The sequence below is a fragment of the Pagrus pagrus genome (genome assembly GCF_965226575.1).
Source record: "Pagrus pagrus genome assembly, chromosome: 23".
Classification (NCBI taxonomy): domain Eukaryota; kingdom Metazoa; phylum Chordata; class Actinopteri; order Spariformes; family Sparidae; genus Pagrus; species Pagrus pagrus.
Window position 1 is genome coordinate 15,057,005 of NC_140205.1, and position 238,385 is coordinate 15,295,389.

The following is a 238,385-nucleotide window of genomic DNA, read 5'->3' on the forward strand; positions in this document are numbered from 1 at the left end:
GTTGAACATGTAAAAAAAATGACATTACAATGAATTATGTAGCAAAAATATCTACTGAAGTTAGCATGCTAACCTGCTAGCCCCAGTCTGTGACTGTCCAAAGCCCTGTGCTAGCAGTGTAAACAACAACATTCCCCTGGTCTGAAGTCTGAACCACTAGCTGCACAGCTAAAGAGCTAACTAGCTAAGGGCAGTCACAGCTAGCAGCAGTTAGCGGTTACACAGGTGATATGCTGCCCCCTGTTTGTTTGGAGTATAAATTTGACAGATGGTGATCTTATTTATTGCACCTTTTAAATAAGAGTAATCAAACTAAATTTGTCACAACCCATGAGACAAACTGGGAGACAGTGATGCAAGGTGGATGCAAGTTGTAGGAAGGGAGAGACAGACTGATCACATGGGCCAGCTGTTATAGCCGAAGGGCCCAGGAGAGTTTAATTAGCCGACGACCTGGTCAACTTATTGCCTGGTGAGATTGGCCAGGAGAGCCTCCGAGACTGTGTGAGGGGTGTCACAAGACTTACAGTAGAGGCCCAATACCAATCAAACATCTATATTCCCCAGCTCACTTTCCATGGAGGGACGCCACATCAAGTGCCATTCCAAACAAATTTGCCCAAAGAGGAAGTGGGTTTCAAAACCGTCCAACACAGAGTTTGTATCGACACAGGCTTACAACCCACACCTGTTTTCTGTACCTACGAATCTGAATTCCAACTGTCATCCGATTCTTATTAAAATGTCACTTAATACTGACTACTGCACTAAAAGGAGTGACATCATCTTTTTCACATCAAACCAGTGAGGAGACAAAGAAGAAACAACCCTGGCCAGAAAATTGTGTTTATGTAGCACCCATTCACTCGTCGTAAGGACTTTTCAGGGTCTTTCAAGGTGACTGAAGCTCTAACAATCAATTATGATACCTATATGGGTTTTTTAGTCATTGTCCTATCCTGCAGAATACCTGGTGAAGAAGTATGACATTTACTTTAGTTTGAATTATTTTCATCAAAGCAGCTCTTCAGTCTCCTGACCTTTCTCTCAACTCCACCGCTAATTGTGTGAGTGTTTCCTTGGCCGGGCTTCAGAGCGGCTGCAGCCGTTCTTCCCCCCTCACTGAGAAGGGCTCAGGAGTCGAACATAACAGCAGCTTGACCCTCTGTCTGCGGCACACCGCTCTGCTTCTCTTGTGGCCTCTTTTTTTTCCGCCAGGTTTTCCGGCTCCCCGCCGAGTCCCCGTCTCACCGCTGAAATTGAAATGAGGTATTAAACTCTATTCCGGCCATGAACCCCGCTCTCTAAAATAAGCCCACCTTTCATGCTCTCACTCTCTTTATCCTTTCTGTTGTGCCGGTGCTCCTGGCTGGGAGGCCTCACGCTGCGCTCGTGGCTTGTTTGTACGGCTGTGCGTCGGTGTGTGTGCATAGTTTTTCTGCAAAAGGCAAATTGCCAAAGAAAGAGATGCATATGGAGAAAGTATATATTTGAAGAGATGAGGGCAGCTTAAAGACGTATTAACAGTTGCCATGGCAATAGAGCAATGCCAGCAGTTATTTTCTGAGTTCATTATAATAGAGATGGGCAGTGTTATAGTGTTAGACAGAAGTGGAAATGTCAGGACTGAGGGAAAAGAAGGTGTCATATAGAAATATTAGCCTGGTGTTTGCTGAGGCAGAGTTGCTGTCAGAGGTCTGCTGTGGGCCGGACACGAGTCCTGTCAAAAAATATAAGGCTCTGCCTGCGTTTCTGTGTGTTAACTATACGAGAACATACCACACGCCAGTGTTTGTGTCCGTCTCTTTTGATATTTGATTCTAGTGGAACTTTTTGTCTTGCTTTTTTCTGCATCACCAATTTATGCAACTAGATACAGTCATTGTAATAAAAGCAAATAAAGTGGTAAATGATGAAATACAAGTACGTAGTTACAGAAACTCAATATTCTCACCAAGACCTGGAAATATAAGAGTGTAAATGTTGAGTTCTTTCTGTGGCCAATTATTTTTTATCACAGTTTGGAAAAATTGAAAACAGCTTTAGTAATCATGTACACAGAGATACTTATTATTCGTCAATCCACCTTGTTGGTGCAAGAATTTTTTTATGCATTGCCATGAAATGTAGCACAGACATTCATGGTCCCTAGAGGATGAACCCTACAGACTTTGGCGATCCCCTGACTTTTCCTCTAGCTCCCTGTAAAGTTCACATTTGTGGGTTTTGATTGAAAAGTTGCGACAGCTATTGGATGGATTGCCATGAAATTTGGTTCGGACAGTCATTTCCCCCGCTTAATTAATAATTATAACTGGGGGGTGTGTATGCTTTGGACAAGAGATTCAGGCGCAGAGCCAAACCTTCTAGAGGAATAAACATCACATCAGATTCAGTTAACCGACAAGAGAAGAGCTCAGAGATTATTTTGTAACTTTTGGGATTAAAAAGTGGATTTATCTTCACTCCTGTTTATCAACCTGACTGCAGCAGCGATCCAAGGAGGATTGTATTTTGTATTTTACTACATGAACAACATTACAGAGAGGAGAGGGGGAAATAAGAGAAAGAAGCAGAGTCTCTGGTGAGTGCTGAACACTATTACCTTGAGTAAATTGTTATCTTACATACATTTTTACTTATTATATCTTTAAATTTCTATCCGGCACAATCATCAGATCAAAATCTAACTTACACATACAAAGTATCGACGTACTGTACAAATACACCTCAACTGTACTTAGTGCAAATGCTAACATGCCCACACAATGACCTAAAATGGTAGACAAAATGCATAACATTACGCTCAAACACTACACCCTCACAGAGACACTACTAAGTCTATAGATTTGCCCAATTCTAATCAGATCCCTATACCCTCCCACTCTGTCTGTGTTGCAAAGGCGCTTTCAGTCACATGTGATCAAAACACACCAACACAGTCCTGATTAGTTGAGTTGACAAGTGTTAAAATTCTTAATAAGTGATAAGTATGTTTTTGATTTTTTGATTTTTCAATTGAATCATTAATAGCTGTATATCTTGTTATTAATAGTTAATGTCATACGAAAGTACATAAAGGCTCTTTGATCATTTGCATAAACAAATATAAAATGCTTCCTGAAGTAAATTAACATTTATTATGCATTTAGTGGCTTTGGTGGTCTCACATAGCCACATCTAGTATTTTCCTCAGTGAGTACACTTTATACATTCATTCGTAAGTGTAATATTAAACACGAATTGGATGTAAACCTTGTAAGAATTACCAAGTGAATAAAAAAGTGTGAAACATTTAATGGCATCTAGCTGTGAGGCTGGAGATTGCAATCAGGTTTGCTGGAGGCAAACTCTTTCTCAAAAAATCTCAGAAATGGTTGTCATATCTTGTCTGAATGGAGCCTCATGTTATATATTTATAATTTATAGTTTAGGTGAGACATGACGTCCTTAACCCACTGTGTGTGGGATGGGGGTGCTGTCAATTTCCATTTAATGAGGACAAGGCATCGGGCTAGGAGAGATGAGAAGGCCACTGTCTCTGTTTGGGAGTCAGGAAAGGATATGCCTTCCCGAGCGTTTGGGTGCCTTTTTGCTTAAATGTGACATTGTACAAACTACAACCCGAACAACCCAAAGTGCCTCCAGAATTGCTATTTGCATCTTTCAATTTTTACGCCATAGTCTGGGGATTTGTTCAAATTCAACACAATTCACATCTATTTTCAATCTGACAAGAAACAACAATACAGTACCTGGTCTGAGTCAGTTCCTCCAATACTCGTAATCACATCTAAATAAAAATGCCAATTTTTATGTAAATGCTTAACAGTTTTGTCCTGCAAAACATGTTTTCACACAAAAAAATCATGCTGAGTGTTATTTGCTATGCTCTGTGAAGTCAAGTATACCTGGCTCATGCTATTATGGGACTGAGTTTGAGCTCCATAAAAACTCTGAGTCTGAGAAGCAGCAGCTCTTCAACACTACACTAGGTATAAAACCGTGAGGGAATTCGGGTTAAGGCTAAAAACCACCATATCATTTCTTAATTTAAGAAATAGAGGAGTAGATGAGTGAGTAAGTGAGTGAATTCAGCTGAGGTAGACAGAGTTTTGAATATGTGGAATTGGATTGCCCAAAAACCTTGTGCAACTCCGCGGGGCGCCCGAACAAATCGGCCTCTGAAGTGTGGAAATCTACAGTACAAATGAATAGTGTTAATCTGGTGGGTTGAGTGTGTTGCACTCTCGCGGAGACGCCGTACTGTGAAATCTTGTTTGTTACCCTTTGCTCTCTCTCACTCTTGAACCAACTCCTTCTAACACCTCCTCCTCTCTCTGCATCATCTTCATCTCGACTCTGCATCCCTTCCTTCTCCTCCCTCCCGTCTTACTTCTCCCACTCTCCGCGCCTCACTTCATCCGTCCCGTTTCTCTTCAGCTCGAGTGTTTGGAGCCTGAAACGAAACAGGCAGCGTCTCGGCAGGAGGCTGCCGGCAGCGTTGAAATGTGCCCAGCTTCCTCCTCCAATCTCCTCCCTGCTCCCACCTTCTCCTCCCTCCAGTCATCCACAATTTACACAGCGTGCTGCGATGTTAATCCGCCGACGTGATCGTGCATGCAACATTCATGGGACCCCCTACCAAGAACAGAGGAGACGGCGTTCGCTTCCACATGACTTCACAGCATACGTTCAGCTGTATTGTCGGATGTTAGATGCAGTGGAGCAGATTGACGCCTTCTGATAACAATTGCATGACCGTGTGTTCGTCCATGTGGCCTCGTTTGTCACGTTTATATTACATGAAGTCTGTTCGTGTCAGCTTGTTACATTAAACAAATGTTTTTCATTTCAGAATCTATTAGAGAATTTCCCCTTTTTTTGACGAGAAGTATTTCTGGGTCAGATACAGGTGTAGATACAGTAGCTACATGGAGAAACGATAGATTACTCCGTGTCAAACAAGCTCCAGTTTCGATCGGATCCTTTGTGCTGGTGGAGGAGTTACTTTCCAGGAACAGCAGGTTGACACTCCTGCAAGAGGTGTCAAAATGCTGCCATGTTCTCAGCGGGAGCTCAGCTTTTGAGAAGACACGGGGAACTGGGAGGATGTGGCGAAGTAGAGACATGCAAAATAACATGTTTGTTGAAATAGGGTTGGGAATGTATTTTTGGAAGAACTACGGTATAATACCAAAATATCCTCTGTGAAAAAGGTCTATATATGTGCTATCTTTGCTTTCTTAAATAGCTAATGACAGAAAAAGAAAACACAATGAAAATAGCAGTCACCTAGAATAACTGACGAGCTGCACGTTTCAATTCAAACTAGACGTAAAGGTCAGCCGAGCATCAACAGAACTTTGAAAATCTCCAAGTTGCTGTGTTGTTAACACCACAAGCCATCTTTACTCCCACACTGTTTTCATGTTGCGAGGGTGCGCAGACTTTTGTTCCACTTGGAGAAATCCAAGACTGGATTAAATTCATGTTAGCGCCCAGGCACACCAAACCGACATCCAAGAACTAGCGGGGACAAAGTGACGCCGCTTGTGACTCCAGCTGACGTGAAACTAGCAGGTACCTCGTGCATCTGTGTAAGAGGAAATAAGTCTTCATACCACCAGGTAGTGGGAGTCTGTATTAGACATTCAGAAAGGGAAACCGGAACACTCACAACTGTACATATGCAAACCGTTGTTATGATAAAGAAATGTCTTTTGACTCCACTTTTACTTATATAGCCACTTTAAATCAAGAATATGTCTGATAAAAAAGCTACAAAGAGCACTGGCAAAGAGTGGGAGGTAAGGAGAAACTGTTCACTGGGTTAGCCAACATGACTGGCAAATGGCCGACTGCAGTTTGGAAGACACTGGTGCATAATTGTAAGCACACCTGGGGATATTTCCAGCCGTTTATGTGGCATCAAAGGTGGGTGTTTTTTTAAGGAGACCTGCGGATGTTTCGCTATTTGTCCCAGGAAGTCGGACCATCTCGATCTGTGATGGTGGCCACCAAAACACGCATTTTGAGCAAAACTGTGATGTTTTCCTAACCCTAACTAAGTTTTTCTTGTACCTATGCCTAAACAGAGATTAAATACGGTGTTGTGACAAGAGAGAAATACAAGTCAACCTAAACGTCCCGTTTCTCTTCTTCTTCAAGTCATCTGTGGTTTTGCAGAAACACACTTGGCTAGCATTTATTCTGGCGATTGGGTGGTGGATACTACAGAGACAGGCTCAAGGAGCTTTCCCTTTCCTTTTCTGTTTCTCTTCTTGTGTGCGGATCTGCTTATCTGAATCATCTGAACAGCCAATCAGAGTGAGTCTCTTACAGATGGGCTCTGTCGCAGATTCTACCGCGCTCAATTGGCCAAATAGCTGCCAACAAGAGTTGACTGGTCTCAGATACACCGCAACAACTGGGGCCACAGATGATCACCGACCCCCATCAGCCTGGTGTGTCAGGGCCCTCAGATGTCACTGGGCAGGATTGTGGCAGTTTATAAGGTGATGATATGATGCATTCTTCCCCAGACATATGTGGTGAATATATTAAGCAGAAATTAATTTATAAAGACAGATTCTTTGAATTAATTAAAGAAAAAATTCAAAATAAATGTCTCCAGTTTGGTTGTAAAAGCAAACAGATAACAGGTAGTGGTGGTTTGTGCTGTGATAAGCTTGGATTTGAACTTGACATTCAAATAATAGTCCCATGACCTTTATATTACATTAATAATATCATTCTGTATGTGTGCGTCTGTCCTTCCCTCCCTGCACCACCTTCAGTTGTCTCACATTTTCCACAACCGCAAGCACATCCAGGTTTTGGCTTCAACTAAATCAACTGTGTTTTAAAACTGTGGCAGCATCACACTTGAAGACAGGTTTTTGAGCAGCTTGAACTGAAGGACCCGTCCTAATGAGCGGTGTTTTTTTGTCTCAGATCAAAGAAATGTGTTTGAGATAGGCAAATCGTTGCAGAAGTCCTGTAATCGGCACTCTGCCCTCAGTTTTTCCTGCTCAGCTGTCAGATCATGAGGCTCTGATGCGCGGAACGGGTGGAATCAAGCCTCCTGCATAAATCTACAGACATTCCTGTCATCTTTATTTTGGTTGACTTGCAGAAGTTGTGATACTGGATTTCTCTGCCTTGGCAAAACCTGTGAGCAAACCACTCCTGCCCTGCAATTTGACGCTGATGTAGCTTGTCTCATGATTCCCCAAAAGGCAAATCTGCAGTCTAGTCTCACGCCACGGCCATCTTTTAAAGTGTCGATAGAGCTGTGGTGTATCCTCCTCTGAACGTGGCCCATCCCAACCCAGTTCTCACCTTTTTCCCCCCCTCGAGCGTCCTGACATGGAGAATGCCCACTGTGGATTACACCAGCAGGTCTCATCAGAGCCAAACAGCCAGACTGCTGACTCTCAGACATCTCTAATACTGAGATAAAGGAGAAAAATTAACTCAAACCAATTCAAGAGCACTGAGTTTCATTAGTGTGCTATACTTGGTTTTCTAAAGAGGTGCTGAGACAAGGAATTACAATTAAAGCAGGGACCACATAACCAACATTATGTAAAGACATTACAGGACTATACACTTAGAAATTTAACGTGTGAAAACGTGAAATATTTGGATCACATATGCTTAAACATGTGCTTTGGACATGGGATACGTGGTTTTGGAACATTTTTTTATGATGTAAATGGAGACCATGTAAATTCCCATGTGAAACCTATGGGATTACATGTGAAAATTCATCCCCAAACCCTGCATCTCATAATGTGATCAACCATCCTCATTGATTACTGTACAAAAACACAAAGGTATAACCTTATTTACTGATTTGGGTGAAACTGGATCATATTTCGTAGAGACAACATGTTCTGGTTTTCCCTCTCATGTCCTCCGGTCGATCAACTTGCTGTCATATTCAGGTTTGGCATTCGTTTCTTTCAAGGACTGAGAGATTCAGATAGAACGCTGCATATACTGTATGCACCTCCTTCATGTTACCTGCCACCTGTTTTTTTTATCAAAGTGAAAGTAATCTTGGCAGTTGTGGTTGGTTTAAACAAAGAAAACCCCTCTACCATGAGAAACCTCTCCTGTATTGGGTCTCTTGAGTAGCATCACCGAAAAAAGAATAATGTTGCAATATGAATTTCCAGGAGAGAAGTCTAATTAGTGTAATCTTACTGTTTTGTTTGAAGGGCGCAGCACATTACATGGACGCCGTAATTGTGTTTGTGTTATGTGGTCAGAGAGTCATAACCATTCGCCTTTAACACTTGTAATGACTTTAAAATATTCAATTTACAATGATTGCTTTTATAATAACTTTGGAAAAACACACGTGTGGTTTTACTGATTTCATTTCATTGTAAAAACTACTAACTTTACAAGGCTTATTGTGATTTTTTTAATTAGGTTATTATTATTTTTGAGTGGTTTTACATTTTGTATTTCTGTGTTTTCTTAGGTTTGTTAGAGCAGAGTGGGTCTCTCAGCTCAAATCGATTAACATAATGTTCACTTTTCTTTGATTGAATTCTCGTATATATAAAATATAATTGAGCATTTATTACGTTTCAGGTTATATTAAGATTTGTGGCAGGTACTTTGATGACTGTAACAGGTGACCAGCAGTTCCCTTGTTTAGTGTTGTTAAGGTGATGAGGAGGATGCTCTTGTGAAGGACATCAAAGCTGCTACAAGGAGGTATTTCATCACTTTTTTAAAAACTGACAATGCATGCTTGGGTTTGTAGAGATCAAACCAACACTTGATCTATTCAGAAGCACAGAAAGCACCACCTTCTGGGAGCAGGACCGGCCTAAATGTGTTGCTGACAAATGAAGGAAGGCACTCTGACCTGCAGGACGAGAGTGGCTGCTGAAAGAGGACATGGAAAAAGTACAAAATCTTGACAGGGGGATGACAAAAGAGGGGGTGTAGTTAGTAGTAGGGTTGGATTCTAAAATAGTCAGTGAATAAAGCAGTCTATTGAGAAGGTCCCCACAAAAATGGACAACCAAAATGTGTCACATTTCATCAAAGAAGCAGACACAGACACAGAGGCAGGCGGGTTGAGTGACACGTCCAAAACTCAAAATGCAAGTAACAAAAGGAAAGTCAAAGGGAAAAAGAATCAAAGGAAAATTCAAAACTGAGGACAAACCAGAAGCTGCAGGAACGCTGGAGACGCTGGATGAAAACAGACAAACCAAAAAAAGTAAAACAGGAAAAACACAGACTTAAATACACAAGGGCCAATAAACAAATGAAACACAGGCGTACACAGAAAAGGGCAGGAAAACAGACAAAGACAGGAAGTGAGAAGTGCATGACAAACTTTTAACATAAAACAGGAAATGCTTACACATCTCGCCTGTAACTCCACCACCATCATGGTATGATACATGATATCAGTGGTTTGCAGAAACATTAACTGCCAATTTGAACCTGGTGGCACGCCTACTGCCCTACATCCTAGAAGTATGATGGCAGCACCATCGTCAGAAATTGGCTCCCATCTTGAAGCTGATACATTTTCATCACAGAGTTTCTTTTTCAAGTATGCTTGTTGCTCAGGAACCTGACCTTTTCTTACATCATTCATGGTTGCTATTTTATAACAGGAAACTGAAAATGACTGAGAGTCAAGTGAACAAAGAACGTCAGCCCATCCCTCCCGTTGAGGGACACATAGATAAAGGTTCTATAGCGGCTCAAGCTGCCTCCACAACAATCCTTCCATCTTCTTCACATGGCCATTTTCATGCCGGGTTATATAGGAAGGAGTGTTTTGTACTGTAGTGTTTGCCAGTAATGTAAGATGTGGAACGGTTGCATCAAAGATTAAGGTACACTACAAGGATGTGGAGAGCACAGTATGGCCCCGAGCGTGCTCTGATTCATCCGGTCCCTATTATCAGACGTTCTCTCGCAGGTTAACCTTTCGTAACTCCAACAGCTGCTGCCCAGCGTCTCCACCGACAGCCAGGTGAGAGCAAGACATAACCTCTCAAACTCCATTTTGTTTTGGTTTAGAAGTGGTGCGCCAAGCAGAGAAGCCTGAGGATGAAAATTAAAAAACACATTAGTCCCCTCTAATTAGCCAGAAAGGACTGCATTCAAACACAAGGCTTTCACGCTCGGGGAAAACGAATCAATTCAGCCTATAGAGCCCTCATTTCATTTCATTTACAAAAGAGCATACATCATTATTGAAACATAAAAGCACACATTTGAATTAGGGCTCCTTTGTCACAGCTAACTAAGCTCTCTACTTCTTAGCAATTCCCGCACATTTTGCTGCTGACTTATGCAGCCGATTGTTAATGGAACAGCGGGAGCCGTACCTTGAAAACCAGAATGTATGTATGAGAATCAGAGTGCGTGAGGACATCGAGGTCTAATGATGATAGATATCTATAGTGTGAGATTGAAAGTAAGTGGTGTGTGATGCAACAAGTCAGAGAGCAAAAGAGTTGAGAAACAAAACTCAGTGGTGGAAGAAGGATACAGATCTGTTACTTAAAGGTGCAACATGTACGCATTTTGGATTCAAAACTTCACAAACTTGTGACGTTATGGCGTCTCTGTATTGTGTTACAAAGCATGTTTAGCATGCTAACCAGCTAGCCCCAGCCCTGTTCTGGTCCACATATCCTGTGCTAGCGGTGTAAACACCAACACTTCCATGGAACTCCGAGCTCCCAGTCCGGACTGCTAGCTGCACAGCTAACTGAGCTAACAACAGCGACAGTTGGAAGCAGTTGTTACTTTGATACGCTGCCTCGTATTTGTTTGGAGTATGAATTCAACAGGTCAAATTGTACACGTTGCACCTTTAAGTTAAAGAAGCAATACCACAGTGTAGAAAGTACAATAATTCAACTGAGCATACTTATCAAAGTTTTATTGCATTAATATTGCAGTTGAGGTTTTTCACTTTTATGGTTGAAAATTATAAAAAATTGTTCTCACCTTAGATTCACCTGACAGGATTTGGCATCTGGAATGGAAGGCTCTGGCACAGCTGTCAGGAAGGGAGATAAGCATTGGAAATGTCTGCAAACTGTTGAAAAATCAAGTGTCAAGGTAGACGCATCACTTCAATTAGCTCAACAGTCGCAAATGATTGCACAACACGGCAGTCAAGTAGCTGCAGCACACTCAGTGCAAATCTTGAGGTTTTATCCTCTGATGCCAGATCTTATTGTAATAAAGGGGAAGAGATGCACTGTACCAACAGCGTATCACAAAGGATTTATTTTGACATTGCAGCCTCCTTCCTCACACCCAGTGAGTGTGGCTGTATTTTGAAATGGATACACTCCCATCCACTATATTTTATATTTATAGTGACGACATCTTTCAGGAGGACAGATTTCCTTTAGCTCCTGGGTTTAATCCAAAATTGACAAGCGGGGGCTTGAGACATATAACACATTCCTTCACAAATATTCAGTATGTTCATTGTTCATTTCTGAAATGAGTCCCATGATACACTTTGGAAATGACAAATTTCTATTCAAGTGAGGCGGCGCTGAGCACCCTTATATACTAAAGAAATGACTGAGGTGGAACAAATTCAACAGACCCAACTTAAACTTAGGAAATAGAAAATGTTAGCGCTGAAGGCAATGACAGACAAAATTCACATTTTTACCGAGCCTGCTTTCAGACGTCTGAATTGTTACCACCGTTTCTGATTTGATTAAACAGTCTGAGCTGCTGCCGCATTTGCAAAATGTCAACAACAGGAAAATAGAGCAGGAGCAGCACAATGCAGAGAAGTGTTGCTATGTTGTACTGAGTATGACTGTGCGTGACAAAGATTATTCTTCTGCTCTCATTCTTCTCTCTCGGCCTCGTTCTCTCTGACAGATATATAAAAAAGTTTTTAAAGTATAAAATGCTTACGTGGGTAGACGAATGTACCTGAGGCCCCAAGTAGTCTCCTACAGTATATACATACAGATGTTTCCCTGTCTTTTGCTCAAAATATAGTGTTTGATTGATTTCAAGCGCTTTAACATCATCAGACCCTGAAATATGGTATGTATTGCTACAATACTGTTTTTGTAACTGTATTTGTGAAAGGGCTTCTACATGTTGGCATCTTGTGTGCAGAGGTCCAGGGCAATGATATGTTTAATTTATCATCAAGTTTATCATTAGTTATCATGTCAGTCATCTGTCTTCATTGCTCAATACCTTGCAGTCGACTGGGCCTGCTAACCTAAGACAACATGCAAGGAACCTGTAAAAAGGCTAGAGCTGCTTCCTCAGGTCATTAAAACCCTGCAGTTGTCTGAAAGCAGGACAACAGCAGTGCCGTCACACGACTGTCCATTGTGTTTACCTTCATTAAATCACATGACGCCAACCTGTTACAATATAACCCCATACTATTCCACACTAAGGAGAGTGATCCTTGGTGTTTCATTTTTTATGTTCGGTGTGTACAGACGGTGTACGGCTGTAGTTTTCTGTTAAGTAAGGAAAACAGAAGTGAGATTATTTGATTTCTTGACATTTTGTGAGTTTGTTTTGCTCATTTGTTACGAGACAGGCAGGACCGGGGCTAGCTGGTTAGCATGCTAACTTCAGTAGAAACCGACGTCATTGTCATAAAGTCAACATTCTTGTTTCCTTCAGACTGTTGATAATGTTTTAACTTCAAATTCCTGGCACAGATTGCTCCTTTAAAAAGTTCAGATTACACATTTGTTGCAAAGAACACTGTCTGCGGCAAGACCTTTCAGGGAAGATCCAAATCTGACACCAAATACTGTTTTTTGAGTTTATCAGACTCTCTGGTGTCAGTGCTTCAAGGTGAGCCTCCTTTTACTTTTATTTTTTTTACTTTCTTGATGGCCACTGACCTTGGCCTGTAAACAGAGTTCAGTGTGTTGTCCACTGGACAGAAGAGGAGACAGACACTTTAAATAGCTGACTCCGGCACAAGGACAAACGCTCCATGAACCTGGGCCACTAGGCTAATATGTCCTGAGCCACACGGACCACTTGGCTGGATTCTTCTATTCTATATTTTGCCCTTCTATTCTTGTCACATCCGGCCGCTATATTTAATTCAAGTCTAATCTGGTGAAGCTATGTAGGCAATCCTTTCGATAAGCATTTACTTACATTGCAAACTACAATGAAATACTGTTATCTACAAATATTTAACATGTTCCAGTATCTTCCCTTCCTTTGTAAGTCTTTCTTTCCCTCGGCTCTTAACAACAGCGTTCAGATCATCTCTGCAAAAAGCAGGAAGCTCGAGGCTTCCTCTCTAACTCAACCGCGATCCCCCACCGATCCCTAAAACCACCACCTCCATGAAGTTAGCCCTCGTCTGAAATTCAAATGAAGATTAATCAGACCTGCTAACAAGGCGGCGTGAGTAACAAGTCCTCCGAAGGCTGTGTGATTCAACGATCCACCGGAGAGAGGAGAGGAGGAGGGGAGGGAAGGAAGCGAGGTGGTGATGTGCCACGATTGCTTTGCAACGCAGCGTTCACTCACTCATCCTTTAGCAGTGCTTTTGTTCATGATGCTTGTACATAATGCCTCTGCACAGTACTGGATCTACCATCTGAAGGAGGGTTATTTTAACTGTCTTGTTATTTAGATTTCGGTCCAGCTTGTTAACATCCTCATATCCGAGTGGTTATGCCATATATATTTATATATAAATATATATGGCATGCATATATATATATATATTTATTTGCCCATGCACTCCCTTTTCCCACTCTCACATTTGTATAAGAAATAGTTCAGCAGGGGCACAACTCAGACAGTCTGTCTGGTACTTTAGTCGGTGAAAATCCAGCCAAGGTGGTCTATAAACTAGCAAAAAGTCCTCCCAGAGTGCCCAAATGACACTTAAAACTCAGTCTTTTGAAGTTTAGTCCTCCCAGTGGGAGTGGAAGAAGTGAGGGGGTGAAGGAAGCTGCTCGCTGCCCTCTAATGGCTCTACCAGCGTGGTGGGAAAGCAAACTGGCTGGTAAAACATCCAGAGTGAAATATAAATACACAGATCCACAGTCAAACAGAGGTTTGTGTATGTTTGTTTTCAACATTTGCTGGATTTGTATTTCGGCTTGCATGTTTGTCTTCGCACGCACATTCCTGGCCTGCACGAGCCGGTCGAAGCCCTGTGATGCATCCCCCCCTGTGGGAGAAGTGAAGCAGCCAACCATCTAACGCAGCTCAGATCAAATAAGCGCAGCAGTAACCTCCTCACCTGCTGGCTGCTTTGGCCTGAGTCATGGGCAGCTCTTCAGCCTTGTCTGGAAGACAGACAATCTGAACAACTGAGGGGGGAACTGTCATTAGCTGATGGTGCTCCACACTTTGCAAACAGCCCTTGAGGCCGGTCAGCGCTCTCAGACTAACCCTCACCTTGTGTGGTACGGCTACACAGCAAGCATTTGATTTCCTTGAGCAAAAGCAATAAGAAACCCGTTGCCAATAGGAGAGTGAGCATTACTCTCAACAGTATTGTCAGGAAACTCAATTTATCACTGATTGGACAGGACTGTTTTATATTCACTCTGCTGCATCACCAGCATTACCATACAGCACTGTTTATCCAGTGGTGGAAGAAGTAGTCTGATCTCTTACTTAAGTAAAGGCAGACATACCATAGTCTAGTCTGCAAGTGACAGTCCTGAATTCAAAATGTTTCTGAAGTAAAAGTACAGAACTATTATCAGTAAAATATATTTAAAGTGGCAAAAATAAAATTACTCATTACACAGGATGGCTCCTTTCACAGCATTATGTTATGATAATATTCTGTTTTTATCACTAACAAACTAACACATTCTCACTCTCAACTCATCAAATGTGGCAACTTGGTCTGTGGCCTAAAGCTTTAAGATATGACTCTCTACCTACCACTTTTGCAGGGCTCCGCAGTTTAGTTAGCAATAATATATAATATGTTATGTCCAACAATTATTATCGGCCCAAAAACTACTTGGTTAGGTTTAGGCAACAGAAGTATTTGGTTAGGTTTAGGCAACAAAAGTACTTGGCTAAGTTTAGGCAACAAAAGTACTTGGTTAGGTTTAGGCAACACAAGTATTTGGTTAGGTTTAGGCAACAACAGTACTTGGCTAAGTTTAGGCAACAAAAGTACTTGGTTAGGTTTAGGCAACAAAAGTATTTGGTTAGGTTTAGGCAACAAAAGTACTTGGTTAGGTTTAGGCAACAAAAGTACTTGGTTAGGTTTAGGCAACAAAATTACTTGGTTAGGTTTTCTTTTTCTCGCTCTTTGTACTAGAGGGGTGCCTCCAGATCTAAAGCTAGAGTAGCACCTACAGCATTGGTCTTAGAGGCACAGGGCCATTGACCAGGTTGCTGTATTTGACGCACTGGGAGTGACAACAGCCTGGACGAATACATGTAAGAGCCTTTTCATGTTGTAGTTTGTCAATGTGGAGCCCACATTAGATACAGTTCTGCATCACATCATATCATATATAAAAATTAACTGGTATCTATCATCTAAAATAAATGTAGTAGAATAAAAAATACTATATTTACCAGTGAAACGTAGTGAAGCACTGAAGTAGCATAAGATGGAAATACTCAAAGTGCACAGATGTGTCACAACTGTACTTCAGAACAGTCGCTGAGTAAATATTCTTAGTTACCTCACTGTGTACATCTCAAAGTGATCAAAATAAAACATGTTTGTCTCTGAAGTCTGTTTTCTAATTAGTCCAGTGTTTTGTTTTCCATTTTGAACAATTTAGATCCACATCTGTTTGAGCGCTCATGAGTTCCACCAAAGTAAGAGCCTTCATCATGACTGATGAGTCTGGGAGGGACTGCGTGCTCAGTCTCTGTCTTCACTTCGACAGTGAGGAAATTGTATCTGTTGCTTCCCGTGGTGGCATTTTAGGTTTAAGGTTAAAATACTGCTTAGGTCAGCTTGATGGTCAACACAAGTATAGCAGTACAAATGTGCATGAGTGCAACTGTATTGACATTACATACATGGCTTTTACGTCACTACTTCTCTGAAGACTGTGAAGCAGGAGAAGGAATGCTACAGTTTTCCTTCCACTAATGTACACTGAACAATATTGAACTGTAGACTGCTGAAAGAAGACACACTTCTTTGAAACACTCCCAGTAGAAATACATGAAAAGTTTGGACTTTTAGTCTGGCTGTCAGTATTTCATTGTTTATAAGTGATGGGTAGGGATTTAATAGAAATAAATGAACTTTAATAACAGTTTTTGTTTTTGTTTGATAACATTTACTGATTAAAATACATTATTTACATTTTTTGGGACAGAGCGTCGAGGATAAATAAGGTCTTTACGAATCAATTTTAGGTGTCGGACCATCAAGAGACTTGGATTATGCCTAATGAGCTGTATGGAGCCCTTTTTTTGTTTTGTTTGTACTTTTAAAGTTGTTTTTTGTTTTTTTCAAACAAGTCCCCATCTACCTCAGTTGTTTAGGTGAATGCTGCAGCAATGCTGTTTGTCTGTGAAGCTCCAGAAATGTTTTGTGGACTACAAAACATCACCTGCCTTCATATCAGCATATGGGTGAGTAGATACTGACTGAATTTAAATTTTTGGGTGAATTTCTCCTTTAAGAATTTTAGTCAAATTGGTTGGTTGGTTGGTTGGTTGGTTGGTCGGTCGGTCAGTCAATTAGTTAGATAACACAATAGCTTTACTTTTACCAAAGTAGCAACTCTGACCTTAATATTACGTTGCATCTTTACACCATAGAAACCTCGAGAGAACCTCTTTACATGATGATTGAGCATTTTTAAAGTAAAAAATTCAGTATGAACCACAAAGCTTGTACACAAACTCACAGACCTACATGTGTTTAACTGAATTATATCACAGTACAGCATGCCTTGAGCTTAAAACCTCTCTTTGTCTTTGTTTCTGCTTTTAACACACAAACACACAGACACACACACACAACAGCATCTTGCCAGGTGGCACATTGTCACAGCGTGGGGCTTCGTGGTGCTAAAGGCGATGCAGCATGAAACTGTGTAAACTGTCATTTGGCAGCAGAAACGTCAGGACTGGATCAAACTGAGGAAGATCTTTCTCTCCCACGAGCGCACATTTAGTCGAACACGTTCGAGCACATACAGACGCCGACATAAACAAATACGCTGTCTGATGCACATGCAGCCAGCGATGGCATCCACATGTATCCACACGGTGTCTTAGACCCTGGCTGCACTGGCTGCAGGAGCACAGTGAAGAGGTCAAAAGGAAAAAATAATCGATCAGTTTAACCTGAGACTAATTCAACAAAGGCCAGTGAGAGTATTTCCCATTAGTGTGTGTGAATGAATCCACTGTCGAGTTGGCAGGATTGAATTGGTTAAGCTGCCAAATGAAAAGCAGAAGTAACAGTAGTGAGCGCGCACACACACACACGAGTACACACCAGTTAATTACATATCCTCCGTGTGTCATTGCTAACCACTCTGTCTTTATCGCCACAGAGTCACTTAGGCTTAGGCCAGCAGGGTCGGCTGCTATTTTAGCCAACGCAGCAGTTCGCTGGCCTAACTCTGATAGAGGGTACACACATCCACATAGACACATGCGTGCACACTGCACACATACACACACATGCACCCCAACGCATGAGGGTTAAGACATTCGTATTGCAGTTTTTAAATTGATGTGGGCCTCAAATGCTACAATTTCCTGCTCCGAGCCACTCTTACCCAATCGCCTCGAAAAACAGCCACCGCAGCAGGGAAGGGATGAGAGCAACTTTTACTGTAGGTGCTGTAAATCTAGGTAGCTTATCCAGTTGAAGGGTTCATTGCAATAAAAAGCCAAATCTGTTTTGGGAAAATTGCAAACTTGTGTTCATTTTTCACTCAAACCAGGCAATTACACTCTAAAACACTGGTTCCAAAGCTTTTTTTGTCAGACGTAGCCCCACCGCAAGTAGGGTGTTAATGACGCAGGTCTATTTGAAGTGATTTTCATTTTCTGTAATTATGGCAAAATGGTTTCCCTGGTGACACCTTGTGTTTGTCCCTCAAATCCAGCTGAGTAATTCAACCATTTACCCTTTATATAATGCTAATTATTTCAACTCTTTGTCCATTTTAGCTTTGTTTACCATAGACCCACTTTTAGCCATCTTACCATTACATCACTTTCAGCTATTTATTTGAACTGTTCATTTATTAGCCACTCTTAGCTAACTATTTAGCTTACTTTACTATATGTAAATTGACTATTTCAAACATTTATCCATTAAGCTCAGGGGGCCTACTTTAGCTAACTACTTGAACTGTTTACTATTTTTGCTAACTTTTCAACCATTTATCCCTTACTTTTAGCTAACTATCGTATTTGAACAGTCCTTACTTTTAGCTAACTATCGTATTTGAATGGTCCTCACTTTTAGCTGTTTGAACTTATCATTCATTAGCTACTTTTAGCTAGCTATTTAGCTCACTGTACTATATGTAAGTTAACTATTTCAACCATTTATCCATTAGGGAGCTACGTTTAGCTAACTATTTGAATTGTTTATTCATTTTGCTAACAAGTTCAACTATTTATCTCTAACTTTTAGCTAACTATCGTATTTGAACAGTCCTTACTTTTAGCAAACTATTCGAACTGTTCATTCATTAGCTACTTTTAGCTAACTATTTCTAACCATTCATCCATTAGGCCCACGTTCAGCTAACTATTTGAACTGTTTATCATTTTTGCTAACTTTGCAGCCATTTTTCCCTTACATTTAGTAAGTGTTTGTTAATGATCTTCGAGGGAAGGTAGTGCTTAGGTGTTACAGCTGACTAAATGGATATGCATCTACTTCTCTGATGGGCGAAGTTGATGTGGCAGCTAACGACATCAGTGTTCAACAAATGAGGCAGATGATTTTCAGTTTTGTCACAGTTCATGTCTGAAACCTCTCAGTCTCCTCCACTGTCAGCCTACTCTGTGAAATACATTAGCAGCCTGTAAAAGGCACGTGAGACGGCAGCAGATTGCGAGGCATGATGTGGCAGCGTTCTGCATGTTGGCTGTACAGCTTACACTCATCTCTTAGCAGCCTCCAGAGGTGTCAAGGTGTGACTCAGCATCAGCCAGCTTACTGCTTGCTGAATTTTTTCAGGAAAAAAATGAACATGCATCACAGACCAGCTGAGGATGCAACTCTGGCTACCAGGCAAATAATCCATGGTGGTGCTTGTGAACATCTGTATGGGTGTGAAAAGGCAACAGCCCGTTAGACTGAGCCATCTCTTGGATGAGCAGTACTCCAGCAGCAGCTTTTATTTCAGCTGCGATTTGATGATCTATTAAAAATAAACCAGGTGTGTGCGCCTGACACAACCATGGCAAGCGAGGCTAAAGTTCAACACTGCAGGGCGGCATCCTCAGTGATACGAATACACGTGTTAAATCAGCTAAATTTAAGCAAAGTAGGTGATTAAAGAGGCAGAGGAAACAAAAAGGTGACCTCTTACCTTAAACTACAAGCAGAACTGACCACATTTGTTGAAAGTTTTATCAAACAAGTCACACATCTGCCTTCAGAAAACAGCTCAGTTTGCTCGGCCCGTTCTGCAACGCAAGGCTGTCATTTTTAAATGTGTACATTTTGCACAGCCTTTCATAACAGATCACAATTTGACGGTCAAGGGGAAAAACAAGACGTGTTTACAAATGTATCTGCTTTGTGCGCTGACTGAAAAAAGCCCTGCATTACAAAATACAAAGGGGCTGTGTTATTGGTGTGTTGCTTCATTGTACTGGTGAGGAAATGAAATGAGTTTGGAGGGAAAACAGCGGACAGGTGGGGGGTGAGGGAGATTCTTCTACATTGTTAATAATGTTATGTTGGCAGAGACACTGACGGTGCAGCACCTGGACACGGTGCAGCATGCACACAATACAGTTATCTAGTTCATCTTTGCATTGGGCGTAACTCCCAGGGGGGACACGGGCCCCATCCTGGAAATTAATATATATTTATCCCCCAAAATATCGACTTGAACACAACTTCAATAAACCTGGATATAAACTACGTGTGTGGTAAACTTTTATAAACTAAAAAATGTTGTCGCAAGAAGCATTGAAGTAGTACAACTTGAGCTTGAACTGTACTTTAAGGTGCAATATGTAAGAATCGGACACTTGTTGAATTTATACTCCAAACAAACAGGGGGCAGCGTATCACCAGAGTAACCGCTAACTGCAGTTAGCAGTCGTATTAGCTGACTTTTGTTTACAAAGAGGTACCGAGAGAACAGGGGTTTAGTTAGCCTGCTAACTTCAATAGATATATCTGTACCACCAATATATTAAAAAATATATATATATTTCTTCACATTCTGTTGATAATTTTGTGAAGGTACTGGCAGTGAAATGCTTACAGGCCAGCCCGACCTACATAAAAATATAAACAAAGACATGGAAATCTAGGGGAATCACCCCAATGTCTGCAACTGGGACAATAAACCAACAAACAAATGCCTCCTCTACAAGCCCCCAGGGAAATAAAATGTCAAACTGAAGGTGTACAGGGCTTGGGGTTTCAAGGTGTTCCTGAATAAACCCAGTTTCCTCACTAGAATGACGTGGGGCAGTCAAGAAAACACAACAGGGCCTAAACAGACCAGAGTTTCTGGCTGGCAATCTGAGGGGATGAGGTTCTCAATGGGTCAGGGACAGATTCCCCACCTCTGCGAAGCCTTCACAAAAAGGGCGTCGTCACACCATGATTGGATGGGAGGGAAATGCCCCAAGCTGCTTCCACTCCTCAATCAGGAGTCAGTGTCCCACCTGTGCTCAGGTGATCTGAATCCCCTGCAATCAGTCATGAGGGAAATCAGCCCAAACAAAGAAAGACTGCTACAAGTTTAGTTCCGTTGTTGGATGGTTTCAACTAAAATTCTAACATATTATTGCACCTTTAAGTTTACCAGATAAAACAAACTCTCTTTTGTAAGTGTAGTGGTGCTAAAGATATATTCTGCATGGGCGGATCAGTCCAAAGTACTGCAGGAGCAGCAGAACCCCGCTGCACCGATACACTGGTCTCATTGAAATGAATGAGGCGACTGGGTGTTTTCGTGCAGCGCTAATGTCTGTCTAACTGTGGAGATGGATTCGGAGTGACACGTGTACAAAGTCTTGTCGATCTCGGTCGCCATGGTGCTGTCAGCGGTGACGAGCAGACGTACAGTAGATGTGATGGGAGTTCAGTCCTGCTGAAAGTTCGGCTTGATGTGGTGAGTAAGCAGTCACAGTTAATTTGGGGAGTTCAGATGCCTCATCTTGTAAAAACACCCCTCGCAAAGCCTCCCGAGTTCGGAGTCGTGCTCCTGTTGTGTGAAGTCGAGTATAAATATTCACTCGAGGTAAAATAGGCGGCGTGTCAGAGTTCATCGCTGCTCGGCTCCTGGCGCTCAGGGTTCTTGATTCAAGTCGTCGTCTGGAAACGACTCCGGAAAGTAAAGGACGGATCAGTTCTTTGTTGGAAGAGTTTATAGAAGGTGCTTTTCTTTAAATAGCCCCTGAAGATCACACTGTTCTTCATTCTGGGAGCAGGAAAGGGGACTTTTCTTTTAGTTGCTAAGTGTCAGCGGCTGGTGACTCCCAGTGTTGCTAAGCTACTTTACTATTTCATTAAAATGTTGCAAATCCAGTTACACTCTGCAGTGACCGTTAGCGGTGAGTCCGCTCGTAGCCGAGCACGAGCTGAACGTCTCAATGATTTAATCTCCTCCGTCCCACTCGAGGTGCGAACGCGTCGGTGGATTCCAGGTGACGGCGTTTTTACCTTCCAGAGTCTGAGCCATCATTTAACAGCACATTAGGTAAACCAACAACACCTGCACAGTGACCATGATAATCTCTCAGCTAAGATTAGCTGCGCCTGCTGTGTGTCTCAGCTGAAAGATTACCACGGTCAGTGTGCAGGTGTTTGGATTTATCTCCTCAGCTGGATGAGACGCTCAAACGAATGCAAGAAAGAGAAAAAAAGAGGGAATCTTTATTGTTAGGACAATCACAGCCAATAGGGCACATGTGGACCACTTGATCTGCGCATTAAGCGCTGTGGACTGCTCCGAGGCTGCTTATAAAGCATCATGGAAAGTATAGTAAAGAAAGTGTGAAAAGTATTCACAAGCTCTGTCATTAACATGTAAATGGACAAGTATTGAGACTTCAGGTGCATATTTAAAACTCTGAAATCTTCACGGCTTTATACACCAAAGCATGGCCACCAACCAAGGACGTTACATTCAGTCTGGACGCTGCGTTACAGGCAGAGCTCCATTCGTTCCTATGAAAGCTGCTCAGTGGAGGTTCGAAGCCAAAAAAAGCTCGACTCCCATGTTGTGCGACCCCAAAGAGACCTCCACCAACCGAGCCTTCTCAGAACTTCTGGTTTGGTGCCCGGCTCACTTGGACGAGGATGAAGTAACTTCATCGTGCGGCTCTTCTAGACTTTCCAAATGTTATTGGACCGAATGGATCAAATTATGACAGTCAAACGAGCCATTTCGCGGAGGTTTGGCCACCACGAAAACTGGCTTCATGGCCTGCTGCTCTTCCTGGGGGCTTGGCACCAACAGGGACTGCATGGTGCATTCAAGTGGAGCTTGTAAATTCAGAAATCTGTGCTCAAATAGTCATGTTTGAGGTTTAAATTGGAAATGTTTCTACTTTTTCCTGTTTCCTGTTTGTTGAAATACTGTACATGGGCCTACATCTGTCATCACTTTCTCCCTCTTTCATGACAGCAGTTTTAATAATTAGATGCAAAAAAGAGAGCTGGGAGAGATTAATAAGTGTCTTGTGCTAAAAGATACTTATTAAGTATCTTTATTATTCGCTTATTATTCGTTAATAAGCTATTCTGAGAATGAACGGCTTCAACAAAATTACCATCACAACACCTACAGTTGTTCCTGTAACGTCGCCTGAAGTCGCAGCAATATGAACAAAAACTCTTCGGCGGAGCTCAACTAACTGCAAATTTATGATTGAAAAAAATTAATCATTTTTTAAATAAGTTCACCCCGAGTACGAGCTGTATGAGTGATCAAAGATTGATTAATTACTGACAAAATGGGTGCATTCTCCCAGTCGCTGTGAGGACTTTATTCTGCATCCCACACAAGAAAAAAAAGAACTTTTATTCCTGCCAAAACAGAATCTTTTAATTAGCTCACAGTCATCAATTAATGTCTCTCCTCCCACAGAATGTAAGCATGTGTCTTTCTAAATGTGAGCAGAGATAGGAGTCACTTTCTGAGCTAAGAGACAGATTAACAGCAGATTTCTTCCCGATTTGAGCACAAAAGTGCAGAAAAGAATCACTAAATGCTTCATCAGTTATGTTGTATATATATTCTGTTGCTTTAAAAACACGCAGTCATCTCTTAAGCTGCCAAAAATCACTTTCCATTCACCGCCCAACATATTTGGATCCCTCCGTTGCCTCAGCACCGACTCTTAAATTGAAACTGATTTACATCACAGTTGCCAGAAGCCTCAGCAGTGCATCTAAAATCCTCTCCGGAGAGACATCCTCAATCTGCGAGCTATCCTTCGTTGTGACAATAACGCCGTCGCCGTGCGGCTCCATCTCTTCGAGAAAAAGAAATAAAATTGAATCAGGAAATTGATTTCAGACACGGGCTTAAAGTTCCATGAAAGTGCCGTGAAGTCTCGTCTCAAACGTTTTCTGCCTTAGTGATCCCAGAGCGGTGTAACATTTACCGGTGTGAGCCCTCGATGAAAGGGACTCACGCTGGCGGCCGGCGCTTTACGGGCCTGTAAATTGGTGGAGCTGGGAGGGCATGGGGAGGTAAACAGCGACGGCTGACGCTACGATAGTGACACGCTGCACAAATAAACAGCTAAACAGGTAAAATGTGTAGAGAGGAAAATGGCCGGGAGGCAAAAAAACTGAAAGGAGAAAGCTGATTTTGCAGTGGATCTCTTGCTTCTTCTTCTTCTTCTGTGTTGGCACTTCTCCCATCTTTCATCACACATTATTGTAGGTGTGTGTGTGTGTGTGTGTGTGTGTGTGTGTGTGTGTGTGTGTGTGTGTGAAAAATGTGCACATGCGGGCACCTTCCTGCGACCATTGTTGGTTTTAATGTATTTTTAATTTCCCATGAAGTGACTGGAGTCCTCAGTGACCGGCGGTCTATAATTGGCTGCCTGTGTGAACATCAGTCAGCCTAACGAGCGCCAGGGAGCGTCTACTGTGGGGCTGCTGCATGTGCACAAAACTACACACACACACACACAGACACACAGACACACAGAGACAGACAGACACACACACAGACACACACACACACACACACACACACACACACACACAGGTGTGCACACACGGTTGCAAGTGAATGCAGCCTGGTTCTCGTTTTCTGTGTCTTCTCTGCATCCCCCCCTTAACACACACACACACACACACAGGGAAAGAAAGTCTCATTAACCAGGCCGGTTGCCGCCATTTCCTCCAGAGGGATCAGACAAGAAGTGTTTACCTGTAAAGACCGTGTGTACGGGAGCGGTGTGTGAATACAACCGATACAATTAGCTACACGCACAGCTGTTAGCCACCGCCGGCCCGCCACGCTGGCTAATGCATGCAGGGACGCTGTAGCGTACTAAATGTGTTCATTACAAACACGAGCGCAAGAAAAAGGAGCAGCGGTTTCTGAGGGTGGATTGAAAGTATCTGTGTTTTTCCCTCATGGTGAAGAAGCACGGTGTAGAAATGTGATGCTGAAAGGCGGACATGATGCAGACAACAAGACACAACTCAAAACAACTTTGTCATATATAGGATTTATTTACACTTTCTATTTACAGATTTTTGTTTCAAAATCTTCTCTGTACACATTTTTAAATTCAAGACCCCGCGACTCCTGTCCGTCACCCACACGCTCTCGTATTATTAGAGGCAAAAGACAAAAGGGGGAGGATTTTTTGTACTCTTCAGTTTGGTTTTTCATAAACTCATTTTCATGTCTGGAGAAGTAGAGCCAGAAAAAAAACCCTCAAAATAAAAAGATATGAAAGCAGCTGAAGATGTTACTTTAGGACACCCTCCTGAAGACGCTCCAAAGAATGTTTGAAGTTTGCCCGTGTGTGTGTGTGTGTGAGAGTGTGTGTATGTCGGCTTAGGGCTCCAGCCAGATACCACCTCGGCCTTCATCACCATGGAGACTGTGTGTGTGTGTGTACAGACAGCGGGTTATAAGTCAGGTTAACTTGAAACTGGTAGCCTGTGTGTGTGTGTGTGTGTGTGTGTGTGTGTGTGTGTGTGTGTATAAGACCATTTCTTTTCACAGCAGTGTGAGTAGGCAGCTACTTCTCATTAAAGGGAAATTACTGCATCTGACATGACAGCAAAAATAAACTCTAATGATTTGAAAAGAAGAAGAAAGGGAGTAGAGGTGGAAGGTCCAAGCCTTCTGTTTGACCATGACACACACACTCTCACTCTCTCTCTCTCACACACACACTCACACCTACACACACACAGTAACTGTCAACGTCGAACATTACTTGTTCTTGTGACGCCGCCACCAGCCCCTCCCTCCTGTGATCAACATGAATGTGTGCAATAAGGCAACATAACTTCTTGAAAAGTAGGGCTTTGGATAATAAACAGGACAATAAATGACTGTTTGCGAATCCCCGCCCGTCTTAGTTACTGTTGCTTCACCCGTCAAGCTTTACATTCTCCGTATATGAGCAGTTTACAGTGACAGCAGTGGCAGATGTTAGAATTGTTTGTAGATGAGTCCTCATCTCAGGCCGGGGCAACTGTTGGTGGCAGATTTTATAAAGCTACTGTTAGCTACATGAGTTTAAAAATCACGGGAAACGCTGACTAGGTTAACTGCTTTACAGTTAACCTCTTGTTTTTAGTTTCATTGTATTTTTTCCTTACCATTATTTGTAACAGCAGAAGCTAACATAAGCTAATTATCTACTACTGTAGGTAGTTAGCTGGTTAGCTAACACCGTATTTAATGAATTCCTGACAGTTAACCTCTTGTGTTTTCGGTTTTGGAGAGGCTTAAAAAAAAAACACCACTCTCAAAACACTTAAGATATTGAATATGTGTCTAATCAGAGCCCCCTGCACACTGCTTCAACATGGAGAGATCCAAAGCTGGACAGGTCTGCAGCTGCTAAGCCTCGACTGGACGATCCCGGGTTGAAGGAGGGGTTTAGCAAACAATCAGGTGCCATGTTTGAACTATTAAATGCCCAGAGTATAATCGAACAGTTCATGTTGGAAAACTAAGACGTGCAGATACATTTTCTTCCTTTTCACAGCAAATTCAAAACGTCATACTATTGCTTGCAGAGCTCTAAAAACCTTTCAAGTTCATTTGAGGTCAAAAATATAATGAGGATGTTGTTTCATGTCTCCACGGTCAGGCACAACTCAATAGGCTTGTCATGTAAACAGCATGAAAAAATAAAAACCAAGAAAAGAAAAGAACAAATCTTTAAAATGCTGATTGAAAGAATATATCTCATATAAAAAAAGAGAGTAAGAGGAAAAAAAAGGCTATAGACTTTTAAATTAAGTGCAGTTTTTCCTTGTCAGAGAGCATGGGAGATGAGGGGCTCGTGAAACTGGTGCAGATTGAGTATTTAAAAAAAAAAAAAAAAAAAAAAAAAAATCCCACCGTGTGATCAAAGACTGACAGCTCTCAGAGAAAAAGCGCTGAAACTTCCAAGGAAACACAGCCCGGTCCCCTCTCTCCTTCCATCTCCCCTTCACACACCTACGCACACCGTGTTTGTGGGCCGGGGTGACAATAATGGATCCTGGCGGAGTCGCGACAGGAGGCTCCGAACGTTAACAGCTTCGTGTTATGTCATGAATGTCTGATTGCCGCCCCGCCCCCACCCTCCTCCTCTTAACGTTACACCAATATGGTGCTACTGACTTCCCATGTGCTGTATGTGAACAGAGCACATATGATCAGGGTTAAACAGGGGTCGTGTGCGCAAGAATAATACGGCCGTATCTAAACGCACCTGCTGTTTTTGTTCATTTATGTGCAGCCCGCCATTTTAGATCATTCTCTTCCTCTTTTATACATTTTCTAAATTTACAGCAAAGGGGCTGTTCCAGCTTTGGCTCAGATTACCTCTTGTTTTTATGACAATATGGAGGATATGGAGATTGCCGGATTCCTGAAGCTGAGTGAGGATAGCGCTTTGTATTGTAAGTGTGTCTAATACATCTCCAGGATGTGACACTCTCCCATATCTCTGATGATCTGCTCTGGATAAACTGGCCATCTGTGCAGAATACAAAGTGAGAACTGAATACTTTTCATGTGCACACGAGCGAAGAAGTTATTCTGTAGATTTTGCAGCAGTTACAACACGATTCAATTAAAAATTCAAAAAATGCACCTGCTGCTTTTATGTGTGTACAGGCGTTAAAATCACTTGGCAAGGAAGGTTTTTGTGGATGATGGATATTAACGAGAATGACTGGATAATGTTGAGCTCAGGACAGAATACCTTGAGAGGGTGGCGTCATGAAAACAGGGTCCAAAGAAAGAACAGGAAGAAAAATAAAGAGACGTATCTTACTGCACTGTGTAGATCTGGAGAGGACATTTTGACTGATTTTTGAATAAACTAAATAAAGAAACTCTCTTTGTTTTCATGACTGAATAAACAAACTGACCTTAAAGGACAACACAGTTTCATACCGTTTTATTTTGTTTATATGTGGCGGACCCTGCCACCTTTCTAGCTTCAAACAGTGTTCTGGGGACCTTATTTTCCTCTGAGAACAGCTTGTTTATACAGTTATGGAAAAAGTAAATATTTGAGTTCCTCATTAATATTTGTTTGAATTTCTTCTCCAAAACAAATCAACCCTGTAACGAAGCACTTTTTTTTCTTTGAATACCAAATTTAGCTTCCATTAGGATGATTAAACTCCTGATTTGGACCGCAAATAGTTTATTTTGACCTCATACTAATGACACGTCTGTTGTTATCACCTGTGCACGCCTTATCGAGTGGATTTCTAGCTCTCACCACTCATGTATGTGTTCTGAGGTAGTCCTGGGTTCAGAGAGGAGGAGAGACAGTTAATAAATAAGAGCCTTCATATAGAAGCAGATGGAAGGAAAACCTCACAGCCTTCTGTGATGTTGATGTGACTCCTGAACTGCTGTGTTACAAAGGTGTGTGTGGTTTGTGGAAGGAGGGAGACTCGTTCACCTCGCGGACCGACAATCTCTCTTTGCAAAGTCCAAATGTGTTTGAAGAGAAACAATCTGCGTCACAAAGCAGGAGAGCGAAGACAAACAGGAGACGTTCCTTCAGGTTGTGTTGTGACCAGGAGAGAGGGCTCGGATATGTAAACCATCTTGCAGAGTTGCCCTCTGCCATCGTTCTTTGCCTTTGCAATTGGAAAAAAATGTCACATTTTTGCCTCTGGGAACAAAAAGCGATGTATTGCCATGGTGGTGGAAATAACAATTAGCAGAAAAGAAACATTTTCTGAGCCAGACTGAGCCCCCCGGTGCTGCTGAGCAATACGGTCCTGCATCAGGCCTGAGGTTGTAACTCTGAGGCGTCGGCTTGAGCCGGACCGACCTTCAACAAAAAAAAAGTTGTGGTCTTCAACGCTGGAGAGGGTTCGTTCTGCACTGGACTGACGGAGTGCACATTTCAGAGCTGATCAGAAAAAAATAATTTAAAAAAAGACATGTTAGAATGCTACACCGCACGTCCTCTCAGTCATTGGTTGATTCAAATCTCTTAGTAGCTGAAAGGCCCACCGGGCAATACGGGGAAAGGGAGGTTAAGAAACGGGGGAGGTCCTTCCATTTGGCAACAGAGGCCTCTAAGTTCAGTAGACGACCGCAGGGCACGAGAGGAGGAAGAGGAGAGGAAGGAGGAGGAGGAGGAGGAGGAGGAAGAGGAGGGCAGCTGCAGAGAGCCACGCTTATCATCTCTTGTAGTGGTTGGGCGCGTCAGCGAAGGCAAACTTCAACCTGTAGGCTTCAGCCAGCAGCACACTCACTTCCTCGTTGCCCCAGTGCATTGTGGGAAGGTTCTGCAGGAGGATCATCAGACCCTGTTGAGGGAAAAAAAAGAGAGCGGTTCAGAGAAAAGCACCACAAATCAGTTTCTGAGATGCAAAGACACTGATGTGAGAATATTAATCTACAACTGTTCTTGAGAGAAGAGGGGGGAAGAGTGTGTCCATTATTTTTTGTGTGTTTTTTGAGGTTGTAATATTATTCTGTCGCTTCCCAGCTGTGTTCCTTATGTCTTCAAATTCTAATTTTGTTCAACATATGTATGTTTAAGGGTCAAAATGCCCAGGCCCTCTGAAAACATCAGGATGTTGCCAACCCACCTAATATGGATATTATGAGCCGGGGAGCAGCTACCAATGATTAATAGTGTTTTGACAAACAGCAACCTACAAATTCTGCGTAGTACGCCTCTAAATTAAGGTTTCATATTAATAAAAAGCATCACCTTCCTACTCTAAGCTCATATCTTGGAAGCTAACAGTGTGGTCACTCTTCAGACGAACACTGTCAGCGAACTTGCGTGTGTGTGGGAAGGGGAAGGCACGAGCGCCGCAACCTAAGTCACTGCCTCTACTAACGCCTGAGTGTTCATCTTAAAAACCTGGAAATAACACGGACGGACTCGCTCTTTGAAGCATGTGAAAATGTTTAGTAGACACCTAAAAATAAAACTACAGATCCAAATTTTGTACAAGTATCCAAATGTGACCACAATATAAAATATCATTACAAGCCTTAGCTGCATCCGGGAGCCTGCAAAGTATACCCTTCGGGGTCTGCTGTGTACACGTGTAATGCTAGTGTAGCCGACAGGCCCAGATGCACTTGTTTTCCTTCTCTTCCTGTGTGTTTGAGTCTGACACAGATGTTATTAACTCAGTCAAAGTGGTTTAATAACAGCTGTGAGAGAGGAGGAGAAAATAAAAGATAAAACAGCCGGGTGGGGGTACAGGGGGGGAAGAAACTCAGGAAAGAAAAGTATAAAGTGTCAAGTACAATTCAGTGGAGCTCGAGCCTTTCCCCAGATCCCCGTTCTGTACATTACTATGTTAGTAAGAAGAGAGACAACAGCTACACACACCCTCACACACACACGAACGCTGGTTCAATCTCGCCGACTAATGCCTCTCTCTCAGAGGGGAATGAGACTGGTTAGCAGTGAGACAGATGAGTCCGCGCGTGTGTGTGTGTGCGCGCATGCTATGGATCAGTGTCCCGGGAGCTTTCATCATCGAGGCTGAAATCATTGCCGTGACAACAGGGTTTACAACCAATCATGGTGTTGATAATCACATCGGAGGACAAATCACGTCGGGTCTTCTGGTGTCTACACTCATCTGACTCCTGAGAAGTTTGCTGCCGTCTGAGAGGATGTGACCGGGTTGCAAAAAAATATCCTAACGCCGCTTTAAGTATTTGTAATTGTAATGAAGTGAGTGTCAAAGTGCTCCGAAATCTTCATGCAGATCGCATCCTCATCTTTCATCAACTGCTGAGAAAGTCAAACTACACAAAACTTTAGGTGCGTATACTCACTACTTGCATTATTTTACCCTCCCACGTATTAAATTTAAGGTGTTTGGCTCCATTAATTTTTTTTCCTTCCTCGCACGTTTTTAATGAGCCGGTGAGACGACCCTGATGACTTTTCAACAAGAAAGCATTTGTATTCCGGGCGAGGGTTGAAAAGTACAAGTTTTCTTCAACTAATTAAGCTCAAAGCTGCCATCCTAGCCAGATTTTTACAGATTAGGCAGCATCTTTTTTTTTTTTTTTTTGCATCCTTCTGAATAACTCAAAGGTGAACCCGGCTGAATCCCAGTTTTGGTGTTACTATTAAATCTTAAAAATTGTTGTCTCTCTGAGCTTAACGGACAGAGTAGCTGTTGATTGTTTTGTTGACTTTCACGAGCCTCAGGCATTTAGAATAGTTGAAAAACTGTGGTATGTCAAAAATTCAAAGGAAGGGAGTGAAAGCTGAAAATGCAAACAAATCCGGCCTCTGGTGTCATCAAACAAAACAAGACTCGAGGTTCATGATCAGATTCTGCTGCTCTACATCACTCTCATCAAAATCAAGCAGCCGCTTTTTAATTCTACAGTTTCCAGAATAGACGCTCCTTTGAGAAAGAGACCTGGACCTTGACTTTGAAAGGTTGACCTAATGACTTCCCCCCCTTGGTTCAGAAAAGCGCTCTTCTCTGAAGTATTTTCACTCAGAGGGATGGAGAGACACGGAGAAGCGGAAGAAAGAGAGGAGGCAGCCTGATCAGAATTCAGCTGGCCTTTCTCTCATTAGTATTCAACGGAGCATCGCTATCAGCTCTCCCCCTTTCATCGCTCGCTCTCTCTCCCATTCACACTCGCATTCGCAATCCGGCGATGTTGCGCGCCGCCAAAGGAGTGGGGGTCGTGACTTGTAATGTGCGATTTGTGTTACGTCTGCTCACGTGAGAACGATTAGATGCTTAAAAAAAACAAAAAAACAATGTCGGACTGCAGATGTCCTGCTGAACATCTGCCACACATTAAGCTGAATACAACAAGTATTTCATTTGAATAGAACAAAGCTACTCACATGTAGTTCATGTGTCTGCAGTGCAGCAGAGTGCGGGTCATGTGTATGTATGGTATGTATTTATGTGAATGTGTGTGTATAGTAAGTGCTTTGTGCATTGCTCTAGTGCTCCTGGATGCCTGGGGCTAGACACCGTGTACTTCCCCCTACTGTACTTCACTGCCCCGGGCTCTCCAGGAAAAATGGATGCTTCCCTATGGAATAACATCACTGTCTTCTGGCTACACATGACTTGTAGTGGAAATGAATGTATGCTGAGGATAAAACAGTCTCTCATAGTTTCTTTATTTTAATGAATTTTAAATGCTTGACATCAGTGGATAGATTTATTACCTGAACCAGATAATTAAAGAAGTGATTCACCGCTGGGAAGATGGGACTAGCATAAAACTGTCTCTGCAGCAGGAAGACACAAATATTTTTGAAATTGGTCCTCATGACCAGAGAAAACAGAGAAAAAGGGCAGTGGTATTCCCCTTTGCTCAAAAGGTAGAAAACCAGAATTCATTATGTGGTGCAGCTCTACTGATGTTGCTGTGAGTTTTGCCATCACTGAATCTGTACTTAGAGAGACCGCTAACACTAGCTAGCTAACCCTCCACTGTGAAACACGAGATGAACACAGCAGTGTGTGAGTGGGAGCTGCCAATGACTCAGCAGGTGTTGAAATAACATGAAACTAAAAAGCAGGAAAAAGCTAACCAGCTGACTTTTGCGGCTAATGAGCTTCCACTCGAAGTCGAAGCCTAGCTCGCTAACTCTGCTTGTCCTTTCGAATACAAACATTACCATACAATGTGGTCTCCTAAAAGTTAAATATGTAAAAGGGCAGAGTTCCTAAATCATCAGTCTACATTACCAGTGCTATGTGGTCAACATATCAATGTTCGTAGGCTATACAGGGTTATAACGTACAGCTACTTTCAAACACTCATCCAAAATCTTGTGGAAAAAACCCAAATATTTTCAAAAATGGATTTATTGTATTCTGAAAAATTTCATATTCAACTGTGCCATAGCCTTAGGCTTTTTACACTGCACAAGGGATCCTCGCTGATTTTTGAGATGCGGGGTGTTTTTGAGGTGCAGAAAATTGAAACAGTTTGAGAATCTCTCAGAAACAACCAGCTGACATTAATAAATCTCACAGCGCTCAGTTGGACTTGATACATAAAATGTCCGTGTGTCAAATGAGATGTAGATGGATAAGTGGTAGGAGGGAAATTTACCATGTGCTACCATATCTTTATGAATCAACAACAGGCACTAATTGCTATGCTACAGGAGAAGGACCAACCGCCGTCTAATCAAGTGCTGCTTCGAGTGTTACAGCCTTTCAGCAACACACCCAAACAAACGACGTACACAGGAGCGCTCTCACGCATGCTCCGCCACACAAGTGCACACCCACAGTGACTGAGGAGCTTCATTAAGAGCATATTTCTGCGTGCGAACCATCTGCTGGCTATCACTTCTGTTGGGCTAATGACTTTAATACGGTTTAATTGCATACATCTCGCTGTCAGGGGGGAACGCTGCGCTCACTCCACTCCACACAGGTGGCAACACTTCACGCTGAGAGGCCACAAGTGTCTGTGGGAATGAGTCAGTGCGTTCGCTTGAGAGAGGAAAGGAATGTGTGCAATCCATGAAATTCGATGTACGTTTGCCGCGCGTTCGGAGGTTGCGGAAAGGATGTGTATGCAAATGGAAAAACGAGAAAGAGATGTAACTACAGAGTACACGGAGATGCCTGTTCGTCACGGTGTGTGTGTCAGTGTTATAGGAAGAAATCAGTGAAAAAGATGACAGTAAATTGAAGCTACAGGCAAGACAGAAAAGGGACACAGAGATGTGTGTGTGTGTGTGTGTGTGTCTGTGTGGTTAATCGGGCATGAGTGTCCATTTATCCCACAATACTAACAATCACATTGATCCGCCATTACTGTGTACAGTAAGCTACAAAAAAAAAAAAAAAAGGCAATTAGCTCTCCATCTCCTGCGCTTGGCAAGGCTTAAAGTGGTTAATGGCTATTGATACTGAGAAGAAAGCAGATTGTCAATAGAGTCGGTGCTCAGGCTCTTTCTTCAAAAAGTGAATGGGTTACACAGAGAGGCAAGGCCACCGTCAAGTGGAATTTACATGCCGTACTTATAGTTATGGTTTTGACCTGTGCGTGGCTCATTCAGTACACTCATATGTTCATCTACACTCCACATTCATAAAGCCATACATTCACCTGGGGCAAAGCAGCGGCTGATAAACAAGTAAGACACCGCGTTTTGAACTTAGCAGGGCGGTTTTACAGTCGGATCTGTGAGCACTGAGTCGGATCGGACTGCGCTGAATATTAGTTAAAAGAACTGAAGCCTCAAATAGAGGCAAAGAGAGATATTACTTTACATATTATCAACGCAGTGACTGGAGCTATCTGTGCTAATGGTGGCTTCTGCTGAACTTCGCTAGCAGACACATGCACATGCACATGGACACAGATAAAACACACAATTAAAGCCCACTCTTCCTGCGAGCCAAACAGTCTATTTGCTGGCAGAATGAGATGGTGCTAAGTGAAGTGAGTGCAATGAGTGCCCAAAGTCCTGCGAGGTGCCTTGCTGTCTTTCCTGCGGTGACAACTACAGCTCCCTGCAGCAAGCACTGAGAGCCCTGGAGAAATTAATGGGGGGAGAGATGACAGGTGTTGATGCGCCGAAACATGCCAACAGACACACATCTGTGGCTAAAAATGGCAATCGACTGGAGTAACTGTTGTTTTCCTTTGACATGTATCATTCCACCTCCGACCTCCTTCAACCACACACATCTACATGAACACACGCACAGTGATGAGGTCGCGCACACATACAGTCACCTGCGTGCACAAACACTCCAGGTAGTGGATGGTGGTAATGGTGTTTTGCAGCACCCCGAGGTGTAATGGGCCTAGGCACTGCTCTGTTGGGGCCATTAGCTTTCTGTAGTTCGTATAATTACACAAAATGGGCACTCTGGCAAACAGTCGGTGCTAATGTAGGAGTGAGGCACTGTAGCATGTGGAGGTAAGAGCTGACATAGGATGGCACAGCCAAGTTGTCTTGTAAAAAGGTTGGCACGTAAAAAGCTCAGCAGATTAATAGAGTGGCAGCACAGTCCTGTGTGGATGACACACCTCTGCTGCAGGATGTGTTACAGCATAATGCCAGCGGGGGCTCTCCGCTTTACACGGGGAAACTGGTGTGGCTGAAGCTGATAGGGGCTTTGGGATTTAATGTCAAGTCGCACTGTAACCAGGTAGTTCAGGTTATTATCCGCCATGCACACAGCCCTGTTCAGAGGAGTACACAACATGGAGATTACAACATCCATACAGTGCGTCGGACAGTTCTGGACTGATAATGGACACCTCCTAGGCCATTATCCTGCTTAAACCATGGTCACTTAGCAAAGAAAAGAAATTAGGACCATCTATGTTGTATTTTTATGTATTGGATCGACGGTTTTTCACAAGCAATAACTCTGTTTACCTGGCAACACCTGAGAGTTTGAGTATTAGCTGCAACAATCCCATAAAGGTTCTTATGCAATGGAGACTCAACGCTTTGGCTCACCGTCAATAACACTGAATACGGCTGACAAATAGCAACGGGATGTGAGATGATTGCTTGTATTCAGTAGCACTGAAGGACTACACTCGGCTTTGCAAAAAAGATATTCACATCACCTTTTTCATCAAATTCATTTTTAACATTGAGGTGTTAGAAGCCAGCTGATGCCAGCGCCCCTCATTTCAGATCGTGGCGCATTAATTTAGAATGGTGAACACACAGTGTTTTATAGATGTCGGTTGATCAGAGGTTAATTGACACCCTGCAGCCAATTTTAATCAAGTATTAAACCCGAACTTCATATAATGTCTGTTCTATCACAACCATTAAATATTATTTTTATTCTGCCCCGGCATTTTAATCAGAAAAGCACACTTCTGCAGCTTCAATGTGCAAAAATACAGCGACAGAAAACTCCCTGTGGTCATGGTTTGGCAGGGTTATATGCCTTTGCATTACTCATCAATGCAGGCTACAATAGATTTTAAAAGGTGGCATACATACAGTATATCCTATAGTCTTCCAGATTAGGTAATATATTAATATTATATGTATAACTGTTAACACTGTATGCTCCAAGGAAAAATTAAGTCTTTCAAATTAAACATCTTTGTTCATTCATGAGAGACGTTAACAGCTGCCTGTAGGGAAAGTCTGGAGGTTTGAGGAATCAAGAGCTTATACCTTCCCTTTTTTTTCACAGCAGCGATTCCAGCTTTACTCTGTGAATCAATTGTTATATTGTCACTGGGACATTGTGTGACAGAATCAACACAAATAAAGGTTAATTACAACTGTGCTCTGTGTCCCAGTGCTCTGTTCACCAACAGCTGCAGTATTTTCAGCAGCCACATTTACGATACAGTCGTTCTCATTCACGTTTTTTTTTCGGACAGACAACAGACCAGATATGAAAAAGTGATGAAAACGTGGCTCATTAAGACAAACTGATAACAAGCAGTCACTCCCAAGCTGCTACACTGTGGGGGGAAAAACAAGGATAGTAATCTCTGAACCTGACATTAAGATGCACCGAGTTACCTTGAAGTTTGGTTCAGCACCTTGGACAGAGATTATTGATTCAAGTGTTCATTTTTTATGAAATCTATTGTGTTTATTGGACATTTATGGGACTTAGTAGGGGTATTTCTAAATTCTGTGCTGTACTGGTTACGCATTCATACCTATATACCTATATACAACAGTAGAAATGTTTTCCTCTGTTCGACTAGTGGGCCACTGGTTCATTTGGCAGCAAGGCTCAGCCCCCACAAAAACCAGCAGCTGTGTATAAATTCCCAAATCAGTTTAAAATCAGATGTCCACAGCTATGAATGACTGAATGGTGTTTGTATGTCGGATCTGTTTGGGCAGGGAGGTTTTAAACAGGATTTATCCAGTCAATACAAACAAAAGACTAAATTGGAAAAAAAAAATCAAATACATTATTCAAGCAACAGCAGCAGTATAGAGATGTGGGTCACCTGCAAAATTTGCTGAAATCGATGCAAAACGAGTGTTTGTTCATCCAAAGTGGCTCTGCTCACATACTGCACTCCCAGGTTGATGGGAGAAAGCAATCAAATGTGATGACATGTAATTACAGACTCGATTTTAATAAAATTAATGTTTGAAGTTTGTGTTTTTTATTTGCTTTAAGTATGTAATAATCCCCACACTGTAATATAACATACACAGATCTATTGGTACAGTAGGTAGCAATAATTCAACTTTCTGCTGACGGTAAGAGATCATGATTATGAACCGTATAGTGTGCTGCTCCTGTAGGATATGAAACTGTAGTCAGAAACTAAGAGTGGATATGCTGCATGCAGATACAGTTACAAGTCATTGTGTTACCAAACAACCAGCACGCGGTTGGATTAGCTTAGCACAAATCCTGGAAACGGGAAACAGCTATCTGGCTCTGTCCGGTTGACCTATCATAAGTCGCGCCCCCCTTAGTTACTGTTGCTAGGCCGGACAAGGTTCACAGTCAAAAACATGGCGGTGTCGGTCGTGTTTAGCTGGTTGATGTAGTGTTTAGTAGATAGTTTCTGGGTGTTGGGCAATATAGCTTCAAAAAGTCGACAAATTGAGGCAAAGTTATACCGGTCTGAATGAAATGAGAGAAGTCATCCAGTCTTTGGGTGGCAGCTGGAGATGTTACCTTTGAACAAACACAGGTGTCTTTGGTGATGGTGAGGTCTACCATACAGCGGCTACTAGTTTGACCATGTAAAAATGAGAAGCGGCTGGCTTGATCCCAGTTCTAATCCGCTCTTTGGAAAAAAAAATATATCTGGTTTTCGAAACTGAATAAACACAATGCCTTCTCTAAGGTCGAGGTGTTATTTTGTGTTCCAGTCTTTATGTTAAGCTAAGGTCACAGGCTCCTAGCTGTTGATTTGTATTAAGCGTGCAGAAATGAGGATGGTATTGATCTCCTCTCTTAACTCTGCAAAAAAGCAGACAAGTGTATTTACCATAATGTTTTGGCATTCTGATGAAATCAACTACAATCTAAACCAAGCTAAGACAATAGTTTTTGCTCTATTGAAATTTCATGTAGCTCTGAAAAGCACTGGAGGAAAAAAAAAGATGAATGCGTAAATAAATCTGGGCAGTTTTCCTGTTTAACATTCATGTATTCCAAACATGCTTACTGTCAGTCCAATATTGTGCAAACCAAACTAATTCATGAAGTCCTGCAACGTCCTTAATAAAAGGAAAAAGATGAGGAGACATGTGGGATGTGGGTACAACCTTTGGTGATTTAAATACTGTGGGAGTGTGAACAAGATTAAAGCCTGAGAGAGTGATGACAGATTGGCTGAAAGCTTTCAGTACTCATGAAACCACAAACGTGGGCGTTAGTGTTGAGGTTATCATTTGGATACTTAAAACCCTGCTGACACCTCATCGTAAGAAGTGGTTTAATGGTTTTATTTAAAGCTAAAAAATAAAACAGTAAATAGATATCCATCTATGAGAGAGGGAACTTGCTCTCCACAGTTCACGCTCACAGTCAACGGACTTCGGCTTGAACACACTCTGTACCAGTCAATGCCTCTTCAATGACAAGATCATAACCTCTGGAAAAATGTAGCCAGTAAGTACTAAAACAGTTGTCTGAGCTTCCTCTGTGTATCCAAGCATTTAAAGTGATATTTCACTCAGCTTGAGCAGTTCCACTTTTCAACACGTTCAACTTTAAAGTTCAAGAGCAGTCGATATCGAACCATTTGCCCCTTCTGCTTCGACCATTACCACCGAGATCTGCCAAACATTTGTGTTTTCACACCGTTTCTAACAGACAAAAACGATCCAATTGTTGTATACTGTATATATGATTGTTGAATACCATGTTAACAAAAATTGGCAATGGGCACCGTACCATGCAGGGGCCACACTAAATACTATAAAAGAAAAACAGTGCTTAAAAGCAGTTAAACTCCAGCCGTCACCCACTGCCAAGTTCAGAGAGGTTAATGCCACCCTAATCAAGAGTTCGTGATCCCTGCAAACCCCGGGAGCAGAAACGCCTCAGCTCTCACTGCAACCACATATAAGAGCATTTAGATTTAAAATTCACTATTAATGTCTCAGTTCATGACCCAGACGGTTCCGCAAGTCTTTTTTTCCCCTGAAAAATCTATTCTTCCCTCTTCTCCTCCTTCTGCTGCAGTCTGTTTATTCCTTACAAGCGGGTCGATATTGCTGTTTATGTGGCATTTTTGTGTCTTAACTGAGTTGGCATGCAGTTGGCTTATGGGTTGGCGGAGCAGCTCCTGTGATTCTGTTATCTTCGGGGGGGAAGTTATAAAACTGACTTTTCCTATCTCTATTTGCCTCTTTATTGTGGATGAACCTCAGCCAATGATAATGTTTGTAATGACACTCGAGTTAATCGTCCCACGCACGATTGTTTTGAGCTGATAAATGCTGTAAAGAGACTCTTGGCAAACTTGTATGCTCTGATCAACAGAGCAGCAGCAGCTAATACACAACTGCACACTTTACCGCGAACACACACACATTCACTGACTTGCTTTATGTCTACTCAATGCCATACCATGACTGATCACTACAGGCTCTCCAAGCAGCTTTGGTCATCAAAAATCGTACACCACGATAATTCAGCGTTCTCACCCACGCAAGTTAGCTTTCAAGCAAACTTCAGCTGTCAGTGATGGAGAGCTTGTGGTTGGAGGGAGATCAGTGAAAAACGGATGTCACAGAATAAAAGGCAGGATGGGGTGGGGGGCTACATAATTACTTCCACCAAATTAATTTCTCTTCTTTCCTCTCATTTTTTTTCTCTTCGCCTATTGTTTTGGCACAAATAGATTCATATGCCACATCAGGCGCGGCACTCAATCAACGGGGTGATTATTAAAAGTTGTTTACCAGGGGTGGCCTTGTCTCTCTTTCTACACTATTGACTACAGTGCCATCCATCAGAGAGGCTGCGAAAGCCCTGAGAGGGTGTGCTCAATAAAGGCCAAGTTTGAGAAGAAAGTTAGAGGGGGGGAAATGAGGAGGTCTTGTCATGATAAATGGGTGAAAACGGCGGAATTAATTAGAGGAGGGATCCGGCTCTTTGCTGGAAATTGCAAGGTGGTGATCTCGACTTGCTGTTGGTCATGTGCACACATGCGGTGAAGAAGCTCATCAGAGCCTCCACATGGAGGAACAAACTCCATGTGGAAACTGCACATAATGGTGGATACTCAAGCCAATTAAAATTAGCTTGTAATGTTTTTGCGATGAAGATCTGGAGACAGAGCTGGTATTTTGACCAAAGCTTTGGTGGGGAGATTAAATCCTTTTCAACGTATCAAATAATAAAATATAAATGTGCATGAAAAATGCAGTAAAGACAGAGAAAAGTGATGTTTCCAGTAGAGGGCCCTGTGAACTACATTGTTTACAATACTGTGCAGCCTTTGCAAAATAAAACATCAAGAGTGACCAGATGTCCTGATTATATCGTGAGAGTTCCAATTTCCAAGCATTTGCCCTGGCATCCTGACAGAGAGACACTTTGTTCTGATAATCAGACTGAATACATTTTGTTTCACCAAAAAAAACTAAAGACTAAAGACATTCTAATGAAATGGGTCACCAAGCAAAAACAACGGCTTTGTTAGGATAATGGTCGGGGTGAACTCAAAATGGAGGGAAAAATACAATAACTACGTCTCTTTGTCTTCTGTCAATATGCAGGACAGTGGCATTGATGTAGTAAAGACAGGTGGACATGATCTGCAGCTACAGCCTCCAAAAGAACAGCAACAGAAAGACTTATCTATAGACAGATGGTAGAGTTCAGACGCTGACCCAATCAAAATGACACTTATTCTGGAAGTCTTGTCTTAAATTGTATTAGCAGGAAACAGATGGGCAAAACAAAGCTGCACCACTTCACTTCGACAGAGGATATAAAAAGTCTTCACACACTAAAGAATTGCACGTTTTTGAAATGCAGCACTACATTTGATCTTCAAACATAAATCCAGGAGAGACCAAAAAAAAGAGTTAATTATGAGAACATGGGGACTCTAGCTGTGTTCAAAGTTAACTAATCATATACAAAATCATGCTTGTAGGTAAATAATATACACCTGTCATCAAGGAACGTCATTCTGACTGAAACCAGATTAAAGTCAGCTGTCGCTGTAGGGTTTGCATCCTACCGGGAGAGCCGAGGTCCGCAGAGAGTTTACAAAGCTGTAACTGTTGAAAAGGACCAATCAATGGAGGGAAATGAAACAATATTGAAGGCATGTGTAATAGCTATCACCATGAAAGTATGTATACTTGTAAAATTCTATACATTTTAAGACAAAAAATTGTGAAAAGGTTAAAAGTTTTAACGAATATTAACACCATGAAACTTCCGCAGTTGATAACTAACATAAAGCTGATTATTTTTTACATTTCCAGAACAAAAATCTGAAGTATCGATTTAAGAAGTTTTCTTTCCCCTAGTCTGAAAAGAAGCAATGTTTGGGAAGCAAAACAGGCCAAAATCTCAAAATTGAGCAGTGCTTGAAAAAATGTTGTCAAACTCGAGCCAACCAGCTAAAGGGACACATAAAACTGTTCTATCATTATACAATGTCTCCATCTTCTCTACAATTAAAAAATTCCTAAACAAAGTTGTGTTCCCAGTCACTGTGATTGAAATAGTGCTGACATTTCCAGAACACACTGGTTCCTCTGGAGTGCCCCCCCCCTCCCTTTATTGCCAAGGCAGCCTAACCCAAGGCGCTCTCCACACATAACTGATCTGAGGACAGACGCTGACATTTACAAAGGTCCACAGTTTTTCACACACCATTAATTAAAGTGAAAACAAACCTTTGTCTCCCTCTTTCGCTCTTCCACCCCTCACTTTTCCTTCCTCACTACAGCTCCCCTGCATGTCTCCGGGAAAACTGAAGTGACAGTGAGATTCCATTTACACAGAACTAATAGGTTTGCATTCACATAAACGCTTGGACTCACATTAAGGAACACGATGGGGATCCTCGCGAGGGGGGCCATTCAGTGACGCTTGCTAATGAAATCTCAGGGACAAGCCATTAGACGGCCCAGATCAAGAGGTTCCACTGATGGCCATGAAATCCATGCTGACAAATAATGCTTTTGGTTTTGTTTGTGAAAGGATGATAGTGCGAGCATGTCCTTGCAAGTTTGTCGGTTAAGTTAAGTGCTGCTTGACCTTGGACATAAAAAAGTGAATCGCATATACAGCCTTACATCCTTAAACATGGTAAATACAAAGAAATATATGTTTTAGACTAGTTACAGTTAGCTAGCTCTCACTAGTTGATCCCTGCTTTTTTTGTTCTGGGACATTTTAATTCTAAATATCTGATTGAGAAAATAAAACATTGCATATGGTCGAGGGAATGAAAAATTTAGTACTACAGGAAATCATACAGATTACGGCATTAATGGGGTACTGACGCATAATTGAGCATCCAGCTGTTTGTTTAATCACCTTTTATTAAGGGCAAGGACTAATGTTTGTACCCACTCTGCCTCTTAATTGTAATGATGCAAGCGTAGGCAACATGTTTGAGAGGAAAACAGACTATGAAACATGTTTGTAGAGGTGGGTCTTACATATTTTATGTAAAGTTAATCTGATGCATCATAAACTACAAAAAATGTCAAGAGGTTTTACGTGTCAAGGTGTACACATTGTGTTGGCTCTGGCCTGGGTACTATAAGGAGAAATTTCACTGGCAACTGAACTGAATAATTTGTGAAAATTGTACTGGCCTTGTTTGAATGGATTTTTAAAGCAAAATGTAGTTTATACAGGCAGAGAAACATCCCGTTAAAGCACCAGAATATATTGCAGTTGTGACAGTATGAGTAAAATGAAGTGCACCATGTGGAGTAGTCCTTTATGAGAGTGTTATTTTACAAACAAATTGCAAAATGGCAAAATTGCAAAAGCAGCCATGATTCACTTGACATTTGTACCGAAACCTGACAAGAACCCTCATCTACCCAAATTTCTGGCTGCCGAGTTGAGGTTATTACTCAATTTCAAAACATGAAAAACTTTGTTATTTGCTGCATCTGAACCTTCAGGGTTTTGAAAAGCAGAACGGTCCCATTCTGAAATGTTCAGGTCGAGGTAGAGCTCCGCAATCAAGCAGCTCCACATATGCAAGCTTAGAGACCTGAGTGCAGATGATTTTCATAGTCATTTCGTTGCAGCTCTGCAGTGGCCCTGTTGGTGTCTGCAGGCAGACTAATGGGAAATGGCGCTGACTGTGCTGGTCTGACTAAAAACAGTACATACCTGCATAATATCTCCCACCTTGCCCGTTGCTGTACGCTCTGTCTGTGTGTCCAAAATAAATGTGTATGACAGGTGAATATGACTGTATGAATAATCTGGTACGCTGTGAGAGAGAACTGTTTTGTGTGCGTGTTTATGTTGTTGTGTCTTTGAGTGACAGAGAGAATGTGTGAAAATGTGTGCGTTGGTGCACGCGCTAACTTATCCATGCAGTCCAGGCCTGCGGTTAGCCGTAGTGTGCTAGCTGAGGTGGAACGGTGGAAGGCAGATTGCTTGGGGAGTGCCATGCTCCTTTTGCTTTTCATTTAGCAGCTTAACCAATCCCACAACCAGGAGAGGAGATTCACAGTTACTCTCCTTACTAAGTTTGATAACAATGCATGAGTTATCCTTTTTAAATTACTTTCTGCATGCATATTTTAATTAAAACTATTAAAGTGAATCAATCATTCGTGTTCCCTCTTAGGACCCCAAGCATGTAACTCGCCAGCAGTTTGTCATACACTGCTGCGCCCCGCTTTCTACATTTTACATTAAAGACAATTAGCTCACACTTAATACAGTGAGTGACTGCCGCTGCAGAGCCTGAGCAGATTTAGAGAGCTGTATGTGTTAAATAAAACTGCCTCAAAAGAACAACTTGTTTTCCCAACTCCCACGTTTGCTTTTGTGAGTTTAAAAATGTTCAATGTGATTCCTCCACAGCTTTGAGAAGTGGTGAAATCTATGACGAGGTAATGCATAAAAGAAATGATTGTATTTTCACGAGCACACAGGTTCCTGACGTGGCAAAGCAAATTCAATCAAAACAGTCATTTACAGGAACAACAAGCTGGTGAAGTTGCATTGTGCTAACTAGCTGCTGCAAGCCTAGTTACCCTGCAGGCTTGAGGAAATTGGACTTAACATTTGATTGTAATAATGAATAGATTGATGAGAACAGGATGGAAACCTTTATTGTATTGCTGGAAGCGTGTGTTGTTTGTGTGCATGCATGTTCTAGGCTGAAAAGGCAAGACTGATTTCACTTGTGTTCCAATATCTACTGATCAGCCACAACATTAAAAGGACTGGCAGGTGGAGTGGATAACATTTATCATCTAGTTACAACGCAAATTTTCCTCGCTGGGTCGTGGCATTCAATGTGGGTGCCACTTCACATTCACCACCCATCTAAAATGATATCTGAACAAAATGTTGTGGTAAGCCATCAATTTGATGCTGGGATATTGCACTGCATGAGCGAAAACTGTGACCTGCTGGTGGCAGTGGAAGAAAACTCACTAAAGTCAGTCGGCTTCATCCTCTGGGGACCACAAATATTTGAGCATAATCTCATCTATCCAATCGTTCCTGAGATATTCCAGTCTTCTGTCTGGGCCAAAGTGGTGGCCCGACTGACTCAAACACTTTGTCATCCTCTACATATGATGCCAATGAAGTGTCAAGTGTAGGGAATAAAGGGAGGAAAAGAAAGACCAAGAATAAGTGAAGAGAAGAGACTGAAGGAAACAGTAAAACAGAACAAAAGATGAAACGGAACAGTAGAGAAATAAAGAGTGGCAAAACAGCGACTGGGAATTGGTAATGGAGAATGAAACGGAGCGACAGAAACGCAAAGAAAGACAAAAAGAGAAAGAAAGGCAGACATGAGAGGAAAAAGGGGATGTCGTGAGGGTTGCTGGGTAAAGCGTGTGGAGATAAGAGCTGTTTAACAGGCATTTAAGAACCTGGCAGGCCAACGTTTGAACTCTGAGGCTCAGTGGATCTGAGGCAGAGATCTCTTGGAATTAAACCACTAAAGCTGAGAAGAGAAGAAATCTTTACTTTTTCTCTTTCCTCACTGACGCTAATCTGTTAAAAAAGAAAAGTACTTAGCAAATTTGTTTTATATTTGGTTGATCAGTATGCGAAAATGAAAAATTTTCTTTCAAAGCCGTAAAACCCACGAGACCATCAAAATGTGCAAGAAAATTCACAATGAAACTCAAACTAACATGAACAAAGTTTGACTTTGATATCACATTTTGTTATCGGAATATATATATATATACATATATATATATATATATATATATATATATATGTATACGTACTGTATGAATCCAGTCTGTGGCACAGGCAAACTGAGCCAGACAACACACAAACACACACACACACACACACACACACACACACACACACACACACACACACACACACACACACAAAGGACATCTGTGTTCCATTAAGTACAGACAACAGACTTCCATTAAGACATAAACAAATAGGCGATGAGGGCTCATTTGCTGTATACTGGGAAGGAGAAAATGCCAGGATGACATTTGGCTGTGTCTATTTATGAGTATGTATGTGTTTGTGTCTGTGTGTCTGGGAGTGAAAGGCTTTTAGGAGGGCCATGGAGGAGACCACACTCCTGTGAGAGACAAGAGGAACAAAGTGTGAACCTTTACTATTGCTTTAATGATGGAATTAATGCTACGATCCAGCATGTATCCAACAGCAGGTAGAAACTATGTCGACACAGATGAAGTGTTCAGTTTGTGCAGTTTCTTGCTTTCCGCGAGGGGTATATACTATTCCCACTGTGTAATATGTTTATTTATTTAGGAGTTTGGAGTCATGAACTACTACTGCAGAAAAGTTTAGACTGTCTACGGGGGGTGTGCCTGAGTGCATGTTGGAGAGAGCCACAGTGGACTCTTAATCTATGAACTGAGACAGAGAAGCATTGCAAAACAAGACTAAAATATCTACCGCCCTGGTGGCATGCTCACAGTAAGTGATAACATGCTGATGCCAAGCAAGTTTAATAGAAAGTTCAGCATATTGGTTTTGCGTGTTAGCATGCTACCATTTTCTAATCAGCAATAAACACATACTACAGCTAAAGAGAGGAAATATTTTGACCTGATGATGCCACTAGATGAAAATCATCACCACAGTCAAAAGAGTTAATAGTCTGGGGACCATGAATGTTACACCAATCTATCAAGTAGAATTTTCACTGGATAAGTGAAAACTTTGACCTGATGGTGGTCCTAGATGAAAGATCAGGCCAACTGATATCAGCACCAAAAGTCAATCCAATATATTAAATAGTAGTTGACAGATTTAATCAAAGTGAACAAGAGTCCTCCTCTGGGGACCATGATTGCACAAAATTACAAGGCAGTCAATTAAAGAGTTGTTGAGACATTTCATTCAAAACCACAAATGTAAAAGTAATGGGGCACAAGATGAAAAGTTATAGAATCAACAAGGTCATTTGGATTCATCCATTAGGGACCATGAACAACTGTACAAAATGTCATGGTAATGGCAAGACAGCCATTAGTTTGGAGATTCTTTGGTCCGGTGGTAAACTGGCAGATGGACTGGCACTGCCATTCCTAGACCCATGCTGCTTGCATGGTGAAGAAGCAGAGAGGCGGAAATTACACTTACAGAGATTAAAGGTGCCTTTTTTTCCGAAGTAGTGTGTTTAGTCACAAGCCTCTTTCATACTTGTGGGTGCAAACATTCTGATCTTGAAAAAAAAAAAAACTAAGCTGACATAGCACTCTTAAAGTTGGTGTCAAAGAGCTCCTGGAAGTCATTATGATTTTGACGTCTGCCCATTGTTGACTCCCCCAGAGCTTCTATCTGCTCTCAGTATGCCCGCCTGGTCTTGTTCAAATAATGAATATTTCCATTTTTTAACGCAAGAGTGGACACACTGTAACCAGACAAAGGCTAGCAAGGCTTTGCTGCATGTGGCTCAAAAAGCTGCAGAAATCCATTTAAAAAACCTATAACCATCATAAATTCAATCTGAAGTAAAAGTAGAATCTTATTTGAGTTTAAACCTGAGTGAGGGGAAAAGGGGAAAGTAGAGTATGAAAGTAAGAACAGATGAGTCAGTTGATGTCTCATCTTCACACTGACAGCCTCCAGTGTCTCACTCAGTGGGCGAATCAGCTTTAATCAACTGGCTCCATCTAAAGACAGGTTCTTGAGATCTGTAACCCTCTGACACTGTTGAAGACTTCTTTCTGATTTATCACATGGTGGGAGTGACATAAAGATGGAGTGGTCCCCTTGTATTAGTCGTTATTGTATGTTCTTTCCCGTCTTTTCTTCGATGTAAGACCAGAAAAGAACTTGAGTAAGACTGTGCAGGTTGTCTGAATGACAAAAAAGTTATTTCTCGTTCAAGTGAGAAATAATAGTAACTCTGCAGAGCTTGTAATAAATAAAAACTAGCTAACTGACAACAGTGACAATATGACTGCTACTGTGATCCCAGACGTCATTCAAAGAAATTATCTTTCTCTCCTTAAAACTGAGTGGGAGATTTGTCATGACATGTTTGATGAATTTACACTCCACTTCAGAGAAGCTTTTTTAACAGGGAGCAGGACATGGAGAGTCACTTTATCTAATTATGCTTTTACTTAACACTAACTTGCAGGTTTGTTTTTAAATGAAAGTTACTGCGTTTAAAATAACTAAGAAGAAAGAAATTCTCATTAAGTTTACATATCTGGTGTTATCAACATCAACCTCTGAAGGCATTTCTTATTGCTGTGTCCATTTCGAGAGGTAGTTATAGCCTTTAAGCTTCAAGCGTGTGCAAACTGCAGTCCTTTGTCGGCTTTAATTAATCAACTATAACATTGCTCAGAGTAAAATTGTCTATTTAGAATAATGGCAGAGAGGTATGACACAAAAGTGTGCCACACCATTAATGGGCTCAACATATAAAAACCTCCACTGCTCTAATCTGTTCTTACTTCTCCAACCGCTCTTGCTACCCTGTCACTGCCTCCCTATACGCCTCCTCTTTTCCTCTAATCTTCATGAGGATACTTTGCCCTTGGTGCACAACTTTGTAGTCTGGGTGGCAGGCAAGTCAGCCAGTAAGTAAAACTATACGGAGTTGGAAGATATGTGCGCCTACATTTATGTTTTTGTGTAAATGTTCCAGCTAGTGAGGTAATAAAGATAATACAGGTAACCACACAGTTCACAGACAGGAAAGAATAGATTGCAACAGGTATGACGAAGAAAGAAGGGAATTTACACCATTATAAAATGATGGAAAACAGAATATTACATTGTGGAATCTGCAAGTTCAGACATGGACAATACATAATCATCGTAAGAGTTACAGGAATAATAGAGAGAACTGAGCTCTAATTTTTCTGCCAATCAACTGCTACACTCCAGTCGAGTAGGTGGCGGTAATTCACCTGTAGGCTGGTTTGACAAACTGAAAGAAGTAAAACTTAAGGTAAACTTGTTGTGTTGCCATATTAAACTGCATTTCATTGTCTAACGTTACATGTTCCTCTGAACAGAAACTGTCAGTCCTGCTGTGTGTTTACGTCCGTTGGCTGTTCATTCTGTTAGCCAAACACACTGGAGGACTGCTGCCCACCGGTTGCTAAAAACAAACTAGCGCTCTTCCCGCTGATTTCAACACCCATTTGTTGTTCTCAACGTAGCTTTATCCGGGACAAAATAGATTGCGTATCCGATAGATAGTGTTCACGGTGACTTTTCAGATTCAAGTGGATAACATTTTTTAAGGTCTTGCAATAAGTAGATTGCCAGCAACTCTGAACTACAATTAGATAGTGCTGTAGAAGCACAGATAATTATAGTAACAGCATGAGAAGACATGCTCCGTTGTAGTCAGCGATCTGTTTCCATCGTCCCCGGGATGAATGGTGCGCCGTTAGTTTAGAGCCCTGATCTGAGATGAAGATCAACAGGACTCAGCTGAAGGACACCAGTACAGCAGGTCTGTTTGCACTAATGACTAATATCTGGTATTTCTATTTTCCTCACATCTTTTTGTCTGACTTATTTCTTCTTCTATTGTGGCTTTATTTAATGTTTCTATTCCAGAGTAATGAAAAGAAGCTAGATGTGAAAAGATGGCAAGAGGAAAGCACAACAGGGAAGTAGAGAAAACGCTAAACAGAGAGAAAAAGCTCACTATAGAACTGAAGGACTGTGCACACAAAAAAAGTAAAACTAGAGAGCAGCCAAAGAGCAGAGCTGATGTTTGTATGTGATCATATTAGACTGTGTTGCTACTGTTAAGAAGCCAGGTCCCCCAGTGAGCTGGCAACCAAAGTCACCTTCTGGCAGCTGTCTACTGTCATCTACTAATGCACTCACAACGACTTTTGAACCTCACAGTTAATGACCAGGGAGGTAATGGAGAGGGATGTAGGCCATGAACAGCTCCACGACTGCAGTCTGCTGGAGTGTTCAGATGTTCTTTTGCACACGGCCGGGACCATCTGAGCTTAATTTACCTTGATGTAAAGCTATGTACGGTATATCACCGTTAGCGTCACCAGCTGGGTATGAAAACATGCTGTATGCGTTTCTTTATGTATGTATGCATGCATGCCAGCCTGTGCAGCTCACTCATAAGTAGGAGGCTTGATGGCGCCCCCTGTGTCTTGTGCGCACATTACCTGAAAATCCCTCTCCTCTAGAATCTCTTTCCTCCACCTCACCAGGAAGGCGGCGCACACGTAGAGGTGGAAATGGGAGAAGCCCTCTGGTTCAGCCTAGTGAGAGAGAGAAATGACAGGTGCTGATTTACGACAAGTTTAACATTTCACAGTCATAAAATAAATGAAACCTCCATCACAGCTGTGGTAGATTATTCAAATAGAAGCTAAAGGATGTAAGGAAAGCATGGCAGTACATACAGAGTAGCTCATAGCTTCATTTAAACAGAGATTTTGATGCATTTTTACATGATGTCATACCGAAAAAGGAGAAGTGGGAAAAAGAGGAATATAAAACATTTTTCTGTCACAACCCAGAAATGTACATTTGCAGGGGCGACAGAGATGAAGAAAGCTACAAATCCCTTCTTCTTTGCACTGTTTTTTTTTTTTCTTCTTTTATTCCAGCCCCTCGTTACGTTTGGCAGCTCACTTTTTCTATGACTCGGCAAGGAGCAAGGGAATTAGAGACAGGAAAGACAAAGGATGAAATGTTCCTTGTTCTATTCATTTTTTCTCCAGAGCCCTATCACAGCGAGGATAATTACCAAGGCCTTTAAATGCAAGTGAAATGGGAGTATATGCCCCCATGCAGGCAGGATAGAATATCTAAAGTGTATCTTAATGTGTGAGTTTTTCAGAATGCAATTTGGGATGCGTGTCTTGGGGTTTACTACCCCACAGATTGTATGTTAATTTAGCTTAAAATTTGTCTCTTCTGCATGTGCATTACCCAACATGATTGAGTGGATTAAAGATAAACAAGTACACACTCACATCTCATAGTGAGAGCATAAATTTATTAATTATTCTGCAAGAGTGCCCTCTGATGTGTTTTCATTGATACTATGTGGTGGTAAAGAAGCAATGCGACATTAAAGACGACATATTACACACATTTTCAGGTTCTTAATTGTATCTCTGGTTACCAATAGAAGAGGTTTACATGCTTTATTGCTCAAAAAACACATCAGCTCTCTCATACTGTCCAGTGCTGCAGCACTGTCTGTCTGAAACGCTCTGTTTTAGCTCCTGTCTCTTTAAGGTCCCCCCTCCTGAATACTCAGTCTTCTCTGATTGGCCAGCTCACACGTGCCTGACCAAGCAACACCAACAACAACAGAGCAGCTGTGCTAAATCAATCTTTACGTGCTAAACTAGCCGCTAGGCTTAAATTATGCACATGTGTGACATGGTGATGCAGTGTGATGTCACAAAGTTGCGACTATTGATGAGGCGTTTCAGGAGCAGTGCTGTCTGTGGGAGAGAGGAGCTTCTGTTAGTGCGGATTTTGACCTTTATGACTCTCACGATCTTTTACATACACCAGAACATAAATAAAAACACTGAGAGAAAGGAAAACAATGAAAAAGAATAATAGGTCTCTAGTACGATGACATTTTGGGAAACTCACACGCAACTGCTCCTTAATCCAAAGTGACACATGTTCCAGTAATACAGCCATGTTTATCACATCTTACTGCTCATTTACAGGATTTCATTAGAGGGTGTAGCATTACTCATTTCCACTTTGTCTGAGTAACCAAGTGCAAGTGCTGCTTTTTAACCACCATGCTCATTTGTGTACAGCAGTGAGCCATAACTCTGCAGGAATGAACAGAAACTGCCTTTTCTGCTGTGATAATTGAATTTCCCTCTAGAAACAAAGGAAAGAATAAACAGATGAATAGTGAGTGGACAGATTTAAAACACACACGGTGTAATACGAAAATAGTCAGCAAATACACTGGGTGTTACTGCATTTTTGCCTGCTCTTTATAGACAGATTGGCCCTCCCTACGCCTTTTTGTTTGTCTGTTGTTTGGGTTTCCTCTTACTTTACCTCCCACTTAGCTAAACCAATGTTCAGAATTTCCCAACTGAGAGTGTGTGCGTGTGTGTGTGTGTGTGTGTGTGTGTGTGTGAGAGAGAGAGAGAGAGAGAGAGAGAAAGAGAGAGAGGAAAATAGAGAGAGTGAGTAATAGAAGAGAGATTACAGAGTGTGGTGAGGGAGGGAAATGAAAACAAAAAAAAAACAGGGGTGTTTGTGAACAGCAAAGCGTAGCGTGATGTGAGTTGTAAACTGGCAGGTGATTGGCTTGTTGGTCTAACCTTGCAGCTCCAATCCAAACAACCGAAGCAAGCAAACACACACTCTCACACACACACACACACACACACACACAAACACAGATTGTATGAGTGGCATACGGGAGCACAATGTTTATCAGCCCCTAAAGATTTGCAGTTTTAATTTCCTTTCTTCTATGAGTTTTTTTCTCTGTGAGAGAGAGTGTGTGTGAGTTCATGGTTGAGGGCACCAATGAACTCTGAGGGAATGTGAAACTCTAAAATCCAGAGCTATTTTTTGTCTCCCCCTCTCCCTCCTTTTCAATCACCCATCCATCTATCCTCTGCTCTCCCAACATGTCACCTCCTTCAGTCTCGTTCAACAATTGTCTATCACCCGCTCTTCTCTCTCTTTCTCATTAATATGACTGCGAGGAGTCATCCACTAACGAAAAAGTCATTCATCCTGATCAAAAACAAATTCTGTTAACAAGCAATCTTGATATTTTGATTTGTCACGATGGTCTCACCACTAACTTGAAGTCTTTTGCCTCCACTTGGTGCAGCAGGAATGGCAGCCTAACTAATGACAGTTTACAGTATATGACTTGCTTTGGTGCTCACTTTGATGTTTTTTAAGCAACAGGGAGAAGGAGAAATGTTAAAATGAACAAAATGCTTCCTTTGAATTTGTGCAACTCAGTCAGTTATATGACAAGTGTTTAAAGCGCAAATTTTGTGGTGCCAGTCAAAGTACACATCGCTGTTGTAACGTCATGGAAGTCTATAAAGGGAACAGTATTTAGTGGGATTAGATTTCTCAATAGAAATAAAAAATCTTGTCTGTACTTGACTGGGAAGGCTTTCAATGCATTAATCAAAAATGACATTTTAGCGCTGGACCATTTAGATGCCTAATCAAATCACAATCACAACTGATTAATTGTTTTTCATTAAGCTACTTTTCCCATTTATTCATCATAAATGGACACACTTTGGCTTTTGGACTGATTCATAAAACAAGCAACTTGACAATGTCATTTTAGGATGTGGGAAGTTGTGAAAAACATAATAAAAAATGATTTAGCAATGGCAGTAACTATCGTCAGTTGCAGCCCAATTTTAAGTCGCATTGAATTATAATGCTCAAAGAGAAAGTGTCTGGATGCCCCCCAAAAAATGTATTGCCAGGAAAAAAACAGGAATTGTTGAAGGAACAGTTTGACATTTTGGGAAAAAAGCTAATTTGCCTTCTTACTGAGAGTCATCATAGCAAGCTAACTGTCTCTAACTGCTAATTGTGTATTTATTTATATTAAACAAATGAGAAACAACATGTGATTAAGTGACCTTTTGAGGTGTTGGAAAGTGAAATTTTTATCATTGTAGTGAGCCAGGCAACCCTGCTTCAAGTCTTTATGCTAAGCTACGCTAAGTTAAGGTAATCAACACACACTTTTTGAATAAAAAAGTCCTTAATGCCAGAGACAACACATATCCCACCTCTTCCTCCCAAAAGCCTGTCATCAACCAATTTGGTGCGGCTGCAGACGGACTTCCTACGGCTATGGAAGAAGATGATATCTACTGCACGGGAATACCAAGAAAGGTGAGGTTATTCAAATATTAGACATTAAATTTATATTTGTTCAAGTATTCTGGTGGGATAAGCTGATGGCATGAGGTCAGGGCACTCTGGATTGAGACAAGCTGGTATTGTGAATCCTTGGGCGATTTCAACCTTATTTTGGGGCAAAGTCTCTGAACAAGAACAAGAATATTGGACTGTTGATTCTATACATGCAGTTTTTATTTCCCAGTGAACATTGTAAATTACGTTACAGCTCTCTCCGCATTCATTTAGTTATGGGCCTGGTCTAGTTCGCCTGAAATAACTGTCCGGGGGCATTGCCAAGACGGCTGCCGAGTGGCAAGAGTTGCCTCAAAGGCCTTTGGCTCTAGCACTATATTTAACACCCATAGTATACACAAGAAAACCTAAGGTACTCAATTAATGATGGTGGCAATAACTGCTCCTTTTTATGAACATTTTCACACTGTAAAGTACGAAAAAGTCCAACTTCTCTTGGTGGAAATAAATGTTACATCTCTTAGCTCTATTTCTCAGCCCATTTCTCTCTCTGTGACTTCCTCCTGCCCTGTCCAACCACTGTTGCTGCTTCAGCTGAAGGCTTTCTCGTCATTATGATTTTCCAAATAAAGTTTGTCATGGGAGTCAAGGTGACTCCGTCAAACTTGTCTCTACCTCTTCTCCTCCTCCATTGTTATGCCTGGCCCTCCACCCCCCTTGTGTCAGGGCAGCCATATTGGCTGAGACAAGCGAGACTGACTGACAAGCGCTGATGATCAAAGGAGGGAGGAAGCGGGGGAAGAGGTGGGAGGGAACAGTGGGAGAAAAAGGGTGATAGGGGTACGGGAGAGGAGGCAACGGGGAGAGTGGGGGAAACAGAAGGGGGAGTGCCTGAGAGACAGAGAGGGTGGGAGGCTAAAGGTAAACAAAGCAGGGAAAGGGAATGTAGAATACAGATTGAGAAGCAGTTTTGCAATGTCACAGTGTCTTTAAACTGCTGCGCTGGCTGTCTGACTAGTCTCATCCCTCCAAAACAAACCCGCCTGACGTGGGACTAACTCGATACCCTGACGAACTGACTCCGGACAAGGTGAAAAGGTGACGGTGCGAGGGAGCGATGTAAAATGATGAACGAGCAGATGTAACAACTACACAGATAAAATACGCTGAGCACTGATGCTCCAGTTGTAGTTTTAAAGCTCTCTTCATGCTATACGTGTCTGAACCTGACTGCGGTAGTGATTTGTGAAAGTTGACATTAACTGCTACAAGCTGTAGGAGTGTTCCCTCGGGTAATTCATACCTAAGAGCGGGGATAGCGGGGAGGAGTGTGTGACTAGAGGATATATTTTAACACTATAAGGCAAAGAGGGCTGACGACTGGGATGGTAAAGGTCAGGTCATGATGCAATCCATTTAAAAAAAGGAAGAGGGATGGAGTATGGAGGGGAAAAAATGACCAACATTTAAATTTCTTCAGCACCGTTTCTGTGTCTGTGATGTCTTGCTTTAGGCTACATTTTAAATTGCCAAGCACTGAGGTTAATCAGAGGGGAGAAAAGCAACAAAAATAATAAAATTAGAATTCCCACCTTGCCATGGATTCAGTCCATTACAGATCCCTGCTGTGTCGTTCTATCTCTCTCTCTCTCTCTCTCTCTCTCTCTCTCTCTCTCTCTCTCTCTGTATGTTAAATTTGAAACAAAAGACTTCACAAGTGCCTGTACTGAGTGGGTAAATGCATACATTAATATATAGTATTTATGTGAAAATTAAGATCATTTGAGGAACAACAGTAATAAGATAATTGGAAACAATCCAACGCAACGCATTAACTTCTCCATTAACGCTACCGTGGTGCAGCTTATGTTTGTTTCATGCTGAGACAGACAAAGAGGAGAATTTTGTGTGTGAGTGTGTGCAATTTTGGAAGACAAGCCGGTGTGTGGATGATCAAGGTCCGGTCTACAGAGGCCCGTCTTATTGTTCGGAGTGACCATGAGGCCAAACATTACCACAGATAGGAGAAAGAGAGGCAGAAGTAGCAAGGAGGGCCGCTTCCCCCGGGATGGTGACTCAATCTTCCTCTTATTGAGCTGGCAGGTAAGTGTTTTATTCATATTCAAGAGAGCATGTATCTCTTTTGTAGTCTGATAATTGACTTTGGCACAAATTTGTGAGCGAGCTAAAATATATCAAGCTGAAGCGCCGCATTTAGAAAGGTTATTCCTCTTGGTTTTACTTGCAAGAAACAATTCTGTTTTTGATTAAACAATGCTGTCAAAGAAATTCAAGCTCAATGGCTGCCTCTGTTTTGCCATTCCCCATGCTATATCATTCATCTCCAACACTGGAAGGAAGAATGAATCTGTTTGGTTGATACCCAAGGCCATGCAGCATTTTAATTTTCCGAGTCTGTGCATATGATACTCAAAGGGTTTTCAAATATGTGAGCAAAGAAGCCCCCAGGAACATAACTTCACATTACATGTAGAACCACTTTAGTGGGTATCCTGTGCCCTTTGGGTTAAAAGAAAATCTCATATTTTCTTAGAGGCTGACAAATTCTAAAGGTAAGGTCTAAATATGTCTCTAAAAATGCAAGGGGAATTTAATCTTTTATCAAATTTCTAAAGAAGTGTTGTTAAATATAATTATCTATCTCCTTCATTGCCTTTTACTTTATTTTATTTAATCAAAGCATGTGGCTCACATTAAAATGTGAAAATGCTGGAATCGTTAAGTAAGCGCATGAAAGAAGAAGAAAACAGCAAACCAAAATATGCCTCACAATAAAAAGTGCACCGGCAGACAAGATGAAGTTTAATGAAAGGAAAGTGACAGTCATAAAACATTAGACTGAGGCTACATAAGAAAATATATTGAGATCAGTGGGGACTACGGAAAGGGCCATGCATTCATACATTTTATTTCCTCCGTTTTCCCGTAATAACGAGTTAATTTAATTTGTTTTCTCGAGATGTCAAGTTGTTATCTCTCGAAATAACAACTGCTGTTTTCCTGAGATAACGGGATAATTTTCTCGAGATCTCGAGATAACGAAACTTTGTTTTCCCGAGATAACGATATAATTAATTTGAGATCTTGAGAAAACAAAACGATAGTGTAGTATATTAAATCATTGCAGGAAACATCATTCAGTGTAGCAATGTCAGAGGAGCAGGAGCAAATCGATCCCTGCGTCACATATCTTTTCAATCAGGGCCTGACACAGACTGAAATAGCATTATGCCTTGCTATTGTTATTTCGAGATAATAACTCCAGATCTCGAGAAAACAAATGATATTAACTCATTATCACAGGAAAACAGAGGAAATAAAATGTATGAATGCGTGGCCCTTTAGGGCTTCTGTAGGGGACAGGAGTATTCAGGTCTTTACTTTAGTAGAGGTACAGAAGTGTTATCAACAAGGGATTGATCCACATGTAAACAGCATTCCGCTGCCACTGATGGTTGAGGTGGAGCCTGTTTTAATTACCTTGAAGCTAGGTAATTTAGCCCCGGGGTTCCCAATCTAGGGATTGGGCCACACCAAAGGGTCACAAGATAAAACTGTGAGGGTCATGAGGTGTTAATGAGAGAGGAAGAAGACAGAAAGAAGTTCTGCAACACAAATCTATGGTCTTTATTAGGACGTTTTTTATCTTTGCTTTTTTTTGTATGAAATATTTAAATAAATGCCTCAGACAGTTATTAAATCTGTCTAAAAGGTTCAGGAAAAATCTCTGTTTGGTTAAACTTCTTAGAATCAAAGACATTAAAAAAATGTGACAAAGGGCATCACCTACAAGCTGCTTTCACAAGCTTAAAAGATTGGCAACTGCTGGTTTAATCCTAAACAATGCATTATATTCAATACGCTTATCTCGTGTCAGAAAAACTGTCAGTCAAGTACTAAAGCTGCAATTTATTATTATTTCCATTTTTGATTAATCTGCTGACTAATCTGTCTATGAATCGAAATTAATTAATTTCGTCAGTTTTGGTACATGTGCTTGAAAAATTAGTTGTGCAAATGATCAGTTATCAAAATATTTGCCTGTACATGTCGATCAACTAATGGATTAAACATCTTAACTTCGAGAAGTACATTTATTTTTAAACAACTATGGAGTGTAGTGGAGTAGAAGCATGAAATGGAAATAGTCAAGAACCTGAAAACTGTATAGTACTTTAGTTAATTTCTATCACCAATTGAAGTAAGTGCTTACTAAGAACATCAGAGTAACATACAAGGACCACTGAGTACAACATATGTATCTGATTCATTAGCCTGTGCTCTTTAATCTCAATCTTTGCTAATCTTCTGACCCTTCTTGCACTAAATTACCCAAATTTTCCACCAGGATTCGACACATTTGATCACATCTTACACAGTAGTTTTTAACACGGCCACTAACAACACTAAATAGCTCCCTGCTCGGTAAGTTCACCCGTCCATATGGAAAAGGACCATATTTCACAACCTGAAAATGTCACGGTATCCCTTTAACAGCCATGCTAATGCTGCCACACTGAGCTACTTGCTAATTTCATGCTCCATGCAACAGGGATAATTTGGTCCCTGTCTGTCTGTCCGTCTGTCTGTCTGTCTGCCTGCCGGGGAGGAGAGGTGAGTGTGAATGCATGTGTGTGTGTGTGTTCTGCTCTAAATCACTGCTTTTTCTGTCTTTTTCTTTGTTTCTTTCTTTCCTCCACTTCTTAAGATTGACAGTGACAAATAGAGAAAAAGCGAAAAGGGACAACAACACTGCTGACGAAATAAACCAAAGACAGGGACAGAAAAAGAATGAGAAAAACCAAGAATAATATCGAGAAGATGCTGCAGATAGAAAAGCAGAGAGAGAAGATGACAGAAATAGAGAGGAAGATGGAGGAAGCGCTGTCTCGTGCTGGATCAGGCTACTGAACAGATGGCCACACCGCAGAGAGAAGACCACAGTGGAGACATTACAACACTCAGGTTAAAATCTCCCCTGGAACAAGCGCACACGCACACACACACACACACACACACACACACACACACACACAAACACACAGTGGCAAAGGGCAAGGTCTTTCTGTTTATTATCAGCAGTTGAGACAAGACTCAGACACTCGTTTTTTGTCCCTACAAGGCCTGAAAAACTTTTCTTGTAGTGAATCGAGGACATGTTTTAAGAACATTTGTCAAAGAGCCACATTAATCTAGTTAAGAAATCCAGTTTGTTTAGACATTAACAATTAATGTGTATGTGGATGTATTGAAATGGGGCCAATACAACAACCACACACCCCTGCCTCAGAGATAAGGGCAGTAAAGCATGACAAACGCTCAACCAAACAGGGAAAACATACTGACAAGGCGAGGAACGGGCTTGTTTAACCAAAATAATTCTAATCAAGGGCGATTTATTAATCCTTGAGCACTGAGAAATTATTTTGTGGAGCATATCCAATTAATTTCATTGCACGATATGTAATTTCTGCCGATAGGGGTTTCTTAATCAAAACAGTGAAAACAGAAGTCGTAGTGTGAAGACATCATGAAGTAGTGTGAGATCAGGGGAGTTGTTGTCTTGTCACTGTCGATGAAAGTCTATCTGACTTGACAGATGAGGTAATATATTAAAGTTTTATTCACATTAGATTTAGTCACGATTGCCTACTTCCTTCCTCACCCTCTCCCCAGAAGTAATAGGGACAAGCGACCAAATGAAATGCACCACTACTTGAATAAAACTACAGATTTCACGGGGTTTGGGCACTGTTGGAAAAACTGGGGATAACGTAAGTACAAAACTTAAAAAACATAACATAGGCGTGTCATTTTTAAACATTTTAATAGATGTGACATATCATATGTTTAAGCGCTCCAAATCTCTCATCTGGTTGTATGTGGTGGAGAAGAGCCGGAGGTTAAGGACATGAGGGTAAAGGAAGGAAAGAGGAGAGAATTTTGAAGGGGTTGAGAGGAAAGATAATTGGGAGAGAGGACACTGGAAAGAGTTTTTAAAGAAAAAAGTTTAAAAAAGGACAACAGGCAAGCGCAGAAAAGAACAGACTAGAACAGTATTGTGCCTTGAAGCCAGCTCTCCTGAAAGTTTCATGAGTGAGAATGGCCTCCTATCCCAAGCAAGGTAGGGCCGGAGGTGAGGGACTGTGACAGAGCCTGCCAGAAAAGGTGTATGTCCGTGTTTGTGTGTTGTCTGAAAGGGTGTGTGGGGGCTGCGAACCAAATAACATTGTCAAACATCAAATATTTAAAGGATGGATTACAAGTGCAATGTGTACTTGGGTTTCTGTCAAGTCACGACAAAGCAACAACGCCGTTTAATCATTCATTCCTTGTTTCTTTTATAGACTTGTGGATGGTGTAAGTATGAGTGTAGCACCAAGGCAGTCCAGTTCAGCATAGGTGTGGCCACTCTGCCTTCACTTGTGAACAAGAACCAAAGATACCTGAACTCCTTCACTTGGGGCTCACTTACTCCAAACCAGATGAAAGCAATCCAGACTCCCTGCAAATCAGACCAGTGCTCACTAAAGGTAACCTTCTGAAGAAGCCAACAGGACCACATCATCTGCAAAATGGTTTTACATGGCCTAATGGCTCATAGTAACGATACTGGTAGTCCAAACTCTCGTAGTGACAACACTGTTGTAAAAAAAAAATTGGGTAAATCTACAAATCCGCAATATGATTTAAAATCAACATGAATTCAACTTAAACTTAAACTCAGGCTGTAACTTTAACTCATTCATCACTGTAACCACAGTTCTGACGTCAAGCTTGAATTATGTTCAGGAAATGAGACATGGATTGTAACTAAATGTCAGGACAAGGTATTATTTTCTATAATGATGTAAAACCATTTTAAAAGTAGCACTTTCTGTTCCATCATTTCTTGGTGCGTCTCTCTGGCTGTATTTTGCTCTTTGGATTATTTTGCCCTCTTTTTATTTTATTTTTCTTCTTTCAGAAGGATGATGATTTTGATCCTGAGCTCCAAACTGATGCGTAATGGAAAACAACTTCCCGTTACTATGGACACCATACAGACATCACTCATTATAGAGACTATTTAACAGCAGAGCTGGGTCAGGTAAAGGCTAGAATCTCTTAATCACAGGCATGTACTAAAAATGTTTTAAATTGTGGATGCATTAAAGTGAACCTAGGCTTTTTTTGTGAGTCAAGCCTTCATGTAAAAGCATAATTACGACGAAAATGCCACTTTTAAGATTTACCGTATTTTCGTTTTCGGGTCAAAATCATTTTCAACCGACCCCATTCATTAATATATTCATCAAGAATTACTTCAATTACTAGTAACCCATCAAAAACAATGTGTTAGACAATTTGGTAGTGTTTAACAAGTCCCCATGACCCACCATTCGTCTCTCTGCAATGTAAACACACCTATAAGATGTTCCTATAGAACTCTACAACAGCTGCCAGCTGGCTGCACTTCAGTCAGACCCAAGACAACAAACTTCCTAAATGTGAGAGCACTGGAATCTGTTGCAATGATTTAGTATCCATCCTTTACAAGAACAAATTCAGTTCCCATCAGTAATTATAAAGGATGCCTGACCAGAGGCGGGTTCATGAAAACATAGTGCCGCTCTTGAGTTTTTCTGAGAGAAATGGGTTTCTTTGGCCAACAAATCACTGTTCCCAGAATACAAGTCATGTGAGTTGAGAGACTGCACTTAAACTGGAGGACTTGGGAGTGTTCGGGACTCGTTTTTCCAGGTTCATGGGTACTGCACTGCAGCTGACCCAGCAGCAAGTGAAGAGAATCTTTGCTGGCAGGAATCAATTACTGAAGGTCGGATTATACTATGAATCTCTGGATGGACTGGTTATGCTGAAGAATTTAAATATTAAAAGTGCTTTGCATTAATAGAAATAAGGAATTTCAGTAAAAAACAAAAACTAGGATTCAAAGTTTCATGATATGATAAGAAAAATGGTATTTTTCAATTATATTATTCGTCATACCATGCTGCAAGATTTGCTAGCACCTTGAGCTTTCAGTTAAGTAAAATGTTATATATATAATTAGTGAATGCACTTTTTACAAGCCAGCATTTGAGTTCTACCAACATTCAAGGTTTTGGAAGACAAACTTAACCAGACACAAAAAAAAATGGCCATGGTGTTTTAATTCAAGTAAGGCAAGAAAAGAAAGATACCATCCTTGCAGTTACGTGGCTTTTATCTGTCAGTTGCAATCTATCTCATGCTGCCCGAAGTTCATTCAGAGTTCATAAAGATTTAGACATGATTCATTTGGTATTTATTCATCCAAGCTATGATTTGTTGAAAGCTGTGGACCACGAACTTCAGCCGTACACTGCAATGTGTCAGGGTTAAAAAATGTTCTTTACATTTCTTAATGTCTTCCCATTTTCTCTCGTGTTTAAATCTAACTTGTCAACCCTTTCTCTTTTTATCCCCTCTCATCCCCCAACACTCTACTTTTGATCTCTTACTCCTCTAAATCAGCTTTCACTCACCCCTCTACTAACCCCTTCTTCTAACAGCCACAAGTCGCATATAGGTGCTGCTATTTGATGAAAATCCAACATCTGCTTGGTCGCATTTATGTAAATGGTGAGAAACTTTCAGAATAAACCTCTCGCCGTCCATTTCTGTGTGACTTTCTGTCTGCCTCAATCTGCTAGGTGCATTATGAAGCGGATTCTTTCAAAAAAAAAAAAAAAAAAAAAAGATAGTACGTGTTCTCTGCAAAGCACAGCGTAGAGCCGCTTTTGAAACACAATGTGGCGCAAAAGGTGAGAACCGTGAGAATAGCTGCGATCAGCTCCAGTGGCCACGCCTTGGCCAGAACGCAACAGAGAATGGCTCAGTGGAATCTGGGGGTTAGGACGTAAACTTAAAAATGACTTCTCAGCAAATATAAACAACAAATATGACAAGGAACGTCTGCATTTTATACAATCTGATCTTAACATAAAATGAGAACAATAAAAAGAGATAAAAAAAAGAAGAAAACAATCAGGAGTACGTTTGTTGCCACCAATGAACTCTCCATTCATCTTGATACTCCTTCTCCCCGCTGTCCTCATCTAAGCAAACACTGCAACCACATGTGCTACACTGTCAACCACTGCGCCAACTGGAAAATCCATTATATGCACTAAGCTCAAGGCCTGAACTATCCACACACGATCAGGCATATACACACACCCCACCGAATCAATAGCAGTCATTAGGTGTTATTGACAGCGCCAACTGAGGTTAACAATCTGCAGTGGTTGTAGGCGCTGCCTATTAAGCTGTGTGTAAATGTGAAAGGGCAGCAAAATGAACAGGGCCCGATGTGTTTGAATGGGATTAAGATCCTGCTCTGTCTCACATCCACACATCCAGGCACACTCACACACAAACACACAAAAAAACAGAGCAGCCATAAAAAATTAAAATGGAACCACTGAGTCAAATAGCAAAAACCTTTCTTTTTTCTCACTTTTCCTTCCTCACTATTTTTTTTTTTTTTTTTTTATGTTTTTGTGCTACTACTAAGCATCAACCCAGCACTATCTCACACCATATGTGTTGTGCTAACACTAAGCTAATCAACTAACATCCAGTTAAACTAACAAAGCGCAAATGTGTCAGTTGTGTGGCAGTGTGGTGGGGCTGAGCAGCGTAGCAAGGCTGTATCATAAATTCTGTATAATTCAGGCTACCATAGAGAAAGCTGCCACGATTAAACACCTTTGTTAAAAAAATATCTGTATCATGTTGCATCATGCCACCTGGGTTGGCTGGGATCTAATGATAGGAATTACAAAAGCTTCACTTCTGAAGCAATCATGGATGTCATTATCAGAGAATATCCCCAATCTGAGACCCCATGCAGAGCCAGATAGATAGAAATGGACAGATAACAAAAAGGCACAATAACAGTGGCTTTGCCGTGTGTGTGTCGATTTATACCTGGTAGGTGTCCCACAGTCTGATCGTGCAGCGAAGTGGCAGCTCCCTCATCAGGAGGTTGTTCATCCAGCGGAAGGCAAACTGCAGGTACTCCACCTCATACTGCTGCATGTGGCGGTGCACAGACTCTGTGGAAATAATAATAATTACAATTGAAAAACTAGAAGGGCACTCACAGAGCAGACTTCAGTCGGGGCCAGTGGTCCACTTTTCTACTGTGTGATATGCAAATGTGCAAGCACAACCACTATATATGTGTGGAAATATTTCCAAAAGTATGGGAATTATGTTAAAATATAGTTGTGTCTAGCTGCAGCCTCATCATCTCAGTGAAGCTCGAACATTTTTCTCATGATGTGTGCACTTATATTTCCATAGCCACACAGAAACAGCGTTGTTACAATCCTACTCTACTTTCTGTATAAAGTCTGAGCAGCTACATGTGTAATGTGAGGACGACTGATACATGAGAACGTGGATTGTGATATGGAGTCAGCGTATTTCTACAATTGGCTCTGTTATTTCACTACTGAAGATGTCATTTATTCCACTGAGGCAAAATGCCCAATGCTTGGTTTTATATCATTAAAATTATGTTAGGATATATGTCATCTTAGATTGTGGATATTGTTGTATTGTGACATGACATAAAGGCTTAAAGGCTGCATTACAGTAAAGTGATGTCATTTTCTGAACTTAGCAGACTGTTTTACTTTTTCTAACAGTTGTCGTTACCCACTCAGTCACTATATTCACATTCCTGATTAATATTTATCAAAAACATCATTCAGTTAATATTCTGTTAAAGCACCAATAGTCGCTGCTACAATTTTCTCATCAAGGTATTATATTTCGACTGAGTCCTAGTATTTATGGGCTTAAGTGCTTTTGAGGAAAGCTCACGAATTATAAATGGTGTATCACAACATAGTCTAAAAATATTGCAATATCATTTTAAGGCCATATCGCCAGGTGTATTTGTGGATCCATCTCATAATTTGGATCCGCTCTTTAATGGATTCTTCCTTGGCCCATGCTTCAGTAGTTTTTCTGCAAGTCCTTGACAAGCAGAGTCGCCAAATCGAAAAACAAGACCTCAATAGCACAGATAGATTAAATTCTACTTCATTCGCATGAAGACTAGCAAAAGAAAATAATAGAGATGCGGATGTTCATAAGAAGAAAAAATTCCCTTAGGATCTTGCTCTAGTAATGGTGACAGTAACAAGTGTGTAGGTAGACAGATTCTTTCATAACGCTCCGCTCTGTTAATAACTACTGCAGTCAGTGTCACACGCACACAGCCTCTTTCTCATAATAGAGATGTAATTACAGAGCTATCAGAATTGTCTCAGCAAAGCTGCACAGCAAACTGAGATGAGAAGAGAGAGTGTATTCAGTGGTAAATGCAGCTCTGAAGAAATTGCGTGTCAGCCCAGTGAGAAACAGAGTGTGTATACTGTAGGTCAATGGCATCCAGAGGTGAGGACAGAAGGCTTGTTTATGTAACGTATAGAGTGTGTGTTTATTATCTCTTTGACGTTAGTGCTCCCAGTAGCAGCTGATTGAAACGCTCCATTTCTGTCATACAAGGTCAGTCGGTGCAAAACCTCTTCAAGTGCCTGTGGGGATTTAAATTTGTTAATTTATCTTTTTGTTAATGGGATGAAGGGTTATTTTCATCATTCACAAGCTCAACACTGATTTAAATCCAAGACGGGGCTCATATGTATGTGCGTTTTCTCCCTCTACCTCCGTACTAATTGAAGCCATAAATACTTAATGTTCCGCACACATAATTCAAACGCTCTAAAACAGACATTTTGTTTTTTGTAATGTATCTTTTCAGTTTTTCTTTGAGGCAGGCAGCATTTCCTTTTTGCAGTTTGAGCTCTGTGCAACAATGGTCACGCGATTGTTTTGGCAGCTGCCAAGGAGAAGAACAGCAAATATTGACTATCCACATCGGCAATATTAATCATGTCCCAGTGAAATATTTACTGTTATTTTCGGTTCCGTTTGTTTAGGCTGCCATTGCCAAATTTCAGCCAGAGTAAGGCTTTTAATCAAGTCTTACTAACTCACAAATTTCTGGTTTATGGGGCAGAGAACCAATCATCAGTGTGACATTAGTAACTTTGCGGAGAGGGAGTCACAACAATCCCCAGTTCATGTCCTTCTAACTTAAAAGACTTTCCATTGGCATGGGAGTGAGTAGATGTAAAGTAGAGTAATGTGTGTATATTTGTTGTTGTTGAAATACGATGAAAAGACAGGAAACAATGTGTTTGTCCATCTCTCAATACGACATGACTTCCCCAAGCCAATTTGCTTCTACTGATGATGTGAAAACTTATAAACATGTCACAAAAATGACTACATTATTTCCTAAAACGGCTGGGCATTGTAGTTTTTTGTAAACGTGACTCAAAAAGGAGTAAATTATGTTTTTGTTTGGAACTATTACAACTATACTACTATACAAGCAGATTAATACACACTTGGTGCAACTGCAGGTACTGCGTTTTGATTTACATCAGGATATAGCTTCACAGTCAATACTTTTAAGTGGTCATTGTGGTTTCTGGTCTTTTCATGGGTGTCGCTGGTAATAAGAAAAATTTTGTTTATCACCGGACTCGTTCTTTAAAGTAGATATGATGGATTCTTCTGTGCACATTAATTAAACTTCTGCACCATCAATAACAGCTGTGAAAACACCAAGAAACAGCTGAATATAACAATCAGTCAAGACGACACTCGACTTTCAAAACATCAACATCAGCGGGCTACTAGATGTCCACATCTGTCGACTTTTGTATACCTAAGAAATGTTTAGTTTTTTCCTCCTATAGCTGGTCCAGATTCAGTTTTTGATTCAAAGAAAAGGCAGAGAGAGAGTGAGAAAGACAGAGAGAGGACCGTACGTTTCATCAGGCCGTCTCAATGTGGTGTCAGTGCGCAGTTCAAATGTCAGCGTCAGTGTCAGTGTCATGGTGTGGCAGGCTGGCATGAACGCTGGCTAAGAAGAATGGATGAGAAGCGGCAGTGTCAGTTGAGAAAGGGGCTGCATACGGGGCTGTGACACCGAGAGTGGCTGCCTTTGTTCCTTCCTCTGTTCTTGATAAATGTTTGTTTTATGCTTCTCTACATAACAAAAGATTAAAAATACCACTCAGTATTCAGCGACTCCCTATTTCATAGTCGTCAAATCCATGACACTCATTCTCTCTCACACACACAGGCGCACACACACATTTCATAATAGAGCTGTAATTAAAGAGCTGTCAGAGAATCTGTGAGAAAAAGCCAGTTAGGAAGGAACTATAGCATCCCCTTCTCTCACACTCAGTGCTCTTAATCGGAGCTGACTGATAAGCACACACACGCGCGCACACACACACACACATAAAGTTTTTATAAAGCTTTAATTGGCGACACATTACATAAACTATTTCCTGCCAACATCACATACATTATTAACGCACACACAGACACACACACACACTTGAATGACACCTGTCTTGCGCTGTTCGCACATGCATGTTTAACAATTACGCGCACACGCTCCACCACATGAGCTGGGCGCGAAGTAAACACAAAGTGATTATTTCACACTCCTCTCTGCAGTTTAATTATCACATGCTGCTGTAAAAGCATAAACAAGGCAAGCTCATTAACGGCGAATGCATCATGGTGACAGATCTTAGCTAGCTGCCAAACAGAGAGGGAGAGAGTGGAACAACTTTAGACAATGTTAAATTGCACTAATGAACTTGCTCTGCCTAATATTAGCAACTTCACCAAACACGGAGAGGAAGAGGCGCGCGGTGGGGGAGCGGTGGAAGGGAGAGTCGTTTGTCACGAGGAGTTATTGCGGTGGGAGAAGAGGAGAGAGGAGATTTCGATATTATAAAATGTTTTTTAAAAAAAGAACAACGGAGAAACTGAAGCGCCAAAACCGTGACTTTTTAACCTGCTGTCCAGCTGTCACGGTGCTCGGCATGCTGGGTAGCGTAGTCACGGGGGCTGAGGGAGGTTAGGGATGACATCTCTCGTAGACACTGATTGACGGATGAGTCTTGTCTTCCTTTCCTACCGCTGGTTAAAGTTTAGGACGGAGGTGAGATGCTAGCCAGTCAGCTCTCCACAGTGGGATGTAGCCCGTGGCTGGTGAAGTGCGGGTGGACAGCAGGAGGTCAGAGGTCGTACAGTGACTAGTGAGCTGCTCGCAGGATTCTGCTGAAAACGCCAAATTCTGCCTGACTTCGTGCTCTCCTTTGTACAAAACGTAATTACAGTCACACATCTTTTTTTTTTCTCCTCTTCCTCTCTCCTACTGGCTTTTTTCTTCCACCATTTCACTTTCACTAAGTCTGTTCTGAAAGAGTCTTCAAATCTTTGTCATTTGCCTGTTCTTTCACAGTCATTGTTTCCCCTCTCTATATATAAACAGAACGTTCTCGTCTCACCTTAACCTTTACATATTTCTCTGTTGGTTTAGTCTCACAAGATTTAAACAGATAATACTGTGGATACAGACATGGCTCTGTTTGTTCACCACCGCTTGCTTTTCTGTAACTCAGCCATCACTATGCGTACGCGCTATACTTTGTGCCAATCTTTGCATATAATTGAACGTTTGCTAATCCTCGCTCCCATTAATTACTGCTGTCAAGATTTCCATTCTTGTTGAGCACAAGTGCAGTTTACAATGACAACAGGCGGAGTTACCACTAGAAACCATCAGTAATGTTTAAAACAATAGATCCTTGATGTCAGACATTGGTAAACATAAACACAGTCCACATTTCTAGCCACTGACTTTGTTAATGCTAGCTTAAAATGGGCACCATGTAGTTCCACTGTTTTACTTTGTTTATATTTGGCGGACCCTGCCACCTTTCCTGCCACCTTATTTTCCTCTGACTTTTTGTGACGCTTTTTTGAGGTAAAAAGTTACACAATGTTGCTTTAAGTAATGTTTAACCCCACAAACCAGTTTACTCGTTAGTTACATATATGCTTCCTCTTGACTTGGGTAGAAAACACTTACTTACTTAATTATACTACTGGTTGTAGTCAGCCAGTTAGCCAGACATGCTAAAGTTCGTAGCTTACGTTAGAGTGAATAACCCCACCGATTAACAACCTTACGCTTGTCGTTTAAAGGCTAATAATGTAAGACTCTACCCTCCAAACTCTTAGCGAGTAAGTTGCTTAGTAATAATTGGATCACTGGAATTGCAGTTTGAGGGAGGCGTTTATCATCTTTATATGTGTGACATATCTTTCCATGAAGCAAAAATAGCAGCTTGTGTGTTTGCATGTATTTGTCAGAATATCGTGTGCGCAAGTATCTGTAGGTGTGTCCATATTTCTGGTCACATCATGAGTATAAATGTGATAATTTGTCTGTCACACAAAGTAACTTGTATGAGTGTCACAGCTGAGGTTTGAGTAATGCAAACACTTTTCAGTTCAGAAAGCTGTAAATGATATGCGTGAACAGAAATACTGGCTGTTTGAAAATGCGTGTGTGTACAAGAGTAGAAAATTGAAATCATTCATCATAACACTTAAGGAATGCCATGTAATGCTACAAATCTCATCTTACTTTCAAGATGTTCAGAGCACAGAGTTAGAAAAAACAGAATCAGATTTTTAAAGAGACTTAAAAGGAATAACAGCTGGAAGACAGGCACTCTAGTGGCTTGACTTTTGCTAAAATTGCTGTAGGGTAAGAGAGCAGAGGGTAGGAACATTGTAGGGCTGATATGTGGAGGTTATGAAGGACTTTGTGGGAAGACAGGGAAAGCTGGTGTAATTGATCTATGGTCAGGTTGAAAGACACCAAAACAGGAGTGAGTATGAAGCGAATACGGCTTTTAAAAAGCACTCGTAACCTGTGAATTAATAATAATTAGTCAACAAAGCTGGCTAAAAAAACACTTAAACACATTAAACAAATGGAAATCAAACAGACTAAATATCATGTACACAAAATGCACAGCTACTTCAAAAAGCAACTTCTGCTACAGAAAGGCAAATTATCTTACTTTTTTTTCAAACCCATGAAAACACACTGTAGCCCTTTCATTATGTAATATAGCCCCACAATACAGCTACCAGCCTTTCTACACAATTCAGGCTGAGAGCATGCGCTGCCAGTGCGTCCTCTCATTTACATAAATAAATTCACCTTTGGGCAATTTGCATGTTGATGAACTTGTGCTAATGCACTTGCGTGCAACAGACACACAGAAAGAGATAAGGCAGAGATAAAGAGATCAGAGGAACATTACAAGCATGCCAACAAAGTGGCTTGTCTTTTGAGGAGGTACACGTGCTAGCGTCAAGCAAGGCTAATGGGAGTTAGCGTCACTTATTACAAGTGGGATAATTACAGAGAGGGGGAGTCTGGGGGAGGGACAGGCAGAGAGAGAAACAAAGAAATTTCAAAGTAAAAACCTTCCAAAAATGTCACCCAGTTTCCAACTAAAAGAATCAAAGTCGTGAAATAAACACAGCTTTGATTTTTATAATTTTTAGCAAATCTTTGCAGGTTTTTGGCCTCACTTCAAGTTCAGTTAGAGCTTATATTATATTATAGGGCTGAATTCATAGGAGACGGATAAAAAATTGAAGATCAAAAGAACCCTTGCAGAAAATGTTTGATCATTAAAGCCTCTTTTGTACAAAAAATAATATTTTCAGCTTTGTCATACTTTGGAAGTTGGCAGGGAATGAATGTTCGCCTGAGAAATGCTCTGCTTGACCCTTATTACTCTGTGCAGCTGAGCACGAGGCACCTTTGTCAAAGCACCTGATGTTTTGTCAGCTATTCCAGGGCTTAAACATGGGAAATGATGGCTATCGCCCCTTATCCTGGAAACCTTGTGCAACAAATGGCAATCCCAAAGTATCTTTAGACTCTCAAAATCATGAAGTTTTAATTCTGTTAAATATATCTGCTTCCTTTGACACAGCCAATCATTGAATTATTAAATAAATAAAAGGCTGATCTAGGTTGGGTCAGTGCATGTATATACCCATGTGTTGATGTAGCTGCTCCCATCAAAAGTGTATTTGTTGATTAGAAATTCTGTTTTTCTTGGTTTCCTAAAGCTTCATTCCTTTTTAATGAGTGAAAAGTTAAGTTTGAGGAAGGGAAAATAGGGATAAAGAGGAGGAAGAGAAGGACAGGAAGAGATTGGTTGTTTCCTACTCTCACCCCCACTGTGCTAAAAGATCTAGAAGGTAATAAATGGTGTGGATGTGCCCATTAAAACACTTCCTTTCCCTCTCTGTGGGTGTTTGTGTGTTTCCCTCTATCTGACATTCAGTATCCTGTAGTGGAGTTAGATGCAGTCACAAAGAAGCAGAGAAGGTGACAGAGAAGGTGTGTGAGGCAGACAGATCAGCGATGTCCTTTCCCCACTGACCTAGTACTGCCAGCAATAATGCAATGAAACACTGAGATGAGGTCGAAGCATCATAAACTCCCTCCTTCCTTCTTCTGTCCTCCCGTTGTCTTAAAAAATATGCCATCAATTACTCGTTACTCTGTATCAAATCTGCAAAGTTCAAAACAGGAAACCAGGGTCCCCCAAACAACAGTTAAAGAAAGCATTCTGCTCTTGATACCTGGGCTCGCTCTAACGGAGAATAATGGATTTATTTTCATTTCTGCAACAGGTTTTGTCCAGCGATCTAAAATTAATGAGCTGCACGATTAAGTATTATTATACTGGTAATTGAATGGATTGGTAACCTCAAAAGAAACATTAATACGCAGAAAAGAACAATACAAATTCTCATAAAAACTGATTCCACAACTTAGGATTTCTATCAGGGGTGAAATCTCAGCGTAGAAAATAAAGTTAAAGCAAAATATCTGCCTGTTGTCACTAGACAGGGCCCCACCCTTTATCAAAGTGCACAACACTCTGGATAACCCTGCATCTGATAAGCGCTGATAGGTAATTTTGGAGGAGATGATGAGAGGCCATTGTTCCCAAAACAGATGCTGTGTCGAGGGCGAAAAACAATCCTGTAACACGAGATAAAAGCTATCTGTGATCTCATTAGAGGGGGTAATGTCAAGCTAGCGAGGTATAAAATGGCTCTGCCCCAGCTATGATGACAGGGCACTTATGGAATAAGATACAGTAAAAATGTCAAGTCATTTTTTATGTCATTGCTGGGGTGTGGCAAAGCTCTCAGGTTTTTTTTTCTAAACATAGAAAAGATGCGCTCATTTTTAAACATACACTCCAATACACATCTGTTTCTTTACACACACACACACACACACACACACACACACACACACACACAACAACGCTTTTACACACTTGCCCTTTCTATCGGCAAGTTTACTCGCTCACAATCGCACATGCAAGCAGACAGGCCTGCATACGCACACTAACTTTCTCTGACATTCACACACACACACACACACACACACACACACACACACACACACACACACAAGTATGCGCTCTCTCTCCAGCCATTTACATGCAGCGGGTGAGTCCTCCCCTCCCTCTGGCTGACAGAGCGGGTGACAGGACAGTCGGACAGCACCAAGGTTAGCCGAGAACATGACCATTGTACAAAGGCTCGCTCTGATAAGACCTTGTTTTGCACAATGCATCCAGGGCCGATGCCACATGGGTTTTAAAAGACAAAGGTAAGTTTGGATAGAAAACTATTTAAATCGTATCTGCACATGAATTGTTGTGACAAAATGAATAAAAGGATAAGAGGGATACAGAAGGAAACGCTGCACTGCTAATTAACACTAAGTTGTGAGTGTGTGTGAAAATGTCACCGAGCTGTCTTTGAGTGCACTCGGCGTGCACACATTAACTTTTAACCCTCAGCAGGCCATTTGTTTTTGTGCCGATAATCACCAACAAGGCGAATGAAAACTAGCGAGAAACAACGGCAGTGTGGAGTAATTACAAACCGACACAGACAGCGCGATTCAAGGTGTGAAGAAAAATATTACTTTCATGTGTGTATCTAGCTCTAAGATGAGATTTCAAACTATCAAAGAAAGTGGGTAAGTGTTAAAGAAACTGTAAGTCAAAGTTAGGGAACAAAATCCTCATTAAGGCTTTTAATTCTGGTTGTGAGACAAGCAGCAAGCACATATTTAGAAGCTAAACATGGCCTCGCTCAGGCACTGAGGTGAAATGAAGTGAATGACTTCATGTTGGAAGAGAGGAATGAGGAAGACCGTTGCAGTTGCAGAGATCACAATGGGCCTCACCTAGTCCATATTCTCACACTCACAAAATGTTCATAGGTAAGAACAAAGATTAAAAGGTGCAATATGTAAGAATTTTAGATGAAAAATAAACTAAAATTATCAACAGAATGTGAAGAATAAACAGTTATGATGTTTATGACGTCTCTGTAATGTTTTGCAGAGATATCTGGCATTGGGAAAATACCAGATTAACCAAATTTTTTGTTTTTGTTTGTAAATTTTCTTTCAGTTTTTACCAAAAAATACAAAGAAAAACAGGAATGAATGAAGAGAAGAGAAGAGAAGAGAAGAGAAGAGAAGAGAAGAGAAGAGAAGAGAAGAGAAAAAGTAAATGGAAATCAAGTCAAAATGGCCAAGCTGTGAGCAGAAAGGACTTCATGGATGGATGGATGGATAGACGGCGGTAAGGCAGATGACTTACCATCAATCCTGCTGACCAGCTCCTCCAAGGCCTTGACTTTCCTTTGAATGCCTGGCTGGGCAAATGTATAGTTGTCCTGAAAAGAAGAGAAATCAGACACAGTCAATATGGGCCAGGGCTCGGTCTATAACGGTGAAACAACTTTAAATAGTCCGAATTTCCTGCAGTGAATAAACTGAGGAGTAGAAAAGTCTTCAAATGATACAAATTACTCATATAAAGCAACAGCAAGCAGGATGAAGGTCAGACTACTGAACAGATACTGTGAACTGTGAGTGTCCACGTAGCAAAAAGTGCAAGAAAAAGCGATTAAACAAGAGCTAAGAAGATCAATCAAATATTTTATAACAAGAATGTTTGTTACACTTCTCTATAATTTCTTCAACAAGCTGTGAAATTGATCCCTTGTTGAAGAAAACTAACATGGTTTGTTTCACATTGACATTTTGCAGCCGTTTGGCCTGAGAGTCACACTCGGAGGGTTTGAAAATTCCCCATTTTCACTTAGAGGATTTATTTTCAGAAGAGTGCAGTAGCCATTACAGATGCTTGCCAGGGCCCATTTCACACCTCACACAAAGCGTCAGCCACCTTCTCAAAACAGTAAATAGAGAAAGCACGCCACACAAATAACATTGGCATGACAAAACATGTATGGCTGGCCCTGGAGACAAAGTAGAGGGGCTGACTGTGAATGTGGCCCTTTAGAACGTAACAAGTGAGCTTTGAATGGGTCCTGGCCTCAGATTCGGTGTGAAGTGGTGGGATACTCAAACACTCGTAAGAGCTAATGGCTCTTGGCTGATGGCTGAGATTTCATTTCACTATTGTCCCCTTCAAGTAGTCACTGCGCCTCATCTCAACTGGATAATGGCAGCTGGTTAACAGAGCTTGATAGATGGTAGGAGGGGTGTTTTTAAAGCTGCATGTAAGACATTTATGTATTGCTGTATAGTGTTAAAAAAAAGCTGTGCTATATTTTTTAAAGATATCATGTAACTTGTTTTTATCATTGATTAACATTGATTTTAATGCATTCCAAGCAGCTAATGCATTAAGGCCAATAGACCCTTTTCACGGCAGACATTCTGCCTTGTCAAAGCAGGAAAGGCACAGGTGGAATTTATGACATTAATGATGGCTGCATTCCATTTATGTGAGCTTGTTCCAGGGATAAGGTGTGGTGCATGCTCATTCGCTGACATGGCTTACTGCAACACTTAACAGAATTTATGGCTGATGGGTGCACCTGTGTGTCCGTCGTGAAAAGGGTCAATTGCTATATTGCTTTAGTATGTATTTTGATAGCTTTATATCAAAGAGGTTAGGGTTAGGGTTATCCTTTCAATGATGAATGGCATACTCGTAAATAGAAGGACTCAAAACAGACGTCATGACTGCCAACCAACTAGGGCTTTGTAGCGGAATAGCCCTTTTATGAATATATGAGGGGGGTGCATCCAACAATTATGCAGCTTTTCCATCAAAATTAGCGGATCAACATGGGTTACTTTTAAACGTGGGTCACTGACGACAGGTTTCACGTAGAACAGAAGAGAAAACAACAACAGACCACATCCCAACGCGCCACCACCAGATGTTGATAACATGCCATCACTTTCGCGCGGCGGGAATTACGTCAGAATTTAGCGAATCTTGCTTTTAGTGGGTTTATGTGAGATTTTTGACCAGGAAAAGGGGTATTAGACATCCAAGATCTCTCTCCTTTCTTTTTCGATCACGGAGAACAGTACACGTATTGAAGTTCATAATTCTGACTTTTTGCATTTAAAATGTGCATTAGGGAAAAAAGGATCACTTAAACTGCTGTCTACAGCCGTGATGAAGTTACAAATAAAGACTAATCAAATCAAGTCAGGATGAGACAAACCATCTTACTAAATGTAATAAATATAAAAAAATGATAACGTTTAAAAGACACTTTGCACAAACAAGTATGCCTCACCTTGGTGCTTAATTTCCAAACAGAGTCCTGAGAACATTTTTAGAAAACTATAATGAAATGAGTTGATGAGTTTTTTGGGAAACAAAGACAATAACTGAAACCTGAAAATGATCACAGTAATGGGCACTGGCGGCTAGTTGAACTTGCAGAATACAATACAAGCGAGAATGGCACATAAGCATTTTGTGTGTGCGTGTACACCCAAATACACACACACACAACCGATGAGGATTACGTTTCCTTGAGGGGTCATTTCAGTGTGGCTGGAGAACAGCTGATGTGGCAAAGTATCCAACAGATGGAGAGAGAGATGGAGGGAGAAAATGAGAAGGAGAGAGAAAGAAAAAGACAGAGAGAGAGGGGAGGTGGGGCTGTGTGTGTGTGTGTGTGTGTGTGTGTGTGTGTGTGTGTGTGTGTGTGTGTGTGTGTGTGTGTGTGAGTGTGTGGGGGGGGTCATTTAGCAATAAACAGCTCCAGTTGTCCTTCAGGCTCAGCAGAACCAAGTGCGTGTGTGTCCTCCTGAGTCCATCAGGGGCTGGCAGAGTACAAACCGCATTCTCTCCTGCCTTTTGTTCAAAATTCCTCCTCTCATCTACAGCATCTCACACCTCTTCTCGTCTCTCCATCGCTCCTACATGCGTCACTTCTTCTTCTTCCTACTCATTTGACACCTTTATCCGTTGCAATTAATTGCTTCTTGTTTCTGTTCGGTTCCCTTCCGTGCCTACAGGGCCTATCATGGAAAAAAATTGTCTGAATTTGTGGCCAGGATTTACTTTTTTGTGCTCTCGAATTAATATGTTGAGCATATGAATTAACAGAATGTTCAACATATTATATCAAGCACATAACTAACAAGTATATCAACTAAAGATACATCGATAAAGGCCGATATTAGAGATGTAACTATAAAGTACTGCTATTGTTTTATGTGGATGCCAGGAAGATGAGCAGCCACATATGTCGAAGCCAATAGCGATCCACATAAAGAAACTTAAGAGCATCTTTCCTTTGAGGTGATTTAGAAACGATGATATCAGCCTCATAAAACGTAGTATCAGTTGGGCCATTACATTAAAGCATCTTTGATAAAGTCACAACAATACTACAGCAAACCCAATCATTTAGATAGGGCTGCCCATGGCTTGTAAACTTTTACGGTTTATTTTTGCACTGCGGGACAATATTTAAAATATATGTATATGTGCCCCCAAGTGAGAGCAGCTTAAGCTTCCCAGTATTGCTGAAATAACTTCCTTTGAAATAAGAGGACTGTGTGTATGTATTGAATTGGGATAACGTACACCAAAAACCTGCTGTTAGCCCGCCGCAAAAACTCCCTGACTGCGCAGACTAGCCTCACCAGCAAATAACTTCTAAATCACTAAGGGTTTTTTTTTGTTGTTGTTGTTTTGCACATTTCTTCTCAACCTTCCATAATCTTCTTGTTCTACTTACAGTTTTTGTTAATTATACATATTGGTACACTGTCTTCATGTTCCGTCTTGAGCTTCTTCGCCTCTCTGGCCCTTTCTTTGTACCATCCCAGTGTTAATGCGGTTAGGTGCTAAGCGAGTGTGCGGGCCAGTACAAGTAATTACATTTGCATTATTGAAGCTGCTGGCTTTAATCAACTGTCCTCCCTTCTTACTCTCTCTCTTTCTCTCTCTCACACCAGCTTTTCTTCCTGTCCGCCTGTTTCTGAATCACCTTGTTACATTTTCTGGCTCTTAACCTACTATTGAAATTCTCTCTGTGCCTCTCGTCAATTGCTTAAATAATCTTTTCCAGCCGTGACAGCATTAGCTGGGAGTGTTTTAACATTGTGAGCCTGTGCGTGTGTCATCATGGTAAAATCTGGTCCGCCGTCACCTTTTTTAAGTGATTTTGTAGCTGAGATCAAATTGAAGGCCGAGTTCGAGAAAGGGTGAGATCAGAGCAGGGGAGCAGGAGGAAAGGAGGTAGGAAGCAGGAAACTTGACGCCCCTGCCCAGCATTTGTTTTAAGTTGCAAATCAGTGTAACCCGATTCCAATCATTCTCGTCCACTCTAGAGTAGCTGTTATTTTTTTCACCTGGTCTGTCTGACTGTGGACAGACCACAGGATAATGACACAACCGTGCAAGATGCAGTCATGAAACTTCAAAGGTTTGTTGAGATATAAATGAAGGCAGAGTCCAAAGTGCGATAGCGTGGTAATTACTACTGAGTAAAAGTGTTTAATTTTTATCTTCAATACAATACCTAGAAAAATATAGATATTCGATACCATGTTCGATACAGCTGGTATCAGTGTTGGTACTGTTGAAAATGAGTATCGAAACAGTTTCAAATTTTCAGTATCGATTTTTCGATATTTTTGACAACACTATTGAGTAGTTCTGGCTCAGAAGGTGAACATATTGAAGAGTTTAGCGGCTGGTGCGATCCCATCACAAGATGGTCTTTTGTTCTTTTTACTCTTTGCTGCATTTCAGTCTGTATTATTTTTACTCTCTTATTCTCAAACTTATTCTCCCTCTTTGTTTTTGTAACAATGCATCACACCTTATCTGACTGCTTGGCTGTCTTGATCACATTTTTGCTCATCCCCACTCCTTTGTCTGCCTATACTTCTGTCACAATCCCTGCCCTTCAACTTCCAATTATTGCTTGAATGAAGCACAAAGTCAGGACAGCAAAAAAAACCACATGCACAGAGTCTAAAGGTATGACTCATCATTTATGGTGCTTGGATTCGACACGTTCTGTTTGTTTTGACGCCCGTTTCTTTTTAACATCCTTCCAGTGAACAATTCAGTGCCGCACATGTTGTTACAGATTTTATCTTATTTTATTATTTTCTGGAAAAATCAAAAGCAGCATGTTTGTATTGAATGGAATGAACAGAAGTTGGAGCAGGTAGTTAAAATGGAGAAGCATCGGCCGCTGAGGCTGAACAAAGCTGAAAGATCTATGTGTTCAATCATGTCCAAGTTTCCTAAATAAAAGCACAGGCTAAATGAGTTAGCAATGCTAACATTCTTTGAATTACCTCTACTCTGGTTAATTCTTCTGTATGTTCTTTCATAGTTTCATTTAAGTTAACTTTTAACATGAACTGTTTTGCTTTTACTTTGAATATTATTCTGATGTATTAATGTACCTACACTTCCCAGGTATATTACCTCTATTTTGATTTATATTGCCTGTAATCATGTAACCGCAACTGCATGTTAAAACGATGGTTATGCTTGTGAGGGTCAGGAGGTTTATTAGTTATTGTCCGTGCTGTCAGGCGTTTACTTTCTTTCCTTTATATCTTTTTCTCTTCTTCACCCTTTACTCCCTGCTCTCTTTCTAACTTCCCGTCTCACTCATTTTCTTCCATTTCTTTCCGAGTTTCTCTTTCCGTACTGCTTAATTTCCTTCTTATCGCCAATAAATCTTGCTGCTTTTCTCTCCACTTTCTTCATTTTAATTCTTCTGCATCTCTCTCGCCTCTCATTTCTTCCTTTATCAATGTCTAACTATTCTCCTCTCCCACCTTCTGTTCTCCATTTCCTTGTCTATTTTCATCACTTTGGTGGTGCTAATGAGGCTAGACTTGACTAAGTGTTTTGAACATGCTATTACGTCTCCTCTGCTTTGTTTTGTTCCCTGGTGATTTTTATTTTGTTCCATGCTGTACTGCGTTTAATTTTGTGACTGATTGTTGTTTAGTTGTTTTTGTTTCTTGAGGCATATTTCTAACGAGGGTAAGGTACTAATCAAATCCGTTCTTTATTCTAATTTTTCTTCATTTACATTTATCTATTTCTTCCACTTTGCTTTCTCGTTACCTTTCTGTCTTAACTGCTCCCTCACCTCTTCGCCTCTCCCCACCCTCAGAATCACTCTCCGTTTCTCATCCTTTCACTCTCTCACCTCCTTTATTCCTTTGTCCCGTTTTCTATTTTCTCACATCTTATGCCTGTCCCTCTTCAACCCACTTCCTCCCTTTGTCAAATCCAATATGTCGGATCTTTGATCAGCTGAGGCAACAGGAGGAAATCAACGCTCACTCCTTCATTATTCATACATTCCTCTCTTCTACCGCCATCTGTCCATCCACCACATCTGACCCAGCAAGTAAGTGGAACTGCCCCGGCTCACCCACATGAACGAACAAACACAGAGCATACAAACACTCATTCTGTCCTTCTCTCTGTCAGTCAGCTGAATCAATAGCTCCTCTTCACCTCTCAGTCCATTCTATTAGAGACAACAATGGCTCCACGCTGGACTAAGATTGCCTCCTATTGTGGGACCGGATGTCTATCAGCAACTTGGACAGAACCAACACAACAACGCCGCAACGATATGTGTATGTGTGAGAGAGAGAGACATAAGGGTAGAGGGGAGAGAGAGAGATGACAGGTCAAGATAAAGGGTAGACAATAAACTGAAGGACAGGGCGATGATCTGTCATTGTCTGGTACGTGGATGTGTGTGCGTGCGGGGGTGAGAGTGAGCCAGAAAGTGATTGTATAAGAGAGATGACAGGTTGAGATGAGGTGTAGACGAAGGTGTAGACAATTACAGTTCTCCAGAGCTACAAGAGGACTGGCCAGATTTTTATTCTCTTGCTCTTGTGTGTGTTTGTGTGAACATCTATGGCCTCTAGTCTGAGGGCAGTAAATGTGTTCTGGCAGCGCAAGGACGTAGGTAGTCAACAAATTTGAGACGAACAGTACAATTGACCAAGCTGAAGGTAGGTGTAGTAAATAATAAACTCTAGCTCTCAGGGCTGGGTATCAAACCTAAATTATCGGTGCCAACCGAAATGTGCTTGTAACCCAGAGTATCAACAAGACTTAAACTTTGGTCAAACAACTTTAAGTATCCTGCCTGAGTATCATAGTCAGCCAAAACACTGTAAAAAGTCTCCCCCTCGATGACCTCCCCTGCCCTCATGTGAAAATGACGCTTTCGCTGTTGAATACATGGCCAATTTGTACACGGGCGAGACAGGAAAGAAGTTTTGAGTGCCAGTAGACATGCCCCCCATGAATGTATTTTTTTTTTTACTATCACGTTAGCTGGATACCCAGAGGTGGAGACTAGTAATCCAAACGTCACCGGTACACAGACGTAGGCCAGATTTTACAGCTCCCCCAGCAACACAGGGGGCTCACTAGTGTGTCCCTCAGCATGAACTAAATTCCAACAGATAGAGATTAATTGGCGAAGTTACCCTTTAACGAGCACTTTGAGACATGCCTAGATGCATGATTTATATAAAGAAACCTGCCTCACCTTACATGACCCCTAACGTGATCAACACCACTTGACTCTCTGCTAACAGGGTTCTGCACTGCACTCTTTTCTTTATGCCATTCTTATTGCATGAATGTCTCCATCCATCCTTCCAGCACCTTATTTTCCAGCCTCAGCCTTTATCCTAACCTCTTCCCCCCCGAGCATCTGTTACTGCCTCCATCTCCACAGACCTGCATGTGAGATGGCACAGCTAACATGACACTGCTAACAAGAGAGATGAGGAGGGACAACGTATATAATGTTTAAAAATGTCTGTTTAAAAAAAAAAAAACTGTTGCAGGTGGGGGTGCTCAGGTCGAAGCTGTACCCAAACAGTGACTACGTTTACATGCACAGCAATAAGGCTCGGAAGACAGGCGATATAAAACATATAAAAACACGCTGTCAGGCATCAAACACCAGCTGGCAGATTACTCCTCCTGTACGTGTGTCTGTGTGTGTGTGTGTGTGTGTGTGTGTGTGTGTGTAGGTGGTGGAGTGAGTGACAGCCCAAGGTGACAGTTGGGAGCCTTTGGGGAAACCAGAACAGGACATGGCGTCTGGTTTGGTCTGGCTACCGTCTGCTAGACGTCGGTCCTCGGACCCCTGTTCCCACTCGAGGTAGACCCCATTTCTGGCTGCCGCCGTGGAAACAGATGGTTGCCTTGACAATCGACAGGCACATACCGATTGGCTTGTGCTTGGAGGGGAGGGGCTGGAGGCAGCTCAGGCGTGGAGCAGCGAGAGAAGGAGCTGTTGACCATTTAATCTTTGTTTGTTTTACATGAATTAATGCTGTTTGTTCATTTTTGTTGGGGACTTAAAGGGTAACTCCACCAATTTTACACACTGAAGTGTGTTTACAGGTCGTAGAGAGTACTACTGCATATGTGAAAAAAGTAGTATAAAGCCTTTCGTGGCTCCAGATGAAGCTGTATTTACTCCGATAAATTGCCTCCAAAGATGTCACGTAGTGGCTAAGCTGCAATGTGGGTAATGTAGTGGGTTTTGAAAAGCAGTCCGCTGGTCTGCATTGTAAGCCCATGACACAGTTTGACTCATTACCGACATTTTAAAAACAAATGATTCAATTCGAGACAACAGAACCAGATATCACCTTTTTTATGCCACACATTGCCTTTTTAAAACCTGCCACCTACATTTCCCACAACGCCACTAAGATGCTCACTACAAACAAAACTCATCACGTCATAACAACGTTATGTGTTGAAAACTTCTCTATCTCTATCTTGAATTAAACTTGTATGTAACGCTGTGATCCTACCCACTCACTGAACCTACATAGTGCAGAAACAGGCAGAGTGGCTGAGACAGAGACACCATTCAACCTATTACAAGACACTGAGCCATCAACGTGATTTTGAAGCTGTTAGTTTAAGGTAAAAAAGTTACATAATGTAAAATTGTCAGAGTTATGTTTTAACTGCAGTGGGGTTGATGGGATTCAAGTTAGTGATTTCACTGTTCAACCTCTTAACTTTAGGAGTACCCGGCATAAAACACCTGATTCAATGCATAAAAGAGTAATGAAACCAGCTAAATATTTTTCTTGGAGGCAACTGGTTGAAACTTTCAAGACGAAAAATGTACTTTTTGTTCTATGGCTATGAATATGAATGGGTCTGAAGTTTAATTTAAAGCTACAACTATGTGTCTGAGGAATTCAATCAACATTTAGCTGTGCATCATGCCCAGACTGTTAAACCAAACAATGCCAATCGAACCCAAAAAGGGGTCAAAGACATTTTCATGTCAGACCCCCATGTGTCTAGACTACCTCTGAAATATAATAAGTTCAGATCCCTGGGCAAAAATTACATTTCTCAAAGTTAAGTCCCGGTCTGGAAGAAATACATTTAAGAGCCCTGGCTGTAAAAGGCGTATCTGCAGAATTAACATAAAAGGCAGGTTTTCATCTGCTGGCTTTAAAACTGAGAGCCCTCAGGGGTGTGCTGGCGGAATAATGGACTTTTTAAACTTTTTGACTTCATTTCCCTCTCTGGGCCGGCCAGGTAAGACACAGACACACACCGGCTGTGCGCAGACAACACATAGCTGCCACATACTGAGCACTGTCAGCCTGTCTGCACCTGTAAAATGTGGAAAAGATTAAATTACTGAGGCTTTGACTGACTGTTTTTACTGCAGACGTTAATAATGTATCCCGGTTTGAGTAATGTTTGAATCGACAACATAATATTGGGCAGAGATGACAGTTTCTTTTAAATTCATCGAAACGGCAGATATGGAACCGTTTTCACAAGTTAAATTAGTCAAGTTAGCCAGAGGCGCTGTCAAATTTAGCACGGTACAAGACTAATTGGCTGCAGGAGAGACGGGGGTAACGTAGGGGTCAACTTAACAGAGTCGTGTCTCAATTGATCTGTAGAAATTCCATTTACTTCTCTGTCCATTTATTTTATATCCCGCCGTTAAAATTCATCCTAATTCTTAGTGAATCATGATCAGTTTATGGATCTGTTTAGAGGTAGAGTCACGCTTAAAAGCTCTTTAATGGATCACATGGCTGGGTAATCATAAACAATCATAAACACTGGACCATTTGAACATAACTAATGTGCTCCTTTACAGCCCTGTAGCTGGGGAAGTTCAGCCATGTTTTTTTGGCCGTGTCAGAACAACATGTTGCCGGCTGAGCGCTGCCCGTTTGATGTGCAAATGGAAGGTGGGAGGGCTGTGTGCTCTTATCTTCTTGATGCTGTTGTAAACGGACACACACACACACACACACACACACCAATGCTTTTCCTTTTAACAGTGCCTTAAAGGTCATGCCAGGACAGAAGAATGGCTGTCTACACTCATTTACCCCTGAAACTGCCACTCACTGTCTGTTAGAGCAATTGGGAAGATGTGTGCTACATGTTGATCTGATGTGGGTGTTCAGTCCTGGATGTCAACACCTTTAATTACACCAATAACATGCACAGAAAAATGGCGCTCTTACAGTCTCAGTACTCGAGTACAGTAAGTCTACAGTAAAGGGGCATCCAAACATTCTGCACATTTTAGTGCTTTTTAGGATTAACAGGAAAAATCCGGCAGCTCAGAAAATAAAAGATGCTCCGATACAAGATAGTACAAGACATTAGATATACCTGTATATCAACTGATCACTCTGACTAACCGTTTATCCAGCCTCCCATCCTGAGGAGGGGGCTGCAGAGCTGCCAATTAAAGCAGCTGCTCATTAGAGAAGCTGTATAAGTGAATTGACAGGCAAAAAAGCCTGCTCAGTTGTAGGTGGTAGAGAGGAATGGCAGTGAAACACTAAAAACAGAGCTAATGGCCAATTTACTGTATGAAAATATAAGAATAAAAACTTTCCAAACTATTTCCACCGTATACCAGGTAATTGCAGGAAACCCCCAGCAGCTGTGGTTCATGGATGGATGGGAGACAGAAAATCTTTCTTAACCAAAGTTCCCAAGTGTGTAGTGGTTTTTAAACCTCCCGTTTATGAGTTTGCTTTGCATTGTGATGCAATTAAACTGCTTTAAATATTTTATACAGATTGGGTGGACACTGGATATATAAGGTGCTTAAAAGGCAGCGAGCAAATGTTATTACATGGAGGGCCTCTCTCTCTCTCTCTCTCTCTCTCTCTAACCCCGGACCCCCACCTTCAGGCCCTCAGTTAAGTGTAATAGTGTATGGTGGATGTGAGAGGGTTTGAGACGAGGTCAGAGCAAGGATCACCAACTAATTACGGTGCTGAGGCACTCAGCCTCCGTCGGATTGTTTAGAAAGCATTAGGGGGGAAACATGGGCTTCCCTGGTGCATTGCACGTAATTAGTTTGGAGCCAAGGTCACAAACAAACACAAGCACGGGGACAAACAACATCCACACACACATACAGAAGCATGCACACTCTATTCTTCCTCTGCTCTCGAGCTGTGCATTCTCCTGTCTTGCTCTCTCAGGGGCAACAAGGCACAGCGTCTATTAATTTCCTAAATGAATAGCCTAACCAATTGATAGTTATTTATGGATGTTCGCATTTTATGCACAGCACATGCTCCTTACTATTAATTACCTTTAGTGTGGGGCGAGGCGATGTATTGAGTAAGACGATATTAAATATATTTTAAATGTTTTGTACTGAGCAGAAATCATCTATCGCCCCTCACTAAAAACTTCACTTCACCATCAAGATATAGGGTGTTTTCTTTTACCTCTAAAACACTCATTTCCATACAACAATAAGAATGCTGTCTAATCAATATGTTTAAAGACTAACTGCTGTGGCCATTCTCTTAAGTGTTACTTTAGATTAGGGTCATTGACCCACTGGGCAGACTTGGCAGATGCTTCTTTAATGGTGCCAGAAAACAATGATTAGAGTAGCTGTACTGAAACATGGTCACAGAGACAACCAGGAACAGATTGTTAGAACCAAACAGGCTTTTTTTTTAAGTCCAGCGGTGCTAAAATGTTGCTAATATGTTAGGTTTTCCATATTTCCTGACAGTGTAAATAGCATAGACAATCTGCTCCATTAAGTATTTATGCTTTAATCCAGCCTAGAGAGAGATATGGTAAAAACACATTTTAGGATGGTAGGCAGTAGTACTGGTGAGGATAAATCTACAGCCGGCCCAGGCAGGCACATTTAGAATTGACAGATGGCTCAACCATGACCGCTGAGAGCGAGGTCGATTAAGAGGGCTGGTGGGCAAAGGGGGTTTGGGAAGAAATGATGAAACAAAATGAAGTTTGGTGCTGCGGTCTGTATGCAATTATCTGCTCTCCAGACACTCAGGCCGGCTTTAGAATATGCAAGACAATCACATTTCTTAAACCCACACAGAAAAGCTGCTTCATACATAATGCTCACGCTGTTAGAGAGGTCCTGCAGGCTTTGGTACGGACCGGGATTGTCAGACCACCTAAACACTAAAACATTCAACACTGTGCATACAACTGATTATCTGCAGTGGTGTGTCATGCAAACATGCTAATCTGCATTGTTTATGTACATTTATAAGTCCTCTTAATGGGAAAGCACAGATGTTTCACAGCTAATGATGATTACATTTATGGTGATAAAATCATTAATTATCGCAGTAAAATGTTATGACATATTTGGCATAAGAGACCTCATCTAGTATTTTGTATTTCTAGTATTTGTACTGAAAACATATTTTGGTCACATTTCACATTAAAAGGGGCAATATGTAAGAATTTTAGTTGAAACCCTAAAACAATGAACAACATTTATGAACAGAATGTGAATAAATGGCGGTTTTGACATAATGATGTTAGCATGCTAACCTGCTGGCCCCAGCATGTAGCAGCCCAAAGCTCCTGTGCTAGCGGTGTAAACACTAACACTCCCCTGGTCCTCCTGCTGCCAGTCTGACCTGCTAGCTGCAGGGCTAACTGAGCTATCTAACTACAGCAGCTAGACTTCACAGTTAGAGGATAAGCTGGTGATATGTTGACCCCTATTTGTTTTGAGTATGAATTTGACAAGTGGCTAATTCTTATATATTGCACCTTTAAGGCAACAAACAAAACCCACATGTGTTCACACACTCTTTATAAATATGCGACATGCATCCATGCTACATAATCATTACAAGTCTCTGTTCAGCTGAGGGACTAAGCTCGGCTAATTTGTTAAATGCATACAGCAAACATTAAAAAAAAAGAAAAAAGCTGTGTTACTCCACAGCTTTGATCTGATCCTAGTTATCTCTAAATGTTAGATCAAAGTAAAAGAGAAAGAGTGATAAACACACAAGAGTGTGTATACCAAAGACTGTTCCTCAGGAATATGTGAAAGTGGTGTGAGTACACATGTCAAATTAAAAGCTCTAATTGAAGAGAAACCAGCAATTTATCTTAAAGTTCAATCAGGTGAAATCCAGATTGACATAAGTTCCTGTGAGGTTACAGTAAATGGTAGATAATGCTGCTAACCCCACTGTGAATCAACACCTCAGCGTGCGGCTGCACACAGCTTGCAGCAACTCTCAGCTCGTTGTTATAAGTTGGGAGTTCTATCACTTGGGTTATTATCCGCGTAGAGACGCTGCACTGCTGATTGTTCACTTCCTGCCTAGTGCAAACAGTGAAGAATCGAGGTAAGAGGTGGAGTGAAGACTTGGCAAACATCCGTAGCGATATTGACTTCACATTGTGTCATGCCTTGTTTATTTTATTATTAAGACTGTTCTGGGGTCTATTTTCTGCCTAATGGTTGTAAAAAATTGCTTGATTCAGCAAGTAGCAGCAAGAGGAACACTCTCACTCTTAAAATCAGAGCAGAGAGACCTCAATCCAAACAAAACCAAGCTTAGAAAGTTTCTGAGTAAGGGAGTAAAAGAAATGTACTGGGAGAAGAGAGGCATGGGCAGACTATATCTAGGAAGGGAGGCAGTGGGAGATGGAGCCTGTGCAGCATGTTGGTATAGGGCATTAAATCATACTGTATGTGGGCGTCGTGATCAGAGTTTGTTCGGAGACAACCTTCATCTTTTTCCACACCGCACACGTATGCACACACATGCTTACCTGGATGCCGTCCAGCAGTTTGCTCATGCACCAGAAGCTGTCAGCCTCGATGTTCCTCAGAGCCTCTTCCTGGAGACTGGACACGTCAAAGTTTTCCACTTCCTCCTCTAGAGAAGAGAAAGGAGAACAGAGAGAGAACGAGAGAGTGAGAAATAAGCAGTGCAGAGACAGAAAGACCGGTGAGAGAAAATTGGAGGAAAAGTGAAAGAAAGGTGACGAAAGACAGAGAGAGAGAGAGAGAATGGGCATGGAAACAGAGTGATTTAGGTCTACAGACCCAGCAGGGGCACCGTCACAGACAGCCCACCGCTCAGACAGGGGAAGAAGAAAGCCAAAGGTGCAGAGGGAGGACGTCAATGGGGAGAGGTTATGAAAGAGATGTAGGGAGAGGAAAGTAGACGCAGACAAATTGGACCATGGGAAACGAAGGAGGGATGAAGAAATGGAGGCATTGTGGCAGCCGAACGTGTGGGAAGAAAGTATGAAAGCGGACTTACAAACCAGCCGAATGATTACCATCTTTAAAAAACAGTGGTTCAACCATTTTTTTAATGGCTACTTTGAACATTTAGCAAATGTCACACAGTCTCCACGCACACAGCATAATATGTTCTTATTATATATCGCAGACGCAGTGAGAAATTATGCAGTTTTGTTCCGTCTTCGAGCTTGCTGAAGTTCAATCGCCACTCAGAATACAGACCCAAAGTCTTAGAGTTACCTTTATACCATCTGATATACTCTTCTACTTTATCTCAAGTATACTGAACTTTTTTTTAAACTGTACTTGATACATTTTCTTTATTAGTATTTGTTTAAGTTCTATGATTTAATTTGCATTTGACTTTTAATGCCATCTGAAAAGTGCCACAAAGGCAATTGTGAAGTGGGAAGTTGGGAAGAGAGTCTGTAAATAAAAGCAGCAGAATGGTGTTCTGACATATCCTAAAACGCACTGCACACTGCACGGAGGAAACAATTCAAAAGCGGCAAGCACAGCGAGTTCCCAGCCATCTCCAGCGGGTGACTTCAGCGATGGGTGTCATCAGATGTCATTAACGGCAGCAGCGTGTGACGGACTGCAGGGGCTTTGACGGGCTCCTGACAAGCCACTGACAGCCAGTGGAGGGGAGATGGGACGAGACTGATTAACGATGATCTGGAGAGGAGGAGAAAAGGGAGAGTGGCGGGGGGACAGTGACAAACGGAGAAAAGGCGTGCGTGCGCGTGCGTTCATATTACTCAAAATTTGTTGAGTTTAGTGGATGTGTTTTTGCGCATTCCTAATACATCCTCGACACACACACACACACACACACACACGCATACACACAGGACCTGGCAGCTCTGCTTGGTATCCTTGGCAACCCCAGTGGAATGTTGTCAAGGTTGTAATGAGCATGCTCAGTCTGACAGACAGACAGACAGACAGGGAGCTGGCAGCGGGCCAGGACTACAAAGCCATTAACAACTCGGCTGTAGGAGTGTAGGTGTGAATGTATGTGTGTGTCTGTGTGTGTGTGTACTCGTTCAACATCTTGCCATGCAGCCGGTCTCATCATTGTCTTGTCCGCTTGAAGTCAGGTAAGGATAGATAGGTTCCTTCGTTCCGGGGAGACCTTTTATCCCGTCACACCGGGACAGATCAAGGTGTCCAGACAGCACAGGAATCTAATTTTGTCCACACAGCTACCAGATCTTTAATACCAGATATGGAAGTGGTCAGGGGCTGGATTATGATGAGATGTCAGCACAGTTCATTCTGACCACGAGCGATGCCAAAAAAGCAAAATGTAACACAGCTGCGGGCTCACACATAACAGCTGTTATTAGCGCAAACATACAGATGTAATCTCACAAAATCCACTTTTTGGAGCGAGATCTAAAAGAAATCTGCTTGCAGTGAGGAGTAACTCAGAGACAAAGAGGTCACCCACAAACAAACACGATGAGTCAGAGACAGCTGATGGGATGAAAACTCATAATATTTCCCTGCCGCTTAAATTGGGGCCACCAGCAGAAGTCAACTACAATCAACCAAAGCTAAATGCGGCGTCGGAGCAGCTGTTATAAGAATGTGGAGACAAAAGGAGCCACCGCCTGACCAATTTGAAGTCAGTATTTAATTTGATGGCTGCAGAAGACAATGACAAAGCATGAATACAGCACTCTCTCTGGGACGCGGCGGCTCCAGGCATCAGCGACGGCATTAAATTTGTAGTTGAAAAGATTAATTGTAAACAGGCTGACTGGCAATTTCGCGTGGTGTCGCTGCTGATTAACAAGGTGGTGAGAGCGCCACGTCCTGGGAGACCCTGAGCGTCCCACAGTCTCAAATCAGTCTTTGTCGCGGGCTAAAGCCTTTGCTGTCGAGCTCAGTTCCAAACCTGGACCTTGACTCTGGAGCAGATTAGAAGGGACGGCTTCCAGGAGTCCAGTGGTTGTACTCGAATTGGGCATAGCTCATCACAATAACAAGGACACACAAGAGGAAGGGGCTATGAGAGAGAGAAGGCCCTGAAGTGGGCGTCTTGCACTCAGCGGTCGGATCACGAGGCAACAGTGCCCCCTGTGACCGCTGAAGGAAGTGATCCTGACACCAATGACCGATTTGACATGGATGAGCGCTTAAAAACAGTCAAAGCTCAGGTCATTAGTCATTTTCATGGTTAGGTAGTCCAGACAGCTCTTCCTCTTCTCTGTTGGAAAGAAAAGAATCAAAGCTGTGTGGTGAATGTCTGATGATTCAACAACCTGTAGCCAAATGAAGTTTTCATGAACCATTTGATCCACTTTCAAACTTGAGTGTTTTGGTGACATAAAAGCACCATTAGGTCATCCTGAATGCCTCAGCGGACCTTGTGTCTCAGTCGACCTGCCTTCAAAAGAAGAAATTGCTAATTACTTTCACCAGATCCACGCCTCAGTAGAAGGAACTCTCTCGGAGATTACTTTTAGAGCACTGCCTCCACACTGAGGACCGGATGACAATACATGTCTGGGACTTGATCCGTGTCTCTGTAGAAATGCTTCACAAATAAGAACCAGGGGAATTTCTGGAAGTTCAAGCTTCAGTGAGCAGCCTCAGAGGACGGGAGTCTCAGTGGCTTTGGTTCTGTGTGAAACTCGTCTCCGAAGTGATGTCATTGCCAAATTAAATTCTCTGGTTCTTGGAGGTGGAGGAAGCAGTCTGACTGCAGCTCACCTTGGTGGGAGAGGAGTCTGATACAGCCAACTCTCTGAGACGCACAAACATGAGATGCGCAGGATTCTGAAGACGGGCAGTTTGTAATCAAATTGGCAGAAGAGCACAGCACACAGAGTCTGAGGCACAGCCAAGGAGCCTCACAGTCAGACTGATTACAGAGCTTGTTTGCTTGAAAGTGAAAATTCTCATACAATCCTTTTGAAGGCTAAAGCAACAATCAAACAATCTTTTATTTACAGAGGGGACTGTTTAATCTAAGAACTCTCCAATAACTCAAGCTTACTTTTATTCTCTTGACTTTATTTGATGTACCATTTCTTTCTCTTTTAAAGCCTCGACTTCCCTCTGATAGTCTCTTGATCACGCTGAATGTATATCAATGCCTCACCTCTCCTACACAGCCATTTGACATCTCTTCTCTCTTCTGTCGCCACCCTGCCTCTCCAAGCTGTTCTCCCCTCTCCCCCTCCTCCCCTCACCTCTCATCCCATTGGCCCCGCAGCCGGTTTCCTGCCAGGCCCCGGGGTTTTATTTCCTGTTTGTCCTGGCGCAGGGGGCAACTTGTCCAGAGAGACCAACTGCTTGGTCGCTGCCAGCTGTGAGCGCTTGGCACAGCTTGGCATGCCGAGCCGGGTTACACCTCCGGAGACCGACTGCGGGCGCCTACATACACAGATCCATGCTCGCGCTCGGTTACACGCAACACACACACACACGCAGTCGCGCCCAGTGCTGCCATCTGCCCTCTACAACTATGGGCCACGAGGTAATGTGATGTAAGATGATAAACGAGCTAGTTTAGCCTGATGTAATCATAAAGAATGTGTGTGTGCGCGGACTGCGAAGAGCAATCGGTGATAAAAACAGTCCCGTTTGACAAGCCTCTGTTGGTTCAGATTAATCACGAGCAAACCTGAGTTGCAGACCACCAGAGAGAGGGATCGAGTTGGTTTTAACAAGATTTCACCATCCAGAGCTCATAAGATCACATGGAGTCGTGCAGCCATTACTTATAATTTACAGCGGTAGTTCGGGATAAATCTAATGAATCTAACGACTTTGGGGCACCGATTCCTAACATGCCACAATCCAGTTTCCACCTTCAGAATGACACCCAAGTGACACAGCCCGACACTTAAAAAATGAGACGCATGTTGGCTGCTGGCGAGGAACGCGAGACTTCAACCTCCCCGCCAGCCAGCCAGCCAGCCAGCGCCACCTCTCACTCAGGCCTCTGTGACAAAAAATAAAGAAAAAGTGATTTCCCCACCGTGGCACATTAGCGTGGTAACAACGTTGTTAATGAGAGCTGAACATTTTCCAGAGAGGTGGCGCTCATACTGTTGGATAATTAAGAAGTGAGTCAACCTGGCAAATCTGGTGTCACCAACACACACACACCCACACACACACACACACGATAGGAGATGAGAGCGTTATGAGAATAGCATTACGGCTGTGTGCGAAACAAGATGTGAAGTTATGAAAATAGACAGCCGGAGGTGAAGGAAGGTGACGGTGTGTGAGAGGGAGAGAGCAAGTGGAAGTGATATGAGCGGAGGTGATAATAGAATTAACTGGGTTTCTTTCCTCTTTCTATCAAATCTTTGCCATCTCTTAAAACAAACCCTTTGATTTCCGTGAATCTTTGGGTTCATGAGTGTAAGAAACTTATCTAAAATCTTCTGTCTAGCTTCCCAAAAAAGAAAAGCATCGGCTGTCTTCATTTCGCAGTTCTTAGAAGTTATAAGGTTTTTTTTTCCTCCTCAAAGTGCACCACTAAGCTTACTCATTGAAAGCGCTGAACTTCAGCCCCACCAGTGATAAGGAACGCTTAAGGACATAAAATCTACACAATCACTCCGACAATGTTCTCATCTCCCACTATCTGCGCTACAAGCCGTGTGTCCATACATCAAACAGCGGGCCCCCACAGCTGTTGGCAAGATAATGTAAGTCCTTGACATCAAATGGAATACAGCTATTAATACCATATCTGCCTATGTGCAGACACATAATGATCCACTTGCCCCGAGGTAAGATGGTGTCTTGTATTAGGAAGCTTGGAGTGTTTAATGTTGAGTAAGGCCACCGCATCGCATTAACTGTGGCTACTGCTGCCAATATCTCTCGTCGCACCGCATCCCTCTCCGTCACCACCCCTCGCGGAGCCCCGTGGGATGTTTGTACAGCACAGATGTGTGTGAAACGTGTGATTCAACATGTGCGCAGCTGGCAATATTTTCTACAATCGTGTTACCATGGCAATGCCAGTAAGTCACAACATTGCCCAGGATGAGGTTGGTTTGTGTTTTTTCTCCACAGCTTTCTGATTCTGCAGTGATAACATGCACAAGGGAGGGGGGGGGCATCGGTGACCAACTGGCCAAATCCTAACTGGACAAACGGGATGGTTCCTGATAGATCTTATCATTTTTGGCCACTGTAAGGGCGCACACATGAGGAGCAATCCAAAACATACATTTGTTTCCTTCGAAGGGTGAAGGTAGGTTTGCCAAAAATATAGCGCCATGATGTGGAAAAGTGGGGACATAGAAAAGTGAGGCTCTTTTACAAGCCAGTTGTAGATTGAAGTCTAAGTCCTGAAACTACTGGTTGAATAGAAAAAGTCAATCAAGAAGATTCTTCAACACTAGTTTGAAAAAATACCACAGATGACTTCTTCATCAGATATATCTCAGTTTCTGTTTGAGACTAAAAATGTTTTAGCCTGTAGGTGAATTTAAATCCTCCCAAAAGTATTTCACAAAGCAAAACTATTATAAAATCAGGACAAACAACTCCCACACACTGTTCACCTCACTTGCAATCAGTCATACATCTTTTAGAACAATATTTCGGTACAAAGACTTCATCAGGTTATTTAAGAAAATAAATGAATAACCTGATGAAGGTCTTCGTAAGCCTAACAATGTTATGAAAAATGGATTCCTGAGCTCAAGTGAGGTGAACAGGTTGTGTTTTGTTCACTTTTTTTCCCAATACCAGAGAAAGAAGAGAAAAGTTTTTACGCTTGGCTGAGATGGAAAAGTTGGTGCATCCATAAAACCAAAAAATTAATAAATCATGATGTACATGAAGCATGTGACTCAAACATCCAAGGAGCTATAAAGTATTTAACATTTTTGCATTTCCAAAAACTGAATTAAACCTTTCTTATACTGTACATTTTATTAAGTTGTGTACCTGCATTATTCCAAATTTTTCCATCAATGCTTGATCCCAGAGAAATCTATCAGTTTACTCAAACTTACAGTGCCTTTCATGGAGTCGCTTGTCACTGCAACTTCCAGGAAAACATCAATGCAATGCATTGCATGCAACAATGCAAATGAAGCATTCTTCCTCTTATGTCTTCTATACGTGCATTGTAAACATCGAGCGTTTGTGTTTATATGTAGTCGAAGCTCAGTGTGCACAGTCTCTACATAAAAAAGCAGATTAAATTAGCACTTTCTTTTACTTCCAAGCAACTGTGCTAAGTGCTTTGCATTGTTGCTTGGTAGTAAAAGAAAGTGCCAATTTAATGTGGTTCTTTATTTGATTTTTCTGTTCGTGTTAGTGTTTTTGTGGGTCCTGGTTACATGTTACATATCGGGGCAGCAACCAAAGTGCTCTTTATGGACTAATGGATCAGACGTTGCTTTGCTTGGTGTTTAAACAACATTTATGTCTGGCTATTCTTTTTAGTACTTATTTCAGATCATGTAGCATAACGTCCTTAAAACCTCTCTCTTCGTGCAAGCTTCTGGAAATGTTTGCTAAATGTTTTATACTGCTTTAATTCCCATTTCTTTAATATTATTCAATTATTCGTATTTCTTCTACATTGTTCTTGTTATTATATTCTACTTATAAGCAGTGTAGTGTATGCATGTGTCAAGCAGACAAGTGAAGAATTCACTCTCATATTAACTGTCACTTCCTATAGGCTGCCTCCTTACACACACACACACACACACACACACACACACACACACACACACACACACACACACACACACACACACACACACACACACACACACACACACACACACACACACACACACGTTTTAATCACATAAGATGTCCAATCCACTCGAGCTGTAGTAAATGTGCCTGCCTAATGTACAAGACACATTTGGGAGCTGAAGCAAAGTTTCCTGAGATGTAAGTGAAGGATCAGTCCATTAAGTCATTAGTGTGTGTAATCTGCAGGCTTAGTTAGAGAAAAGAAACATTAGGGGAACGGTAATAAGCAGACATTATGAACGGCAGCACACACATTCACACTCGCAGGGCGGTGTGATAACACACCTCATGACGTAATCCTGTGCGTGCGCCAATGTTTCTGTAAATATGTGTGAGGCTGCAGTTTGTACCCGAATCTGCCCACATATCTGAGATGTGTATATGTCTGTCTTTGTGCGCGTACATGCACAAAGTCATGATGCAACACAAAACAGCACATACCACCGTCGCAGCAGCACGGTAAGATGACTGTTTCAATTGCCTCCAATTGCATCAGGTCAAGCGAAACGCGTCTCGCTGGTGACAGAATGATAAAACAGATTTTTTTTTTCTCTCTCCCTCAAATCAAACGGCCGACAGAGAGAACGAGAAATAGAGTCCGGGAAGAGATCTGAAGCTTCTCGGTGAGGAGAGCTTCAATTTATGGCTTTTTATAGTCAAGTAATTAACTTAATCTAAAAATATTCAATAACCCCTGCGATTATTCACAGAAGATAAATCATTTTTTGACAGAACTATTTCTCTGGATCATTTCAGAGCTCTATTGCTTTTTATCAGGAGCAATGAGAGAATCTCTGGTAATACGGGGAAATAAGATCAGGCCGGATGCAGATGAAAGCACAGCTATTGATTTTCAGCTTTATATATCCTTCTGTCAGGCGCCAACCACGGCCCTTTGTGATTTCAACGGTCACTTCCGCACCGCAGGCCAAAACATGCAAGGTTCAAAACATACGATTAAAAAGCAATAACAAAACGAGATGCAGTGTCTCTGCAAATGTTCATCACATGGCTTGAAGAGATTTTCCACTGAACACTACATCACTGTTTTCTAATCATGTTTCCTGTCTCTACATGCGGAACGTGTTTTGTATGACTGAAAACAATTCCTGCATTTGTGTCCTGTTCTCTCCCACATTTTTCGTTGTTAGTCCATCTAAATCTATTGATTTTAAATGGTTAAAGGACTTCATTCTGGGTTTTAACTTATCCTAAACAATAAGCTATAGTTTGGTTTGGTTCGAGTCTGCCATAAAAAAAAAAAATCAACATTTGTCCAAATGTTCAAAAAATAAAATAAAATAAATAAAAACCATCCAGAGCTCATAAGATCACATGGAGTCGTGCAGCCATTACTTATAATTTACAGCGGTAGTTCGGGATAAATCTAATGAATCTAACGACTTTGGGGCACCGAATCCTAACATGCCACAATCCAGTTTCCACCTTCAGAATGACACCCAAGTGACACAGCAGACACTTAAAAAATGAGACGCATGTTGGCTAAATCTTGTGTCTTAACTTTCTCCTAAGAAATTTCTTAGGAAAGAAATTTCTCCTAACACCTGGACATGCATGAACAAATGGATAAAACAAACTCCAACAATAGAGTATAAAACAAACAATGTGTTGTTAAAGCATCTAAACACTCAAAGTTAAGAGAACTTATTTCTCTCCAGCCCTGAATGAAGATAATAACAAAGACTGCTGCGCCTCTGCTACATTATAGACTCCGGTGAAAACTGTATTGTGCAGAATCACACTTCAGTTGTTTAGGAGAACGCTACAACACTGTTCTGCTGTGAAGCTACGGAAATCTTTTGTGGACTACGAAACTTCACCTGAGTAGATCATTTTCAACTATTTTTTTATTTGTTTATTTTATTTAACTTTCCCTTTAAGCAGGTTCTTTCATCCTAATAAAAAAAGTTAAAGCATTAAGTGTTATATTATTTTGTACAATCTGTAAACTAGCCTGTCGTTAAAATTACATGCATGTTTGATTAAATGTTAAAGTGAGTTTCCATCCATCAATCTGTAGAAATTCAAATTGCGCATTTAGATACATCAATTACAAATTTCTTTAAAATTTGTCTTACATTTGGATGGAAACCTGTTTTTCCTGAACATTTTAGATTAGGCCAAACATGTCGAGACATTTTATAACCATAGAATTAGCAGTGACATTTTTATTGAGTGATCCACCTAGGTAGTGAATACTTAAGTGTCTAACAAGTTATTCTCTTGAAAAGAAAATAGACAATAATAATTAGAAAGCTACTGGATTAAGCTGCTAGGTTAAATGTGCATTAGGTTATAAGCGGCTGAATGTGGAGAATGAAGTAGAAAATGAATGTAAAGTGGCACTCATATAAAGTCTGAAAGAGAAGAACATATTTCAGGGGAATAAAAGAGACATTTATCCAGAAAAAAAGTGCAGAGACAGAAACTGAGGGTCAGAACCACACAGCTGATTCAATTCCTGCCTGTCCAAATGCTATTACTTAACCTCAGAAACATGGTGATTGTGTTCTAAACCAAATAGAGGAGTGCAGACCGAGACGAAGCCCGAGCCAGGAGAGAGAGACAAAGAGGGGCAGTGTCAAAGAAAATTGAAGAGCAAATCTCAAACTGTCTGGCAGAAAATAATGCCCACGTCGAGTCAATAATCTCATCCAATGATTAGAGCGGGAGAAATTAGAGAAAGCAAAAGTAGATAAGCAACAAAGTAGAAAAGACAGTGTTCCTGCTGGATGTCAGCAGCTGTGCTCGGGCAATCACTAAGCAGCTCATTAGAGCTAATAACAGCCGTTAATCAGAGGGAGACTCAGAATAGAAGGCTCGACCAACGGTGGCCAGACCATGGGGAGAGAGAAGCCGATATTAGTTAACCGCCTACTGGCCGAGATCCACTCCGCAGATTGCTCAATCTATAGACGGACAAACAGGCAGATGGATTGAGTTTGGATTTCTTTTCCAGGACTACACAGCGCTCGTTTAACTTGAATAAAATGTTAAGACACAAGATTTATATAGAAAAAACGAATATTTGTGAATTGTGGCTTTTTTTTTTTTTTAGTATAAGGTGTCATGTTTTCATGTTTGATTTTAAAGCATTCAGATTAGATTAAATTATAACAACTAATAACAAAATTACCATGTCATTTGTATTCAGTAACTTACTTATTTTCAATGTCGTCTGACCCAGCAATGTCTGTTACACAATTACAAGCAACACACGAATGAATAAAGCACAAAATGACATGTTACTTCCACCAGAATATATCAAGTCTTCTTGACTGTCACTTTTTCTACGACCACACATATCCAGCCAACTATTATTGTAATGTTTCAGCTATGTAGTCCCCTGATGCGAGGATGCAATTGAAATACAAATGAGCACGGCATAGCACAGCGTGACAGGACTCGCTGTGCCACAGCTAAAGCTCCGTGCCAGCGGACAAACAGCAGATCAGAGACGAGATATGAGGGCAAAACGCCGAGAGGGGAAGAAGAAGACACAACATAACGCTGAGAGGGCCAAAATGAATGCCTCCAGGAAAGGAAATTGCTGCTTACTGCAAGAATACACTGCCAACCGCAACTTATCACTCAGGCAGAATATGACAATGATATTTAAGTTGGAGAAATCTCGGTGTGCTTTCACACATGTAGTTTGGGTGATTTGGTCCAGACCAAAGGAAAAAACATGAAACATTTTCTTTGCAATTCTTATTTTTTGTGTAATTCCTGTTCACACTGACTTTTTACAAACAAACCAAGAGATGTAAACATCACCTTATACATACTGACACACAGATTGAACTGTTTTTGGATTCTTGTTGAGAAATCAAATTGCGGTGATGGACGGAATTTTACTCCACAGCACTTCAGTGCTTCTGATATATTTATGTTCTTCGGTGTCGCGAGGAAAGCACAAACAAATACATGACTCTAAGCATTGTTAGTATTATTAGACTGCATATCGACCACATGCTGTGAATAAAAGCAGGAACAGGACGAAAAGGAGGAATCTTTTACTGCAATGATTTCGGGGATTTTTACTGTGAAATCGCTGTCACACACTCTTTCCTGCATGAATTATTAAACCACAAAGTAATACCTTTATTTTGATATTTGTTTTAACTTTTGAGTGAAAAATCCCTTTATTAAATACATGTTATTTTGAAGGTGTAATGTAAATGTGCTGAAGCGGACACCATGTATCAATGGTATAAAAAGTGATTTATTCTCAGAAAACCAGAGACAAAAACAACATTTTTCAACTGAATATGTGATTTAAGAAAACACTTTTATCCACATTATAATAATACTTTTCTTGTACATCTCTGTGACTCCAGTGGGTGTAGGGTATTTTCTGCCTATTTGACCCATATTGTTATGTTAACACTGCAGTTGCTGCTACATAAAGTGGATCAAAATAGGCAGAATATACCCTTTGGCACGTAACATCCACAGGAGTGGATATAAACACATTTTCGGTAAAAAACATGTTCTCGATAAAAGTATTTCTAACAGCTTATTTAGTTGATTTTTCAAATTAGTTTTTAAATTAGTTTTCTTAGAATAAGACAGCTATTCCTGAGGTACCTGGCACAGCTCGTCTTTCCTCTGCCATTTTGAATTGATGATGCCATATCTCAAACTGACAAACAGATACAAAGATCTGCCAGCTGTTGATTGGGACATGGTACTTCAGCTTAAATGGTTAACGCGTTAATGGACTAACTGACAAAAAACACGGGTAAGATTATCTTGTGTGGCGTGACCTCTACCAGGTCACCATGGTGGATGGTGGCTGTTTTGTCAACGCCTCGGCCTGCTCAGTCATCCTCCTGGATCCACACTCTTCACATATAGTTTATAATCTATTTATATCAGTTGTTTTTGTCTATTTTTGATTTCTTTCATCTGAATACTCTCTGTGAGGGAACCCTCCTCTGCAGCTCTTCCTGACGTTTCTTCCAATTTCCTTAGAAGCAGACGCAGACTCTCCTTTTCAAGTGGTCTCGGTCCAGTTGTTCAATCTGCACCAGGGTTCAATTAAAGACTTTGAACCAGCTCAAATGAACTACTTTAACAGGGGCCAACGCAAAGCCAAGTTGTGCGGTGTGAAAGCAGCCTTAAGATTCACACACAGACACACACAGCGTCTGATGTCACTCAATCTAAGTTTCTGTTCACGTCCACTCTCAGCTCTTCTCTTCATATAGACAGACATCAGCCTCAGTGTGTGTATAAGCTCACCTCACCAGTCTGTGCTATGTATTTGTGTGTGCGCTGTCACCCTCCTGCGGGCATTTCATCACAGCTGACTGACAGTATGTTTCCATCTTCCATGCTTTGTCCCTGGGTGCATCACCAAGTCAGTCTATCTGCAGTGTTACACCCCAGCCCACACACACACACACACACACACACTCACTCACTCACTCACTCACAATGGGCCTGTATGTATAAGAGGATGCTGCTGCACCTTGACTTCCACAAAAGGACATCCTGCAGAGCCCCTCTTTGTTCTGGGGCTTTGTACAAAGTGTGTTTTAATGATATGTATTCTCTCTTACCCTACTTATGGTACATTAGCAGCACTTAGGTTGTCTGTCACAGCCACAGACCTGTCAGGCTAACATTAAGCTTAAAGCACACCAGACAAGGGGAAGCAAGGCCTTTTACGTGAGCATATGTAAAAAGGATAATTCTTAAAGGATAAAACAACACTAACATAGAAGAGGGGATGTATATAGGCAGTGCCAGTTTGAGAGAAACGTTACACAAATTTCTACTTGTTAACCAATTTCGATGTGGAAATAACAAACGGTTCTGAAATAAAGTAAATTCTCAACTGAAACAGTGCAGCGACGATGAAAGAAACATATTCAAAACAAACAAGACCAAAAGCCAGTCTATTACGCACATGCAGGCACACACACAAAAGTATGCACAAGCAGTATATCAGACACACACTCATGCATTCACCAAAGGTCCATGCTACACAAACATACACACTAGGACACAATTAAACCCTCACAGTCGCGTACACACAGAGATTAAACAACTTCTGTTTGTGCCAGGCAGAGGGTGCCAGTTTGTGAGTGAAGCCCATTAAAAAGTCATTTATCCGTTTCCATTTTGTTTCCCCACAACACTGAGGTTTAGATTAATTCTATCATTTTATTATAGAGTGTATATTTGGTAAAATAAAACATGCTCTCCTCTGCCAGGACGGTCCTGCTCTGGTGTATTGTTCTGCCTGTGCTGTACCTCATTAATATTGTACATTTTAAAGTCTGAATTTTGTCTCCAAAACCACACAGTGCCCGTTTAACATAATGGGATAAGAGGCACGTTGAAACTTCTCCCATCGGAAAAAATACATCATTTTCCTCATAATTGTAGACCTATCCAACTGGATTGTTTTGGTGCAAGTTGCTTAGTTTTGGAGATATCAGCCATCGAGATGTCTGCCTTGTCTCTAAAGGAACTAGATGGAACTCTGCTTGTGGCGCTAAAAGTAGCAAAAAAATAAATGAATTCATTTCGATTCTTTTCTGTTAAGATAGTCAAGATAATGAAATGGGGTTTTTTTTGTTTGGTTTTTGTGGTACCTATAGCACCAGAAGCCTCAACTTGTAAACCATGTTTTGTCACCACAGGACTGAGACAAACTTTCCAAAATAATGGAAAATGGAAAAGAAAACATGGGTGACAAATCTCTTACTTCATAAAATCAAAAAATTATGTGTATATTTTAAAAACTGTGTCCTCAGCAGACAGCAGCTGCCTTGTTTAAGCAAGCGATAAAGAGCATTACTGTAAAAGGAACTGCACATTTCTCTGCGTTTGCGAAAGCTTAAAGAAGCTTCTTGAGAAAAAGACATGTGTCTGGGGATCTGAGGGCTCTTGATGTTTTAAAAGGCTGGCTAAAACACACACGCACACATACGCACAAACACACACCGCATCCTCCACAGCACTATATCAAGACCGTCTTCATATAGAAACATGTATTGCTCTTTGTGCTCCTCATCCTCTCCATCTTTTCTAATAACCACAAGGACACATCTCCAAAACCTTTCTAACTATACTGATGGCCTCGGTCGGTTGGACAATTTATTTGTCCTTTTATCTCCGTTTCCCCCTCACTGAATGATGTGACTTCCCTTTTCAAACTCCCTTTCTTCAGTAATTCATATTGCCATTTTGGAGATAAGCCTCTGCTTCTGCTGCAATAAAATGCATTTAAACTTTAAATACACTTAACCTAGAATATTTTAGGCCTGTCCTCATCCTTCCTTCCTCAAGGGTTCCTGCTCACTGAGACATTATTCTACTTCTACCTATTCAAGAACTAAGAGCACTCCTGTCAATGCTGAAAAATCTTACTTTTTTTGTTCTCAAATATCTAAACAATTCAGAGTGCTGCTTCTTTTTCCAGGCATCTAACTTTAAAGGAGACAAATTCATTTTATATACATTTATTTTGGGTTATTACTCAAATAGGCTTACGTGTTTTAATGCTTGAATAACACAGTTCAGTTGTTGCACACTGTCCAGTGTGGCAGCACTATATTCCATGCAACTCTTCCACTATGTCCACCAGCTAACTGCTAACTCGGTCATTTGATGCACTTGTGGAGCTGGGTACGTTTCTGAGTTTGCAGGGTGTACAAGCTTAAACCGCTTGATTTAATGCTAACCGACTGAACTGGCATTTCTCAGGTGCAGGTGGGGAGAACTAGCAGCATGTGGCTAGTTAGCAGAAGCGCCTGGACAGTCGATCAGATCAAAACCACAGGGCAGTGCCTCTCTGTGTTTACTTGACTGACGTTCACAAGAAAAAACTCCCACCAGTAGTTTCGTATGAAGCCTAGTTTTGATCTGCTCCCGTGTTCTAGTGGCCAGAAACCTTTTATTTCTTAAGAAGGCTTTGAAAAGTTTGCTGGACTGTGTTACAGGAAACTCACTGACTCTCAACTATCGAACCATTTACCACAAGTAAAAATTGTTGGCAATAAAACCAAAATGATGAGCTAAAAGATGCTGTAAAGTTCTGAAGAGCTGAGAGGAACTGCTGAGGGACACCTTTGTTAAAATTGTTAAAACAAAGTATAAGTATAAGAATATTAATTATAGTAGCTTTAAATCTAATTATCAAACCTTATTCTACAGCATTTTTGTTTAGAGTTCAGAATTCTTTGATTCATGTTAAAAAAAAAAATCAATCAATAATCGCAAAAACATACTTCAATGTCAGAGAGCGCCTGCAGCTGACAACAAAACATTTAGACAAACTGTTACACTGTATTTGAAACTCTTGGTTGGATGTTTAACCAGACAAATAAATTCTACACATACATTGGAAGCACAGCTTTCACACAACACTGAAATACACTCTCCGTACAGAATTAATTTCTGAATCCTTTATGAAATCCACTTTCCGCCTGCTATGACAAATGAACCCTTGCAGTGGAGGATGGTGATAGGTTACACCGGTTCAGCCATCTCTTAGTTGATCAGAGGATGGACTGCCTGGCTCAGCTGCTTCCTGACAGCATGTGGGCACTTTCTAACTCGGCCATTTTCCTCTTTTTGAAAATCTTGTTTTCCTGCTCTGTTGGCTGTCCCTCTCTGTCACTCTGCATGCTCTCACTCTTAGGCCTGCCAGGAGACACTCTGATTGCTGTTATATTCTCCTCCTTTGTCTAGATGTGTCTCTCTTTCACTCGCAGTTGTCAAACCCTCACCTTTGTGAATTTTGCTTCCAATCCACTAGCCCGTCTCTCTCCCCTGTCTCTCTAACTTGCACCCTTGTTCTCATCTTTCTTCAGAGTGGATCCATACTTAGACACTGGCATGCAGATTACATTATGGATCCAGGGGCCGATCAATGGCCACTCCACATTAAAGGAGGACTGGCCCGGTTCCTTGGCCCGTCATGGCCCATACTGGCCTTAATTAGATGACTTCTATTGTCGGCTAATGGGAGAGGAGCTACACCGTAACAAATAGGGAGAAGACAAAAGCAGCATAATGCCTCACAGTCGGAGAACAAGAACGATAGACTCCCCAAATCAATTTCTCTTTTGACACGAGGGAGGACTGCAAGATTGCTCAACAGTCCAAGTGGATACAAAACAACTTTAGAAGTATTTTCTCTTCCAACAGCGTCGGAAGGGTTTATCAATAATCTACCAATTGAAACTTTTCAATTTGGATTAACAGTCAGGTGTTAATGAAAGCTGGTGACAGCAGAGGGGGGGGGGGGGGGGGGGGTCTGTGCTGTAAGGATGGAGTGGTTAAGAGGTCGAGCCATCACTCGGTGTTGCATCATCAAAAGCTAAATGGAGTGTATGGCAGCTGAACAAGCACTGCAGTGCCAGACCAAGGCTGTTGTGCGACTCAGAAAAAGAAGCCAGAGAAACAGAGCGAGAGAGACAAAAAGAAAAACAAAGAGAGACTAACAAAGTGACACATAAGAATAGTGGAACAAAAAGGAAGACAAGGAAACTAACGCATGCAAACAAACATCTTGTGGGCAGCGGAGTGTGGGTGTCATTTTCTATTTTTTTCCCTACCTGCTTCTGGGGACGGAGCATATACTGACTACTATGGAGACATGGAAAGCAAAACAGGGTTTGCAAATGAAGAGTCTCAAAAAAGAAAACTAGACAGAGACATAGAGAGAAAGAGCTTGGCCAAGAAATGATGTATGAGACACACAACATGGAGCAGAGACTAGACTAGACGGAAAGGGCTTGTTTGGAGGGTAGATTAAGCAGCTGCAAACATGTCAAAGTCTTAATCAGGTTCCCAATCAGTGAACTGGCTCATATCCTGCGATACTGGCTGTCGCTCAAATCCACAAGGCTTTGCAGTGTTTAGACACAAACACACACTTGAAAATTAAATCGAAAGAACATTCTGAGAAAGAAAACTTGAAGTGTATTAGTGTGAATTAAAAGTAAATACTATGTTTCCCCCATCTGAATTCCTGAAGACACTTTGGCTCTGGGTTTCAGCTGCTTTGTAACTCAATTTAGCTCAGCGGGACATGAGCCTATATTGACCATTTTTTGCAGAAGGCTGATCTAAGCCACTTTCTCACCTACTGCGCTCCTCATTTTGTTTTTATAGCTTTAAGGGCTACTGAATACGCCACAATACCATTATGTGCATTACCAAGGGCCACTTCTAACAACAGCCAATGTAGTGTCCATTAAACACACATTTGCAGAGGGGACAGAAATGCACAGCCCCAAATACAAACAGGATAATGCAGACATAAAAACACACATATATGTACAACTGTTGTTGCTTCTGGACCAGTGTCTACCACAGTACAGTTAGTCTGTTACACATTAACACACTATTGTTAACTATTTGAGTAGATATTTGTTAAAGGTCCCATATTATGCTAATAATTATCGATAATAATATATTATTTTCGGGTTCTTCCAGGTTCTGTCCACTGTGATAGCACCTCTACGCATCCTCCATCTAAACACTCCATCTTAGTGCCTGTCTCTTTGAGGCTCCCGAAAAGCCCAGTTTGCTCTGATTGGTCAGCTCTCACAGGCCTGAGCAGGCACTTAAAACCATGTTCCCACATCAGCTCTGCCACAGTTGTTACAACGACGACCATGCTGGGAGCATGGCTGAGGGTGGTGACTGTGTTTGGGAACCTTTCTCCAGCGCAGGCACAGTGCTATGGAGATAGGTCTTGCTAAGAGAGACAATTACATTTTAGCATCTTTCAGGTTAAATGGTGCACAAACTTTATAGTTTGGTTCACTCTAAAGACCATCAGCAAACCTCTTTAAAAAAAACCAACACCAACACTTCACTATCTTAGTTAGTTAGTTAGTAACAAGCTAAAAAGCCAGATGTTTCCCTCAGAAGTCAATTAATAGAAAGCTCTAAGGTCAGTGAATATTGGCCTTGAATTTGACCAGAAATGTGACTATCCCCGTTCGCTCGATGAGCAAATGAGCAACAATCTGCTAAAAAGTTTGCCAATATGGTGCTCATATGTCAATGTTGTGTTTATGGCTTGTCTGAAGCTTATTCCTGCTGCCCCAGGTGGCCCAAAACTGCCAATGCAGATTTCACCACATTTATTAGCATCAACGAGCAGGTTTGTGATGTCAAAAGCTAAATGTGTTGAATGTCAACTGTGATCTCATTTGTACTCGTTACATTCTAGTCGGAGTTGCATGATAATCTTTTGGCATTAAGATAAATTTGAGAATCCTTCACTACAACTATCCGTCCCCTTCTGAAAAAAAGGCTAGGATTAGAAGACTGGTCACAAAATATAAATGAATTTCAATGGAAATTTCACTGGCAAGTCTCTGCATCTCAGGCCTGGGTCTATGATTCTTAAGATATCAGTTTTTTCTCCAAATAGACTCACGTCTCACGGGTTTTGACAGCTCAGTCTTTGACCTCGTTCCGAGAAGAAGTAAGACAGATAAATAGTTCAGGTATCTTGTGTACAAACATCTTCAAGTGTTACAGTTTTCATACTTGTTTGTACACATAGTATTCAGCCAACATGTCTATATTGCCCAGGGGTGTATGTGTAATAGTATTAATTTGTAAAAACTCTTAAAGAAATGAATTCTGACTTCCTGCTTTCATCATACACTCAAAGGGAGGGAAAGGGGGACTGCGATGCAACAGAAGAAAGAAAAACAGATGGCAGGAGAAGAAGGGAGACAGCCAGGAAGAGCAAGAGAGCACGACAGCATGAGAGACTGTATCTCACACTTCCTTCCCCTCCACAAAGGAGCAGAATTAGGCCCATGAAAGAGCCAAACCTTCTCTCTGCTTTGGCTCCCTCTCTTCGTCAGAGAACAAGAACACCTAACAATAACAACAACACAGGCACATCAACCCATCATGTAAGATGCCAGCCGGGCACCTTTGAAGGTTTGTTGGCTGTGTATGTTGTTCAAGGCTCATCAGCGCATGGAGATGCATGGGGAACAAAGCGCAGGGTGATGCCTTGAAGATCTGACAAGAGCGTGACTCGCCCACGAAGAAAAAGCCAAAGAGAGAAAGAGAAAACGAATGCAGGGAGAGAAAGAAATGAGAGAATGACAGAGCGAAAGAGAAGGCAGAGGAAACAAGACACAGGAGAAGATGATGATAGAGGAGAAGAGTGGAAAAAGTGAAGGACGAGAGAGGCTTCATGAGGAAAAATAAGTCAAGGGAGTCGATCTTTAATATGTCTTTCATATGCTCTTTGTAATGATTCCTCAAATAGCACTGCTGAAAGTCAGTTTTAAAGAAAAAATGTCATCTCTGACTCCTGAATTACCTGCTTTCTAAACTAAGGTTGTCAGGTAATTCTGTATGTAATACCAGCCATTTTTTTGGAAAAGGGAACAGTCTTTTTTTAGAAAATTACTCTAATTTGCCTATTTTCTGGTTCATCTAGCAAAAAGTTATGCAGTGTCATAGAACAGCCATGAAATAAATCCCCTGTAAATGCACAGGTGTTGATTTATCTTCATGGTCATTTTGGGGGCTGCACTGTACTTTGTGGTAGCATTGTATTGCGTTACACAAAAAGAAGTGAAACAAAGTAGAAGTTAAACTAAAAGTAGAGAAAATGCCTCAACTCACATTAACTCTTAGAAAAGTGCTGTGTGCCAAAAGCAGTACAAAGAAGCACAGGAGTCACGCAGCTTCCCACCACTTAACTTGTGGATCCTAATTGTATTTCGCAGACCGCAGTCGATCTGGTGTGTGTGAGGTAGTCCACAGAGCATTGTGGTTTCCACTTAGAGGCTCTTTCTTGAATGGCTTCAAAGAGAGCTAGATGGACCGCAACGTAGCATAAAGAATCCAAACAGTGTGTACGTGGGATGTATGGAGAAGCTGACATAACAGGAGAAGATGCAGAAATGCACATAGTGCGTGGAGCTGAAATGGCTCAACCACTTAAAATCTTGTCTCGACAGCACAGGGTCAATTCCCATTCCTACTTATTCTGAAAAATTGCTTCTTAAAAACCAACAACTGCCTTCTCTATGCTGGAAAAATCTCAAAAAAGCAACTCTCAGTAAGTGAATGAATTAAGTCTCAGGCACCAAGTCCTCTTCCTGAACACCCTGAAGAGGAGGGTTCCCCCGACACAAGAACAGTAAAAACTTCTGCAAACAGAATTTACAGCAGCTTTAATGTCCCACCTACAACACAACTGATTGGTTGGACACAAATGAACTAGCCTATCAACACTGGAGGATCTGAATCTGCAAAGTTGTTGAAAGGTTAAATATTGGTTATCGGTCTCCTTGATTACAAATAAATCTATATCGGTATTGGCCGCTCCCTAATTTCAACCTTTAAATGCATCAATCTGGCCTAATCTGAGAAGAAAATTTAAACTGTTCAACCTAAAAATTAGTAATTTACCCACAACAGTGATGCTACATATACTTACATATACATATAGTGTCAAATGTCAAATAAAGGACCAGTACAAAAAAAACGGCATTATTGGCGAGTATTTTTTAGCAGCTCCTACAAACCTTAGAAAAATCATCCAAAAAACATGCATCCCTTAAAGTCTGACAGTCTTTTCTTTCAACTGCTTCAAGTCTGAGTGTGCTTTGTATCTGACAGAGTGTCTTTATTTTGTCAAATGTAAGTGTGAGACCAAAACAAAGCTTTAATCTACGTGAATGTGGCACAACATAAACTCTCGCAGCAGGAGAGCACTGCAGACACCAGTGTTGTCTACAGGTCACGCTCTCACAGTCTAATCTAAGTGTTAACCAGAACGCTTTGATAAATACTGCTCATGAGCACATTTAAGCACTAACTGAGATTTAAGTGTAGATCTGAAGAAAGGGAGAACAGAGACGAGAGGGGAAAGAGGGCACAGAGCTGCAGGATGAGTTCATTGACCAGAGAGTAGTGAAAAGAGACACCATTTCGAAGGGGTCCCAGGGTTGATTCCCTGTGACCTGTTGTGATGAACCTCCATGAGTTTTGCCAGCTATAAAAGACGCCCCTCTGCACTGAGGAGAGCAGCGCTCACAGTAGATGGGCAGCAAAAAGAGATGAGTGATCCTCACATGAATAGCACATGGCACAAAAGATCAGGGAGTTTTTACCAGGAGGGAGAGACGGCACTTACCAATGTACTCAAAGACGTAGACGACAAAGAACGGCGTGACCAGGTCGTTGATGCCTTGCACGTAGCCGCTGGCAGGGTGGCGGATGGCCCAGATAAAGAGGATCCGCTCAAATATCTTACACACACAAACATTCACACAAAAACAGAGTGTCAAAACAGCGAGAAAGAAGGTAGGCAACTTACAATGATGTGAAACGGAAAAGCAATAAATCTCGACATCTGAGAAGCTAAAATCAGTAAATGTTCAGAATAAAGCTGCTCGAACGATGAACCCTCAATTAACTGACTAATCTTTTCCCTCACAAATGACATGTTAATAACGAAGGAAAATGCTCATGTTCACTAACACCTTAAACAGTTCTACTGTGACAGCAAATTATGCCTCTGTGACACGAGGCTGGATGAAATTACAAGTTTAAAATCGTGAGAGAGTGAAGTTTAGAAAGTGAGTGAGCGGTGGGAAGGCTGTAGTAGCAATCAGAACAATTTGAGACATGCCAAGCTGGTGAGGAGGAAAGCAGTTGAATCTCAATCACATTCTTTGCTTGCTGTGGCAGTCTGGCACAGATGTGGATGTGGATTTTTAAGTTGGTACAAATCTGGTTGAAACTTTTCTGGAACCATCATTGCATTTTAGCTGATCACAGACATGTGATTTACGAGGTAGGAATATCTTATTTTTTTGTGGATGTGTGAAAAACACCATTAAAAGATGCCCTGTGGGGTTTTTGACAACTAGGAGTGCGACGGAGCAATGTATTTATTTGTGTACCGTGCAGGCGCATGAGGACGCACACGGACTTTCATTCACCTATTTAATTTATTTAGCTATTCCGCTGAATTGTCAGTTGGGGGCAGTAGTGTGCACAGTAGCGTAGCAATGCACCAACACGGACAAGCAAGGAAAAGGCTGCAAGCTAGAATACCTTGATTAAACAACGCAAGATCCAAAATATCTTTAAAGAATCAGTTTTACAAATGTGTTATGAGGGAAGGATATGCATTCAAAATGTTTGTTAGACCTCAAGGATACGCACAAAGTGTTTTGTTGTGAAACATCAGATGTACACACAGCTTTTGTTTGTATACAAAAAAACTATATATTTATAGTATATAGTATATATTTACATATGTTCTCATATATAACGGCTCTTAACCTTGAGACTAATTCAATGTCGATTTCAATTAGAAAATGCTCCTATAAACACTTACTTTACAATGATATTACTTGAGCTCAATATCTAATAATTGCTTCTTCAAAAGCCTTGGTTGAATGTTTAATATGTGTGTGTTGTTTGTTTGTAGTTATCATCTGGTATTTGAATCTCTGCTTTATCTATCCTGGTATTTACTTTCAATATGCATTTAAGATCATCTGTGTATCTCTTGGGACAGCGCTATCAAAACTTCTGTTGGTTATGACCATTAGCCAAAATTGAAAGCCACACATACAGTAAGTGAATTTTGGACATTACTGAAATGGGTCTGAGATGGACCATTTTTCTTTGCCACTCTTTCACTCTCCCAGCTTTTTTTTTTTTCTATGCTCACTTTGAACTTTGTTCTCTGCTTTAATGTTGGTCTCCTCCCTCCTCTCTCCCGTCTCCCCACTCTTTTTGTCTCTTTCTCTCGCTCGTCCCCCTCTCAAGTCCGTCTCCTCCTCCTCTCTCCACTCCATTCTCAATATTTTTTTGCAAGGCAAACACTTCCATCTTCGTTACGGGTGGCTGTTTAATGTTGTCAGCCCGAGTGAATCAGAGGAGGCTTGATGTTGAGCTTGTTTTCTCTGGTGTGCAAATGGATTCCCCCTCACACCTTGCGGTACCACACCCATCAAGCATTTTCTTATTTTGGGGGAATATGTCATGTTTCTGTCACTTTCTAAATAACCTCATAGCTCATTGTTTTATGGATAAAAAAACAAGTCTATGGCAATGTCGTTTTTTTTAAGAAGCTGGGCGTGCAAACTCTCATTTTTATATTAAGTAATTTGATCAATGTTAAGACAGTCTGGGAGATTGGTAAGACGCAACTCTCTCTGGCTTTCCCTACACTTTCTCCTCAAAACCCCTACCTGCCTCCACACATCACACCTCCTCTTCCCTTATCAAAGCTGCGTCTATCAAACAGGGAGAGGTGCTGCTGCTAGCATGGAGGAGTGGGTAATGGGACTTTCTTTTCATGCAACCTCAAAAGCTGACATACATATTTCACGCTGGCACCTTCACACAGAACCACTTTAAGTGAACCCCGTGCACGCACACACTACCCTTCCCACATCCCGTTTACTATGGGTGCCTTGGTGTGTTTGTATGTGAGAGACAGAAAACAAAGATGTGGAGTATATCCAAGATAACCAAACAACACCGTCTTCAGGTTGAAACAGAGTTCGTGCACTCAATTCTTGCAAATTATGTGAATCTCACATCAATGTCATATTTTTCTCTTGACACGGTGCATCTCTAGGACAAAAGATCCGTTTGCAGTTCGCATTACTCCCAAGTGCCTAAATAAGTCACCTTTTAAAGTAGATGGAATTCAAGATCACATGACAATTTGATCTTGGAAATACACCTTGTCAGGCTTCAAGCTCTGTGCTTGGTGTCAAACCACAGTGGGTCAGACAATTTGTTTCTTATGAGGACCTACCAGCAGCTACAGCCATGGTTTAGGTGTAAGGACAGCAAAGAGAAAGGACTGTTTGTTTGAAAGCAACAATGGTGGGTCCTCAAGACCAATAGGGAAACCGTCTCAATATTTTAGGTTTTCTAAAGCATCAGTGAAATGCCAAGAGTACTTCTCCATTGAAAGGAAAGCAAAGAATGCCACTCAAGCCTTTTCTCGATTATAGAAAGGTTTCCACTTTTCCCGACTGGCCTCGGCTGGCGTATGATTTACCAAGTGACTTCAGTCGTAGCACTTGTTGATCAGATTGGCTAAAATCCGTCTGTAACAGACAGTGATAAACAGATGGATCGTCAAATCACCCGCCAAGTATTTTTTGAAAGGGCATGATCTTTTCCAAACAGTATCTAATGGTGACTTCCCAGAGAGTTCTGCTTAACAAACCACCTGCTGCGTCAGGTTTAGCCATAAAGGGCAATCTCAAGGTTTAAAAATGGAAGTGATACAACAAAACATCTCACACAAAGTGAGAAAAACCTTCCGACCAATTAGTGTCCTATGAGGGATTATTATTATATATTATATATTATATACGGGCGTTATTGAGGTGTGACGTCAGCAAAAGACGTTTGAAAATCACCTGTCAGGTATTTTTTGAAAGGGCAGTATCTAAGGGCAACTTCCCAGATGGTTGGTGTAAGTAACCATCTGGCGAGTCAGGTTACTCGATAAAGGGCAATCTCAATGTTCAGAAGTGAAAAATCACACAACAAAATGCCGTCAAAGCAAAGAAGTCTTGAACATCTAAAACATAAAGTTAGAAAACCTTATGATCAAAAGACAAATCCTCTAACAAAAGATCAAAGGCTCACTCATGATAGTATTCATCAACAGCCACACTAAATTGCAACCTATGCACTGATTTCTTATAAGTTATTCATTAAAAAGCATCAGTTAAATCCTCAAAACAAGAAAGGAAAATCAGACTTCCCTAATATGTTCAGTTACCGAGATCTACAGATAAATCCTGCTCTGTCCACCCTCTAATCACAATCTGGAGGCAAAACTAAACTCTTTTCACATTCAGAACTTGTAATTGCAGATTACCAACATCTCCTCAAGACTGTATTGTTCTCCCAAACAAGAAAAACTCAAACACTTAGATAGCACTTAGGAAATCACTGCAGAATTGCTTCAATATCCCACTCTCCCCCCCTCAATGGAACAGACCGTTGACTGCCTTCCATCTCGACTAAATCTCTCCGAGCCCCATGGGGTGGGAGACAAACAAGTGAATGAAATGAAGCAGAGGTGATTTTCAGGTGGCGCTGCAGCAAGCGTTACCATATTAAAAAAAGAGGCCTTTGGAGTCTGTTGCATACCAAAATATGGGAGCACGCTGCTTGAATATTTCAAGGGTAGCTTTTAGTTTGCACACAAAAAGAGGGGCGAGTTGATGTGTGGGGATGAGAGGGAGAAAGAAAGGGGTTCTGGAGGAGGTGAAAGGGAGGTAAGGGGAGATATACACATACTGTACATGAATATGTACAGTATGCACCTTCTCTGATCTTATCTCTCTCCTTGCCTCCCTGGTTACAGCCCCAAGTTGTATCCCGTACAAGACGGGGTCAAGGGAAGGCGGCGTTGCCTGCGGCACTGCATGTGTGACTCAGTGTGTTAGAATTAATGTGCTTGTACATGTGCATGAGTCTGTGCACTGACGCACTTTTTTTGCTTTACTGTGTGTACACACGCAAACGTGATTGTGTATTTTGTGCCTTTGCTCACACCTACGTGTAGGTGTAAACACACACAGAGCGATCCACAAGCCCTGGCCACCTCATTAGCCTGCACCTCATTATGGGATTTTTCTATCTGGGTTTTTTGCTCTCTGCTTCTCAGGCCAGTGGTTCTATGTATGACAGGACCTCCCAGAAGCACTGCAATAATAAGACAAACTTAACCCCATATAAATGAGTGGAATCAAGTTAATTTCCCTGTTAAGTTGTTTTGGGAAGCTGCACCGATAGTCCCCTCAAGCCTGCTGAGGCAACGTTATACACCACGGCAGAAACAAATGTGACACTGACATTTGAAGTTTTTAAGTAAGACTGCTATCCAAAGCAACTTCCAATGATTTCATTGCTAATGATTCCAGAAATGTGTGCCTTGTTGTACGTTTTCCTAATGTGCCCAGATTACCATTGATAGTCGCTGCTAATTTAATCAAACATAAAGCTTAGGAGGGTTTTAAGATAATTGGTTAAAATATCCCCTAAAAACACAAGAAACGCTTTGTTCAGTGGAACAAACAAAGCAGAGCAAAGACATATTTAAGTGTTAACCATGCAGAGTGTAAGTGTGTCTGCTCATGCATGCATGACTGAAGGTATTATTTCATATCTTCTATATGTAATCTTAGTTTTTGTGTGCGTTTGTGCGCCCATGCTAGACCATGCAGTGTGCTCAAGTGTGGGTTTTCCCGATTCAAACTCCTGGGCAGATGGAAAACAGGACCTAAAATTCAACCTTTGACATGACACCCATCGATAACATCAACACACTATCAGCAATAACCTTTTTGAGTCAGTTCATGTAACTTTAGGGGATTGTGATTTGTCATTTATTTTCATTTGACCGAATTGGGGCTTTATTTCTCTGCATGATTCATTTAAATATTTATTTTCGAACGTGTACATTTTTTTTTTCATAAACAAACGAAACAACAAAAGAGTAGTGCATATGAAGACTGGCAATTCTGATGACATGTTCAAAAGGAGTGGGAGGAGGTAAAACGTATCTAATCCCACCCCCTTATCTAATCATTTCTTATGAATACATAAATAAATACATACATAATTAGATAATATATACACACATATCCAAACATACAAATATATAACATTTATAACCAAATACGTCCTGCAAAATATAATTTAATTTACCAACCATTATCTTATGCATTATATCTTATATATTGATTTCTTTTGTCTTCTATAAACACGTACTATTCCCGTAATTAGTTTTATATGTTATAATGATTTAAGTATGTATTCACCAGCATCTACTTAACCCTCACCATAGCTATCTATATATTTACGCACACATATACATATATATACATATATATGTGTGTGTGTGTGTGTATACACATTATGATGCCCACAATATCAGTGCCACTAATAATGTTCCCACCCGTCATCTGCCCAAAAGCAGAGGGGAAAACCCTGCTAGGTGAGGTGGTGTGTGTGCAGCAGGGAAGGGGGGAGAAGGGCGGTCTCACCTCTTGGACAGAAGCTTGTTGAAAAAGAGGAATAAGGGGATTAGTTCTCGGTATGTCAATGTGAATCTGCAGAGACAGAAAGAGAGAAAAAAAAGACAAACACTGAAGCAACGGGCAGGTTAGCACAGATATGGCCAATACAGGCAGTGACAGAGAGAGAGAGAGCAACAGTTAGTGGATTGGTGTCCTTGATTGAAGACAAACGGGGGTTCGGTGGTCTGAAATGGACAGCAGAGGTGGTCTTGAATCAGATTTCTTCATGATACTATGTGCTTGAAAGTACATTTGAGTGTGCTTTTATGCGTGTTGGACCACGTTTACACCATTTCAGAGTGTCTGCCCCACAGATGAACAACAGGACAGGCAGGCAGATTCGTCAGAAGGGAGCCAGACTGATGCGGGACAGCGGCTGGAGCCAAGCCAGCTGAAACAGTCCGGACCGGACAGACGGGCGGACTGTCTGTGAGAGTGTGTGGCTTGTTACTGTCAGCACTGGGGATTGACCCGTACTTACAGTCCTGTCTGCTCTGTCCACCTTACCTCTGTCACCTTTGGCTGCAGCACCAAAGACTCAGGACTCATCCTAGGAATGTCTATATGGATCTGACAGCAACACGGGAGAGAAAGGTGTTAGACACACACACACACACACACACACACACACACACACACACACACACGTTTACACTCGTGAGTACTAATGTAAAGTCCCCTTTATAGACTTGTTCTCAATATTCCACATCGCAACCTGCTTTGAACGGCTGTAAGATCTCCTCAGGAAAAGAAGCACATTCAGACTTACAGGGTGATTCTGGTATCAGCTACCAGACCATTCAGTCCATCTTCTGATAGCTTAAAAAATACAAAGCTGGATTTTTTCAGACATTCTCTTGGGGTGGAACAAAACCGCAGCAGTACTTCAAAAAGCTAACAGTGCAAACTGGGACTTCTATAATGGCTTCATCCGTATGCATATTCATACACACAAGCTGTTTAGGCAAGTTACCAACAACATAGACAGATATATGAAAGAGACAGATGGACAGACAAGTAGAAACATAAACCATGGAGGCAGATGGAGATTTATACTGACTAATTGACCGTCCCATATGGAGTATGGACTGTGGATACACAGACAGGACATATAGGTACATGTAATGCATATAAATATAACTCAGGCAGCTTAAACATAAATAATTTACGATAAAAGAGACAAACCTAGCCTCATGAGCGATTTTAGTGCCAAACCAACATACTATGTACAAACACACATAATCACACACCAATTCTTTTTTTTTTTTTTTTTTAAATCACTAGAAATCACTGCTCGCTTGTCAACACAAACAGTGTTGGAACAAGCAGAATTTGGCAGAAAATGAGGCTTCAAGACGCAATCCAAACAGTCATCAAAACAAAGTATGCCAGCTTTCTGGCACGCCGCAGAGGAGATCAATGGGAAATTGGACTGGATATGAGAAATGTGTGTTTTTGCTATCGACAGCCCACTTTGATGTTTCTTATCGGCCTGAAATGAATGGGAAGTAGTCAAGTGTTAAAATGAAAGAGGATGTGGGGGAGAGAAAGAGAGATAAACAGAGACAGAAAGAGTAAAAGTAGATATTATTTTCAAAGTCCAATGAAAGAGTTGGTTTAAGCAGCTCTCTGAAGCTTTGGGCTGGTCGTCTCTACTCGGTGAACAGAGCTCGACCACACTCCCTCCATGTCAACACAGACAGACCAACAGACAACCGTCCAATGAGTACATGAGGGAGAAGGAGGAAAGGACAAAGAGAAAAAAAAAAAGCATGGAACTGGTTCCAGTAATCCTGTCTGCAGGGCCCGAATCCTGTCAAAACACACGCTTTCTCAGAAAAAACACAAACATAAACATAAACAAGCTTGTGCTCTGGATTTGTGCTGAGGGAATAAATTATTTACAAGAAATTGTTCTTGTAATTGGAAATGGAACCTTTTGTTGTTCGTCTTTCATTCTGTCCTTCAAGTTCGGGGATTCTGACAAGTGTTAAATAAAAGTCCGATGTAGAAGAAATGATTAAACACACCACATGTACACAGGAGGTAAACAAGAAGATGTGAGCGTGCATGTTTGAGCGCAGTTGCATATACCTGTCTGTATGTGTCCTGATGGTGTTCGTCGTTGCGGGAGTCGTAGTATTGCTGGATGAAGCCGAAATATTCTTGTCTCTTCCTCTGTAGGACGCTGTCTCTCCTTTCTGCATTAGCTGGCAGGTAACCCTAAGAGACGTCGAGAGAGAAAGAGGGGGGCAAAGAAAGAAAGCAATGTTTGATTCTTTGACGTGTTTCACATCACAGTGTAAACATATTTATCTGTTAATCATCTTCTTAGACCTCACTTAGCAGATCATTGTAAGTTACGTCACTGTGTCACACATTTGCATAATCTATGCCTATATTTGCAATAGAAGTGAAGCTAACTGGAAGCTGAAAACACAACAGAGCCGTCTAGAGACACGGTGAACGGTGCTGGCTCAGGAGTGTGTGAGCTCACCAGTCAGAGCACACTGGGTATTTGGGAGGGGGGTCTTAAGGAGTCTTCTTTAAGGAATAATTCCACATTTTGGAAAATATGCTCATTCACTTTTATGTGAGTAAATCAATCCATTTCTAATATCTAAACACTAAAAATATGCCTCCCAGCACCTCTAAAGCTCTAAAACTAAAACATGTTATATCTCATTTGTTTAATTTGGAAAAAGAAACAAGTGTTGGGAGTTGTGGGTTCTGGAGTCGTATTGCACAAAAATGCTTGAGTTAACCTGAGTTAATGCATTGATGAAGGAAACCAGATATAGCATGTTACGTGGTGAGCTTTAAAGGTGCTGGCAGGTAGATTTTGTTACCTTAGGACAGAGTCAGGGTAGCTGTTTCTGCCTGTTAAGAGTGCTATAGATCTTCTTATCCAAGTCTGAATAAGCATATTTCCCAAAATGTCTAACTATCCCTTTACATGTCGAATGTACTAAAAATCAGTTTTCATTAGACGCTCACTCATAATATATTGGTATAATTGGCATCAAAATTAACTTGTCTGCAACCAATGTAAAGTTGCCCTGAATTTCACAAAAGTAGCATTATCTGAAATGTACTGTGTACATTTGCAAAGCCTTACAATATTATACTGATACTAGCAGAGGCTGTACAAACATCAGTGGGTGGTAATAGTCTCAAACTAATACACCTGTCTATTTGTAACACACAGGCTTTTGGGTTCCACATGGGACTCATTAATTCAGCTCTGTAGATATTCACTAAAACTGTCTTCGGTGTCTGAAACAGCATGGCATTTTATGTTTTGTTTCTGTCTCTCCTATTTATTTATTTGTCTGTCAGTATATACTATTTAATGAGCCTTTATTTATAAACCCTTGTTCTACAACCTTGACTTGCCTTCAGTTTGTTAGCTCAGTTCAATCACAAACCAAACTTCACCACCGGGGATTACATAAATGACACACTTCACTTTGCAAAGAAAACTTTCTGCAGCTTGACCGAATACTTTCAGCGTCTGCGGAGAACTACCTATCTTTCTCTCGCTCTCTCTCTTTTTGTGTGTGTTTGTGTGTGCGTGTTCGCCTGCATATGCTTCTGGGAAAGTGTTTGTCAGACAGTTTATGCGAGCATACATTTGTGATAGTGTGTATCCTCCTTGTGCGGCCAGGCTTATGCAATGAGGAGAAAGTCAACTGCAAACCGAACAACAAATCTAAAGTCTATTAAAAGCGAGAGCTGGGACCAGGAGCTCTAAAATATTCACCAAGTTAAACTCTTCAAAACAGAACTCAAACATCACTGCTCGCCACGAAGACTTGTCCCAGCGAAAGAAAGCTGAATAGTCGTGCTATTAAAATTAACAAACGTCCTTCTTGAAGCTGTTGTTTTATATTTTCTTATGTGCTTGTGTTTGTAACTGTACAGTTAAAAGGGTTCATACATAAGTAGCTCCTTAACAATTAATTAGTTTTAACAATATTGTGGGACCTGTCATCTGGGGCCTCACACACTGATGGCATCATATAATGTAGTTATTTATGAACCAATATTTAGCTAAAAATGGGGTTGTGTATGGAGTCCATGCATCAGTTAGTCAATAGATAGAAAAGAAACTGATGGTTAGACTTTCAAAATAAAAGGCTCAGCAGTCAAATTGGCAATAATACATAATAAACAACCTCTGGCTAGCCTTTCAAAATAAAGGCACACTAAATATGTTATGACATGAATTTTTGGAAAGTTATTAAGGTCAAAACTACATGATAAGTTTTAGGCACAGAAACTACTTTGCTGGGTTTAAGAAAAAAAATTACTTTGGGTTAAAATACCTACATTCATAGTTGTAAGTGAACATAACATGCAAGTGGCGTAACTCACGTTACATAATTTTACATAAGTGATGTAAGTCCCGGCATCTACATACGTCAATTAACTTACGGAAATTAAAAACAAATCACTCTTTATCCCGAGGGAAAGTCCGTTGTATGACATAATCTGAAAAAGATTATGGAAAGTGGTGGAAAGTCACCAAAAGCTAGCAAGTGACCCTGAAATTAGAGGGGTTTCTTTGTCAAACCTTTCGGAGATGTTTTATCAGGTTACTCACGTGACGAAAAAACGTGAAATGCATCTGAAAGGTCCAAAGGTCAAGACTAAACTTTCCTCCTCAAACCTTCAGAAGAGTTCTTTGCAAGTGTTTTAGCAAACAGACACTGTTGCAGACCTGTGCTCTCTTCATCAGTCTGTCTGTCTACTCCATTTATTTTTCATCACTTACAATCTAAACTGAGCTTTTTTTTTTTCTGAGACCGCACTTGACTGCTGTTCAGTCACATCTGAGAGCAACCATGTTTTGGAGTGGCTTTAGTTGAATCACCATCAAGCTCATCTACCTGCAAGAACACAAACAGTCTGTACAACAAGCAAGTAAAAAACACAACAGGCCTTAAAAAGGCTGAGAGTCTGTGTGTGTGTACCATGTGTGTGTTCGTTATCCAGGTTAAGACTCTGCTATTTGTTGTTTTTGGAAGCAAGCTGCTACTTTTTGGTAACACTGTAGCAAGTTTGCAGAAACACACATTGCAGCAATTTTGGGCAACTGTCTGGAGAAAAATCAATAAGAGTGGCAACAGAAAGTTTCCCTTTTTGGAGAAACAAGAGACTTATTTGCTGCAGACAACAGCTTTGCTTCGAAACACACAAACACACATGCATACACCTACCTAACACATAAAAACACATTGAGAAAAAATACTCCGAAAATCCAAACACCATAGCTCTTCACGCTCATATGTGCACAGTATGTTATGACATATGAACACACACAGCACATTTCACATTCCCTGTCAGTCTTTCCATCTTCCATAGCACCGTCGTTCATTCAAACTACTTTTACATTCTCTTTATCCGCTGGTTTCAGTTACTAACCCTGAAAAACAAAAACATGCCAATCCTTTCGAAACCAAAAATCAGGCTGAGCACCGACTCTGACACAGTCGCTCGCTGCCAAAGAAAAAAGTCCACGCGCTGCATGTTGAAACGGCTCCATATGCAATCGCGCGCTCGACACACAAACACAATCCACAAGAGGCCAGCTACAAAACAGAGGGCTCCGATGTTGTGTGCACTCTGCCAAATGTGGGAGAGGAGAGCATGTGTGTGTTGAAGGTTAATGGACAGCTTAGTGGAGGTCAATCACACTGCAGCCGCACTACTGCACGAAAGGACAGGACCACACAAACACAAACAGAGAGAGCTGAAGACTGGACACAAACTGTGTCATATACTACAGTGTGATTTTATTTCATTACTACTCTTTAATACTAATAAGAGGATGTTATAGGTCTGTGCAAAATAAATGTTAGTTTTTGACATTGTTCAGGTTTTAAAGAGACAGTTCGCCCCAAAATTAAAAATACATGTTTTCTCACACCCGTTGTGCCACTTATGTTAAGGTGTTATTGACTTGTTATCAACATTTTTGCTATTCAAAATATTTGTCCCCTCAAGTGGTTGGCAGTTTTTTACACCACCTAACATTGCTAATGCTAACATTAACGTCCCTAACAATAGCTAGCACACGTTAGGGCAGTTCCGTATGCTGGGCGCATACTGTAGAACTCAGCAACTTTTACGTTTTTTTCTACAAACTGGCAACTACAGACTGTTGATACTGATGAAACACGGATACCGATAGTCGTATCTATTACCAATGGCGTAATACTATTGGCTCACAAACCTTGTTAGAAGTTGGAACAAACTGTCGGAATAGTTACACAGAGATGAACAAAATCATTTCGACATTTCAAAATTTTTCAAATTATTAATTCACAATCATAATACTGTTTTAAGGAAGGGAAACTTTTATTCGACAAGCTCTGTAGATGTATTATTTTTGATGATCTAGATTGTTTCGGTGTGAGTTTCTGATTTCTGGAGACATAGGTTATAAAGATGTCTGCCTTCTCACAATATGATGCAACTAGATGGCACCCAAAGCGCCAAAAAAATACATTTGATATAAAACACTTGGTTTCTTTCTACTGAACTACACCTGCCAACTGTCTCACAGCACCGAAGGACACTTACATTGAGCGCCACAAGCTGAATGCCATCCAGTTCCAGTATATTCAAGAGAAGGCAGACATCTCTTCAGCCGATAACGCCAAAACTTGGTAACGCACACCAAAACAATCTAGATGAATAAATAGCACTACAGGTGGGAGGGAAAATATGTATTTTTGATCTTTCGGATCAACTGCTTCTTTAAGAATAAGTGGTTAAAAAGAAAAGTATGCAGACTGCACAGGCCTTTCCTTTTGAAGATAGAGAATTAGAGAGTGTATCTCACAGTTAAGTGCATTAAGTGCCCAAGATCTAAGTGTACTTATGCTTGAACCTGAGTGACTAATTCTCATTTCATCTGTGGTCTGCTGGTTAAAAGGGGTGAGTGCAGACGTTGAAAAAACAGATGGAGGAGTGATAGTGAAGCATAAAAGCATGATGGCTCTGCTTGACCTGCCAGTGGTACGAATGTGGCAGCACAGAGCCTCCTCCTGCTTCTGTTAATCAGTCTACATAAACCTCATCTCTTCATTCTTCCTTGCATCAATCTAACCCTCGATCCTTCCATCCCTCTAATGGATCCACCACTTCAGTGAGCTCTCGGTAAAAAACAGGGGAAATATGCTTGGGGAATCCATTTGGGGAATTTAAATGAAATGTTTTTTTTCTCTAGTAAGTCTTCTCACAATCTAAATTGATTTCTACTTAGCAAACACACATTATCCTGGAAGCCAGCTGGAAACAAACTGTCCCGCTACGGGGCAAAGCAAAAGTTGAGCAAACACAACTTTTTTTCTTTAAATGCTTGGAGCCGTGTTTCTACGTGTCCATTTTCGCTCTTACATCTGGTAAACTGAGTTCCGCTACATGATTTGAGCACGGAAACATCCACACGCGAATGGATTTCATACCGTGACTCGCGACCTCCCAACGACAACTTTTTAGACATAAATGGAGCCTGTTCTGCAACTGCATGACTTATTTCTTAGCTCTAATGTATTCAGCAACTTTTCCCTGGCTGCATCTGTGGTTTTCCATACTAAATAACCAATAACAGCCAAGTCAGAGGCGCATTCATCCAATCACGAATAGAAACATTGTTGCCATTTGCTGCTTTACACCCTGAATTGACAAGAATTGATTAAAATGTACAAACCTTAAAGGAGACCTATGATGTTTTTCTTTTCTTTTTTTCCCCCTTTCCTTTAATGTGTTTTATAGTTTCTTGTGCAGACCAAAGTCCACACCAACAGAAGCTCTTCTCTCCAACAGAAAACACTGCTCCTGAAACGCCTCGTCAGTAGTCCTGCGTGGTACATCACACCGCGTCACTATGTCATACATTAGCATAATGTATGCCTTGCCTAGTGGCTAGTTCTGCGCATAAGAATTAATTTAGCACAGTTGCTCTGTTGTTGTTAGCTGGCTCATGCGTGTGTGAGCTGACCAATCAGAGCAGACTGGGTATTCGGGAGGTTGGGCCTTAAAGAGCGTTTCAGACAGAGGGGGAATACAGTGCTGCTGTATCAGACAACTAATGTGTTTTTGAGCATTAAATCATGTCAACCTATTCTAGCAGTAACACAAAATGATATTATGAACCTGAAAATGAGCATGATATGCTCCTTTAACAGTAAGAATGTTTACATGCACATGAGTTTGCCAATTTCAGTCTTATCTTCATTTTGATCATTTTCAAGATGCAGTGCAGGGAATATTCATATCCCCGTATCATCATATCAGATCATTACAATATCGAGGCTTCTGATTGTTAGCTGCAGGTGCGTCTTGATTCTTCAACATCTCAGCCAGCTCATTGCACGAGTTGATGGCGCACCTGCAAGCATGGCAGAGATTGTTCACAAAACCTGGATAATTGTTTTTTCCGTGCCACAGTATTCAGGTTTTTATCCGAGTCCTCCAGCTGGAATATCCGTGTTTCTCAAAACGGGGATATTGGCTTTCTGATTTCTGAAACCAGGATATGGTGTTTACATGTGCAACACAAAACCTCCATCCTCCAAAATTTTCAGAAGGTTTTGAAGTCAAGTTTCAATGAAATAAAAATGACATCCTCCCCTCACTTAGTCGATAAGCCTGTGGTCTAATCCAGAGAAAGAACTGATACGGTGCTGTGAGCAGTGCTGCTTTTCACTCATCTTCACTATCAAGGATGACCCTTCCTTTGGAGTTAGAGAAGAGCAAATACAGAGATTACCACGCATATACACACCAAAGATATATATGTACACAAAGGCAACATCTTTCAATTCCTGGTCCTTGATCTGTTTACACAAATCCATTTGCTCAGGTCTGAGAAGCTGATACCGACAGTGGAAGTGCACAAACTGTAAAGGAACGAAATAGCTGAGGTGTGAGATGCCTCGAAGATAAAACCACACGTCAGCCTCATGTGAAGCAAAATTACACTGTTTCTTACTCTCAGGCGGTATAATTATGTGTACTGTTGTAAGGCATCAGTTTAACATAATAATCTCTAAATCAGCCTTAGCTGCCACTGTTTCCTGATACATCTCATATAACCCTTTAGCCTTATCAATATTTCCACAGCCAGTTAGTTTTCTCCTCTCCCACTACTTCACATTTAACAGCCACACTCCATTAGCAAATGTACATATTGCCACGGGCTGACATTCTTCCACAAAACAGAAAAGCCATTTAATTTCTCCTTTCTCCTTCAGGCTCGGACACAGAGTGTTCTTTAAAAAAAATGAAATGAGACGGTATTATTTCTGAAATAATAAGAAGTTCAACCGGATGTGTTTCTGAGGCCAGGGGCAACCTGTGGAGCCTCTTGCTCAAGTATTTAATGGAGGTAGAAGGAGCTTTGCAGCGTGGCTAAAAAAGTCTCTCTCTCTTCCTCTCAGTCTGGTTTCTTTCTCTTTTTTTGCCTACTTTTTAATTTCCACACTGGCTAATAACAGCCGAGACAGCTATGGACGATTTCTGTGATGCAGTGGTAAATGCAGGCCGTTGGGGGAGCATTACCGCGCTCTAACCTCCGAGGGAAAACTTGTTTCTCGTCTTTGTCAGGTAAAGAAGAGCGTGGCTCAAGCACGCCTGCTGGAGGGGAAAGAGAAATCAAATAAGTTGGTGCACGCTGGTGAGCAGGAGAAGGGCACAAGGGACACCACTGGAGTGAAGTTTTATTAGGTGCCTCTGCCAAGTTTATGGAATAAAGCGTGGGCTGTGAGAGTCTGAATGTGTGTGTATGTGTCTGTGTGCCAGACAGAGAATAGATTTTTTTTCGAGCCTGATCCCTCCTATCTATTTCGCCACTGGATCATACCACAGACAGGACAGAGAAGGCAGTCAAGTGTTATGACACTTCAGAAGATATGAGAGCTTTTGACACTGTGCCCACTTTTCGCTTTAATCCAAACCTTGGATTTAACCCTGGGATAATTCACGCTGCACGAGCCTCGGAGATCTAGAAATCTATTGAAAAACCCTGCGAGGTGAGATGACTTCAGATATGGGTTTTAACCTTGCAAGGTCAAAACAGCCCCTACATATTAATCAGCCATCTGGAGACACAAGTTCTCAATGAAGATATGAGTTGTATTCCATTATACTGCATTTACACTTGTTAAAATCTGACTACCAGCATTGCTAATGCTCGTTTTCTCAAAATGTCAAACTATTCCTTTAGATTAAATGATGTGTCACTTCTGGTTGTCTCTTAATTGCTTTTAATGTTATTTAAAAAGGCTGTCATTTCTTTTTACCATCATTTCTTCCTTTTGTTGGTTTTTTTTTTCCAATCTTCAGGTGGTCCAACCATTAGAACTCTGATAGTGGCCCATGGCTGCGAAGCCTCCACCAATTACACCGGGACACATCACTGATTTCTATATTTAAGGGTGCAATATGTAAGATTTTTTGTTTAAAACATGCAAAAATGAAAACAAATAATCAAAATATCAACATGACTGTGAATAAATAAATAAATAAACAGCTAGCCCAAGCCTGCCAACCACTTTGTACCTCAAGTGGAGGATAGTATGATAGTATAGTTCAGGCCTCATGCCCAACCACTTTCTTGCCCCTCTCCTGCTTTACTCTATCCCACCTGAACCCGCCATGTCTTCATCGTAACTGGAGTCAGAAGTCAAGTTGGAGTGGCTGTAAATCACCTCGGTGCTGTACCTGTGGTCAAACCCTCCTCCTGACGGTCCAAAACTCTTATGCTAGTGGTGTAAACAACACCAACACTTCTCCGGCGCTCTTAGCTCCCAGTCCGAGCAGATTAAGCTAATAGGATAGCTAACTGGATGGCTAACGGAGGTAACTAGCCAATAGTAGCCACAGCAGTTAGCGGTTGACATTCTGCCTACCTTTCTGTTTGAATTTGACAGGTGGCCAATTCTTACATATTGTATCTTTAAGTATTTATTACTTTGACTGAGATATTCAGTTCAGTCAAAGATTATTAATTTCTATGTCGACAGTGTCGAATGTTTTCGCTGTATCAGTAGCATCTGCCCATTAATCAGTTTGGGGATGAGGGTAAGAGAATTAAAAATCCACCATCTGTCAACCTCTACTAGGGATGCACGATACATATCAGCCAATAATGGAATTATAGTCAATAAATTGATAAATAGTGCAGATAATACAAAGACAAATTGCTCCGACAGTAGGTCACTAGGTTTATAGTTAATCTGCAATCGGCCATTTAACACAGAGAAGAAGAACAATTGTAGCCCGCAGTTTTGCAAGAGTTTAATCAGCTGGTAAAGAGTTGACTTCAATACAAAAAAATCTTATTAGAGTGAGAGAATATTAAATCATCCGTCCTTGTTCACTACATCTTAGCCTTTCAAACCTTCAAGTGTGAAAAAAGAAGAAGGTATTGACTATTTTTTAAAAGAAAAAATGGGAAATTATCAGTTACCTTCCATGTATTGACTTTAATAAGGAAGGTATTTATTAGTTATTGGTATTAGGTGAAAAAAAGTCTATATCGTGTTTCTCTAATATAAACATATATAGGTGTATACATGCACACACAATCGATACCCATGCATGCACATTTATTGTACACACTCGCAAACACAAAGACAAACATGCACAATCGAACAGGAACAAACCATTAATGCGGTGTTATCTATGGTACATTAGTTTAAACACCCAGACACACACATACACACACATACACAAACAGCTAAAGTGCTGAGGGGCCCCTCCTCTCCCTTGTGCCTGGCTGCCTACACTGCAGTCAATGCTTTCCAACTTCATACGGCATTGTGAGCCCTCTCTACAGTGGAGCACCAAACAAAGCAGCCGTTAATGGTTAAAGCGCCCAGTTGGTAACCTCCCACCACCAAAAAACACAAACAGGCGCGCACACACACCTTTAATGACATCTTTTCTGCGGCACATTAACTATTGTGCAGTAATTAATGGGAGAGTCACGGCGTTCAAAAAGCCAGTCTTCTCTCTGCAGACTAGGAGCTGTACACCACAACAATGGCTTAATGAGTAAACACACCGCACGGCTCATGAATAAATTATTTGTGCCTCGCAATTCATTTTCCCTATTGAAGTTTGAAAAAAAAAAAGCAGAGCAGGACTGTTACCAGTCTTCATAAATCACAAAAGGGAGGGGGTTTGGTGAGAGAACATGACAGCAACTTTTTGTGCGTTTGTGTGCGTGTGTGCCTTAGATCCTCTGTAATGAGTATTATTTATGTGGATAATCTGTGTGTGTGTGTGCATTTGATGAATCTGTGTTCTCACTTGTATGTTTATGTATGAGGCCACATAGTTTTTGTCTTCATGTGTGTTGGTATGCAAGTGTTTCTGTGAGCGTTCTTATGTTTTACACAAATCAGGGTTTGTTTCAGTGATGGTGCTGGTGTCTAAATTTACAGTACATATATAAAGCGTGTGCGTATGCGTGTATACTAGGTGTGTAACTTACTGAAAGGAGCTTCCACGTTATCGGTCGGACCTGTCGAGGAATTCCAGACCAGCTGAGTTTCCGTAGCTCTTCTGTAAAACAGCAAAAAATACAAGAGGGCCCATGTTAGAAAGTTTTTACGTCAAGAAATCCTTCTGTAGCCCGAAATGGCAGGACAATAATATCCACTGGTGTCATGTTACCAGTAGGGATGAGTATCAAGGACCGGGACTTAATGGATAGCAGTTCCTGATTGGTCAGTACCAAAATATCGATAAGCTCCCGGACAAACGGTGCTGCTATCAGTATTTATGTAACGTTAATTCCTACTAACATACTGCAGCTGTTGTTTTTTTTTTTTATCAGCTGTGCATGAAAAGGAGGGAGTAACACCAGCAACCTCATGAAACACAAACAAAATATTTTATCAATCCAAAGGAGTTGTTGTGAAAAAATCAGTAGAAGTGCAGGGATAGTAAAGAAGGGAAATGCAGCATACTGTAGACCAGACTAATTTATATTCTAACTAGCTGATATTCTTACTATCATATATAATATATCGATATTTCCTTGCAGAAAATGCTTATTTTCCTTCTAGATTTTTATTCTTCTCTCACTGCCTAGGATTTGAACAGCACCAGGCTACATATACTGTATATCTATGTATATATAAAATTGTGCAGAGAATTTTGGATTTTCTATCTTAAATATCAATATTGGCCAGCTGTCTTGCTTTCCTTTATTTTGAACAATTCTGAGCCCAGATAAAGAATGACGCAATGAACAGCCAAAGACATATTGAGATGGAAATGGAAAAGAAGAACTCATGTTTCACCTTTTTTGTTTCACATCTTTTATTGAGAGATAAAATAATAAATTTACTGAGGACCAAAATATAGCCCCTTTTTTCAATCCGCTCTGCTTCTGTCTATAAAAATAAAAATTGCCTTCTCCACCTTCCACATTGATTAATGTGCATTTCCCAGCCTGCAGCTGAGTCCAGAGCAGTGTGTGGGGCAGAAAATTTCCTCCATGTTTTCATTGTCAGTTACTGAGTTGATAACAAGATAAAAACTAAACTTTTTACAAAAACAGTTAGAATTTTCAATCGAGATAAGATTGTCCTTTTCTTATTCTGCTGTAATGGCATGCCAAATTCGAACTTCTTGGCCTTGGATGCTAACACACAGACTTGCTGCTACAAAAGAAATCCATTTGCACTTATGAGACAACTTTATCTGATAAAAACTATTTTAAAACCAATGTAGGATTGCAAGTCATTTTTAACATCATTCAATCAATCCATCAATCAAGGAATGAGCCAACCACCCATGTCCTCATGGTCCAAACTTCCCTGTCTCTCTTTTCCCTCACCGAAATTATCTGATGGGTTAGAAGTGGATTATTAACTACACTCTCCCCCACCAGGTGGGACAGCCGAAAGGCTATAATGTAAAATAAATCTGATGGAAAGGTGCAAATTGGACTTTTAAATAGGCAGAGAGTGGTTCCCTATGGATCCATGAAGACCCAGAAAATACGGCTTAATGTAAGGTGCCACACACTTCAGAATCTCTCTCTTTAACACACATACAGACACACTGAGAGTAGAGAGGACAAGAGCAATGTTGGGATCACCAGAGAAAGAGAGAAATTGCTTTTGGTATGCTGTGTCTTCCATTTCGTTTCTATTGTGAGTGAATCAAACCCTTATAACTAGACTACAATAAAAGGTGTAGAGATCATGGTCATAAAAAGAGCTGAAGCTATCGTCTATAACAGGTTTTGCTCAGGGTTAAAAATTGACCTTACTCATGCCATAAAGACTCAACCCAGTTCCATTGATTCACACTAGGCCTTCTTTTGTGCAATATTGTATGAACCACACAAGTTTGTATGACATTTCAGATTATGTTAAGTAGATGGTAAGAAGCCTTTCATCGTCAAAGCTGTCAAATTCTTTTTTGATAATCCTTCACAACATATTCTTCAGCCAAACAACTCTTTCTAGAGGGAAGTGAAATCACTGAGTGACCTTGTCACCGTATGACTGTGCGTTTTTCAACACTATTTCTTCAGAAGCAGAAGGTTCCTGCGAGTTTCTCGCTAACATTAACTCATCCATTATTCACAGATAGGTCTCTCTCTACCCTGCAAGTCTTCAAACCCCCCATTAGCATTCAACAAGACGAGCTGCCACAGCCAAACTGAGACAAACATAAAAACGCAATGGAAATCTCTTCACTTGTAATTGCACTGCCACTGTTTTACCTGCATTCCAGGAGTGAAGGGAAGAGGGGAAATTGATTTCCCTGCAAATTAAATGGCACTGCCTTAACATACTTTTCTGAGGGGGGAAAAAAAAAGAAACAAATGTACGTAATGAACAAGCCAAATTCCTACTCGACTCTTATTCAAGGCAGTGGCTGGAAATTGATAAGCCCTTCGCACAGAGTGAACGATATTGATTAGCACTGCCAAAAGACTCTGCCTTGCCTGTTCTTCAAGGCAAATGCAAATGCCGAGCCAGTGACAGATAGCAGAATAGGAAATAGCAATCAGCTAAACAGCAATGGGCTAAGTCCATTGGCTAAATTGAGTGAAACGCATTAGAGCTTGTTCAGCTGATGGGAGTAGCTTTTTATTCACTACAGTTCCTGTGCATCTTCCACTTAAAATTTCTCTCTTACCTTGTCCCCAGTGACTTTAATTATATAGAAATTCAATACAGTGATCTAGTGCACAGCATGGCTCTGTTGGTGTGGATAAAGAGTCAGAGACCCACAGTATGGGAAGGTTTCGATTACCCCAAGGTTACCTGTGCAGCAGCATGCCGCATTTAGAAAGAAGAGATAGATAAAAAAAAAACCCTCTCAGACATGACACAAACCATAAAAGTTGCAAAGAAAAGGCGCCACAGGTTTTCCACCGATTCTCTCTGTGTCTCTTTGCTCCTTCCCTTCCCTCTCCACAAGGCTACAACAATGAAAGGAAGTGTTTAAATATTACTTTCAAGTTATGGCTTGTACAGACGTAGGAGGTACTGTGCTTGGGATGTACATACTGATATTCAATATGACAGTTTTCTGGGATTGGCACTGTAAGGCACTTAAAGGGAATCTCGACCAAATTCAAAAAATAAATTCTGTTTACAAATCTTGGGGAGTATAACTACATATGTAGGGGGGAAGAAAGCTGTATAAAGCTTTGTGGCTCTAGAGCAAGCTGCAACAAGTGATGTCAGCATTGGACGGGGTGAGGACTAAGAATTTCAACATGAAATGGGAGTGCTTACTTTACCAGACCTCTGTAGCCTGCTCCTCTTCTAGCAAGTGGCTAGAGGCTAAATTAGCCGCTATAAGCATAACACTTCCACATCTCCAATACACTCTTCTGACCAAAGAGAACCAAGTGCTGGTTCTTGGCTGGTGCTAATGCTGGTTTGGACTTGGTTCAACCTGTGAACCTTTTAAGAACCGGTTTGCTGTAGAGTTATTACATTCAGTCTCCAATTTCTCAGCATTGCTCTGAACAGCTAACTCTTTACCAGTGTTGCTTCTGGCTTTGAATGTCTACATCGACATCCAAGCATGACTAGTCCTTGGATGACTTTTGCTTTGATTTGTCATACACAGGGAAAATCTTTTGTATTTTTCTTCAATGGATAAGTCAAAACATGCTTCATTATTGGGACACGGTTCTTTGTTCTAGACCAGCATAGTGTTGGTACCACTCTGGAGCCAGTTGTTTCGCTGTTGAAACACAAAGGACTGGTTCCAGAGAAGGCACTGGCTCCAAACCAGCACCTGAACTGCCATGGTTAAAAGGGGGTTGATGGTTACAGTTTTCGGAGTTCACTGTGAGTAATGTAGGCACCAGGTTGTTAAAAAGACCATCTCTGCTTCTGTTGTCTCAATTTTGATCAGTACTCTCAAAGAATCTTTTCATTTTGTGCTCGTTTTCTGTTTAATCGGGAATCATGCAACACCTCATGTTACTGACATGGTAAAATACAACATTGATGCCAGCATTGGCAAGGCTGATTGGCACTGTGGTTCTGTTTCACTGAAATTGCTGCCAGTTGTACTCCCAGCGTGGTTCATTAGAGTGCGTCCTGTTTAGCATGCTCATGAAGGACTGCTTCGGCAGCTGTGGCTACTGATTTCCACTGCTGCATTTAAAAGCACATATGCATACAGTTTTCAAATTTGCATCAACTTTCACAGCCCCCAAATGCAACACTGCTGAAAGAATTTGTACTTCATCTTCGAAATCACTGCTGCCAGTACTAGTGTGTTTTGATTTTCATATGTCTGACTGCATGCATTAGATTCCTCTGACCTTTAAAAATGTAAAATGGCACAGCCGCAGTGAAGTCATGTAGAAGCCATTTACATTAAAGTCCAAGTCTTTAAGAGTGAAATCCTTATCCTATGTGCACCTCCACATTCATTACGCTCCTAACAGTTAGTCAAGGGTTTCTCTCCTCTTGCCTTGCACCCTTTGAACCTTCATTTGCACTGTCAGACAAAGAAATGAGTCCATGAATCTTGTGGGCTCGGGCTTAATTAAACCATGTTATATATCCCCCACCTGGCATTAATCTCACCATAGGGGGGTTACAGAGGGGAGGGGTGAGGGTACGTGAGGCACAAGCTAGCTAATGGTCTTTACATCCTGATGCCGCAGTGATCTCCAGAAAGCCCCGTCCCCTCTGGTCAACCATTTTGCATTGCAGGGAAGGAAGAGTGTTTGCACTAAAGAGGCATCGATTCTGGTGGTTGTGTGTGGGTTTGCATAAGTGTGTGGCAAGGGCAAAGGGCAAATATTTACTTGGCACCGTGTGGCCGGCAGAACAAGCGGATGCGCCCATTAGACCCATTCATCACATACAGAAAACTGCAGACACAGCCTCTACCACTTCTCTCCAGCAGAGAGCCGGACCACTACAGAATCCAAATCACAGTTACCCCAACATGAGCCGGGATGACTTATAGACCCACAGCTTGACTGTCAGAGCACTGATACACTGCACTGATACAGTGCAAGAAAAGACAATGGTACATTCTACCAGGATAAAGATGTTTTTATCATATTCTTGCAGTTTCGCACATTTTAATTAGTCCCGACTAAAATTCTGCTTTAAAGGAATCCATAATCCATCTGTGATGCAAATGCACTCTCCTAGGAAATGTGTCTAGACCCCTATTTCCTAAAGGCTGCCTATATAACCGTACTCATCTCAGCACCAATTCCCGAGAAAAAAAACTCCATTTCCTACAGTGGGCAGAGACAGAGAGAGCGACACAAGCATAGTTGACGTACAGGCTAAATTGCAGATGTCGTTTCATTAGTGTGAGGCCAGCTCATCTCTCAGAAAACATATCTGACTCTCTAGGGCATCTCTTGTGCATTATGAATGAGACAGCCGAGCCCCAGCTCCACTGGAATAAATTAAAGACATTTCGTGACATTTTGAAAATTAATCTGTTGTTTTTGCTCAGCAGGCACTTGTCACAACGTGGGCGAAAAAAAAAAAAAAAGTTTCTCCGAGTGTCCCAGAGGCGACGAGGGACTAGCTGTCCCCGTCAGTATCAGTGAACAAAGTTAACAATGCAAACAAGCCTTTTTTTTTAAGCCAGTAGATTTGTCACTCCCCCTTATACACAGTAATCTGTACAACCTAATAAAAAACACTACATGAAAGCGTGAAGACATTCCTTTAACAGGAAAAATGCAGAGCAAAGTCATTAAAGCAAAAACTCAATTTAGAGTCAATTCACCCCACAAGCAATCATTTTGAAGTATACATTTAGAAGTGCAAGCGGGGGCAAATGAAAACAGAACTTACCTTTTGGGACTGATAAAATATCACATTAATATATACATGCTCTAGAATTAGTCTGATCAGGAGTATTGTGGGTGTTTGTCACACTGGCAGGCACAGACCTATAGGGGATTGGTCTGGAGAGACGGTCTCAACCCTGGAGGAAGCTTTATTCCACACTAGAATGAAAAACACCTGTAACATCAATGTGCAACTCAAGGGCAACTGCTGCTAGTCTTTCCTCTGTGTGTGTGTGTCTACTGTATTCCATTATGCATGAACTTACAGGGGTGCACTTTGTCTTGGCTGGAGTTAAGCTGGGGACCACAGGGGGTGATTAGGACACCATGTACCTTCTGTTGAACACACACAACAGCTGCTCTGATGTGGGACCCTCGGAGGTAATGAATGCTCAATGACTCTTGAAACATTCAGAGGGCAAAATATAACTAAATATCATGTTTGTATTACATTAAAACTCTAACGATAACCAAAAGTTTTATATAACGGCGGCTTGAGAGTCGTTACAAAGCGAGAGAAGGTCACGTCAAAAGAAAACAACGTGGAGTTTTCCAGAGCAGTCACTCATGTACGTTTGCTCATGCTGAACAGTGGAGCAGCTGGGGCTGGGTGCCTTAAAGGCCACCTCAACTGTACTGTGCTGTGCTGTACTGTACTATACTATACTTGAGGGAGGGAGGTGAGAATGTGTCTTATTCACCTCACTGGCCCAGATTCTCTCAGCCTGCATGGGGATCTGAACCACTTACATGTAGGTCACGGGACCCTTTCTTTTGGCTACATAGAACATTTTATAAAGGCAGCAGCCTTCTTTTCAAGAAGTAAACAAAAGTCAATCGAAATCACATATGAGGATGAATATTTCATCTCAAAATGATGAAGTATTCTTGTATATTTTCAGCAGGCTTTTACAAACACTATTTCTCATAACCAAGATTTAAATATAACCCCTCGACAGAAGCTTCCATGGGTGAATCAAGTGTCCTCGGCTTGTATTAACAGGAGGACAGAAGGGGGCGAACAGTTTATATATTTTTAGACAGCAGATTAAGAGCTAAATAGATGGAAAATTAATTTCAGACAAGAGCATTGGTGGATACTCATTTTAGTCACTAACTTTCATTTTCAATGTAGATTAACCTGCCCATTGTTTTTTCAAGTCATCAATTGTTTTGTCTATAAAATATCATTAATTGTCCGCCATAGTATCCCCACAGCCCAAGATGTGTTTCTCTTGCATGTTTTATTCAGCCAACAGTCCAAAACCCAAATATGTTTAACTGACTATCATATATGACAAAGAAAGGCATTTTCAAATCCTTTCATTTCAGAAGCTGAAACTAGTGAATGTTTGCCATTGAAAATATCAACATTAACTGATTGTCAAAAATAGTTGCTGCTTAACTTTGCGTCAACTGATTAAACATACAATATGTAATTCCCCCAGCCAGAGGCATTTCAATCAAAACAAAAGACAAAGGAAGCATGGGATCATGGGAGTTTGCGAATGACAACCACCACTGCTGATGAGAATCTGACGAGACTAAGGCAGCACTGTTCACGGAGGAGGTAATGTTTTTAAGTTTTTTTTCACGTTATGTTCTCGCCGATTTCCATTCTCACTCTCACTCTCCAAAAGTAACAAAATTGCAGGTTTCTAAACGTTGGAAACATTTTCCATGAGTACACAACTCAGAATATATAACAAAGGTCTAGTTGGTTTTAGATATTTTATTTCAGAAATGCTACATATCATATCTTTAATTTAAAAATGAATGTAGCTTTATTATGGACGGACAAACCCTCAACGCCATGCAACTATTCACTGTATGTACCTTTTTAATGGGAGCTGCAGTTGTTTTGCAGCCAACAAATTAATTATTCCCAAACTTAAAAAAAGAAAGTTGTAACTTCTAACTCAAAGTGCTGTGGCGGATGTCAACTTAAACCCCAGGAACATGTTTCGTTTCTTCAGAAAGAACGATGTAAAAATGCTAGCAGAACCAGGAACAGAGGGTTACCCCGGCACAACATCAGGACTTTCTATTGAGGCATGATGTAAGGACTCATTAATGTAATCACGATTATACACAACAGTCAAGTGCCACCACTGGAATCATGCACACTTTCATAAAGGACTGTTTGCTTTCTAAGTGGACCGAAACAATGGAGCTTCAATGGCTGGGTGAGGGCTCTCACTAAGAGTGACCAAGCAATGTGAGGCGGCTGTGTGAAGAAAATAAAATCAAATGCAGTAAGTATGAGAGTGTGTGTATCGGCGTGATTGTAAGTGTGTACCTGCACTTCTTCCATGTCTGCCTGTCTAGCTGCCTGTCAGTCAGTCTACCTGCCTGTGTGCAAGGTTGTGTGTGAAGGCCGGGATAAAGAATAGGAGACAGCCAGAAAACGAAGAAGTGCTGTCAGTCAGTGCTGGCTGAGCAGGGAGCTGATGGGAGCACGAGGGAAGACGCTTGGCGGGCCGGAGCCATGCACTATTCAAGCATCATTCAGACGGAGCGCGACCACTGGGGCAAAACACCACAAGGTTCTGGGCAACACACACACGTGCACACGTGAATAGCACACACACCTGCCAAAACTGGGGTTTGAATTCTGCAGCAGGGGCTACCTCAGCAAATCCAAAATCAAGACTGTGGCAGCACAACAATCAGTGATTGTATCTCTTGTTTTTCACTTCAAGTTCTTTCTAAACTATTTAAAATGTGTGCCAGTGATGTCATCCAAACACCTGTGTGAAAGTCTTGGATAACACTGATGTGGCGAGAAGCTGGTAAAACCCGTCCCCGCGTCTCTTGTTGCAGGCATTGTCCCGGTGTCATCTGAAGCTATTTTGCCAGTGAGGTCAGAAAAACAATACAATCAGGACAGACACCTTTATCATGCAGTGTATTAAAAAGTTAAGCTCCCCTCCTATAAACCTTGAATGCTGTGAGAGAGTCCTGAACGGTCTAACTCATCTAAAGGACAAAGTGATGGCGCCAGGGAGCAGACGGCTCGTAAACTAATGGGACTCTTGTAAAAAGATACTCCCCCCTGGATTATACCTGCTCAGGAGGCCTGATGGATGGCGCAGATGGCTGGGAGAGGACACCGCGCATAGACGGGTGTACAGGTGTGAGGATGTGTGTGTGAGAAAAAGCGTGTGTGTTTTCTGTTGTGTGCTATAATGAGGACCTGTGTAGTCAAATCCCTGAAGCTTGCATTGCCTTTAACTGATTTAGATGAAACAGGTTCCAAAATATCTGACCTGGTGACATTTTCTTTAAAGAAATCAGTTTTATGAGGTGATATGGTGACATTTTGAAATTCAGTCATGTCACTTTTCCCGGTAATGGTTATATTGGAAGGAACACATTTCACATATTTTTTTTTTTTTTTTTTTTTAAAACAACTCGTTAATATGCCAAGTTGAAAGCAGAGCAAAGCAGGATAATGAGCTACCACAGTGCATCTGCTGGCGAGAACGTGAATGCTAATGGGAAGGCTGAAACCTGTTACCCACAATGCCACTCATTCCTGACTAAAAATGATTCAAATTCTTAAGCCATTGTGATATCCAACCCATTTGTATACATGCAAGTGAGCACACACACACACACACACACACACACACACACGCACACACACGAAAACATCCTTTCCAAACAGTACTGAACTGACAAAGGTAGGTTCTTTGTTTCCCTTATTCCAAAATATTTGGACGCTGTGGTCACTTTGTGGGTTTTATTTATAAAAAACAAAGTTTATCAGTTCTTATGCACTATGGAATTGTAGTTGTACCGTAGAGGTTTTTCTCGCCTTTAAAGGCTTACCGGCTGCACTTCAGCTCAACTGTACTGTAGAGGTAGAATAGAGGAACTATTAGTCAATTAGTCATCAAGTTGATCAGCATAAAACGTATCAGCATTATTTTTTGATAACTAGTTAATCATTTAAGCAATATTTTAAGCTGAAGATGTAACCTTGGACTTTGGGAAACTGTGAAGGACATTTGAGTGTTTTATTTTATGTTTTGGGATGAATCAGTAGTGTTACATAAAAAGCGGTTAACCTTGTTATTGCCCTTCAGGAAAGAAACAGAAAGCCTGTGACATAACACAGTATTATTAATCATGTATAAACTTATAGCATCCGAGCCCAGACTACATCCAATCAGGTATGAATCATTTTGTAAGGGTACCGTATTATGCAAATGTTGAGGTTCATACTTTATTTTGGGTATCTAATATAAAATATGTACATGCTTTATTATTCAAAAAACACGTCCATTAAAATTCAGTCATCATCTAGCCCCCCCGAGCCAATGGAAAGGTCTTATTTACACCCTTGACGCTACAGTGAAGACTTTAAAGGGGGTGTAAATTATGTCTTTGGGATCTCAGCAGACTTGGATTACACAGAACAAGCTGCACAGAGCCATTTTACATTTATTTTCAGTTTTTGCTTTATAACAATTAAAAAAAGACAATCTCAATCCGTACAATAAGGGACCTTTAAAGCCTGAGTTTAAAAAAAAACACAAAAACAGCTAATTAAATGCAGGATTGAAGTGAAACTGTTGGCAGTGGACACAGTACAGTATGTCTTCCACTGCACATAAAGCAGAGAACAGGTGTGAACTCTCAGGGCTGAAGTGTGTTCAGTCAAGCTTCACTTAAAAAAAAGAAAGGATGAAAAATTCACGTGAAAGACCGCAGTGTAACATCTGAATAAACTAAGCCAGACAATCTAGGAGGCTACTGACACAGGAGACAGCTGGTGGTTGGCCCAACCTTATTAAGTCAGGTGTTTTGCCCGGGGATGTGCTCGGAGGCAGCACACACGCATGAACATTCGTGCACACGTACATATACTACTGACTGTTAGCGAGGTTACCATGCAAGGAAGACGCAGGGGAGTACAATTTTTAAAGCAGAAGAAAAGGGGAAATGGGAGAATGCTGCGACTTCAAGATTTAGCATTAACACCACTTTCTAAGAATAGGAAACAACCTACAGTGCATTTTCTCTGTTTTCTCTCTAGATTTCAGGTCATTGCAGAGAAACCTTCATGTGAGAATTCACATGGAAACATTCTCTCTGTAAAGTCGCCATATTTCCCGGAGATTTACCTATGCAGACAGTCTAATGCTGTATTATCTCTTCTTCTCCGCTTTCCAAGCCTGTGACACACACCTCGGAAAATTGTCATACACGGACAGTGCTTTCAAACGAGGCATTAGGACTGAGTTAAAATTGAATTACATCGCCACTTCCCACTTTGATGGCGGCTATTAACTTTGCAAACAGTGCTGATGGTAAGCCTATCATATGGTGGCTGCTGTGTAACAGGATTGCGGATTGGAGCACTACAGAGCGCCGAGCGAGCAGCTGTGGCAGAAAAGTAACAGGACTGCTCACCACGGCTGCTGCAGTGAGGGTGACGGCGGTTGGGGAGATGCGTACTGGAGCGGTGGAGGTGTAACAAAGAGCTGCAGCACCCCCAACAGAGGGTAGAGACACACCGACACGCAGCAAGGCAATGAAAGGAAGCGTGTGTGTGTGTTCTTGTGGGCAGTTATTTTTTTGTGCTCTTATTGTTGATCAATGTGTCTTTGTATTTGTATGTTCTTTATGGTGCTGATGGCTCACAGATGTACTCCCACAGGTTCACAAACACACGCTGAACATGTGTGAGGCGGACTCGTATAATGACCACACAAAGAGCAAACAGAAAGCAGGGAATGAAAAGAAGAAGAGAAAGACCAACAAGGAAAGGAACTGATGAAAAAGAAGAAGGGAAAGAGAGAGAGGATAAAATTACCAAGAAGGAGAAGAGGGGAAAAAGGACCATTGCCATAGCAACAGCAGTTTTTTCTGCCATCCAGCAATAAGTGCTGGATGTCAGATGCCAGCTCTTGGTATTAAAATCGATTAAAAGAGGAGATATGCAGAAAGTCTGTAAAATCTGGCACTGTGACTTATAGATCATCATAGGAGTAGGAGGCTTACAGAAAGTATACGACACTAAATAAAGTCTGGGGGATAAAGAAAAGAAAAAAGACATTATGACGGATACAAACACACACACACACAAATGAGCCATATACACAAACACTGCCTCATTCTGAATTTTGAACAGAGCAGGCGGAAAAGTAACAATGTAATGTTCTGTTTAATGGCTGAAAAGCTGAAAACTATTACAAACTCCAGAAAATGTGTACTGCATTTATGAAGTTGTTTCCCCTCATTGTTGGCATGCTGTGAAAATGTCACAGACTGTTATTGTTCCTTGTATTTGCTGTTGCGTAACGCAGCTCCCTCTCTTTCTCTTTGCTTGTGTTATCAGCTCGTTTGCACTCTCTCTTCCATTTTCCTGTCTTTTTCAACAAGTTGGGACTTGTGTGTAACTCAATAAAAACGGAGAAATGTCCATCCCTCGTACATGTTCACTCTTGGATGCTTGTGTTTTTGTGACCAATCAGTGATGGTCATTTCCTGAAAACCACAGCCAAATAGTTCAAATACTGTGATTAGCAGGGCCTTTTTTATTTTTTACAGCTCCAACTATTCTGACTAAATGAAACAAACATTCAATTGCTGTCTGTTGCTGTTTAAGTGAATTGATTTTTGTGTCTTGTATCTTTTATAAACTGTATTTTTTATTGCGTAATGTGTGATTTTCTGTATCTTTTAATATTTTGCTGCTTTCAAATGATTTTAAACCGTCACTTTACATAATTTTTAAGAGAGGACCCTGCCCTTAATGATGTTTCCACTTTTAATAAAAGTAATAATAACTGTACAAGAACTACATTTTGCCCCGGTTCCTTGAGTTGAAATGTTCCACATTTAAAATATGGTAAACTTTTTTGGATGTTTCACTTGGGGATGGGACAATAAAGGATTTTATCCATATCACATTGTGAATATTCTAACATGAGTGACTTCAAAAGCTTTCCAGCACGCTGATGTACAGTCCTATATTGGTTCCCTGATTTATTTTGAATTGCCTAAGCCTGTCACCGTGGCTGAAGGCACGGCTTGCACACTGTATCCCCACAAAAACAAGTTCAATCGGATGTGTGTAAATAATACAGATTCGAAAATATTATTCTATTCTATCTATATATATATATATTCTTTGTTTGTTTTTACACAAAAACATGTGCGTCCTACCTGTGATGCAATAAAAGTATTTGTTTCCTAACTAAATGTAAGGTTTATATGATTCCACTATGTTTTAGTGCATTTTAAGAGTCTTGGGAATAATTTGTTGACTATTGGGATAATATTATGAATCACAATTATGACTGATAGGATAATGGCGTCATATTATATAGTTATATATTATCTATACTATGCCTAGTTTCACAAAACAATTAAATATATGAATGGCAATATTGCAAATTTAAGTTTTAAACAGTTGTGCCAGGGCCTTAGCGAGAGTTTCTGTGATTTTCTCAAAATCTGGCTCATCAAGGTGCAACTTGTTTTGACAAACATTTTTCTCTTGGAGGGCCAAAACTGAAACTTGGGGGGCACAGGCCAAAAGCAAACCCTTACGGTATTGTATTGTATTGTTAAGTTACAACACAGTATTAGGATCCTAAGTACCTTTAATTGACTGACTTACTGTCTGCAGTGTCACTCTACCCACCATGCTCAGATTGTGAAAATTAAATATTAGAGATCCTTCATATTGAAACATCTGGCGGGCCTAATTGAACTTTATGTTGTAAAGTCTAGTCCAAATATTCAAGTAGCTTATCTGAAAATAAAAAACTGCTGTGTTAAGTGTCCCATTAACAAGAAGTGAAACCCGAAGAAGGGACTGGCTAAATCATTATTTCTCCTTTTTACTCAGTCTCCAGCTGAAATAACTCACGACTCAATGAGCGTTCAGTGGGTGCTGCTGTGTTCAGGCTCACTCGACAGACAGGCTCGCCTCAGGACATCAGGAATAATTAGCTCAGATCAACCTCACATCAATCACCCTGCTCTCGCACACCCGCACAGGTCATCACCTTCTACACGACCTTACATGCTAAACAGGCCGCTGTCACAACCTGTCGCAAGGCTCAATGGAGAGGAAGGGAGAGATGATAAAGATGTTAATGTAAGAGAGATGATAAGGCGAGTGAGGCAGATTTAATATGATCAAGAAACAGAGAAGACGATGCTGACGATAGAGAAAAAACAAGTAGAAACGTGTGTCCAACACACCTGTGGACTCTGGAGACTGGCAGCCCTGACATGTCGGGGGGCTTGGCCCAAAAACATGGCTGCCTCTGCAATTAATTACACCATTCAAGTCAGGAACCAAGCGATGGATCATCCCGCCCTCCCCCTTCCTTGGGGCTCAAGGACAATCGGTCGAGTTTCTCTTTTACACAAGGGGGCGACATCCCCGCTGACAGTGTCCACTGGCACGTGTGGGAATTAGTATGAGTGTAAACGTGTCACAGACAGCGTGAGGGGACAATGACCTCTGCTTTGAGGACAAGGAGTTTAATCCATCTTGTCATCTTCCTCTTAACTGAAAACTGCAAAAAGCTGTGTAAATGGTGAAATGCTCTGTGTGAAAATAAATCAGTATGTCAGAATAGAACAAGTTTCTACACAAAGCTCTTAAAATGACTCATGACTACAAGCAAACAATATGATTTGCTGTCCCAGAAATATTTAGTTATAGTGGGCTTAAATAACTTCAGATGGTGACGATTTCATTTTTTTGCTTTTTGTATTCTCATCCATATCCCATTCTTTGCTGCCGCAATGACCCAATTCCCCATGGGGATCATTAAAGTTTCATCTTATCTTATCTGCCCCGATCCCTCTCCCTTCCCATATCACCCCTCATCACCCCCCTCCCCCAATCCTTCACTTAATTATGTCCCGTGAATGAAGTTCATCTTTCATGCTGCCAGCAGCCGGCAGCGTGGCTCGCCCGTTCTGGGCTATCTAATCATGGCGCAGAGACTAAACTAAATTTAGACAGCCGGCTTGTGATGCCTGGCAGGCCCTAATGGGGGCTGACATCTCAAGACACTCTGCTGATGTGCAGGATACACTCACCCCGAGCGGGCTGCAACCACCGTTGACTAACGCTGACGACTTGTGAACCAGTTTGTTTGGTTCAAAAAGTTTTGCGAGGGGATTGCACGTAGAAGTGACGCACTGTGCTGACTAAGGCCATTCAAACTTAATGAAATCTAGCATTTACATTTTAGGATTTATGCCAATGTTTCTTGTGTGTGTGTATCTCAAAGTAATCTACATGCGGCAAGTAAAGCGTTGACACCAAGGGGAACAAAGTCATGCGCTTTCATTCAAATTGTCTAGACTATTGGTGGCAAGGGCAATATTTATTCATCATTATAATAGAACAAATCTATGGAGGAATATCTGAGGAAATATGTGTTTTTTGGTTAACTCTTGAAAAATGAGAGTTGTAGAAATCACTGGAACTCACGACTACCACGAAATACATGCCCTTTACAAGTGTATTTAAACTTGACCATGACTGTAAGCCTTGGTTTAAAAGCACATCATTTAAAAAGATTTTGACCATAATCGCCAGATTCATTGTTAGTTTATTCCAAATATACCAGTGTAAAATGCTCCAATCACTGACTGTATAAAATATGGCTGGAGCTTCCACATCTGAAAAGGGAAGCCATTGGGGAGGTGCTTAAAACCTGCATTTTCTCTAATGGCCAGCAGGGGGCTGGTTTCAACATATCATATTGTATTTAAACTTATGAGAAAACGACCCTACTTCTCACTTGATTTATTACCTCAATGAACAGTTCCCTAATGAGTTTATGGTCTCAATCTCTAGTTTCAAGTCTTCTTCAACACAGCTTGGTGTTTGCTTTGTAAGTTATGGTCCATTTAGAGTTAAATACAGCAGATGATAAATGATTTAGGGTGTGGCTACCTTGTGACTGACAGGTCACTTACACCGTGTGTCCTCCAGGCTTGCTATCCTGCCCAGCTCCACCCTCTCATCCAACTATGGTCACTTTTGGCTCCAAAAAAACTAGATGGTGACAGTCGTAATGCCAAACTCCAGGCTTCGAAACGGTAGAAAAACCAGTAGTCGACTTCACATTAGGTTTTCAGTTGGCCCCAATATGGTTACCAGACTTTGTAAACTCTAAAATATCTACATATATCACTATCTGCTTCTAAAATCCAGTATCTATCAATTTATACTCAAAATGTCTGACATAAAAGCCTTCCATTAACGGCATTAGCCTATACCTAAATAAAAATTGTGCAGATTATAATGTACAGCTGATGGAGCAAATCTTGAGTTTGCATCAACATCAACCAGCAGAAACAGAGTAGATTAGAAAAGTGAAATATGATACAGTACTAAGAGAAGGGGAGAAATCTCAATAAATGTCTGGTTTCCAATAATAGCCTGTCTTAAATTAATGCCTAGTAGCCTCCTCTGTTGTGGCAAATTAATACGACAGCCACCATTTGAGAATGGAGACTATGGTATTTAAACCAGTTCTGCAGAGAAATATCTCAGACACACTCTTTTTGTATTAAGCATATTTAGGCTATTTAGACATAGCACATAACTGGTCTCTTGCTAAGCAATGCACTTTTTTAATTGTCTCCCCAGGTATCACTTTATGCTCCCCTTGTGGCAGGCCAATCAACACACACTTATACAAATGCACACAATGCAGCATTCACACACAAAAGCTCAAGGACAACAGATGTACATCCTTAATGTTCGCACAAAACAGATCCGAACTCGAAAGGGCTCTTAAGAGTTTGACGGAGCATCGTCCACACAACTTCAGTATTTCTTATGAGTCAGTGTCTGTGCTTTTGCCAGAACTGATTTGAGGTCATGGGAACATACTTCTGACTTCAATTTGGAGCACTTTTCTTTGGTCACAAATGTATACAGCCTGAACAAATTGTCCGTCCTTCAGGGTTCTGAGTCCAAGCAACATGACATCAACAAGACACCTGACTGGTATGAGAATGCTGGAGATTATAATGGAGTTTTTTGACAATTAATGTTGTTAGTTCAAGGAACAAAATATTTCACTGCATCTTCTGTATTTGTATCATATAATCAACTTAAACATCTCATTATCATTATTTCCTGACTACCTAAATAAAGTGTGATGTTTGACTGTATTAGACATCACTGACTATTAACTTTATACTTTTTATGCTGTGTAAAAGGTTGACCTGGACTCACCCAGTGCTGGATATTACCAGATTCTGCCGACACTGTGATATTTCTTCAAAAATCATTGCTTTGCCACTTTCATTCTCGCTAACTCAGCTTTAAAAACTATGCAGAAACTCTTCCAATTCAAAGCAGAGTACAGTAAGTATTTCATCACATCATTTTTGGTAACAGACATTCAACACGTACACTCGGACAGGCTCAATTCGCAAACCCGTCCGGTAACTGCTTTGATGTAGTTAATCTACTTGTCAACAAGTTGATGCATAGCAGTTGCCAAAAGTTAGTTTCAGAGGACACAAAGTTAACTGTAAAGAGAGAGGTCTGCAAGGATTTCATGGCCACTGGGGTGGCAGTGGTAGCAAACAGTCTCTGGGGTTGGATAAACAATAAAGGCCTGTCGTTTGGGTAGAACAAAGGCCTGTCATTTGCTTTTGTTGTTGCTGGTATTTTTTCCCCTTGTAATCTGCATGTCCAGATGGCTGGATGACTTTCCCGCTCACAGCATCGTTAAAAGCGCAGCACAGCTGGCAGGCAGAGTGAGCAAACTAAGAGTGAGAAGCAAAAGAGCGCAAGGAAATGAAAAAGTGAAAGAGCTTAGAGAACAGAAAGACAAACTAGATAAAAGTTGAGAAATGCAGAGCAAGACCAGAGCAATAGGGAGACAAGTGGACTGTGCAAGAGTGCACATCGTAACGCGTGCTGACAGATAAATGGAGACTTTTGGAGGAGTATCTCTTACCCAGATCTGTGTTGGGCCCGGCCAACAACTGTTTGAACTTATCCAGACGGGACGCTTCCCTCTCGGTCATGGCTGGGGTGCCAGATGTGTTCTGGTCAGCCATGCGAGCGACGAGCGGGATGACGGGCTGCCGGTGGGGCAGAGACCGTTGTCTGTGGAGGGCTGCATGCTCACCTGCTGCATCTGGTGGGAGGATAAGCAGTAGAGACAGGGCAAAGAGTTACATAAACACACACACATCAAATGGAGTGCTTTCATATGATGCAGCACAGGATCTTGTGGTCATGTTAAAGTCCAAAAGCTTCTAAAAAATACATGTAAAAAATTGGAGGTTGGAAACTAATTATTTTCTGTTTACACAGAACTTCCTCTTCTTGAAACTGCTGTTAATATCTGATTTCCAAGTTCTCTTGAAAAAAAAAAATTTGTTGTGGAGATCCTCCTTAATTAGGACCACATGCCAACTTCATGATGGAACAGAACAGATTCCCTTCATTCTGCTTGGAAGACAGTTTTTGCGTTGTTGTCTTGAACTTAGTTTCTTCCTGCAGTGGGAGAAATGTTCCCAACCTACTTTAACTTGAGCAGTAGTCAGGTGACACTACGTGAATAACTGTGATTAATAGCTGCACAGTCACTGCTGCTGCTGACGTTAGCTTGCTGACAAGTTAGCAAAGTAAAGTTGACAAGCTGCAATATCAGGTTAAGCGAGCTGATATTTTTAGATCTATGAATCTGTATAATGCAAATATCTTTAGAGTAGGAATGTGGCAAGACCAGGAATTACATCGGGCCATTGCCACGTGGTTCCAAGGGAGGTGTGGATGAGTGTTGTTACTGTTATTAGTTTATTTTGCAATGAGCCTCCAACGTGGCTGCGGTTGAGGCTGTTGCAAAATCTTTGATTCAACTGTGAAGCCTTTATAACTTGCAGACAAACATATTCATTAAGCCTGCCGAGGGCCACATGTTACCCCAGCTGTGCGAGAACGAGAACGAAAACAGTCACAACCACACAGTTACGAACAAGCTGGTGAGGTCGGGACTTCATTGTGGAGAAGGGGCCTCCTTCTGTCACACTGAACACCGAGCAAAAGTGTATAAAGATCCTCGTGAACAGCACTGCCAACATTTCTCCATGTCACATCTACTGCATATAGAGTCACACAAACACTCCATCGCAATTAAGGGACCTGGAACGCTGCCTATTTTAATATCCTTTTCAGATTTACAAGAACAAATAAAAAGCCACAAATCTGTTCTCAACTGCTTTATTTGCACTTTAAGAAATTAAAAAAGATTATTAAAGTCGGCGGAAGCTCCTTTGCAGCGGAAACTTTGGTGTGATTTTAACAATAATCCCTTTTTATAGTCCATTTTAAAGGGCTATAAAAGGAAAGGCCACGCTAGAGGAAGTTAGTACTGTTCACTTGTCAGTCATGGTACACTGCATCAGATATCACAAATAGAGAAGGAAAAAACACACACGTGAAGGCAACAGAAAGAACTTCCTCTCTCTCTGCATTTTTTGATGACAAATCCAAAGACACCAGAGGCCAGAGCTCAGTGACCACCAGCTTCTACTTGAGAGTGTGATTGTGCGTCCCTTTCTCCTTAAGCTGCAGGGTTAGTGGGATGGACAGTGCCAAGTATGAGTATATATTGTGTTATTATATGGAGAGTCTTGGTCTCACTAATGAAAGCCATGCTGTGTGCCATTATCTGATTAGAATTGACCAAGTGTGTTTAGCACTATTCGTCGCCACCAAGAGAAGACAAGAGAAATCTGCAGTAGTCAGCCTTACTGTAACAGTGCATGTCAATTTGTTTGCCAACATGCCAATACAGTAAGTGTGCATGCATTAATGTTGGTATATAATATTCAGTGTTTTCTAAATATGCTCACTAAAGGTGCAAAAGTGTCGTCTTGCACATCCCTGTACAAGACGTGGCAGTGCATGCAAGCCTGCCTTTGTGTGCCGTCTTCTATAAGGAGATAAGAGGAATTGCCTGAAGGCGACGGGCGTCTTATGTTATCTGTGCGTCTAAACACAGCAGCGGGGAGAACGGCAGACAAGCAGGCAGACAGGCAGATGACCTGGCAGACAGGACAATAGTCGGCTAAACATTCACAATGTACTTCATACTGCTGCCGCCACAGCGCTGCTGCTGATGTTAGAATCGATACAGTAGAACCATCTCTTCACAACTTTCCTCCTCTTTGTGTTAATAAGATAGAGGGTAAATCTGTTATCACAAGGATTCTGTGTTGCTGGAAAGTGCTGCTGCCTGGTTTTAAGTAAAAGTAGAATTATGACCTTGAGGTTGTGTGCCTCCGCGGTGAAGTTTACATTCATGTCTGTCTAGACTACTAGTGAAGCTGACAGAAGGGATTAAGTGTAGCTCTTGGCAAAATGGAAGTTCTTACTATATTTACATGTATGATTCCAGTGGGAAACATGCCGTTTTCCACTGAGAGACTATTTCTACAGAGCAGTTCAGAGGACTAATAGAGCTTCTTCACATGGTGCAACGACAATCACCTGAAGCTCAATAGCAGCAAAACCGATGAGCTTGTGGTGGACTGCTGCTGTGTGTCGATTAGGGTTTAAGTTCATTGAAAGAAAGAAAAAAACAGTTCCCTGTATGTGCTCACATGCTTTGCCAGTAAAGCTGATTCTGATAGAAAAACGGAAAGGCAACGAATTGTAAAATGTATTAAAAATCATGTTCAACCTGGCAGCAAAGAAGCTTAATACAATCAGCACAGTTTCAAAGTGGGCACCCAAGATCAGGGCCAGAAACGTATTTTTGCCAAGCATCACGATGCCACAATCAAGCTGACCTTTGAGATATAAAATGTCATCATTTAATCATTTTCGGGATACAGTCTAATGGCTTTTGTGAGGTCACAGTGACCTTGACCTTCGACCTTTGACCACCAAACTCTAACAGTTCATCTTTGAGTCCAAGTTGATATTTGCGCCATATTTAAAGAAATTCCCTCCAGGCGCTCCTGAGATATCCCGTTCAGAGGAATGGCTCGGACTAACAGACGCCACGAACGACAAGAATGGACGTACAACCCGAACACAGGGAGGCTTATAAATCATTAAAAATTAAAGTGCAACATCAGCCATGACACAGAGAAGGAGAAGGGGCAGGAACAGACGCTTCAGGGATTATTATTCTAAACAAACTGCTCTTTACTACAGCGTGTATCTTCTCCTGCTTTGTTTGTATCATGATTATGAGCGCTGGATTACAGGGTGGCCCAACAGAACCAACCCCCTAACATCCATAAAAAAGTATAACTTGCAACACTTTGATTGTTATAAGGCTTTGGTCTTGTTCAGAAACTGTGTCAACGCTGAGCACTGTACACTCACAAGTCAAATCAAAGCGCAGCACTGGCAGTTTATCAGTAACACTGCTCTACAGAGTGACAACATCCGCCAAATAGTCTCTCAGGCTCTGTTGAAACTTGATACTATTTAAATGTGGTGACATTAAGCAGTTGTGCGACCACAGTGACTATAACATACAAAAAAAAAGATGCAGACAGACAAAATAATGAAAACTCGTGTCTTCCATTTATAGCATTTTATGGTGACATTTCCTGTGTTTGTTTTCCCAAATTTAACCCCTATTTAAACAGGACACATTTGCCGAACACCCTGTTTCTAGTAACAATAAAATTAATGTAACAAAAACATACACAAACAGAGCAGAATCACAGCCAAACTTAAACGCAGACTCAGGTAAACTTTTCAGAACTATCTTAGAGGAGTTTCATTGTTTCTTTTTAGATCCTCCGCAACACTGGTGAAGCACTAAAAGTAAAGGCAGTCGAGCTTTCATTGTGCAGGCGAGCCAGGAAACTTTTTGGACACTGAGCAATGGCGCTCACTAACCTTTCGGTGACCCAATTGGAGCTTCGCTGTGGGACTTCACTAGGCGGCCATCAGTGTAAGGGCTGCTTTGGGAGGCAAACGACACCTCTGGGCTGGTCACGTCTCCTTCCCCCACCCTGTCCTCCTCCTCTTCCTCGTCCTCCTCCTCGTCCTCTGCAGCCTCCTCCTGCGTGTCCTCTTCTCTCGGTTCCAGCTCTGTCGTATCATCCTGCCTCTGCCTCTCCTGCTGCTTGCTGTGATTCTCGATCACCTGTTCAGTCAGCAGAAAAACAAGGTGGTGAGCCTTAGGTTTTACTGATACCAGACAGAACTTGTAAAGCTCAATATAGAGTACTATATGAGTGTCCAATGTTATTTTTATTAATAAGGCCACTGTGCTTCAACCAAGACTGAAGAAGAAAAGCATGCATCAGGTTTAATTGTATCTGGTTGTTCACCTTATTCGCCGTCTCCATGACTACCTCGATATTAAGATTCTGTGCAGCCATAGCCAGCAACTCGTCGTCATCATCTCCAACATCCCAGGCATCACTTGTGATGCTCTCAAACTCCTGAAAGGTGGTGGCCTTCTTGGGCTTGCCTGGTGTGGCCGGAGGAGGCTTGTTACCTGCTTTAATCAGGCTGGAGGACAAAGACAGGGCCGTAAAAAAAGACAAGATAAGGGAGAGCGAAGAAGATTAAAGACATTGAGAGAAAAGGTGAAGGAGAGTGTGGGAGAAGGAAAAACCAGAAGCGGCAGAGAGGCCAGGAAATGAGAGAAAAAGAGAGGGAGATAAAGTAAATAAGCAGAGTGTCGACAAGGGGAAAATGACAGAGATGAGAAGTGAGTCATTCTGAAACTGACAGGTGGGCAAAGAAATAAAATAAACTAGGCTTAACAATTTATTAATTAATAAACACTTGGCCTGTACAAAGTCACTAAATTATCCACATTTTACTGACATTAGCATTTCCATTAATAACACAATAAAGACACACAGGTGTGTGAAACACCGCCTAAAGCCTTTAACACAAAACCCAGCCGAGTCTGACAATGTTAAAAAGACAGAAATTCACTGAGTTGCTGTGTCTGTGCTGTAGGACACCGTTTCATTCAACGGGAACAAGTAACGCAACAGTAAAAGAGAATTCAATTAAACTCAACCTTTCCTGTTTTATCATGCAATGCAGAGAAAGGACGGTGGGAGGGGTGGAGAGGCAGGAGTGGAGGGAAGAAAGGGCGCAGATTTCTTACAAAGACTGAGATTACCATGATAAAGAGAGAGACTTGTCCATATTAGCTTACTTCCTTCATAACTTGAAAAACGAGGGTCTGAAAATGTACTCAAGCAAATTAAACTCAACCCTCTGTGGAAATCTACATGATTAAATATCAGTCAGGAGAAATAAAAGGATTATTATGTTATAACAGGCAGTTTTTTTTATCATTTTAGTGCGTGTCTGTCTTTGTGTGAATAAAATGAGACCAGCCCTATGCATAAGTAAATGACAATGGTTAATAAAAAATGTTATCTACAAACTTAAAATTTCCAGAGTCTACAGTTTTTTTTTAGCTGCTTACAAAATATATACTGCAAAGTTTAGTCTTTTTCTTATTGGTTATTTCAGTGGTGCCCAAAGTGGGGGGTGGGCCAAGGTATAACTTTTTCATTATACAGTTTTTTTCAGTCCATCACACTGAAAATTGCAGCTGTATTAAAGCAACAAAATGTAACTTCCTGGAGAAAGAAAGGTAATTGTCCAGTCTCATCCCAAGATCATCAGGGTTGGCGTCCGTCCCGAGCAGCCAACACAAAGCATTAGTCTTTGTAAGTTAAATTTTGTTGCTACAGACAAAATTTTAAATAAATTCTATAGGAGTTTGCAAGCAAAAGACATGTATGTGTGTGGGTGGGGTGGCTTGAAAATACTGCTATCTACAACACATGGACATTTTCAAGGAACTTAAAATTCACGTTCAAATAAAACGTTTTATTACATTATGGTTGCTGACCGTCCATGATGTCACAGGTGTTTTCTAGTGTCAGCTCTCAGCTGGCCAAACAAACACTTCCACATTCCTGATAAGGATGTGGCTGTTTTACAGTATCAATCCATCATAAAGCAGTTTCTGTCTTCATTGAGTAGCTGGGTAGCTGCTCTTTTCAGATTTTTGTGCTGTTTTGATGCCACACACTTACTCTCTACTGGCAATCATGGTGAATTGAGATTATAAAAAACGATAAGAGCTCGAGTGAACCAGTGAATAAAGTCCTGAGTGATTGTCAACTTCAGCATCTGGAGCAAACTGCTAGCATCAGCACAGAAACTCAAATTAGCAGAAGTAACACTTGTCCAAACTACCTCAACAAGACTACAGAACATTTACAGACGACAACGAAGTGTATTTAACTTACTTAGCATGAAGGAGAGGGTCGAAAGGTGGATGTTGTGCGCCATACACATGCTGAATGCTGAGGAAGTGAAGAAGAGAGAAATGTATGAGCTAATTCATAACTGGCTGTCAAGCTAGCCACGTTAGCTTCTTATTACCCACAACAATACCAGGTAATACCATGATACTGCGACTACGTGTGACGAAAACGACTTCACTTTGTTGTAATACCACAGCTACTCTATAATATAAAATGGTAGCTGTGTCATTAGTTACAACTCTGTGACTGCGGTGTGGGTAAATTGCTCCACTGTTAGCTGCTGTTAGCAACGTAGCTCTTAGCCAGCTAACAGCAGAGAGGTGTAAACTGTGAGTGCGAGGCTAATTTAACACAGACGCTGGTGTGTTACGAGTGTTGAAACTCGCAAACTTTGTGCAATAGGTCAGGACAGTCAGTGAAAGTGAAAGTAACGTTTGAAGCCCAACAGTGAAACGTCAGCTTGACCAAGGCTAGCTACGCTAAGCTAGCCGACAGGAGGGAACACGTCACTCACCTGCCAGGAACCTTCGCTGCGTTTCTTTTCCAGAACTGTTTTTTATTCCCGTCGGTCGACATTTTCCCTCTACGGCCCGACCAGTCCCGAACACAAACACGCGAACGCTGTCGTTATCTCTAAAACGTGAAATTTGTGTTTATTTACACCAGGTCCCCTCCTCCAAAACTCAGAAAGCTGCCATGTTGATACTGCCTAATCGGCAAGCAAACGCCGCTGTGATTGGCTGCAGCGACACTTCCTCGTTGTGAGCCAATCACAAGTGAGATTCGCCGTTAGGTGGCGTGAGAGGCTGCTGACGTAATGGTCCACTGTCTTTGCCATGTTGACAGAAACTACAAGCTGTGTGTCAATCAAAGGGGAGACCATCAGCATCAGGACCACTTCCATAACTGTTTATAGCTGCAGCATGATCTGATGTATATATAGTTTTGTAAGGTTCACTTATTTATTGGTATTGTTTGGTATTTATACATTAATATTCAGATTTAAGTTTGGAAAGATGGGATTTTCAGAACAAAGATAATGCATACTGATTTATGCAATAATCTTTTTACTGACTGCAGGTTTTTACAATCCAAAAACTACCAGGAAGCCATTGGTTCACACTCCCTGGGGCGTGGGAGGTAATCAACTAGATTGTCATATAAATATGAATATTTACATTTATAGCATACTTGCACAATGTAATAGCAAAGTACAGTGGTATAGTTGTAGAGATACTCTCACCCTTAATTAGTGTAAGTCACCTGACATAAGGGGTCAGGATCAGTTCTTTTTTTTACAGGCAAGTTTGAAAACTACTATAAATAACATTTAGTTATGAGCAGTTTTAGTATTGTATCTGGGGGCAGATGCTATGATTCCTATCAGTAAATTAGGATTGACTGCAGTCTATGTTGATCCTAAATTAGCAAAAAAAAATGTGAGCAGATGTTCCGTGTTGCACTGACAGAATAAAGTAACTGATTTTGACACAGGAAGAACAGTAGCCTGCGTTTGTAGCGTTGAATGAAAAGTACTTCTTTTAACACAAATCTGTTCACATTAGTCAGATAGGCCTTATTATAGTATTTACCTGTGTGTGTGTTATACATCTCCTAAGTTTATTAGACTTTACTTCAGCATCATGCTGTTCAAATAGCGTGCATCTCATCAGGTCGGGGCAGTATAAGCTAGATGTTACAAGGTTATACTTCCTGGGATTTACATAAATCATGAATTGACATTGTTAGAAGATTCATTTAAAATAATGTAAAAATTTAAACGTATACTTGCTTTGGTTTTGGGGTTAAGCATATGCACATATTCGCCTACAACACCTCCACAAGCCATAGTTTTTAATCAAAAGCAAAGAAAATCTCCTGCCCTTACATGAGCAGATTACACAGAATGTTGTTGACCCTGAACATGAAAATGCATAAATTCAATATTAGAAGCAGAAGGTTTTCTTCGACAGCACCACCTCTGATTCACTTATTATCTGTCTCTGCTCTCTGTCACACACAGGGAAAAAGAGAGAGACTGGATTAACCATCTTTATTCTTACAATATTTATTTATAAAGCCCCCCAGTTCCCATTCAGCAGAAAGCACAAGTAATGATGTTGTGGAGGGCAAACCCACTTAAACACAGTTTAGTCATCATTTTTTATTAATGTTGTTGTTTGCCTCCGCGCTGTGTGAAGGTTATGAGAGGTTATTGTAATTATTCAACTCTTCGGTCTGGAACAGTATGGAACTGCTCTGAGTCATGAATTAAAGACAGTGTGTTTACCCAACATGCTGATGCAGTGTTTGTTCCACAGGACTCAAACAGACAGCATGAACAGCAGGAGCTCTCACTCTGTCACTATTTCTCAGTACTGCAAATGTCAAATACACCATTGGGGTACTGGTATTAGAGCACCAGTGATTAGTCTCTCATTTGATTAGTCCTTCAAAAGAAAATTGTCAATTATTTTGATAATCAAATCACTGTTTTTAAAGCAAAAGTGTCAATCATTTGCTGGTTCCACCTTCTTAAATGTCAGCATTTGCTGCTTATTTTTCTCATTTATGAAGGTAAATGGAGAGTCTTTGTTTTATGGACTGTTGGTTTGACAAAAGTACAGTACAGTGAAGGCATCAGTTTGGGCACTGGGAAATTGTGATGAGTTTTTTTAAACATTTGTTGACATTCTACAGACCAAATGATGAGATTAATTCAGAAGATAATTAGGAATGAAAACATCATCAGTTGCAGCCCCAATTAACAACAACAACATCAACAACAATAATAAACTTGAGTTATATAGGGCTTTTTCATGATACACAAAGACACTTTCCATAATCACATTATAAAATGAACCAACACATTAAGAACAAAAATTGGTGTTATTGGAAAAGTTGTAAAAGTTTACGTGTACTTCGGCATGTATGTTCTGCTAAAATAAAATTAAGATTTTGTTATTTTATTTCCTTTTTAGAAAAAAAAATACAGATAGCCTGAACCTAAATGATGGCCAATAGCTCACCACAATTTAAAATGTTACACTTTTTATTATTTGTTTTTCGACGTATAAAGACAAAAAAACTGAAAATAGAATTACAAAACAGAAATTAAAGTCCTTGGTGAAGCAGCATCACCCACTGCTGATGAGTAAATCAACTCTAACACATTTGGAAATTTAGTATATTGATATTAGCCTACAGATGCCTAAGATCTTATTGAAAATGTCCCTTTACTATTCCACCACAGGTCTGATTTTATTTTTTATTTGTAGGAAGTCATGTAACAAGAGTTTGATATAAGAAGTTTGAAAAATAAAGAAATAGGTTAAAAACCTAAAGATTAATAAATGTTTTTCAGTCATTCATATCATTCTTGTTTTTTAGTTGCATGATATATGCTTCATCAAAGCATGTCATATCAGTTTTTGATCAGTATTTCCAACTGTATGCTTGTTGTAGGACCGCCTCGAATGGCAAAGTAGGCCAGTTTCATTTTCACTACGCTGTGAATCATCTTCCGCATACACGATCTTTGTCGCGTCCCCGCTCCCTCTGAGCGCTCGGGCCGCCCGGCTCTCACAACACACCGCACGCTGCACGAGGTTTGTTGTGCGGGCCGTAACAAAGTTGAGATGAGAATCACCGGACCGCAGCGACACTAATGACACGTCTGAGCGACAGCATGGAGAAACAGGCCAGATTACTGTCATCGAGGCTCTATCAGAAGCGCAGACAGGTAGAAGTTGTTCTTAATCGCAGTGTTCTGGCGTGGAAGGAAATTGAGAAGAGCAAGAGACGGAGCTCTGGCACCAGCAGCGTCTCTGAGACAGGTAAGTGTGCCAGGCTGAGGGGGGGGAGGGGGGATCACTCTGATAGCTCTGTTATAATGTCACCCAAAACAGCTTCTCTTATAGAGTTGAGAAATACATGCCAAACAGCCTCAATAGTCTGGTTAGAAATAGAGTAATACATTTTTAAGCAAAAATCAAAAAAGGTCAAAACATCAAATGAGTATAGTTTTATGAGCAAGTACCAATACAGTTGTATTTAAGCCTGTATGGAAGTGGTAGCCTAATTATTGTCCCCCATGCAACAGTCTGAACATGTGTCTTCCCACTCTGCACTCCTTATCAGGATCATGCACATGTGGCGGGGCCACAGTCAGCTGCTGCTGTAGCTGTGGTGTGCACACCTGTCACACAGGTGGGTCTTCAGTCAGTTAGGAGGCTCTGCTTATCACAAAGGAAGCACTAGTAGGGGTATATAGGTCACTGTTCTTTGAAAGCATATGTCCCAAAGGACTTCATTCACCCTGTCATCACCTCATTCATTAAAAGGGGTTCCTGCCCCAGTGTACTTTACGAAGCTCTACAAAATGTCAGCTTTTTAGAACCTGAACACTGGCCTTGTTTTCAGCTTGATCACTGAGTGATTGAGTTAATCCAGGAGAGTTTGAGGAAGCAAAAGGCAGAAATTCCCCCACCCAAACCGCAGTGGGAGTGAATTTATAATGTTAGTTAGGTGTAACTTAATGTTTACACCCACTAACTGCCAGGTATAACAGGTTTCTGACCTCGCTGACTGACAAAACTAATGGTAAGCTAGCTCACTAATGCCTGTTCAGAATGATGAGTAGATATGATATGGAAACTGCACTTTAATTACAAAGCTTTAAAGTACATGTCACTAAAATAATATAATTGAAATTACAGAACACGCTAATAAAGTCAGACAAAATGGCAGGTAGTTAGAGTTAGCTTAGCATAATACATTTCCCACTGAATAGTGGGCCTATGTAAATAAAACAACTTCATACATTCACAAAAGACTGTTAAGTAATGATATATAATCCTTAACTTTAAAGATTTAACGTCTTTAACTGTTATTTATATATTTAAAGGTTTAGAGTGTGGGATTTAAGGGCATCTGTGTGCTGAAATGAAATCTAATATTCATAATATTTATTACATTCTCAATGTTTTCATTGTGGATAATCGACTCAAATAAGAAAAGTTTTCATAACCTGAGAGGTGCGCTATGAGTTTTAGTCCAAAACATTTAAAAATGTACAAAACAATGTAGAAGTAATTTTTACGTCATGACATCTATGTATTGTGTTTCAGTGATATCTACTGAAATTAGCATGCTAACTAGCTAGCCCCAGCCTGTCCGGTGTTCTGTGCTCCCACTCTGGACCACTAGATGCACGGCTAACTGAGCTAACTAGCTAACAGCAACTACATTTGTGTGAGTGGTTACCCTGGTGATATGCTGATATCTTTTTGTTCGGCATATGAATGAGACAGCCGGCCAATTATTACATAATGCTTTTTTAAAATGAGTCCTCCATGTTTCTAGTCCCAAATGGACAACTCAAATATTGGCTCTAGAGAGGGCCTTTAGTGTTTTTAGAAGCCACTGTAGTTTCTCCTGTAGGCTTGGTGTGACGAGGTGTGTTCAGTTGGTTGCAATCTACATCCTCGACACTTAATCCTACACACTGGTCCTTTAATGGCGTAGCCGGTTTAGTAAATCACATCTGCGAAACTAATTCAAAGTTACTGAGAACTTTGGAGGGACTTTTACACAAACACTTAAGCTCGTGATGTGTTAATGAATATGCTGTTGGTGTAACCACCTCCAGGGTCACAGTTAGCTGGACTCCCAGCATACACTGGGTTAATGGTGTGTAACTTACATTGCCTTTGCAATAACTGCGGCTATCAACCAGTGCTCTGAATTTTGTCCCTTTCCATCCTTTGCATCAGACAACTTCCACTTAATCCAGATGTCCTTACAACCTCCCGAGGCTAATGTTTGTTCATCTAGATGAGTTCTCTGGTCTGCAATTACTGTACCATATCGAGTGGAGTGATTACAGCTGGCGCTGCACACTTCAAGTTTAAACCTGGCCATTGACCTTCCTCAAAGTGGTATCAAGCGCCCTATAATAACCCGCCGTAAAGACTTTCATTTATTGAGTCAATGTTCAATGCGGCTACATCAAATCCCCCCCCCCCTCCCGGTGATCACTGTGACAAGAGCAGGTCAGTTTACCCTGGAGTTAGGTGTCAAACAAGGAGACTTTACCGGTAATAAATATCCAATACATTTAACATCAAACACCAGTGTTAAACAAAAGGCTCACATTCTTTCTAAGGAAAATCAAATGACTTAAAGTACTTCAGCAGGGCCAAAGTGTATTTATCTTATCCAGTCTTTGAGTGGAGTGTGGTTATCATTCGTTGTCAAATATCTAGTTAATCAGTGACTATATAGAAGACGGACGTGGAGGTGACAGGGAAATGTCTGATTGTTGTATTTCTGGACTCCACGTGACGTACGTGCAGTTATGTCACTGTGAGTTTACCTTAGATTTGGAGCTGTGAAATTTTGCAGCTGCTTTAGAATAATTGGTGAAATGTCCTTGAGATGTTTGTTCTGGAGTTTGCAGGGTTTTGTGGCGTTTCATGACACCTGCATGGTCAGAGGTCCAGTGCCTACGACAGCACAGGTGAAGCAAATGAATAGGCGAGTCAGGAGTAGAATAGATTATTTTTTCATGTTCCAGTTCAGTTACTTGAAAACGGAAAATACATGCGTTGACAAAACAAACTTGAATATCTGGAGAAATACAATGGATAGAGGGTGACAAGTTAGTGTCTGTTAATATTTTCTATCACGTTAAGAAACATCAGTGAATCCACCACACAGCACTGAGAACACAGACAAAGTTAATCCCAGCTGATGGCAGAAAATCATGCAGCGTGACTCAAGTTTGACAGGTCTTTCTATGCACATTTCCAGTTTTTTCCACCAGTTTTCTCAAACATCAAGCTGACACACAAGTGCAACGAATGCCAAGAGGAATTGTTCGGAGCGGTAAACATCACTCTGCTCTTGATGCTTCGGTTTAGACAACATTAGCGGATGTTACTGTTTGACATTTAAGTGGATTTGGACGAATCAGAGCGTCCGTCAGTCTGATGTGCTGAGTGGAGAACACAACAGGGTATCCTAGCCAGGATTGTTATTTGTTTGCACACAGATTTGCTTTCACAAACACACAAACAAAATCCAATCACTGAGATGGCATGGCCCCTGAGCCTGGAGCAAATCTTGTGTCCACATAATGCCTGAGTCACTCCTCTGATACAACGCGCCATCCCATCTTGGAGGGAAATCTCGAATAAATCATGGCATATGCTTTAGAGAGCGTCTCCCCCTTTCCTCCAAATCACTATGCTTAGCCAGTAGTACTTCCTCAGGCCCTCTAAGCCTGGATATCTCTCTTGGCCAGGGGGGGTTTAGATATTTGCTTTCCCATATGGCAGAGCTGGATACAGATCCAAAGTGTTACAATCAGGGATTCACTTATAGCAGCGCTGGAAGTATTGGAAATCAGGCTGAAACAGGGTATCAGCACCGCAGAATTTCCTCTGTCATAAAATCCGATAGCAAAATCCACATATAACAAGTAAAGAAGCAAAACAAAGCTGCATGATATTGTGCATCAGGCTCTCACAGAACTACAAGTCTCAAACGTTTATAGAAAAAGAAGACCATGCTATGCTTGCAGCTCTGTGAGGCTGTAGATTTGAGCTAAATGCTACACATCAGTGTACTAATATGGTGATGTTTCGCTGGTATAATATTTACTACTATCATTGTCTTAGTTTAGCAACTAAGCATGCTAACATTTGCTCATTAGCACTAGGACACAAAATGTCCAAGTATGTCCTTTTTTTTTTATTTTAAACTCTAAACTCTGAAAGTTTATTTTTATCGCATCTTTAAGTTTTTGGCAAATTTTGATTTTGATCAGTGCTAGATGAAAATTTAACAACTCACTACTAAGTTGTTTCAGTGCATCCTGTAGCAGTCAGGAGACCACCAAAGTCACTGGGATTCATTATCTGGGGACCATGAAAGTCAAAACCTTGGGCCTATTCCGCCAGTAGATGTTGAGATATTTCACTCGGTAAATGAAAATCTTGACCTTTTTATTGGAATTAGTTGAAAAGTCAGGAGCCCAGCAAAGTCATTAGGCTTAATCCTCTGGGCACCATGAATAACTGTACCAAATTTCATGGAAATCCAGCCAACAGATTTTGAGACACTTGACTAAAAGTAAAAAGCAACCAACTTTAGTGTGCACTTACAGAAAAGTCAAGGCATCATCAACGTCATTAGGCTTCATCCTCTGGGGACCATGAACATCTAGATTTGTTTGCCTGTCTAGCCAGTAGATGTAGACATTTTTCACTGGAACATTTTGAAGTGAACATTTTGACCCTTCTTGGCACTAGTTGAAAAGTCGGTTAGTTATTCACAGTTATCCTCCGGGGACCATGAATGTCTGTGCAAAATGTCATAGCAATATATCTGATTATTGGTGAGATATTTCTGTCTGGACTGCTGTGGTGAATAAACTGTCTGACATTAGATCCTTAGAGCAATAAACACATGAGAATGGAGATTCAGAGTTCCTCACAAAAAATGAAGGTTACAAAAAAGTAAGTTTCATATTAAAAATAATGACTTTTAGCGACTGGTACTTTTGGCAGTGGCAGTGAACCAGCAGGATCATTGCACCCCTAGTGACTGTTCTCCTGTTTTGTCTTCCACCTTTGCTGTCCTTTCTTCTCCATCTGTTTGCCTAAGCATTGGCTTAACAAACCCATTGTGCCTGGGAGATATCCACATGTCTTGTTTGACAGCTCACTGCCATGTGTACCCAGGCAGATCTGTGCTTTGTAATCTAAAGCTGGTGCTCAATGCACAGGCCTGTCTGTACATTGAGAGACGGCTGCAGAGGGAGGCAGAGACATACAGAGAAATAAACACAGCCAGAAAGCGACAGCTGGAGATTGGGTAAACTGTGGTTTATATAGGCCCTTTCATTACATTGATTGCATTTATTTACCTGCGGCTTGGGTCAATAGGAGTAAAGAGTGGGACCTCTAAAGCTAATTAAACAGTGAATCAATGACCCGCATGATGACGGAGAGGTTGAGTGACAAGTCCAAAGCTTTCCTCTCCATGGCAGGGCATGCCTTGTTTGATAATAACTCATCTTATTGGATATATTGCAATACAACCCTTTCATACATGGACTCCTCTTCATCCAAGGACCATGTATGCTCAAGTATTAAGTTGCATCACCCAACAGCATTAACAGTTTATCAGTTTCACACCCTAAGCTAATCCTATCCCCTCTCTTGCACCCATGTTGCATGCCACTTGCGATGCAATATGTAAAGGCAAAACGGGAATGACATAAAACCAACATAAATCATGTGGAAATGCCTAAGAATGCAAGCGTTTCTTTCAGCTTGCACTGGCTTGTCCTCTAACACATTGTCAGTGCCAAACCACAGTAACAATAAAGGGATTACATACTGATCCACTGTGTAAAGGGAGGGGTGCAGAGAACAGCAGCAGAATATGAATATGATGACAGCTTGTCAGAAGACTAAAAGAAGGTGAGGCCAGGTGCTGTGCTGTCAGAGATGTATACACAAACACACACACAAACAAAATCTTGTGTGCATATATGGCAGTGCGGAGGATATACAGCGTTGAGGTCAAATTCTGTACAATCATCTCCAAATCTGTCATACACTAACTAATTTTACTGACGAGCGATTGTCTTGGGTAGGGGCTCTTCAACACCCATGGGCGTGACGAGGAATTCACAGATGCTATGTTGTCGAGAGGTTCTGTGCAGGAGACTATTATCTTCAATGGAATCCTGTCTGGTGGGATGCCATCCAGTTTTCAGGAAGCAGGATGAGCAGGATCATGATTCCAGTGAACACATAAACCAAAACAGGCACAGGTACTTCCTGATCCACCATGAAGGAACAAAGTAGTCTTTAAACTTTGGACCAATGTGGTGTGAACTTGAAGTACTTTTACTATAGAGAGTTAGGATCATCAGTTGTCAGGGGCAAAAAATACTAACACAGCATCACAGAAACTGAGGGTCAACTCCCAGCAGTGGTGCTTCAGGCTTCGTACCATAAAGGCCCGGTTGCACCCGCCTTTAAAATGGGACATTTTTATGCAAAAATCAACTATTTCAATGGAACCGCCACAATCAGTGGATTTACTGATGGGGACAAAGTCAATCTCTAAAAATATTAAAGCAAATTTCAACTAAGGTGAAGTTTGTACCCTCAACTAATAACTGTCTTGACAGCCCTGATCATTGAGGTAGTTCTTTCTTGAGAAAGGTAGTTGAATACAGAATCTCATTAATTCGTTAGAATTTTGGGCCCAATACTGACCCAAAACATCCGTACTTGACAACCTGGGAATGAGACTCAGCAATCCCTACCTTTAAACTGTGTGAACTTCTCCCATTAGCAAAGGCGCTAATGATTTTGGGAGTGAAAGGCACAACACAGAAATATAGAAGACGTTCTGGGAGCTTTGTTACTGACCAGCGCCATCTTGTCCCCTTCTGGATAGCATGTTAACCATGAGCTCACCAACTTGCCCTACAAAAAATACTTACATACATTCATACATACATACATACATACGAACTAAAGATTTCAGGAAGATGTGTGAATGAATTTCACTGTGCCACTTCTGTGACCAGATCTTGTGGTGGGAAGCCTGTGAGGGATCACGTGAAAAAAGTGAATATAGAAATAGCCAGCCCCCAATCTATAGCCATCTTTACGCCAAAAGACTACAATTCTGCTCTTCTTTTTCCTCTGCAGGAGTGAATAACAGGTCTTCTTCAGAGCCATGGGCTTGAATTACATGGTGGATAGTATTTCTACCAAATGAGCTGAATTTAACTGACCTCCTAAGCTCCATTATGTTAACACAAAGATCCTCTTTCTTCTATTATTATAGGATACAATTATTACAAAGACCAGTGGCTCTAAATCCTTCTGGAGTACAGCTTGATTTTTAGCCCTCCGGGTAGTAAAAGGGCCACTTCACAGATTTCAAACTATATCCCTATGTTCTTCTCACAAAATGACATACTTGAACAAACCAGAACATTAACTGGAGCTCTCTGGCTCCTACCAGGTACTACAACCTGCAACCTATGACAAGCCTCACTTTAAAGAGTCACAGCCAAAAAGATTGGGAACCACTGGTGTATGTGCAATACAAATTCACAGATTGTTTCAAAAATCTTCCTGGCCCTTTGACAGCTTACAACACTTCATCGCAGGTGTTAATCCATCTCATGGGGTGGGAATGGAAACCAGTAACAACCCCGAGCCCTGAGGACTTGGGTGTTTCTGCCTTAGTAGAGAAAAGGCACTGACAGTGCCAAAGTTAGGGATTACATTCACACTCGGGGCAAAGCAATGCACTGCCATTGCCAGAATTTGACGTCCATTCCGTGTCCTGCGCATTGATGAGAGTTTCACATGTCAGGCTTAGGAAATCATCCTTTGTGTTTGTCCTTGTCCTCATGCCAAATAATTGTCTATTTGAACTTGGCCTTATTTACATGGCAGTCAGGTTTCAGTTCAGGTGTCTCGGTTTCCCCACATAAGAAGTTCAACTGCACCAAAATGCACCGTACAATATACATTTTGGACAGTTATGTATTGTAAATTTTGTTACAAACATCAAACCCTAATATATTTCACTCCAGGTGTACAGGGGATCTAATATTAGAGAAAATCACCCTACTAGTAACTCTAAGACTAATGAGTTTAATATCTTAAAGGGGCTCTGGGAAACTTCTGTGTTGTGCTGGAAGCAAACTAATGTTAGCTACTGTTGCTCTCTCTTGGCATAGCGGAGAGAGGCACTGAAACAAGGCTCTCGGGAAATTTGCATATAGTCGAAAATCCGCTCACCTATGGCCAATAAAAAAGTGATTAATACATGTAAATTGTGACAAATTGTAGAGCCCCTTTAAAGGTGCAATGTTTAACAACTGGCCACCTGTCAAGTTCATAGTCTAAACAAATAGGGGGCAGCATATCAAACTTCTGCTAATTATAACAGTGTTAGCTTGTTAGCTCAGTTAGCTGTGCAACTAGCGGTTTAGAGCTCGGGGACTAGAGTAGTGTTGGTGTTTACACTCCTAGCACTAGGACTGGGAGGGACCAAGCTGGTTAGCTTGCTAACTTCAGTAGATATCGCTGCAACACAATACATAGGCATCATCATGTGAAAACTGCTATTTATTTACATACTCTTGATGATTTTTGGTAATCTTTGAATGTTTTTAACTGAAATTCTTACATATTGCCCCTTTAAGTGTAAAGTGATTGTGGTTTTTACTGTTACTTTGTTGTTTTGGCAGTTTCCGGTCTTTATGCTAAGTTTAGCTAAACTTACAAGCTCCTTGGCTTTAGCCACACTTTTAGCGTACATTCTTGGAACTGGTATCAATTTTTTGTTGCAACTCATGGCAAGAAAGTGAATAGCTGTATTTCCCAAAATGCCTCACTATTATTATCTGTAGGTGACTAGCTTGTATGTAAGCTAATCCTTCTGTTGAACACCCAGTCAGTTAGGGTCATGTACATCCTACTTGGATGGAAAGTAGGTTAGGGTTCTCAACTAGTTGGAACCCTTTTGTTTTCTGTGAATACACTGATATCAATATGACCTGGCAGCCTCAAGTGTTTACATTAGGCTCCGCTGGGAATTATGAGTCAGTAACACAAACAGAACGAGTCACGCTCCAGGTCACACTAATTTAATCAGTTATGCCTTGAATTTTGTTGAAGCGACAATATTAATGTTTGTTTGTCATTTTGTGCTATTTATCTGGGTTGCACTCCTCGTGACTGATTATTTGTGTTTTGTCTCTCACAGATGTTGGAGCTCGTCCTCACGTAACTGATAGCTCAAGCAGCAAAATTTCAAGTAGTGGATTTTTTTTTACAAAGACGGAAAACAAGTGCATCAAGTAGCAAATCATATATGCCATTTATTGTGGAATAGTTGCAGAGTATGGAGGCTAGACATGGTATACGTTACCCTAAATGACACCAGTCTTCTCTGTGTGACCTTAGCTTTGTAGCAACCAAGCAAACCGTGGAATGCTTTGTTGCAGAACAAGTTGCAGACGTTAGATAATAAACCCTTTCCCTGAAAACTGACTCTCTGCAGGTACCAGGCCTCTCCGTCTCACAGCAGCTCGCTGAGCCCTGTGGTATGAATAGGCAGCACACACTGGCTGACTGCCAATGCTAAGATTCTTTTCAAGCACAAAGAAAAGTATGTCAGAGCAGAGAGGATCTGCGTTGTATGGCCGAGGGCTTAGCATGTAGCTTAGGGACTGCACTGAGCTAAAAAGTAGGGAATTTGTGTGTGGCTATGAGTGGGATTATTGTGTACTTCTTCCCTGTGCATATCTGAGCATGTGTGTGTTTATTGTGTGTGGTAGGGTTATTGGAGCAGTGATTGAATGTGAGAATGTCAGCTATTGTTTCCAGTTCCTTCCCAAACACAGATCACTGGAATCGTTGGCTTTGAACTCGTCTCGATGGTTAATTTGACCAAGTTGTTCAAAGGACAGGCCTGACTAGAGAGACACACCGCCTGTACTGACTCACTGATGAACGTCTGCCTCTTTTTTTTTTGTCTTTTACAGAAGTAGATTTGCCTGCCAGGCTAACACAGAGAAAAGATTTCATGCATTTTTCATATTTTTACCCTCTAAACCAGGGAGCTTAAGATAACAAACATGCAAATGTGTAAGATACCAGATAAGATATTCTAATGTATTCCACTGATTTGGCACAACTCGGTTACAAGTTTGGTGCTCAGATACGAAATAAACAGCAAATGCAATATTCATGTTGAATGATCTCAAATCTACCACACTTTGTTGTGATCTTCGCCTCATTCTGACTAAGGTTTCATTATCAACATGCAACATTTTGCCAAAGATAATCTGCCTTTTCTTATCTGCGTACGCTTGCATGAAATGATTTTTGACATGTTGGACCATCCCCTCTCAATGCACCGTGTCTATTTTGTCAGCACATCTCAGTGATAAGTCGAGCTATCAGTACAACATGTTGCGCAACAGAAACAACAGTAAAAGTAGATTTAAGTCTCAGTTATCTCCCTGCTGTCTGTCATCTTATACACGTGCGTATCCGGTGTGCTTGAATCAGTATCTTCAACAATAAACCTCCTCAATGATCTGTTTGAGTAAAGATACAACTCACTGTGAACATCCACAGGTGTTGGTCTGTCTGACGTATTTAGCTATATCTCACTGACAATAATGAGTCGACAGTAGAGAAAGCTGTAAATAATAAAATTAATGATGGCTTGATGGTAAATGCTAAAACAGGGTGTAGCATAAGAAGACAAGGGCCATAAAGTCAGCAAAATTACAGCAAAGTCAAGTCAGCAAAGTTTTATCAGTGGCAAAGCAGTATATTTATCCAAAGGTTATGCTAGAATTAGCTTATCTAAGCTAACATAAGATACTGCTCACACCCACTGACCTTATAGAATAGTGGACAAGGCAACCGTGCTGTCACCCATAGGTTTCTGAAGAGCCACAATGAAGCTCAAAGTAAGTGCTACTGGCCGTCGCCATCTTGTTAGCGTCTGCCTCCGACTTGCTCCCGGCTAATCAAAAAGAGGTGGAGCGTGGGTGGAACTGAAGCAAGCCTAGTTAATTACTAAATACCAGGGCCCGTATTCCTAAAGATTCTGAGAATCCTCTCAGAGAGCTCCTAACTTAACCTAAAAATTCCTAGCAAGGAGTCCTAATTTAGGAGTAATTCCAGAACATTCTCAGAGAACTCTGAGCAAGGAATGGACAGGAACTCCTATCTTAGTGAGGAGGTGTGGTTGACCCCGTTGCTAGGTATGAGTCATCATTTCAAAAGCTGTGATTGGTTGATCCTAAAAGCTGGATAAAAAATATACTTTTGGTGATAATGGGCAAAGGATGGACCCTCAAATCGATAAACTTAATCATAGAATCTAATCTTATGAAGACTGTGTAATTGTAAATAATATTTCACATAAAAGAAAATATCTGTTAAATGAATAGTAAGCTACAAAATGTGTGAAAACTTAGGCCCACTTGCACAGTATTCACACAGTGATAGTTATATTTATTTGCTTATATTAATTGCCATGCTGGTAATTTTTGCACTTTCAACATTTCAACTCAATTTGGTATTAACGAGGGTAAAATGGCTCAGCTTTCATCAATGTCTGTGATTGCTGGCCGGCCTATAAGAAGCAGTGTTGGCTGGCTTTCATTTCGGGTGGTATTGCATTGTGGAGTTGGGTTGGAGAAGTAAGTGCAACCACAAACATGATTCCTGCACGATCCAATCTGTAGCTTTTCATTAATTCACTGTCATCCAGTGTTTTGAGAATATCTCGCCTGTCTCTTCCGTCCGCCATTTTGTCCTCTGCTTAGGGAACTCCTAAGCCGCTTAAAAGTCCTCTTCCCTGCTCTTAACAGATCTCACCTTAGGAGCTCTCTTAAGAGCTAGGATTCTTTAGGAATAGCTTTTATCTTTACTAGGATCTACTCTTCACTTTTAGGGGAAATTCTAAGAAAACATCATGATTCTAAGAATTTTCTAAGAATTTGGCCACTAGGAGCAACTCTTTGCACTAAGAATCTTTAGGAATACGGCCCCAGGAGTTTAATGGAAGTTTGATATCTGTTTGGAGAAGCTAATCTGCTACGTGTTAGCTTGACGCAAGGACTAGCCGTGTGGGGAGGTGGTGGGAGAAATGAGACTTCTGGTAAAATGTTGTGTCTTTATTGCTGGCTTTGCGAACATTAGCAACTGTTCTCAGTCTAAATCTACATCCAAGGATCAACAGGTTTTTGTTCAAAGTTGGAGGGTAAGCAGCTTCACTGTGAGCGCAGGACTTTCGTTGTGCTGCTTGCTGCCACGGCTACTGTTAAGCTAGCTGTTCAGTCAGAGAATACCTTCAAACATTAAGCTGGCTGCTTGTAAAACAACAATTTCCTATGTTCTTTTCCTAAACATTAAATGCTCTATTAAATACTGAAAATATGGTGTATATGTAAACTGCATGGTTTTCCTCTGGGTTTGGGTCGGAGGTGAGGTGAATAGAAAACTCTAAATATAAATGTGTATGTGCTATAACATGGCTGAACAGCATAAGCAGTTTAGAAAATGGATAGAATCACTGTCAGTAAATCCATTATATCATTTAATTCAACTCCAACAATCACTTTGGCAGAGCACTAGGTGCCATTTTTCAAATTCTTGGAATGAAACTCCTCATTCTTGTTTTTTTTTCTGAAATAAAGCCATTACCCACATGGCCATAACTCCTTCCTATTTGTCAAAGTGTGAATATCGATGGCCATAAAGTTATTCATGCCTGCATGGCGCATCATTTTTATTTGAGAAAGAAATGAAATCCTATTCCCTCACACTCCCAGGAGAGACATAATATGTCATGCCTCCCTCCCATCCATTTCAGCATATCAGCTGAATAAATTTGTTGGAGAGACTGGAATGTCTGTATGTGATGCAGTTGAAGAGGTCAGTTAAACTCATTGCGAGTAATATTGTCCTATTCCTATTCCAGATTCCTTGTACAACGTGCGCTTTTGAATTTGTTCTGTCGGTACCGTAGCCATCTTTTGTGCTTGAATGCTCAGGATTTCAGGATTTGAATATAGAAACGTTTCTCGGGGGGGGGAAGCTATATTGTGAGATCTGTTGTAAAATATTTTGGCGTCACCTTCCTAGGCATTGAGTTGCACCATATTACAGTCCATATCTTGGGCGTTTAAGCTATTTTTGGATTATTTCATTGCCCATCTCTGGATTTCCCAAGGTCAGTCTGTTTCATAAAAGGACCAGCTTGTCCTCACTTACCAGAACGAATGTGGAAAAAACGTTATTTTCCGAATCTCTGCATTTCAAATACGGTAAATGAATACCCATTAAATTATTTGATGTCACTTAGCAGCTCCTTTTAAGGCAGCTGACCCACCTCGTCTGTTCACTGCCAGGAGGTACCAGATCACGCTGTACCTGATACATTTAGTTAATGAGCAGATCATTCAAACACAGCCAAAATCTTTCATCCGAGAGTCACTTTAAACTAGCAGCCTGAATCCAGTTCCCCTGGGGAAGAAGGACACGGAGATGCAGTTCCTCACAAAACACTCAGCAGCTCTCTGGGGAGATGCCTTGTGTTATTCCTTCTATTGATTTAACAGTTTGTAAAATCAATTGTGGGCTGCGTTTCTTCACAGAAGAAACCTTTGTAACTGAATTGATTAAGCTGGTGTAAAGCCTAAAGGTGCAATGTGTAAGAATTTTCATTCAAAACATAAAATGAACTAGAATTATCATCAGAAGGTGAAGTAATAACAATGTTACCGTTATGTTAAAGACGTCTTATGTCTTGTGTTGCAGAAATACCGGTTAAAGTTAGCATGCTAACCAGTTATCCCCTTTCCACTTTGTATCTCAAGAGGAGACAGTCTGGGCAGAGTCGGCTAATACAGCCACTAGCTGTACAGTTAAGTGAGCTTACTAGCTAATTGCAGCTAGGCTATAGTTAGCAGAGGTTAGCGGTCACTCTGATAGGAATTCTATAAATGGCCAATTCTTACATATTGCACCTTTAAACCTTCACTAACTCATTTTCCGGCCTCTTTGGGGCAGCAGAAATAAGCTGTTAACACAACACTACCATATTATCATGTTATGTACTTTTAGCTCTGTTTTGGTCTCCACCAACTCCTGATTGAAATTTATTTGGACTATTAGCTGCTAAATGTTCGATTTTATTAGCTAGTCTCAAACTTTCTTTGTGTGCCATTTGGTGCTGGGCAGGAAGCGGGAAGTGAAGCTTTTTCCACTGGAACAGCTGCCTGTTTTACGTCTGGAAATGAGGCTGTTGAGGGCGATGAAACTGAACCAAAACAATAAACAGTAAAAGTTATGGACCATAAAAGCAAAACAGTGATCTGAAACAAGCATCGTAGAGCTGAGAGGAAGTGCAGGATCTGGTGATATTTCTTTGTGGGGTTGTCTCAATGAGCCGCCCCTTTCACGTTGTAAATGTGATGTACTGTGAATATACAGATATTGATTATTGCAGCTTTAATTTACAGAAATGACAAATTCTTTTGTGAACACAGATTCGGCAATAAGTCACTTCCACAGTTGCTTCGGTCAGTCAATGTGTGCACATGTACAGTGCACGTGAGAATTTATTGTCTTTATTGTGCTCGTAAAAGAGCACTATGCTTTGGTTATTGTGTCGTACAGTTGAGTAAAATTGTAATGACTTTGTGTCTCTCCAGCACTCAGGCACGCTGTCCAGGTGTGTGAAATAGTGACTGTCTGCAAGACCAAGGACGACGACCCAGACAGCACAGAGACCAGGAGGAGTCGGAAGAAAGCAAAACAGCTCTCCCAGCTGTACCCACATTCATTCACAGGTATAAACGCTACACTGATATGCACACTTAAAGGGTAACTCCACCAGATTTTCACATTAAAGTGTGTTTACAGGTCTTGTGGAGTGCAACTGCGTATGCGAAAAAAAAAAGTAGTACAAAGCCTTAAATGGCTCCAGGGGAAGCTGCATGTTATCTGATAAATTACCTCCAGTGATGTCACTCAGTGGCTAAGTTGCATTGTGGGTAAATCCTATAACACTAATGGACAGATTCAGAACAAGCGATCAAAATCTAAAGAGCAGAACCAGAGATAGCGCCTTTTTTATTCCACACATTTTTTTTCCTCAAAAAAAGTGCCTACATCACCTATAACCAACACTGAGTGACATCACTGGAGGCAATTTATCAAATTACATGCAGCTTCCTCTGAAGTCACCAAAGGCTGAAAACTTTTTTTTCACATACACAGTAGTACTCACCAAGAGCTGTAAAAATACTTCAATGTGTAAAATTGGTGGAGTTGACCTTTAACTGTGTTCCTTATGTAGATGCGTCTTTTGTTCCTTCTTACAACAACGCCTGAAGCCAGTTTCCATCACTGTCACTCTCATTTTACTGTAGTAGGTTAATGTCACATCACAGCTACATTTTGGGTAAGTGTGCCAACAGCCTGTGTGCAGCTCCACCAATCACAAGTGATCTGACACTAGAAATAAGCCCGGAGACAGCTCCACGGTCTGAGAGTAATGCATTAACAAGAGAGCCCCTCACAGCTTAGCTGACTGGGTCTAAGATGGCAGCATGCCAGTGACTTATGGGCTAATGCTTGATTTTGAGCCATTAGATTATATCCAAACAAGATCGGATTTACATTATTTATCGGAGAAACTGTAAAAAAATTACCTCACTAATGTGAGCCTTTTACTGGCATTAGAGTGCGTCGAGTCCGACTCGACTATATTCCCACGATCTCTGCAAACTTGGCATCGCAGACACGTTCCATCACTTACATCCTGATTATGTAACTTATTAAGGGATGATTTTACACCCACTCTGAGCGTCTCTCTGCCTACCCCACTGTAAGTACGAGGTACTGTGAGCCATTTGGACTGAAGTACTCGCCTGTGAAGTTAACTTTTCTATCAGATGAAAAGAATGCTTAGTGTGATAATTTGACTTTGAAATGCTTAGTGAGTGAATCTGCTGTCAAAGTGCTTAGCGAGTGAATTTCTGGGCCTTAATGTAAATATTTCAGTAATGTTCCCGAGCAGGATATTATGTGACTCCATCTCTGCTTTTTTGTCCGACTATCAGCAGAGGCCTATTTTACTTAACTGACTTCTTCTTCATTTACCACATGCCCTCATTTCTTACTCATTCACGTATCTGATTAACCTGGCTGGTGAGGATAAAGCCTGGGTTCATTCTAAGGACAAGTCTGCACTGAAGAAAAGCCAGGAAGCAAATGTAGTCCGTGGAAAAACCTCTCTGCTGACGTAAATAGACCTGGCCTGGAGTCCAAAAATACAATTTTAGGACACAAACTATGATGGGGTTTTCACAGTGATGCTATCTGGGAAGCTATGGCTTTATTTAGCACATTTGGTGTTATCACTTGAAATCAGATGAGGAATTCTCTTGTTTTTATGAGACCATCTTTCTTCTGCTGACACTCCTCGTGTGCATCCTTGGTCTAAGAACTACTGTATGCTTTTATAAGTGTAACAGAAAAGGTTCAATTCTTACGTTGGAGTATGTGTCTATCAGCAAACTAGACCTAAAAATGGAAAGTTAAAGGTACATTATGTAAGATTTTTAGTTTAAAACGGTCAAAAATTAACTAAAATTATCAGCAGAGTGTACATATCCACTGAAATTAGCATGCCAAAAAGCTAGCAACAGCCTGGTCCAGCACAACGTTCCTGTGCTTGTGGTATAAACAATAACACTCCCCTGGTTCTCCAAGCTCCTGATCTGACCACTAGATGAACTGCTAATCGAGCTAACTCGCTAACGACAGCTATAGTTAGCAGCAGTTAGCAGTTACCCTGGTGATAAGCTGACCTCTGTTTGAGTATGCATTCGAGAGGTGGCTAATTCTTACGTATTTGCGCCGTTAGATTGACAAAATAACAAATATAAATGATCTGCATATTCTTGTTTTCTCTTTCTCACACTCTCTGACTTCCTTCTGTTGCGTTTCTCTCCAGTGTCCCACGTGAGAAGGACAAGTCAGCACCAGTGGCGGTGCAGTGATGTCACCTTCCACTGTGCCAATCAGGGACTCTGCGAGCAGTGGATCCATCTTATCAATGAGCAGCTGTCATTACTCAGTACGTATGTTTGTGGATGTCCTCCAACAGATGTGGTACTTTGAACTTAATCATAACTTTACGTAATCTGAATCAGTTAATTGACTTGGTGCTGTAAAGTGTAGTATCAAGTACTGATAATCTAGGTGACTGCTTTTCCCTGAAAAGGTAAAGTGAAAGTACTTCAATACTGTACTTCTTTACATATAAAACAAACGTATCATTCAAGACAAGACCTGTTGTTGAATGAGCTCTTACCCCTCGTTAACCTGTCTGTAAAGAGAGTGTGCATTATTGTCCATAAAAAACGTTTCATTGTCTTCAGGAGTATCAGTGTCCTGAGGAGAGCCCGGAGGCAGACCTCTGAAAGAGGTTGCCTTCATGCATTCCTCTTCTAGACAGTACCTCACAGGCATAGACATAAAAAATGGAGCCAGCAACAACAGCCTGATTAAACCATATAAATGGTGGTACTACAAACATTGAAAAAGTGTAGTGTCTTATAAAAATATCTCAGCTTGGACAAGAAGCACGATAAGGATGTCTGTATCATTGCTGGAGCCCAGTTTACTGTCCAGATGTGCACATCTGTCTCCTACATGTCACAAAATATTAACTTTAGACTGAATATGTAACATTTCTTAATTAAAATGTCTAATAATCGAAATTACTTATTGTACATTTATATTCAACTTTATTGTCATTGCATAGAGAACAAGAACTAAGACAACATAATGCAGTTTATGATCCATTGGCAAAAAAAAGATCAACTGTAAACAAAATTTCACTGTAAACAAACTATTAAACGCTTTATAAAACATTTATTAAAGCAGACCTAATGTACTATAATGTTTCCTTTCCTTCAGTGTTTTATATCGGTTCATGGGCACGAAGATCTTAAAAGTTAAAACGGTCAAAGTTCGCACCAACGGAAGCTCCTCTCTCCTACAGAAAAAACTGCTCCTGGAACGCCTCGTCAGTCCTAGCTTTAACTGCCTAGCAGCTTCTAGCGGTTGGTTTGGCACATAAGAATTGATTTAGCACAGCTGCTCTGTTGTTGTTAGCTGAGTCAGACATGTGTGAGCTGACCAATCAGAGCAGACTGGGTATTCATTAGGAGGGGCCTTAAAGAGACGGGAGCTAAAACAGAGCGTTTCAGACAGAGGGGGGAATGCAGAACTGCAGCACTGAACAGTATGAGAGAACTGATGTGTTCTTTTAGCTCTTAAGCATCTTACAATGATGAACACATGCTAGAAAATTACATGACTATAGAAATATTACAACAATTCAACATGTTGAGCTTTATCACATTTTTGACATAGTTGAGTGCAAAACTTAGTATTTTACACTTAAATTGTGTTTGTAAATTGATGACATGATTACGTTCTACAATGTTTAGCATGTACGTATGTAGCATGTTGAAATTGGAGTGTTAGATGTGTTCAACTGATTTGAAATGGTGTACTTGGCCAGTTTTCCCGACAGGAAGAATCAATTCAAGAATACAAACACTATTCATTGTGAAGATGAAGCCTCAGTGTGTTCGGTAGAGTTGAGCCTTCTCCACAGAGCACCTTTACATCACCCATTGACAACCCATTTATGTAATCTAATGGAACTTTTGTCTTATTGCCAAACAATATTGCGCCCTATATTTCTCTGTGCTCATTTAACACTTGACTCCAATCCATTCATTTTCAATCTGAACAGCTGCTGTATCTCAGTTTGTTGTCCTAAACACAGTCTTCCACAACAGCCATAAAAAAAGCCATTTAGTATTCTCCATCGCAGCACTTTGTTGGTTTATCACCGAGTGATGCAGCACCTCTGAATTGCTTCACACTCCTCCCATAGTCAGTAGACACACCATTTATTTCTTGAACTGCGTGTTTTTGGGGCCAGTCAGTTTGACTAAGCATTTTGAGAAAGGTCTCTGGTTAATGAAAACTTCATCAAGCTGCTGTCAGTTACACATTTGTGAAAAAGGTAAACACCGGGCCTTTTTAATGACTATCTCATACCCCTTCCTCACTTTGCAGGCAACCGACCGAAGAGCCTTCTGGTGTACATCAATCCCTACGGAGGAAAGCAGCGCGGGAAGCGTATTTACGAGCAGAAGGTGGCTCCACTGTTCCGCCGCGCCTGCATCTCCGCCGACGTGATTGGTGGGTCCCTATCAATGGCGTTTTTCAACATTTAAATAAAAAATGAGCCTCAGTGGTCGCCATATAGATCTCCACCGCCACGGTGGCCTCTCACAGGAACCGAAGAGGCTTGCAAGGATATGATTTGGCTTATAGTGCCATTAATCATGCCACCACCTTAATGGAAGCTGTGATAGTTGATAAGCTTGGGTATCCAAACACATCTATTATTCAATAAGTGTTTGCTCCAGCCACACATAGTCTGGGGTATTGATGGTCCATCAGCGAGAATACTGTTCACTCTGGGCTTCCCACAGCTGCTATGAATTGCAGGTGTGTATTTGTGTTGACATTATATGCCTGGTAAACAGATTTACTGTTGAAATATTGTTTTTGTTTTTGTGGGCCCAGGGCTCATTTCGCAGGCTAATATACAAAAGCTGAATTAGGATGTTTTGTGCCATTGTGCTTTTTCTGAGCATTAATCTGCACGAAGGCTCCTGCGAATGTTACAAAACTGCAGTTATTTTCCTCACCGTATGTTTCAAAATGCCAGTGATTGCTTGCTTGTTCAACTAGTCAAAGCACAAAAAGTCGAGTTATTTTGTCAGTACGTTCCCTTTCACTGAACTCATGCTTGCGCTTGCCATTTGATTTGTTTCCATAGTTACAGAGCGGGCCAATCATGCCAGGGACCACTTGAAAACAGAGGCCAATCTCGATAAATATGACGGGTGAGTACTCAAGCTAGATAGCTGCTGCTTTTAGCTTTTGATCGCAGGTTCTTCACAGTGACATGGAGTTGACTCCTGTCTCTTCATTTTATGATAAAGCCGCTGAGAGACTTGGCTCTGAGCTGTGTATCAATTATCGCCCATCAAGAGTTTGTTATGAGGCCCTGTTGTGCTGTTACTTGTGTTCTCTCAGGTTGCAATCACTGAGACAAAGCCCTTTGTGCTTCTCACGCTTAACAATCAGTGTCATTGTGTTCTCAGACATTGGCCTCCATTTCCTTGTGCAAAGTTGGCTTTGTTTTGGTTTCCTGGTCTGACTTTTGATCGGTATTTCTGAACATTTGGCAGAAAAAACATCAGTAAACATGCTGGTAGTGTCGCAAACAGATGGTGTTTATATCCTCTCTGTTTTGCAACGACTGACCTCATATTCTAGTGTGACCTCCAAATCAAATTTGCAAACCCATATTGCTAATAGTAATAATAATAATAAGGCTTAAAACCAGACCAACCAAATAACAAGAGTCTACACCCATTCTAGCAGCTCTTTCAGACTGTACTTAGGAACAGCTGTGCTTTGAGCTGAATGCTAATGTCAGGTTCTTACATGCTCAAATTGAAAATGCTAACATGACATGTCACCACTGTTGTTGTAACAATCTGCCCCCTCAAGTGGTTGCAAGTTTGTGCACAAGCTAATGTTGCTAACACTAGCTATCCTCAGCTAACGTTGCTAATGCTACCTAGCAAATGTAAGAGATGCTTCTATTCTGCATCTAAAACTGTTTTCCATATGACCTTTAACACAAAGTACAGCTAAGGTACTTATTTGGACAGTGATTGAACAGTATTGAGTGCTGACTAATTTGAAATTTTAACCCGATGGATATAATCGAGAAATTCCATTTGAGGGATCACCAAAGAGATTACAGTTCAACCTGAGGGAAACGTGAATGTCTGGACCAAATGCTATGGTAATCCATCTGATATATTGAGACATTTCAAGCATAACCAAAAATGAAAACCTCATGGTGGCTGAAGAAGGATAGGAAAAGGGGACCACCAAAATCAGTAAGATTCATCATCTGGAAACTTCTTAAAACTTTTACAATTCAGCCAGTGAAAGATGAGATATTTCACAGGATAAGAAAAAACTTTGGCCTACTGGAGGCTCTTTGGAAAAAGTTTTTTTTTTTTTACCACCAACGTTATATATACAAAATGTAATGTCAAGAAAAATTAAGCTAATTGAAGGAAGTACTGAGATAGCCAGGTTTTTACTTCCACATCCCAAAGTGTTCTCAGTTGCATGATATAATTTGAATCCAAGAGAAGCAGACACATCTGTTTAAAACCTAAACAGATATGATGCTTTTGAAATATTTGATCTTAAGGTAGCTTGCAGGCAGAATGGTAAAGGACCCAGGACGGATCCCTGTGGAGCGCCATGGGTAAAATGGATAGAGTAGAATTTACAGTCCCTGTAGCGACGTAAAAGGTCCGTCTAGAGACAGGAATAAAATAAATCTTTGACTTTCCCCAATGTACTCTCATGCTTTAGAAAGAATCAAAGTTTCATAAGTATAACCTATAGCAAAAGCAGCAGTTTCCAGATGTATAGTATTAGAATCTCCACTTATTACAATAATTTCAGGCACATAGCTGATTCTTCTCTCTAAACCTCTAGTAAAACTAAGAATCTTAAAATCACTCACAGAGGTCGTGTAAGTTCATGTTTTCACCACAAATTGAACATGATGCTGAAGCCCACATCGGTGAGTAAAGAGAGAGCATGTGAGGCGAAAGTGCAGCTGATGGTCGAATAGAAAGGCCATCAATAACATGAAAGGTTTTTCCTGCCGAGTACCCCGCCATCTCCCGCTTCTATTCATCAGATATTCAGTCCAGCAGAGCAGGGTTAGAGTCCATTATGCTTTTTACTCTGCAGTACATAATATTTATAGGTCAATTTCTGTAAGGTTTTGATATAGACTTATAAAGGGCGTAATGCTGGGTGGCACAGTGTGAGATTTCTATGTATTGAAGGGTTTCATAGTTATATCTGCTGCCCAGCTGTATTATGTTGTTATCTTTCCTCATAAATCTCTGCTTTATTGCGAACACAAACATGTAATCAAGCCTATTATGTGGCATCCACTCAGGCTACTACCTGTAACTATCCTCAACAATGCTCAAGTCCATAACTGTAAATTGTTGATATAATGTGTCTGTCCAGGGTGGTGTGTGTGGGTGGAGATGGTATGTTCAGTGAGATCCTGCACGGCTTGGTCATGAGGACCCAGACGGACAATGGCGTGGACCTGAACCAACCAGATACTGAGCTGGTGCCGTGTTCTCTACGCATAGGGATTATTCCTGCAGGTAAGCTGTGGCCACTATATCACATGAAGACATATTAAGGGTTTGGAAACAGCACTGAGTAAGGATTGGTTTTGGTGGTGCCAAATAAATTTAACATGGGTGTTACTTTAATTTAGTTAAAAGCAATAAAAGGAATAGTTGTTCTTGGGAAATACACCTATTGCTTACTTACCTAATAGCTCTTTTTGCTAAGTGTTAGATGAGAAGATAAACACGACATAAATGTTCCAAATTACAAGCAGTAAAGTATGGCGTATGAACTTCAGTAGATGTGAAATGAAAAAATTAGATATTTTAAAAAAAGTCACTCAAAAAATAGAAGTATAGACAATATGAACTACAAATGTATGAAAGGAACATATCAGCTTGAAATTGCTTGCCGTTCCAGGCTCATTATTGTGTATTTCTTATTTTCCCATCTCCTTTCAATCTCGGGGAAACTCCACAGGTAAACATCAGCCTGTTGTGTACTTTTCTTTTCAAGCTCACAATTTCCCCTTAACATTCAATCACACATTAAAAAAATGAAAAAGAAGATACCACTTCTCTCCACCAGCAGCCTTTGTGGAACATAATGTAAGGCTGGCTTGACATGTTATAATTTGCCTGGAGGACATGACTTGTATTTTATCACAAATGGGGAAAAAAACTCTTGCGCCACTTTCAACGTTGCTGCTGCCCGCCTCCCTCCACCTACACATGCCATATAACCCAAGGCTGAAAGCCGAAGGGTGTACATCAGGTCGCTCATGGTTATTAAAAGTCCCTCTGGGAAGTGTATGAAATCACTTGAGACTCCATTATAAAGTAAATAACCCATTTTCAAACAAGTGCTGCCATCATAAATTGAATGTACGGTGACAGAGGGCTGTACAGACACTAGTGTATACAGTATATACATCGTTTATGTGATTTGTCAGGATAAGTGTTGCATTTTGGATGTCAGTTTTTTCCGAAATTGTACAGAAGAGGTGCTACAGTTTCAAAAACGACCTAAATTGTCACTCCTGTATAAAAACCCCACTTGACAGAACCCTTATTGATTACATTCATGAGTTACATAAGAGAATCTCTATGTAAACGGAGCATGGGGTCCCAACAGGGGGCTTCGATGGGTCAGTCGTGCCATAAATGGAAACATGCTGAGTGACATTTTGAAATCACTGTAATTTTCATGAGGCTGAATATACGGTGCATGAAGACCAGTGTGAGACTGTCCAGTGCACAGCTTGACGATAATAAACTAAAGGGTTTAAAAATCAGCTACGGACACGCTAAATGATTTTTAGGCCAATTACAAACATGATTTGGATGTGCTGACTCAAATTCGTTGCCCTTTCACAATCACAGATGAATAAAAAATGGTCTGATGTCTAATATTTTATTTCAACTGAGTAACATCTCAGAGGCTTCAAGCTCAAGTGAAAACTCAGGGTTTGCAAGGATGAAAGCACTCAAGCAGATATACAATCACTGTTCAAAAGAAGTTCTTGAAAGTCCTTGTCATGCCATTTAATGTTCAGCTCATTGTTGATTGTGAAATTACAAGCGCTTTGGTTTGCCTACATCAGGACGAAAATAGAAATCCCACTAAGATGAAGGCCAACCTGTCTTCAGTGCCTATTTTTTCCATCGCTTCAAGAACATTGTAGAACAAGGGCATGTTGAAGAGCAGTAGCGTAATTTACAGAACTGCAAGAGTTTCCGCTCAACTCATTGAAAGAGGAACTGCTTGACAATCACACAATAAATGTTCTATCTTTGTGGGAATAGTAGCAACGAGGCAAAAGCGATGTCTTCAAATTGTTCATTTTGTCCAAGCAACAGTCCAAAAAACCTAAAGACTCTTTAATAACCATCATAAATGACAAAGAAAAGCAACAAATCCGCACATTTAAGAAGTTGGAACCAGCAAATATTTGACATTTTATCTTGAAAAATTACTTAAACGATTAATGATTATCAAAATAGTCAGAAATCACAATCTTCCTTCACAATAATGAACGTGGGCATTGTAGTTTATTTAAGTAGATCCCCCGTACACGATGTCCTGGTGCCATAAATACTAAAGCACCTAATGTGTATTAATCCGCTGCTGAAAATAGTCCCCAACAAATACACTTTTCACAGCTGTTTGATGAACATTTGTGAAAAACTACAGTACCCACCTGTTTTCAGAAGATAGCCTTTTTATGTCCATCCGTCTGTCCATCCAGCTCAAAATGTGCTGCCCATTATTCAGCGCCATTGGTCAAAAACAGCAACTTGACTGGTGTGCGGAGCCTAACAAACGCGAGGCAGTAATTCTAGTTTAAAAATAAAAGTATATATTTTTAACCAGTTTATTAAGATTTACATTCGTAGGAATGGCTGGGCGCTAGGGGCTGAGAGCCAAAGACAGAGTAGGGAAGTCTGAAAAAACCGAGGCACTGACCATAAACTACAATTTAAGTCCAGGCATGGGACCTTTGTTGCGTGTCATTTCCCATCTCAATTCCCCTCTTTTCTGTCATCTTTCTTCTGTCAACTCTCTAAGAAAGACTTAAAGTACCCCTAAATTACTCATGTCAGTCATTCATCCATTGTGAAACAGTGTGTGACTTTTATTTTCAAAAGTAATGTCTCAAATAATGGTGATAATGTAAAAGTGTCTCCTACATCCTGGCACATGATCTGCTGAGATGTAGATCTCTGCTTCCGAGTGTATCTTTGCCGCCAGGGTGTAATTTATGATTTCATCATTGTAACCATCAATATCACTGTCAAGCTTATGGTAATGTCATATTAAGATATCAAAGTCCTCACTGCCAAGGTTCAGATTTAGAGTCATGAACTCATTTATGGCCTCGTCACCGAGCTGTCACACACGCAAATGTTCTCTGACACGTCGCTGTTATAATGGTTTTAGCTATTATGGTCTGAAAAGGAATGTCAGGCTCACCCTGACACATTGACAGTTTATATTGATGAGATTGATTTAGATAGATTAGTTGATGAAAAAAATGAGGTCCGCAAAGATACTGTCACAAGTGCAGCTATAAATACATTCATGTGCTGAACAATTCAAACAGAAAAGAATATCCTTTTCGGGGGGAGCTCTGAAAAGCGTCTAGACTCCATTGTTGTCCCTGAGATAAAGACGATATCAGTGCCAAGATGATCTTAGTGACGAAGAGGAAAGCACTGATAAAAACTGGGCCTTTTCCCGCTGAGGATGCGCCTCGTGACAGTCTGTGCTCTCTCCTCTGAATATGCCAACAGGCTAATGCGGTTGAGTAACTTAAGGGGAATAAAACATTGAACATCTGAGGACTGAACATCATTGAACATCTGTGTGCGCCACTTAAATCCATTCAAAGTCAGTTGGCTTTTACTGGGTAGCTTTAGAAGAGTCAAATGGCATATGTCGGCGTTTTTTTTTTTTTAACGCTCTGCAAAAATAGCAGGTAGTTCATTGCCGTCGAGAGCAATTGGGTGCAAGTGTTCGGATGTGATTATGAAGCTCAGAGGAAGCAAAGCCCGGATAAGTGATATTCATAGAACGCGCAGGAGCAAGTCAGAGAGAGGAAGCTCATCGTCATACTCATCTGTGTGTCCACCGCTGAATGACAAGCCTGATCTCCGCTGTCACGCTTCTGTGAACCACCTCAAAACATCACTAGTAGGATTTCACTCTCCTCTGTCCTCCCTCCCTCGCTCGCTCTGTCTTCTATCAGCGGCAGCCGGTCCATTTCACCACTTGAAGATGATCAAAGTGGGGCAGATAGGTCTGAAAATTATGCCATGTGGCACAGAAAGAGAGATAGAGCCTTATTACCTCTCAAGTTGAAAGATTTAATATCAAACTCAACATTTCTCCCAAGGCAGGGGATGCCTCTTACACTTCATTTGTTGGCTGAAGAGAGCTGATGATAGCCCGGGAGCCTGGAGCTACCCGATTAGTTAACTTTATGACTGAAACGTCTCCTTACTTCCACCTAATAAAATCATTCAACTGGATTCTTCTTACTTGGTTGCAGCTTTGAAAGACTTGTAACTCTACCATGGATCCAAATCTTTTATGTCTGATTTCAACTATGAATAAAAGATTTAAACATCCGTTTTACGGCTTTACCTGCCGACAGAGTCAACACGCCTGCACAGTCTGATCTGACTGCTGTAGACGGCAACGCATAAAACTTTAAAGACACACTGCATATCTTACTTATGATAAAAATATTAATGACTCCATCCACGATTTCTCTGTCGGTAATAAGCCCAATAAAAAAAGGAACTCATATTAATATAAATGTGATGTTTTATCAGACGGACTGCACACATTTCTCTGGTTGAACGAACCAAACTCCACTCTTTTATTTATCGATTTAAAGTCAGTAATTTGACAAAGGCGTGAGATTAATTCAAGCATCTGATTGTCTTCCTGTCTGCAGCAATGGAGTTAGAACCGGTATTGTAAGAAGACTTCAGATTCAAGGAATGAATCACAACTATGACACAGTTGAACAGTCCTTTGTAGGGAAACTGCACTGACCCGAAGCTTTGTGTTTCATGTCACTCATGGTTGCCAAGCAGTCTATGTGAGTGTAATGTCTCCAGTTAATGACATGATAACTGCCACTAACCCGTCGTGCTTTTAAAGGGGCTCTATGGAAAGTCTGTGTTGTGCTGGAAGCCCGTGGTTTGTTTATGTTAGTGGAGAGGCACTGAGACGAGGCACTTGAGAGCGTTGAGGTCGCACGTTGAGCATTTAAGCATGCTTATGATAGCATTTAGCTCAAAGCAGCACTTCATTCCATGTCGCAGAGCTGTTAGCATGGCTGTAGACTGTTTGGCCTAGTCCACACATACAGTACACAGGTATTTTTGGAAACAGGGTTTTAAAACAAACAAACTCAGTTGCTGCTAAATTAACTTTTTTGGCGCTAATGCAGTTTTTATTCAAACATTGTCTCTTTTCCATCATTGTGTTATCAATAACCATTTGCGTCTTTCTAGATATAGACAATGTAACATCCATTTCATCAATGTACAAACACAAATACTCCGATATCTTAACGCATGCTTCGAGTTCACATTTGATATTGACGAACATGTTTGTCTCTTTCAGTGTTTCCAAAAGTGTCCTTTTTTTCTGCGCGTGTGAGCACGGCCTTAGTCTTGTTTGTGTCTGGATCCCTGTGTGACTGCAGGTTTTGGCAAACATGTTTTCCAGGAAGTTTTCAAACTGTTATGTGATCTCTCAAGTTATTCTGTCGTCTTAAGCTGTTGTTTTTGGAAAACTGACACCTTCCAGATGAAAACTGGTGTCTTTGTTTGTCATTCTGCGTATCTGGGTCAGATTTGGGTTTTAGAGTTTATACCACAATTACTTTTATATTGCTACCGCAGAGGGACGGCAACATCTCAAACTTTCTACACGTCAGGAAAAAACTAAATACACTACTCAAAATGAGTTGGGGATGTTGAGGATATATAATGCGACACATTGCATTTGACTTTCATTACAAATCCATGCACATGCATATATGCATAGGACTACATATACACCACTCAAAATTATTTAGGGATATTGGGATATGGGTGCATATGTCTATATATATGCATATATATGCATATCTTGTGAAAATAGTGTATATGTGATAAAAATTTGGATGTAAAAAGTCATTTTTTATATCAGTGTCTTCAATGTGCCTGTACTGAGACTAAAAGGGCTGACCATCGACCTGTGTCTCTTCCAACAGGGTCCACTGATTGTATCTGTTTTGCCACAGTGGGAACCAATGATCCAGTTACTTCTGCTTTACACATCATTGTGGGTAAGTCCGAGTCATTGTTTGAATCCTCTGAGCTGCTCTCACAGTGTTGCTGAGGAAGTTACCACCGTTGATTGTTCGTTCCATGTTCATGTTCACGTGTATGTTGTGGTAACAAAGCAGGAAGTGACTTCTCACATCTCGACTGGGCGTATCTCACCAGGTGATTCCCAGCCGATGGACGTGTGTTCGGTTCACCACAACGACGTCTTTCTCAGATACTCCGTCTCGTTGCTTGGCTACGGTTTCTATGGTGATGTACTGACAGACAGCGAGAGGAAGAGATGGCTGGGTCCGGCCAGATATGACCTGTCAGGTATGAGGGCTCTCCTCTTCTAAACTCGACTGACTCTTCAGGCTAAGCCTACCTACAGACATAACCCCTTTTTTTTTTTTCAACCATTGGCTCGCTGACCTCTGAGCTCCCTGATCTCAGTGGTTTATTTTAATGTGAGGTAACATGCAGTTTATCCCTGAGCTTGCTGGTCCTGCTCTGGGGCCAGACTTTGGAGGATTAAAGATATAAATCTAACACAGAAACTCAAGCTTGTGGATTCAGTGGGAGTAACACCACCAAGATTCCTCTGCCCACCGCACATCCGCCTTATTATCTAAGTATGAAACATGGCTAAATTAAACTGGGATCAACTGCACGCATGGGAATAGTTCTTCACTAAATACCTGAGATGTTGTTTATTAAAGCACGTGGAGAACAAGTTTTACAACCCCAGTTCCAAAAAAGTTAAGATGCTGCGTACACAGTTCATACGGGTCCTTTAAATCACTGAAAGTTTGTGAATTTCAGTGAAAAGAATCAAGGCCTTAGAAGTTCTTGAATATAGACATGAGTCATTGAAAGTGCTTGAATTTGAATGTTCAATGCAACACAAGGTATTAAAGTGATATTTTTTTCAGTTAACAATAGTAAATAGGCTATGTTTCACTGTCTGCTGTCCAATAAGATTTTTTATAAACTTTAGTAAATTCCCCACTACATAGGAAACTTTGAAATTTAAAATGATTAAATAACATTAAATTACCTTAATTTGATGGATTGGAGGGTGGTTTGATTCTAATCCTGACAGCTCCGCACACCTCAGGCAAAGAGAATCGCCCCTCATCTGAATTCCTGACACTTGCTGCTGCTAAGACAGAAAACACAAGACCTCACAGATGTAATTTTATTACAAAAACTAGTTTACGTGCTGTTTGTGTGTCTGCAATCTAAGGATTGTTCTACCCGCAGCTCTATTTGTGTACCACCAATTCTGCTGTTTGTGTAGAAATGAACATGGTTAAAGCACAGAGCTACAGCACGCATCGCTGCTAAGTGAGGCCCCTGGGCTTTAAACACCACTGTGTGTTATCTGTGCTATAACATTATCTCGAAACTTTGTTTGAAATTTTTTTGCACCCAGTTAAACCCCCGACAGTCTCTAGAGAAAAAGAAGAGCATTCCAATTACGTCTGTGTCGCTTTAAGAATTTTTCCTCTTAATTGTCTTGTCAGGTGTAATTAGAGTTAAATTAAACACAACAAATAGAAGGCATTGGCATGCTTTCTGTGGCCCACACTGTGCGTTTTTGTCTTCCAGGGGTAAAAACCTTTCTGAGCCACAACTACTATGAAGGCGCCATCTCTTTCCTGCCTGCTGAGAACAACACGGGGACCCCCAGGGACAAGCTGCAGTGCCGATCCGGGTAAATAAAGCATCACAGATATCCATTTTCTACGGCTCCTCGGCGCTATTTTACAATGTGCTAACTTATCTGATGCGCTGCAACAGGCGCGCTGCACCTGCCAGAGCTTAAATGGGGTAGTTTACGTTGTCAGGAAGCCCGTCTGATTTATTGCGGACTGAGAGCCTATTCAGTGTTTTCCAAAAAAGCGTTTGACTAAGTGCTTTGGTTTTTGAGATGCTGGGCGCAGACGTGTGCATTCATTATGGGGGGCTGAAAGGAGCTGAAAAACCATTAATCTGCAAAACGCCACGTTTCCTGACAACTTATTTTTGCCATAAAAAGCAATATTACCGTGCTACAAAAGAGCTTTCATAGAGCTTCCCCACCTACAGCTACTAATATTTCAGTCATTTTCAAACGGACCACACTTTGTTGGGCCTAATGAATTATTTAGGCTCGTTGAAACCATGAATGTCACAGCAACACTGATGGCTAATGATTGTAAAACAAGGTTACGCTGTTGTTTCAGATGCTGCGTCTGTCAGCACAGGCCCTCATCAAAGGACAAGAACCAGTGGGAGATGTCAGAGGAGAAGGAAAAGTCGGATGAAGGTAGGAGTTTGGGGTTATTGCTCGAAATATGTCAAATTAATCAACACGGAAAAAAGCTTACCTCTCATTCCTCTGCCTCGTTATCTGCTTGTTTGTCTATTTTAAAACCGTTTCTAGACTTCAGAGGTGGGTGAGAATAACCTTTTCTAAAGAGTGTAGACACCAAAAAAAAAAAAAAACACAACAAAGGGAGATGAGACAATCCCACACCGGCTCTCTTCTCCCTTGAAGTTGCACACAAATCAGGGGAGATTTGCATTCGGCAGTACCTCGGTGTAAATAACACCGTCATCGCCTCCTTTTCGGATTTCACTTTATCTCCATTTTCTGTCGGGGTTTGTTTTTCTCCCGCAGCATGGCAAAATTCTTGATGAGATTCTTGATGAGTTATTGACGAGAAAATATAAACTGATTTTGGTGACGCCGCACAACTCCTCGCCGTAGCCTCTATTTTTTTTTTTTCTGTCTATCGATTCCCAAATCTCCAGCATCCACCCCCGCATCTGCTTGATGGGATTACACATCGCCCCCCTCCGACGAGAACGGTGTCTGTCCACTCAGCCTAGAGTAGCACGGCGTCGCCTCCTTCTCCCCCCCATTGGTCCCCCAAGACCCCACACACACACACACACACACACACACACACTTCATTATCTGCAGTCCTCTCAGCAGCACAAACCTCTGGAGGCAGATGAAATACTGACTCCTGTGTGTGTGCTGGTGCATGCTTGTTATGTGTGTTTTTTCCTCTCTAATTAGCGTTGTGATATTAAACTCAAGATTTTCTATCTCAGCTATCTGGTGCTTCCTATGGAGCGTGTGTGTATGTGCGAGTGCGGGCGCGAGCGGTAACCCGTTGGTGTGTGCGTACTGTGTGTGACAGACTCCCACTAATCAGGAGGAAATTTGGCTCTGCCGGCTCTGACAGGGGGTTTGCCTCACGCCAGTGCAGCCGTTTGTTTTTAGTTTTTTTTGTTTTTCCTTTTTTCCTTTCCTGGCGAGGGAAATCTCAGACAACTGCTAAATCAATGAGGCACGACACACTCTCTCTCTCTTTGCAAATGAGCCAGCCTCTCTCTTCCGTAAAGCAAATACTCATTTGGAAACGTTCTCCTAAATGCAGAGCCTACAGTCCACAGTTGGATTTGTTGTCGTTTTTGATTATATTTTTTTTCTTCTTTTTTTAGCTTTAATCACTGCTTCCCAATTAGAATATTGTTGTTTTATGTAGCCTCAGCGGGCTGGTTATCATTGGTTCGCGTCATCACCTCTGTTAAGTTTGTTTTGCGAAATGAGGGGGAAAGGTAATGAATCGTTTTGCTTCCCGAGATCACATAATTTTCCCTCCGAGGTTTGGACGCCTCTGATCACTTTTGTTTGCAGCTTACTCCACACGACTATCACCCCGGTGACAGGCGCTGTCAGTCCCGCGGGTGATGCTGTGTCTTTGATACACCGTCACTTGTAAACAGTCGCTAATCTCCGGGGAACAGAGCGGTGGTTTGTGAAGTGCAACCATCGCGTCTGTCGTTTGAGATTCGCAGACCCCGTGCGCATTTAATCATAACAAGCAAACTTCAGGTTAATCCAATCACTCTTCTATCTATATGACCTCCTCTTTAGATATTGTGAACCCCTCTCTAGCCGAGCTTAATTGCGTTTTAAAAAACACAAGATACCCAGCTCTCCGACAAGGGTAACACACGTTGCTTTCAGCATCAGAGTATCTGTCTTAGCTCAATCATCAGGGTAAAGCTGCTCTGAGAATTTCTGCCAAGACATCTGGGTGTTAATGGACCCTCATCAGCGTCACTGCTGTCGTGTAACAGGCTGGGAACTTAACCTTAAGGACTCGCAGAATACACAGTATCATATCAGAAACAAAATTCCGGGCAGCACACAGATTTTTTGTTTCAGTCTAACATCAGCACTCGTGGAGAAAAAAAAAAAAAGCTGAAGGGAATAAGAACGTTCAGCTCACACTCCTTATCTGCCTTGAACAAGTAAGGAGCTCAAAGCTGGCAGAATACTCCAAACAAAATTAAACGTGCTGCAGTTTTCTGCTGTGGAAGTGCCGCCGAATGCAGCGCGGCAATTAAATTACAGAACAGTACGTTCACTGCAGCTCGAGGTCTGTTCACTTAAAAGTGTCAATGTCAGATAGAGGAGAGTTAACACTGCGGTGGAAGGAGAAGAAGAAGAAACGGTCCGAACAGCACGTTGAAAAAGAGAAGCAGTCACACAATAATTGCAGGTGATTGCGTGTGATTGCGCAGCACTTTGTTTTGCTTGCAAACTCGACATTTTAGCTGCTTGAACGTGCCAAATTGGATTCTACTCAGAGTATACTTGAATAAAAGTGAGTTCTGCCGACGAGGAGCCCCCACTTCATCTGCTTCAAGTATGCAAACTTTTACCTCTTCTGTCTGGTTCAGTTGTGCAGCGGAGAACAATGCATTTAAAGTCTGGCAAACAAATATAAAGTAGTGCAAACTACACAGAGTTTTGAAAGATTTTTTTAGACTTTATTATACCGATGCAAGTTCTTACAGACATTTACTCCATATTACATCTAATGTTGTTTATAGTTAAAGCATTCTTACAATATTTTTAGCTTAATAGTGAAGAAGAAACAGAAAAAATAATGGGGGAAAACAACAAGCGAAAGACCAAAACAAAACAAAACAAACACAACTAATAAGCTAGTACTGCTACTTATCATAAAAATGATTACACAAGTTAGTATGGTGATGTAGATACATACACACATACAGAGTATCCATAACATATATCTACTGTATGCACATACACATACCTATAAGTTTTTAAAGATTTAAGGCAGTGCTTCTCAAACTTTCTCACTTCAAAAACCCCTTCAGTGCCCTAAATTAGACCAGGGACGCTCATTTGATAAGATTTTTGTTTAGAAATGTTATTTTATAGAAAGTGAAAAAAAACCCAAGACCAAAATAGTCAAATATTATGTCAATGTGTTACTTATAGTTGGATTAATAGTGAAAATAAATAGTTCCTTCTTATGCCAGGGACCCTCTGGGACACCCACATCTTTCTTTTTTCAACTTCTGTATTCCATAACATCTAAATAAAGTGTACGTGTGGCTCTTGACTCGTCTGTTTCAGATGGCAGCCGTGGTTGGAGCGTGATCCGTGGGAAGTTTATCGCCATTAACGCGGCCAGCATGAGCTGCGCGTGTCCTCGCAGTCCTAAAGGCCTGTCGCCCTCGGCTCACCTCGCTGACGGCACCACAGACCTCATCCTGGTCAGGAAGTGCTCCCGTCTGGACTTCTTCAGGCACCTCCTTCGACACACCAACAAGGACGACCAGGTAGGACTGAGGGAGTTGGTGTGTGTGTCATCTTTAGCGTCTCTGTGTATGATTTAACTTCAGAGCACTTTCCAAGGTATTACCAAGACACTACTCAATTTATGTTTCTTTTACCTCTAAAGTAAGTGTGCATAAACAGTCTGAGTCACCCCGTACGGTGCATTTCAGAATCGAAATGAGCTGGGGAAACTGATGTGATTTGGATGCAGCAGGGATGAGAAAAACATCCCTTTCAAAGAGTGAAGGCATCTCCAAAATACAGCAAAACTTTTAAGACAGCTGCATCCTTCCCCGTATAAGCCTCCCGTCAATCACTTGGCAGCAGAATTCAGCACTCAACATCAGGAGCTGTTCGATGTGTGCGCAGATAAATTGAGAGGGTGTTAAGTCTGTAAACGAGCGAGCAGAAGGCAGAAGTTTCCCCACTTGCTGCGCTAGCACCTCCATTTGCTGACTCGGCTCAATTTCCCAACTATGGTTCACTTTAGTTCAAATGCCTCAGCCCTTGTGCCTTCCCACGTATCATAAATAACCTCCACCCAGGTCCAGAGAGGCACTGATAATCGCTGCATCAGGTATATGCTGTATGGGAGAACAGGCTGATAGCAGACTAATGCCCTCTCAGGATAGCACAAGTATTGCCAGGGGAAGTCTGGTGATTAGTATTTATTACCTCAGGAAGGACCTCGGGAAGTTTATCCCATTTAGAAGGATCTTGTAAGTAATTTCATCCACAGTAGCTGCCTTGATAACATTGCAAACTGGGTTTTGAGCTAACCCTGACATCCTGAGGTGAGCTTTAACTCCGAGATCAACGTTTTGACTTGTTCACCCAGTGTTCCGATTACATGGACGGATATTACCCTTGTAATAAGACTCGATCAGATTAAGAAATGATCTATTTCCAGCTTTAATATTAATAGGATCGAGCAGCAGAAAATGCAAACGGTTTAATTCCAAGAGGAAGAAAGATAGAAAGACGGTGCAGAAGCGGCTGCAATTACTGTGAAATTTAGCAACTCGAGGAAAAAGATTTTGCTGCCCTGTGTGACATGAAGCGTGTCCCCGGAATGCCACGCTCTCAATACAGTATTTCACATCCAGATGACTGAATGAAATTACCTTATGTGTGGGCAAAATCTAATTACCAACATTCCCTGGTGATGCTAATGCGGAGAGGCCTGAAATACGGTCTTATGACAGAGAATTTCCACAATAGACTAAAATCTAAACACTGAGAACCGCCAGGAGGATCTTGGTGTACAGTTTGGATTTCAGGGATGTTCAGTGTTAAGTCTCAACAACTATTAGATGGATTACCATTACCAATGACATCTTGCACAGCTGTTTCTGACTTCTACATGCTGTATCTTCATAGCTTTCCCTCCCAAAGCACTGCAGAATATTATCATCATCCTCAGCTGTGCTTTCTGAATAGTGCCAGTTAGCAACAGTTGATGGTGAACATGGTAAACGTAATAACTGCTTAACAACAGCATGCTAACATGCTTATAATAACATGTTTAGTAGTGCAGTACCGGCCGGTCCTCATCGAAAGATGACCATAATGGTCGACAGTGAAAGCAGCTTATTACGACCCATTTTTATCTTTCTTGTTAGGCGCTGACCTCTAGTGGCCGTAGTGAATATCACAGCAGCCAAGGTGGAAGTCAGGTAATGTGGCATGAAGCATCAAAGTCAGCTTAGGGAGGAGGTCAGTGATGGATGGTCAGGTTAAACAAGCACAGGACTTACTCAGGAGTGCTGTTCGTGTCCAGTGTGAAACCAGAAGTCGACGGTGTCACGTAAAGTGACGCCACACATCGCCGTCGTTGTAGGTGTGGCAGCGCTTCAGAGAGCTAGCGAGTCGTTTGCTCAATAGCAAGCTTTTGTAATTTTTTCTGTCAATGACCAGTCTCGCTTTGCCTGGCATCCCACAATGCCTTGCAAATTGATTCACTTTGAAACGAACTTTGCCTCCAGTGGGTCTTTACCATAATTCTTGTCTTGCCTTCGGTCAGATCTCCCTAACGGAGAAAAAACAAAAGATATCTCATTAACCGTTGTCTTATGACCTCAGACTTCGTGCTGACAAGACATAATGTGGTGCGTCTCTAGCTTGAGGCTGTCTCGGCTGCTTTACTTGCAACACATAAAGGTAGACAAGCAGTCGTATGAGTAGGGTGAGAGGGACTTTGCATCGGAGTTCACTTAATATCAGCATCACTGTCCAGCCAAGCGGAGAGAAACAAGGAGTGAGAAGCCGCTAAGCGTATTCATGGCCTTGTCAGAAAGCCTTTTAGGCAGACCATCCAGCATGAATGCAAAGCGGCTGCAGTCATAAAGTGGGTCTGATGCGAAATAAATGGCTGTCACTCGGCTTTTGGGATGAGAGAGGGCAAGAAATGGAGAGGAGGAAGAGAGAAAGGGGGGTAAAAGGAAAAAGAGGAGAAGAAACGGGAAGGGGAAAGAGGGAAAGTGGCACCCCGTGAAGTTGAAGAAAGTAGTGTGCCGGACAGAGCTGAACCTTTCCGCGACACTGAGTGAGATGAAAGGAGATTTTGACAATATAATTTCTTTTCATCTCTCTCTTTCTTCTCCCCATCACTCCTCTGCAGTTTACATACTGTAGTTTTTATGCACCTCCATTTTATCTGACCTCTTCTCTCCCTCCCTTTTATTTCGCATTTGATCTGCTGTTTGCCGTTTTCTGCTTTCTTTTGTGTAAATGGAAAGAAAGAATAACCCTCTGTGTAGTTTTGCTTTTCATTATGAAATCAGCAGGAGTCCATTAAATGAGAACGGAGGAGAAATTAACTTTTTACCTCACTCACCCAGGAGCCTGTAAACCAAAAAAAGAATTACATGCCTGGGATTGTTTTATCACACAATAAAATCATCATATCTTATATGAAATATGCCACTGCTCATTTTCAGTGAGTGGTGTTTTGTTTATAAAATTTGAGATGTGAAATGCTCAAGAAGTTCATGTTGTTTCTAAAAGGGAGCCTGAGTCTTGAGGGAACCCGAGTCAAGCCATTGTCAAATTAAACACCAAAGACTGATTTTGGTGACAGTTGATTCTTGATGCATTATTATATCTGCCAGTTATCTGTTTGTTGGTTGGTTGGTTTGTCAGCAGGATTACACAAAAACTACTGAACAGATTTTCACAAAACTTGGATGGGGGATGGGTCTCAGCCCAGAATAGACCCCACTAATTGATGGTGCGGATCTGGATTGAGTGTGATACAGAGCTATTGAGTTTGATATTGAATTAAAGGTGCAATATGTAAGAATTGGCCACCCGTCAAATTCATACTGAAAACAAACCGGAGTAACCGCTAACTGCTGCTAACTGTAGCTGCTGTTGGCCACTTAGTCAGTTAGCCTCCAGCGTTTGTTTACACCAATGTTTACACCACTGGTAGGATTTTAGGACCGGCATGCCTGAGGCTAGCTGGTTAGCATGCTAACTTATGTAGAAAACCTCTGCAGCACAATAACATAGACATCATAATATAAAAACTGCTTATTTCTTCACGTTCTGTTGATAATTTCAGTGAAGTTTTGAGCATTTTCCACTAAAATTTTAACATATTGCTCCTTTAAAGGGGACTGTGGAGGTGTGCGCTCTACTGAGGGCCATTCTAGTTTGGTTTTGAATTTCTTAGCCATGCTAGCGCCATATTGGTCGGTTCTATTGGTGGTCCAGACAACAACTTTTGATGATGAATGATTTCCTCTCTTGCTGAGGCACTAAAAGTTAGCTTTCATCGTCAGCATTCAGTCTGTCTGTATTTGTGTTCTGTATAATGTTTGTTAATTTCTTTTGACCCTCTGATTAAAGCACACTTGGAAAGAACTTGAAAAAGACTCTTCAAACAACACTTCCTCACAACATCTAATTTGGTGAAGCTAAACAAAGATGGACTCCTGCGTTCCCTCTCATCCTGCTGTGCTGCTCATTTTCAAATCTTCAAGTGATTCTGGAGAGTGACGGTCTTAACCTCCGCACCATCTGTGGGCACATCTGTTCCGTTATCCATCCGTCCGTCCGTCCATCTCTCCTCCTCCTCTTCTTTCATCTGTTTCTCATCCATCTCTGCTTCCCTCCCCAGTTTGACCACTCGTTTGTGGAGGTCCACCGGGTAAGGAAGTTTCGTTTCCAGCCGCGGCACCATGAACTAGCTTCATTGGAAGACCTGAGCGAGAGCCCAAAGAAGACAGGCTTCAGTCCCATATGCTCCGCCCAAACAACCTGCGACTACAGCACCGCCCACAGCAGCTGGACCTGCGACGGGGAGCTCCTGCCTTACGTTGCCATCCAAGTCAGGTAATGGAATTGCCAGTGAATGTACAATACAGCTGCAAACTCACTGTGGTGGTTATTTCAAGCAACTTAGTCCTTTTCCACGTCCTTTTAGAAATAAAGAAAGTCAAACTGGGGTGCAATAAAACACATCTGAAATAATTTGGACAATATAATGCGTTGTAATGAGTGTTTTAGACACATATATGTATACAGCGTTTTAAAGTTGTAGCCCTGATCGTTTTGACTGCTGAAGGCAGCCATAGTTCAATCGCTTTTCCAATGCGCCAGCTTATTTTGCATTTTATGAAGCCTGTGAGGAAAGTGTAACTTTCTGAGGCAGTGAAGACGGGCAGGATCACTCTCAGCATAAATGAAGGCTGGTAAATGGCTTTGAATTGGTGCACGTAATATTGCAGAAGCTGTATAATGGGAAAAGCATTGAAATACATGAAGGGCTTCTGCGTATTGCATCACCGCGGTGCTGGTATTCACAGTAAAGACTGTTCTTTTTCTAGGTATTACAGAAATAATCTCCTCTTTAAATTGCTTTAAAATGTTCATGACTATTCAGCCTAAATAGAAAAAAAATCATGTTCTGCATTCACAGTGCACTGAAGTTAAACTCACACTTAATAGTTTTAGCCGCGCTAGACGTGTCGCTTTATAAAGTCACTGTACACCCCTCCGGTGTGACCCATGGGACCTTATTACAGGTCACAGGAAACAGGGCCACCGGTCAGACTCGAACCCTGGACAAAGCCTCTGTGCGTGGGATTCCTGCTCTGCCAACTGAAGGGGCCCTCATGTGATGTTTGTTAATTTAAAAGATAATTTTGCAAGTCAAGAAAGTTGCAGTTTGTTGTAAAGAAAGTGAAATACCATTTAGTTATGTGTGAATCAACTCAGTGAACTACACCGTCTCGCTCAATATACATCACCAACACCAACATAGCCGCCACCTCGGCACAGAAAAAGCTAATCTATGGGATGGGCTTGAGAAGGTTTCCATGGTTTTGGTGAGCATTATATAGGACTTCACTTGTGAAGTTGATGGGTGTGTAGTCTTTCCAATTACTTCGCCGAAAATGTATCTTTTAATTTCTATTACATTGAATAATCAAAAAATATTTGTCTCTCGGTCTTTAGAAGTATTTTTTGTTTGTTTGTAGTTCTAGTTATTTAAGCTAGTAGCCTCACAGAGCTGCTAGCATGTTTGTTGTCTCGTATTCGTGTTACACACAGTCTCAACTAAAACAGGCATGATACAGTTTTTAAACTTTAAAATATTATTATAAAGGGTCGGTAGATTGTCAAAGTAAAGGAAAAGCAAGCTGTCAGTAAAGCAGCTCTCTTACCTTAGTCGGACAGAAATGAGAGCAGCAGTGCCATTAGCGCTGCCAGTGACCAACAGTCTCTGGTCAGGAGGCTCTTTCACTGGTCCCTGCTGGACGTTCTTGGCAACTCGGTGGAATTAGCCCCGCTCATTATTCCACCCCTGTCCACACTTCAGCTTCCCCCGCTATCAGATCTCTATACAGCCGGTGTGGCACTGCTTGACGCATCATTTATTTCATGCTCCATTGTACTTTGCCAATGATGCATGGCGCTGTAATGTTGCTAATTTAACGGCCCTCCCCATGTTAAAAGGCTACTCCCCTTTAATTAAAGCAGAAGTCCGTCCTTTTATTGCCTCTTCCTCTCTCCGCTAATCGTTCTTGGAGTGAGCCGGCCAGAGTGCTGCCCGTATAATTAATGGTAATAGCCCAAGCGAAACGGAAAAGAAAGTAGGAGAGGAAGAAGGGAAGAGTGAAGAGTTTTGCTTTGAAAGTGAGAAATGCACATGCCAGTGCCAGTGTCAGTTTAAACTCGCATAATTATAGCCCTAGTGCTACTTTGATCTTAGAGGTATTATATGTGTGGTTTAGTATGTTTTTTTCTAGTTTAATGTATGATTAGCATTGGAAATAACCCTTCATACTGTTATTATGCTCCTCCATTATAGTAACTGCAGGTGAAGTCTTGTTCCAGTGAAAAATACAGGTGTCATTTAGCAGACAAAGGCACAGACAGTAATTGCGGCTATAGAAAAACAGTGTAAGATAATAGCCTCTTTCCTGTTACGCTGTTTCTTTCTCTGTCCGTATACTTCTACCTTGAATTCATCAGGATCTGTTATCCGTGTCGTCAAAGTGCGTCAGCCCCATCTGGATTATAACATCTGTTTTAAGTCTCTCTTTAAAGGTCTTTATACTTTACTAACCACAAAGATTGTCTCACTTTCAAGTTCGGGCGTCAAGTCGGCACACAGGGGTGCCGTTCCGTTGCTTTTACATCTGCCACATGGACAGTAAAGTCTCATTGAAATGAGCACAGTCATTAAGTTGATGGTTTGTTATTCAGGCTAAATGATGCGTTTTGTGTGTCTCTCTCTGTGTGTGTACTCTTCCTCTCTGCAGTGTCCAGTGCCAGTTGATCCGGCTGTTTGCCCGCGGTATCGAGGAGCAGGAGCAGCAGCAGCAGCAGCAGCAGTGTGTGTTTGAAGACCCTTGTACACTGTGGGCCCTGGAGCCAAGCACACACTAGTCAGCGGACTGAGAGCTGGACGGGACATTTAGCTGCTGGACAGCAAAAAAGCGAGATGCACTTGGCAGGATTTCCTGGAAAAATGCACGAGTTACATCAGTGTACATCCCAAACGCTGGCGTTCCAGCCCCTTTGTAGTGTATCCGTTTAAATGGAACTTGCAGGAGTTCCTCTCTATGCACGAGAAGTGATGGGCTGTCACTGAAAAAACTCTCATCACCAGCCACTAAGAGGCGGAAAAACTGAAAGTCTAAAGAGAAGTTGCATCTTAGTATTTGTTACTGAAAGTCTGTGAAATTCACTTATCTGCTCCTTTCCATTTGGAGCTCACATGTATAAAAACTGCTTCATACAACTTTAACTAATCTCAAATATGATATGCTACAGCTGCTAGTGCAAGTGCTGCCACATTCAAACCTCATGGAAAATGTAGATGTAGAAGCTCAGTGGATCTCACCCAGTCTGGGTGTTCACACAGATGAAACGGTAGCTGAACCGGACTGAGCCGGACTCAGCTGCGACAATTGACTGAAGGTTTTCAACGTTGCCATGAAGGAGAACGCTAATAGCATTCCTCCTTATGTAGCAGAGAGGCAGTCAAGGAGATACTGCTTTGTGAGAAGGATGAAGGGGGAAAAAAAATGGTTGTGAAGTGCACTGATAACCTGAAAGGACTTGCCAGGGCCTCACCATCAAGAGAAAAAATATTTCATCTGTGACCCAGGTGAAGCAGATATGAGCCAGGGGCACTAATGAAAAGAGCTGAATACCCTGCTAATACACTAACAGGGCCCCGGTGGATTCTGGGTAATAAGGCAAAGTGGTTGCTAAGTGATTTGGTGTGTCTCAGCACTGCTGCACTGCACCTGTGGCTCTGAGCTCTGCTCCTCTGGCTACAAACTACCGACAGTTCAATCATCACCTGGGATAAGCCAGATTTATACATTCTTAACTTAATTAGAGATTTTGCGCCTCTGAAATCAGCCTCATTAGCTCCTTTTAGACCTAGTTCAAGGTGGACCGTCCAAGGAGCGGTTTTAACTCTTGCTACAGGTTTCTTTTGCTGCCTCTGCATAACATTTACACATTAGTACGTTTGGAAAAATTGTCCGTGTGTGTAGGGTTATGGTTGTTTTCCACAATCCCTTCAGAGACGTGCAATCGTGTGTGTGAGTGTGTGTGTTAATGTGTTTGTGAAGGTGCCAATGTGATGAGTTGGCTCCATCACAATTAGCCTCATGACTGCCATTTTGCAGATGCTCTCTCACTGCAGCCAACACACTGTTAACACAAGCACCTATAGATGAGCAAAGACAGGCACACACACACACATTCTTGTAATTGTATCTTTGTGAGGACGCTCATTGACACCGTGCACTCCCTAGACCCTTACCCTAACGATGACCATCAAAACTAAATACCTAACCCATCCCGAACCCTTACCCTTAAACCAAGTCTGAACCATCAAGCAGCCCTTTGAAGGTCTGTTGAAAAGTGAGGACCGGCCAGAATGTCCTCACTTGGCAGCAAAAAACATCTGGTCCTCACCATGCAGGAAGTAGAAGTAGACACACACTCCTTAGCTTTTAACACCATAAAAGCCTGTCCTTCTCCTTCTAATCCTCTCCGACTCCGTTAATACGCACTCTGGATGTCTATAATGTTTCACCTTCAGTGCGCACTTTTGTCAGATTACAGTATGATGTTCTTTCAAAGAGTCGGTTTGCTTTTAAATCATCTATTGTACCCACACACACACACACACACACATTGAATTTCATACACAGACACACAATAGAAGTGAAGACTGTTTTCAGATATGACCGAACACATTTGAAAGGCTAAAGGATTTAGCAATTTATGACTGAGAATACAATCTCAACCTGATTGAATGTTTGAATTCCCTTTAACTTTCGTCCTAGTAAGCTACCTTCCACATTACACCTTTTGTTACATGTTACCTTTTATTTTTGATATTTGACTACCTACAGTACAGTTTTGCACAGTTGCTTCTCAGCAAAAGTGGAATATAATTGCAGTTGCACTAGTTTGTGCTCGGTCTTGCTTTGCTCTCCATATTTAAGCAAACACATAAGCTGTGACGTGAGTAAATACCTGATTTATGTTGTGAAAAATGCTCAATAAAGTCCTTTAGAAACGTGCTTCTTTTTATGTCCTTTGCTTGATCTTCACGATGTGCTTGATGTCACTGATGTGTCATTCCCTCCTTTGCTCACGCACGCACAAAAGGTCAGCGCTCCTTTGCTCTGGTTTTCTCAATCTCGCTCTTTCGCTCTTTCTCTGCCTCCCTGTATGAGTGGAATTTAATAGGGTGCTCTGATGTGAGCGAGATGTTTCATTAAAGAACATCAGACATCAAAGGTCTCTGCTGAGATGGAGTGGTATTTCACGCTGGGCTCATTCTGCACACAGTCTGGGTCTTGTTTCTTCAACATTATGGGCTTGCTTTGCTGTATCAAAAAAGGGAGTCTGGTAATTTGAATTTGGGTAACCGTGGTTAGAAAATATAAATGATGCAGTGACACCAAATAATCCCACAAATCCTTAAGGTAGGTCTGGTGCCAAAATATACAAAAATTAACTTGTAGTCATTGGAAATACATGTATGTACCTGTAAATGATTCACCTATCTACTAGTTAGCTGTAAATGTCTTCATAAAGTCAACTCAGACACCAGTTGAAATAATCTGTCCATGTGCAAGTGATTTAGAAAGTTATTCCAAGAGAGATTGTTCTGAGGAAATGACATGGCTGTAGAAGTCACACCTCTTTTATGAGTTTTTACAGGCCGTGCATTGGAAATAATTTCCAAGATATTCTGACAAAACCAAAGTAACCTCCCTGCCTTTGGCTCTCTGGTGAAATGTCACCACTTTATTTGAAGTATGCAACAATAATTGAACAACTATGGTGTGTGAGTGGTGTGAAATAGCACATCCAAGTTCATCGTATTAATTCAAAAACTAAACTTTCTGATGTTCACAGTAAAAAACATAAGAATGATAGTGAATTCATCCATTCTCAGACAAGGCAAATGTAAAATTGGGACTTTAAATGAGCCATACTGAAAGTTAAGGTTCTCCTGAATCAAATGATGTATGGCAAAAAAATAAACAAAGCAAAGTCAGACACCCCAAAAGTTAGGTCAATGAGGGTTATTTATCAAAATCAAGCTTTTTTCCAACACAACACAAACCAGCACACATGAAAGCCCAGTACTATTACCAGTAGGCGATTGATTTTTAACAGTGTGGATGGATCATTTCATTCAGCCATGACTAACGAACTGACGATTGGTCCTTCTGGTTTCAGAGCCATTGTTGGGGCTATAGATTCTAACTTACACAAACCTCAGTCAGATAATGGATCGATGAGTCGGGCAGACCAGAACTTTCCAACTAAACGACCTCTCTGCTCCGGTACACTCTCCCTGCTACTGTGGATAGCAGAAGGGGGATGCATTTTGGTAATTTTGCTACAAAAGGGGCATGGCAATGCAATGTTTATCATTCCTGTCACCAATTTGTAGTCTTCAGGCCCCGATGACATCAACAGGGTTATTTCTTCGGACTCAACAAAGGTCATCTAGAGCCACAGAAGATTTTGCACATTGTTTATAGGTTGAGTACCTCTTTGTGACATAAACTGACCATAATTCGTCAAGTTGGTGTCATACAGCATATTGAAACTGATAATCAATTCAGAGCAAATAACTGTGCAATGTAAAAGTGTTGCTCGTAGGGGGAAACTCCAGAGAAACCCCCAGAGAATGATCACGTGACTATGTTTTACAAAGCGGTTTGTTGTCTTTCAGGTCATTGTTTTGATTTTTGTTTTTGGATCACTCTCACTACTCACCAGTTCAAAAGCCAAACAAATAGACCCATTGTCCTGCAATGAACAGCAGACAGGCAAAGTTAGCAGCTAGCTGGTGAGCACAATGGAAAATGTAGCAGCTAAAGAGCCATATATTTCCCTCAGGAGTTGGTGGAGACCAACGCAGAGCTAAAAGAGTGCATACTGGACTTAGATTATCACTCATCTGGAGTCGAGCTCTTGACCACTCAGCAAATGTATGCAACCGTCTGCAAGCATATTAATTAATTTTAAAAGGATGCTTCCATATCATTTCTACTGCCTCCAAGTGGAGGAAAACAATAATTCAATGCAAGTTTAACAATTACCAGACCAAAAAAACAACTTTTCCCAATGTTTTTTTCTCTTTTTTTGTGCCAGTATACACAATTAAAATCACGTAAAATAAAGTTTTAGATGTATCTTAACGTAAATTAAAAGATTTTTCTTATAAGTCAGACAGATACTGACAGTCAGATCTGAAGTTTACAGTGGTGCTGAAATCCCTTCAGCTCTGTTAGTTCATCGCAAAAAGTTGAGCCAGGACAACATTAAAGAGCAGATAGTAGTGTAGTCCTGTAGACTGTACGTGAAGTCTGTAGTACTTTAATGTTTGAGTGTTTAATGGCTGTTCTTTCCAAATGGGGGTAATTAAATAAAGGTCATCCTTGTCACTTGTGTTCCTTTAATCCATAGAGATCTAAAAGTTATCTCCTGTGCTACCACTTGCAGCCACCACAGTGTGATTGTGCTCCCCGTGTTGCGTGATCTGTCACCGAGCCACTGACTGTCCTCAAAATGGCCGTACACTACTCTAATATGAAGTCTAGTATGACCACAAAATACAAGAGGGATTTCACAGCCGCACCCAAATTGTTTTCCCTCCCTCTCTCTTCCCCCCCCCCCCCCCTTATTTTCTTGCTTTGCTACTTCCTTATTGATTTATTCTCCATCTGCTTGTCTGCAGCCCCCCTGAGAGCCGCTATCTCATTCCCACGTCCCACCTGAGACACAAGGTGAGACGAAACGGCGGCAAACACCCTCCACCGCACACACACGCTGACAAACACGGCGGCGGTTGGCCTCAATTCACTTGTGTCTTTACCCAAAGAAAGGGCTCCTAACAGGAGATGACAGCACTGTTGCGTGCCCTGGACACTCTTATTCACTCGCTGTCCCTTGCTCACCTTCACACACACACACACACACACACACACACACACCTTCACACTTGCATCCACACGTCTCTTTTTTTCCCTCTCTCCCACATAAAGATTCACACTTAAAATAAAACAGAAAAACATGCGCTTGTCCTGCTTTTTTCTTTTCCTTCCCTTGTGCCCACACATGCAGCCGTGAGGTCTCCTGAGAGTGTGTGAGGTGTGATATGGACCTACTCTAAGACTATTCCAATTATTACTGGCCCGGTTTGGCCTTTTAAACCAGTTCCTCCAATGAGGAGCTAAGGAGGACAGATTTTTGTGCCTTTCCAACATTGTTTTTTTTGCCCTGACCTTTGTAAAAACAGCAGAAACACTCCGTCTTTCCACACGGATAAACAGTTTTGCAGGAAAGGTGAGGTCAGGTAAAGGTGCAGCGGAGACAGGAAGCGTTACAACAGCCATGGTTGTCTGAGACTAATAATTACAGCGGCCAATCTGGAAAATTGCTGTTTTCCCACAGCAGGTCGGCTAACAAGAGGCAAACAAAAGTATTTGCTTGTTTGAGGGGAATTAGGTGGGTGGCGTGAAAAACAGTTCAAGTGGGAAACAGAGAGAGCAGATATTGCAGGGGCGGTGGTCCAAACAGCAGCGCTGCTGTTGCCTACTTCTCTCTGTATTGATTGGAACGGGCTCCCCGCGAGAGATTCAGATCAATGAGGCCGTAACAGTCCATCTTCTCAGTCAGGAGCCACTACTGGCCTCTTATCTCTCACCCTGCGTCTCTCACCCACACTCACCTTTACTCACACATTTCAACCCACTAATGCACTCGCACATGCTGGAGGTCAGACCTTACAGCTGAAACCAGGTGACGTTTTTTAATGAACGCTTCCTTATTTTATCCGTTCGTGTGGTGAAGTCTGGTGAAAGACTTCAAACTCAGTCTCAGTCAGAAACAAACGCACCTGCATCCAAGTTAGATTCACACTGTGAGAAATTTCACATGCAGAAGTCGGCTTCTCAAGTGTGAGGGCAGCAGGGTTGCTGAGCCAGAGACGAGTGTTTGAGACAGCGTGTCAACAAGCATGAAACCACTGGATGTATTTACTGTAATGAGACACTGCGACAAGGGCAAGAAAATAATCAGCAGATTGATCAATAATGACAATACGTGTATGGTTAGTAGTTAATATTGTGGGAAATATATGTTCCCTTACACCAACGCGTTCTCCAATTAAATCACAAAATCTGTTATTAGCCTATGTCCTCTTGAACATTTTCTGTGATTCCCGGAAGAAGTCTAAAGTCTCATGACTTTCCATTAATCTCAGTTCCATGACGCCTGAGCAAACTCTATCTGCTGATGATGAAGACCATGCGATAAGGTTGAAGGGTCCAAAACAAGTCAGTAAGTGGTGATGAAGGTTCTCAGTCATCCAGGTCATAGTAATTCTAAGTGCTGTGTCGCAGGCAACTGGATGTGTTTCAGTTTCTTAAAGACGTTGCACCTCTCATCCAAGAGGCTTCTTCAGTTCAAGAAACTGAAACACATCCAGTTGCCTACGAAACAGCACTTAGAAGTCAATAAGTGGTTCCACTGTTTAGTAAACTGCTGTCTTCAGGGTTGCCAGGTTGTGAAGAATGTGTTTGCCATTTTCCTCCACCACACTAACGCTTGACTTTTCTCTTTAGCCAGCTCTGAAGAAGCTAAATGCAAACACATTGAGAGGCAGGGTTTTGAAAATGAATGATTAGTGAGCTCGGTGAAAAACTAACAGATTAAACAGGTCTGATCACAAACGCACTGCGTTCAGGTTGGATGCACGCATCCTTTAACAATCAGTCATGACTATCCTGTGTTAGCATTCCAGCAGGAGCATGAGAAACTCATTGTGAATTTTTACTTTGACAGAAGAGAACATTTCTAGTAAAAGCCAACAATCAAAGTGAGAGGCCCTTGAATCAGCGTGAGCAAAGCAATACTCTCATACTACACTCCTTTCTAAAAATCTGGCAAATTATAATAATTATAGTAAAGCAACTCAAGTGGTATTTGTCCAATAATGCTTTACTTTCAAGTATAGCCTAGTGGTCACTGCGGGTGACATTGCCTGTGGTGTTGACATTTCCACTTTGTTGGGTTTTCACTTTGCACTGGCTTTGGTTCCATTATTTGTGCATAAAAGACACAAACTGCTGCAGTCGCGCTCTGCTGCAGCAACACCGGGCTGTAAAACAGAGTCATTTGGGCCCAAAGCATCTTGGCATGATATTGACGAGTGTTCCCAGTCACTGAAGGCACGTCAGGATGTCTGTAAAGTGACCAACACAGACAACATCAACATGTTGAGGGTGGACAAGTGACAACATAATTGAACGCCGTGATTTTACAGTGTTCGCCGCCCGGTACAAGACAGAAAACAAGCTTTTATCTCTGCTTGCATGTAGACAGGAAAAAGATGTTTGCAATAACGTCAAATCTCTGGCTTGTCTTTCACAATAGCATTTCACTGTCACAGCCGATGATGAAATGCTGGACGGCAGGTGTTGGAGTTGTCAGATTGATGTTAAACAGGAGACTACAAAAAGGCAGTTTCATTGCTTTTGACATGAATTTTTAAAAAGCGGGTTCTTACTAATTAGCAACAAAGTGCTTCATCAATACACAAATTACAAACTAACGATTTTTTTAATCATTAGGAAACTCTTTCCTGAGTCTGACAAGCCATCATTTGTAGTGTAGAGCTGTTTTGGAAATTACAGCTCCCGCTGTTTGTATTGAAACTACTTTTTAACATAAGTATCAAACAAAGGATGGAAAAAATCTTGGAGTAAACACAGAACAAATATCTGAGATTACAGTCAGTGAAAGTGTGAAAAATGAGCTATTTTTTAAAAACACTTTTGAAAGATGGAGCATTATAACGTCTCTTAATTTTTCATGCATCTGTAATGAATATTAAAACTTACACTTCAAAAAGTTTCAAGGAAATTAAAAAGTAATCCTCAGAAGATATACAGTCAAAATACTGTACGTTAAAAAGTGGGTCTGAAGCTATAATAAGTAAGATCTGTGGATTATACATCTTTTTTCACAACTTTTGGATGTGATAGAGCTAAATTAATATAATACAGAATAAAATATGTGTTGCAAGCGAGTGGGAACTATAGTGGAGATATGAATTTTGGAAAATGAATGAAGAAGTGATTTATTCTTCATGATTTGATTTCTGTAAGAACTATGAAATGTCTATTTAAATGAGCACATGTTGGACACCAGTTGTAGGGTTTCTTTTTTGCTCAAGCCTGCTCTACTAAACAAAATGACCTAAAGGGTCTTTCACGCCGTTTGGGGGTAACTCGCCACCTGCAGTCATTTCGATGAGGGGGCACAGTGTCCATTTCGGAGGTAAAGCTACAGATTTAGTTGTCCTAGTCCTCACAGAGTCCTCACAGAGTCCTCACAGGGTCATTAAGAACAGTCGTTAAGAGCACAAGTGGCCCCAACGACTCTTAAACTCGAACTTGGTCTGAACTGCAAAGCTCTATTCACCTTCATTCAATGGTAGTATAGCAGCACAGCTTTCAGAAGCAATACCTCAAAACCTTGGCAAATAAATAGAAATGAGTCATCGTCATTGCATTGATACGTCGTTGCATTGATACTTCATAAGGAAGGAAGTTATTTCTTTTAGATTATGTGAACTGACACTCTTAATTTAAGATAATCTCTTTCACAACAAACTTTCCAGGACTGGCCCAACACCCAGCCTTCCTCTCTGTGAAGTTGGGTTAGGACCCAAAGTGCTGCCGGAGGTGCACCTGCTGCATCCACAGTGGCACTTTGGCCCCTGCCAGCAGGCGACTGCAGAGTGCTCTGTAGTGACAAGTCATTACCTCGGCTGGCGCTTTGTTAGCAAACAAGGAATCTGTTGCCGGAGCAATCTACTCATTACTTGTTAATCACTTGAATAGGAGGACCTGTTTGTGCAGACACACATAAGGCGAGCGGCTCATGCACAAACACATTCGGCGGCAAGCGTTGCTGGACTTTGTTTTTCTGCTAAGCACAGATGTTATTGTGTTCCTAATGGTGCTTGAAGTAATTACACCCTGTAATGTTACTCAGCGTCTACTCCTCTCCAGCAAGCCTCAGCATGGTGGCTCAGATGTACCGTACATACACAACCATTCTCCCCCACAAATGACTCCATTAGCCAGAATGCATCTGCAGTCGCTTCTTATTGTGCAAGAATATGAGGCATGCCTAACTGGCTGCACACGGGGTCAGTGGGAGCAAACACACAAACAAATTATTAGTTATAAGCAATTTAAGATGGCTGTGAGTGTCTGTGTGTGAGAGAGAGACGGAGAAAGATCTGAAATAGGTCTTTGTTTTGTTCAATCAAGTTTTTGTCTTCCGTCATTCAAATATTTGAAGTGGCTGATAGTCAAAACACTCGAGGGTTCATGCTTTCGAACAATAGAAACAGTTATGAACTGTTTGTAAAAAAAAAAAAAGCGTCATTATTCAGGAGAAAAAAAAGCCGTAACCTTGTTCTTATTCCAATATTACACTACCACACAAGAAACTGCAACATCGCTTTCATTCAGCTTTTACACTGTATAACTCTGCTGAATAGGCTGACTGCCTTTACAGAGCTGAGTGCTTGACCTTAAATAGACAGAGTAATTAAAAAATCATGAATTAAAGTGATGAAAATTATAAATGAAAACAACTTATCAAATGCGTTTCACGGTGTTGTTTAAAAAAGCTTTTCATGCTTGTAGTTTGATTAAGTTAAGTTAATTAAAAGGTTCAACATTTAGCCACAGTTGCTAAAAAGGCGCACCCAGGCAGCTCGTTGGCCAGGATGAAATGTTTGCCGTTAACTTTTCTGCAAACCACTGAGACGTGGCTTTCATTTTGGGAAGTGGTGGAGCTACAGGCGGCCAAGCCAGTGACCGCAGTTCAAGACTGCGTTTCAACATTTGTAAGTGTGACACCCCTGGATATTTTTAAGGAGATCTCTGGACAACTAGAAAAGCAGATATTTTTAATGGGAAGTCAGGACATCTCTTGGTGATCCTGTGACTTCAGTGTTCCCTCATTGGGTCAGAATATTAATATATTCAATTTTTGTTTTATGACCCAAATACAGGTCGTCCGTGAACAAACATACATCTACTGATACCTCTGTACACATCTTCAGTGATGTTCCTGGAGTCATCGGGTCTTTCAACATCATACACCCTCCTCCGGGTAACCCAGCCATCTGGGGCTGATCAGACCCCAGCTTGTGTCCAAATGGCTAGCTACTCTGACTCCATGGCTCTCCTCTTTTGAGCCACAGCCATCTTGAGGCTCCCTGCCACATCGGTGGTACTGCGGATGGCTCTCCTGTTCCTCTCACCCTGGATGCCCAAACTGCTGCCAGTCCCACGCCCTTGGAGAGCTTCCTCTCATAGGCCTAAACCAGGTGGTCTTCCCATGGGACCGTTAGCTCATGACCCAAATACAGGTAAACTACTTACATTCTCGACAGGCTCAGCTGTAGCCTACTTTATGCTTAATGCTTATGTTCGCATGCTAAACTAAGGTGGTGAGCATAGTAGTGTAAAAATTGTACTAGCATGTTAGCATCATCAGTGTGAGCACGTTGGCCCGGTGACATTAGCATTTAGCGCAAAGCACCACTGTGCCTATATGTACAACCTCACAGAGCTGTTAGCATGACTGTTGACGCTTGCTAACATGAATTTTAAAAGTTGACAATATTGTGTCAAAGGGATGTATTCAGACACAGAAACCAAAGACATTTTAGGCCATCATTAATGACTGATGGTTAACGAGTAGTCTGACCTGCTGGATGTTGATGCTTGTACTGTTTTCAAAATCCATATCGCTGCTTGCGAATAGTACAAACATAAGCAAGCTAGCAGCTTGTAACTTTTACTTGCAGGACTTTAGCCATTCTAATGAAAGGGCTCGCTTCCCCATGTGCAAACCAAGTTTCCCTCAACACTATTTTGCAGGGGCACCTTCGCTGCATTCTGGGTTAAACACTTCCCAAGACAATTGTGATTGATTTAAAGACATGCAAACAAGCCAGAGCATTTTTTCCCCTGTACCAGGACCTGGAGTACCAGCTGTTGTAGAAGTGATCCTATTCCAAATTTACAAAATGAGCAGAAACTAAAAATATTGTTAAAAGTTAAAATTTGTTGCTTTAATAAAATCATGCTTAGGCGTTAAAGTTGCTTTCCATCAGCTTCTCTCTTGGAACAGATCTCAGTGTTTTTAGTCGTCTTTTTTTCATCTGTAAGGCACATTTGGGAAATAATGATGTCTCTTATTTCCGTGCATGAATCGTAGTTTATCAAACTTTAATTTATAATGTGGTGACAGTTTTGAAGCTTTTCGTTGGTGTTGCCAGAACAGTCAAATTAAATCCGATCGAACCACACCCACACAGTCCTGATGATTTATATTGGAATTAGCTGAGCTTTCCTTGTTAAACTGTGTGTGTTGTAAAGCTTTGACCTTGATGATTGCTTATTTAGTCACAACTGCTCAGTGTTATAAACTATAGCCAACTTTTCCATTGCTTAAGTAAACTGACAGACTCATGCTAAGTCACCTTTCATGGCTTCTTCTTGTCAATAGATAGACCGAGAGACAGACGCAAGGAGCATTGCTGTGTCGAGGCGAGATGCAGCACAATCCAATATTAATGCACCTCAGTCAGTGTGACTGAAATGACTGCCGCTGTAAGGCAGTTTGCCCTCCAGAAAATTCTAACTGATACCTCCTCTCTCCGGTCTGCAATCACCCTTACGACCTGAGTCTCCAAACCCCCCGAGGGCGATTGGGTTTAAGTCATTTTCTGCTGTGTCTATGCCTCTCCTCCTCCCTCACTGCTGCTTCTTCTTCCTCTTCTTTATCCATTTGATGTCACAGACTTGTTTTCTGTTTATGACTGTGGATGATTGAGGCGCGCTGCTCCAGTGTCAGCTCTGCTCCGGGGTAGAACGCAGCAGGACATGGGCAAACAAAAACTGTCACCTCCTAAGAGGGGTTCAACAGACATTTGGGGATGGGTGTGAAAGTCTGAGTGTGTGTTTCTCTATGTGTGTGTATGCTCAGCCTTCTCCCTGGGGGTAGACATCTTATCTCGGCGGTGGCGGAGAGAAAAACAGGGCAATATGTCGGTGCAAAGATGTGCCGTAGGTTAAAAAAAGGGATACGAGACCTTCTGATTTACCCGCAGTGACAAGACCATAGGCCGTCTCACTTTGCTGTGCAAGCAGCCATCGCTGGGAGACATGGAGGAGTGATGGAGGAGGGACAGGTGTTCAGTAGCATGATCATGCAGAATATTCTAGCGTGTCAGGGGTTAACATGTCGTGTTTGTCTGTGGCAGTGTGAGAAACTGGGCTGTCGTAGAAGTGTGTGTCGAAGCCTTGCGAGATCCAGCAACTCAAACCTGGAGTTTGTGTCGAAATCTCCACAATCAACAACTTACCAGAGGTCTAGTCATTTCACTGGTTGTCAACAGCACGCTGTTTCCCTACCAGTGTGATTATGAATCATGGGAAATAGTTGGTGATAGCACAATTTGCATAATCTACACAAGCATTGCAGTTCTTTATAACTCTGATTTGCAAACAGGTATTGTGGGAACTTGCTGTCTCGCCTCCCTGCCTGAGTATATACTGTAAAGTGCTGATGCCAACAATCAATGCCACTGCTTACCCATGCAATGCAGTTGCAGAAAAGATGGTGACATATTGTAGTAAGAGTTCTATGAACTACAGTGGCGGACTTAGAATTTTTGAAGGGCAGGGGTGAAAACAAATTGGAAGGGCCCCAGCTGTGTGCATTGGGGCACCATTGCACCAGAACAGACGGGGAGGGAAGGGACTCTGCTGTATCTTTACATAACTTTTTTTTTTTTTTTTGCTGCTACATTAATGCTCAAAATATCATATATTTTACCTGAAGTATTCTATTTTCTGGAATCACTCACATTAAATATCCCATCGAGTGCGGCTCGTAGTCACGTAAATCTCTGGAGAAAACCGGTTCTAGCAAGCCTTCGCTGTAAAGACTGGAATATGCTCGAAACAAAGTAGCAGAGACAAAGGTGTTTGTGGAAGTTCAGAATGGCCTCACTCAGAGGAGAGGTGAAGCCTGTCAGAGAGGGGCGACTGGGTTAATGGAGCACACTTTGGGACAGTCTCTCCTCAAAGGCATTCATGCTGTTGCACTTGATTGTACAGATGAAAAGTGACAGAAGTCACTGTGTGAAGAATGAAAAGACAGCGCTTGACAGAGACGTTCAAATCTTTCTCAACTTTTCACACTTGGCCAATCGATGCACCAAGTGTGTGTGCGTGTTTGTGTGTGTGTGCAAATATTGTCAGATCTACCCCAATTCTGATGTCTGAAAATTGTGGGCCAAGGGGGTTTCATACACTTTGACAGCTCAAGTGCTTTGTTTGAAGCACACGGACAACTTAACTCTTCAGTCCCATGTTCAGAATAACACAGTGATGTGTTCAGCTGTGCTTCCTGAACTACAGTTGCAATTTCAGCTGCCAAACAGCCGTGTATTGTCTCAGAGGGTGACCTGCAACAATGATGGCCACTCCAACTATCCGTCCTGCTTCTACTCTCCTTGAATTACGGCAAATTCTGTTTATCAGATAACTTCGATAGCATATCGCAGCTCAGTCGCCAAAATAAAATGTTGACAGTTAACCTTTCTGCAAACCACAGTTACATTCCAGCTTGTAAGTGTCATAGGCTACGTACCATATTGACATTTATACAAAACATGTCATATCAAGTTCACATTACATGTTCATGACCTGACGGCATATGAGTTTACAGGCAAGAAGGCTGCCAAGCCAGTGACCGCAGTTCAAGGCTGAGTTTCAACATTTGTAAGGGTCACACCAAGGGATATTTATTCTGTTTCTGTTTATTATATTTCCCTGTTAAAAGGGCTTTTTTTGCGGCAAGTTTTTCCTCACTCGAATCGAGGGTCGAAGGACAGAGGGTGTCGTCTCTGTACAGATTGTAAAGCCCTCTGAGGCAAACTGTGATTTGTGAATTTGGGCTATACAAATTTGATTTGATTTTGATTTGATATTTTTCAGGAGACCTCTGGACAATTTCCAACCATGTTTGTGACAAGAGCAGGACCTATCCAGCTATGTTTTGTGAGAGCTGGTATTTTAAGTCAAACACAATCTTTTTCTAACCTTAACTCAGTGGTGTTTGTGCCTTAACCCTAATCAGACCATAGGCATGGACCGGTCAAGGTATAAGGACCGTACAAGCTAATTTATTGGTCATCATACAACACAACACAGGGTTGCATAACGAAGTGGAAGTTCTTAAACTCATTTAAACTACACAAACACAGAACGTACTATATATATAGTTGTTTATGATGATAATACAGTCAGCATCTTCATATCAAAACTTCGACACTCGAACACAGAGTCCACCTCTCCTCGTCCTGCTGTAGTCCTGCGCTGGACTACAGACTCCGTCTGTCGAGTGCAACAGCTCGATCTGAGATGTTGCGGTGGAGACAGGCCTCTGTAAAGTTGTAGGCACAACAGTCTCCATTTCCCATTATTTAGCCAGCCTCAGTCCCATTTGTCCATTTCCTTTTCCTGCGACCAGACATAAGCCAGGAGCAGCCTTTAAACCAAACTCGATTAACACGACTCTTTCCGACTCCCTTCTTCCCTGGGGCGGTCAGGCTGGTCGAAAGATGCCGCGGGCAATGATTGTCTTAAAGTCTGCTGCTCTTAATCCAAAAACACCTGCTTTCTTCTCCAATGCTGACCAAAGAATTTCTGCCATTATTGTTCCAGCAACAAGCACAGCATTGTCATGACATAAAATTGAAGATTGAAGTTTCATTAGCAACATATCTGTGCTTTGCAGAAACATACATTGCAAACATTTGTTCTGGTAAATGGGTTGAATATCTGTATCTCTGTACTGTCTGCGTAACTACTAGCCAACATTTCTGTGGCAGTCTGAAGGAGCCACTGCGTTTGCTTGCTAAACATTTCCTTTGCTCATCACATTGAACTGCTGCTTCGTGCACGGTCAAACCTGCGCTGTTAAAAAAAAACAGACGCTACTTGAACACTCGCTCTCTTAACTGCTGGGCTGTTTTCTAGCTTTGCTCTATCCTCCCTTAAGCATCTTATTCATACAAGTGGCCATTGCCTCTGACAGAAAAATTGTGCATCTCAAAGGAGGGATCGGCGCTGAGCATCACTTTAGCTCCCTGAGCTGCATTCAAGCCCCTCGATAGGTGTTCATAACGGTGACAACATCAAACTGCCACCATGCAGAATGTAAGGAAACAAGTATTAGACTTCATTTGCATTTCCTATAAACTCACTCATCCCGTGGTGCTCTCACAAATACATCTTTTGAGCATGTGAGATGTGCCCTGCCTTCCTGAACTCTCTGGGAACATGAAGCGATAGCAGGTCCTCCAGTGCCCCCATCAGGATCTTTCCTGCACCTCCACATCACCTCTCTGCATCTCTTTCATCTTCAATAGCTCGTGCTCCTCTAATTTTACTCCTTCTCTGCCACAACAACAACTCTCTCCTCCTCCTCCTCCTCGTCCTCCTCCTCTCCGACTGAGGAAAGCCCAGAGTATTGCCGTCAGCAAGAGGAAGCCATTAAGAGACGGCAAACAGACACGCCGGGTCTGCAAACAGTGTTGTACGTACAGGTGGTGCAGAGCTAACAGACAGGAATCATTACACTGTTCCACTCACATTGCTGCTGCTCCTCTGGGACTCCACATACCCACAGATGCGCACACAAATACATGTTATAATCCCATATGGTGCGGAGGTACATGAAAAAACATAAATACGTCAATGCATGCGCACAGGAAGTGAGCGTCTGTCAGTTAGGATTATTATTGCTTTGTCTCAGCTCATGAAAAGAGGACAGGAGGGAGAGGAAAAAAAGGGAGAAAGAGCAAAGCTAGGAGAACCGAGAGAGAAGCTGTGACAAACCTAAATCTCCGCTTGTTATTGTACCTGAGGCCAGAGAGTCGGTTCGCTCTGCAGCCTGGCTAATGGTGCGACATTCGCCAGCATATTTCACCGGACACATTTACATTTGCTGCCGCTCTGACCTAGTCATAGCACATCTCTCCCTCATTTGTCCCCTACGTCTGTGCGTGTGTGTGTGCGCGCGTGTGTGTGTGTGCAGCAAGAATAATGACTGCATTGATCAGAGACGTCCCCAATGGGTGGTCTTGTTCCGTCAAGGCTGAGAGAAAACGGGAGGGAGAGCGGGAGAAAAAGAGAGCAGGGCCAGAACGGGGTGCCCTCTGTTGCTACCCGCCTCATCGCATTAGCCAATCAAATATCCATCTTGGCTGTCGCCCTCCTGCTCCACGCACACTATCAAAAACTAATCTGCCGCCGCGTTTTTATCGCCCGTCACGTCTCCGGTCCCCTCCTTCCTTCCTTCATCATCCCAGCGGTTCAGATCTCGGGCTGATTTACAAACCCGCAGCCGCCGTTTTTTTGGTAAGTCAAGGCAACAAATTAAAAGGAAAAAGGCTGAATATATGAGTGGAGAATGCAGATGCTTTCATACAGGGCAGGAGGGGTCACCGAGTGATGTGATTCATCCGCAGTGGCCTTCACAGCCACCACATCTCAGCCCGTATGGGAGACTTTAGATTGATGGGTTAAAAGCACTCTCCAGCACCATCATCAAAATGCCAAAAGGAGGGGAAAATGTGTTGGGAGAACGGCGTCCATCCGCGGTGTCATTCATGCTTTCATTACTGCCGCAACTCGCTGTATTCCCGTCTCGCTCGATACGACCTCTCCAAACTTTAACTAGTCTAAAACGCTGCAGCGAGACTTCTCACAAAAACCAAATGGAAGAGGCCACGTAACACCAATTTTAGAATTGATTTGACAATTTTAATGATTACTTGTAAAAGCACGTTTGGAGTTGGCCTTGGATTATATCACTAATTTATTAACCCTTTACGAGCCTGAAAGCAGCTTGAGATCCTCCGGCAGAGGTCTGTTTGTGATTCTTCGGTCAGGGCTTATAAAAACCAGAGGAGACTGAAGCCTGTAGAATCGGGGCTCTGCATCTCTGTAAAGGCTAGCTGTTTCTTCTCTTAAATATTAAATATTAAGATTAATTGACGGTGTCACGTCACAGCACTCTGGATTGAGCTGTAACAGAAGTTAGTGTCTTGAAAGCATGCCCCGTAGATGGATATCCTGTGGGGGGGAAAGCATTTAAAACCAAATTTTTGGGCAAGGTCACCAAACTTTTTAAGCTTTTACATGCAGATTTTATGTCCTGTTGACCACTGAAAGGGAAATTGCGGCTCTCTCCATTCATTTAGATAGGGTCCTGGCCTTGTTAGCCCAAAATAACTGCATGGAGCATTGCCAAGATGGCTGCCAAGTGGTAAAAACCTGCCTAAAAAGGATTCTGTGTTTCAAACGGTAAATGGACTTTCATTTATACAGGGCTGTTCTGGTCTATCAGCCTCCAAAAGCTTTAACACATGCCACATTCAGACACTCAAAGGAGCAATATGGGGTTCAGTATCTTGCCCATGCAAGACAACATGTAGTTGGGGCTCCTTATCAAGCTTCAGATGTCGAGGAGCTGTTAGCAGGTCCAAAGATACATGTCCCCTCAAAACGTCTCACTTCTTTCATTTTTTATAGCAAATGATCAAACATTTCACAAAAAAAATCAAAGACTAGAGAAAGCTCCAACAAATGGAACATTGTTTTTTTCTTCTATCCAACCATTTTCATTATCTAATGACCGCACCGATGTTTATCTTGTGACCCTTTGGAGGGGCCTGACCCACAGGTTGGGAGCCTCTCGACTAAACAAGCTACAGTAACTGTCCATAAAATAGAGCTGCAACTATTTTATTTTTTTTTAATTATAGAACAGGCTTATTTTCATGATTAATCATTTAGTCTATTGTTATTATAATTTATTATTTAATCTGTAAAACATTAGAAATGATGAGTTCCCAAAGTGACATCTTCAAATTGCCACTTTAATCCAACGAACGGTCCAAAACCAAAAGATTTACTGTCATAAAGACGAAGAAAAGCAGCAAACCCTCATATTTAACAAGCTGGGAGCAGCAAATGTTTGACAGGTTTGCTTGAAAAATGACTGACATTTAACAAAAAATCAGTTAGAGGGGACATTTTACTGCAGACTGAGTAGTTTTATTTTTGAATTCCAGTTATTTAGTTATATAAGGACTCATGAAAGGCAGAAATGGACAGATAGAGAAGTTGATCAGATGGAGGTTTTTCTTTCTGCAGTGTTCAGAGCAGAGATCGAGGCAGGCTGGTGCTCTCAGAACATTTCTGTGGTGCGAAAATGATCACATAGGTGAGAAGTACGAGGACATTCAACTCTTTTGTAATGCAGTACAATTGATCTGGCAGTCTGAATGTGTGCAGGCTCTTGACAACCAGTGGAAGTTGCAAAAATTTGACGTTTCTTTGTGACACACAGTTTTCGGTATGTCTAACAACACATATGCACCCGCCGACGTCCTCTTTCTCGCGACGCGCCAAGAAATAAAGTCGTACATGGAGGAGTTTGGCATCGCTCTTATCATCGGGAGAAAAAAAAAGAAAGACAGCTCCAGAGTTCCATTAAGAATTCTTCTAAATTTACAGTGAGAGCAAACCGCCACAGCTTGCTGCCCACAGAAACAAGGCAATCACTCACCTCAGCCCCTCTACACAGCCAGACAGCATCCACACACACACACACACACACTGAGATTCAAAGGCGAATGTTCCCACACACATGCAGACAGATCCAGGCGTATACAAACACACACACACACTAGAGACCAGGGGAGAGTGCAGATGATAGTGCTGATGATTTCTTGTTGCTGACAGTTGGCTTCTCCTCTAAGTCCCGTGTGTGCATGCATGTGTGTGTGTGTGTGTGAGTGTGTGTGTGGGCGGGTGAGGATACGTCATGGAAAAGGTTACGTCAGGTGCCAATGCAAACAAGGAGGTGCAGGATCTGGCCGCAAACCACCAGCCAATCTAGAGTCGACTTCACCTCGGAGACACACACACGACGCGCAGAAACGACAGCACACAGATAAATCTACATGCAGAAGGAGGTCGTAAAAACACACACACACACACACACACACACACACACACACACACACACACACCTTCCTTTCGCATCATGCATTCACATCAGCTCGCGTCGGGCTCGACATGCACTCCTTTTGGGGCGTTTAAAGGACTTTGCTTTTTAGTGCTGATGACATTCAGAAATATCGGATGTTCTTTGGTTTTCTAATCTCTTCCTCTGCGCTCCCCGAAGGAGCACGTGGGTCATTAAAAGTCAGGGCGTATGTCGCGGCGCCTGCAGGCGACGCAGAAGGATCTCATCATCATCAGCCGTACGTCTTCTGTATTTGTGACTCGGAGAAGCTTCAAGGAACCGGGAGGAGGAAAAGATGAAGGCGAACAGAGAAAGGCAAGCGATGACTGAGACGCGAAAGGCAACAGTTTTCGGGAACCCGATGAAACCAGATTCGATCACGAGTAGACACAAAAACAGAAGAAGCACACACGGCCAATAAATCTCCGGAGAGTTTGGCCGATGTCTCCCAGGCATGCATGAATATTAAATTGTCTCCTGTAAATCAAACTGTGGTGTGTTAGTGAGCACTGAAACAGGATCGGGTTGGAAAGGGCAGATAATAAATCAACTCAGTTTTCACGGCCGATGCCAAAAAGCTTCTTCTCCCCACATGAAAACATACAGCGAGAGCGCTGCACGGTAAAATGTTGGCGAGGCCCTAATGGCTTCGATTTTTCTCCTTTCCCTTCTTCCCCCTCTTCCTACGCACATGCATGCAAATAAACACATGCTGTCAATAAGGGGCAATAATGACAAGGAAGAGAGTTATAGTGGCGGTTTGATCTCATTTCAAGCGCACTCGCACATTTCTTCTCTGCCGACGTGAAGTTACAAGAAGGGATTGAGCGTACACACTTGAATTTGCATGTGTGTGTCCATAGTTTGACATTCCCTGCAAAAGGGGGGAGAAGAAACATAGACAGGGAAAAGGAAAAGATGGACAGAAAGTGTGTTTTTGTGTGGTTTTCGCGCTTCAGATGCAGCCTTGGATGGCAATGCAACAGGGAGAGAGAAAAGAGAAAGCAACAGACGTGAAGAGAGGCAGAGAGAGGTGATACAGGTGAGAGAGAAAATCAACCAGCTCTCACACTGAGACAATCAATAAGCTCTCTTCTCAGTCTATTTCCTATGGGCTGGCCTGGATAATAGCATTGTGCCAAAGCCGCCTGTGTGAAGCCTGGGAATAGGCTCAGGGTTATGTGATAGTAAAGTATGAAGCCCAGCTCTGCAGTGGGAGTCACACTAATTGTTACTTTTGTCATAAAGAGGCCAGAGGAATCACCGGGAGAGGTGCTGTGGAGATACAGGTAGTCGGGGGAGTTTAGCTACAGGCAGATGAGGGAAAAGATGCGATTACTCATACAGTTTGTTTTCTATGGTGTGAGTAGAAAAATCACTTTGTGGTGTTTTTGTAGTTTGTCCATTTGGGCTCAAACTGGCACTAGAACCAAAGCAGGGCTTGAATGTGATCATCCTGTGTTGGCGGTAGTAGATGCCGACAAAATTCTTGTAATCTTTTAACATTTTTAATCATAAAAGTTACTTAATTAAAGCTGGAATGATCAATGTGTAGAAGGGGTCAAAATGACAGTGTAGCCTATGTGAAAAAGGTCAATCATGATAACAAACCCACAGGAAGTTAGCCCATACTCAGTTCCTCTGATTTCTATATCGTTTTCATTCGATGGTCCACAAACTTTACATTTTGGTTCGGTTCCACTGCTCTCCTGATTAAACCAAATTAGCTACCAGCAGAGCACCAAACAGCAGAAAAAGTCAGCAGCTAGCTCGAGAACTAGTGGAGCATTTAGCCAAGAGACAAACCGCTTAAAGCTTTTTGAATAGAAAAGTCCATCAAGCCACAGGTGGTGGTTGATACGTATTCCTCCCCTTACCACCAAAAACTAATCGTCTGCTTTATGGCTGAGACATAACAGCAAACAGTTTCAGCAGATTCAGTGCCGGTGCCAACGGACTTCAAATAACCCTAACCCTAACCCATAAAAGAGGAGGATATCAGGCGAATGCACAGGATTACCAAGCAAAGTGAGTTAATTTAAACATTAGACATTAAACTCACAAATGTTCAAGTGCTCTGGTGGAAGGAGCTGACTGAAACCTGTTGAAAATAAGCTTCTCAGCCCTTATTGAAGGTCAAAATCATCAAACTTTTAAGTGTTTTTTTCCCCCTTTTTTTCAGATTTGATTGCAGGTTTTATGTCCTCGCTGACCATTAAACTCAAGTCAAGGCTCCTATTTATCCCACTGATTTAGATAGGGGCCTGGTCTGCTAGCCAAAAATAAATGTCTGGGGTTGTTGCCAAGATGGCTGCCGAGTGGCGAGTTAGCCCTAAAAGACTTTGATTTAGCAGCTAGAGAGTCATATATTTCTCCCAAGAGCTGGTGGTAACCAACACGGAACTGAAACGACACTGAATGTTGGACTTGTATTGACGAGGTGGCCAGAAACATGACACCAAATTAATGCTAATGTAGCTCTGTGTCCGTTTGATGTGTAAGGCGCTTGTTTGCTAGCACGTTTACTATATCAGCCTTAACGACTCTGTAGGGACACTCCTACACAGAGTCTAAAAGCCTGCAACTCCCCTCCAGTTAGTTAGAACTGAAGAAGCCTCTTGGATCCTCTTTGAGCTAATTCTTATAGCAAGTGCTAAAGTAGATACTTGTTTATCTGAGAAAATGGATGGTAAACTGAAGGTAGAAGCTTAATTAACTTTTTTAACGAAGCTAACGTAACAACGGCTAGTAATGCAGTGACGTTAGGACTTTGGCTCTCCGTGCAGCTGTCTTTCAATGGTACATGAGTTTTTTAAAAGATGTTTCAAACCCTTTTCCCCCTCGCCATTACTATTTGTTAATGCAACAGCCCCTTCTCACCAAGGGAATGATTAAAATCTCATCTTACAGTTTCCATGCATCATGCGCCTGCCTGTCCCTCTGAATCTCCACCCGGAGCAGGAAATAAAACCCAGTGTGACACATGGGGGATGACGAGGGTGGAATTTCCACTCCGGTGCAGGTGAACCCAACGATTCATTAAAAAGAACGAGCAAGTCAGCAGGAGTGCTGTGGTGAGGAGGGATACTTGGGCAGGTGGAGAGGTGGGGGTGAGGAGGAGAAGAGAAGGAGAGCTGTACAGAGTGTAAGTTTCGATCCATATGGTCAGCCAGTTGGTTGGCGGGCCAGTATTCGGGTCTCAGTGATCCCGAGCTTCACCACGCATGACCGCAAAATCATCACACACACAACCTGACTGTACGCTCTCTGAAAAGGCAGATGCGAACGTTGTAGGGTGTGCATGAGTGTGTGTGGCGTTGGAAAGGTGCACCAGATGTCCACTTTCCACTCCTGTGGCCATTGTCACTAACATGCTCCGGTATCACGGGAGGGGACGGAGGCCAAATGGCAGACACAGAAACCAGACACAGAAACCTGGCTGTGGAGGCCGAGAGGGGGCCGGCTGCACCCGCCTGGCAAGTGACCCAGGTAAACAGCTCACGCCACAGCAACCCCAAAATATTTCACAATATTTGAAAAGGGCCAAAGAGGAGTCAAACTCACTCGCTTGCTTCTGTTTTCCGTACAGAAATAGGAGCGTATCGGTCTTCTGATCTATCTGCAAAAAAGCCTATTTCCCCAAATGGGCCGGCTGTGGCTCAAGAGCAAGATCGGGTCGTTTACCGATCATGCGGTTGGCGGTTCGATCTCTATCCCCTCTTCTCCACTGAACCCTGGGTTGCTCCTCGGCCACTGGAGATGCAGGTCAGTGTGGGGTTGCGTCAGGAGGGGCCATTGAGATGGAAACAGAAGAAGAAAGATGCAGCAAATATGCAATTGATTTTTTGTTGAAAATCTATTCTCTCTGATAGACTGAGGGTCAGTATTGGATTATTCAAATAAAGGGGTTATCATTCGACTGTAACTGATTTCTCAGAAGGCCTAATTGCCTTCTCGTGGTCCCAGAAGAGTGGTAAACACTCCCACGCAATGTTTATTAAAATAGTGATAATGAAATGCCATTGCCCAGCAACAAGTACAACTCCAGACAGTATGATGCTTTCGGTTGATATTGCTTTTGGCAAAAGTAGTGAGGAACTCACGAGGCTTCTCATTGTTAAAAGCCTAAAAAGAAAAAAAAAAGAAAGAAACGGAAGAATTCAGAGTATCACCAGCATTGTTTTCTGCTACGAAATGCACATGTTCTCGCTTCCTTGATTGTGACTAATAGTATTTTGACAGAGCACCCAGCTGGTGTATATGCAGAATGGAGGAGCGCATCTGCTATCCTTCTCAACTTCAGCCTGACCTCTCTAAGGGAAGCTGACACACAAACACATGCGCGCGCACACACATGCAAACACACATCGCAGGAGGCCGCCATCCCACGCAGGGTAGCTGAGTGAGCGAGCTAACAGCCTGTGACCACGCTGTAATTATGAGCCGTTTTCTAATTATGAGGCACTTCGGTGGTTCTGCCTCGACCACTGAAACTTTTATTTTTCTATTTTATTTTATAGCTTGCAGGACCAATGACAAACAACTTAAGATGAAGGAGAAGTAGGGGGAAATGTACGGTGGCCCTGAAAGTCAAAACATTGCGGATGAGAAAATGCAACACTTCATAAATGTTTTGTGAAATGTAATTGCATTTCACAAAACACAACACAATTTCACAAAACACAATGAAATTTCACAAAACAAAACAAGATTTCACAAAACACAATGACATTTCATAAAACACATTTCACAAAACACAATAATTCACAAAAAACACAACTGAAATTTCTTAGTATTTTCTTAAGTGTTGTTGTGTTTCGACCCTTTAGGGCCACCGATGTTCAGAAATCAGTGTGCAGCGTAAACAGAGAGGGTAAACAGACGACAGAGAAGCAGCCGTCCCTCAGCTGCAGTCTTCCCAGCAGGGTTTTCCACTGAGGAAAGTGGCAGCGAGCTGCCTGTAAAACAGAATCATTACACCGTTAACCCCCGATCCATCTTCATTTGACCGCGCTGTAAGAAACTATATAAGTAAAGAAGCCATGGAGCTTCTCGAAGTTGACTGTGGAAATAGGGTGGAGCGAGGGCTATGACCACTAAACATCCCCCAACCTACAAGCCTGAGTCTGGGCATGGCCGACCTCTCTCTCCCAGCCTCTCTCCCCTTTCTTCTGTGGATCTGCAGTTGGGTGCAGCAATGAGAGGTGACTTGTGGCCGATTGTGATTTATGTGGCGGTGGGTTCGGGTGTGCAGGACGTGGGCCGGTGGAGGGGAGAAGATGGATCCGAGGCGTGACCGGAGGAGACAATCTGATTACAGCCTTCTACCTCCTTTCATCTTCATCTTCAAGACTCGCCGGTTCACTCGCTCCTTCGCCCACGTCATGTCGCTATGGTAACCTGAAACCTGGTAAGAAGCCAAGAGTTAGGAAAGACCTGATGGCCGGGGTAGAGATGGACACATGCTGAGGGTGTGTTTATGAATCCTATCCTCACCGCAGGGAAACTCGAGAAGAGGAGACAGAGGTTTTTGATCTGTCATGTCAATAAAGCTTATTTGAATTTGACAGAGTTGGAGTCAGAGTTACAGTGAGATCACTAGTCTAAACCATAAATGATTCCCTAAAGACTATCCAATAACCTAGTTGTCTCACTTAAGACGACCTCATGATTGGATGATTTTGCATTTACACAGGAGACAGATTCACTGCTTTCATCTTTTGTTGTTTACTGATACATTTCACTCTTTGAGTTTTTGGACTTGATCTGCTTTCAGTGCTTACACTTCACTGACACTTGAAACACTTTAAGGTCTCAGATCTTCAGCTTTGAAAAAAACAGAAACTCTGCGCTTCAGTCACAACTTTTAATGGTAGAACACGATTTACTGCAGCTGCTTTGAGTTCTTACATTTCAGCACTTCGCACTTTAACTGGTTTCTTGTTCGAGTTTATACACTTGAAGTGGGATTAAAGTCTTCTCGGACCACCTCAACTGATCTTTTTGGCGCGATTTAAAACTTCAAGCGACATTTTCATTTCTTTCAGTCGTCGACTTTCATCTATATCTTCAGCTCATTTTCGTACTTTTGCATGTTGAAAATTTAATTGCCTTCATCTCCTCTCTCTTTTTATTCCCTCGACCATACTTTTTAATCTTACCGGGTTCTACTTGTTACATTTCAGCCAGCCTGGTCTCATTCCCAGGTCATCAATGATCTTTTCCTAAACCAAACCAACTCAAATGTAGTTTGGTTTTGTTCCACAATGGTAATCGTGGCAGGAAGGCTTTGCATGTTGCAAACATGCTTAAAGTTAACTTGTAGTAGATGTTAGATGCAGATATGGACGGAGCCCTCTCTCCTCACTCTGCGTTCATTTCGTCCCTATTTGTGCACATTTTCTAAAAAGCTAATGGATGCGGATGGAGTACCATCTTAAGTTGTGGGGGGGGCAGCCTAGCCGAGTTCAATCAACGACGACTATACTGTAGGACGATCACAGACATCTGAAAGTACTCACCTGTCAGCGGACACTTCTACCATCATCTTTCAGTTGATACACTTAAACCGGCATTACTTTATTTTAGGACCTCCACTTCAACTGTCCCTTCCAGCTCATTTTTCATGAAGTCTTCAGCTCTTATCACAACATCCTTTCAGTGCTTGAACTTCAAATTAATCTTCAGCTGATTTCCAACTTCCAACTTAAAGCTTGTGCCATGTGAGAAAAGATCACTGCTCGCCGGTTTTGATTGACATTAGCTAATGCTATGGGAACAAAGGGCTGACTGCCCAACTAACACGCCTACAATGTGTACGGTGATAAAAGCACAACACTCACCAGCATTGTTCACTGTATGGCAGATCCGCTTCAACAAATTGACTTTTCTGTCTCTGTTATGACAGTTTCTGTCTGATAAGGCTCAGGATAGACAGACACGAACAGAGCAAGTTTCACTTCAATTTCCCTCGTTACCAGGGGGACAGGTGACGAGTCTCGTCTGATCTAATAGAGACCAGAAGCGCTCAGGTGCAGCGCCTTTTCTCTAGATGGCCACATGCTGCCACATACACTTTCTCCCCCATTTTATACAACTGAAAAAAGGTATAAAACGTTATTTGGACACGGGCCCTTACTCAGACACTTCAACTCCTTTCATTCAAAGGTTTCTACTTCAAATTTTCAGCAACGAGTGCACACTTTTCTTCAGAAAATGTAGCATTTTGTAGTGAAAATTAACTTTCTGATGGTAGTTAGGCCAAGCAGAATCATTTTTGTCAATCATTTTGACAGATAATGATTACAGTTATGATGATAACAGGTTGATATTTAGTTCTACAGACATTTTAAAACAACTCTTCGTAAATCCATGAACCAGTTGAGAGAGCTCCAAAGTCACTGCCACTACAAGCAGTTGTAACTAGTGCAAATGCAACACACACATACTGCAGGTATTTATGCTCATGAACATCTGAAGCTGACCGAGCCCTGCTGTGTTCTCAGACTGCCCCCAAGTGGTCAGATGTGGTAGTGGTGATGCAACTTTCCTAGTTTCTGCACTGATTTTTGAATTACAATTTACAGTAATGAAAATCATACTGTGTAGGTAAGAATTATTTTCATGTCAAAATTCACAATCCTGGTGATGACAGGAGGAGGACGGAACAGATGATAAAACACAAGAAAAGTAAAAAAAAATTCAAACACTGGCAGTTACTTCCTGATATCTATATATCTGATATTTACATTGGCGCAGGCAGATACTGACTGCCTCACACAGGCATAATGATGACGGTGAGCAGTTCTAAGTGAGCAGCCTGCTCTTCACTAAATCATAACACAGACATAAGTACGAGCAGTTGATTGTCTCACTTGCTGCCCAGAGGGAGTAGTGAAATGTTAGTCTTCTCTGGATTAGATCATTTATCACCATCATCAGTACAGTGCGTATTACAGTGCTGCAGAGAGATGCGAAAAATAGCTGACCACGGCGTGCAGTCTCCTCCTGACTAAGGCTTTGTGAGAGACACAAAAGAGCAAAAAACCCCGATCGAAGGTGCTGGGTGTTGCACTTTTGATATCAATAAATCATTATCGCCATAATTCTGGACATTACAGGCACTTTTAAAATGAAAGTTACAAAGTGCTCCACAATCAAGGGAGGTGAGAGACTGACAAAGGTGAGAATGAAAGAGAATAAATGAGACAGAATAAGCTACAAAGGCAGGAATTTGTCATTAAAAAAGAAAAGGTACAACAGAGCAGAGGGAGAAAAATAGGAATGAAAATCTGAAAAGACGAAAATTTAGGCTTGTGTCGACATTGACTTGTTCGTTACCAGAGGCAGGCCTTATCTGCATATTGAGCGGACAGAGGGCAGGTTGAACTGACTGGGAGGACACTTGGGACTGCACATTAGCACGTCACAAGCACGGACAACAAAATTACCTCGGGTTATGTGTAATTATGTGACTCGAGGAGGCACTCGCTCGGCCCGTACAGCGCTAGCTTTCGGGCCAGACGGTTATTTTACCAAATGTCCAGAGGCAGCTTTAACACAAACATCCTTGAGTAATCTCTTTTGTTGAAAGGCTTGAACACAGAGTAATCCAGGGACACACAAAGAAGATAGAGATTCCCTTGTAAACAAGTCAAGAATCTATAGTATTCTTGAGGGAGAAAGGTCTAAAACGGTTTGAGAACTACTGATAAATTACATCTTATTGTCACGGTCCCAGAGCAACAAAATACAGTAATGTCTTCTGGAGAATGTGGGCTGTAAGAAACCTGCTACCTCTCAGAGACTTCAGAAAGGAGAGCAAGAACCTCCTGACCCGACTGTTTACTGCATGAGAAGAGCTGAGCTTCTTCAGCATTTGATAGAAATGGTTAAAAAAATTCTGCTCCAGTCACGTAAAATGAATTTTCTTGTTGTGACTTCACACACAAGTCTTTTCTAGTCAGTTTCTCTGCGCTTACATGAAATCTGAGTTAAGATGTGTACACATGAGCAGGGTTTTGAGACTTCACAAGTGGTTTGGAAGCCAACTGTGCTTCAGTATGCGACGTACACAAGCAGAGGTGAAGAAGAAACTTGAAAGCTCCGGTGCGCAGTCAGTGAAAATAGACTTATCAGGGCGGGAGAGGAGGAAAATGTGATGAAAAAAACAATTGAAAGTGAATTTGACAATGAAAATAATTGTCTTAGAGGTCCAGTTTATAACATTCAGCCTCACCAGATGTCAGGAAACATCTGGCTGTGTGTGTGTGTGTGTGTGTGTGTGTGTTCTGACACCAGAGTCGAGACTGCATTTGCATGAAAATAGGCCGACCTAACAACAAATAGACCGATTTCTGTGTTCCACCAGAGCTCAAAACGACTTCCATATTGGATCGGGCCTTTCCAACGCTATCAAAATTCATTCAAAGATCCACATAATTTCCAACACACTGCACATATCCCCCCTCACACTGATAGACAAGTTAGCAGACACACAAATGGATGGACCGACTGATAAACATCCAGACAAACACGCTTCTGCTCATTACCCTCCGGCCTCGGCAGAGGAACGCGTGTCTGCCGTGGACTTACTTCCACCTTCCTTCCTTTGGATGTGACATGAATAACCACATTATGATTACCTTCAGCTCCGTGAGGCGGCACAGCCCGCCCACTCGGAAGACTTTGTGTTAATTAAAATGAAGACAGCAAAAAGCTTGGGAAATAACTTTGGAGTGTCAGGACGGAAGGAAGAAAATGAGAAGATGAAGCGAGGCAGGGTGTGAGGGCCTCTGTAATCTGCTTTGATTGCTATGCGAGGAGACGGAGAAAACTAAGACGGACAGTGTGGGATGGAAACTTTAAAGATGCTCCGTGCCTTATGGCCCAGAGACAGCAAGTAGCATTGACAAATACCTTTAATTTGCCACTAGGATACTCAAGAATCGTGTAATGCAGAGGCAGTAGACACTCTGCTGATGGAGACATATTTAACAGAAAAGTTATTCCGGAGTTGTTTTTCATCAACTTTCCATCCCTCCCAGTACACCTCTCCTTCTTCCACCTGACTTGAAAGGCTTCTAATATGTGGAGATTCATGTCATCTGTGCTAGTTTTTTTCCCTCCGTGGATCCCCGCCCCCGAAATGTTTTCCACTTTTCACTCAATTTGATTCAACACCCTGCTGTGCGCGGAGTACAGATTCTGCCTGTGGCCATATCCAATGTTTGAACTGAATTAAGGCAAATAGTCAAAGGACTCAATTAGAGGGAGTGAGATGTTCTTTGTTGCAGCTTTGTGACGGAGGTGTGTAAACTGCTGCATTTTCACAGAAAAGAAACCTCTTATGTAATGTGAGCGAGACGATAAAGAACACAAACAATGGGAGAATCCATCATTTGGTTGAAACACAAAAAAGTGCCAAAAATATATATATATATATAAAGACATTAAAATGTCTGAGGCAATTTGCTGTAATCAGCTAAAAACAAACGCAAATCAAGACAGATTTCACAGCTTCAGAAGTGACAGCTAGCTGTTAAATCAAACGGCGGTCTCACCAAGAGAGTAAAAACAATAGTAAATTTCAACCCATTAGCAGAGAAACACTGAAACAGAGCAGCTAGCGCAGGTGTTCTTTTATATCCATCATCTGGCTTTGCTAGTTCAGACGAGCCAATGGAAACAAAGATGCTGAATTAGCTCATGAGGGGAAACAGGTGTGGTGCTGTGTTTGTTTTCCTGCAAAGATATTTATAACTCTTGTGACAGGAAACTTGAGAAATGTATAGAAAATATTTCCACCATCAGTCCCACAACTACCTGCCTTACACACTCAATAACTGTGCTTACATGCACAAAATATTTCAGATTTTAGCCTCATCGCCAAAAAGACAAGACTAAGCTGTTTTCATGGTTAATGAGAATGAATATTCCACTAATATTCCCATAGACATGCAGCCGTGCATTCTCCGCTAACAAACAGCCTCCCTCTGTCTTTTGTTTAGCCTTTTTGAACAGGTTGGCATTGCGATATCTGTGCATATCACAAATCTGTTGATATTCAAGTCTTTGACGATGTTTAGAAGCGGGTGTGTTTCTCCCTCAGACCAGAAATGTTGGGTTCTCTTGTGTGCATCCATCTCAACCCAAGCCATACAAACTGTTGGTGAGACAACACACAGAGCTGACCGTAAACAGATGCCAACCGTAGTGAATAGTCTGACTGCAGCGCATTTTCTGAATGTGCTGTACACATGTCCAAAGGCCTAGTTCAGGTTTACATGACCTGATCAAATTTTGAATGTTGTCATATTCAGAATAATGGCATGTTAAAGGGGCACTGCATAGTTTTGGAGAAGAAATTTAAACTAAAAATCTTAATATTTACAGTATTAATGAGGTAATAATACAAACTCAGAAATATTTATTTTTTCCATAAGTGAATAAACAAGCTGTTCTCAGAGGAAAATAAGGTCCCCAGGACACTGTTTGAAGCTAGAAAGGTGGCAGGGTCCGCCACATATAAACAAAGTCAAACAGTATGAAGCTGTGTCATCAGTTTGTTCAGTCATGAAAACAAATGAAAGTTTGTTTATTTAGACATAATTTAAAAAAAAAAAATCAGTCAATGAAGATTTCTTTCTCTTCTTCCTCAAAGCTACGTAGTGCACCTGTAACATAACCTGTCAATCATCATCTGCAGGAAAGCCTTTTACAGTTTACACTAACATCTTACATCAATAGCATTATAAAACTCATTAAGTTGATGAGAGACATGCATGAGAAAACAGCTGCCTAATTACGAATGACGGGCAGCTATGGGAAAACATGAGCATTCATTTCAGCTTGTTATGAGAAACCTGCCAAAGGTGTGTTTTTATTCCCCAGCTAGCATATCCACGTTTCTCAAAACCATTATTGTTTTTAAAAGTCAACCTTTAACCTTTGTTTAATGGAAAATTCAATTGTGTGTTCATAATAAAACAACGACTATGAAATAACCACTAAAAACAACATATTGTAAGCTATTTTAGTGGCTTGTTACTGAAATGTCAAAGTGAGTTTCACCTCCCTTTTATAGGCATTCACGCAGTGCACACAGGTATATCCATGACTTTTATTTTGAAAGGAAATAAACAGAGGGAGTCTTGCAGTTGAGGTGTGAGCGGAATAAAAAGTTTGCTGCTCTGGTTCAGACGACGGACCCTTATCCTCAAAGTAAATGCAAAATTCATAACCCGCGGCTACAATGTTTTACTTTCCCAAAAGAAAACAGGTGCAACAGATCAAAACACATCCGGTTGTCAACCCGAGTAACGTCCTCTGCTCTGCTCGGCTCGGTTTTTGGGTAAACATCACAAAATATTTAGTGTCTTGCCTTTAGTTTGGACTGGGGGTTACGAACGTTCAGGAGGGCTTATAACTATGATTTTAAGGTGCGATAGGTGCATTGTTAGTATATTTATAATGCATTAGAGGTGTGGGCTTAATAGAGAGATTTACTGCTACTTTAATTAGCAGTAAATCGTCACTGCAGCTGACCCGTTGTTGATATACTAATATTAATTAGTGCAGCTTTAAATAGCGAGTTGAGAACATATGTGACGCTGTGTTCTCAACATCTCAGGTGAAAGCGGTCATCAAGGGAAAGAAAATTCATTACGGTGACACGTGTTGACACCAGCCATCTATATCATGTCACACACACACACACACACATCACACATCTAGTGGCGTCCTTCTGGACAGCAGAGACGAAGGTACCAACAACTTTCATCAGCCTTTCCAATGTTTTTCTGGTGACAAGCACACTGTAATACACACACACACACACACACACACACACACACACACACACACACACACACAGATTCCCTGTCCGATAACCATGACCTTATGTGTAATGTGCAGACAGATGCTGTTCTCCTCACTTGCTCTCTCCCAAGAAATCGCTGCTCTTTTAGAGAGTCTAGAAATACGAACGCAATTAAATTGGACTGGGAGGTTATCAGATTATCAGGCATGAAGATTAGAGAAGAGAATCATTCACTCGGCACTTCATTTTTTGAGCTGGTACATTCAAAATGTTGACCCTCGTCTTTGTCAAGGCCGCACTGGACAGTCCGCTCCCCCAAAACACAACTCCTTTTCTCATTCATTGAACAGATTTATTCATGTCTTTTATAAAAATCCAGGCTACGCTGCTAATTATCTCCAGGGTTGGGTTTTCTTTTGTGGCGCTCGGCTCGCGGCAACATTAATACATGCTGAAGCCCGCCCTTTGATGGCCTTACAAATGTGTCTCTGTTCAAAGAGGACATGCTTCGACAGTCAGCAAGACGAGAGAATGACAATTAGAACGCGCCGTTTAAAAACTTAAACAGCGCCGACGCAAGGCGCCGGTCGTGTTCCTTCAGTCGTCGAACGCTGGGTCGTGACACTGCTCAGTTATCTGCGTGATGCCTTCCCTCCCTCATCTTAAACATCTGCCAGTCACACACACACACACACACACACACACGCACACACACTCCCCCCCCGTTCACTCCTCAGACGTGTGCCAAATAAACATCATTAAAAGCAGGCGGCGGTTGCCCCCATGCGACATCCACCATGCGTGTCGGGTAAACACCACAACAGCTCATTAGCAACCAAAGTCATCAAATTACAGTGTGTAAGTGAGAGTGTGACGACTTTTGCGTGTGTGCAGGCATGTGCACCTGTGCTTACAGTGTGCCGGCACAAGATATATAGTTTACATGTCCGTGCGTGTGCGCGCGTGCACTTGCTCCACTTCATGCATGAGCGCCGGCGCATATGTGGCTTCCGGCGATGGGGGAAAACAGTTCATTGTGCGATAAGCAAACTTCTGTTAAAATATTCATGAGTGGCCTCCTCGGTGGGGTGCAGCAGGTTGAGTCAGGTCGAGCTCATTTAAACAGCAGAGCGAGCTAAAAGGGGGAGCAGAAGCTCTGGAGAGCGGCGGTTAGATGAGGTCAGTGGTTTGAAACCTTTTGCAGCACTAACGCAAATGTAGAAATAACATTTGAGGGGTTTGCTTCTTGATTGAAAAAGTTTCAAAAAGTCTTAAAAGCCTCGGATATGTCTGCCAGAGCGTGTTTAATTTGCCAGTAAAGAGGCTTAAAAATAAGGATGATGTTATTTGATCGTTCTCTTCTTGGCAACAACTCCCATTAAAAGACCAAACCTAGAAACGTGTTCACTCCTCCCTAGACGCTCAACAACTTCCCAACCCTGCCTGTAGCACTCAGCCCGCTGCGCATAAGATGTATTCTTAACACCAAACTCTAGAAAAGGCCCAATGATTTCCTAAATCAATTGGGAACTGGAGTTTTTAGCAAACACTCCTCAATAGTCTACTTATCAAGGCTTACTTTCAGCAGCTGACTGGTACACACTTGGGGTGCTAGTCTTGGCAACAGGATGCGATTGTTGTCTGTGGAAAACAATGGAAGTCAATGGCACAGAGGCTGCGGGTGCACAGGCCATTCTTGTTAGTAGCAGGAAGGTGTTGATATAAAACTTTTCTTTTTTACCCCTCACTGTGTCTAGTAAACAAATGTACATGGTCCCAACTCAGAACATTGTACAGACGTTCCATTTGGCGGCCATCTTGGATTGCTAACAAAATCTTGGGTCATTTTCTCATAAGCTTACATACAATCAGTCTTCTTTTTGAAACCAGCGGAGTCGCCCCCTGCTGACCATTGGAAAGCATGCAGGTTTAAAGCATTTGCTTCACTTTTCAGACCCGGAGGTGCCGTCCATATTGTATACAGTCAATGAAGTGAAGTAGGCGCCATCTTGAAACGTGGTGTCCACTTCCACATCCATTGACACAAGCTAGAAATGAGGTACTGTAGACCTACAGCGTGTTTCCTTCTTGCTCAACCGTTGAAATGTAGAGTCATAAGGTAATTAGCCAGCAAATTGGCTCAGTAAGTCAGTCCTAAAGCATTATCTAAAGTAATATAAAGTTTGGTTACATAAGCTAAATTTTGCTACCAGACCAAGTAGGGCTGATGGCGCTCTGGATGGTTTCTAACGAGCATTTTATATCGCTTATGAATCAAACTTTTTATTTGCGCAAGTAAATGAATGATAAAAAGTTGCCCGGAAAAGAGAGCAAACTTTTTGGATGAGCTGTAATGATGTGGCTAAAGGCCCGTGGAAAAATCCCGTACATTAAAAAATATGGGGAGAGCTGCAGCATTGTAGTCACAGAGCGCGTCAGGAGCCAGATGGGTGTGAAACAAGATTTGCCAGACAAAAGCCAAACACCGTTTAACGTAAGAGCCGAGCGGGGCGAACACAAAGTGCCTCGTTAAAGCGAATCCTCAGACGAGGATTCGGAAACGCAAACAAACAATTGCATAACTTTTTCAAATATTAGGGCTTCATTGTGGGAGACATCAGACCGAGCCTCACTTATTTGATCCTGGACACATTTAGAGAGCAGTTTGCAGATGAAATACTCGGAGCCACAGCGGGGCTCCAGGTAGCAGCACAGCACACACACTCTCCCTCCTCCACTTTCACAGTCTTCATTATACAGCAAACAGCTGGAGGCCTCGGGGAAGGTCGTGAGTGTTTATGTGTCAGTGTGTGTGTGAGTGTGTGTGTGTGTGTGTGTGAGTCCTGAGGGAAGGTTTTGGACCTAATTGGCACCGGCATGTCAAATGTTCCCGTGAACCAAGCTGGCACCCCTGTACGTCAAAACTCCCCGCTCCCAACGAACGGAGGCCGGCGCATGAATGCGAATAAGTCTGCCGACCCCTGAGTGACTTTTAGCATCCCACTGCTGCAGGCAATGAGGACGGAGACAGGAGGGCTGGGGGGGGGATAAAAAAATCTGTTTATTCAAATGGACATGCAAAAATACTTTGGTACGGCAGTGTAAGTGACTGCCGGGAGGTCGCAGGAATCCAAATCTCGATAAAGCGATGATTTCCTGCTGAAGGTGAAGCTTTTCTGCCTCCTGTTTGGACAAACTCTACCGGAACAACACTGCATGATAAAGCCGCCTCCTCGCACAGTCGATGATCTGATTAGGCTCCGAAACACCTCGCTGGATAAATTTAGATATTAATGAGGAGGAAAACGATTTTCTTGAAGCTACCATAACTCCTTAATAAGTGAAGATGCAGAGCTCCCATTAATACCGACCATTATGCGGAGACAAGTATGCTGACGTGGAATTATTCGCTAATGAATGCGAATTAGCTTAATTAATGACCTCATTAGCATAACTACTTATGTTCAATACATCACAGAGATATAGGTTATGGACATTAAGCAGCTCAAGTGCCTCTCATTTGTTATGGTTCCACCTCATCTATACTGCACGTCTGAATATTTCATGACGTGTAGGAGATATTTATTTCACTTTTTTAAGGGTGTTTTATCATACATGTTACACTGGTGGTTAATCATCACAGGCTAATGTTAGTGTTTCTATTATTAGGGACTGTATGAAAATTATTAGGGTGGGAGGAGGGCGGGAGGGAGGGGCAGAAAAGGGGGAGGTCTTGTATTGTTTTTCTTTTTAATGAAGGGAAGGTAGTCTGACTTTTTTTGCAGCTTAATTGTTAAATACAAGATCAACCATAAAAATAAAGAAAATAAATATTGTGGCGGTACTGGCTGTTAATTCCTTACAGGCCATCCCAGCCTACATAAAAATATGAACAAAAAACAGGTTAAACTAGGGGAATGCCCAATGTCCACTACTAGGACAATAAACAGTAAACAAATGCCTCTTTTGGATATAATAAATAAATGTGCTCCTACAAACCCCGGGGAAATAAAATGGTAAACTGAAGTTGTAAAGGGGCTTTAAGGCAATTTCTCCAACAGGATTTTTAAATAATAAAAATGATTTTAAAACTGTCCAAAGGCAGGTTTGGGAAAATATTTCCAGATCATGAGTCAAGATGCAACCTTTGGGGTTATTAATTTATTCAGAGATTTAGATTTTTGGTGACTCACAGTGAGCTTCTTGAAATAAAGGTACAACCACGCCCTCTGCTGGCAGTTTTCAGAGTGGCAGTCAAATCTAAAGAAATACATTGATGCCTTTACCACTTAATTGGCGCATCAAAGAAAACTTGTCCGGAGATCTCCTGCCACACCGTGTCAGTGTGCCCGGTGTGCTAAAGGATGTAATGTTTGCAAACACGCAATTAGAGGATGTACACTTTAACAACCTGTCTGTGCTGCCTGCTGAGTCAGACTCACCTGTCTGGTCAAATGTATTCACCTGATCCTCCGTCCTGTCTGATTGATACCACACTGTAGTTTCACAGTAGCATTTCTCTACTATATAATATAGGTGGGTGGAGTTTATCTGGTATATTGTGTTGTTTGTTTTTGTTGTTGTTGCTTTTCTTTGTTTCCCCACTGTGATTTGTTAAATATGAATTCTTCTTCACAAAACTGCACATCAGCTCTGCACACATCATCCCACAGCAATGACAGGCAGCAGTACATGAAGGACAGTGCAACATTACACAACAACGACGGCAAAAACAAGCATGAAAACAGGACTCGTAAGTTCCCCCAGTGAGTCGCCCTGTTTAGGGCGGCTATGGCTGCGGGTACCAGAGTCCGGTACAGCAAGGTGGCGATTGAGAGGGTGTGTGATGTCCTGTGCTATTGTGTTTGCAATTTGTGTGATGGCTTTACAATTGAGCTCTGAGAGGCTGGGTGTGAGGGAGTCCTGTTATCTTGGCGGCAGTGTTGGTTATGTGTGCGTGTTTGACAAAACAGCTGCAGTGGCTGCCTGGAAATGAGAAAGCCTGCTGGTTTGCTTCTGATAAAATCAAAGAGCCGAGTTTTGAAACATTACAAAGAATTTTGAGTTATAAATCTCCCACAGTTAAAGTTGTAAACTTTCATTGTGTCTTGCAAAGAACTGAAAACTTGACAGGCATACTGACTGTGACTGATGGAGGTTGGGATGGAGGGGGCCGTTTTAACTCATGACCTCAGGATTTCTAAATGTCTTGCTACGGCCCTGTTCCTGAGGCTGACCAGAGTCTAACTAGAACATTTCCTTTTCCTGCGAAAATACAGTGTGAACGCTGACAGCTGAAGTGATTTTTTTTTTTAAAACTGCTGAGTATACTGGAAAATACTTGCCTGAAATGCATAAATCTATAATGCATTGCGCTACACTGCTGAAAAACCAGTAGTAGTAGTAGAAGAAATATTAAAGTCATAGAATAAGTAGTTGAAGAAACAGTAGTACAAGTAGTAGTAGTAGTAGTAGTAGTAGTAGTAAAAGAAGTACTAGTAGTAGCTGAAAAAAGGCAGAACGGTTTCTCTAGCTGAACGTATGCTGAAGCAGAAGCAGAACCAATGTTGAATGAAGAAATAATAAAGAATGAATGAATGGGAAACATTTTGCAGAAAAAGCTGAGTATTTAAAAAGCTGAAGAGGCAGAACGGCTGAAAAGTCGTAGGCTGAATGGGCTCGAAAAGCTGAACATCTTGAGAAGTGAACGGGGGGGAACAAAGGAACTGAACCAAGTCGACCAGGAGAGGAGGAAGGCAAAGTGTGTGTGTGTGTGTGTGTGTGTGTGTGTGTGTGTGAGATGGACCAAGAAACGACTGAAGTGTAAATGTAATTTGAAACAGATCAAAGTTTGACAGTTAAACTCACTTGAAAGAGCTTAACATCAGTCCACCAATCAGAACAGAGGATCAACACGATTGGAGGGTCAGTCTGACCCCCCCTAAATTCCACCAGATCCGTGTCCGGTCCATCTCCGCTCCGTCATGGCAGAGGACCTGACAGGTTTCACTCTAGTCAATGTGTTTACCTCCACCGGCTCCGCTGCGTTGTGTATCTGCAGCTCCTGCAGTCCGGACCCTTCTGCAGCAGACACAAGGCTTCTATTTCTGCCGGATGCTGAGCACGACGCATCAATTCAGCCAAATTCACAGAAAAGGCAGAAAGGCTGAAACCTACAAGGCTGAAAGTGCTTAAACAAGTGTGGTAATTAGTGTGAATGCCCACAGCATTCACACTAATTACCTATACTGTAGTTATGGACCCTGCTATCAGCAGCCATTATCAGCAGCCAGACGCTGTTAAACTTTCTCTGTGGCTGCTGTGCTTCCTGTAAAGCCCTCCTCAGTTTGAAAAGCCTCATTTGGCCGCTGTAAAAACAGCGTGCGCCGTGTTTTGTGAATCAGCAGACAATGTGGCCCAGACGGACAGAAATAGCTGCTCCGTCTTCTCGGCGTGGGCGCGCCTCTAGACGCCGCTTTGTAGTGTTCATCGGCGAAACGGAGCGGGAAAAGGGTTCACGCGGAGGGTAGAGCTGACACGGGATCTGCATAAAAGACACATCATCCGTAAAGACAAAGACTCGTCGCTGCGGCTCCTCGGAGCTGTTTCGGGGTGAGAAATCTAATTAGGCGAGCGTTACAGAACAGCGTGCTCGCTAAACGCTGATCGGTGTTCTGATCCGGATCAGATTTAACGGCCAATATCTAGTGGCGAGTGTGAGAGGGGAAGATGGAAATTGCATTAGGGAGAGAAGGCCGGACAGCTAATAGCGTAGCATATTTATGTTTTTGCATTCTGTTGACCGAAAGAGCCACTTTTGTTGTTTTTGCTGCGCCGTGTGAAGCCGCTTTTATCTGTGCACATTTTAAAATAACTGACTTTAACATCCCCGGTGAGCGGTTTGGAAAGACAAGCCGCTGTGTCATGCGAAGAGAGAGGCTGTGTGTGTGTGTGTGTGTGTGTGTGTGTGTGTGTGTGTGTGAGAGTCATACTGCTGGGTGCTGACAGCTGCTAGAGGGGAGAGCTATGGCCGGTGAGGTCTGCTCTCCTTCAGGGGGAAGAGTCATTTCAACATTTAACTAATGACTGATGGACGGGCAGCCAAATGTCTGTCCTCCACACTCCAGCACACACGTGCGCGGAGAGGTCACCTCCACCCACCACAGATAGTAACCAACCACTTGAAACACACACAGTCCTGAGCAGCGTGTCAGTAAAGATACAGCTGAAGGTTGAACTCCCTGCAATTTCAAGTTTTATTTCGTTTCTTGAGGTAAAGAAACTTCTGCATCTGCCTGTGACCTCTCCACGCTTCACACTCAAAGGCACTGAGCTGCCCGCAGGTTTCTGCAGACTCGTCCGCTTGTCAACTTCAGACCTCTGCTCAGGTTGAAGTCGGGTGCAGCTGCTGTAAATCTGGACCGAAGTGAAGTCTCCAAACTTATGTAAGAGATATACAAGTTTAAGGTTCTTTAAGGTCATCCTGCGCTAAGAAATATAACTACAGTGTGCACAGCTCCTTAAAATCATGAGAAGACGTCTAATGAGGGCAGATATGTGGGAACACCTGTGCAGGTGAACCAGGGATGTTTAATGAGGACTCGACCGGTGGGATATAGGAGCGCCTGATGATGTTAGGCTCGCACAAATTCAAGTTAAAATTCACAGAAAGTGGACAACCTCGTGTCAGCGAAGCACAAATTTGGCAATTTACACTGAAATGTATTGATTTTGGTGAGATATGCACACACACACACCTCAACATGGACAAGGAGACGGAGCCGGCGTGTCACCATGTTGTCACAGTATAAAAATGGTAAATGGTGCCATGTTTGGTGACTTTCTCCTTTGGGCTGACTAAAAATACACTGAATCCATCATGAGATCAGTGGGGGAGGCAGAATGAATGAACCCGTGAACGACTCTGAGCTGTCATCCACACAGTGTCTCCTCAGCCTGGTGACACTCCTCCTTCAAACAGAGCGTTTACGAACAAAGAAGAAGTGAGTTACAGAAGGAATCTGCTCACAAGTCAACACAGATCAGAGAATGAATGAAAAATAAATCATCAGTTTGGGTTCAGCAACGGTTTGTGTCTGAGCTCCGACAGGAAATCTGCTCAAGATGAAATGTTGCTTTTTTACACCAGCTTCATGTGATGGAGGACGAGCACGCGCGGTCCTGGTGCAATCATGGTGAAACAGTTCACAACCCTGTAAATGATATCTGCTGCAGCTCTACTGCGCACAGGAATATTAACTATTGAAGCAGTCAGAGGCAGCGTGGAGGGAACTCTTCAGCGTTGAAAAGATAAGGACTACAATCATGTCTACCCACAGTGCCCTTCCTCAAGCACCCAATCAGCCAGTAGCAGGCCTCCAGAGGGTTTCATGCTCACCTTGTCAAACAATGAGAGTGTAGGCAGAAAAGTCTATTAACAGTAACCAACTACTTGAAAATATGTGTGTCACTTATTGTACATTTAATTTAAAATCCCACAGTCCAAAAAGTTTCACTTGTAACAGTGAAGTCTTTGAGTTAAAGGAGCATCAGAACACTTAAATCATCATTGACACAATATTTATTTGATTTAAGACGTCAAACATTGTCAGATTTCTGATGTAAACATGACAGATGAGAATATTGTCGTCGTCTCTTTCTTCTGTCTTGATTTCTGATCATCAACACACAAACAGGCGCTGACATCTTCCTGTGTGTGTGAGGAGCCTCCCAAACCCTCCAGCACAGAAGAAGAAGAAGCAGGTGATGATAACAACGTCCTCTGTGCTGGTCGGGCTGGGGCGCTACTCATCGTCTGGACCGGTGGCTGAAGAGGGTGGTGTCAGGGGGTTGGAGGGCGGAGGGGTGGTGATGTACTCACTGGGTCTTCACGCAGAGCTTTTGGTGCCTGGAAGCGGGTTAGGAGTCAGTTTGGACACAAATATACGACCTCAGCATGTTGAATCTGTATAAATATTATAAACATTGTGTGTCAGTGCTGGTACTTACTCGGCCCACTGACAGAAAGCTGACCACCACCAGCTGGTCCTGGTCATCCAGCCTTCTCATCTGCTCCGTATCCTCTCTGTCGTCTTGGAGATCCTGGATGTCCCACGTCGTCGCCTGTTGTGGGCAAAAACCAACAAATTGTACAACAGAATGAGCGACGTGAACAATCCTTGAATTACTGGTGAATGAGATGAAGACTTGACAAGAAGTTTTTACTCACCTTTGTCTGGTAGAACCTTCTACACTTTCTAAGGACAAATACTCAACAGCACAACAGAGTTACATTTGTATTTCACTGTTTCCCTGTGGTATCACAGACTTTGACACAACACCGGAGCTCTCCATTGAGTGAATGCCCGTCATCAAATAAACGTGCCGCGTGCATGTGTGTGAGAGCCAGTGCTTTGGATTGAAGCACTCGAGTTCAGCTCATTCAGGGATCAGACTTCCAGTCCTGCAGCTGTCGGTCTTAATCCGAGTCGCTGTCATCAGATGGAAGAGGACGCATCCAGGATCTTCTGAATGTGGAGGGTCCGAGGCCAAGAGTGGAAGGAGCCGAGTCATCATGGCTCCTGTTTGTGGAGGATTCGAGGCCAGAAGTGGAGGGAGCGGACTCCTCGCAGCCGTCTTCACAGTCCCACCGCTGCCTCTTCGTACCTACCTGCTCCGTGTCGCTCTCTTCTCTGCTCCTCTTAGCGGAGGAGCCGCTCGCTGCTCAGGACGTCCTGGGGGGAGCTGCTGGACGAGAGGGGAGCGAGGCCTGACGTCCTCTTCATCATCGTCTTCAAAGTCCTCTTCATCCCCAGAAATGGCCTCGTACCCAGAATCTTCATCCTCCTCCTCCTCGTCGGACGACATTACCTGATTGTCTTCCTGAGGGGGGAAGACTTCACCTTCATCTAACATACCTACCACATCCTCACCTACTCCTGGAGGAAGATCTTCCTCCCTGTCGAACCAGTAGATCTCAGGGAAGCCGACTGCAGGACGCTCCAGCATGTAGTACCTGCCGGCTGAGGAGGACAAAGTTCAAGCACATTTTAAACATCTCTCATAACTTTAAATATTCAGGATTAAATAAACAACAAGTAACTACGACTGTAACACACATATAACTGAGCCACCAGCACACAAGAGGCTGTTAGCAGTGATATCAGATATTGTTCAATTCTGACTCTGTTATTCTGAACAGAATGAGAATCATTTCATGCTGCGTTCAGGGACACTTAATGATGAAACACTGTTTAGTTAGTCACTTTAAAAAGTTGCAACTGTTAATTTGTCGACTTTAGAAGAAACTTTTTTACAACGATGGAAATTTTGACTAAAAAATACAACATCATGTCTGAAGAGTTTGAGTTAGACATTAAAAAGCATCTTTTCAGTGTTTGGAAACTTAACATGAGCATGAGCCTGTTTTGGTGGTGTATTTACACACAGAAATGATGGACACAAACCTCTAACAGCATCAATGCATCAAAACATAAATCAAAAAATCATTTATGGATTTAAAAACACCACTCGAAGTATATATGAGTAAAAACTAACATTTAATATGAGAGAAAATGTTATAAACACTATTCTGGTGAGGACCTGAGCCATGGATCAGAAGGATCTCATAAAACAGGCGAGATTTTGGACAGCCAGAGTTACAAACACAACAACATCAACAAGCATATGACCGAAATGTTGTGAGAAGTTTTTAATCATAAGTCGCTCGTGAGCAACGTCCTATAACAGCTGGAGGAGAAGAGGAGGAGCTCAGTCCATATGCGCGTTTTTACGCACGACTCTTTCCCCGAAAATTCAATCATCAGAAAAGTTGAACAACAAGGGAGGTAAAACAACATCGGAGGGACTGAGTTAACATCATACAACTTCCAGACGAGACGCGCATCGCACTACATGGCCATTACGCACAGCAAACCATGGATACATTCATTAAACCATGCGCAACCAACAACAGGGCCTCTCCAGATTAACCACACTAACCTCTGTGCACACCAGACAAAGTTACACCGATTCCCGCGCTGATAACACTTCTGATGGTTTCAAACAGGTGAGTCATGAAAGACAGGTTGTCCTACCTGCATGGTTGTAGCCCAGCACACGGCCT

At 41.7% G+C, this 238,385-nt stretch overlaps 2 protein-coding genes and 1 long non-coding RNA gene across 5 annotated transcripts in view; 1 reads left to right on the forward strand and 2 right to left on the reverse strand.

The window, feature by feature from the left end:
- The window catches only part of LOC311252878, a 2,199-nt gene extending 719 nt beyond the window's left edge, over positions 1 to 1,480 (reverse strand). The window contains exons 1-2 of the long non-coding RNA XR_014621595.1: positions 1,320 to 1,480; positions 1,041 to 1,253 (exon numbers count right to left, since the gene is read on the reverse strand). This is a non-coding gene — a long non-coding RNA (uncharacterized lncRNA). The remainder of the gene's footprint in view (positions 1 to 1,040; positions 1,254 to 1,319) is intronic.
- Positions 1,481 to 24,884: 23,404 nt separating this feature from the next.
- On the reverse strand, positions 24,885 to 151,524 carry tbc1d22a (TBC1 domain family, member 22a). 3 transcript variants are annotated; one of them, XM_084345640.1, is made up of 14 exons: positions 151,329 to 151,524; positions 150,797 to 150,853; positions 148,838 to 149,021; positions 148,401 to 148,650; positions 144,487 to 144,669; positions 126,692 to 126,762; positions 116,275 to 116,403; positions 114,148 to 114,213; positions 108,240 to 108,354; positions 86,824 to 86,930; positions 73,015 to 73,090; positions 63,314 to 63,441; positions 49,636 to 49,731; positions 24,885 to 29,182 (listed from the first exon to the last, which is right to left on the reverse strand). In XM_084345640.1, the coding sequence occupies exons 1-14, from the start codon at positions 151,388 to 151,390 to the stop codon at positions 29,054 to 29,056; spliced, it is 1,653 nt and encodes a 550-aa protein (XP_084201766.1). In that variant the 5' UTR covers positions 151,391 to 151,524; the 3' UTR covers positions 24,885 to 29,053. The 3 variants fall into 3 exon arrangements, with proteins under 3 accessions (XP_084201766.1, XP_084201767.1, XP_084201768.1); XM_084345641.1 differs by lacking the exon at positions 114,148 to 114,213 and adding an exon at positions 114,688 to 114,750; XM_084345642.1 differs by lacking the exon at positions 150,797 to 150,853.
- Positions 151,525 to 154,380: 2,856 nt separating this feature from the next.
- Positions 154,381 to 197,294, forward strand: cerk (ceramide kinase). Its single transcript, XM_084345180.1, has 13 exons — positions 154,381 to 154,650; positions 169,107 to 169,244; positions 171,416 to 171,538; positions 173,560 to 173,685; positions 174,332 to 174,398; positions 176,635 to 176,780; positions 182,522 to 182,596; positions 182,757 to 182,909; positions 184,188 to 184,293; positions 184,805 to 184,887; positions 188,029 to 188,234; positions 192,356 to 192,570; positions 195,006 to 197,294. The coding sequence occupies exons 1-13, from the start codon at positions 154,482 to 154,484 to the stop codon at positions 195,130 to 195,132; spliced, it is 1,734 nt and encodes a 577-aa protein (XP_084201306.1). The 5' UTR covers positions 154,381 to 154,481; the 3' UTR covers positions 195,133 to 197,294.
- Positions 197,295 to 238,385: the final 41,091 nt, after the last annotated feature.

Excerpts from the sequence above, each read along its gene's own strand:
- tbc1d22a (XM_084345640.1), bottom strand. The coding sequence starts at position 151,390 with ATGTCGACCGACGGGAATAAAAAACAGTTCTGGAAAAGAAACGCAGCG. Across the intron at positions 116,404-126,691 it reads TAACGTGGAAGCTCCTTTCA|GGTTACCTGCCAGCTAATGC; the intron begins GTAAGTTACACA and ends GACGTCTCTTAG. Across the intron at positions 29,183-49,635 it reads TAGAGGAGAGGGATTTTCAG|GGTCTGATGATCCTCCTGCA; the intron begins GTAATGTGCGCA and ends TTCCCTCAACAG.
- cerk (XM_084345180.1), top strand. The coding sequence starts at position 154,482 with ATGACACGTCTGAGCGACAGCATGGAGAAACAGGCCAGATTACTGTCA. Across the intron at positions 171,539-173,559 it reads TGAGCAGCTGTCATTACTCA|GCAACCGACCGAAGAGCCTT; the intron begins GTACGTATGTTT and ends CTCACTTTGCAG. Across the intron at positions 173,686-174,331 it reads CATCTCCGCCGACGTGATTG|TTACAGAGCGGGCCAATCAT; the intron begins GTGGGTCCCTAT and ends TTGTTTCCATAG.